This window comes from Trichosurus vulpecula, chromosome 4, assembly GCF_011100635.1.
Source record: "Trichosurus vulpecula isolate mTriVul1 chromosome 4, mTriVul1.pri, whole genome shotgun sequence".
NCBI lineage: Eukaryota > Metazoa > Chordata > Mammalia > Diprotodontia > Phalangeridae > Trichosurus > Trichosurus vulpecula.
Window position 1 is genome coordinate 198,460,589 of NC_050576.1, and position 287,390 is coordinate 198,747,978.

The following is a 287,390-nucleotide window of genomic DNA, read 5'->3' on the forward strand; positions in this document are numbered from 1 at the left end:
AGGAGTATGATTAATATTAAAAAGGCAGGAGGAATTTGTTAAGGGATTAGGTAATGGAGGAGGGGTCCCTTCTATGGTTCGGTGGTCAAACATCCTGGTCATGCTGCCCTTCAATTGGCTAGCTTGTGTGGTCCTGTCTGGTCAAGATGGATAGTTACATGCTGTGGTCCTGTCTTGGGCTAAATGGATGATGTGATCATGGTTGAGTATAAGAATGGACCTGTTCAAATATGTGAATTGGATCTGAGGGCAGTGGTTAGCTAGGGGCAGTGGCTACATTGGGTCTGGGGGCCTGATCTATGGTTAAAGCCAGATTGTGTGGTTAAAACAGGCTGTGCCTGCTGTTCAGTGAGGCCCAAAAGGAAGTTAGAATATTGGGACTGGGGGCAGCTTCATTAGGATTCCATCAAAGATGGCTGAGCTTAGAGCTCAGAGTTTGGTCAGATACTTGGTCAGTTGAAGATGCCAAGGTCATCCACTGCATCCTGGGCCATCGACACTCATCTTGACTTTTGTCTTGCCAGTGGACTTCGATGACTCTGGAAGAAAAAGTAACGCCGATAATTTTGTGCAACTTTGCCTTACTTTGATTCACAAGCAAGTCAAGATATCATCCATGATGTCATTAGTTCTCTTCAAAAACAAAGGACAGACAACAACAATCTTCATTCTCTGTACTATTGATGCTGCTAATAAATTATTACACGGTCATTAATAGTGTCTAGTACAAACCTATGAGTTTGTTGCTTGAAGCTGAGAGAAGGGAAACCAGTCCACAGGAGGAGAAATTTCTTTAGTTCCTAGTCTGGGGTAGAAGCAAGGAGCCCATCTGAGAAAGAGTTCGGTTTGTACAATTTGGTAATTTATGAGCCTATTTCAGAGTATACCAGCTAGAATACTTTTTGCCCTGGAGAAAGAGTTAATAAAGAGCTGAGACTGAGAGTGAAAATAAAAAAGGGGGGCGGGGAATTGGTGTGGTTTTTCCCCATGAACCTTTTGGCATTGCTGCTGGCATGCAGCCTTGCTTGGCATTAAATGCCCCCTCATATACCCTTTCAGTCTTTGCCTCACATGGGGGATATCCTCCCTTAAACTTTGTGCTGGGCTCTGGGGGAGATACAAAGTTATTGAAGCTTTAGATAAAACCTAAGCCTTATTCTCTTACTTTTGGAGCTCTGCTCACACGGGAAGAGGCTAACACAGCTATAAACTACAATGTTACTTGATAAGGTAATTTATAGAGACATGCAAAATAAAATTCTGTAGGGATAAGGGGATTTTTTGACTGACCAGTACCCAGGAAGGTTTTGTGGAGAAGGGGTGCCTTTGAATTCGGCTTTGAATAAGGGGTAGGAATTCAACAGGCGGAGAGGGGGATTTTGAGTGAATGCTGCTTCTTATGTTTACTTCCAGCGTGACCTTGGTCAAATCACATAACATTTAGGGGCCTCAGTTTCCTCATCTGTAAAAGACTTTCTTTCTACTCTAGATCTAGACGCATTTCATCCTTCTATGAAAGATGGATGAAATTCCAGGCATAGGGGAAAGCCTGAGAGTGGTCCTCCACACCAAGTTTCTGGGCAAGTCACTTAAGCCTGTTTGCTTCAGTTTCCTCATCTGTAAAATGAACTGGAGGAGAAAATGGCAAACCACTCCAGCACCTTTGCCAAGAAAACCCCAAATGGGATCACGAAGCCTCGGGACACGGCTGAAAAACGACTGAACAAACAAGCCAAAAAAGTTAATAAATAAACGAACGAATGAATGCATGAATACATGAATGAATGAACGAACGACTGCTAAAAGCTAGCGCTTGTATAATTTGGAAGTGGGCCGAAAGTTGTGAGCTCGTAGAGCGCTCCGCCCCTTAGCCTCGATAAGACGCCTTGGCGGAGGTATCCGCCCCTGCTCTCCAGGCTACGCTCCAAACGCACGGCGCCTGCGCGGGGGTAGGGGCGGCAGCAGCGGCAATAGCTTCAGTCCATTGTCGGTATTGCGCCGCGCCTGCCGCCTACCGGTCCGCCACGATCCCGTCAGCCCCGCGCCAGCCGGCCCCTGAGGATTCGACTCTCCCTCCTCTCCTCCTCTTTCCCGTCCTCCTTTGCGGCATAGCGGCTAGATGGCAGCGGAGAAGCAGGTCCCGGGTGGCGGCGGCGGAGGTGGTGGCGGAGGTGGTGGCGGCGGCGGCGGCAGCGGCAGCGGAGGACGCGGCGGCGGGGAGGACAACAAGGAGAATGAGCTTCCTCCAGCCGGCTCGAAGGGGAACCGACGGTTCGGGGACAGCCTGGGCCTGGAGAGTATCCTGGGCGGCGTGGGCTTAGCCGGGCCCGGGCCGCAGTGACGACGTGTCTCTCCAGCGGGCCGGGGGGCGGGGGAGGAGGTGCCGAGGGGAGCCCGAGGCCGTCTTCGTCTCCCGCCACCCTGGGCCTTCCTTTCTGGCGACCGCTTGTCGCTCTCCTGTCTCGATCCGCGATCGTGGGGGTGGGAGGGGGAGATAGGTTGGGGGGGGGCGCCCTAAAAGCCTGCTTTTCTCCCCCACGCCCTGGACGGGAGCTGTGCCCGCGCGCATACTTTTTCTTCTCCTCTTCCCACCGAGGAGACGACCGCGATGGCTTTTGAATGTCACCCTTTCAGCCCCTTTGTTATTGACTAGCAAGGCAGGCCTTTTGCCCACCTAGTCGCTGGTTCAGTGAGCCTTGTCCTTAGAAAACGGTTCGGACGATGAGACTTTGTTGGTTTGGTTCCCCCTCCCCCGAAATTGAGGCAGATGTTGGTACTCTCCAGGGTGTGGTAGTAGCTCGCTGTAGACAACCTCCCAAGCAGTTTTTAAAGCCTTCTAAAGGAATGTTTTATGTATGTTGGTGGGGAGGGGGGAGAGCACAGATGTGCTTGGTAAAAAAAAAAACAGACATTTTCTGCTTTTCTTTAAAGTGTTAGGTTTGAATTGGTGTATGATACTAGTTTGTAGTCTTTTAGAAACTGTTTGAAAGAGTAACGATTTCTCGATCATATCCAGTGTGATAACTGAAAGTTGACATATGGTGTAAAGGCATATGTAGTCTCTCTCCTTGCCGTATAGTACCACTGATAGTAACTCAGGCCTTGTCTTCTTCTGTATATTTAAATTAAGTGAAAGATACGTGTAGGTAGTATTAGGAACTTCAAATTAATCGGATTTGAAGGCAATTAAATCTTCTGGGTGAGATGAGCATCTTGTTTTTGTTTTCTTTTTAATATTTAAGATTGCACTTAAGAGTGTTCGTTTGTCCATAATCTTTACTGGGGTTTGTAGGGATTGAGGGAAATTCTTGAAAAATATGAAATAAATGAGACTAGGAAAAAGTTGGCAAGGTCAATGTATAAACTTAAATGTTTGGAAATTTTTACTTATAAACGATTATTGAGAGAGATCTTTTTAAAGAGGGAAAATTTGGATGTTGTAGTATCTGTAATGTTATTAGTTAAGTCTAGTGCAACTTCAAATCTGAGGAAAGTCAGCTTCCCAGTTGAGTAAGAAATGTAAATGGAAGATAGAGGACAAATCATTGTAACTTAAAGATCACCTTAAAGAAATTGGGTATCTGGGTCCACCTTCAGAATAATAGCAGCAGACAAAACTGGATATTTTAACATACTGGCACCTATGTTTTGGATAATAGTCTAATAGATCAATTAATCAATATTTATTAAGTGCCTACTATGTATCAGGCACTGGGCTAAGTGCTGGGGATATAAAAAAGAGGCAAAAGACAGTCCCTGCCCTCAAGGAGCTTACCATATAACTGAGGAAACATCATACAAACGAATGGACAAAGGAAGCTATATATAAAACAAATAGAAAATAAATAGCAGAAGACCCTGAAATTTAGGGGGGTTGGGCAAGGCTTCCTTTAGAAGATGAATTTTAGTTGGGACTTATAGGAAGCCAGGGAGGTCAGTAGTGAGGAGCAGAGGATGGGGAACATTCCAGGTATGTGGGACATCCGGAGAAAATGCCCAGAGCTGAGAGATGAGTTTCTTGTTCATGGAACATCCAGGAGGCCAATGTCATTAGAGTGTCTGGGAATAAGGTGTAAGAAGAAGGGAAAGGTAGGAGGGGGCTAAGTTATGGAGGGCTTTGAATGCCGAACAGCATTTTGTATTTGCTTCTGGAGGCAATAGGAAGCCACTGGAATTTATTAAGTAGGGGAATGACATGGTCAGACCTGGGCTTTAGGAAAATCACTTTAGTGGCTGAATGGAGTATGGATTGGAATGGGGACAGACTTGAAGCAGGCTTAAGCACCAGTAGGCTATTGCAGTAAACCAGATACGAGGTGATGAAGGCTTGTACTAGAGTGGTGGCAGTCAGAGGAGAGAAGGGGACATATTCTAGAGGTGTTACAAAGGTGAAATTGACAAACCTTGGCCACAGCTTGGAGATAGGTGTGAGAGAGAATAAGGAATCCAGGATGACTCCTAGGTTGCAAAACCAAAGAACTGAGAGGACGCTGTTGCCCTCTACAGTGATATGAAAAATGGGGGTGGGGGTACAGAGGGTTTGGGGGAAAGATAATGAGTTCTGTTTGGGGTATAGAGAACTTAAGATGACTTCTGGACGTCCAGTTCAAGAAGTCTGGAAAGCAGTTGGAGATGGAAGAATGGAGTTCAGATGAGAGAATGGGGCAGGAAAGGTAGATTTGAGAATCATCAGCATAGAGATAGTAATTAAATCCACAAGAGATGATGAGATCACCAAGTGAAGTTAAATATAGAGAGAAGAAAAGTGGGCCCAAGATAGAACCCTGAGGTTCTAGCCCTTCCAGTTAGGGGGCATGATCTGGAGAAGGATTCAGCAAAGGAGATAGAGAAGGAATAGGTAGGACAACCAGGAGAGAGTGATCCACAGTGTCAAAAGCTGCAGAGAGGTCAAAGAGAATGAGGATTTAGAAAAGCTGTTGGATTCGACAACCAAGAGGTCATTAGTAACTTTGGAGAAAGAATTTGGTGGAATGATGAGATTGGGAGCTGAATTATAAGGAGTTAAGAATAGAGTGAGAGGAAAGAAAGTGGAGCCACCTATTGTAGATGCTTTTTCAAGGAGTTTAGGTACAAAGGGCAGAAGAGATATAGAATGGTATCAGATGAAGGATCAAGTGAGGGGTTTTTTCAGGATGGGGAGACATAGGCATGTTTTTAGGCAGTGGGAAATGAGCTAGTAGAGAGGGAGAGATTGAAAATAAGTGAAAGAGCTGCTGGTGGAGATGGGATGGAATTAGATCTCTTGAACAGCTAGATGGATTAGCCTTTGTAAGAAGTAAACCCACTTCATGTGAAACAGGGGTAAAGGAGGAGATAGTGGCAGAAGACATTTGAATGATAGGAGATGAGGAAGAGGGAGTTCATGGAGATTGGCCTCAATTTTACTGTAAAATATGAGGCAGCATTTTCAGCTGAGGGGCTAGGGTTGGGGGTGGGAAGGTTTGAGGAGGAATAAAGAGGTTTGGAAGAGCCTTTGTGGAGAGTGGGATATTGAGTTTATAAAGGAGGTATAGTAGAATTGCCTAGTAGCAGTGAGGGGCCAGTTGAGGTTGGGTAACATAAGTTTGTGGACTTAGAATGATTGCATGATTTTCTCCACCTCCAGCACATGTAGGAACAAAGGTGAGGAATGGTGGGAGTGATCCAAGGCTGAGGTTTGACTGGGCATAATTGACTATATGATAAGAAGACTGGGGATTTAAGAGAGGAAGACAGTGTAGAGTTAAATTGATTCACCAGGGGTTCAAGGGGAGAAGAGGAGAGAGTTGCTAGTGCAGGGGAGATGGCTTGGAAAGAATGGATCGTTTCCCTGAGCTCTTAGGCATCTGACCAGTCTGATTTTTTTTCCACATCTTTAGACCTGCTCTTTGAGACTAGGATGGATGAAATGAAGTTGGTCCCTTTCAGTTCTAAATCTTTGATTCTGTAATCCCAATGCATACATCACTAGGTCTAAGTGGAAGGTTGGATATGTTTGGGTTTTGTTCAGGGTCTTCTTAAAAGTAATCCAGTTCTTTGGTGTGCATATTTAAGCTGTTTTGCAAAGTGATTCTTTGTGTAAAATAAGGAGCTTTTTAAAAAAAAGTTACAAATTAGCATTCCAGTGGTTGGTTTAGGAGCGCTGAAGAAGTAAAGCTTTCAGTTTACTCTTGAGTATTAAATTTAAAGACGATGTACAGAATGAATAAAGTTAATTCATAGTAGGACTTTTTAACAGAAATAAAAATCTGCTGGTCCACTTGTATTCATTATTTTATAGAATCTTTGGGTTGAAAAGGACCTTAGAGATCATCTAGGTGAGGCCTGCACGACCTACTGGTGGGCTTATGGCCCAAGGGCACAGCAAAGGATTTCCAGCAGCCCATGAAAAATGTAGAGGATGTTTTCCTCTACATTTTTTGAGGGCCGCCCAACTTCCTTTGGTGGGCCACAGGTTGTTCAGGTCTGATCTAGGCCGACTCCTACAGAAAATGAATCTTCCCATCTTCCTGGGTTCAAATCCTGGCTTTAATTACCTGTGTGACTTTAGTCAAGTCACTTAACCTCATCTATAAAATAAAGGGATGAGAGTAGGTGGCTTTTAATATCCCTTTTGATCTTTGACAAGCAACTTGCCTCTGCTTGACTGCTGAGGTCCCTCCTAGCCCCACATCTATGATCCTGTGACCTTCAGTGACATCAGGCTTGGTATCTCCTGAGGTACCTCCAGTCTGTTTTTGAACAGCTCTAATTAAAGTGGACTCAGCAAACATCTATTAAACATGTACCACGTGCAAAGTACTGTGCTAGGGTTACAAAACTAAATATGACTAGGACTGCCTGCAAGGAGCCTAAAATCTAATGGAGGTAGGAAAAGGAATGAAGCATGTACAGCTAACTCGTGCAGAGGTGATTGAGAGCGTAAAAGAGAATCTGAGCAAAGTGAAATGAAAAATCCGAGGTAAAAAAGACAATCCCATTCTGCTGGGATGGGGGAACGATAGGGAGTGCTGTCTGGTTAAGGCCTCATTAGAGGATATGGGTACCTAAATTGTGCCTTGAAGGAAGGGACTTCGGATCTAGATGGAGTGGTAAGGTTTGAAAGGCCTTTATCAGTATGGAAGTGGCAATGTGACAAAAAACATAGAAAAGGAGAGGGCATGTCAAGAATGGGGAATTGGTTCAACCAGCTGTATTTGAGCACCTACTCTGTGTCTGGCATTATGCTAGACGTGGGGAGATGCAGATGAAAACAATAGTCTTTGCCTTCAAGAAACTTTGTGAGCTTTGAAGAAAGCAAGGGACTCTAAGAGGTAGCTGTAAGAAGGGAATGCATTGGGGATAGCTCCTGTAAAGTTCTGCAGATGAGATATGGACTATCCTATTAGGGAGCAGCAAAAAGAGCAGTTTGGCTGGAATGTAGAATCTGTAAAGGATGGTAACATGAAATCAGCATAGGAAAGATGTTTGGAGCCAGACCGTGGAAGGCTTTAGAAGCCAGTCAGAGGAGTTTGTATATTATCCTAGTGGAAATAGGGAGTCACTGGAGTTTCTCGGGGGTGGGAAGGAGAGAGGGTAACATGGTCAGGACAGTGGTTTAGGAAAATCATTTTGGTAGCTATGTGGAGTATTAGAGAGGGGACATAGGTAGAGAATCTAATTAAGCTATTGTAGGATAGATGAGAGGTGATGAGGGCTGAACTAGGGTGGCACTGACTATAAATAGAAGAGAATGGGCAAAAATTATACTGTGGGTGTAGGATTTATAAGACATGGCAAATGTAAATGAAGGCTAAGGGAATGGAAAAAGTTGAGAGTATCAGATTATAAGCTTGGGTGACTAAGGACGGTGTACTTAATAGAAGTAGGGTAATTAGGAGGAAAGGTAGGTTTGGGGGAAAAGATAATGAATTCTGTTTTAGTGAGTTTGAGATGCCTGTGGAACAGCCTGTTGGAAAAGTTGATGTGGATGCTAGTTGATGTGGAACGAGGATTCAGGAAAGAAACTGTCATTCAAAACCCTGTTCTCTGTCTTCCATTGACAGTCCTCTATTCCTATTTCCCTCACCCCCACCCTTACTTCCCCCTTCCCTGCAATGTTTCACTCAAAAACTACCCACCCCTTCCTACTGTGGTCTCTGGAATGCCATAGGTAACATTTTCATTTTACATCTTTTCCTTTCCCAATTCCTTCCATCTTTTTGCTCTTACTGAGACCTGCCTCCCTCCTGATGACATGGTCTCTTCTAGCTTCACTTTCTTGCACTGGCTGTCCTTTGACTTATTCCCCCACTTATTGGTTCAGATGGAGGAGTTGGGATACTTCTTGCCCCCCATTGCCACTTCTAGGTTCTTCCTCTACCACCATCATTCTTTAATCCCCACTCCTTTGAGATGTAAAGGATGTATTCATATACCATATCTACCACTCAATCACAGTTCTGGTGGCTGTTGTCTCCAAGACATTTCCCTTCTTTCCTCAGTGAGTTCAGGCTCACAGTCTTTATTCTCAACTTCTGCCCTCTTACTGGGGGGACTTCACCATACATATTGATACTTCCTCAAACACCCAGATCTTACAATTCCTAAATTTAATTCACAAGACCTGCTTCTCCACTCTGCTTCAGCCACACATACAGATGGTCATACCCTTGATCATAAATGTACCACTTTTATTCTCTTGAATTCTGGAATTCCCTTATCTGATTACAGTTGATTGTCGTGCCACTTCTCCTTGTGCCTTGCAACCCTAAGCCCTGTTCTTCATCCACACTGTGGCTCCCAGTCCCTGGACCTCTCAATTCTTTCTCAGACCATCACCTCTGTACTAGCTACACTCCTCCTCCCTTCCCCATCTTGACCTCTTGGTGAACTAATTCAAGTCTACACTGTCCAGTTCTGTTGAGTACCTTGATCTCTTACTGTATTGTTGATCTTGCCCTGCTAAACCTCAGCCTCAGATCACTCTGGATTACTCCCGCTATCAGCAGCCTTTGCTCCAATACTGCTGCTGAATGAAGCTAGAGAAAACTATGAAACTGCTGATTTATCTTTACAGATTATTTTATATAACCTCACTACTTCAAGGCATTCCTCTCACACATCCTTAGTTAAGTCACTATCCCCCCCACCTTAGCGGCTCTTCCAAATCTTTTCATTCCTCCTTAAACATCCTCTTCCTATCCTCTCAGCTGAGAACTTTGTTTTATATTTTACTGAAAAAATTTGAGGCCATTTGACAAGAGTTTCCTATTAACCCCTTTATCACCCAGATGCCTTCCACCACTGTCTTGTTGGAGTAAAAAATGACATAATGAGAGTCATATTCTTTGACTACAAATCCAGGCCATCCTACTTCCATTGACGTGAAGTCCTTGTTTTTCTAGAACCGCATAGAATGTCCAATCCCTCTTTTATATGACTGCCCTTCAGGTATTTAAAGAAAGCTATCACATCTTCCCTTTAAGCTATTCTTTCAGTTTAAACATCTCCAGTTCTCTCACCTTTAGCTCCTGTGACATAGTTTTGAGACCTGAGATTCATTGTCAGTTTTTTAGTGTTGGGATTTCATCAGTTTGGGAACACCTACTTTTGAAACTCCTTTCATCTATGTAGAGCAGCAACTCAGATGTGTCTGGAGCAGAGCAAAATAATGTGCCTTGTCCATGGTCATGTGACTATTATGTGTCAGGGATAGGACTTTCACCGGCATTGCACCAGGCTGCTTCTTGTCTTTGTTAATATCCCTCTTAAAATGTGCTAGTCTAGGTACTAGACTAGGTACTAGACTAAGTACTAGGACTTTTAGGGGTAGTCTGACTAACACAGAGTACCAGTGGGATTATTTTCTCTCTTGTTCTGGATATTATATTTCTAGTTTGAAGCCTGAGGTCTTATAAGCTTTTTTAGTAGCTCGTTGTTAACTCCTGTTTAGCTTGCAGACAACTAAAATCTCTAGTTCTTTTTCATATAAAAAATTGACATTTAGGCACACTTCTCCCATCTTATACTTGTTGGGTTAATTTTTTGAACCTAAATGTGGGACGTTACACTTTTCCCTTTCTTTGCTTTTTCTGTTCTTTTCTATGTCTCAAAAAATGACATATCAAAATGATTTTTATAAATGGATTTAGAATAACGGGGACAGATTGTTTGTAAGCTTTTCCTTAATCTTAGCTCCAGTCCTTCAAATTATTAAGGAATCCCAACAGCAACATGGTTTACGGCATGGAGATTTTCAGAGATACAGGTTAGTATGTAATTATGGATGTAATTATGTTGATAGAAAATGTGTATCACTTTGATATGCCTACATTTAATTTTCAAAATGTATATTGAACCTCCAACAACAGTTAATTTTGAAAATTAGCCCCTATACCTAAATCTTGTAAAAAGAGGCTTACCTATTCAATCTGATGGAATTACATTCATTTATAAGGATATTTCCTAAAATTAAAACATTTATATAGTTTTTCATGGTTAGTGAGGTAATATGAGTATTATTAGCCCCTTTTTACAGGTGACAAAAGAGAGGCTCAGAGCTTAGCTTCTTATACACTATTTCTATTGCTGTCCAGATTCAATTACAGGTCTCTAATGCCTAAATTAAGTACTCCGTCTACCACACTGCACTGGCTCCAGTTGCTGAGTTGACAGGATTATAACCTCAAGTTATCTTTAGTAAAATGTAGGGCTTTGGGGTATTTAGAATATTGTACATGAGGGCGAATGTTAGGGATCATTTGTAGCAAAACTTGACTGTCGTCCTTTGTTGGAAAATAAATCAGAAATGTAAATAATAAAATTCTACATAACAAGTTCATATGGTGTAAGACAGTATGATAGCTTGGAATCATAAATATCAATCAATTTGATTAGCAAATACAAGGTGTTCCAAAAGCCTTAGTGCAGTTTTAAGCTTAATCAAGATTTGGGGACTCCTTGTATTAAATGCGCTGAGCATACATAAAAATTATGGGCTTTCAGTTTTGGTAAGAGAAGAGGAACGAACAAAAATTCATAATTGAACTATGATCCTTTCCTTTTACACTGACAATACTTGCTGATTATTAAGGACTAATGGGATATTTTTAGTTGAATGCTGACTTGTTTACATAATACATTCTTCAAAGTCAGGACCCATTTGTGGGCTCATGAACAGACGTGGGTGCATGCTTTAAGGCTGGATCTGCATTTTATAGTGGTGGTATATTAGATATGTTTGTGCAGTTGTCAGTTTCATTTTTATTTTGGAAACAAACATTACATTAAAATTTGTCTTATTGCATTATGTCAACTAGATATCTCTTATTAACTGGCAAGATTTCGTATTTTCGAGGCAGTGTGGCAGAGTGGATAGAGTGTTCTTCTTGAAGTCAGGAAAACCTGGGTTAAAATCATGCCTCAAATATTTACTTAGCCATGTAACTCTGGGCAAATCAGTTAACATCTTTGAGCCTCAGTTTCATCATCTGTAAAATAGGTATTAATAGCACCTACATCACAGGGTTGTTGTCAAGATAAAATGAGATAATGTATGTGAAGTGCCTTGCGCACTGTAAAGCAGTATATAAATGCAAGCTGTTATGTTAAAAAGGTAAATTATAATTAAACATTTCCTCTGAGTGCTTAAAATTGTTTGGTATTTATAAGTTGCCTTATGTTGTTATTTGTCTGTGCTTTGTTTCCTCTGTTACATGAAAGATCTTTGAGGGCAGGGACTGATGTTGTAGGGCAGTATGTCATACAACATGGAACTAAGTGCCTTGTATAATTGAATAAATATTGCATTAGCTTTGGTTGATATATAGTAAGTATAGTAATGATCTCAAATTAAATGGTTTAGCCCCATTCCCTGACCATGTGAGAGTACTGTTATTGCTATAAAAGTGAACAGAAATTGTGCTGTCGTTTTGTTTGACTGTGATTGATTCTTTGTGTTTCCTCGTAGGGGCTATTGTTCCCGTAGGCAAAGACGGCTCCGAAAAACACTCAATTTTAAGATGGGGAATAGACACAAATTCACAGGAAAAAAAGTAACTGAAGAGCTTCTGTCTGACAACAGGTATTAAGTGTTCTGGGATTCATTACTGCTTTCTAAATATTTAGAATTGATGTAGTGGATGGTTAGTATTTGTCAGGCTTTGGGAACCTAATCCTTTATTAGTTAAGATTCTAATAAGAGGTCAAAGCATAGCTATTTATTCAAGGACAAAATAAGTTCAAATTTTTCTGATTTATTTAGAAAAAGTTATGTATGTTAGTAGTTTTTGAACTTCCATAAGTCGGCAGTACTATGCTAGAAGTCTTTGCACTTGGACAACCTACATTCCAGGTGCAGAGGCGGCATTAAACCACATGAAATAGAGAACAAAACATTAAGTAATGTAGTGCTAGGTTGAATATTACTGGCTGTAAGTACTATAGGAATTCAAAAAAAGGAAGTGAAATGTGGGTTGTACTAGCCAAAGAAGGTTTTATGAAAGAGATAGTACTTAAGGTTGATGTGGACTGATGGCTGGAAATTAAGATAAGGGAGAGGCTATTCTCGAACAGGGTAACAGCATGAGCAAAGTTATGGAAGAAGATTTAAAGATCCTATATAGGAATGCACTATGAGGAAACTCACCTTGAAAGGGAGTGTTGAGGAGTAGTGGAAAATGTTGAATAAATAGGATAATAAACTGGAAGACTTTGAAGGTTTACTTGATACACTTGAAAATAGGATACCATTATAAACTCTTTTATTTAAAAGATTTTTTTAGGCTTTATTTTAAAATTTTTTTGAGGTCTTTTGTTTTCGTATCAGTTACTTCTGTATATACAACTCCTACCTCTAGGAATCAAACACTCTCTTGTAACAAAGAAAAACATTTAAACAAAAACAACCCCTGTAGTGACTGTCTGACATTAGGCCCCTCTATTCTCTGGGGCCTAATTTATTTATGCAAGAGTTCAGCTTCCTTTTAGTCCTCTTTGTTATTATGCATAATGTTCTTCTGGTTCTGTTTATTTTGCACAAATCTTCCCATGTCTCTCTGAAATCCTCATATTTTTCTTACTGCACAATGATATCACATGATGATTAGAGGTGTTTTAAGGAAGATTAATTTGGCAGAGAAAGATGAGTGAGCAAGTCAGAAAGGCTGGCCAGGAGGCGTCTTCTGAATTTGAGGTATGAAGTGACAAGAGCCTGGATTTGGGCAGTGGTGGAGAGGAATGTAGAGGGAGAAACAGATGCAAATATTAAGGAAGAATTGATAGCACTTGGTGACAGAGAAGACACAAAGCTGAAGTTCCTTTTCAGAACTCTGGGGCAGTGAATGCTTTTAAGTTCCTCTTACTATCGATATATCACTGAATGCAGGTAATAGAAGTCTTCACAACCATGCTGACACTACAAATTCATGTTATTCAGCCTCAACTGGGCCTTCAGTACAACAGGGCAGTGCTTTTTATTCCTCCCTAATTGATTCCCTATCTCATTCCCCAAAGAAGCTGTTCCAAACTTTTTCTACCCTCCCATGTCTCTCCCTCATCCCCCAGCTGAGGACCTTGCCTCTTATTTTACTGAGAAAACTGAGGCTGTTCCAGTGTGCTAAACCCCTTGACATCGTTGCCTGTTCTCTCCTCCTCTTTGACAGAGAGGTAGTCTTCCTCCTTGACAAGGCCAGCCTCCATACATGTACACTAAATCCCATCTCCTCCTATCTTTTCCAGCAGATTACAGCTTAACTCATCCTCTCTTTCAAATCTTCAGTCTCTTCCTGTTTACCGGTTCCTTCGCTGCTACCTTTAAAGATGCCCAAGCCTCACATATCCTTAAAAACCCTTCACTATACCCTACCATCCCCTCAAGCTAACATCTTTCATCTCTTCTCCCTTTCTTAATCAAATTTTTTTTTTAACTGTCTACATACACTCCCAAGTATACTTACCCTCCTTTCACTCCTTAAAACCCTTTGCAGTCTGGCTTCCAACCTTGTCACTCAAGTGAAACTGCTCCATCCAGATTTACCAATAATCTCTTAAAATGCCAAATCTGATGGTCTTTTCTCAGTCTCTCTCTTTCTTGACCTACCTGTTGCATTTGACACTCCCGTCCACTCTTTGTTCTTGGATGCTATTTTCTCTCTGGGTTTTTATGACACTAGTCCCTACCTGTCTCATCTCTCTTCAGTTTTCTTTGCTGGCTCATCTGTATCATTCCCCCTAATTTTGGGTGTTTTCCAAGATTCTGTCCTGGGTTCTCTTCTCACTCTATGCTTTCTTTTGTTAGCCTCATTAGCTCTCATGTTTAGTTATCATTGCTATTCGGTGACTCCACAGCTCTATATGTTGTAGCCCCAGTCTATCCCCAGAGCTTCAGTCCCACATCCCCAGCTGCCTTGTAACATTTCAGACTTGATATGTTAGAGACATCTTAAACTCAACATGTCTAAACATGTCTGCATTCATTATCTTTCTTTCCGCTAGACCTTCCCTTTTTCTAAACTTCCATGTTTCTGTCAAAGGTACTAACATCTTTCCAATCTCCCCGATTCATGAACTTGACATTCTCTTGCACTCTTCAGTCTTCCTCATGTCAAATCACTTGCCACATTTTGCTGTTTCTGTCTCTATAACATCTCTTGCATCTCCCTCTTCTCTACAACACAACTATCAGTTTAGGCCCTCTTCACCTCCTGATTAGATTATTGCGATAGTCTCCTAGTTGTTTCCCTGCCTCAGGTCTTTCCCCATTCCAATCTACCTCTATACATTGCTGCCAAAATAATTTTCCTCCAGTCTATATCTGACTAGGCAACTCCAGTAGCTTCCAAGTTGCTCAGATATATATAAACTCATTTTAGCTTTCAGAGCCCTTTACAACCTGGCCCAAACCTGTCTTGATTTCCCCTCCAGTATTCTGTGATCTAGCCTAACTGGCCTCTCTCTTTCTCATACATGACACTCCGTGTCCTATCTCTATGCCTTTTGCTTGGCTGTCCAACATGCCTGGAACTTGGCCCTCTTACTTCTGCCTCATAGAGTGGCTCTCTTCCTTTAAGAAGGAGCTCACCGTCTTCTGCATAAAACCTTTCCTGATCTCCCCAGCTGCTATTGCCTTCCTTCCCCAGTTACCCTGTTTAACTACTTTGTGTATATTTATATTTATTCACTATACATAGTACATGTACACTCATATTACGTATGTGTATGTGTACATGTGTTTTGTTTATGCCATGTGTATGGGAATAGAAATTATTTCATTCTTGATGTTATATCCCCAGCACCTAACGCAGTGCTTGGTGCAGAAACAGCACTTAGTAAATAGCTGTCGATTGGTTGATTTTTGAACATATTGTTTCCCCATCTTATCTATTCTCATTGCCATAGATGCAAACTGCGTGCCATATTGCTCTGCCAGCTAGGTGGTGAAGTGGATAGAGTGCCTAGCCTAGAGTCAGGAACACTTGAGTTCAAATCTGGCCTCAGACACTTATTAGCTGTGTGACCCTGGGCAATTCACTTCAGCCTGTTTGCTTCAGTTTCCTCATCTTCAAAATGAGCTGGAGAAGGAATGGAAAACCACTCCAGTATCTCTGCCAAGAAAACTCCAAGTGAGGTCACAGAGAGTTGGTCGCAATTGAAAAATGACTCAACAACAAACCTATGTCCCTTTTCTGATCAGCCCTTAGAATGTGGGAACTCTTCCTCTATCCTCAGCAAGTTCCCCTTTATTCTTGAACTTATCATAAGTCAGTGCCCTTTACCTCCTTATTTCAATTAAAACCTGGTTTTTTTCCCAAGGCCAAATGCTTTAGGACCTACTCAATTGAAGATATCTTCATCTACTCCCTCAGACTCAGAAGGAGGGGATCAACCTGCTTCTTGCTCCTCACTGTCACTTCCACACCATCATCCTTCAATAACCTTTCTTCTCTGAAAGAAATCCGTCTCTACCACCTTATTGTTATCAACTACTGATCTCTAGAGTATTCTCCCAGCTTTCTGAATGAATTTAGTACCTGGCTTAGTCCTCTCTATTCTGTCCCTTGCTATCATCCTTAAGGACTTCAGTATTTATTCGGATGACTCTCTCTAAAATCCGGACCAACACAGTTGCTCAAATTCCAACTACATGTGCTTCTTCATTCAACTTCATTTACGTGTTAGCATGATCACACCCTGGACCTCACCATTTCTTAGAAGTATACCACTTCCAAATTTTGAGAATTTTGTAATTCTCTTCTATAACCACAACTGCCTGTCCTGTCTCTCATTCACTCATGCTAAACCAAATAGTTGCCTGTATCAGGATCTACTGTCTTTTGACTCCTTCCCTGCTTTTCTAGTTCTTTTCCTTCTTTTTGACTTCATTACTTATTCAGCCTTGACTGTGTAATTTACTACTCTGCTATTTTACTAGTTCACACCTTAGAATTACTCTATTCTCACTCACTGTATTCCTAACTTGCTTTCATCGTTCCTAGATAATAGCTATTCCAGTTTTTTCGGTTCTCATAAACTGCTGAGTGATTCTATAGAAAGTCATGAAATCAGGCTGACTTCACCCACTATAAATTTATGGTAGATAATGTCAGCTGGCCTTTTACTGCTGTTCAGCAATCCATCTGTCTACTCCAGCAAGTACTCTCCTGCTCAGTACACACAGTGATCGTTTCAGGCTTTATGCTCTATTTATAATGTCTTCAAACCCCACTGCCCCACTACTTAAAACTTTGGTTCCTGTTCCACTGAGGACCGTCAGTGCCTCACATCCTCCCATCCTTAAAAATTTTCAGCAGCATTATTCATTTCTCTGTTGTAGTCATAAAAGAATAAATATCCCTACTCTTCCATAAAGCTAGTTCATTTACCTTTGTCCTTACTCCTTTCTCTTTATATCTCTTCAAGGACCTTCCTCTAGTAGTCATTCCCTCTTATACATCTTGTCCCAATTACATGGTTAACAAAATAGCACTTCTTTAGACTTCTCACCCTTTCTTTCTTGTACTGCATCCCTGGCCATCTTCCAGTTCATACTTCATAATGTAATCAGCTTTATGTTTGTTTTGCAAATCATTTACCCTCATTAGGCCTTGTTTCTTTGATCTGGTTGTGCCACTCCAGCTCAAAAACCTTCATTGATTCCTTATAGTCTACCGAATAAAGGTTGCCCTTGCTAAGTATTCAAGTCCCTCCACAATCTGCCATCAGCTTTATTTGCTTCATACCATTTTCTACATTGAACTCCATGATACTGATAGTGTGGGCTCCTCCATACCTCCAGACATGTTCCACATATTCCTGCCTCTATATCTTTGCCCTCAATGTTTCCTCTAGCTAGAATGTTTTTCCCTCTTCTTCTACTATGCCTTTTGAATTCCTATCTAGCCTTCAAGCCAAACTCAAACACAACCTCTCCTGTGAATCTTTTTCCCTTTCGGACATCAAGTAGCAATTGTTTGTACATCTCTAATGGATTTGTGTTTTATTTTGCATTATAATATCTTTGTGTCTGTCCTGTCTCTCTGCTAGATTATAAGCTACGTAAGTCAAGTCAGCAAGCATTTACTAAGTGCCTAATATGTGCTAAGTGGTGGGGTTACAAAAAAAGGCAAAAAACCAGTCCCTGTTTTTAATCCTGTAGGGAAGATAGCATGCCAAAAGCTATATACAAACAAGATATGGACAGGATAAATTGGATTTAGTCTTAGATGGAAGGCACTATCCTATCCAAGTGCTGTACATACCTTGCTTGGCTAGCAGAGTGCTCTCTACACACTTCAGGTATTTAATGAATAATTACTTGCTAAGTCGTTCCAAGGAGAACTGGGTTATTTAAAGGTGATGCATTTTTGACTAATTGTGGTATTATCAGTGGAGAAAAGTTGGGAGAAAGATAGTTTGAGGGTAAAGATGATTTTCATTTGGGTTATATTGCATTTTAGAGGTGACATTATCCCAAAGAAAAGATCTAGGTGAAGCATGTGAAGTCAGGACTGGTGAAATATGGCAGTTAGTGGCTTAGAGGTACTTGTTTGAAGCTATAAGGGTAGATAAATTATGTGGCGGGGGAGGGGGGGGGCGGTGGAGAGAAATGTAGAGATCTGAGAAGGGGACTTTGGGGGAATGCATTTAAACCTGATGTTCATGTCCTATTTTCTCCCTAATTTCCCTTCTGTTTCATCTTGTCTCTCCTGTCTAGATACTTGCTTCTGATTTTGATGGATGCTGAAAGAGCCTGGAGCTATGCCATGCAGCTCAAACAAGAAGCAAACACTGAGCCTCGAAAACGGTTTCATTTGTTATCTCGACTTCGAAAAGCTGTGAAGCATGCCGAGGAGTTGGAACGTTTGTGTGAGAGTAATAGGGTGGATGCCAAGACTAAACTAGAGGCTCAGGTTAATGTCCACATCCAGTTTGGCTTTACTGAGTAGAGGAGAGGATAACTATTGGTTTGGGTTGTTTTGTTTTTTACTGAATGGAGTTTCACATGTTTTAAACCGGCATTTGGGAGAAACTACTTGTTCTGACTTTTTTAGAAGGTATTAATTGGAGCTTCTTGGGTTTTTGATAATGACTTAAATAACTGACTTTTCAGAGGTAGTACCTTCTCTTCGTTTGGTTATAGAAAGCTTTTCTCTTTTAGCATTCTGACAAGTCAATAAGAAATAACCAGATATGAAGGTACTTTTTTTGTTTTTAATAAAGAATGAGTGGTTAATGTCAATTTTTGTACTAAGTAAATAGATAGATATTAATCTCCAACACTGATTTTGTGGATCATTTTGTTGAAATTGAACTTCATTCCCTGCAAACTTTTAGGCTTACATGGCTTACCTAACAGGAATGCTGCGCTTTGAACATCAGGAATGGAAGGCAGCAATGGAGGCTTTTAACAAATGCAAGTGAGTCTTCCTAAAGCTATAGTTAAATTGAATACATAATTTCATATCTAGTTCTGTGCTTGGCTCTACAGCTGTCAGAATGGTTCCTTTTCTTTAGAACTACAATTTTATAGTACGTTCATTGTGGGAATAAATAGCCTACAGCTGTTACAGCACCCTATAAAGAAGAAATGGAATAAAGGATACCATCAGAGAAATGTGTTTTCAAAAAAAATAGGATTGCTGTATTGGTAGGAGCAAGGGACAACCTGTGGTCATGTGGCAAAAGCAAGGGAAAGACTGTGGACAGTAATATTCCTTACTGGTATCCTTGTGATTGTCAAAAGAAGATGGGGAAGGAAGGCCTCTAGCACATTAGACGCACTCTCTGTAGTGACCTTATGGAAGGACATGGACACTGGTTGTATAGGAAGGGCTGGAATGGATAGGTTGTAAGCAGCATTATTAGAGGGAGCATCCATTTTAATGAGTGTGCAGATCATTTTGAGTAATAGCATACCAATTTTGCTATGTTGGTGCAAAGGTTTCTGCCATGGATTAATAGCTTTCTAAAAGGATTCTATAGTTTTCAGCCACTATCCTAACTGCGATTTTTTTTCAGTATAAGACTGATAACAGTCATTTAAATGTGACTTTTCTCTTTTCTCCAGAACCATCTATGAAAAGCTAGCTAGTGCTTTTACTGAGGAACAGGCTGTATTATATAATCAGCGAGTAGAAGAGATTTCACCCAACATACGCTATTGTGCCTATAATATTGGTAAGCAAAGTATTAAAATAGTACTACCTATTTTAACTTGAGGCTCATAAGCAAGAGTGGTAGTAGTTTAGTCCCAATGGTTTTTAGAAATTACTTAAACTTTCCCCTTCAGCACTGGCATATTGTCATTTCAACATAAATACAGAAGTCAACTGTGTTAGTGGATACAGAAGAAAATTTCATTTCCTTTCTTGCTATGATTTTATACCATTCTGTTTTGTTTTGTTTTTTGGAGTGGGGAAGGCAGGGCAATTGGGGTTAAGTGACTTGCCCAAGGTCACACAGTTAGTGTGTCAAGTGTCTGAGGCTGGATTTGAACTCAGGTCCTCCTGACTCCCGGGCTGGAGCTCTGTTCACTGCGCCACCTAGCTGGCCCTGATTTTATACCATTCTGAATGATGTCTCTGCACTGAGTGGTACATCCATTTTTTAAAGAGAAACTGATTACCTCGTTCAAGTTCATGCTTTATAAAAGAATAAGCCTTTGGATCAGTGGTCAGTCTTATTGCTTGAAACATTTAAATGTATTTAATATCTACTGGGGTTTGTATATAAAATCCTTTTAAAGTCTGTCTGAATCTAGAAAGTCATTGAAACCATTGAGGGATTTTGGAGGTCTTCATTTCTTTCTTTCTCTTAGGGGACCAGTCAGCTATTAGTGAATTGATGCAGATGAGACTGAGATCTGGTGGTACTGAGGGTCTTCTGGCTGAGAAATTGGAGGTAATTCACTATGTACTTTTTTTTAATATTTCAGGCTTTCATAAGCTAAGTGCTTTGTGTGTACCACAAAGGAACTTCTTTTATGTATCATAAGTAGGTACTTTATGAATGTATCCAAATGGTTTTAGAGTGTATAAGTATGTACCCAATACAAAGCAGCATATTCCATTTACATATCATTTGTTGTCCTGTATATAAAAAATTGAACTGCCTTTTTGTTTTTTTAATTTTCTAGTCATTGATCACCCAGACTCGAGCCAAACAGGCAGCTACGATGAGTGAAGTAGAGTGGAGAGGGAGAACTGTTCCAGTAAAGATCGACAAAGTGAGGATCTTCTTATTGGGATTGGCCGACAATGAAGCAGCCATTAATCAGGTATAGATGAAGGTTCCACTTTTTTCCCTTCTTTCTCGTGGGGTGGGTGAGGGGAGGTTGGGGCATATAGGTGGCTCATTTTAATCAACAAATATTTATTAAACATTTCCTGTGTGTCTGGCATTGTGTTTGGTACAAAGAAAAAGCAAACCAGCCCTGCCTTCTAATATGGGGGAGGAGATGGGGAGGCAACAAATAGAAATCAGAATGTGCAAGATAATAACAGTACATAGAAGGTTTATGCATGATACAATAGTTTTGACTTTGTTGAATCTATATATGCATTCTCTATTAAACTTTTTTGGGCAGCTAGGCGGATAGAGTTCTAGGCCTAGAATCAGGAAGACTTGAGTTCAGATCCAGCCTCAGACACTTCCTAGCTGTGTGACCCTGGGCAAATCACTTAACCTTATTTGCCTCGGTTTTCTCATCTGTAAAATGAGCTGAAGAAGGAAATGGCAAACAATTTCAGGATCTTTGCCAAGGAAACCCCAAATGGGGTGAAGAGTTGGACACAATTTCACATTTGAAGCCTTGAATTTCAAGACTTCTTATGCTTTGTTCAAATATAGCACCCTCATTCTTCTTTGTCTAGGAGTTGTAAATATGAAGTAAGAACATTGTTAGGTATGAGGAAAGCTTTCTGTGATTTGAGGAGGCATGAATGACAGCAGAGAGAGAACCGTAAGGCTAAGAAAATATTGCAAATTACTCCCAGTATTAAAATCCCCAACATATCAACCTTTCTCTTAATTCCTTTCTCACCAAACATTTTCAACCCAGATTATTGAGATTTTTTTTCTTTCATTTTAACATCAATGAGAACATGATTTGAATTATAAAAATTTTCTTTATGGTTAACTTTCTCAGAATTCATTATTCCATGTAATAAATACCTGAATTAAATTCAACAAACTTGTTAAACACCAGAAGTAGGGAGGAAGATGTACGAAATTTAGAAAACCTTAGGTCTCTTCTGTCTGTAGCTTGCCATTACAACCAAGGAATTAAGCAACACATAACATAAATAATTTTAAAACACAATAATTGTATAGTAAATGCATTAGAAAGTTGCAAAGCAAAATGCTACATGAGAAAAAGTTATTGTTATTTAGGGGATCAGGGAAAACTTCAAGGAATAAGTAGTATTTGTGTTGAACTCTTAAAAGGATTGTAGGAATTACTTGGCAAAGGGGGATGGGAGCACACCTGAAGCAAAGGAAATAATTTTTGCAAAGATAACGGAGGTGAAAATGTAAAAGGTCCCTTATAGGGACAGTAGTCTATTGTAAAATAAAGTAAGAGCTGGAAGGTAAAGCTGGAAAAGTAAGATGGTGCTTCATTGTGGAAAGTTTCAAATACAAGACAAGAGAATTTGAACCTTACTCAGTTGTACTTAGTAAACTAATCTTACCCCCCAAAATAGTCTGGTACCAGTATTAAGGATGGTTTGGGTCTCTGGGGAAAGTGGCTTAGAAGCAGTACCCAGACCAGAACATCCCATTCCTTGGGAGTGCCAAAGTCCCTAGTATCCTTTCGTAGATGCTGTAGAGAGCCCTGAAGACACAGCTCTCTGAACATCAAAGAACCCATTAACCCAGAGCAAGACCAAGTAGATTTGACCACCCTACCAAAAAAGGCAGTAGATCTTCGAACCTGGGAAACTGGCTTTGGCAAAAAGCACCAATTCAGGAACTAAAGCTGGAGAGATGAGTAAGTCAAAGAAAAGTCTTATAAGTATCTAAAATTAATGTAAATCTAAAGATTACCAAAAAGAAGATAAGAGTAATACTATAACAACTACAGGCAGAGGCTTAAAGGAAAAAATGTCCTTTCCATAAGGACTGTATACTTGAATAAGTGAAGCAAAAACTAAAGAATTAAATAAAAACTCTTCAAGAAAGACTTGGAAGGAGAATAAATAAAAAGCTTGGAAGAGGAACTTCTGGTAAACCTTCCCAAAGTAATAGACTCTGAAAACTAGAATAGACCAAAAAGAAATCAGTGACTCCATAAAGATAGCAAGTAGTATTGAACAAAATTAAAAGATTTAGAAAAATAGAAGAAAATATCATATTTGATATAAAAAAACTGATCAAAAAGAGATAATTTAAGAAACAATAGTCCCTGAAAATCTAGTTATTTTTAAAGTCTAGACACTATATTTCAAGAAATAATAATAAATGAAAACTGCCCAAATCTATTAGTATAAGGAGGCAAAGTGAAAATAGGAAGAGTTCACTGATAACCTTGTGAAAGAAATGCCAAATTGAAAACATTTGGGAATGTCATAGCCAAAATCCAGAGGTCCCATATCAAAGAAAAATACTGCAAATATCCAGAAAGAAACGATTCAAGTATCAAGAGACCATAGTCAGGATTACATAAAACATGGCAGCTTCTGTTATAAATAAGAAGAGGTTGTAGAGTACATGCCTCTAAAAGATAAAAAACAGAGGTTTTACAATCAAGAACGACTTCCCCTTCCAAATGAAGCAGAATACTACAGGAGGAAAATGGACTTATACTGGAATACAAGAATCTCAAGCATTTCTGATAAAAAGATTAGAACTGAGTAGAAGCTTTGAATTGTAAATATGAGAGTTCAGAGAAATCTAGGAAGGTACATTTATTTGAGCAAATGGAGGAGCTGTGTGATGATAAAGTGCTAACATTTGATTAGGAAGAAAAATAACTGTCTCTTCAGAACCGTAATATCTTTAAAGGGTATTGAGGAAATCGCATAAGAAAAACAAAAGTCCTCAGATCTGGATTGCTTCTATTAAAATTTAAAGAGGGGAAAGAGAAGGGAAGATAAAAGGAATATACTGGTGTAGGAAGGAAGAAGAAGGGAGAACTAATATAATGTGGAGATTCATGATTTAATAAACAGTCTTTTCATATTCTGCTATGCGTATGGAAATGGGAACAAATGTTCCCCTTTTTTCCTTTGGTGTTCAAATTCAGACTTTAAAAACGAAGAAAGGGGTTGATTAAAATGGAAAGGCAATTTAGAGCATGTTGAAATCATAGCAGATGGTTATGAGGGTTGTTATTGGAGTGGCCATATTAGAAACAGAACAAATGGAAAATATACTGTAAAGGTAGAATCATTAGGGGTTTGTTAACTAATAGAAAATGAGAAGTAGAGGAGTTGGGAAGAGTCAGAGATAACACCAGGATTTCCGAAATTGGAGACTGGGCCAGTGGTAATACCACAGAAGGAGAACCAGTAGGGTGGGGAAAATAATAAACTTTATAGCATTTGACGTGCTAGTGAAACATTACAGTGGAAATGTTAAATAGCTCGTTGGGAGAAATTGGCCTGATGCTCAAAAGTGAGGTCAGAACTAGAGATACTCGAGATTTAGGAATTACTTACAATAAAGCTTGTAGTTTTAATTCATGGGAGTGAATCAGATTTCCAAAAATGAGATAAAAGGTGATACTGCTTAGGGTTGGTTCCAGGAGCCATATTCTCAAATAAGATCAGCCTTTCCCCCATCTGATGGATACCCAGTGTTTCTAGTTTGTTTTTTTTTTTTTGTATAACACTTATTTAAAAGTGGAAAAGATATATCTGTTAATTATAGGAGACCCTGTGTCATCAGTGTTAGGGATGGTTGATAATCTTGCAAATTTCATCTTCATATAAGAATACTGGTATTTATTGAAACAATTAATTGGTCAGTAACATGTAGTCTGTAAATAGGAAAGGTGAGGGAGAGTCTAATGGCCTGTGTGACCTTGAAGAAGCCATTTTACTTCTTGGGACCTCTATTTTCTCTTATGTAAAATGTAGGAGTTGTACTAGGCGATCTCTAAGGTTGCCCATAGCTCTGATCCTAAAACTGGTGCTAGCTAAGGTCCTGTGCCCAGTAGGTGGTGCAGTGGGTCACTGTTTGTTTGTTTGTTTCTTCTTCCTCTTACCTAAAGGAGCAATGAAGGTATTTCCCCTTTGGTGTCCATTTATCCTTTTGTTTCTTGGAAAAATCAGTCTCTTTTTTCTCTGTTCGTTGAGAGAGTATATTCAAACTAGAATATTTCCCTGTCATAGCCATAGTATTTGTATTTCTTCGTAGGTTACTTTTGTATTTGAAGGTAATGTGATGTGGTGATGATTGCTACCACTGATACAGTTAAGTCTCCCAAGATCATTTATCCTCTGTTGAGCCTGGTTTGGGTGAAGCTGGTAGTGTTTTGGGGAAGTTGATTAAACTGTGGGTCTAATCTGGATAAATTATACTTCTTCAAGAGAACTGCCTAAATTGCCAGATACTACTGAATGATCAATGAAGGGGGGAGAGGGGGTGGGAGAGACAGTGTTTAGGGCCACCTACTTGTATAGAATTCTTTTGTATTTGAGAAATCTTATTTCATCTGTGGTCAGAAAGCCATACTTTCTTCAAACTGCTTTAGCAGTAGACCTGAAATTACTCACATCTGCTATGTGTAATATTATTTTCCGTTGCCACCTGCTTAATCAGAGACTCAAGGAAAAAAACTGAAAGAAGAGCGCGGGAGAATCTTAGGTAACTCCTGTTTTGGCTGTGGTGGAATCCTTTCTTCTGGAGTTGGCCTATGGTAGTGAACATAAATTGTGTTTTTTAAATTAGTGTAAGCTTGATTTTAATTAAAACAATTTATGCCTTTTTTCTTCCTCTTAAAAAATAGTACATTCTTGTAGACCTTATTGATTTAAAGAAATTGATAAAAGGGTCCTATACCTACCAGAATAGTTATAGGAGCATTTGTAGTAGCAAAGAACTGCAAACAAAGTGATGCCCATTGATTGGGGGAATGGCTAAACAAACTGTGGCACATGATTGTGATGTACAATTATTTCACTCTAAGAAATGATTAATATGAATAATACAGGGAGGCATGGGAAGACTTAGGAAATAATTCAAGGTGAAGTGTTGCTGTTCAGTTGTTTCAATTGTGTCTGACCCTTCATGACACCATTTGAGATTTTTTTGGCAAAGATACTGGAGTGATTTGCCATTTCCTTCTCTAGCTCATTCGAAGATGAGGTAATTGAGGCAAACAGGGATAAGTGACTTGCCCAGGGTCACACAGCTAGCGTCTGAGGCCAGATTTGACCACTGGTAGATGAGCCTTCCTGATTCCAGATCCAACACTCTATCCACCTAGCTGCCCCAAGTGAAAAGTAGGTTGAACCAAAAAAACGATAGCCACAAGCACTGCAGAATTGTTGATGCAAAGGCTAAGTTTTTTCTCTGATGCACCCTGGCTCCGTGACCATGGGCAAATGATTTAACTTCTCAGTGCCTCAGCTAACTTTTCAAGTCTACAAGTTATAGATGACTTGTCTACCTGCATTGTTAGAGGCAATTTCCACACTGGGAGTTCCTATATTGATTAAATCTCAGGCATAGGCACCCCTCCTTTGTAAAATTTGTATACATCAACAGTAAATAAATTTGAAATTATCCAGTTAAATTTATTGTCATAGCAGAACATGGAGATCAGTGAAACTTAGAATTTAGGAGAGACCAAGACTAGTAGCCTAGTTAATCAGGAAGGGCCTAGGTAGGCAAAGGACCAAGGCCAATATGCCTGTTAGTGTAAGGAAGAGCAAGTGATTATTGTAGATTTAGGCAGGGGAAAAGTTCAGGATGCCTTGGTTTGAGCAAAATGAGCCCAAATTCTGTAAAAAGCCAGTTGATGTAGCAGGAAAGAGTGGATTCAGAGAGATGTGAGCCAAATTCAAGGTCCCCAAAGATAAAGAAAAACAAGTGGCTCAACATGAGATGAACCAGTAAAAATGGTATTTTCTTTCCGACTGTAGGACAGAATCTACTTACCCTCTCCCTTGGTTTATATTTTTTGCTGCGTGGGCAGGCAGGGAGGGCTTGCAGCCAGGAACAGCTGGACAGAAAAAGGGTCTAAAATCAATTCACATCATTTCTTTGCTGATTATTCTTATGTTAGCTTCCTTATTTGGTTTGTTTCTTTCCCCATTTGACAAATTATTTGTCAATACTGAATTAGACCAGAGGAAAAATGGTTTAAGTATCCGTAAAAGTTAACTATTAATTTGGATAATGAGTTCAATAGCCTGAATCCAAGTGTGACTTAAAAAAAAACCCTTATCAGACTTACTTCTCTAATGCATTATTACCCATAAACCTTAGGTTTACTCTAGCTGAAAGAAGAGCTGATTTCTTTGTGTCTGTGTTCTAGCCAGCTCTTCCAAAGCTGTTAAAGATTGATGGATTAAAGAAGAAGAGTGAGTGAAAGAGAACGTGTGGCCCCATAGGGACCACTTTTATTCTCTCTGTACAAATACAAAGTTAACAAGACTGGTTTCCAAAATGCACAGAAAAACATCATCATCATTATTTTATAGTCATGCTTATCTAATTAGAAATTTCATTTCTATTCATGGTAGCTTTACAACTTTTTTTTTTTGAGGGGGGAAGGCAGGGCAATTGGGGTTAAGTGACTTGGCCAAGGTCACAGTGTGTCAAGTGTCTGAGGTGGCATTTGAACTCAGGTCCTCCTGACTCCCGGGCTGGTGCTCTACTCACTGAGCCACCTAGCTGCCCCTGCTTTACAACTTTTAAAACAAATATCATAGCAAAAATCAAAACAAGAAATCTGATTTAAATTTTTAAAAAATAACACTTTATATTCAAAAATAATTTTTCAATCCTGATTTAGTAAACAAAGCTTCTTTTGGCCAGAAGTAAATTTGTTTATATCATGGTTTTATTTTATTTATTGTGTTTAGTTATGAGTAGTCTTTTTGGAAAAAAAAACATTTATTATGTACCTGCTCTATATGTAAGGCACTTTAATGAAGATATCGTTGACACAGACCCTACTTTTAAGGACGTTGTAATAGGAAAGATACAAAGTAACAAAAATGAATACTAAAAAAAAATTCCTGTTAACAAGTATAAAGTTCTCTGGTAAAGATAAGACATTTTATTTTGTGATAGCACCTTTTTCCAGAAAAACCTAAAGCATTTTATATCTCTATCTTGCCAGTGTCCTTTAGGTTTACCATCATTATCATAATACAAATTTTACATGTCTGTAACACTTTTCTTAGTTTTACATGTATATGATTAGATGTATATGTTTTAGATCTCATTTATTCTCAAAATTATTTTGAGGCAAAAGAGAACGAAGGGAGAACAAGCCATTATTGTTTTTGCAGGTGGGGGAACCAGGCCCAATTTGGTTAAACAACTTGCTTGTTTAACCAATAAATGGAATTGGGGTTTTCTTGACATTGTGCTCTTTTTGTTAGACTCCCATTGTTCCATTTTTATGTATTCATTAGAGTTGTGGCCAAAATCACACCTTGAATAGTATTTATTGGCATACTTTATTTTAATCTCTAAACTCCATTTTAGGGTTATGTTGCCATTTCAAGCTGCTTCTCAATCAAACTATATTGGCAGAAAATAGTAGAAAGCATTAACCTACAAACTATGGTGTGTAATTACTTGCCTAGAATACCGTGTTCTGCTCTGGTTCATACACATGAAGAAAACGATAACAGAATTAGAAGTGGTCCAGAAAATGACAGCTAAACAGTCAGGGGGATTGAGTGGGGAAGCACTGCCATATAAAGACAGAAGGATTAGGAACTTTGCACAGAGGTGGGACATGACGGAGAAGGAATCTGACAGACTAGATAAAGGGGCCAGCCTTCAGATCTAGGAAGATTCAAGTCCTGTTCTGGTGTGTAGAATTAGAATCACAGATTTCAAGTGGTTAAAGGCCTCAGTAGCCCACCCAAAAAAGAGTCCCTGATACAATGTGCCTGACAAGTGGTCATCCAGCCTCTGACTGAAGACCTTTGAGAAGGAACACCTTTGCTCTCAGCAGCCCTTTCTGCTTTTTGATAGTTCTCATGAAGTTTTCCCTGAAGTCAAGGCTGAATTTGCCTCTGTTACAAATAAAACAAGTGTAATCTCTCTTCCTCGTGACAGCCCTTCAGATAGTGGAAGGCACCTATCCTGTGTCCCCGAGTCTTCCCTTCTTTAAACTACACATACCCAGTCCCATCAACAGAGCCTCATCCAACTTGGACTAAAGGTCCTTACAGCCTTGTGACCTCATCTAGACATCATCCAGCTTATCAATCACCCTTCTTAAACTGTGGCACCCAGAACTGAACACAGTACTCCGGGTGAGGTCTGACAAGAATGAAGTGTAGTGGGCCTGTCACCACCCTTTTCCTGAAAGCAGTGCCCCTTATTGTTTTTCTAACTATGCCTCTTGTACTTGTGAAGCTGACTTTTTGTGCCCTGGTTTAATACTTGACATCCTGCTCCATTATAGAGTTTTGTGTTACCAGATTCATTTCAGGACTGTAGCTAGTCATGATGTTTTTGAATCCTGATTGTATTGTGCATTGTGCTAGCTTTCCCCTCAGCTTTGTGTTATCTGCATATTTAATGAGCAGGCCATCTATGCTGTATTCAGGTCATTGGCAAACACTAGTGTTGCACTGGAGACCTTCCATATTGACAATGAATTATAAATAACTACTCTTGAGTCCAGCCATCCAACCAGGCTTAAATCCAAAATTATCTTGTCTAGTCCACTCCTCTCCATCTTCTCCAGAAGAATTACATGAGACACTTTCTCAAAAACTTTGACAAGATCTAGGTAAACTACATCCATATCATCTCCCCTCATTGCTAGTTTAGTAACCCTGTCGAAAAGGAGGTGAGGCGAGCCTGGCATTACCTGTTCTGGATGAAGCCAATGCTGGTTCTTTGTAATCATCACTTCCCTAACAGAAGTTCAACAACCGTCTCTTTAGTGGTGCACTTTAGACTTTCCCTGGACTGTGGTTTGTAGACTCTGTTTTCTTCCCTTTTTGAAAATTAGTGTTTGCTCTTCAGTCTTGTGGCAGGTCCCCCATTTCCCACTGAAGCACCCTTTCTTTAGGAGTGAGGATGTCATTCATACAGGCCAGGTGACTTGAGTTTATGGACAGCCAAATGCTCTCCTATGACCTTTTTACATACCATGGATATCAGCTCCTTGTTTGTCCATTTTTTTCCTGTCATTTCCAGCACAAAGGGCGTCATTCTCCTTGGGGAAAGAAAGCAGACGCACAGTCAGAGTTCAGCAGCTCTGTCTTCTCTCTGCTGTCACTTATCCTTCTGCCAGCCCCAGACACAGTCTCTTTCTTTGATCCTACTCCCCCCCACCAACCCCAGTCTTAAAAAAAAAAACACCAAACACAGCCTTTTAAATTATATTTTGTTTTCCTCACCAGCCTTAGCTCATTCTAGACTTTAGTACACCTGACACTAATTTGATGAGGCCATCAAATACTCTTGCATTTGCTACATTACTCTTTGTTACTTTGCCTGCCTTTCATCTTTGGTGCATTTCTTTTTAAAATGTAAGGTTGGTGAGCTTTCTTTTTATCTACATCAATCTCTTCAGACAAATCCCATTTTTCTTCCTCTTTGGAATTGTTTTTTAGACTTTCACTCTTGAGTGTCTCTCATCCCTCCTGGGCTGACTTCTCTTACTCCGTGTGGTCTTAGTTCTCTTTCCTCTGAGCCCTTTGAAATTTGCCTTTGCAAAATCTAGAGTTTATGTTAGAATGAACCCAGATTTCCTCTCCTCTATCACAAACGTTAGGAGGAAGTCACTTCCCCTCCATTTCCCCCAGGGTTCCCATCATTTCTGCTCCAGCAATTATGTTACCTTGTTACACGTGCTAGTTATTTGGCAATGGGCAGATCATTTAACCTCTCGATGCTTCAGGCCACTCCAGAATACAAATTTAAAATGAGTTGCTGTTCAATTTCAGATGAAATTACAAACCTAAGGGCTCCCTCCCCAAAAAAAGAAGAAATAAAAAGACCTGATTATTGCTAATTTTGGAAATAAACCCTTAAGAAGGAGGAACACTATACATAGTAAAAACGGTTGGGTTAGCATACTCACTAGCCAAATCCTACTATGCCAGAATCAATGGGCACCTCCTAAAATTTGAACCAAAGTAAATTTAGTTTAAGAAAAAGTTCAGTAAAACAATAGTTAAAAATTTTCTGATTAATTGAAGACTTAGCCAAAAAATACTTTTGAATTTTTTATTCTATTTTAAAAATAAACTGTGTAGAGTTTTAGTCCATTAAACTATTTTAGGAAGTAGAAAATAAAGAACAAAACTAAATCTTCCTTTGAGTTCCTTGCATTGCTTTTGTATTACTATTCCAACCAACTCTGATCATTGTATCAAGTTATGGAAAGTGTAGGAAATTTGACTGAATATGTACTAATCCCTGGGAGTTCCCCTGGAAGTTTTTTGTTGTTTTTTTTTTTTAACCAAAATCCCTAGCACCATGGGTACAAAGATGGCCTTGGAGTCAGGAATACCTGGTTTCAAGTCCTGCCTCTGGTCTGTCCTGCTCATGTGATCATGAACAAGCCATTTAACCTCAGTGCCCCCAGGAAACTTTTTTTTATAATAATTTATTTAGTTTTAGTTTTCAACATTCACTTAGAGAAGTTTTTAAATTTTCTCCCTCCCCAAGAGGGTATGCAATCCAATATAAGCTCATACATCTACATTCGTATTAAACATTTTCACATTAGTCATGTGGTATAGAAGAATTAGAACAAATGGGAGGAACCATGAGAAAGAAAAAAACCAAACAAAAAAAGGAAATAGTCTGCTTTGATCTGCATTCAGGCTCCATATTTGTGTCTCTGGATGTGGATGGCATTTGCCATCGTGGGTCTTTTGGAATTGTTTTAGGTCCTTGCTTTGCTGAGAAGAGCTAAATCTATCAAAGTCAGTCATCACAGGCTGTGGCTGTTACTGTGTACAATGTTCTCCTGGTTCTGCTCCCAGGAAACTTTCTTAAGAAGATGCATTGTTGATCTGCAGTGGTAGAAGGAGTTTCCATGCCAGAAATCCCCCGTGCTGATAAAATCATAGGTCTTGATTTAAAAAACAAAACCTTAGCTTAATTTGAGGGTTTGATTTGGAGTCAGAATATAGATTTAAATCCCAACTCTGTCCCATTTTACCACTGTGACCTAGGGCAAGCCCTTTTCTCTCTGTGACTCAGTTTCCTCATCTACAAAAAGGAGAGAGTTGGGCTAACTCAGAGTCTGAATCCTATGATCTTTAATGTGCTTGTAACCTGCAAATAGTTGGTCAGCACTATATTCAAGAGAATGAAAGGAAGAAATAATTTAGGCAGACAGAATACAAAAAGAAAAGTTGGTCTGACTGTTGACTACCAGTATTTAGTGGCAGACCCCTTAGCCTCTGATGCCAAGCTTCAGACATTTTTCACGCACATGCAAGCACACACACACCCCTCTTTCTCAATTTATCCTACATTTGTACTAATTACTTTTCTTAAGGTTGAACTTCAGCTGAAATGGTACTGGCAGATGCTTCGTGGTAATATTCTGTGTCTTGTTTGAAACATTCTTTACCTTCAGTTATCCTTTTCAGATTGAGAAGAGAACAAAAAGGGGTCTTTTAAAAAGTTTTTCTAACATGAAAGCTTAATGCACACCCCTACCAATTCTTTTATTTTTAATACTTCGGGTAAAACTTTCTTTTGTTTCTCTCTTTTCTTCTTTCCCTCTTCTCTTCACCCCCTGCAAATGCTACACTGTCCTGTGGGTAGAGCTCAGAATGCAGTCAGACTTGCCTTGTCTTAGTTGCTTCTTCATCTTACCACCTTCCAGCAATTTCTGTGGACCAAGGAAAACAAACTAGGAACTGAATGTGCTTTAGAAGCCAGGGGCTATCTCCAGTCTGAGGGCACGTTCCTAGGGTATTTGATTTTCCTTTTATTGACCAGCCTTAAAAAAAAAGGTCTAGAAAATGGTCTTGAGCTGTAGAAAGGCACATCCTGGAGTGTTTCAAATTGACCTAGAATTGATCTTTGCAGGGTTTAAATAGAGCACAAAATGCTAAAGTTTTGATTTACCTATCTTTGTGTCACTAGTTTATCCATGTTTCATCTCTGTCACTTGGAAAAATGGACCAGCAATACCATGATCCCTTCTCCATTCTGCTACTTGCCAGTCTGTTACTTGATTTTTGGAAGACATAGGCTTAAATGGTGTTACCTTTCAGACATATTGGCAGGATGCCCCCAGACTGGGGTTTTAACTGTTATTTATTTTGCTCTGTTGTCCTTTCATTAGTTCTCTTGATCTTGAAGATAGATTTGCAAAAAATAGTGAAAGATCCCTAATAAAGGTAAGACTTCCTGTTTAGAAGACAATTCTGCCTCACCCTGCCGTGCCCTGCCCTAACAAAATCATTAGTAGCACCTCTCAGGAGAAATAGACTCTGATTCACCTTCTATGTGGGTGTTTTGAAGATACAACTAGTCAATTACCTCTCATTTCTCTCATCTTCTTTTAAGATTACCATTAAGCACTCATTGAAGCTTAGAATTTTGCTTGAGCAGTCAAAATTACTTTAAGTCGTCTGCTTATTCAAAGTGATTATTAGATGACAGCTGGAAACTAAATTTAATCTGAATTTTTACTTCTGAGCCCTGCCCTAGCCTCTTGTTGACACAAGCATAGAGGATATTCTTGTTAAGCTGGTAAAACAAAACTTTACCTTTTCTCCCACCGCACCTCTCATACCTTTCTCCCCAACCCCTAACACCTATTTTTTTAAAAACTCCACAACTTTTTAGTGGTTTTCTCTGGTTTTTCATCATCTCCATTTCCTGATTCTTCTACCATCCTCTTCCTCTAGGGCATCCCTTTTAAAAAGTAACCAATACATCAGAAAAGCACCCATTCCACATCTCTTCAAAGAAATGGGAGAGACCTAGTTCCCCACTTTTAAAAATGATGTGTTGGCATATTTTTTGCATTGTGTAAACCGATATAACATTTCCTATGCCCTGCTAATACCAGTTTTTGTTGTTTTTAAAAAAATGCTAAACCTGTTTAAGGGTAGTGAGGTGGCTCCATGGATAGAGCACCAGGCCTGGAGTTAGGAAGACCTGAGTTCAGATTCAGCCTCAGACACTAGCCGTGTGACCTGCCTGGTCAAGTCACTTAACTCTGTTTCCCTCAATCTCCTCATCTGTAAAATGAGCTGGAGAAGGAAGTGGCCTAGCACACCAATATCTTTGCCAAGAAAACCCCCAAATGGAGGCACAAAGAGTTGGGTATTACTGAAATGGCTGAACAACAGCAACAAAAAAAACTCCATTAACAACCCACTAAAAACTACTAGAAGCTTGCAGAATTCCAGGAAATTTTTTAGTTGGAACATTTGGTCAGTGGGTTTGATTAATAAGTAATTGGAAAACATTTAGCTCTGGAGTGAGAAATAAAATGCATAATGTGCAAAGTGTATTTCTCCAGTGTTTCTCTTGGTTAACTTTGAATGTTTGCCTTGTCGATTTAAATAAGTAGGATGCATTCCAATATGGCCCAGATCTCTTGTTATCTGTGACCAAAACTCTAGTGAGTTCTATGTAGGTGAAGCATGTTTATGATTATGTTGTTTATTTTTTTTAAATTAGCAGCTAGAAAATAAACTTTATTGTTCTTAAAAGAACAGTGTTTTCATTTTTCTTTCTCCCTCCCACCTTTTAAATGAATGGGCTGTCCTCATTTTTCCTATGGAAATGTTTGTAGAAGGTCAATTGAATGTCAAATGGCTTTTAAAGATTTTTTGTCTAGTTTCTATGGGAAATCAAATACTGTAATGGAATGTTGTTCCTTTTCATTTCACAGCAGGTCTGCCAGTAATACAAGCCCAGCTTCTTTCTCCTTTCTTCTCATTCCTATGTGCTCAGTCAGATTCTTTAGAATAGTAATGTGGTTTGGCAGGGGTTCACTTAATGAAGCACTTTTTCACTTGCCCTATAGGTGTTCAGCCAGGTTACATGCCCAGCAGTGCTGCTGAGAATGCTCCCCTAATCATCTTTCTTGTCCATATAGTCGTCCAACAGGGGTCATATCTTTATTCTGCTTAATTTCTATGGCCAAGAAGAATATAACTTTGCCTACTGACAGTGTTTGTCCCTTATTTAGACCTTGGAAAGAAGTATAGAAACTCAGGGCTTGTTGCTGTATTAGAAACGAGTAATTGTACTCACAGTACATGGTCTCTGGGTGTAGTCTGTGGTAGGGGCAAGAAATAAACAAAGACAGACTTCTTCAATCTACAGTAGGGAACTGTGATATATAGTTATAAAATATTCAATTGAAAATTCTTTGCAGGCACATGTAAGGGAAATTAAGCTTATCCAGTGATCATACACTGTTTTGCATTTGTATCAAGGCAAATAGGAAGATTGAGAAGATGAATTATATATAACATAAAAGAATACCAATTGAAGTGGTATTTCTAGTTGGTCTGATGGTATGTGTTTATGTGAATCAATCATAGAGCTCTAAAGCTGTTTGTTCTCCGATTACTAAATATCATGGTTGTCTTGAAAAGCTTATATTTGTGTCTCCAACTTTTTATTTAGGCTGAAAGTGAAGAAACCAAGGAACGTCTGTTTGAGTCCTTGCTTAGTGAATGTCGGGATGCTATACAAGCTGTCCGGGAAGAGCTCAAGCCAGATCAGGTAAAAAATAGTAGCAGAAAAACCCCTCCAATGTGTATTCCTATATTGACCTCTTAGTACATGCAACATACCATATATTCCTTTAGCTAGAATATTCATTCATTTATCCTAGTACATGTGTTTTGTTAGCCTCTGGTTTGCTTTACTTTATATTCTACCCTGTCCTTCGCTCTGGCTTCAGTTGTCATCTCTCAGCAGTTGACTTCTAGATTTAGATTTCTGGCCTTAAATATATAACCTCTCTGTTTCTTTTAAAAGTATCATGTTTTTCTAATCAGTTAAGCTCAAAACCTCAGCAACTTTTATTTTCCTTTTCTCTAACCTTCTATATCTAGTCAATCACCAAGTCTTGATTCTTTTTTTTTTTTAAAAAATTTGTTTTGATCAGCCAAGAGGTACCTTTTCATATCTTCCTCCCACCCGTATCCACTTGAGCATGAGAAAATCAAAATCTAAAAAAGATGCATATCAAGACAAATTTCCATATTGGCCGTGTCCAAAAAAATTTTTGTCTCATTCTGCATTGTGAGCCCTTCACTTCTTTGTCGGAGGTGGGTAGCATGTTTTAACATTAGTCCTCTGGAATCCTGGTTGGTCATAACCATTAGTTCAGCACAAAAAAGATGCCATCACATTTATATCCCCCAGATTCCCATTCTTTGCCATCTCAAAAAGAGCTGTGAGTTTTGTTTTGTTTCTTTGGTACATCCTTGGAATTTATTCTGTTCCTGGTCTTTTCATCAGAAATGCTTGGAAGTCCTCTTACTCATTAAAGGTTCATTTTCCTCCCTGTAGTATTTTGCTGTAAAAGTTATTCTAGAAGTTATTGCCGTGTGGAATATTATATTTAGATTCTCTGCTCCATTATAGTAGTGGCTGCTGAAGTGTATGTGATACTGACTGTGGCTTCTTGGTACTTGAATGCTCTCTTTCTAGCTACTTGCAGTACTTTTATTTTGAGCCAGAAGCTCTGGATTTTGACTATGATGTTCATGAGAATTTCCATTTTGGGGTTTTCAGGGAATAACCAGTGAATACTTTCTATTTTTACTTTGACCTCTAGTTCTAAGTGATCTGGACAGTTTTCTTAGATTTCTTAAAATAGGATGTCTAGGCATTCAGATGGTCCATTGATTCTTGGATTTTTTCCTCCTCTATTTCCTAGGTCAGTTGTTTTTGCTGTAAGCTACCTTAAATGTTCTTCTATCTTTTCAGTTTTTTAGCTTTGGTTTCATGTTTCTTGTTGCCTCATGAAGTCGTTGGCTTCTACTTAGTCCATTTGCATTTTCAGGGAGTTTGTTGCTTGGGCAAGGTTTTATACCTCTTGTGCCAAGCTGTTAATTCTCTTTCTAATTCTTTCTTTCATAGCTCTCATTTCGTTTTCAATTTTTCCTCAAGCACTCTCATTCCATTTATAAATAACTCTTTTTTCCCCCTTTAACTCTTCCTTCATCTCTTCTAGCAGTTCTAGTTTAGTTTGTAGATATTTTGGAATCATTCTCTTCTGCCTTTGTGACTTGTGCATTCCTGCCACCATCATAGCTCAATATGGTGTGGTTCTTTTTTATTTTGACCATTCTTCCAGCCTGCTTCTTGATTTGGGACTTGATGTTAGGGCTGGGCGCTGCCACACCTCTGGAGGGAAGCACTGGGCTAACCCTATCACCGCTTTCTTGGGGTATGAATTGTTATGTTATTCTAGGATTTCAGGGACATTGCAAGGCCCAAAGGGATCTGACCCAAGGCAAAGTCTCATTGCTGCCCCTCTTGGTCTGAACTCAGCAAGTTCCTGACCTAGGTTTGGGTCTGTGAAAGAGTACACTGCTGCTAGGTCTGTCCCTATTAGCCAGCTGGAAAACTTTGTTGGTGCAAAGTGTCGGAACTGTAGATTCTGTTTCAGCGTGCCGTGGTTATTCTCTGCAGGCTTGATGCTGACGGTGAGACCCTGGTCTGAGTCACATCATTACTGCTGCTAGCTTCTGAATTTACTCCTTTTTCAGTACGCTGCCCAGGAACTAGGAAAGACAGTAACGTTGTTGGGCAGTGCACAGGTCCCCTTCTTACTCTTCCCTGTATCTGTGACCCAGGATTAGGTAGTAGATGACAAAGCTACCAGTTGACACCTGTCCCTGTTGCAGCACCCTGGTGTAGGTCTGGGTGTGCCCCAGTATGGGTCTGGAACCTCTTTTTTTGCTGATGTGCAGCTTCTCCCTAGGTGTTGGAGTGCTCCGCAGTGCTCCTTCCCTGACCCCAGTGTCTGTAGACTCCTGAATTTCTGCATCAGGATTTGGTCTGGTGCATTTTATAGATCTTTTTGGAGGAGTTGTGGATGGGAACTCATCTGCATTGTTTCTTTCTACATCATCTTGGCCCTGACTTCCCACTGATTCTTAAAAATGTTTCTGTCTCATACCTGGGATAGTTTCCTAACTGAACTTGCCTGTGATCTCTGCATAGTCCAGCCTACAATGAAGCAAAATGAATCGTCCCTCTAGCTCTAGCTGTTCTAGCTATTCCTTCATATGAATCCTCAGCCAAATTGGTCTACCCCCTGTGCCTCAAATGCGTCTTGGACTTTTGTCTTCTGTGTTTTTACCCATAGCCCCCCACCCCCTCCAATTTTCAATGCCTTACCTAAAATGTAGCATCCAGAAGTGAACACAATATACCCGATGCAGTCTCTGCCCAGTATGGTATAGCACCATCATCCACTTTGTTCTGATCACAAAGCTCCTTTTAATGCATCCTAAGATCTCATTTACTTTTTGGCTGCCATGCTACACTGTTGACTGACCCTGAATTTGTAGTCTGCAAAAAACCCTAGATCTTTTTTTTTTTTCAAACATGAAATCTTACCTAGCCATATTTCCCCCACCCTATATTTTTATATATGACTGAAACCAAGTGTACAACTTAAGATTAATTGTTATTAAATATCACCTAATTAGATTTGGCAGATTAGTTCTAACCTTTTTGGCTCCTAGCTCTGTTTGTGTTATCGTAACTGTCCCTCACAGCTTTGTGTAATCTGAAAATTTGATGAACATGACATATAGGCCTTTATCTAAGTCATCAGTAAAAATGAAGAACAAACTGGAACCCTGGGACACTCTATTAGAGACTGTTTTAGGTTAACATTAGTCCATTAGTCAAATTACTACTTAGATCCAGTCATTCATTCAGCCAGCCCCAAACCCATCCATCTCACAGTGACCTACCAGTTTGTCAACCTTGTCATACTCACAAAGCAACCTTTTAATAATATATTCCAAAATTTTGGTTTTGGCTTTCTCATCTCTGCCAATCTTATGAGTTGGAACCTCAGAGTTGTTTTATTTTGCGTTTCTTTTGTTATTAGTGATTTGGAACAGTTTTTCATGTAGGTATTGATAGCAACCTTGCTTTTGAGAATTGTCTGTTCATATCCTTTGACCAGTTACCTATTAGGGAATGGCTCCTATTCTTATATATTTATATTAATAAGTTGCTTAATATTTCCAATGGAAGAGTTGGGAGAGGTGACAGGGGAAGGCATTCAGAAAATAGAAAAGAATGTAGGGAAAGACGTGGAGAAAGGGAAGCACAGGACATCTGAGAAAGAGAAGACAACTTGAGATGTAGAACACAGGGGATTAATTGAAATACAGCTTGAAGTGTAGGTTGCTTTGATTGTTGGGCTTTGTAGCTTGAATTTCATTAAATTGATTGCAGAAAAACGATACTTTTTTTGAACATTTTGAGTAACACGTTGAGAGATGTGCTTTAGGAAAATAAATCTGGCAAGGCTCTGCAAGATAGATTAGCAGTGGAAGATGCTGAAGGCAAGGACTCTTGTTAGGAGCCCATTACAGTAGTCCAGGTGAGAGATAATGAGAGACTACACTAAATGATAGCAATGGAGATAGATGAGCGGACAGATGTGAGAGGCATTTCAGAGGTAGAATTAAAGGATTGCAGATTGAGATTACTGATTAGATGAAACAGCAGTGTCTCAAGCCTGGGTGACTGTAGAATGATGGTGCCATTGACAGAAATGGTTTAGGGGGAGTCAGAAGGGTTATATTCTGGGGGGAGATGGATAATATTAGTTTGAGTAATGTTGCATTTAAGGTACTGGTGGATGAGACAGCCTAGTAGAGACAGCCAGTAAGCATTTGGATCCTGGAAATAAAAGTCTAAAAAAGGTCAGGAGAGTGGTAGGAGTTGGAGATTAGTGTCAAATACTAAAGAAACATTAAGGGGAATGAAAACTGAGAAAAGGCTATTGATTTTTGTCTAGTAGAAATTACTGGAAACTCAAGAGTGCAGTTCAGTGGAATGGTGGGGATAGAAAGCATATTACAAAGGTTGATGAGCTAGCGTCAGTGAATGGAAGAAGGCGGATGGGGTGCTGACTCGAGAGGTGACAAAATCAGAGGAATATTTGGTGAAAGATTTTGCTTGTTTTGATAAAGAGGAAGCCTGAGTATATTTGGATTCAGAGAGAAAAAGAGATTGGAAAACACACAAGATAGTAAGGCAAGGAAGGGAGAAGAGGTAATCTAGGGTAGGATTGAGAACACACATCCAAGCGGTTCTCTTTCAAGAGAAGGGGCCTGTCTCTTGTGAGACTGGAAGAAAGGAAGAGAGGTGGGTGAAGGTACAGAGAAGTGTTGGGGTTTGAAGTTTCCATGGAATAGCCTAGATCTTTTGGTTAGAATTTTGAGGAAATTAGGAAAGGTTTTTGAGAGGAAACATGTTCTTCATTTTACAGGTCCAGACAGTGAGGATCAGAGATTAAATGATGTGTCCAAGAATACACAGCTGTGAGGAAACAGTAGAGAGTCAGTAGGAGAAGATGAGTTTCAGGGCAATAGCAAGAGTCCATCTCAGTGGAGCCAGTTGGCTGGAGTTCATGATTTCCTTCCAACAATATTTGGCAGCCTAAGATCAGGGAAATCAGATAATGAAGTTGCCTGGGTTTGGAATTTAGTAATACCATTATGTCAGAATATGAATGAGGGATTCTAGCATGCTAAATGAGAGCATTGTGTGAGCATTGTGAAATGGCTGGCTTTGGAATAGAGATAGAATGTGAAGAGAAGTGGAACTAGCTGGACTAGTGAAAGCATTAGGAGTGTTAGTGAGAATGGAGACTAATAAGACTTTCAGAGTCCTTAGAAGTAGAACAGTTGTGAGTGATAATATCCAAGATATGGCCTTGTTGGTCAGTGACTGGAGTGCTGTGAACGTGAAGCTCATTGGAAAGCTCTAGAATGGTCTGCACTTGGTGGCACATTCCTGTAATCCCTGCTGCTAGGGAAGACTGAAGCTGGTGGCATTGCTCGAGTTCTGGCTACAGTAGGGCTAAAGGCAATCACGTGTTCACTGGATCTGGCCCAGATTTGGTGAGCTCCTAGGAGCAGAGGACTCCGCCCACCCCCCCATTGTCCGAGGAGGGATGAACCACCCCAGGTTAGGGTAGATTAAAGTTTCTGTGCTAGTCGGTATTAGGAGCAGGCCGTGAGTGACCACTGCACTTCTGGCTGGGATGATATAGATAGAAGATCCAGACCCTTTCCCCCCACCCAAAAAAAAGAAGACTAGAAATATGTAGTGTGAATCCAGGACATTTAAAGGGTCATTGGTATTTATCATTGTATTCTAAGAGAGGACTGGACCATAGATACATGTTATATTTTTTATCTGCCTAGTCAAGAAAGTCACCCTATAGTCCAGACCCATTTTTCAAGTGTCCATAGCAACTGAGTGACCATCTATTTCCAAAATCTTTTTTTTTTCTGATTAATATTAGAGTTACTGCAGTATAGCAGACTCTGTTGTTCCTGCACTTCAATATGATTTGTACATCATACCATTGAGTGTGTTCAGCACAGCCAACAAAGGCTTACAATTTTGATCTCGTGGTCTTTCCAGTAAGACTGGGAGCAACTGTTCTGCCTGATCCGTTTTTTCTAATTTTTACAGAAACAAAGGGAGAATAGCCTTGATGGAGAGTCTGGGAAAGTGTCTAATTTGCAATACCTACACAGGTAGGAGGTGTTTCTGAAATTGGGGCAGGGCAGGGGGGCCGTTACTAAGATAAGTTTGCTACTTTTGGAAGCTTCTCTTCTATACCTGTGATTGGGAGACTTAACTACTTAAAGCCACTGCATATAGCTTATGTCTAGTGAATAGGAAATATTCTCAATCCTCTTCTTTCCATTCCATTTCTTTCCCTTAATACCAAGTTTCACAACAGTGGCATTTATGTGAACTACTGAATGACCTTCACTGAGCGTAACCTGTGCTGTTATGTGGTGCCTTCTAGCTACCTGACTTTCATCAAGCTGTCCACTGCAATCAAACGTAACGAAAGCATGGCAAAGGGTCTGCAGAAGGCACTGCTGCAGCAGCAGCCAGAGGATGACAGCAAGCGCTCTCCTCGGCCCCAGGATCTGATCCGCCTCTACGACATCATCCTGCAGGTGACACTGGAGACAGTGCGGGGGTTCTCTCGGTTTGTTGGATAGAAATAGCATGAAAGGGCCAGCTAGCAGGTAACACCTGTTACCCGGTGAGATCCAGTCAAGCAGCAGGTATTTATTAAGTACTTACTACATGTAAGACAACTCTACAGGGTGCTAGGAGATCCACTGTGGTCACTGATTGCCTTTACAGAGCATGCATTCTCATTGGAAGATGGTAATTAGGACTTTTAAGGTGTCTGAAATGCCGGCCCTATAAGTATTATCCCAAATTACAGGTAATGAAAATGAAGCTCACAAAGGTTAAAGGTTAATAGATTTGCCTGTGGTCACCCAGCTGGTAAGTGTTGTATTCAGGACTCAAAGACCACTGTTCTCTCCACTTACCGTAACACGTACATATACCAGACGTAGCAGTACCAGGCAGCCTATGAGACCTAAATGAAAGATAAAGGTAGTAAATGTCATAGTTCAGATGAGGGGGAGATCACTTTTAGCGGACGTGGTCAGGTAACACTTAATTCAAATCAACAAATAATTTTGTGGTTACCATAGACAAGGCATTATTGAGGATACGAAGACAAACATGGAATAGTCCTTGCTCTTCAGGAGCATAACATTTACTAGGGATGGGAGGAGTAATAAGGGCAGAGGAATGCTCTAAGAACATTTTGAAGAGGGAGAAAACATGCCAACTGGAGGGTGACCTGGAGAAGATGGCATCTGAAGGAAGATAAGAATAATGGGAAAGTTCTTTCTGGACACAAAGCATAGCTTTTGCAAATGCTCGGAGGTAAGAGGCAATAGAGCTAGCTTGGCAAACAGTTCATTGTCCAACATGGCTAGAACATGAGACTATGTGAGTAATGGCATTGTGAAATAAGATTGAAGAGGTTGGTAGGATGCAGATTATGGAGGACCTTGAATGCTAGTCTGAGGACTTTGGGTTTTATCCAAGGTGCAGCAGAGCCATTGAAGGCCTTTGAGTAGGAGAGTAACTTGGGCATATCTTTTAGGAAGATGATTTTGGCAGGGTGTATGTAGGACAGATTGGAGAGGGAAGAGACTTGAAGCAGAATAGCTAATTAGTCCATTATAATAGTTTAGGCAAGAAGTGATGAAGTACTGATTTCAGGTGGTGGCCATGTGAGTAGTGGAACAAAGGAGGCAAATTCAGGATGTGGCCTTTAAAAGGATGGGTTTGGGTGACAGTGGAATGTTGCTGTAATCTTTGAGACAGCAGCCTGAAGCCTCCATTTGCAAAGGGCTGACAAGTGGCTATAAAATGAGGAAATGCTAAGGCAAGGTAGGAACCATTTCTTAGACTTCTCTTTCCAGTAGTTTAGTAGTGAAAGGGAAAAGAGAGAGAACAAGTCGTTTGAGAGGACGAGCAGGCCAAATAAAGCATGGTGTGGTTCTTTTGTTTAAGGATAAATGAATGAAAAAGCATTTGATTAAGCACTTACTTTGGGCAAAGCATTGTGCCAAGCTCTGGGAATGCAAATAGAAATGCAAGACAGATCCCTGAGGTCCCTTCTCTTAAGCAACTTATGTTCTAATTTTTGTTGTTTTTTAGTCATATCTGACTCTTTGTGACCCCATTTGGGGTTTTCTTGGCAAAGATACTGGAGTGATTAGCTGTTTCCTTCTCTGGCCCATTTTATAGACGAGGAAACTGAGGTAATCATGGTTAAGTGACTTGCACAGGGTCACACAGCTAGTAAGTGTCTGAGGCTGGGTTTGAACTCAGGAAGATGAATCTTCCTAACTCCAGGCCTGGCGTTCTATCCACTGCACCACCTAGTTGTCCACATTCTGATAGGAAAGACAACATATATAGGAAGTTTTAGCTACAAGTCATATATGGGAAGGCCCAGTGGACCTTAGGATGCAACAAGTGAAATAGATAGTAATGTATCTTCTTTAATGTAATTTCCATGAATAAAATCATATCCTTTGAACTATTTGATGGTGCCAAGGAATTTGGTGAACTTTATTTTCTGGGGCTTCAGTAGCTGTGGTTGCTGAGGAGATAGGAACCGTAGCAGCAGAAGGTTGCCAAGGTTTCATCTCCTCTGAATGCTGGCTGAGGAGGCAGGGCTGGTGGGAGGAGAGGAGGCTCTCGGTCCTACCTTGGTGGCATCTGTTGGTGTTGGTGGTGCATGGATGGATGACAGGCCCTTTCTCCACAAGGATTGCTCCCCTCAATGACTTTGGGAGTCAGGTCAGCTCCTGAAAGAGATAGGAAATGAGTTCAAGGGAACTTGTAGAGGAGTTAGCCTTGGCATGGAGAAGGGCCATCTATTCTTCTTAAGTCTCCTTAAGACTGGAGCAAAGTAAGAATGTAAAGAGGTTTTGAGGTGAGAGAGCTCAGGGTGGAGTAGCTAGCCTAATTTTCATAGTAAAACAGGAGATTAGTTTGTCTACTAGGCCCTGGAGTTGCTATTAGGGGGTGGAAGGAGAAAAGAGAAAGTTTTGGAAAAAGTGCAGTGGAGAGTAAGAGAGAATCAGAGATGAATGAGATCAAAGCAGGATGGTAAATGGCCTTAGTAGTAAAAGAGATGACATGGATTTATAATGAACCGAGTTAACCAATGCCATGGGGGTTGGGGGGGGGAGGTGCAGGGGAACAGAGCAGATCATAGGGATGTTCCAGGATGAGAACAATAGTAGGACCTGGTAGCAAGGAGCTCAGGGTGGAAGAAAGTGCCTTGTTAGACTGGTTAACTATAGGATCAAGACTTGAAGGGAGGAAAGTGAAGCCAGAAGAGTGGCAATGGTCTGGAAGAACAAGGGAAGAATAGATGAAGCAGAGAACATGCTGAGGGTGGGAGGCAGGTTTGGTAAGGTAGTGGGATTATTGAAAAGAGATTTTGATCCAGGGGAAATTTCAAAATTCAGATAATAGAAGCAGAAGATTTTTAGATAAAAGTGTTATCTTAAGGTATCACTGCTCCTGTGGGAATTTAATAGATGGGTGAACTGGAAGCATAGGATATTCAAAGAGACATCAGTGTATGAATATTAAAATCATCCAGGATGGGGGTAGGTTTGGGTTGGAGAAGAAGACTGAACTAAGTACTGAGGTAACTGAGAAATGAGAGAGAGTAGTCTGCAGATCAGTAAATGCCTGCAACAAGGATCTGGACAAGGGGATCTATAGGGATACGGTGAACTTCAAAGGAGAGAGTGGTTGGGACAGGGGTGAGGGTCTGGCAGGGGCAGTAGGGAGCAAGAAATGTGCCATTTCCTGGCCTAGGTTTTCAGGGCAGTGAGAAAAATGGCCAGGACATGAAAGGTTGGCAAGGTTGGCTTGGGATTTTTTGGGGGTGGAGAAGTGTGCAAGGGTTTGGCCCAGACTCATGATTTCTTCTGTGTTGAATTTCCAGGTGTAGAAATCTCCTCCACTGGGAAATAATATTTCTTAACTTCTCAGAGGGTGGGGAAGGGAAGGACTGATAAAATGCAAACTGAAAATAAAAATTTAATAATTGAATGAATGAATGAAATAAGTTCAGTGCTCTTTTCACTACACCACATTGCCTCTGGATTTCAGTGGGCCAACGGGGAAGAGAGAGCATACCAGACATCTCGTCACCAAATCGTACTTGAAAGGTTTTGATGAGTATATTGATATTAATGTAGCTATGAGTCCAGAATGTTTCTTTTGTCCCTTCTATTCTTCCTACAAACTCTTCTCCTATAATCTAAATTTGAGATCTTTTTGTTTTTGAGCAGAATCTGGTGGAACTGCTCCAATTGCCTGGCTTAGAGGAAGACAAAGTTTTCAAAAAAGAAATAGGACTCAAGACACTAGTATACAAAGCTTACAGGTAACTTCAAATATCAGCCTCCGGGCTTTTGTTTTTTATAACAAAGAAAGTTAACCACCTCAAGAAAATTGTAGTGTATCGTTTGCAGGTAACATGTGAGCATTGGAAGCACATCTCTTTCTATAAAGATATTGATAACCACTGTAGTGAGGGAAATTTGCCCAGGAACTAGAATAAGACATTTTAGTTTTTTAAAGTTAATATTTATTTTCATTAGAATTTATTCCAACTGGTCCATTTTTTACCAACAATACCATACTTTACTAATAATGAGGGGACAGTGTATGTTCATGTATCCTCTAGCCTCCTTTTTTCTCTTCCTCTTATTCCAGAAAAGGAGGAATAAGGACCAAATAGCTAAATTAGGGAAAGCAAGATTTGCAGCCTTTCAGACTTTTCTTGATACTGAATTTGAGAATGAGCAAACTAACCCCTGGCTCCAAGCAAAATTACAAAGTTTATTTTCCCCATCCTTTGATTATCCTTCCTGAGCTTCTCTTTACTTCCTTTTTTTGTCCTTCAGATATCCTGTGTCCTCTGTTTGTCCACAAGCCCCCAATGAATCTAAAATTTCCCCTTCTAATCCCAATCAGAGCTCTCTCACCCTGAAAGTTCAGGTGCACTCACTAGTGAATGATCTGATTAAATTCATAGTAAGATGCGAATGAAACTTAACTCTAAAGGCAGGCTTTAGTATCAGTGAGCCTTTCGTTAGTATAATCTGCCCTGGACAGTGGCTCCTCAGGCTGTCCTGAAAAGGTCTAGTTATCAGTATTTTTGCTTGGGAGAAAGGAATGTTCCTGTACTGCTTGTCTAGTCCAGAGGAGCAGACAACAGTTCAGATGTTCAGCCAACAGTTAAAACACATGGAATCAGCATTAGAGATATGGTTCAAGTGCTTCTCAAGTACGTAGGGGTCAGTGCAGCAAACTGAAGTATTTGAAATCTGGAAATCTTTTTTTAATAACCCTTGTTCCGATACTAGAACTTGTTACCTTGGTTAAAATTTAGCCTGAACAACTGGAAAAACTAAGGACTTAAGCGCATGTTGCTTTAGATTCCTGTGGTTTATTTCCCACCAGGTGTTTCTTCATTGCTCAGTCTTATGTGCTGGTGAAGAAATGGAGTGAAGCCCTAGTCCTATACGACCGAGTCCTAAAATATGCCAGTGAAGTGCAGTCTCAAGCAGGAGCCTCCCAAAACAGCCTGAAGGTTGGAGCTCTCCTCTCCTGGTTTCTGAGAGAAATAAGAAGCTGTTCAGTGGGGCTTTTTATGGGGACATGATGATGATGATAGAAAATCATAATAGCTAGCATGTGTATAGCTCTTACTATGTGCCAGGTACTACGCTAAATGCTTTACAATCATCTCATTTGATCCTCACAACAATCCTAGGAGGGTGGGTGTTCTTATCTCCATTTTAAAGATAAGGAAACTGAGGCAGATAAGAGACTGGCCCAAGGTCACACAGCTACTGTCAGAAGTCAGATTTGAACTCAGGTTATCTTGACTCTGGGACCAGTACTCTGCCACTGGGCAATTTAGCTGTTCTCTAGATGCTAGGAGCAAAGTTATTGGGCTCCTTTTTTAAACTGGACTTGAAAGCCCTCGTGGGTTTGCACTTCGTCACAGCTTTGTGACCCAGTGGCAGAGCTGTTCTTGGCCTTCAGACTCTTAGGTTCCAGGAGGAATTGGGGTTGTAGAAGGGAGAGTCTGTTCTTTTGATCAAAATCATTCCAAGTACAGCAGTCTGAAAACTTTACTGCTGGGTGTGAGGAGTTTGTTTGTTCTAGCTCTGGAACCTTTAAAACAATGAAAATTTTGACTCAGCTTGTGAAAGAAAGTGATTATAATGTTCTACAACTGCACAGAAGTGATTTTCTTACAGTACATTATGTAATAACTACCTAGGCAAGTCAGAAAATGCTGCACATTTGTTGTGTGCCTAGAATCTTACTTGATGCTGAGTAGCAAACAAAAATACATCTATGTCTACGTAGCGACATCAGTATAGATATAGATATAACATATGGCTTCTATCTTCAACAAGTTCATTATTTTGATAGTAAGACAAGGTTTTTTTTTTTCCTACACATTAAACTGTTTTTGAACTTTAAAGGATATTATATAATGTGTTAAATTTGTGGTACAGACTAGTACAATAAGAGTTCAGTGCGGGCTGAAGTAAGCAAGGCTTCTTAGAGAAAATGGGGCTTTCAAGGTATCTGCTGTGGACAGAAACAGACAGATGGGAATAATCATGATGTATCTACAGGGTAGAAAGAAGAATGGCCTAGCTAGACTGCAGAGGAGTAATAGGAGAGAACGTTAGATAGAGAGAAGGGGGCTTTCCATGCCAGGTAGAGGAATTTGAATACATAACACCCCTGATTAAGACTTTGTACTGTTTGCTGATTGTCTTTTGAACCACACTAAGAGCAGTATTTCAGGAAAGCCCATTGACAATAATATATAGAATAAGTTAGAAAAAGGTGGTGGGAAATTTGGGATTTGGGAAAGGGAAGTGTAACTGGGGATAGTTTAATGTATTTGCTTTACCCCAGGTTTCACTAGATCCTTTCTGTTTCTACCACCAAAAGAAGTAAAACAGGAAGAAAAATCCTATTCATTGGCCCATTGAATTGTCCTCTCTATGTGAAAGAGATTAAAATTGTATGTAGGAACAGAGAGTGAAGTTCTTTGAAGACATTAAATGATGTTATTCCTAAGTAGTGTCCATTGTTTTATCTGCCATACTGTAGTATTTTGTTTCTTTAGCCCTCCTCTCATCACGGACTAATGTTTTCTAAAATGTTATAGGAACTACCCGATGTCCAGGAGCTGATTACTCAGGTGAAATCAGAAAAATACTCTCTACAGGCAGCTGCTATCTTAGGTAAGCATCTTATATCTCAAAGATTGTGTTGCAGAGTCTGTACTTTTCTTTTCTCTGCCCTTTTTCTTTCCAAAGTGTATCAGCATTGCCTCCTTGTTCTTCCTCTAAACTGCTTTTAGAAGGTAATAACTTATAGGTTCAGATTTTCTCACTGGTGATTCTTTGAAGCTATTTGAATGTACTTACTCTTGACTCTTCCCTGTTGAGCAGTAAGCCAGATGATTTAAAATAAGTGTTTTTAAGCTTTTTTGGTGTCATAGACCCCTTCTCAGAATAATGCTTTTAATTTACAAAGTAAATCACAGTAGTGATAGCATCATGTATGTAGCCTGTCAGTATTACCTCATTTGATCCTTGCAACAACCTTGGGAGGCAGGTGCTGTTACGATGCTATTATGAGACTAAACTGACAGCAGTGAAGTAACTCGCCTCCCATCACAGAGCTGGTGAGTGAGTGATTGAGGTCAGTTTGAGCCCAAGTCTTTCTGACTCCCAAGCCCAACAGTCCATCTACTGTACCACCTTGTTGCCCCAGGATACAAAGAAAACTAATTGTATTGAAATACAGTTATCAAAATATTCAAGAAATCAAAACAAAAAACCAAGCCTGGACCCCTAATTTAGAACGAGGAGGAGAGAAGTTGTTAGCTGATTTGTCTCACTCATTTAACAAACATTTATTAAGCTCCTTTTCTTAGTGTCACACCCCCACCCAGGCTGTTGCCAGCAATTCACACTTGCAAATTAGGTTCCCTAAAGAACAACTGCTATCTAAGGTATTCTGTGGTTCTGTATGCCTAAAACTGGAGCTCAAGAACTTCCACCAGGAAGCCAACCAGGAAATGCAATTAGCTCAAAGCAAAGGCGTTCACTAAGATGGCATAGTAGGAAGAGTACCTAGAAAATATATCTCCCCCCTTCCTTCTGTAACCCTGGGGCCTCCTGTCCCACTGATACACAGCTTCTAAGAAGACTGCAACAAGGTAGAGAGGAGGAGGCTTGCTTGTAGGAATATATGGCCAAGTAACTCCCATCTCTTGTACTTCAGAATCTCAGTTAGCCTTTCCCTTCTGATGTAGTTCTCAAGCTGCTCTCCTCTGGTTTTAGTGGCTCAGTTGAGCTTCTTGGGTCTGCTTCTATCTGCAGCTTGGCTGTTGACTGCTGGGACCAGTTCTTTATTGAATCCATAGTCAGCTCTCTTCTCTGCTGCCAGAGACCTCAGCCTTTGAAGCCACCTTCTGCCTGGAATGCTGCCTTTCTATGTTTGTCTCTCTAGAGGGCTTGTCTTTCTGCTCCCTGCCTTGAATTGATGGCTCTCAGAACTGTTAAGACTATCTCCAGGGTTTGGATTTTTCAAGGCCTCTAAGGTTATAGCCAGTCTTCTTCCAGCCAATGGCCAGCTGCCTGCCCTTTCAGTTGGTCCAGAAAATCCCTTCAGGACCTTTAGATGTGTTTTTGAACTTGGTAGCAAATTAACCACTGGTTACCTCTTCTAGGTGCCCCTACTTTCTGTGATTTCTACTAGCTGGAAGGAGGGGGGAGAGCTAGAGAACCAAATCCCTCCCACTATGTTAGGATATGGAGGAAGTACAAAGATAAGTCTAATATTTTTTTTCAAAGAAATGCTAGTTTCTCTTGGGCTAAATATATTTCCGAGTTTTGTCTTTATCCCAGAAGTAGAGCAAGGTCCTGGAGTACCAAAGGCTTACTGCCTTGGCCACGTGTGTGCCTTACCATCAGGACTTGGACCAACACCTCCCTCGTAGTCGATACCCTCTTATCTTGGGATTTAGAATTATAAGCTGTCTTAGTTCATATCACACATAAATGTCTTGGGTCTGTCTTGTATGTATATAACCTGTGCACTTTAAACTTTTATTGTTCCTCTCTGAATCTTTCAGATACAAATGACCCTCATGAAACAGAATGTCCTTCCCAAATCAAGGACAATAAGGTAAGTCTAGGCTTTGACACTCTGAGAGGAGCGGCGAGAGTCCAGACTTAATGAGACTAGCTACTTACTAAGTAGTACTAGGATATGAGATACCATTTTGTCACCCTTCACCAAAAGCCCTGAAATATCATTTCTATGATGTACATTTATTAAGTCTGTAGGCCAGTGGTCGCCAAGCTCTTTTTGATTGCACATACTTAACAGTAAAAATTTTTGAGCATGAACTTCCAATATATGCATCTTTGTTTATAAATTACATGCCTGTACTAGCATACAATATAAGAAATACAGAAATGAAAAGGCATGTGATAAAGATTAAATATATTTTTAAAATTTTATCAGTACAGAAACTTCCTTTTCAAAATGTTAATATTTATTAATATTTTGTTCATTATAGTTAGCAGTGCTATCGAATATGCTTCATTATTTTTGGAAAAATCACTATATTTGTAAAATCTCTGATTTCCTGGGGAGTAGAGTAAACCTGTAAATATTACTCAGTTAATTTGAGTATTGTAGTCATCATGAGAATGAATTTTTTAATTGAAAGATGATTAATACAGTGCCTGGCATGTAGTTTGTTTGGTTCATTGAATATAGTCAAGTGAATGGAACAGCTTTCACATTGCTCCCTGTGTAGATAATTCCCCCACACAATGCAAAAACAGTAAACAGAAGCAAATTGTCTCTATTTTCAACTCAGCGGAAAGTTTTCAGTACAAATCTATTCTTTCTTTACATAATTCTGCTTGATGGATGATATCATGCCCAATTTCCTATCCTTTTTTGGATGTTTTAATTGTGTTTTTGTTTGAGTGTGAGGGATAGCAGGAAGGCCAGTGTAACTGGGCTGTAGGGTGAAGAAAGGTAGATGGGGGCCACGGTATGAAGGGTTTTAAATTCTAAACAGCATAGTTTATATTTGATCCTAGAGGCAATAAGGAGCCACTGGAGTTTATTGAATAAAGCAGGAAACCAAATAGGATATTACGGTAATCCAGGCAACAGGTGATAAGGACTACAAACCTGGATGTGGATGGATGGATGGATGGATGGATGGATGGATGGATGGATGGATGGGTGAATATGAGAGGTACTGTAGAGATCTGGCAGGTGCTTGGCTCTGTGGGGTGAATAAAAATGAGTTGCCATGGATGTGAATCTATATGACTAAAAGGATAGTGATGCCTTCAACAGAACTAGGAAATGGGAAAGTTTGAAGAAAGATAGGTTTTGGGGAAAGACAATGTCATGAGATCTGCAGTGTTGAGCATAACCCAGCCATGTCTGTTTATCCTTTTCAAATCACCTTGTACTGTCCCAAAGCTATAAGGTGATATAGGGGGACAAGGGGAAGGCATTCTGGGTGGAGGGAGGAGTTTTCCCAGTGACAGCTGTGTAGGGTCATGGTTAGGCTATAACTGCCCTCCAGCCTGACCCTCCATTTCAAAGAAGGGCAGAGGCTGGCTGATTGTACAGTAGAAGGAAGGAATAGAGTTGGGTGGTAATTGGTGAAGGGTAGATATGATTGTATTGGACTGGCTCTTATGGGGAGGGTTGGATGTAAACCATCTTTCCACCCTAAATGATTTTTCAGCCATCTTGAGTTCATGCCAGGATCCTCTCTTTGAAGACCATTGCTCTAGACTATGCAATTCATAATAACACTTAGGATTTAATTTTTGTTTGATTTTCAGCCTCTGGTTGAACGATTTGACACTTTTTACCTGGATCCTTCTCTCGTCAGCAAGCAAGCCAACCTCGTTCACTTCCCACCAGGATTCAAACCCATCCCCTGCAAGCCCTTGTTCTTTGATCTGGCCCTCAATCACGTGGCTTTCCCACCCCTAGAGGACAAGGTGGAACAGAAGACCAAGAGCGGCCTGACTGGATATATTAAGGGCATCTTTGGATTCAGGAGCTAATTAATACTCTACAGTAGGAGATTTAGATTCTTACTCTGTATTGTGAGAAAGCTTCAGAATATTAAATTCAGTTCTGAAATTGCCCAGGGTGGGGGTCTTAACATCTTCCCTGTGTCCTCTGTGTGTATGCACTTGCATACTTAACCAGTATGTTAGAGGGAAACCATACTCTTTTCCTGCTCAGTGTGTGTGAGTTTATTCTGTCTCCTCTAAGACCTGGGTAGGGGACAATGCCATTCTGTCCCATGGATCTCTTGGAGCCTGTATTTCAATCATCGATGCTGTCACGGACCACATCTAGAATCGGCAGAATGGCTTTAAACCAGCCTGTCCTTCTGTGGGGATACTTGTTGAGCATCTAGAATCCTCGGATGACATTTATCATTACTATGAACATGTGTAAAATGTTGATCCTGCCTTACTTCTCAGTGATAAAGAGCTATAGCGTAAGAAAGGATCTTTATTTTTAAAGGAAATATGTTCTGAAGTGATGAAAACCAAACCTTGTATTAACAGGCAAAGGTAGTAGACACCGTACTACATTTTTATATAACCTAATTTAACGTTTAGTGGGATCTTCCTGAGATTAAACCTTGCTACTACCTTGATTTTTCTTTCCAGGGTGATACCCTATTGTGTATCTACCCTATCAAGGCCTACCTGGTAATTTTGCTATTGATGATGCTAGACAAGGATATATTAGAGGAGCTATATTTAAAAAGAAAAATTCTATCTTGGCATTTCTAGAGACAACTTACTGTTGTATTTGTCAGTGTTCTTCCTTACCTTTCCATTTTAAAATGGTGTTTCTTGCCTTGTCCATTTCAACATTCACAACAGAATTTCTCCTTTACCTCTTAATGTCACAGAAAGTTGCTCTGAATGGAGTTTTATTATCATAAGGATTAGAATTTTTAATGAGCCAGTGGTAAAGGCTTGTGCTACTGTGTTTAGTATTAAAGACATTCAAGAAAATAGATTTAGCACAGGAGCATTCTCTCCAGGTAGTGTAGTCAGCCTTTCACATAGTGTCACTGGATATCAAACAGATTTGTTACAAGAGGCTAAGACAGCCAAATGCAAGTGTATGTACATCTCCTGGTCATCGGATGCAATCAAGTTGTTCCTGTAGTTGGCTTTGTTGTGAATGGATTCAGGATCAGCGTTTTGCACAGAGCTGCTCATATTGATCCCTGGACTGTTTTATACAATGACATTTTAGATACCAAACAAAATGCTTCCACTGGGATAGGAAGTGGGGAATGAAATTTTCTGGTATTATAAGTTTGACATGCACTTTGTCCTAAGTGGGTGACTTTCATGTTCCTTTGATTCATTGTCTTCTAACCACTCTGGTACCATCAGCAGTAGGGTTTGACCCACCAAGAATTGTCCGTCTCCCAAAGTGGGGAGAAGAGCAGGGGTTGGGGGTGGGGGGAAAGAGAAACAATTTAGTCTCCATTTATATTTTAAAACAAATGCCTAGATCTGCTGGTGTTAATTTTCATTTTAATTAAATCTATGAGATGTACAGTTTGGGTGAAGGGGAACAGGGTTCCCAAGTAAGCAAGATTTAGTCTGAAGGAGCATATATTAACTGCTGTCTTTTAATTTTAATTTATCAAGTAATGAAATTTTAAATACATCATTTTGGGAAGGTAGTGATTTATCCCGATCTGTCTTTCTTAATGCCTGTTTGTTCTGTTTAGGAAAATGTTGAGTTGAGTCAGCTGATGGATTGGCCAAGCCCCTCTCTGACTGCTGTGCCTCCTGGCTTTTTCCTCCTTTCATGTATGTTGTTTTGATGTTTTGTCTCCTTTTCCAGTTTTACATTAAATCAAATGAGAGTTCTTTGTTTCCCTGTTTAAAATAAAACACTGGTCTGGTTGAGTTCTCTTCCTGGTTGCCCAATGGAGCACCTGTGCTTTTCACCATTAGCTATGAAGCACCAAATTGTCCAGCCTTCAGCAAAATACTGGGGACAGGAGCTACTTGGATGCTTCAACTTTTGAGTTTCATATCTTAAGATTACAACTTAGCATCAAGGCCTTCAAGCAAAACAACATCATGCCTGAACTTCAAGGTTATGTGTGTCCTCCTGAAAACTGATGACCATTAGCCTCTCTGAAAAGAAAACTATCTCAGGTTTGGCCTGCTCACTTCAGTAATTTACTGTTTTTTCCCCTAAAGATATGAATTTCTACCATCTTCGTTATCCCTAAATTTAATTTAGGGTAAATTTAGTAAATTGAAGGGCAGCTGGGTGGTGCAGTGGAGAGTGCCCTGCCTCCAGCCCTAGAGTCAGGAGCACTTGAGTTCAAATATGGCCTCAGACACTTACTAGCAGTGGCCCTGGGCAAGTCCCTTACCCCTGATTGCCTCAAAAAAAATTCTAAAACCCCAAACTAATTGAAAAGTTTCTATATAGGATATTGAATAAATTCAGTTCAATGAGCATTATTTTGTAAAGCATGAAATACCAGAGGCCCAGGAAAATACCCAAGGATAGAAAAGACATACTGGTTATACCTACAGAGGAGTAAAAACCATATTCGTCTCTAAAATGTTTCCGTTTTCATTCTAACTCACTACTGATCGGAAAAATGCAAATTAGAACAATTCTGAGGCACTACCGCATACCTGTTAGAAACGTAAATGACAAATATGGGAGGGAATGTGGGGAAAATTAGACATGAATGCACTGTTGGTGGAGTTGTGAACTGATTCAACCATTCTGCAGAGCCATTTGGAACTGTGCCCAAAGGGCTATAAAACCAGGCATTTCCTGTGACGTAGCAATGCCACTACTAGGTCTGTATCCCAAAAGAGAGAGAAAATGAAGGAAAAGGACCTACATGTACAAAAGTATAGCAGCTCTTCTCTGGGAGCAGAGGGTTAGAAGTCGAGGGGATGGGTGGACAAGTTGTGGTATGTGATTGTGATGCATATAGGAAATGGTAAGCGGGATGCTCTCAGAAAAACCTGGAAAGGCTTGCATGGGCTGAGGCAAAGTGAAATGTACTGTGTGTAAAGTAAGAGGATCAGCTGTGAAGGGTATAGTTATCCTCAGCAGTACAGTGATCCAAAACAACGCTGAAGGACTTAGGATGAAAAATGCCGTCCATCCCCAGGGACAGAACGGATGGCGTCTGAATATAGATTGGAGCATGAAATAAAATGTTTCCATTTTTAGAACAAAAATAATGGATTGGGAACAACGGAAACAATAAAAATCTAGGATCCCGGTCTCTGAGAAGCCTTTCTGTTCATGGGAGACCACCTTTGTGCTGCACGCTGGTGGATGGGACACATTGCACCAAGTGAAAGGCATGGAAACTGGTTCTCATTGCCAATACATTACTAGTGCTGAGTGCCCAGCCCAGCACTGTGCTAGTGGCCAAGGGGTGTGGAGGTCTGCATTAAACGTGATCCCAAGCAGATGATTAGTAAAGACCAAACAGATCTGAAACCAAAGGTCATGATTAAGGAGGGAAAAATTAATCTTAACATAAGTTATTGATCATTATCATGGGGCCTTTCTTTTCCTTGATATTCAACTATTGAGAATTGCTATAACTAGTTTCTCAGATGCCATCAATGAAGAGTTGTCCTGTACTGTGGCAAACTGGTTGTGATTTGGCAGAATGTGTTGTCCATGTTTCAAGACAGATGGCTTTATTCAGCTCAATTAACTTAATACCAGTTTTCATGTCCCAGAAGTCAGGGTTTTATGACCTTAATTTAAAAATAGGCCATGTTGCCCTTGGAGGTCTCCTTCCTCCCAAACGCACTGGCAAGAAGCAGTGCTTCTGAGAGACAGTAAGTCCATAGAGCTCAGCATAGTCAATCATTGTGTTTGGTAGGGGTTGGGGTATAGCAAGCAAAGTTATGAATAACCCAGAAATCACCCAGTATTTAGTCTTGAAGCTGAATTGTCTTTGTCTTTTTTCATATATTCCATCTGTACCTGAGTTTCATTTTTATTTACACATATGTGTGTGTGTGTGTGTATATACATACACACATATATACACCTCTAATAGTCACTAGAAAGCTTTGGATGATTCATTTATGCTGTTAATTATGTAAAATTTTTATTCTGACCCCCCTCAGTAGTTCTGGTTGGTTCTGTCTCAGCTCTGACCTCGGGTCAGATCGTACAGGCACAGCCCTAATTGTTAGACTTGTGACATTAGAGAGGAGTTGAGAAGAGGCTGCTAACTAGTTTTTATCCTCTTGTCACTGTGTTGAAATCTGCCTTTCTGCACCCTAAATCTCTGTGACTCTCTGTCCAAGGGTCATCCCTGCCCTCAAGTAGTTTCCCTTTCCTTCCCATCCTTACCAGCAGAAAGAGCCAAGATTTGGGAGTGACTGTTCAGTAGGGCCCTGGCTATTCTGAGCAAGACCAATTAGAGTGATGTGTAAGTCCAGCAGGCTCCCCCTCTAACATATCTTAATTATGTTCGAAATGTCTAGTTAAAACTAGAAATAAGACACATCAAGTAGGCCCTAAAAAAAAAAAAACTACTGAATTTCCTATTCTTCTGCCGAAGCTGAGGAGATGGGGAAAAGATGAAGTTTTAGTGTTTTTATAATTGTTTTAATGTTTATTTTAGCATATATTTCATTACTCTAACTGCTCTCAAATCTTGGGTACTTTAGATTTTCCCACTCCTTGTCTTGGGGTATTATGAGCTTAATTTTTCTCTCCATCTCAAATAGGATTACCTTGGAGTTACTCTGATTTGTTGATATGATTATTGTCAAGACCTCTTCTATAGTTTAAGAGGGAAACTAGCAATCTGGCTTTTGCATAACAAAGTTTCTAAATAGGGGAACTTCAGCCTTTGCCCTTCACGACAGGGAGTAGGAAGGAGGCCAGGACAGAGTCCCCTTGACCATGGAAGTTTGATCTGTTTTGTCTTCAGCAACTAGTTATCCTGGTGGCAATGGTCTAGATAGCAGGATAGGTCTAGAGAGCAGGCTTATGAAATCACCTTAGCCAGCAGGTTCTGGACTACAGTCCTCACAAAAAGAGGTTCTAAGGCTTAGAAAAAATGTGATTTAACTAGGAATTTTGGGACAAGTACTATAGACTTGCCAGGGTTGAAATGCTCCCTTTCTTGGGGGTGAGGAAAAGAAGCATGGTTTAAATGGGATACAAAAAAACTTTAGGAGCCTACGTCTGACATGCTTTCAGTTTGAGTATGCTACAGGTGGCTTTTGTGCAAGCTGCTTATGGTTCAGTAATGCCAGAAGGGTGACTCATTCTCACAGAAGGTCCAGTCTGTGTATTCATGCTCAATTTCGGTGGGAGGAGAAAGTAGTACCTCCCTCAACCCAGGAAAGGACAATGTGCTTGTAGTAGACTAGCCAGCAGGCCTCTTTCTTTCTCCTCCCTCTCCCCATCTCCCACCTAGTTTACCTCATTCCCTCTACATGTCTCGTCGGGTTCAGATCCCTGTGTAAGGTTAAAAGGTACAGAGCAACATGATGGTTTTCTCAGTTACATTTGATGAGAGGGCTCGGCATTGAGTTGGTAAGGAAACCACAGTTTCTTGGCTTTTGTCCTATGGTTTTCCCAGGGCAGTACTAGATCTTCCTCCACTACTTCCCTGGTTAGGCCCAGAGCCAAGGAACATTCCAACGTTATCCTCCCTAAAGCTGCCTTGCAGATTCTTCATGACTGTTCTAGGGGGGTGACGCCCAATTAACTCCTACCTGGCAGCAAATTACTTTCAGTTCAACAAATATTTGTTTTCTCTCCCACCATCTCCTTCCCCTGCACCCCAAAAAAAAATAGGGGGAAAAACCTCTTGTAACAAGTATGCATAGTCAAGCAAAACAAATATCCACATTAGCTATGTCCAAAGTATCTCCCGTTGGGTATCTAGAGCCCTTCATCCCCCTGGCATGAGATGGGTAGCATGCTTTGTCATCTGCCCCCTGAGATCGTGGCCATGGCACTGATGGGAGTTTGTAAGTCTTTAAAAGTTTTAGCTTTGCAATGCTATTTCATTGTACACACTGTTGTGGTTTTGCTCACTTTGCATCCATCTACAAGTCTTTCCAGATTGCTCTGAAACCTTCGCTTTTGTGATTTCTCACAGCACGATATTATTCTATTACAATATTACCATAAGTGGCTGTCATTCCCCAGTTGATGATGGGCACCGCCTTGGTTTCCAGTCTTTGCCACTACAAAAAGAGCTTCTATAGGTTTTTGTTTTTTGGTTTTTTTTTACACATGGGCCCTTCAGGGTGTAAGTCTAGTAATGATGTTGCTAGGTCAAAGTTTATTACCTTTGAGAGCATAGTTCCAAATTGCTTTCTAAAATAGCTGGACCTATTCACAGTTCCACCAATTGTGCACTAAGGAGCCTATTTTTCCACGGCCCCTCCAACATTTAACATTTTCCTCTTCTGTCAACTTTGCCAGTTTGATGGGTATGAGATAGGACAGAGGAGTCACAGAGTTAATTTGTATTTCTTTAGTAGTGGCTTGGAGCATTCTTAAATAGTAAATTGGCTCTGGATAGCCTTCTCCCTTCAAAGCCACTTTGAAGCTTCCACACTTTGTGGTCCAGTGTGCTGAAGTAGCAAGAGCCCCTTAAGGGTTCAGAGGAAATAATCTTTGAGGGAAATACATGGTCATCAGCAACCTTTGTACCTGAATAGAGGGTAAGTTTCCTAACCTGACAACAGTCTATAGCATGTTAAAGGTTACTGTTACTTATGAGAATTCTAGAAGCTTGGTACTTCTCTGCTACCATAGCAGTAGTAGTTTTTACCTATGCTGTAGGTACCAATTTCCTGGGAGGGATGATGAAACATGAATGGAGCCACTTGTCTTCAGCAAGGCTTTCCAAAGAAAGGGGACAAAGATCAGCCTTTGTACTGGATCTCATCCGTTCCACCTCTGTGCTCCCAAACTCATCTCATTCTTAGGGAAAGCCAGTGCTCCAGCCCTAACACACTTCTGCCCCCTCTCCAGTTTCCCCTCAGGGCCTGGGTTAGGGAAGAAGGAATGTATGTCTGAAGGTTAGCTGACCCTTCCATTGTGGAGGCAGAAAAAGGTGCTCAATGTCTGGGCCCCCTTGGTGAATGACTTCTACTGGCCTGTGTGGATGAGTCTGAAAGTGAGTGGGCAGAGTACGGCTGGTGGAATACAAACCCTGATACCATAAATAAACCAAGCCGTAAGTTCTACCATCAGCAGGGAGTCCAAGTCAGGATGTAATGACACCCTGTTAGCAAGACCGTTGAAATGCTGTCACTGCTTCTGCTCAGAGGCTGTCCTGTACTCCAGCCTTAACAGTTATGGAAACCCTTCATGACCTGGCCTGCCTCTTCTCTTTCTGACCTTGTTATACATAACTCCCCCTCTTACATTTCAGCCAAACCTCCCTCACACTTTTGGGTGTGAACATTTGGGTCTTGGGTACTATTCTTCATAACAGTGCACACCATCATCTCATTCTGCACCTTTGCCCCAGCTGTCTCCCAAGTCTAGAGTGATACGCTTTCCCACCTCACCCCCTGATTCTTAGAATCCCTTGTTTACTTCAAAACTCAGCTTAAGCATCACCTTTACTTGGTGCCTTTCCTGACTGTCCAACCACCAAGAAAAGGGCTGCCTTACATCTATTTTGGAAATACAATTGCCTTGAGTTCCCCATTCTGCTGTAGGATGCCATAGCTAATGGGTGTGGGAGGAGAAAGAAATTACCTCCCTGTCTTGCTGAACTTGACTGGAAGGGCAAGGGGATAAATGAAAAGCAAGTCCTTAGAGCTCAGACTTTCCATCAGAGCTAACTGTTGAGCTCACAGCAGAGTGGGGGTAGGTTGATTTTTATAGGCCCAAGAGCCTCAGCTGGCAGCCAGCCAATGAAAGTTCCCTGAGCCCTAAACCCATTGGCCAACAGTTGTTGGCTGAATGTTAATTAGGTTGTTCAGGAGCCATTTGGACCAAGGCCTGCCCTGATCTGCATCCTTTACCCTTGGGTTTTGTCTGTGAACTTTAGGGAATTTCAATTACTACTCTTCCCTCCTTAATGGGACAGCTAGGTGGTGTAGTAGAGTGCTGGGCCTAGAGTCTGGAAGAACTGAATTCAAATCCGGCCTCTGACACTCACTAGCTGTAGGATCTTGGATAAGTCACTGAACGAGCTGTATAGTCCTGGGTATGTTACCTCATCTGTAAAATAAAGATCATGATGGCACCTGCCTCCAAGGGTTGTAAGGATCACATGAGAAAACATTTATAAAGCGCTTAGTACAGTGCCTGGCACATAGGAAGCTCTGTATGAATGTTAGCCGTCAATGTTATTGCTATTGTCAGTCTCTATGGTATCCAGGATTGTGGGTATAAACAGGCAGTTTTCCCCATCTTTTTTTTTAACAATTTTGATTAGATGTGCTAGATATTTGGTAAATATATATGTGTGTGTGTGTGTGTGTACGCAAATACATATATAGATACATGCATTACATATACATACCCGCACAAGTCTTTGTGTGTGTGTATGTGTGTGTATGTGTAGACACGGTTTCCCTGTCTCACTCAGACTAGGAAGTGCAATGGTGTATCAGGAGGGCCGAGTTTATAATCTCAAAGAGGATCATAAACATGTCTGAAAGGTTCGGAATCGCCGGATAGAAGAAACTCTCAAAGTAGAAGGCAGAAGAATCAAAACATTTATTTAGGCTCAACAGTAACCAACCCATGAACCAGCAACCCCATTTTGATATGTTGGTCATAATCTTCCAGGCCCAATAGGTACGCCTTGAAAGAGTAACCAGGAGGCTACAGAGAAACATGATTGCGTAAAGCAAAATCATGTTTCCCCCTTTTATGGTAATAAGATTACCCACTGGACTGAAGTCTTTGTTCAGCTTCCTCCCGTAGATCAGCTCTGCTACTGGCAGCTCCTGCCTCAGCTGTGTCTGTGTCTGAAAACTGAAACTGACGTAACTCACAATGTAACTGCCGCTGTAACTGACGAGGTAACTGTCGTAACTGTCGCTGGCTCCAACCGGAAAAGGAAAGAGGAGAATCTTCAAGCTGTCCTCTCCCCTCTTATAGGGTTTTTGACATCATCAAGCTCCGCCCAAATGACCAGGGCCGATTGGTTCCTGAGTTGGCTCCTCCCCCTAGGGTAGACCAGGTTCTGGAGCTAACACCTCCCCTCAGCCAGCCCCATGACTCATCACACAGGAAGTTCTGGTCCTGCCCCGGAAGAGCAAGCCCCAGCGTCCAGGGAAGCTCAATGAGGTAAACTGAGTCATTCAAAGAAAACAAAAGCCATTATGGCTACATTCCACCCCTTGTTATAGGATACATAATCTAATCAGCCATGTATCCTAGAACATACATTGTGATCCAATTACAAAGGAAACTAAAACATATCATTCATTATAAAGCAAAACATATCATTCAGTGACATTCCCAAACATTGGTTAACGATTCAAATGTGATCCACCCCTAGATCCCAGCAAGATAATCTCTTCAATCAATCATCCCCAAAATAATTATTAATAATTCAAATGTCCACCCCTAAATCCTTGTATCCATTACATAGGATCAATAATATCATAACAATAAAACAACACAGCAAGGATAACACAAAATAAGTAAACAGAACACTATCATCATTTCCACCCCCCTTGAACGATTGGGGCTCAAAATCTTGGGGTGAGGGGTGAAGGTCTCATTTTCCATAGCTTCTTCATGCTGAAATTGGATGTAGAGATGGCCCTGCCCCCAAAAAGTCCCATTCCAGAGGTCATTTCTTTAACGAGCTGGCAGGAATTCCAAGAATGCTACATGCTTAGGCAGTCACCGGAAAGTGCAGGGTGCTTAAGCCTGAAGGAAACAAAACTAGCAACAAGGTTAGCCAAAACAAAGGACAGAAAGAATAGACAAGTATGGACTATAATTCTTCAAATAAAATCATCTCAAGTTTGGTTGAGATTTTAGTTATGCAAAGATCCAACATCAGAGCCAAACTCAGGTGGGAAATGTTTCTTTTCAAAAGGAACATAATGAGGAAGCCAAGAGGATCCCACCCTAGATATAGACTAAGATTGTCCTCCCAGCCTTTCCCCAAATGTACAAGTTTTCATCCGTTAATCACACAAGGTCACCTTCAGTCTGAGTGGCTTGTAGGCTTGCAGGAGCAGTTCTTATTTCCCTATTTCTCGTGTTATCAAGTCCTCTATACATTCTGTATAATTCATTGGTTGGAATTCCATCTATCATTTCAAAACCTACCCCTGCTCTCAATAAAGTAGTAAACATTTCTTTCCTTGTTACTCTCCTTTGGCGCCAAGTTTGCTGGTTATTCACCCTTCTCTCTCGAGGAGATCTATCCCTTCCCCAGTCACCTAAGTCATATAACTGTAAAATCTTATTTATCACTGTTGTAAGACGGCTCCCTACTTCTCCAAGTAATAAATTCAAAATTAGTTGTTTATAAGCAGGGGGAGCTGTCCTAATTATTAAATTCCTATGAGACAGTCCCATTGGATCATTGTAATATTTGTCTGCAGTTCCTGTCATAATGGCAGTCTTCATTACCTCCTCCTTTAGTCTCATGATACAATCTCTAAGTGAATACCAGGGTCTGTGCTCAGTGGGCCACATAGAATCAGTATCATATCTCTTATTGCATCCCACAGCGGCTAATGCCAACAGAGTAGTCCTGCTATCACCATCTCCTTGCTGATGATGTTCCCTAAAAGCTTGTTGAACTAGAGGATCATGGCTGATACCTATGAATCTCATGCAGTCTGTCCCATCTACTGATATTCCACCGGCCCCTTGATCACTGAGTCTTACCATCCAAGATATCAATGGTTCTCCTATTCTTTGGCTGAATCTACTCAAAATATCTGTGACCTCTTGCGGTGAGAAATCTTCCTGAATTTCCCTTGTAACTGAATCTTCACCTCGGGTTTCTGTCTTCCTCCTTTGTATGGGTCGAGCCCTTGTCTGATCATTTAACCATCTCCTATTCTCTATGTGAGGCACATCCTGAACCCCAGTAGTGTTTTGTGCCTCAGCCGGCTCTTTCTGGGCTGGGTTGAAATGCACTCTGGGCTTTTTTGGTCTCCTGTTGCTCTTAGCCACATTAATAGAAAAGTTCTCATTTGAGTCAGTTTGGTCTCCTGCTATCTGAGATTCCTCTTCTTCCTGTGGGGTAGGAGTGCCCCTATGTCTTTCACTTAATCTCAATCTTTCGTATACTAGCCGGTAGGCTGATAACACTATCCAGCTTTGCCTAGATAGTGATGCCCCTGACTGAATCCCAACTTCTCGTAAACACTTTTCCAAATCCCTAGGATCTCCTTTCCGTAGCCTTGGTTCCCAGTTTTCACAGGGTCCAGCTTTTTTAGCCAATTCTTTTGCTAGGGAGGAATAAAATGGATCCTCCCATCCTGGGATATTTATCTCTTCCTCTGGAATTGTTCTGCTTCTAAATAGAGATCTTATACCTAGCGATCCTGTTCGTGACGCCAAATGTATCAGGAGGGCCGAGTTTATAATCTCAAAGAGGATCATAAACATGTCTGAAAGGTTCGGAATCGCCGGATAGAAGAAACTCTCAAAGTAGAAGGCAGAAGAATCAAAACATTTATTTAGGCTCAACAGTAACCAACCCATGAACCAGCAACCCCATTTTGATATGTTGGTCATAATCTTCCAGGCCCAATAGGTACGCCTTGAAAGAGTAACCAGGAGGCTACAGAGAAACATGATTGCGTAAAGCAAAATCATGTTTCCCCCTTTTATGGTAATAAGATTACCCACTGGACTGAAGTCTTTGTTCAGCTTCCTCCCGTAGATCAGCTCTGCTACTGGCAGCTCCTGCCTCAGCTGTGTCTGTGTCTGAAAACTGAAACTGACGTAACTCACGATGTAACTGCCGCTGTAACTGACGAGGTAACTGTCGTAACTGTCGCTGGCTCCAACCGGAAAAGGAAAGAGGAGAATCTTCAAGCTGTCCTCTCCCCTCTTATAGGGTTTTTGACATCATCAAGCTCCGCCCAAATGACCAGGGCCGATTGGTTCCTGAGTTGGCTCCTCCCCCTAGGGTAGACCAGGTTCTGGAGCTAACACCTCCCCTCAGCCAGCCCCATGACTCATCACACAGGAAGTTCTGGTCCTGCCCCGGAAGAGCAAGCCCCAGCGTCCAGGGAAGCTCAATGAGGTAAACTGAGTCATTCAAAGAAAACAAAAGCCATTATGGCTACAAATGGCCATTGACAGCCCAATCTCACTGCTGATTGGCAGGAAGCTTTTACCTACTCTGGGGTAGGATACCCTCCCCACATGGATACACACTTGGTTCAGACATCCAGTAGGTTTTAGCCCTACTGAAGCTCAGCACTCCCAAACTCAAGCAATCTACTAACTTCAGCCTTCCCTAGTAACAGGTACGTGCCAACATGCCTTGGCCAGTAAATATATTCAAACCCTCTTTGGTTTACAACATCCTTTGTTAACAGTCCATGAGCCAACAGTCCAAATCCATTCTCAAGTACCACTGACTTGGCCTGCTATTCACTCGCTCAAATCAATTTTCCATTTAATCATCCCTTGACCAGTGGTTAACTGAGAAAAACTTAACTTGTACCCCTGTGGCCTCCAGTTTCTTGCTCCAGGTTTCATAATCATTGGTGATGCTTTTTAGATTCTTCTGACAGTAACACTTGTGCTCATGAAATCCTCAGAAGTGAATAGTAGTCATTCATTTTTGTAAGTCTTGCCTCTTCTGGGGATTAGTTCATTTGATTCAAAAAATGAGAGGAAAACCAAATGACTAAAATTTAAAAATGGAAAAGGTGAAATTGCAACAAATGAAGTAGAAATAAAAGAAATTACTAGAAAATATAGTGCCCAACTATATGGCAACGAAACTTAGAAATAGATGAATACTTAAAAAAATATAAAATACCCAGGTTACAGGATAAGAAATAGACAATTGAAACACCTAATCTTTGGAAACAAGGGATAAATAAGTTCCAAAGTGGGGAAAATCAGGCCCACATAGATTTGCAAAAGCACTCTATCAAACATTCGAAGAATGAATAACTCCAATACTATATAAAGAATTTGCAAAAATAGAGAAAGAAGACATCTATCAAATTTCTTCTGTGAAACAAATTTGGTCCTGATCACCAAACTAGAGAGGAGCCAACCAATAAGCACTTTTAAGCACTTACTATGTTCCAGTTAACATGGCATGAACTGAATATACTCAAAGCTAGAAGTGAAAGTGTCTGGCCTCAAGAAGCTCGTGTTCTAATGGTGGAGACAAACAAATATATGTTGAATAAGACTGTAATCCTTGACACCAGTCAGGTACTGATCTCTGCCAAGGAAAAACAATCCTGGATGCTACCCGGTATCAGTTCTTACCAAGGAGAGCTAAATACCCGAGATGAAGCCTGTGTGTCAGGTTGGACTTTGGGGGTTTGTTCCACAAACAAAAGGAGGGTTATGTTTTAAAGGGACAGGTTGGTTTTCTCCCTACTCTGAGAGAATGAATATCTGAACTGGGCAGGCATAATTGTTTTCTCCATATGTTGTGAGGGACTCTATTGTGAGATCGAGTTCTTTAACTCTGAGGGGAGGACAACGAGCTGGAGTGGCTAGAGGAAAGCTTAGTTTCTCCTCCTCCTCTTCTTCCTTCTCATTGTTTGGAGGGAAGTGCTATAGTGATGCCTGCTTTGGCAACATCCACCAGAAAAAATGAGACTGAGTATTGTAGCTTGAGCCCTAGTGGCCAAACCTCTGCTCATGAGGTGGTACAGAACAGTCCCCCCAAAACCTGGGGTGCATTCTCCCACAAATGTCCATGGGGAGAGTAAAATACAATGGCAATGAGGCTCACTTGTAGAGAACCTATAGGAGCCAAGAAAGGAGTATCTGTGTCCTGGAAATCCTCCCAATGTTTCCCTTAAGTGTAGCTCTCTGCTGGGCTCAGAGGGCCTGTGCCTTTCTTGTTGGAGCCCACAGACAGCATTTCTCTGCCACAAAGGAGACTGACCATCACTCCCTGGCTGTCACTCTCCCTTGCCCCATCTGTCCTCTGTGTGTCTCTGCTCCAGATGATCCCTTAACACTCTGCCAGTGGATACTACTACTAGCTCTGCTGTCCTGATTGTTGATGTAACTTCCAGGTGTTCTGAACTCACAAGGTCTTCAAGACACAGCCATCTTGAGATAGTCAGCCTAAGATCAGCAAAGAACAAACACAAAGAGAAGCAGGCAGCTATGCATGCATAACTGCCGTGGCCAAGTCAATTCTGGATCAGTAGCTAAATAGAGGAGTTCTTGTCATCACATAGTAAAAACCATTCAGTCACACAAGACCTAATTTGGGAAGTAGGCCCCCAAAGTTCTACATGATGGACTGAAGCCAGGAAAGGAATGTCTAGGCATGCTCTGTCTAACCCAGCAGGTAAAGCAAATCCACACATGCCCCGTGCCTATTGCCGTAGAATTTAGTGAGAGATAAAGATAGGGGAGACAGAAATGTTTTCCGACAGCAGTGAAGAAGTCATTATAGAAAGAGAGGTTGGAGTGTATGGGTGATAGTGAGAACAATTGGCTGGAGAAGACAGAAAAGGATGGGAGCAAGAGTACATACAGAAGTTGGCTTTGTTGACAAGCGTCAGCCCTGCATCAGAGATAGGAGAAAAGGAAGAAATGGTGAAGGGTGATGATTAGGAAGAAGAGAAGGGGAGAAGAGAAGATTAGGAAGATGAGAAGGGGAGAAGAGGGAGTTCTTGGCAGAGAAAGAAAAGTATAGACATCTGAATGTACCCATATATTAATGAATATCATACAAAAATGTTGAATAAAGCGTTGTTAAAGAGGGCACATGGACATATTCAAAAGATTACCCACCAATATCAGGCTGAATTTAGACCAAATTTGCGGGATGAGTTCAACATTACAAAAACTATAAATACAATATAAATAAATATAATAAAAACAACGAAAACAAAAATCACATTATGTCAATAGATGCAGAAATAACTTTTAATTAAATACATACATGCTAAAAAACCAAACACTAAAATAGAGCAATAAGCAAATCTTTCCTTAATATGGTAAATAATTACGTAAAACCAAAACCTAGCATTATCTATAATGGAGAAATATTAGAAGACAATCCAACAAGACAAAAGTTAAAGCAAAGAAGTAGTGTTGCCACCATTTGATATAGTTCTGGAAACGCTAACCATAGCAATTATAATTCTAGAACAAAGAAATTAAATAAATATAAGCAAAGAGGAAATAAACTTAGTAGATATATGATAATTCACTTAGAACATTGGAGATTCAAACAAAAAATATTTCAAACAATAACCTTAGCAAATTAGCAGGAAAAAAAATAAACCCACACAATAATCAGCCTTGATATATATATATGTATGAATGAGTTTTCTATGTATAGAAAAGTGGGCTATCCCACGTGTAGAATAGGAGTGTCTGTGTAGCTTGAAGGGAAGCAGAAGAGACATCTCTAGCCCCTTGTCCTCCACCTACCCTTCTCCAAGGAAGGATTTTATTGCTGCCAGGAAGAGGACCAGGAAGTTGGGGCTAGAGGCTCATCTGTCTCCTCAGAGAGAATGTGTACTGGGCCAGAATTATACCTATATGCCCCCTTAGGATATTATCATTTTAGGGGAAAAGATCAGATTCAATCCAACTTTTAATCACTATGTCATTATTGAAAGGAAGGAGGTCTCCAAGCTTTATATCCAAAACTTGTCTCCTTTCCCACCAAATACCAGTTCCACAATGAACATACATAATATACAGCAAAGAAATCCACTTATCAAATTGTAGCAAAACAGAAATCAGAGAAGGTGTATATAGAAGAATATATACCAGACAATACAGAGGCAAGGAGCTCTCCCACTGAGAATGAGGTAACCCAGCTCAAACAAGAGAGAGTCCTAAATCTCACCCAAAGGGAAACTCCCCAAAGTTTCTAACAAGCTGGGGAAAGGAACATGATAGAGACTGCCTGCTCCTTTTATGTCTTCCCAGAATCTTTTCCTTCAGCAACCTGAAGTGAAGCTGGCCTCTTCCATCTTCCCTCTCAAAGCTGGAAGCCAGAAGTGCCTAAAGTGATTTTAAGTTTGCAGAAGAAGAGACAAGAACTGAAACTCTCCCACTCTCAACAACTCCATTTCACTTCTCATGCAGGGCAGGGCATTCATCTCCACCAACAGGAGAGAATGCTTTGGGCTTTGGGATAGGGGTTACACACTAACAAAACTTAGCAGCAACAGACAGAAAAAGAAATTCCATTAAAAATAACCATGGGATTATAAAATATCTGGGAATCCACATACCAATATATGATTGAGACTTTTATGAATATAATTTCAAAATAGTTTTTGCAGAAATAAAGGAAAACAAATAATTAGATATTAATTATCCATTCTTGATCCATGCCAATATAATAGACATAAGAATACATTAATTTACAGGTATAGTGACATAGCGATCAAATGCCAAAGAGTTGCTTTATAGAATTAGACAAAATAATAACAAATTTCATCTGGAGGGTCAAGAATCTTAAGGTAAGTAATGAAAAGAAAGGCATGAAGAGGATCTAGCATCACCAGATCTCAAGCTATGCTATAAAGTAGTAATCTTCAAAACTACTTGGTACTGGTTAAAAGTTGACCAATGGAACAGACTAGGTAAAAAAGGCACAGTAGCAATCAAACCTACTTCCACAGTGTTCAATAAACTCAAGAACATCACCTGCTAGGGTAAGGATTCTGTACTTGACAAAAATTGCTGGGAAAACTGGAAAGCAGTCTGGCAGAAATTAGAGCTAGACCAACAACTTACACCACATGGCATAGGATCCAAATGCATATACAACCTAAATATAAAAGGTTATAACAACATAGAGAAGAAAGGAAGGGGGGAATAGAAATCAACAGAGAAGATAAGAGGGACAATTCTGATTACATAAAATTGAAAAGTTATCAATATAATGTCAATAGAATCAACAATATCAAAATGATATCAATAGAAGAAAATAAAATGGGGGACAATTTTTGCAGTGAATTTTGCTGATAAACATCTGACATTCAAAATTTATAAGAAGCTAATAAAGTATTTAAGAAGTGTTTCTAAAAAGAGGAAAACAAGCTATGAACAGCTGTATGGGGAAAAAATGCTTCAAGCCTCTAACAAGAGAAATTCTAATTTTAAAAATCCTGAGGTTTCACTTCACACTCATCAGATTGGAAAAGATGACCAAGAAGAGGAAACTGGGCGTATGACATTAGATGAATCATCTACGCTCTCGGTGCTCTGGACCCAAAGACTCTAAGTTTTTGAGAAGATGCCAACCTTCCTTGGTAAAAGGAATTTCCTTAGCTTGTAAATCCCCTATACCAGGGAAGACAGAAGTCCAATCCCTATTCTCTGTGCTAAGCACTGGAAATACAGATGGAAAAGCAAGACAGTTTTTGCTCTCAAGGGACTCACATTCGTTGGTCCAGGCTGATGGTGGGGAGGTTGGGTTCCCTCTCCATAGAGTTTGCAATGAGAGAAGACTATATAAGCATAAAGGGAGCAGGCATCTCATGAACCTCCCTCCTTTCTGAGTGAGGCAGGGGAAAGTTGAAGGGGAAACGTAAATGAAGTAAACAGAAAACTGGATGAAGAGAAGAAGAGGGAAGAGAAGTCTTTAAGGAGAGGATGGAGTCAAAGAGGGAATAATCACAGGCAAAAAAAATACCCTTCAACTATGGAGGGCTGATTACAAAGGTGCAAGAAAAGGTGAGGGAGAGATGGAGGAAAAGGGAGGAGGAAGAGGAGGAGTTTGAGGTTTAGTGAAGAAGGAGAGGAAAGAGGTTGGGACTGAGAGAGTTCTAACTATAGATGGATTATTACTAGATGGATCCAACTATAGGTGGATCATTCCTTTTCTTTCCCAATTTTCTTGTTCCCTATAAAGAAGAGGTGGGGGACAAAGAGAAGAAACATCATATGACACGATGGAGTTAAAAATAAACCTAATGACCAAAATGGTGAAAATTGACGGGATTCATTTGTTGTTGTTTGTCCTTCACTCTTGAAGAGGACCAGTGACATGAGGGTGATATCTTGCTCATGAATTGGACTTAAGTGAGGCAGAGCTGCACAATCACCAGCCACTCTCTTTTCCAGAGATCACCCAAGTCCAGTGGCAGGACAAAAGTCAAGGTGACTGATGATGGCCCAGGATGCAATGGGTGACCTTGGCCTTTCTGAATTAAGGTCTTTCCCAGGTCTCAGTTTGTTTGAGGCAACACCCATCCAATGACTAAGGGCTAAGTAAGAACAGAGACAAAAGAATTTACCCACAAAAGGGAGGAGGGTGGCAGGATGTATCAGAAAGCAAAACCCAACAATATTTGTTTATAAGACACACTTAAAATGTAAAGATTCACACAGCTCAAATGGGCTGCAGTAGAATCTGCAACTCATCAGGTGGATCCAAAAAAGAAGCAATAGCCCTCGTAAACTCAGACAAGGCAATATGAAAATAAAACAGAGATAATGATAAAAGAAAGAAAACAAAAGAGATAATGTTTAAAGGTATGAAACAATATCAATACTAAAAGTATATACAATGAATGGCAGAGCGTTTAAATCAGTAGTTATCCTGTTCTGTGTCATGGACCCCTTTGGCTGTCTGGTGAGGTCTACAGGACCGTTCTCAGAATATATTTTTTAAATTTATAATTGTAGGAAAGGCTTAATTTCAACTAGAAGTTAATGAAAATAAAGATGTAATGTGTTTTCCAACCAGCTGCACAGAAGCCCTGAAATCTAGTCATGGACCTCTTACAGATCTGTGGACCCTGGGTTAAGAATCCCTGATTTAAGTACTTAGAAGAAAAGATAATCAAACTACAAGGAGAACTAGGTAGTACCTTGCACCTTAGGGCATACCCCCCAAATCACATAGTGGATGTGGCTAGAGTATATGTGTGAAGGGACACACACTTAGGAAGTATCCATGGTCCAGGTACATGTGGGAAAAGAGCAATTCACATGTCTGAGGCTTAAGAAAACTGATGTAGAAGTAATGATATTAATCTTCTCCCACCAGGCATTTCCCATTGGTCTTGTAGTCTTCACTATATGCTATTTGATAGAAGCATAGTCTCTGTTGGATACAACTTGATTGGATAAATAATCTCTGCCAGTTTTTGCCTACTTAGATGCATAGTCTCTACCAGACATTGTTCTGCTGGATATGTAGTCTCTATTAGATGTTATTCTGCCTGATATTATTTACTAGATGCTTCTGTGCTGTTTTTGTTATTAAGGTAGTCTATTATGTTTACAATTTTCCTAATGTTGAGCCATCTCAGCAATACTCTTATAAATCCAACTTGGTCAATACATTGCTGTAATGTCTTTGTTAATATTATTTTTGCATTTATATTTATTAGAGATATTGGTCTATAATGTTCTCTCTCTGCTTTATCTCCCCCTAGTTTAGGTATTAGGACCATATTTATTTCATAGAAGAATTCTGATAAGATTTGTTCCTTCTCTATTTTTGCAAAAGAAAAAAAGGTGTATGCTATTATAATTAATTGCTTTTTGAATATGTGATGGAATTAGGCTGTAAACCCATTTGGTTCTGGGTTTTTTTTCCACTTTGGAAGTTCCTTTTTGTTTGTTCAATTTCCTTTTTATGAGATTGGTTTATTTACATTTTCTATGTCTGGTTTTGTTTATCTAGGTATTTAATATTTTGACAAATACTAATACATTTCATTTATCAGTTTTATTGTCATATGATTGGGCAAACTAGCTTCTATACTTTCCATTATTTTTTCTTTATTTGTTGTGAATCCTCCCTTCTCATTTTTGACATTGGCAATTTGGTTTTCCACAACTTTTTAAAAATCAGATTAGCTAAGTTTATTATTATTTATTTTATTAGTTTTTTTTAAAAAAACTCCTAGTTTTGTCAATTCAAGTTTTTTGTTTTTAACCTTATTTCTTCTCCAGTTTTCAGAATATTATTTTCATTTTGAGGTTTTCATTTATTAAAAAGTTTTAGAATAAATCATTGATTTGTTCTTTGTGTTGATGACAGTGTTTGGAGATATACATTTTCTCCTAAGGATAGCTTTCTTTGCATCCCAAAATTTTGGCTATGTTGCTTTATTGTTATTTCCTTTAATAGAATTATCTACTTCCCTTGACCCACCCATTCTTTAGAATTAAATTACTTAGCCTCCATTTAATTTGAATGCTTTCTTCAAAGGCTTTTTACTCATATTTTTAGTGTGTTATTGTCAATAAAGAATGCATTTAATATTGCTGCTTTTATACATTTCTTTCTGAGTATTTTGTGCCTTAGCACATTGATCATTGTGATCCAAATGACAGTTTTTTGCAAGGCGCCGTACACAGATAATATGTGTGTGTGTGTCTCCTTTCTATTCTCATTTGATAACTGCCAGAGTTCTTTCATTTTATAGAAATTCTACTCAAGTCCCTAACTTCTTTCTTATTCATCTTTTTCAGTAAGATTTGTTTAGCCCTAAAAGAGATATATTGAAGTTTCTCTTAATATCAGCTGGAATTTACTATACATACATCCATATACATACATAAAGACTCTAATAAGAGAAATTCTAATTTAAAAAATCCTGAGGTTCTACTTCACATTCATCAGATTGGAAAAGATAACCAAAAAAAGGAAACTGAATGTATTACATATATATATATATATATATATATATATATATATATATATGTATGTATGTATATATATGTGTGTGTGTGTGTGTGTGTGTGTGTGTGTGTGTGTGTGTACATATGTATATATAGGGTGAAGTACGGGTCTAAATACATTTTTGCCAAACTTCTTTCTAATTTTCCCGATAATTTTTATTGAATAATGATTTTTTCCCACTCTTTTATAATCTTGGAGCCAGTCAAACACTAGTCTTTTGTTTGCCTTTGATTCTAACTCTGGATTTTCTGTTCTGTTCCATTAATGAATTTTCCTATTTTTTTAAAATCCAGAACTAGACAATTTTGATAAGTACCACTTCATAGTCAGCCAGTCAACTAGCATTTATTAAGCACTTCCTGGATTCCAGATACAGTAAGAAATACTGGGACTATAAAGAAAGGCAAAAGACAGTTCCTGCTCTCAAGGTGTTTACAATGTCTAAGGAGGAGACCTAACCTCAAACTGCTGTACATGAACAAGATACCAAGAGGAGAAGTTGGGGGCAATCTCCAAGGGAAGGCACTGCAGTACAAATCCCCCTTCATCAGCATTCCCCACCATAATTCCCCTTCATAGTGTTGCCTACCTGCTTTTTTTTTTAATGAACTCTGTTGTTTTATCCAATACTATGACCTAGCCCATTGATATACGGAGTGTAGCATTGAATATATAAATACACTTGGCAAGAATTTTTACTACCTTGGCTGTGCCCAGCTGTGTTTGTGGGCCCCTACATCTTCAGTTTCTTGCCCAGGACTGAGAGGCTTTCTAGTTGGCCTCTACCCAAACCACCCAAAGTGTGCAGTGGTCTGTTTGGTAACAGAACTGGAACTAAAATCTGGGTCTTGACTTTCACCCTTGCGTCTCTTCTTCAGCTGGGAAGACAAGTTTATTCTACCCTTCTATAGACTTGTCGAGACTTTTTCTTTGTTTTAGAATTTTATTTGTTTTTTTTTCATGAACAAAAGTCTATTTTCTCTCTTATTTCTTCCTAATCTTAATTCTAACCCACCTCCCTCTACTGAAATAAAAGAAAAATTAAATCCTTGTAAAATAAATCTGCAGTCAAGTAGATACTCCTACAATGTAAGACTTTCCTCAAATGAGATAATGCATGTACAGCTCTTTGCAAATCTTAAAGTGCTATATGAATGTTATCTATCTATAGATCTGTCTTCTCAATTCACATAAACATTGGCTCCATGTTTCTTCTTAGAAACATGGCCCATCAGGTCCTCTTCAGTGCAATTCATAAAATCAAAATGGTTGGAAGCGGCATTAGGGATTATTCAGTCCAGCTCCTCCTCTTTTCTCGGGGGTGGAAGGTGGGGAAGAAGGGCTGGTGATTGGGACCTATGATTTCATTGGTATAGAGAACTCCCAGTGAGAAAACCCCCTCTACCAATGCAAACTGGTACCTGACCTGCAATTTATAGTCAGGGAGTTCCCTGGAGGACTGAGATATTGAATGATTTGTCTGAGATCACACAGCCAGTATAAATCAGAGGCAAGCCTTGAACCTAGATCTCCTTGAACCCGGGTCTTCTCTCCGAGGCCAGCTCCCAATACATGAAGCCATGCTGTCTCTTTTCCAACCCCTCATCTTAAAGTTAAGAAAACGAAAGTCCAGAAAGAAGATGTCACTAACTCTTCGAAGTGAGTGAGCAGCAGAACTGGGGCTTCTCTCCCCACAGAAGCCGCTAGTTTCTGAACCATTCTTTTTAGAAACAACACTAAGACGGTGGGGTCCCTTTGGAACCAAGGCCCGAACTGAGTGCACTAGTATGGTAGTGTTCATCGACACCATTCTTCCTGAAATATAGAGACCCATCTTGCCAGGTAGCACAGTAGATAGAGCGCTGGGTCTAGAGTCAAGGAAGTCTCATCTTCCTGAGTTCAAATCTGGCCTCAGACACTCACTAGCTGTGTGACCCTGGGTAAGTCACTTCACATCTGCTTGCCTCAGTTTCCTCATCTGTAAAATGAGCTGGACAAGGAAATGGCAAACCACTCTGATATCTCTGCCAAGAAAACCCCAAATGGAGTCACAAAGAGTTGGGCGTGACTAAAATGATTAAATAACAGGCTGCTGTCTGAACCACTGCTGTCCACCAACCGCCCATTCTCCTCTTTACCCAATAACCCAGGACAACGAGGTGATATTGTAGATAGAGCGCTGAACTTGAAAGTCAGCAAAGTCTCAGTTCAATACTTACTAGCCGTGTGACCTTGGGTAGGTCACTTTGTCCCTCGGCTGCTTCATGAGGATAGTAACAGCACCGACCTCCCAGAGTTGCGGTGGGGATCAAATGAAATAATTTATGTAGAGCCCTTTGCAGACCTCCAAGCCTTCTATAAAGGCTAGCTATTATTAATAGTATAATGCAGGCAGGGAAAGAGAGACGATACCATAAGAGAAACCACCGCTGCCTGACTCCTCCTGGAGATCAATGAGAGTGTCTGTGCGTGGCTGCCCTGCAAGGAAACTGAAACACCGATCTCTGTGAGACATTTTCAATGCTGATTTGGAGCCGGGGACCCTGTTCTCAGGACTAGTTCTTGGATTGGTGTTGAGAGAGTCTAAGCATGGAGTTAGCTACGGGGTAAGGTCAGCGCGGAAGTTTATGTTTCGACCCAGAAAAAAATCTTGGAAACTTTGAGGCTCCCAGGCTGGCTGTGTGTCAGCTAAGGGGAGGGACAACCAGCACCAAGAAAACAAGGCTTCAAACGAGTGAAGGGATGCCCCAAAGATGAGGGATTCGACTTGCCCTGATTGGTCCCAAAGGATAGAATGATAAACAATGGGTGGAAATGGCAGAGATTTTGATTTCCACTCAAAATTTCTAAGAGTTCACAGGCTTCTCGAAAGCAGATGATGCCCTCGGTGGTAGTGGGGTTCTCCATTACTGGAGGTCTTCCATCAGAGGATGGATGATAATTCATTAGGGATGTTTGTAGAGAGATTTGATAGGAGTTGAACTAGATGACCTCTGAAGATCTTCCAGCTCCCAGGTTCTGTGGTTCTGTGGTAACACAGTTGGAAGGCTTAGCCACTAAGTAACATTTCCAAGGACTCAGGGTACTGCTTGTCTCTTTTCTTTCTAAAATATGTAACAAATGCAGATAACTCCCAGGTTACTAGACAAATTCCCCTTTGCCCTCAGGAACAATCTCCACATGGTTAAGGGGAAGAGGTAGCCAAAAAAAAAAAAAAATTCTGCCCTTGACAATGAACAGAGCCCTAGGTTTCTCAGTCTGAAAGATGTAGGGGTTGGATTAAGTCACCTCTAAGGTCACTTGGCAGCTCTGGCTTTCTCTGGATTTGTGAAATTTGGGTACGTTAGGGACAGAGCTGGGAACAGACTTTAGGAGTCTTAAAATCTAAAGTTATTTAAATGAGAAGGGTGCTTGGATTAATAGTGAGGAGACCAGTTACGGGCATGTGCTGGGTATTTGATGGCTTATGGGAAAAGAGGGGGACCCAGATATGTCTATGCCTGCTTTCATGATCAGTTGAGGTGCGTGTGTATATATTGTGTGTGTATCCCTGTGCCCTCCTGTAAGGAGAAAGGGGCTGTCTTCATCTCTACACATCCATTTCTCTGAATACACTTCTTAGACAGGATCTCTTTTCTTTCTGGCCGGACTTTCTTTGCACTCTCTGTCTGTGTCCCTGTCCTCGTCCCTGTCCCTGAACATCTCCCCAGTTTCAGCAGAATCTTTGGGTACCCCTCCTCCCTTGATCTCTGGGTGGCTTTCTCTTTCTCTGGGTGTGTGTGGGTGGAACAAGTCCAAACATTCTCTGGGAGTCGGGCAGGCTCTGCTGCCGCACCCTCTGGGCTGTACTTTCCTCTTAAACTGGTTGTGCTGGTGCCGTGTGTGTGTGTGTGTGTGTGTGTGTGTGTGTGTGTATGTGGGGGTGTGGTGGAGGGGGGTGAGGTGTGTAGACTGCTGGAGCTCCCAGGCCACTCAGCTCCATTCACCTGCAGGGAGGAGCCTCCCAGAAACTATCCTTCCCAGGCCAGATCCTCCGCCCTACACAAAACCGGGGCAGAGACACCAGGGACCCACTCGGCTGGAGCCTGAGCCGCAGCCTGAGCCTGAGCCTGTGTCTGAGCGGCAGCCTGAGCCTGAACACAGCCCCTCTCTCTTCCACTATGTTTAAGGGGCTAAGTAAAGGCTCCCCTGGGAAGGGGGTCTCCAAGGGCTCTCCTAAGGGCTCCCCCAGCAAGCACAGCAGGTGAGGAGGGGGCTAGGTGGGTGGGTATGTATTGGAGGTGGGGTGGGGAGGTGAGAGGGTGGTGCTCTGTTGAGAACGGGCCCCCACCAACCTGGAGGCGGCCGGTTACAGCCCCAGGACCTAGCCCAACTCAGGCATCCCAAGGTCCCGAGGCCAAAAAGACCGAGGGGCAGAGAATCTGCCTTGTCTCTCTGAGCTCTGGCCCCTAGAGGGCAAAGGTAGAGGGAGCTGTGCCGTTCCTTTATGCACACTTTACAGAGAGAGAAACTGAGGTTTATGGAGGTGGATGGGGATACTTTTAGAGAGTGCCTGATGGACCAGGGCAATGTTTCCCCAAATGGAAGCTGGTGACAGGCAGGTACCAGGGTGAGGACTACTGGAATTCCAGAGCCATAGGGTGACTCAGGAGGTGGTGGGCAGCAAATGGGCTCCTTTCAAGCTGCACAGCCAAGAAAAACAATCAGAGGGAGGTCAGAAATTTTCCCCTGTCAAAAATATATGGAACTGAGCATTGTAAACTAAAAATAAAAAATCTTAATTATAAAAAAAGAATTACAAAAAAAAAAAAGATTATCATCTGCATTCATGGAGAGTCCCTAAAACAATAGATTCACAGATTTTTCAAGTAAAACACGTCTGTTCCAATAGAAGTGTATGCAAAACTCCATGAATGTTTGCTCCAGAACATGCATAAGATTTTCTTTTGAACCTCAGTGCATATTTCTATTTCTTGGGGTGGAATTTTGACACAGCAAAAACAATCTAAAACTGTACAAGTCTTTACTGTATATAAAGGAACTTCTGTCTTATTGGGGGTATATAGCTTGTGTCCAGATAAATAAATTTAAAAAAAACACCTAAAAAAAAAGAAATTTTCCCCTGGCCCTCAGATGTAACACAGAGGTGTGAGTGAGGGTCCTGACCAACAAGGAAGGCCAGTCTCTAGGAGGATCCTTCTGGGCTCAGCAGCTCCTGGTCCCAGCTCTCTCAGATGCCCCTGGAGTGTAAAGAGATCTATCTGCCTTCACCCCCCGCCCCATCCAAAGTGTGGGTACGGGTAGCCCTGTCCCTGATGATTTCTTTTTAAATTGACGTCTTTCATTTTTGTAACACATTCTTTCTGAATATACCCCTCCCCTCTCCCCAATCCAGAGTGCCTTCCCTACAACAAATATTTAAAAAGAAAAATCAGCCCTGTAAAACCAAGCAACATATAACTGAATCCATGACCATAGTCTTCCACCTCTGCAAATGAAGGGAGGGAGACACATTTTTACAACTCCTCTCCAGGGCCAACCTTGGTCATTATAATTAAATTAGAGTGAGTTCAGCGTCATTATAGAGTTCTTTTTATTCACAATATTGACATTGTGTGTATTGTTTGCCTCATTCGCTCCCTTCCCTCTCCATCAGTCCACATCTTCTCATGCATCTCTGAATTCTTTCTATTTGTCTTTTCTTAATGGAGCACTCATATTTACAATAGTGCACCGCAGTTTGTTAAATCATTCCCTAGTCCATGGGTACCTGCTTGACTTCTGGCTCTTTGTTATCACGGCGTATGTGGGATCTTTGTTATCACGGTGTATGTATGTGGGATCTTTCTATATTTGCCCTGCTTAGGGTATCTGCGTTCCACGTTCTTAGCCCCCCTAGGAATAGATACCCAAAGAGAATCTCAGAGGAAGGGGTTATGTCTAGAAAGACCAAAGACATAGAGCAGAGGAATATTTCACCTTTCCTGGGGCCTGGACCCCTTTGGCAGACTGGTGAAACCTGTGGGCCCTCTCTCAGGATAATGTTTTTAAAAGTTTAAAATAAAGTACAAAGGTTTCCAGGGTAAACCAATTATATCATATCATGTTATATTTAGTATAGCATAGTATTATAATTATATTTTATTAGAAATCCATTATAATGCAGTTATCTCAGAGTATTTTTAAAAACAAGTTTCCAGACACCAGGTTAAGAAGCCCTGGCATTATGTTAGGACCTAGGGGAACATACAGAGCACACAAAGTCAGGACTCCAGGGAAAGTATTCTGAAGCATCATCTTTAGGCCCCACAGGCTAGAACTCTTGGGTTCTTCCCTAGGACCAGAGTTTTCTTTTCTCCTGTGGTCAGTGAAAGAGAAGTCCAGGTCTAGGGGATATTGGAAGTGATGTGGCACCTGTCCTTCGAATCTCTGGTTAGCTTGGGTAATGGTATTTCCAAACGTCTGGGAGAAGGAGGACCCTGAGGGACTATCCCTGCTGCAGTGAGAGGAGACCTGAGTTGGTCTTTGGCTATCCTCTGCCCAGCTCACCAGTAGAGTCCCTCAGGGTGAGTGAGAGTGTCAGACATCCTGTCATACTAAGGAGGGGACACCGAAGCTCAGGAACAATAGGGGTTTGGAGGGGGTGCCCTTAGCTAGTCAGGACTGCTCTGGGCAAAAGCTCTCAGCTCTGCATTCTGCCTTTAGACCAAGGGTTCTAAACCTTTTGATACCATGGACCCCTTTGGCAGTGTGGTGAAGCCTGTGGACCCCTTTTCAGAATGGTTTTAAATGCAAACAATAAAAAAATATAAGATTACAAAAGAAACCAAAGATTTGTAAAAATGAAGATACAATGTTTTCCCATCTGAGGTCATGGGCTCCCTGAAATCTATCTACAGATGCTTTGCAAGATGGGACATCTGTGGACTCCAGATTAAAAATATCTGCCCCAGAACCTTGTGAATCAGAGACAGAAAATGATAGCAAAGCCTTTCTGGACCTTCTCGGCTATAAGTAGTCAAACTGGCCTCTTGGGTCCTGCTTCCAGACCTCAATGAACTCCCCACTTCTCACTCGTCGTCACAGTGACGAGTTATCTCATATCCTGGGTCTCAGAAAAGGCGGAGGCTCCAAGATCAAAGATGAAAGGCTCATTATGGGGATAAAGATCAGGGTAACTGCTGTAGGAGTCAGGTGTCTGTCTAGATTAAACATAAAAAATCCCAGATAACATTCCTAGCTAGAGAATACCACCAAGGGTGCCAATGCCCAGGGTGGGACAACACCCTTCAAGCCAGCAGGCAACATCCCCTAAAAGGTCAGTACACCAGGAAGGGCATCCAGGGCCCAGGCCACCATTGCTTTGTACCTTCATTGTTCTTGGCAGGGGTGGACAAATAAGAGCTTGGGTAAGTGGAGGAGTCTGTCTTCAGGATTTTAAGTCTGGAGAAGGCTCCGAGGCGATAGAGAAGAAGGCAGAATCTATGGAGTAACACTCAAGTTCTGTCCTTGAGGAAGCACAACTAAACAGCCCAGAAAGGCCCACCAGTGGTGTGTCAGTGTGTCAGATTGAGTCAGTGACTCACTGTCTACCTCTCCCTCCCACCCAAGGAAGCAGAAGGAATCTGGGTGGGGTCCTGCTCTGCTGGGCCCAGGATGGAGAAAGCTAGAGAGCTAGACAGCTTACTCCCCTACTGTAGGGTCCCTGCAGGGAGTTGGAGATCTCGTTTGCTGAGCCTGGAGCGGGTAAAGTGAGTCATTTGGGTTGTGGTGGTGAGGGAAAGATAATGGGGCTCCAGACCAGGAAGGGATCCCAGACAAGAAGATTATACCAGGCCAGCCTCATCTCCCTCAAAGGGCAGTGGAGTGTGTACCTGGGCTAAGCTCCTAATCCCCAGCCAGGGACCAACTATGACTTGACCCACTGTTTCTGTCCAATGATCTGGTCAATTGAGTATGTGCCCAGACCACTCAGGGGCCTACTGCAGATCTGCACCCTGCCTGGTTGATGCAGCTTCCATAAGAGTTGAAAGTGGAGGGGTTAATCCCTCCCCAAAGCATTTAAAATTTTTTTATTTGATTTTTTTTCAATTAACAAACACTTCTTTTCCTCTGCCCACCCTTGCTTAAAAAAAAAGGAAGAAAGAAGGAAGGAAGGAAGGAAGAGAGGGAGGAAGGCAGGAAGGAAAGAAAGAAGGAAGAAAAAAGAGAGGGAGGGAGAAAGGAAAGAAGAGAGAGAGGAAGGAAGGAAATAAAGAAGGAAGAGAGGGAGGGAGAAAGGAAAGAAAAGGAAGGAAGGGAGAAGGGAGGGAGAGAGGAAGGGGAGAAGGGAGGAAGAGAGGAAGGAAAGAAGAGAGAAAAAAATAGGAAGGAAAAAAGAAGGAAAGAAGGAAAAAAAAAAGAAAAATCTTCATACCAAATATACATAATTAAGCAAAACAAATCCCTTCATGCCGCAAAGCATTTATCCAACAATACTCCTTTCTCCTCCTGATTCCCCAAAGGGCCTCCACCCAGGAACTAGCACAGCTCATCACCCGCATGCAAGCCAATGCTGACCAAGTGGAGAGGGACATCCTGGAGACCCAGAGGAGACTGAAGCTGGTGAGGCCTGGACAGCCTAAATGGGGCAAGGGCTTGAGGGAGGTTAGGGAGAAGGGTGTGTGTGTGTGTGTGTGTACTAGAGCATGGCCAGAGAGCTGCCCCAATGCCCCTCCTTTAACACATCTGGGCTGTGAGACCCCAGACAAGAGCACCTCTGTGAGGGAGCTTCCTCACCAGATCTAGTCCTCATCCTGTGAATGAAGAAGCACCGAGCCAGGGGCTGGGGATAGAAAGATGAAATAGTGTCTGCCCTCAAGAAGTTTACCGACATGCAGACAAATAAATACACTGTAAAATGTGATCAGAGACAAAGGAGAGATCCAGGCAAAGACTTCTTGGAAGTCTGAGGAAGGAGAGAGCCCTTCTCCCTTAGGTGACACTTTTCAGTCTTAACCTCCACAGATTTCCTTTCTCTGGGAGATTCAGAGGACATAGGATCATAGATTTAGGACTGGAAGGAATCTTAAAGATCGTCTGATCCAACACCCTCCATTCATCAACATGCATTTATTAAGTTCTTCCCATGAACCAGGCAGGACAGCTAGGTGGTAAAGCAGAGAGAGGACCAGGCCTGGGGTCAGGAAGATCTGAGTTCAAATTTGACCTCATAAACTTACTAGCTGTGTGACTCTGAGCAAGTCACTTAACCTGTTTGCTTCAGTTTATTATCAGATATAATATATATATATATATATATATACATTATATACATGGGATATGTATCATATATGTATATATACATATATACACACATACATATATAGGGTTTTCTTGGCCAAGGTACTGGAGTGGTTTGCTATTTCCTTCTCCAGCTCCTTCTACAGATGAAGAAACTGAGGCAAACAGGGTTAAGTGACTTGCCCAGGGTCACACAGCTAGCAAGTGTGTGAGGTCAGATTGGGACATAGAAAGATCAGTCTTTCTGACTCCCAGCCTGTCAGTTTCTCCACTGTGCTGCTTAACTGCCCATATTCAGAATATATGGAAGGTAACCTCGGGGGGAAGGCGCTAGCAACTGGGGGGGATAGAGAAAGACCTCTTGGTCTGCATCTTAAGGAATTCAGTATAAAAATGAGTGAACTGAGGCCCCCTTTGGGGTCCAGGATGGGCAGAGGTGGCATTTGCACATATGCCTGGACTCAGGGCCATCACTTCGTACCGTGCATGCTGCCTCTTTCATATCTGCCCCAAGGAGGCTTCCCATCTAGGGCCACCTCTTCCTCACCCATTCCAGGAATGGCGGTCTCTGACCAGAAGTCCTAGGTTGAGAGAGGGTTTTTCTGCAGCGGTATCCTCTACCTGAGGTCCAGCACCTTGCCTTCTGAGGATCCAAAAACAGGGCTAGAGGGTAACAAGAACAGACATTTGTTTATTTAAAAGTTTGCAAAGCACTTCTTATTTGTAGAGCATTACTTTATTTGAGCATCACAACAGCCCTGTGAGGTAGATAAGGTCAGTCAGTGAGTTAACAAGCATTTGCTAAGTGCCTCCTATGTGCCAGGCACTTAGAAAGAAAGGCAAAAGACTGCCCCTGCCCTCAAGGACCTCCAGAGAGAGACAACGAGCAAACAACCACTTACAAAGCAGGTACACACAGAATAAATAAGAAATAATCAAGGCATTAGAGTTAAGTGAGATTGGAAAAGGCTTCCTGTAGAAGGTAGCATTTTAGCTAGGACTTGAAGGAAGCCTGCAAAGATTATTATCCCCGTTTTACAGATGGGGATACTGAAGATTAGAGATGTCAAATGACTTACCAGGAGTCGCACAGATAGACCAGATGCAGGATTTGAACTTAGGTCTTCCCGACTGCTGGTGTAGGTAGCCCTCTATCCGTAAGCTGTCTCTAACAGCCCCTGGCGATGGGCACCAAAGTAGTTGGCACGGATTTATGTTGGCGGTGACAGCCAGGGATAGGGTGGTAGCCTGGGGAAAGGCTGGCAGAGATAGCCTGTTTACAAAAAGGTGGCCCCACAGGACAGGGCAAACAATGAACAGAACCAAGCCCTCCAGTACCAAGAGGAGGCAGGTCGGGACCTAAAGGAAGCTGAGATGCTGCTGAAGGACCTATTCCTGGATATGGACAAAGCCAAGAGACTGAAGCATCCACAAGCGGCTGAGATCGAGAAAGAGTGAGTGAGCCAGGGCTGAGGTCCATGGGGGAAGGGGGCTCTGGCCCGGAGAAAGGGAAAAAGGGGGAATTAGTGGGAGGCATGGATCCTTGCGGGTCCTATGGGTAATGAGGGGAGCTGAGTAGGAAAAGTCAAGGGGATGCCCCTCTGCCTGCGTACCGACTACCATGCCCAGCTCCCCCATTGGCAGCATCAAGCAACTACATGAACGAGTGACCCAGGAATGCGCCGAGTACCGCGAGCTGTATGAAAAGATTGTGCTGCCGTCTGACATGACGCCAAAAGTTGACTGGGCTCGGGTGCTGGAGCAGAAACAGGTAAGGGTTGTCCTCCTCTCCCCCTAAGCCCTGACACCCTGAGGCCTGAGCACCTAGCTTCTAAGGTGCTCAACCTTCCTGTTTCCTCTGTATCTTGGGTGTGCCCTGGGTACTCAGGAAGCTGGGTGGTGCAGTATACAGGCTGCTGGACTTGGAGTCAAGAAGGCCTGAATTCAAATCCTACCTCAGATACTTCCTTTGTGACCCTGGGCAAGTCATTTAACTGGTTTGCCTCAGTTTCCTCCTCTGTAAAATGTGGATAATAAAGTGCCTGCTTTGTGTGAATCAAATAAAATATATGTAGAGTGTTTTACCAGTTGTAAAGTGCTTTAGAAATGCTAGTTATTATTAAGGATCATGCAGTGTATCCATCACCTGGACACAGTCTTTGCACTGAGTATGTATTGAGCACCTACTTTTCAACAATTTAGCAAACATTTATTAACCACCTACTATATTCCAGGCACTGTGCTATCTGTTCTGGATACAAACAGAAAGTGAAACAGTCCCTGCCCACAAGGAGCTTACATTCTAAAGGGAGGAAAAGGATGGATGAGGTAAAACGTGTGTACAAACAAGTCTAATACATGGTAAATTGAGGAAGAAAAGAACACTGACAATTAGGGGTGAATCAAGGAAGACTTCATAGAGGAGACGGCCTTTTTATTTCAGTCGTGTCTGACTCTCTGTGACCCCATTTGGGGTTTTCTTGGCAAAGATAATGGAGTGGTTTACCATTTCCTTCTCCAGCTCATTTTACAGATAGGGAAACTGAGGTAATCATGGTTAAGTGTCTCGCCCAGGGTCACACAGCTAGTAAGTGTCTCTGAGGCTGGATTAGAAATCAGGAAGATGAGTCTTCCTGACTTCAGGCCTGGCACTCTATCCATTGTACCATCTAGCTGCCTGGTGGCCTTTAAGGAAGCTAAAGATTCTAAGAGGCAAAAGACAGGGTGGAGTGCATTTCTGCCATGAAGAACAGTCTATACGGCTCAGAGATGGGATTGAGAGTGTCATGTTCAGGGACCAGCTACCAGACCTGTTGGGCTCGATCAGGCAGGAATGTGACAGATTGTTAAATTTTCAGTGTGAATATTAACACCTAGAAATCTGCAAAGACTACAAAGCAAGGCTTGATTTACAGTATGGTTGATTGGCTAGACTTAAGGAAAATGATGGAGAAAATGTGAATAATACAGATTAAATCTGAAAGTATGTGGTGGGTACTGTGGTTACTTTGCTTGTTTTTCTCAGGGAACTAACTGGTTGTTAAACATTTACCAGCACATCGTATTGTGTTCAAAAAGGAAAGTAATATGAAGGTTGAAAGGTTGAAAAGGAAGGTAGTCTTGACAGAGAGGTAAAGAAGATTTTTGGCAATGGCCAGTGTGTAGATTGGTCTTGCTTAACCAGGTTTATTGATAACAAGGTATTTTTTTTTAATTTGTTGGGGGAAACAGGGTGAGAAAGGAAGGGGTAGTAAAAGTGAAGAAGGAAAAAAAGAAGGATAAGTATATTAATGAAGCATTTTTTAAAGTATACTGAACAAAACAGAAGGAAGTTTATGTCATTTTTAAAAATAATATTTTATTTTTCCTCGGGTATATACAGTTGTATATAAAGAATTTTTAAGATTCCTTTTTTTAATTTTTGTGTTCCGAATTTCCTCTCTCCTTCCCTCACCTCCCCCCTCCATGAAACAGTAAACAATTTGATAGAGGTTATACATGACCCGAAAGAAAAAGAAAAATGGGGAAAATACAGAAAGTGAAAAATAGTCTGCTTCGATCTGCATTCGGACTCCATTGTTCTGTCTCTGGATGTGGATAGCATTTTTCATCATAAATTCTTTGGAATTGTCTTGGATCGTTACATTGCTGAGAAGAGCTAACTCATTCCTAGTTGATCATCATACAATATTGTGGTTACTGTGTACAGTGTTCTCCTGGCTCTGCTCATTTCACTTTGCATCAGTTCGCATAAGTCAGGAAGAAGTTTAAAGAGAAACAGAAAAACAGGACAATTTTGTAACTAACATGCTAAATGTACACACAAGCTGTACATAATGGAGAGTCACAGTTTTTTGTTCTTCTATTCTTTGTATATGCACATGCTGATATTTTTAGTGTTCATGGAGTTCAAAATAACAACAAAAAAAACCTTAAATGTATTTTATTTTTAAATACATTTTTAAAAATGTAGGTAGGAGCCAGACTGTAGAAGGCTAGGTAGAACATAGGGCAGAAATGAGGGGCAGAGGAGTTTGTATTTTACCCTAATGGTGACGGGCCACTGAGCAATTTTTTTTTCCTAGCAGAGGAGTGATGTGCTTTCAGAAGGTCATTTTGGCAGTTGTGTGGACGATTGACTGGAAAGAGGAGAAACGATTAGGAAGAGTAATTAGGAGGGTATCACAATAATCGATGTGAATGATCAGGGCTTGAATTAGAAAGGTAAACATACAATAGAACAGGCAAGACTTTGTAACTGATCAGATATAGGGGAGAGATGAAAGACAATTCCAGGTTTATGAATTGGATGTTGGAGACCTCAGCAGAAATAGAGACATCTGAAGAAGCAAGTTTGACTATGGATATGCTGAGTTTGAATATGGGATATCCAGCTAGGTGGAGAGTGGACAGAGTGTTGGGCTTGGGGTCAGGAAGACTCATGTTCCTGAGTTCAAATCTGGCCTGAGACACTTTGCCTCAGTTTTCTCATCTGTAAAATGAGCTAGAGAACAAAAGGGCAAATTACTCCAGTACCTTTGCCAAGAAAACCCCAAATGGTGTCACAGAGAATCAGACACAACTGAAATGGCTGAACAAACTGTGAAGCCTCCTTGATTCACCCCTTGTCACGAAGAGGTGGACACAACCGAAACGTCTCAACAACAATGAAATATCCAAGAGGTGTCCATCTGGTAAAGTGATAATACAAAACTGGAGTTAAGGAGAGAAATTAAGGGCTGGATATATAGATTTGGGAGTCACTGGCGTAATAATTAATTAATTAAACCCAGAGGAGCAGATGAGATCATTGAGAGACCATAGTGGGAAAAGAAAAGGTGGTTCAGGTCAGAGCCTGGGGAGACAGCCGTACTAAGGAGGCAGGAGGTAATCGAGCAAGGGAGACTGAAAAGTGAGCAGTGAGATGGGGAGGAGGAGAAGAGGAGAACTAGGAGAGAACCAGGTCCCAGGAGTCAAAGGAAAGGAGTATCCAAGAAGAGGGAGTGCTCAAGAGTATAAAAAGCTTCAGAGCGACCAAGAAAGGGGAGGGTGAGAAAAGACAGGTCGGGTGAGCTTGTTGCTAACCTCGGAGATTGTAGTTTCAGGACAGTGGGAGAGGATCTACAGCTGGACTGAAATGAGTTGAGAAATGGATGGGTTGTGAGAACTGATCTTGCTTTACTATGCCTATTTGTGAAGAGAAACTGTTTTTCTTTCTTTTGTTTTTCCAGTGAGGAGAGAGGGAGGTTAGAAATTGAGAGGGAATATGGATAGGGGGTGGAGAAGAAGAGATAAATAAATTTAAAAAAAAACATCAGAAAACAAAAGAAAACCTACAAGGATACAAAGAACGGCTGGACAGCTTTGAAAACAATGTGCAGTATTTATTATATAGGTTTTCTTGAAATGGAAATTTATTGTTTTACATTGAATCCTCTCTTATGTTCTGCTGTGTGCATGGCAATGTTTTTTTTTTCTTATTTAGTGTTCAAGTTTTAAATAAATAAAAAAGAAGAGAGGGAAGAAGAAGGGAGGAAAGGAAAGGAAAATTGGGGAGGACAGAAGGACAGGACAGGAGAAGAGAAGAGGAGAGGAGAAGAGAGAAGGGAAAGAAGGAATCTTTTTTTTAATACAAAGAAGAGAACAGAAGGAAGGGTAGAAAGAAGCGTAGACAAGTAAAGCAGCCCTGAAGGCTGAGTTTATTACGTATTTATAAAGAAAAGCAAAGTATGCAATCTATAGTAATTTGAAATCTGAGGTTTCATGTTGTTGTTGTTCAGTCACATCCAACTCTTCCTGACCCCATGGACCATATCGTGCCAATACTGGCCATGGAGTTGTCTTGGCAAAGATTTTTGCCATTTCCTTCTCCAGTGGATTAAGGCAACCAGGGTTAAGTGATTTGCCCAGGGTCACACAGCTAGTGTCTGAGGGCAAATTTGAACTCAGGTCTTCCAGGCTCTGAGTCCAGTGCTCTACCCATTAAGCCACCTAGCCACCTAGCAGTTTCATGTGCCATCTTCTTTTCTCTTTTCTCTATATATGTAGAAATGTCCTTTCTATTTGGTATTTGTTAAGTTCAGAATAAAAATAAGTAATAAAAAAGTATGGGGGAGCAAGAGTAGAACCTTTCTTTCTGAATGTTTCAGTGAAAGGGAGGAGATAGATATAGGGTAATAGTTTGAGGGGATGCCAAGATCAAGTGAAGGATTTTTAATGTTGATCTGAACATGTTTATGGGCTGTGGGAGATGGAACCAGCAGATTGAAGATGACAGAGATAGGTGGGGCAAACTTTTGGAGCAGATAAAAGGGTAAGGAATGGGAGTACACGTAGAGGGATTGGCCTTAGCAAGGAGAGAGGCTGCCTGTTCCTTGGAGACTGGAGTAAAGGAGGAGAGAACATGTGAAGATGTCAATGACGCTTTAAGGCATAAAGTAGGGAAGAAGAAACTCAGAGCAAATGGTCTCATATTAAAGAAGAAGCCTTTTGGTGAGGGGGCTGAGAGGGTGATGTTAAAGGCTAAAAAAAAGAGCAGAAATTTGGAATAGCTAGTGATGGAAACGTGAAAGAGTCCATCTAGAAAGAAGGAATGTCGTATAATAGTGACAATAATCTCAATAGAGTTGAGATTAGATAATAAGTATTTGCAATGGACCCCATAGCACTTTTGTGTAACTTCTTTTTTCCCCTCAATAGTATTTTTTTTTTCAATTGCATATAGTTTTCAAAATTCGTTTTTGTAAAATTTTGAGTTCCAAATTTTTTCTCCCTCCCTTCACCTTTCCCCAAGACAGCAAGCAATCTAATATAGGTTATACATGTACAATCATGTTAAACATATTTCCACATTAGTCATGTTGTGAAAGAAGAATCAGAAAAAAAGGGAAAAACCATGAGAAAAAAAAATAATGAAAACAGTATGCTTTGATCTACATTCAGACTCCATAGTTCTTTCTCTGGGTGTGAATAGAATTTTCCATAACTAGTCTTTTGGCATTGTCTTGGATCATTGTATTGCTGAGAAGAGCTAAGTCAATCATAGGTAATCATTGCACAATGTGGCTGTTATTGTGTGTAATGTTCTCCTGGTTCTGCTCACTTCACTCAGCATCAGTTCATATAAATCTTTCTAGGTTTTTCTGAAATTCACCTGCTCATCATTTCTTATAGCACAATAGTATCATTACACCCATATGCCACAACTTGTTCAGCCATTCCCCAATTGATGGGCATCCCCTCAATTTCCAATTCTTTGCCACCACAAAAAGAGCCGCTATAAACATTTTTGTACATGTGGGTCCTTTTCCTTTTTTTATAATCTCTTTGGAATGCTGACCTAATAGTGGTATTGCTGGATCAAAGGGTATGCATAATTTGGTTGTCCTTTGGGCATAGTTCCGAATTGCTCAATTCACAAGTCCACCAACAATGCAGTAGTGTTTCAGTTTTCCCACATCTTCTCCAACATTTGTCATTTTCCTTTTCTGTCACATTAGCCAATCTGATAGGTGTGAGGTGATACCTCAGAGTTGCTTTAATTTGCATTTCTCTAATCGATAGTGCTTTAGAACATTTTTCCATATGATTTTATGTAGCTTTAATTTCTTCCCCTGAAAACTGCCTGTCCATATCCTTTGACCATTTATCAATTGGGATCTTGTGTGACTTCTTGCAAAATTATTTAGTAGCAGGGATTTGGAATGAGGAAGGCTCCTTGTTGTAGATGTGTTTCTTCCTTTGGGTCAGATGTGGTAGGGTATGCTGCCAAATTTCTAACAATTGGATTTCAGGGGGAGTGGGGAAGGAGGATGCATAGCACACTTTTCAGTTTAATTGCATAGTAATTTCCATCGCTTTCTTAGTTCAGACCAGGGGTGGGGAATCTGCAGCCTCAAGGCCACATGTGGCCCTCTAGGTCCTCAAGTGTGGCACAGGTTCCCCACCCCTGGTCTAGACAATTAACAAAACAATAACTCGAGATCAGATTTGTAGTGTTTACCAATTTCCAAGGTGTAAATGCTCACACTGAAAATTTAACAGTTGGCTCTCTAAATTGGATGGAGCTGACTCCTGCATTCCTTGGGTGTAGTGGATGAAGTAAGTGGGCAATGGGCCGGTTTAGAACTCCATAGCTACCGCAGGCACATTGCCTACTGGGCTGTATGTAGGAGTAGGAAATGGAAAGATTGCCTCCTTAGGTAACAGGATCATAAATCTGGAGCTAGGAGGGGCCTTGGAGCCCACTGAGCTCAACCCCATTTTACAAATGAGGAAACTGAGGCACAGAGCAGTTAAATAACTTGTCCAGAATCATGCTGCTAGTAAGTTTAAATGCAGGATTGGAACCCAAGTTTTCCTGACTCCAAGTCCAGTGCTCAACCCGCTATATAGTGCTGCCCCCAATAAATGTTTGTAATAGGTATTATTCAAATTTGTAGTTTAATTGATTATTCTATTAACTCCCTCATAGGTTCTGTAATATTCAACTATTTTAATTCTTCTCTTATTCTTCTGACCCTTCCTTCTAGATGTCCTTTGCTGGCCCCTTTTCCCCCGCTGACTCTAATTTTGGGTAATTCCCAAGGTTTTTCTTCATTCACAGGGGCCATCTCCAATTGTCCTGATTTATATCTGGCCACTGGACCCAGATGGCTCCAGGGGAGAGACTGAGGCTGGTGACCTTGCACAGCCCTGCCTCGCTTAAATCAAATTTACTTGCACGTCATGGCATCACCATTGTGAAGGACAAACAACAGCATTCATTCACACTCAGTGGTTAGTCAATGGTCAATAAACATTTGTTAAGTGCCTACTATGCACCAGGCACCGCACTAAGCACTGGGGACACAAAAAGAATCCAAAGACAGTCCCTGCCCTCCAGGAGCTTGTCATCTGACAGGGCTTGGGGAATCTCATCCAATCAATTATCATCTATATGTGGATGACTTAGAAGTTGCTATGTGGCTCAGTGGATGGCGCTCTGGATGTGGAGTCTGAAAGACCCAAACCCAAGTCCTGCCTTTTTTATTGTTCAGTTTCAATCATGTCTGATTCTTTGTGACCCCATTTGGGGTTTTCTTGGATAATGGAATGGTTTGCCATTTCCTTCTCCAGCTCATTTTACAGATGAGGAAACTGAGGCAAGGAGGCTTAAGTGACTGGCCCAGGGTCACACAGCTAGGCAGTGTCTGAGGCCAAATTTGAACTCGGGTCTTCCTGACTCCAGGCCCAAGGCTCTATCTACTGCACCACTTAGATGCCCCAAGTCCTGGCTTAGACACTTATCAACTGTGTGATCATGGGCGAGTCATTTATTTTCTATGTTCTTCAGTTTCTCATCTGTAAAACAGGGGAGGGGTGGGGTTGAACTCCATGGCCTCTAATATCTCCACCGCACCCCGCTTTAAATCTATGATCATATGACTTCAAAATATTAATGTTCAAACCTAACATTTCTGCTGCAGATAATTTGGAGGTAGAGAAGTAATTACTCCAAATGAAATTCTGCTGCTGTTTAGTCATGTCTGACTCTTCGTGACCCCATTTGGGGTTTTGTTGGCAATGATACTGCAGTGGTTTGCCATTTCCTTCTCCAGCTCATTTTACAGATGAGGAAACTGAGGCAAACAGGGTTAAGTGAGTTGCCCAGGATTACACAACTAATGAGTGTCTAAGGCTAGATTTGAATCCAGGTCTTCCTCACTCCAGGCCCAGCACTCTATGCACCGCATCACCTAGTTGTCTCACAAAGCATTTTTTATTATTTATTCATTACTGACTCTTTGTGACCCCATTTGGTGTTTTCTTGGCAAAGATATTGGAGTGGTTGCCATTTCCTTCTCCAGCTCATTTTGCAGATGAGGAAACAGAAGCAAGGAGGGTTAAGTGACTTGCCCAGGGTCACATTGCTAGCAAGTTTCCGAGGTTGGATCTGAACTCATGAAGAGGAGTCTTTCTGATTCTGCACTCTATCCACTGCATCATCTAGCTGCCCAGTGAAATTCTAGAGTGAATTATTAAACCTATGGTTTCTTTATTTTCTAAAGAAAATAAAGGTGATCAGAAGGACCAAGCATGGGTTCACTAAGAACTTGTAATGCTAAGTTAACCATTTAATTTGACTTTAGCAAGGCATTTGATAAAACCCCTCAAGGTATCCATGTGGACAAAATGGAGGAATGTAGACTGTATAGTTGGGTATACTCATAACTGTTGAAGGGTCACCCACAAAGGACATTGTTAAATGAGGAAACAGGGTGATGTAATTGGAAGAGCACTGGATTTGGAGTCAGAAGGAAGACCTGGGTTCTAAATATAGACCCTGTCATTTGCTACCTGTTTGACCTTGGACAAAAATCCCCACCTCTTGAACCTTAGCTTACCCATTTGTGCCGTGATCAACTAAGCTCCCTTTCAGCTCTAAAAGCTAAAATCCTAAGGTATGTAGGGGTATGGGTAACTGAATGGGTATGCTAATCCAACTGGATGGCACAGTGGATAGGGTTCTGGGTCTGGAGTCAGGAAGACTCATCTTCCTGAGTTCAAATCTGGCTTTAGACACTTACTAGCTGTGTGACCCTGGACAAGTCACTTAACCCTGTTTGCCTCAGTTTCCTTATCTGTAAAATGAACCGGAGAAAGAAAGGGCAAACCACTCCAGTATCTTTGCCAAGAAAAGCCCAAATGGAGTCTCAAAGAGTAGGACGCAACTTAACAACAACAACAACATTATGCCAATCCAAAGCTGAGGTTTCGCAAGACATGGGGACGATGGAATCAAAGGCAGAAGGCAGTACAGAGTTGAATTGTTTTAACAATAGGGTCGACGCTAGTAAGACAGGAGAAAGAGGCTGGACCCTAAATTAGGAGAACTGGAAGAATGGAGGATTAGAGTGAGGTCCAAGAATAAGCTTAGGAGGCATGAGGCAGAGGGGAGAAATTGAAAGTCCATAGAGTATGAGGAGAGAAAGGAAATTTCAGGGTTCAGAATTGTGGAGGGAACATAGTTATCAGTGGTGGTGAGATCTATGGTGTAATTGTCCTTGTGGGTGAATGAGGCGGAGTCAGGATATAGGTGATAGAAGCCAAAGAGGCCAATGAACTGGGAAGACAAGGTGTGTGTATATTGAAGTCCTCAAGCATGAGGGGGAGGAATTGGGGTGGAGAGAAAGACTGAACTCCTTGAAAAAGGAGAGCATAGTGACCTAGAAACTGGTGGATCATAGCAGCTAAGACTTGGACTGGATGGTATAGATGAAGTCAACCATTGGGAAGTATCTGCAGACGGATAGGGCAGAGGGAAAATCTGGAACTGACAGTGGGGAATGCCAACTCCTTCTTCTAGCCCGTTTTGTGTCTCAGGACATGGCAAAAAGTTAGCCCCGAAGAAGGTGACCAAGGATGCAGTGGATTCCAGAAAGACATATTTCTGTGAGCACAAGGAAAGAGTGCCAAAAAGTAGGGCAGAGAAGGAAAGGGATAGGAGGTAAGTCAGGCTGAGATGAACTGAGATAAGAATACAGGAAATACAGGAAATGAAAATGGGATGATGGACCTGGAATCCGGAAGACAGGTTCAAACCCTGCCTTAGACATGTACTAGTTGTGGCAAACGACTTAACCTCTCTGTGCCTCATTTTCCTTCCTTCCATATAAAATGAAGGGGTTGGACTCCACGGCCTCTAATGTCCCTTGCAGCCCTAAATCTATACTGCCATGATCCTGTGAGACAGAGCAGGGGAAGGAGGTCGTTGCCTTAGGAGAAAGGGCCTAGGGGAGCAGGAGCCATATGTTTGCTAGCTGTGGAAGTGGGTAAACACCAGTTGGTTGGGCTCCAGGGTTCCAGGCTCTGGCGCACTGTAATAATACTACCACTATAATAATAACTCACAATTTAAATAGTGTTTTAAAGTTTACAAACACTTCTCCACAATAGCCCTGTGAGGTAGGAAGTACAAATATCGTTTTTTCCATTTTTATGGAGCTTCAGCTAAGCACTTGACAAACATTATTTTATGGGAGCTGGTGACTCATTGGATGTGGGTGAAGAAAAAGGTGGTCAAAAATGAGTCAAGGGTTTGGGTTTGAATCCTGGCTATGGGATCGGGTCATTTGGCTCCTCTGGGCCTCGGTTTCCACAGCTGTAAAATGAGAGGACTGGCCTAAAGGTCCCTTCTGGCTCTTTGGGAGTAATCCAAGCCTTCATGCCTGGTTGACAGGGAGAATACTGGTGACTTTGGCAGAGATGGGAGACAGCCCTGCTGTGGAAGACAGCCCAGCTTACCCAGGCTGGCCTCCATCCTCCCAACAACCAAATGTGGCTAGCTTTTTCTCCAGCCTCATCGTTACCAGGTTGTCATTTTCTTCCTGCAGCCCTAGAGGCGATTTGCCTGGGATGGCCGCCCTGTTCAAGCCTAGCCATTTTCCCTTTATCATCGTCCAGTGGGTGATGGTGGTGAAAATGCAAGAGAGGAGGGGTGTGAATTTCAGATGCTCTGAGTATCTAAAATCCAAGCATTCCTCTACCATCAGGAGGGAACGAGGAGCTAGGGAGCCCTGGCTGGACAGGCACTGACAGCCAGCACTTCCCTGGGCCCCATCTGAATGCTGGCCCCTGCTTCTGTCTCTAGAAACAGATCTGTGAAGGGCAGTATGGCTCAGGCATGCCAGAACTGGAGCAGCAAATCGCCGAACACAACATCTTGCAAAGGGAGATTGAAGCCTACGGACAGCAGCTTCGCTGCTTCAGCGGCCCGGTGGGTGAGCCTGTCTTCCCAGAACCCTCCCTCCAACTTTCTGGTCCAGCTTTCAGGGTTGCACTCCATCACCCCATGCACCCGTCACCCACCTGCCCTGCCCTGCCCATGATGGGAACCCTACTTGAATAAGGCATTCTAGGACAACTGAAAGCCTAGTCCCTTCCTCCCCCATGCCATCCTCCCCCTACTCAGAGATGACTTGAAGGAGCACAGTGTAGCAAACGGGGAACAAAGACTGTGGGTTCACATCCCATCTCGAGTAATTATGAGCTGTGTGACCCTGGACAAGTCACTTAACCCCTATGCTTCAGTTCCCTCATCCATAAAATGAGAGGGTTGAACTTAATGGCCTTTAAGGTCCCTGTAGGCTCTAGTTCAATGATCCTGTGTCCTCTGAGTATCAGGCATCTTATTTTTTTTCTTTAGGTAATCAGGGTTAAGTGACTTGCCCAGGGTCACACACTTAATAAGTGTCAAGTGTATCAGGCTGGATTTGAACTCGGGTCCTCCTGATTCCATGGCCAGTACTCTAGCACCACATAGCTGCCCCCACCAGGCATCTTTGAGATCTCACATGGTAAAGTTCTAGAAAACTGCATCCTTGAGATGTTGCCATGTGGGTAAGAACAGGAGATCTTAGGTTAGGGAGTACTTCTGAGATAGATCAGGGCCCTAAGAGATCCCAAGCAGATGAAACCCCTGCCCCCCATCCCCGCTGCCCCAAGGCTAGCTTCTCAATAATTTCCCTTATCTTTCTTCACCCTGCTAACCTCAGGATGCTGCGGTCATCAAGAATCAATACCGAGACCTACTGGTGAGACAGGAATACTCCCTGGTGGAGGAACAGAGCAAGGGTGACTGCGGAAGGAAGGGACAGCTCTGGTGGCAGGGGTCACTCTTGTGATGGGTGGGAGGGACAAGGGGCTGAGCTGGGTTGGACAACCGACAGCTGGTAGTAGGGAGTAGAGGGTAGAAGCCCACCTACGATCAAAACGGGATCGTGGGATAATAGATCAATGGAGGCCCCAAGCCTGATGATGTTTTTTTAAGTGTTTAAGACAGTATAATTGTCTCTCTGTACATGTGTCTTTTTCTTTGAATCTCCATTTTTTGTGCTCGATGGGGGCTTTTTTATTCTTGAGCACAGAAGACAGCCACTTGGCGTGGGCAGAGCCTAGGCAGCCTCTACACCCACCTGCAGAATTGTACCCGGCAGCTCAATACCCTGGCCGAACAGCAGCGTCGCATCCTTCAACAGGACTGGAGTGACAACATGGCTGACCCCATTGGGGTGCGCCAGGAATATGAGGTCAGATGCAAGCCACAATTAGCAATTCTTACACCTGGGGATTTATTTTTTACAAAACATGCTTGGGATGAGCCACACCAAAGGGGACCTCAATTCATTTGGAAGCAAAGGACTCCGTGTACTTCTAGGTACCCAGGATACCATGAAGTGGTGGCCTCCTTGTCAGGGTGGGAGATTGGAGATGGGCTAGAGAAGAGCTTAGCTGGAGACTTAGAAGAGGCAGCTGCCATCTGGTAGTCTTCCATTCTAAATAAGAATCTTTGTAATTTATTTCTATTGATCAATCTTAGTACATTTATTAATAATCTACTAGTTGCCAAGCACTATCTTAGGTGCTGGGGGTACAAAAATAAAACAATCCCAGGTCTCAAGGAGCTTATTATGCTCTAACTGGTTTTTCTATGCTGCTGAAAGGACCAAAAATGTTCTTATCATCCCTCAGATTTTAGGGCCCTAGGAGAGAGCTCCATTCACCCCACCTTAGTTGTGATTGTGGGTCAGGGACTTCCCTGCTCATCATTGGCTTTGGGAAAGCTGGAGGATGTGGGTAGGAACAGAGATAGATACAGGAGACCGAGTTGTAAGTCAGCGTTCCACTGCCGTTATCTTAGAGGATTCAGCCCCTACCTCGATGGGTGACTCCCGCTCCCCCTTTCCTCTCTTCTCCCCTCCAGCACTTCAAGAGCCAAGAGCTGCTGGTCCAGGAGCAGTGCATAAACCAGTTAGAGGATGATGGAGAGCGAATGGTGGAGCTCAAGCATCCAGCTGTGGGGCCCATCCAGGTAAGACACACATCTCATGGACCTCAAGGACAGTCCACCCACCTTCCATCCCTTACCTCTTCATCTCCAAGTTCCTGGTGGGCTCCTTGGAATGTGGGCTTAGTGTTAGGGAGGCTCACTGTGGCTCCCCAAAGACGCCTGAGAAGAGCCCCATCTTAGAAGGGAGAAGTTGGAGGGATGAATAGATGGATGAACAAAGTGGGACAGAAAATTCAACAGGCATTTAATAAGTGCCTACTACATACAAAGTGCCATGTTAGGCAATAAAGGAGACACAAAGATAAAATAAAACTAGGTCTCTGTCCTTAAGTTTGAAATCAATCAGTCAACAAGCATTTATTAAGCTCTTATGATGCGCATGTTTAAGTGGGGGGGGGATTTGTGTGTATACATATATACAGACATGCACATACACAAATACATATGTGTAATACATGTATGTGCATATATTTGTATATTTGTGGGGATATTTGAAAGGCAAAACAGTCCTTGCCTGAAGGGACTCATAATCTAAAGGGAGAAACAGCAATCTAGCCTGGGAGAAAAAAATGTGAACTTTGTTATTGTTGAGCTGTTTTTTGGTCCTGTCCAACTCTTCCTGACCCCATCTGGGATTTTCTTGGCAAAGATACTGGAGTGAATTTGTCATTTCCTTCTCCAACTCATTTTACAGAGGAGGAAACTGAGGCAAACAGGGTTAAGTGACTTGCCCAGGGTCATACAGGTATTCTGAAGCCAGATTTGACCTCAGATAGATGAGTCTTCCTGACTCTGGGCCTGGCACTCCATGCACTATGACCCCATAGTCCATGGAACCACCTAGCTGCCCTGCAAATGTGAACATAAATCAGTATAAAACAAAACAGAAAGAGCATGATAGATAGCTGCATTTGTGTAAGCCCTTTACCCAAGGAGTAAGAGTAGAGATGAGAGGGATGCCTGAAGGATACAATGGCAGTCATTAGGGTGTTCTGATCCAGGCATTACTGGGGATGTAACTCCAGGGGTTGTCAGAGGCTGAGACTGTGAGTTGAAGCCACCTGGTGGGGAAGATAGAATAAGATGTCGATGGAGGGGGATGAAGAGCACTCCAAAAATGGAGAACAGCACAAGCAAAAACAGATAGGAAGGAAAGCACGGGATGCATTTTGAGGAACCGTGAAGAATCCGTGGTACTCTTAGCTAGAGCAGTGAGGGAAATAAAGGGGAATGTTACAATGTAATACTGCCAGGGTAGATTGGAGCTGCATCTTAACGGATCTTGAATGCCAGCTGGAGGAACCTGGACTATGTTTGTTAAGTATGTAGAAAGGGCAGATAGTCAAGCAGAAGCAGAAGTTGAAAAGGGACACAGTTGAGATCTAGGGGATCTCCTGAGGTCCGTGGACCTCCAAGGGGTCTATGAATCAATTCCAGAGGATTTGTGAACTCGAATGGGAAAAATATTGTATCTTTATTTTCACTCGCCTCTAACTGAAATTTAGCATTTCCTTTAAGACCCCTTATTTAGACCCCTTCTGAGAAGGGACCTGCAAGTTTGGCACCAGAATGCCAGGGGGGTTCATGATACCAACAAAGCAAGAAAAGCTTAAGAAGTCCTGCTTTACGTACTATTTTCACTCTATTTTTTTCTTTTTTTTTTCTTTTGGTCTACTTCTTCCTTCACAACATGACTAATGTGAAAATATGTTTTACATGATTGCACTTAAATAATCTATATCAAATTGCTTACCATCTTAGGGAGGAGAAGGGGGAGAGGGAAGGAGGAAGGGAGAATATTTGGAACTCAGAATTTTTAAATGAAGGTTAAAATTTGTCTTTACGTGTAATTAGAAAAAATGCTATTAAATCTATCTTGCCCTACAAGAAAGTAAGGGAAAAGGGTGATGGGGAGTGGGGTGACAGAAGGGAGGGCTGACTGGGGAATGGGGCAACCAGAATATATGCCATCTTGGAGTCGGGGGGAGGGTAGAAATGGGGAGAAAATTTGTAATTCAAACTCTTGTGAAAATCAATGCTGAAAATATTGAATAAATAAATAATAATTTAGAAAAATGCTATTAAAAATAAAAAGAACCCTTGCTTTAATGGAGGCAGAGTCAGAGTGGGGGTGCAGCCATGGGGTTCTAAGGGCTCAGTGTGTGTCCCCAGGCTCACCAGGAGGCCCTGAAGACTGAATGGCAGAACTTCCTCAACTTATGCATCTGTCAGGAGAGCCAACTTCAATGTGTGGAAGATTACCGCAGGGTAAGGACCCTGGCTTGGCTTTGCGAGGGTAGCAAAGAGAGAATTGGGGTGATACCATTTGATCACTGAAAAAAAATCCAATAATTAGAAATTTTTTTAAAATTTCACTTGCAAACAAAATGGATTTAATGTGAACATGAGGACCATGGAATTTAAAATCGTTAAAGTAAAAAAAATTTCCAAGTCAAAAAGTAAATAACATGAAGTCAAAATAAAACCACAGGTAAGAGGCAGTCATCTGACCAGAGCCCTGAGTTACCACGGTTCTTTGTTTGCTGCCCTGCTCTCTGAGAGTGGCAGAAGTAACGAGAAAACAAGATGAGGGAGGTGTCATTGATTTTTTTAAAAGCAAGTTTCCAGGGTGATAATGTAGCTTAGCGGATGAAGGGCTGATCTTGACAATCAGAAAGACCTTTATTCAATTCTTTTCTCTAACAAATATTGATTGTGTCGTGGGCAAGACATCCAACCTCTTGGGGCCCCAAACAGTGTAGCCAGTGTGCTGGAGTGGAGGGAGCTTCCCCACTGTGAATTCCCTACAAGGGTGAAAGCACACGTGTGCAGATGCTGTTCCTCTTCGGCCATGCCAAAACAAGGTCTTTCCAGAGTATGTCCCACTGGGGGTTAATGTAGATGCAATTCAGAGGCTTGTGACCAAGATCATTAAAGTGATGACCCTGGAGATTGTATAGGTTGGGGGGAAGGAACAAGCATCTATTAAATGCCTACTGTGTGCCTTGCACTATGCTGAGTCCTTAGCAAACATTATTACACTTTATCCTCACAACAACCCTAGGAGGTAGGTGCTATTATGATCCCCATTTTACAGTTGAAGAAACCGAGGCAAATAGAGGTTAAGTGATTTGCCCAGAGTCACACAGCTAGTACGTGTCTGAGGCTGAATTTGAACTTGGGTATTCCTGATTCCAGGCCTGGTATTCTACCCACTGGACAACCTAGATGCTTCTAGTGGCCTGTTACTAATCCTCTTCTGATACAAATGAGGGTCCTAGCAAGATGCTCTCATGCATTTTTTTTTAGCTTGGTTTCTTTCTTTGATTTTGAGAGTTTCTATTTTTGCGTTTATTCCTCATGTACTTTATAGAAAGGTTCTCAGTGGGGTTGAGACACAAAGCAACTTTTGACTGACTCTCAGTTACTCAAGAAAATCTAATTAAATAGCACACATTTGGGGGGGGGGTTCCCATTGAGATTTGGGGACATATTTTTATAAGCTAGCTAGATAGGATGTGAAGAGAAAAAAACTTTTTTTTGGTAGGGGGTTAGTTGTCTGTTGCTCCCAGCCCTGGCCGGTCTTAAGCTCTCCAGAGACATTATAGCCCTTTGCGGGTGGTGTTGGGAAGGACCCCAAAGACCCTGGGAATTGACAGCCTTCTGGGCAACCCACAGTTTCAAGATAACTTGGATGCTGTCAACCAGACGCTGAAGAAACTGAGCTCAGACCTGAACACTAAGTACCACCCTACCCACGGAGATCCTCCCGGAGCACGGTCAGACCTGCTTCGGCAGTTGGAGGTAAGACAGTCCCTAGCCACACCCCTTGGGACACCAGAGGCAGAAAACCACCCTGTCCTCACCCAATATACCAGCTCCTCGGTGTAGGCTATAGGGTAACACAACCAGAGGATGTCAGAGATGACCCAGGGATAAACTGACCAGCCTCCCTTATTTTATATGAGAGAAAGGTAAGGCCCGAAGAGGCGAAGGGATTTATCTAAGGTCAGAACTGGCTACTTTGCCTAACGACCATACCAAGTAAATGAAATTGCCCTCCCAAACATCAGTGTTATACCACCCTCCTTCACTCTAATATGCCCAGTGTGTGCACACATACACTCACCCCCCCACACATACACACATACCCAGACCCACACATACACACCCCACACCCAAATACATACACACCCACCACACCCACACCCACATACACACATACGTACAATAACATACACACATACACATACCCACACACACATATACCCCCCGCATACACACTCATACACATACATACACACCCCACACCCACATACATACACACCCACCACACTCACACCCACATACACACATACGTACAATAACATACACACATACACCTCACACATACACACATACACATACCCACACACACATTTACCCCCCACATACACACCCATACACACACATACACACCCCACACCCACATACATACACACCCACCACACTCACACCCACATACACACATACGTACAATAACATACACACATATACCTCACACATACATACAGACCTATACCTACACACATATACACCCCCCCACATACACACCCATACACACACATACATACCCCACACCCACATACATACACACCCACCACACTCACACCCACATACACACATACGTACAATAACATACACACATACACTTCACACATACATACACCCCCCACATACATACAGACCTATAGCTACACACACACATACACCCCCCACATACACACCCATACACACACATACACACCACACCCACATACATACCCACCCACAACACTCATACCCATAAACACACATACATACACAAACACATAAATACACACCCATACCCCCACACACATACATATACACACACACAAATACACACCCTCCAACTAGGTTCCAGTTACTGAAGAATGTAATGTGACTGACCTATGGTAGTGAGGCTCTGGGCAAGGGGCGGGAATCTGTAATCCATCAATACGCATTTATTCAGCATTTACTCTGTGAAAGACACTATGATGCTGGGCACTGGAGGGAAAAAGACTAAAGGGAGATAGCCCCTGCCTTCAGAAAGCTTACATTCTACGGAGGGAGCCAACGTATCCATAATATATACCAATTGGGGAGGGAGGGCACTCCCTGGCAGTTCTGGGGAGGGATCAGAGAAGGCTTCATGTAGAAGGTGACATTTGTGCTGACTTAAAGGAAGCCATGGATTCCAAGATGTTGAATTAAGGAAGGAATGCATGCCAGGCATGGGGGACAGTGATACAAAGGCCCAGAGATAGGAGATAAAGAATTGGATGAGGAAAAGCAAGGAGGCTCTTTTGGATCACAGAGTGGGTAGAGGGGTTGTTGGCAGTGGGGGAGGGGGAGTTGTTGTTCAGTCATTTTCAGTAGTATTGGACTGTTCCTGACCTCATTTGAGGTTTTCTTGGCAAATATACTGAAGTAGTTTGCCATTTCCTTTGTCAGCTCATTTTACAGATGAGGAAACTGAGACAAACAGGGTTAAGTGACTTGCTCAGGGTCACACAGCTAGGAAGTGTCTGAAGTCTGATTTGGATTCGGGTCTTCCTGACTCCAGACCCAGCAATCTATCCACTGTGCCACCTCACTGCTCCTTGTGCAGAGGAGAGTAACGTATAAAAAAGACTGGAAAGATCTATACAACATGACTAACGTGGAAATATATTTAATAGGGATGTTTGTGTAGAGCCTATATCACATCACAGGCCATCTTGGGGAGAGAGGGAGGAGGGAGGGGGAGAAAATTTAAAACTTATGTAAGTGAATGTTGAAAACTAAAAATAAATAAATTAATAAAAAATTTTTAAAAATTTAAGGACTGGAAAGATAGGAAGGGGACCTGGTTGTGAAAAGATGTAAATACCAAACATAGGATATTTTTTTTACTTTCTTTTTTATTAATTAATTAATTTTTTTTAGTTTACAACACTCAGTTCCACAAGTTTTTGAGTTCTAAATTTTCTCCCCCTTCCTCTCCCCACTCCCCCTCAAGATGGCATGTAATCTGACATAGGTTCTATATATACCTTCACATTAAACTTATTTTCCCAATAATCAAGTTGTAAAGAAGAATTATAACCAATGGAATGAACTATGAGAAAGTCGAAACAAAACCAAAAAGAAAAGAAAAGAAAAAAGAAAAAAAAGAGAGAGTAAATAGTTTGCTTCCACCTGCATTCAGACTCTAATTCTTTCTCTGGTTGTGGAGAGCCTTTTCCATCGTGAGTCTTTTGGAGCTGTCTTAGAACCTTGTATAGCTAAGAAGAGCCAAGTCTATCAAAGTTAGTCATCACAGAAGCAATGTGTCTGTGGTTGTGTACAATGTTCTCCTGGTTCTCCTCCCTTCACTCATCATCAGATCACACAACACTCTCCAGCAAACATAGGATTTTATTCTTGATCCTAGAGGTAATAGAGAACCATTGGTATTTATTGAGGAGAGAAGGAGAGCAACATGGTCAAACCTGAGTTTGAGGAAAATCCCTTTGGCAGGTGCGTAAAAGAAGAATTAGAGAGGAAAGTTAATGCCTATGGAGCATCCATTTAGAGATATCCAACGGGTAGTTCGTGATATGGGGCTGGAGCTCAGGAGACAGGCTGGGAGTTGTCGGCATAGCAAGGAGGATAGAGCCCTCGCAGAAGCTGATAAGGGCATTAAATGAGAGATTAGAGAGACAAAAGACAGACCCTCGGAAGGTAGCCGGGTAACATAGATGATGGATTAGCAAAGAAAATGGAGAAAGAAGGCAATCTGCAAGGAATAGTCCTTGATTGACATTCTTTGGGGGAATGGGGAGGAGGTCCTAGGGAGGCCCAAGTCCAAACTCTAAGGCTTCTAGTCCAAGTCTTCCTGGGTCTATCCCGATGGCTTCAGCTTTCTTTTCCCTTCCCTCCTCCCCCAGGCTGAAGAAAGGCAGCTAAATACATTGGAGAAGACCATCAAGGACCTGAAGAAACAAGGCCAGGAGATTGCCCCCCTCCCTCTTCGAAGGACGCATCTTGTGAAGCCCCTCCAGGTGGACAGCATCTGCGACTGGGACTCTGGCGATGTAAGGGCAATGTTGCTGCTGGCTTTACTCCCTGTCAGTCAGTCAGTCAATAAGCATTTATTAAGTGCCTATTGTGTGCCAGGCACCATGTGAAACACTAGGAAGGCAAAAGATTGTCCCTGCTCTCAAGGAGCTCAAAATCCAATGGGGCAGACAACATGAAAACAAATAGGTACAGTCTATATACCTGATAAATAGAAATACTCAACAGAGAAAAGGCACTAGAATTAAGAGGCTTTGAGAAACGCTTCCTGTAGAAGGCCCAAGAATGCCTGGTAGCCTCACTACCCCCAACTCTAGTGGTTGGAAAGCAGGGTCCCCCCTGGGGATGGGGAGCTGCCCCAGGGCTTCTCGGAAGCCTTAGGAAGGCATTGTGTTGAAGGGGATCTGCCTGTAGCCTAGTACTTGACTTTGTCAGACTAGATCCATAGAAGACTCCATCAGGGCTTGCTTCCCACTTATAGCAGATCCCTGGGTTCTCCTAGCACTGTGCAACAGAACTCAGTCAGTCAGTCAACAGGTATTTTTTAAACCCTCACTATATGCCAGGCATTGTGCCAAGTGCTGGGGATACAAAGAAAGGCAAAGGTGCCAGCCTTCAAGGATCTCACAGTCTCATGGGAGAGACAGCATGTGAATAATGAGGTATATATGAATTGTAATCATAGGAGAGGAAAAATGATCTGAAAGGAAAGGCATCAGCATCGAGGGGGACCAGAGTGGGATCTGAGCTGAGTCTTAACAAGGAAAATAAAGGGAAAAGGCAAAAGGCAGAGCATCCCAGGTGTGGGGTACAGCCAGTACAAAGACCTGGGGACAGCGGCCATAGTGTCATGTTTGAGGAACCTGGGCTCCAGATTCCTGCTTAAAAACCAAAACAAACAAAAACATCTCTTCCCCATCTAGGTACAACTATTTAGGGGAGAGAAGTACACCCTGAAAGATAACCGTGACCCCCACACCTGGGTGGTGGAGAGCCCTGCCGGGGAGTCCAAGAGAGCCCCCGCTGCCTGTTTCTACATCCCCCCGCCTGACCTGGATGGCATGGCCAGGGTCGGCAGGTACGGCAATGGTCTAGAAGGGTAGCTTCTTGGGACGAACAGATTCTGATCTCCTCCCTTTAATCTTCCCTCCCCCCCACCCCTCAATGCTGGGTCCCGTAGCATACGTCCAATAGTCTCTCCGCACCTTCAGTTGTTCCCTACCCCCTGCCCCTTCCCTTTGACTAGCTAGGTGTGCACCCCATTTTCCAGACCCACAAAACTGGGCTCAAGTCAGGGGCTCCTTGGGTCTCTGAAGGCTTGCCTACTCTAAGACACTCCCCTAGTTCTCTTCATCTTCCTTTGGGTTTGCCTGGGTCAGGATACAGTTTTATCAGCACAGGAGAGTAGGAGGGGGGCCCCTGCCAGCCCCCACAAGAGCACTGAGGAAGGAGGGAGGGAAGAAAGGGTGGGAAAGAGGGGAGTTATCTTCTCATCTACCTTCCCATCCCAGGCTAGAGTCTGAGCTGCAGGCGCTGAAGCAGAGCTGTAAGGACCTCCAGAGCGGTCTGATGGCCAATACCAGTGAGCTAGTGCGGCCCAATAAGCAGGGTATGGGGACATGGGGGACGGTGGTGCTACAAGAGAGTATGGAGGCCATAAGGGGCTTGGTAGTGCTGTGGGGCACATAGGACATGAGGGGAGCATTGGCCTTAGGGCACTGGGTCCACCTTCTGGCAGAGGAAGGAGGCCAAGGGATACAGACCCTAAGGCTCTATCTTAGCCATGAGCCCTCAGCTTCCATGACACCCTAGAAATCTGCAAACACTACAAATCAGGGCCTGATTTTCTGTTTCTTAGGAAACTTACGGAAGACTTAGGAAAGTGATGGAGAAAATGTTATAATGCAGATTAAACTTCAAAATGTGTTGTGCATTATTTTCTCAGAGAGCAAGTTGTTAAACATTTACCAATATATTGAAACTTACTGCCCACTGTACCACCTACATGCCTTTTCTTTTTAATTTATTTTTATTTGACCCTCAACAATCATCAAATAAACATTTTCTATATATGTAACATATATGTAATATGTAGAAAATGTCCACTTTATTTGGTGATTGTTGAGGGTTGAATAAAAATAATAGAATAGAAAAAGAGAGTTGTACATGAAACAGATCTCTAAGTATAGCCTGCTTTTAAAAAAAAGGTCTATATTAAGTTCTTCTGTAGCTTTCTTAGCTGTCCTACTTGTCTGTGCTTCTTTCTGATCTTTCGTCTATTCTCTACTCTGAATTTTAAAAAAAGAGTCTTCGATGACCCTCTTTTCTTTCGCTTTTCTTTCCTTTGCTACCCCCTCCCTATACTACTCCTCACTGTCCCACTTCCATATGATTGGGAAAAAAGAGAAAAAAAAAAACAAACTCTAGGAACAAATGTGTGTAGCCAGGCAAAACAAATGTCCACAGAGGCCACGCCTGAAAATTCCTCCCTCATCTATTTTATTCCTCCTTCTCTGTTCTCAGTGGACTGATTTGTACAATCTGGTGGTTTCTATGCTAAGGATGTGTCAGTCACGCACACACAGATAAGGGGCCACATTCCTATCTTCCCAGAGACTCTCTTGTCCTTTATCCCTTCCAAGCTTTACTATGCCAAATATAGGGTTCTGTTCATACATACCTCTGCACATAGTGGTGACTGTTCCTTGAGAGTGGGGAGTGGGGTGGAGTAGGGAGAAGGGAGTTCTGGGAGTTGAGCACTCATTCACCCAACCTCCTCTCTCCTAACCCTCTCCACCAGCCACCTCAGGCACTGCCTCAGTCAACCCCCAAGCTCAGAAGCTGCTGACCCGGCTGACCCAGTTGGATAGTGACCTAAACCAGATAGAACATGAGATTCTGGGCTGGGTCCGTGCCCCCCTGAACCGCAATGCCCCCCTGGATGACCTGAACACTCGTATCCGGAGCCAAGAGGTGGGTGAAGCTATGGGAAACCTGTCCTGGAGGGATAGGGTGATGGAAATCAGCCATTCATTCCACCAATATGAATGATTACTATGTGAAAGGCACTATTCTAAGCTCCATTGAGGGGATAAATAAGACACAGCCCTCTCACAGGGCTTACAGTCTAGTAGAAGAGATGACACATATACACACAACATTAAGAGGCAAAATGTGCCATAAACGAAGTACAGAAAAGTATCGTGTGAGTTGAATAGAAGGAGAAATTGTATCTGCTTGGGGGAGTTAAGAGAAGACTTCATGGAATTGGTGGCATCTGGATGAGGCCTTGAAAAATGAATGGAATTTCCATAGGAAGATGTTGGGGAGAGGGATTTCAGGCAGTTGACAAAGACATCTACAGAGGTGAGAAAAAGCAAGGCAAGTTCAGTATAAGCAGAAAAGGCAAGAGGTCCATTTGGTGGGAGTGGGAGGAATGTATATAAAGGAAGAAAAGGCTAGAAAGGTTGTTTGAGGCTTTGAATGCCAGGCTGAGAAATTTGGAAATGACAACTGATATGAGGAAACCGTTATTCTATCAATGCTTTATAGAATAGAATGGAGTTGGGGAGACCTCTTGTTATTACAAGAGAAGATATAAGGAAGATCTGAGGTACAGTGATGACAGTGGGAAAGGAATGGAGGGAGGGAGCCAATGCCAGAAACATTTTAATGATAGAATTGGCGTGATTTGGCACCTGTTTGAAGCTAGGGAAGAAAGGAAGAGTTCAGTCAACCAGAATTCAGGTCAGTGTGGCTGGTATTAACAGAAATGGGAAAATATGGAGGAAGACTTGGCTTGTTGGCAGAAGATGAGTTTTGTTTTAGGAAGTGCCAAAGCAAGGGTTCTTATCCTTTTTTGTATCATGGACCCAGGTTTGTGCTGAAGTCAGCATGAACCAGCTTGAGAGAGTCAGTTGTTAAATTTTCAACATGAGCATTTATTTATACCTTAGAAATCAGTAAATGCTACAAAGAGGGGCTTGATTATCATCTTGCTGATTTCTGGACTTAAGAAAGTGACAGAGAAAATGTTAACAATAATGTAAATTAAACTTAAAAGTGTGTTATGTGTTTTGGGAGAACTAGTTGTTAAACATTTACCAGAACTCCAGCATGGACCCTTTGGGGATAACATTTTTAAATGCATAAGATACATAGAATGACAAAGGAAGCCAAAGGTCAGTGAAAATAATGGTGTAATTTCTTTTTTCTCATCTGAGTCCACAGACCCACTAAAATATTAACCCCAGGTTAAGAACCCTCATGCTAGCAGGTCATCCAGGTGGAGATAAAAAGTGGATTGGAGCTTAGAAGGAAAGCTGAGGTTCTAAAATCCTATGGTGCGGGTAGGGTGGGACTGTTTGTGTCGAGTGTTAGCTGAAGGCAAGCAATCAGATGAGAGCACAATGAGACAGAACTTAGGAAGAGAAAGGAAGAAGATTGAGGCACAGCCTACATTTAGCAGGCTACTACTACAGTTAGGGGTGGGAGGAAGAAGAGCCAAAGGAAGGGACTGTCAGAGAAGTAGCTAAGTGAGAAGAGTGATGTGTCATGAAGTGCCATAGCTAGGACTTTTGACACCTAGGTGAAATTCAGTAGAGCAAGGATGGAGATGGAGTGCCCAAGGCAGGACCGTTACTGTGTATGAGTGAAGTAGAATGTGTAGCTAGAGATCATGGGCATTAACGATGTTGAAGAACTATGAGGCTATATAGGGTTTGACAGGAGCAGAGGTTGGGGCGGAAAAGACTGTGGGTCAGATTGTTGTTGTCTGTCCTTCATTCTTGAAGAGTACCATGACATCAGGAAGATGATGCCGTGACTTGCAAGTGAATTGGATTTAAGTGAGGTAGGGCTGTGCAAAGTCACCAGCCTCACTCTTTCTCTCTCTCTCTCTCTCTCTCAGAGCAATCTGGGTCCAGTGGCAAGATATAGATCAGGATGATTGGAGGTGGCCTCCGAGTCAGATATTAGACATACTGGGGAGGAGGAAGTCCATAGAAGATAGCAACAAGGATCTGGACAAGATGGAGTGAATGTAAAATAGAGATGTGCCTACTTAAGTGATGGTGGCAGAAGGAGGTTCTGAAAGTGGATGTGGGGAGCAAGGTAGACCTATTCTGCCTCTTGATCCTGGGTGTCAAGGGAGTAGTCATGAGAAGGAAGGGAGGGAGGGAAGGAGGAAGGAAAGAACAAAGGAAGAGAGGGAGGAAGGAAGGAAAGAAGGAAGGAAGGAAGGAAAGGAGGAAGGGAACAAGAAAGGAAGGAAACAATCATTTCTAAGTGCTTACTATGTACTGGACTCACAGGGCCTCACAGATTTAGGGCTGGGAGAGATTTCAAAGGCCATCTAGAGTTAATCTCCTCATTTTAAAGGTAAGGAAACTGAATCTCATGGAGGTTAAGCGACTTGCTCAAGGGGTCACATAGGCAGCAAGTGTCATAAGCAGGATTCAAACCCAGGTCTGCTAACTCCAGTCAGTGTTCTTTCCACTATATTGTGCCATTTCCCAGGGTATGAGAGGAGAAGCCAGCCTTGGAGAGGGTGCCAAGAAATGTGGTATCTTTGGAAGAAAGGTTTCAGGGAGCAACAAAAGATGGAAGGAATGGGAATGGAAGAAGTGAAGAGGAGTTTGTTAATAGTAGAGGAAGATGCCAGAGGGCATAGTGGAAATAGAGGTGGGGCAGAGGAGGTTAGGGCTTGAGGATGGGGAAGGGAGAGTGTTGGCAGCCAGGCATGTAACTGTTTTGCCACCAGTCCCCATAGCTGGTCCCCTGATGACTCCAGGTATGCTACCTAGCATGGGTTCCCAGAGCAGATAATACATGAAGGACAGGCCAGCCCAGTGGAAAGGTGGGCCCCAGAAGAAGGGTGTGATGCCTCCCAGGATGCTGGGGTGCATCTGGAGAGATGGGTAAGGGACCGTGTGAGCTGGACATCTGTTCCAGGAGTGGACAGAGAGAAAATACACCACCTCTCCCACCATGTTGGGATCTGGAGCAAAGCCCCAGTGACCCCATCTTAGTTCCAACTTTGAGGTCAGCAGAATCAAATGCTGTATCATCTTCATGGTACTAGAAGGGTACCAGGAAAATGTTTATTAGAGTTAGACTTATAAAGGATATCCCAAGTTTTAATGGCTTAAAATGGCACTAAGGTCTTTGGGACATCCTGAATATAATTATTTATAGTTATTTAAGTGCAGAGGAGAAATGCCAACCAAATTTGGGAAGGGAATCCACGGAGCCACTTCCAACCAGAAAGGGAAGTTTAAGGAGAGAAAGTGGTATTTGAGTTGGGTTTCAAAGGATTCAAACAGGTAGTTTGGATTTTCTCATTAAAGTAGGAGGTGAGGTCATTTGTTGAGAATGAGGGTGATAGGGCAGGGCTGATGCTCTGGTTCCCCTCCTTTGGACATTCTTCAGCTTATTAATGTTATTCTGGAGCAGTGGTGCCCACGACTGAGCCCAGTGCTCCTAATGAGGTCTGACAAGTGTTGCTCTTAAGCACAATTTGAGCAGAATTAAATGGTGCCCAGTTCTGCAACCCTTTTCCTAGCGCTCTTAAAGGTATAGGTTATTCTCCTCCCACCAGCTCCCTGGGCAAATGTCTGATTATTCTGGGTAAAGGGAGGGAGAGAGGGGGAGCCCCAGTGCTAATGGGGCCCTTACTGGTGAAGCAGTAAATGATAGTCAGACTACAGGTTTAAGAATTCTTGGGTCCACAATAAAAGTTCATCTCTCTCTGCAGAACGCCACCCGGAGGCTACAGGGCCTGGAAGCCGAAAAAAAGGCCACCCAGAAGGAATGTGAGTCTTTCCTGTCCTCTAAGCCAGCTGGGCCCACTGTGCTTCACCTGCCAGTGACTCTTAACAATGTCAAGAACAAATACAACGACGTACAAGTCCTCTGTGGTCTCTATGGGGAAAAGTGAGTGTTCTTGTAGGTCATAAATGGGGACTGGCCTGGGGAGTCAGGGAGAGAAGGACTCGGTGGATGACCAGTAGGGATCTCTGATCCTCTCTCTCTCTTCTCTCCCAGGGCGAAAGCAGCCCGCGCTCTAGAATGGCAGATCCAGGCGTCAGATAAGGTGATTCAGAGCTTTGAGTCCAACCTGGTTCAGGAGGCCCCCATCGCTGCCAGCCCTGGAGCACTGCAGGATCGAATCAGTCAGCTGCAGGTGAGGGGGTCTGGGAGGCCAATGTTCTGTTTAGAGAGCTGCCTGCCTGCAACGCAGCCTTGCTTGTGTGGGAGTGGATGGGGAAGGTATGTAGGGGCGGATGCAAAGAGGAGGCCAGTGGGAGGGGCTGCCCATGAAGTGAGGAAGCATGTGGGGGCTGAACCTGCTCCTGCTCCTTCAGGGGCAAAGGCGAGAGTTGTTGGGGCAACAGTCCTGCGTACTAGGCCTGCACCGGGAGCTGAAGGCAACAGAGCATGGCTGTGGGGCACTGCAGAACAACTTCCAAGAATTCTGCCAAGATCTGCCCCGACAGAGGCGTCAGGTGCAGGGGCTCACTGACCGCTACCACGCCGTAGCGGACCAGCTGGACCTTCGGTGAGGAGGCGGGGCTGGCTGATGAATGTAAGAAGGAAGAGGCCATTTGTGTGTGTCAGAACTCTCTCTTCTGCCTTAGTCTTCTGGTGTATTAAACTGGAAGTTTCTGCTGCCCCTAGCACCCATGGTACTCCCTAAACCCAGGCCCAGGAAGGGATGGGCTGGTAGATCCCAAAAGCATCTGCTCCAGGAGGATGATCCTAGTTTATCCCTTGGGGCAGGAAGGTAACAGACCACTGGATTCATTCTCCCTAGATAGTCATGGTTCTTACCCCTCTCCTTTGCACCCTGAGCCATTGGTTCTTCCCTATGGCCCGGCTTGGGTCCCCAAGCTGAGCCTGTCTATTCTCCCATCCCCATTCCCCAGTGAGAAAGCAGCACAAGATGCCAGCCTCATCTACCAGCAATTCAAGAATTACAGTGAGAATCTTCGCTCTTGGATAGAACACCTCCCCCGCAATGAGCTGGGGCCCACTGATGGGCCCAGTCAAATCAACTATAAGCTGCAAGCTCAGAAGGTGAGAGGGGACCAAGAAGGGGACCAATGAAAAGTGGACCTATGTGGAGGTGGCCATATCACTGGGCAGGGGCTTCATAGGCTTGGGCCACTGCCAGATCCTAAGCTCCTTTCCCTCTCCACCAAGTACACACTACCTGGCGCTTGCCCCTTTGACCTCTGAGGGAGGCCAGCCCTGCGCAGAGGCAGAGCTTCTTCCATGCTCCCAAACTCTGGGTGAAGCCAGCAAGAGGCAGAATGGACGATGAAAAGGGAACTGGGTTTGGGGTCAGAGGACCCAGATTCAAATGCTGGCTCTGTATGACCTTGGGCAAATCCACTTAACTTGTCTGGTTCTCAGTTCCTTCATCTATAAATTGAAAGGAGGGAGGATGAGGGTGGAGGGAAGGGAGGACTAAATAGGGTTTAATTTCCTTCTAACTCTAAACCTTTGAGCCTATGAGCTGGTTCTGTACATGTGTATATGTGTGTACATGCTTCCCTCTGGTGGCCACAACTGGAAAATGTCCTGGTCCAACTCTTGCAAGCCAATGGTCAGTAGAGAAATTCAGTTGAATTCTTCCAGGGTACTCCCTATTCTCCTAAGGCCCAGCTCAGCACTGGCTGCCTGGGGGTGGGGAGAGTTCTCGTCCATCTTCCAGGGCTGGACAGCTTCCATACAACAATGGGCCGAGCAAATCTCCAGTATATACCAGAATTTCCAGAGGTTAAGACAACTCGTGTCTCTCTTTTTCCTTCCCTCCCTTCCTCAAGCCCAATATTGAGAGGTGTAGATTAATTCACAGGCTACCAGGAAAATGCTCTATTGGCCTCTAGAGGATCCAAACCTGTGTGAGACACCAGGTGGCATGATAGATAGAGCGTTGGGCTTAGACTCATGAATATCTGAGTTCAAATCCTGCATCGAGCACTTGTTAGCTGTGTGACCCTGGACAAATCCCTCTGTAAAATGAGGGGGCTGGGCTCCATAATCTTTAAAGTCCCTTCCAGCTCTAAATCTATGAGCCTATGTAGTCTAAGGTCTGGGAGTCTAAGGTTATAGTTAGTGAATTAGAAAGAACCCTCTACCCTGAGTCAGAAGATCTGGGTTCAAATCCTTCCTCTGCCTCTTACCAACTCTGTGACCATCTTGGGCAAGTCACTTAACTTCTGGGCCTCAGTTTCTTCATCTGTAAAAGGTGGGGTCGCGTTCGATGACCTCTAAATCTAGGATTCTCTGATCTCTAGTCCTGGATAGGCTTCCATAGGGGGTACATGAAGTAATCCTAGCCATTATCCATACAGCCATGCTGCTGGTGGGATGATGGAAGACACAAAGTGGAAGGAACATGTATATGTCATTATCATTAGGATCCTGTTCCCTTTGCTCATTGCCCCAGGAGGGTCCCTAGAGGACAGCAGGAAAGGAATGGGAGATTCTTTTTGGCTCAGGAGTTAGCTCCCTCCCATTCCTGGGATTTTGCCGACTTTTCTTCTTTCTTTCCTAGCGTCTGGTACAGGAAATTCAGAATAAAGAGAAAGACAAAAACACAATATTCCATCTATCCCAGAACCTGCAAACTGCTCTCCAAGTAAGTGTACTTCCTCAACTTTGTTTCTCCTCTCCTTCTGTCCTCTGTCCATCAGCCCTTCTCTCTTCTCCAAAAGATGCCCTCCCCCTCTCCTTATCCCTCTGACTGCTAGGTTTTTGTTTTCCCCTCCTTCTCCCCTACAGGACTATGAGCTGCAGGCAGACAAGTATTGTAGTTCCCTGGACCCCACACTGACCGCATCTGCCTCCAAGAGACCTCGGATCACTCCTCTGCAGGACAGCATCCAGGCCCAGGTAAGGGTGGGTCACAGTTTCCATGGCTTTGCTTCTCTCTTCCTAGCCTACTGTTCCCCCATAGATTTATAGGCCTGGTCCTCCGAGGAATGGCCATTCAAAGAACTGACTCCATCCTCTGATTTCCTCCCTCCCCAACTCCAGGAGAAGGACATAACCAAGCACTTCACTGAGGTCGCTGCCAAAAAGCAACAGCAGCTGAGTCAGCTGGAGTTTGCTAAGAAGGTGTTGGAAAAGGTACCAAGATGATCCTTAGAGTCCTTTACTGGAACACCCCCCTTCAAAGATAATGTGCCCATTCTTGTGATAGTATCTGGGAGCCTCCCCTGTCAATCCAGGGTGCTTCCTGGCCACTCAGTGGTCCCGTCTCCCTGGCCCTACATGTGGGATACAGGCAGGGTGAGAAAACAGGTGGAACTCCCTGCCCATGGCTCTCCACAGAGACACATCCCCCTTCTTGGCCTGCAGCTCCTGTAGGAGACAGATCTCGAAAGTGTCACTCTATAGGCCTTGGACTCCCCTCCTATGGGGACCAGGCCTCTTTCCCCACAGAAAGCCCAGACTACCCCAGAAAAGACTCACACTGCCCAAACTGGCAGAGCAGAAGGAGGAGAGGGGAAAAATCATAATAAGACATGAAATGCTTCCTCCCAGGGATGCTTGTCATTTGAAAGTACAACACAGGCTCTCTTTTCCTATTGTGATCAGTCAGCTTGGACTTCTCTGGAGGGCACATAGAGAATGAACAATATGGGGAATAAGTTAGATTTTATACTTTTTGGAAGGATGGACGGGTAGCAGGAGAGGGGTGCTCTGCCCGGCTGGCATCATGGGCATTTGCCCAGCCTGTTTGGAGGGTATTCCACCTAGCCTTAATCCCTTCTAATTTGCTAGTTTCTGAGTGTTTTAGGGCTTCAGCCACACCTTCCCCAACACACCAAGAGAAGGAGGCGCTGACCTGATGGGGGGAGGAAGGGAAGGTTCCTCCTCCTGATCCCTCATGCCACATACATTCTCTCCCCTCTTGCTCTGCAGAAGGAACTCAATGAGGCTCTCCAGCCGGCTCATCACCCCAAGCAGTGGTCTGAGAACCAGAGCCAGGGGAGCAGAGACTCAGAGACACAGGCACTGAAATCCCAGCTGGAGGAAGAGAGGAAGCGGGTGGCCCAAGTGCAGCAGGAACTCCAGGAGCAGAGGCAGCAGCTGCTGCTGCTCAAGACCCAGAAGCCTGTGGAGAGGCTGGAAGAAAAGGAAGTGGTAGAGTTCTACCGGGACCCCAAGCTTGAGAGCAGCCTGTCCAAAATGAAATACCAGGTGGAGGAGGAGGGCAAGAAGTGGGCCGGCACGAAGGCAGATCTGGAGGTGGTGAACCGGCAGATAGCCGAGCTGGAAAAGGAGAAGAAGAACATTCAGCCCCATCTGCTGACCAAGGAAGTCACCCAAATCAAGAGGGACCCCACCCTGGACAGCCAAGCGGCCCAGATCAGTGCTGAGATCGAACATCTTAGGGGAGACAATGCCGCCATCTCTGCCCGGCTGGAACAGTTAAAGAGAGAACTGGTGACTCTGGAACAGAAGGAGGCAAATGTGAAGGAGAAGGTTGTAGTGAAGGAGGTGGTCAAGTTGGAGAAAGACCCCGAAATGGTCAAGGCGTCCTGGGCTCTGAAGCGGCAGATCGAGGAGGATGCTGGCCGCAGGAAGGTGGCGGAGGAGGCAATGGTCAAGTTGCGGGCTCGTGCCCAGGAGCTGGAGCGGCAGATCAGCTCTTTGGAACCCAAAGTCATTGTGAAAGAGGTGAAGAAAGTGGAGCAGGACCCTGGACTTCTTCAAGAGTCCGTCAAACTAAGGAACCTCATTGAGGAGGAGAGGAAGAAGAACACGATGCTGACCAGGGAGGTGAAGGACCTACATAGCAAGTACAGCATAGTAGAAAAGCAGAAGCCCAAAGTAGAATTCAAGGAGAGAGTCAATGAAATCTTCCAAGTGGATCCGGAGACAGAGAAGGAGATTGCTCGGCTCAGAGCTGAGCTCCAGGACACCACAAACAAGAGAAGTGCCATTGAGAAGGAGGTGGAGGGAACCCTACCAGAGCTGACCATCCTCCGGGCCCAGAAGCCAACTGTTGAATACAAGGAAGTGATCCAAGAGGTGGTGAAACACGAGAAGAGCCCAGAGATCCTCAGGGAGATTGACCAGCTGAAGGCCCAGCTCAATGATCTGGTCAACACCAATGGTCGGTCTCAGGAGCAGCTCATCCGACTGAAGGGGGAGAGGGATGAGTGGAAGAGAGAGAGGTCTAAGGTTGAGACCAAGATGGTGAACAAAGAAGTGATACGCTATGAGAGTGACCCGGTGCTGGAGAAAGAGGTAGAACGTCTCCGGCGGGAGGTGCGAGATGCGGCCCAGAAGAGGAGAGCAACGGAAAGTGTGGTCTATGAGCTTCAGAACAAGTACCTGCTGTTGGAGAGGAGGAGACCTGAGGAGAAGGTGGTAGTCAAGGAAGTGGTGGTTACCCAGATGGACCCGAAGCTCCAGGAGGACCACAGTCGCCTCAGCCGTAGCCTGGATGAGGAAGTGGCCAACAGGCGGAGGCTGGAGCGCGAGGTGCAGCAGCTCCAGGCCACAGTGGAGGAGAAGGAGAACCTCCTCAGTTTCCAAGAGGACCGAGACAAAAAGCTAGCGATTGAGAAGGAGCTGCGGCAACTGAGCCTAAGGATCCAGGAGATGGAGCAGCGGCCTCTGGCCGTGCAGGAGAAAATCATCATGGAGGAAGTGGTCAAGCTGGAGAAGGACCCTGATCTGGAGAAGTCCACGGAGGCTCTGCGGCGGGATCTGGACAGTGAAAAGAACAAGGTGATGGACTTACACCGGGAGTGCAAGAACCTGCAGGTTAAAATCGACATCCTCCAGAAGACCAAGTCTCAGGAAAAGACCATCTACAAGGAAGTCATCCGGGTGGAAAAGGACCGAGTCTTAGAAAATGAGAGGTCCCGGGTGTGGGAGCTTCTCAATAAGGACCGTACCGCAAGACAGAACAGGGAGGAGGATGTGAGGAGACTCAAGGAGAGGATCGAGAGGGCAGAGGCACTGAAGAGGACCTGGTCCCGGGAAGAGGCTGACCTTCAGAAGACCCGGAGCCAGGCCAGCCAGGAGCGATCAAAGCTAGAGAAGGAGATGAGGGAGCTTGAGAGGCAGAAGCAGGAGAGGGTACTGTGCTTACATGAGGAGTCCAAATTACTCAGCCAGAAGACAGAAAGCGACCGGCAGAAGAGGGCCCAACGAGGCCAGGAGCTCTCTCATCTGGAGGAGGCTATTCTCAGGGAGAAGGATCAGATCCATGAGAAGGAGAGGACTCTAAGGGACCTCCAGCTTAAAATGAAACAAGAAGAGATGAATCAGGACACCCAAATGAGAGAGACCAACCTTTCCACTAAGATCTCCATCTTAGACCCAGAGACAGGGAAAGACATGTCACCATATGAAGCCTATAAGAGAGGCATCATTGATCGGGGACAGTATATCCAACTACAGGAATGGGAATGTGACTGGGAAGAGATCACCACCATGACCCCATGTGGAGAGGATTCTGTTCTCCTTGATAAAAAGAGTGGGAAGCAATATTCCATTGAGGATGCCCTTCGCTGCAGAAGGATCACCAAGGAGGAGTATCACCTCTATAAGGATGGCCACCTTCCTATTTCCGAGTTTGCTCTCCTGGTGGCTGGAGAAACCAAAATTTCCCCACTCTCCATCGGCTCCATCATCTCCAAATCACCCCTCTCCTCGCCAGCATTGGCCTCTCAGACCACCAGCATTTTCTGCCCTGGTTCCTCACTTGGCCTCAGCGATGACACCTTTCCTATCGCAGGTATCTATGACACAGCTACCGATAACAAGTGCAACATCAAGAATGCTGTGAGCAAAAAGATGCTGGACCCCATCACTGGGCAGAAGCTGCTTGAGGCCCAGGCAGCCACAGGAGGCATCGTGGACCTCCTGACGCGGGAACGCTACTCTGTCCACAAGGCCATTGACCGGGGGCTGATCGAGAACACTTCCACTCAGAGGCTACTCAATGCCCAGAAGGCCTTCACTGGCATTGAAGACCCCGTCACGAAGAAGAGGCTGTCAGTGGGTGAGGCTATCCAGAAGGGCTGGATGCCCCGAGAGAGTGCCCTGACTCACTTGCAGGTTCAACACCTCACCGGAGGACTCATTGACCCCAAGAGGACAGGCCGCATCCCTATTCCCCAAGCCTTGCTGGCTGGCATGATCAATGAAGAACTAGCTCAGCTCCTCCAGGATGAATCCAGCTATGAAAAAGAATTGACCGACCCCATCTCCAAAGAGCGGATAAGTTACAAGGAAGCCATGGCCCGTTGCCGGAAAGACCCAATGACTGGTCTGCTGCTCCTCCCCGCAACCCAAGAGAACTACTGTTCTTACCGCACGGCCTCCCCTTCTCGGCCACGTTCTCTGTGCTAACGGAAGCACTCCTCACACGTGCCAAGTGGGCAGGAAGGCATGTGTTAAAGGTCATATATCTTTTTTTAGCTAAATAAAATTCCCTTTACCCTCCAAAGGCAGCCAGATCCCTGATCTCTCTATGTTCAAATGCTTTCTCATGAAGAGTGGTTTCTGTATCTGAGCTCCCCTACCTCCCTAGCCCCAGAGGTCAGTGTGACTTTGTCTGCACTCTCCAATCCAATGCATGCAATAAACTTCCCCATTGTCTCAGTGGCTGGGCTGTCATTAATTGAAACATGGCATAGACCTGTCTGGTTGGGACAAGGAGGTTGGGGACACCTGCTGAGAACTGAGAAAACTTCTCCCAGCTCAGTGGAAGGGGGAGTGCTCTGCTGCCTCTGATTCTGGGTCTAGGACAAGTTGTCTGGGATGAGATCTAGAAAGGGGAATACAAACTGCCCCATGGAAATAACAGTGACCTCTTGCCTCCCCTGAATAGCTCCTCCCCGTTTTATTTGCTATCTGTGCTCTGTACAACTCAATCTCTTTTTACCTAGGGTATAGGTTCTTAACCTATACCTTAACCTATACCTTGTGTCCCCTTCTTGGAAAGACATTTTTAAATGCATAAAATAAAATGCTTAGGATCACAAAGAAAGCAAATTACATTAAAATAGCTATCAAAATATATTTTTTAAGAGTTCATGGAACCCCTGGCCTAGGGACTACCTTTAGCCCTCTACTGAGTCATGCGGACTTTTCCCTTCCCTGTGATCCCTTTTCCACTGAAGGGACAGATGTCACAAAGCTCAGAAATGTCATTTTTATTTCTTATTCTTAAATCCAAGACCAAATGAACGCAATTACATCATAAGTAAACAGTTAACTGCTGAAAACATGCCCAATTCACCCAATTCATACTTGCCACTCACCATGTATGGAAAAATTTCCCTCTCGTCTAACTCTTCTAAAAGGAATTAAACTCTTTCCTAAACAGCTTAAACCTCAAAAGAGCAGTAGGGGGGCTGGATGTGGGGTACAGGAGCAGAGTCCCCTCCACCTTGGAATTCTTGACCTGAAGGTAAAGTTTGGACTAGGTCAATGATATCAAGAGTTCAATTCCTGAGGAGCAGAGCAAAGTGGACAAAAAAAATTGGCCCTCTTTCTCTGAGCACCCCCTCCAGTGCTCCTGGGTACAAGGGAGCTGCTCTCTCACCTCTCCCTCTCCCTTACAAGGCAGCTGTGCCCTCCACTCTGAAGTGACACTGTGAAACCCAACAAAGAACATGGGAACTCTCACTAACCTGGTAGGGGGACTGGTCCAAACCTAGCCCCTCATGGTCCCCAGCCACAGCTGAACCTAGACACAAAGCCCACCTCGCCTCTAATTCCTCCCCCCAGCATTAGGGAAAGACGGCTAGAGCTGCAGCTGCAGAAGGGACTTTGGGTATGGGGCCTGAGAAGGAGGGGGAAGAGGGGAGAAGCTGGACGCCCATCCCCTTCACCGGCAAAAATGCTCCAACATGCACTGGCGTGGGGCTGAGCATGACTTGCAGGTGGAGAAATAGTGATGTGTTAGAGCTGCCTTGGCTGAGATGCGTCTGTTTGGGTCATACTGCAGCAGCTGCTGTAAAGGAAGGAGAAAAGCATGTTAATGGCCCCCTTCTGCCTCCTTCGCCAATCACTGTGGACTGTGGTGAGGGTAATGAGGATCAGGACGAGAGAGCACAGGCCTAGGCCCGGAGAAGTCGTAGAGGGCCATCCCAACTAACCTCAGGATTTACTGGGGAGGGAAGCTGTGTGAGGAGAATGTCGGGTAGAGATTAACCTGCTAGGAATAGTTGGGACGGGACCCAATTTGGGAATAAAAAATATTGGAACCTGTAGAGAGACTTCTCCCAACAACTGTGGGTGAGTCAACTGACCTGTCCTGCTCCCCGCAACAGCTCGGGCAGGGACAGGGGACAGGTTCTTCTTTACGAAAAGGTCAGTGTCTCTGGGAACTTGATGGTGAACCTGTGGAATATGAAGGCCCCAAAAGGAAGGCGGGGCCTTGAGGGCGGCTCTTGTGACTCACGCCAGGTGCAGCCAGTCCCTTGCAGTTTTCTGCCTCAGTTTCCCTAGAGTCTCGCCTTACTAGTATAGAAAGTACTCCCCTCAGGCTAATTTCTGTGGGGCTTTTGGGCAGCTACCATGGGCCTTAGAAACCATAATAATATTTATCAAATGTGTATCACTTCAGGGTTTGCCAAGTACTTTACAAACATTGTCACCTGATCCTCAAAAAACTTGTTAGGAAGGGGCTATCATCACTTATCTCACAGATGACGAAACTGAGGCTCAGAATGCTTAAATCACTCAGTTTCTTCATCATAAATAAATTTAAGGGGGTTGAACTAGAAGATTCCTAAGGTTCCTTCCAACTTTACATCTGTCAGATAGGGGCTATTATTAGCCCTATTTTGCAGACGAGTAAACTGAGATAGAAGCAGCTACATGGCTCAGTGGACAGAGCACTGGACCTGGAGTCAGGAAGACCTGAGTTCAAGTCTGACCTCAGACACTCACTATCAGCGTGACCTTGGGCAGGTCACTTAATCTCTGTCTGCCTCAATCCACTAGAGAAGAAAATGGCAGACCACTCCCATATCTTTGCCAAAACAAACTCCAACAACAACAACAACAGAGTCATGAATAGTCGAACACAACTAAATGACTGAGCAGAGACAGAGAGATCCAGAGAAGCTGAGCTATTTGCCCCAAGGGTGGCACAGGTAATCTGTGCCAGAGTCAGGATTCAAATCCACATCGGGTCTCTAAATCTAGCGCTCTTGGACAGCACCACATTCGCCATTACGAAGGTGAAATGAAAAAAATATCTACGGTAAGTGCTTTGCAAAGCTTCAAATTCTGTATCAATGTGAACTCTCACCCATTTTTACACTGAAGGAGGAAATGTGAACTCTGCCCCAGAGGAGTTACTGATAGTCGAGTCAGGGAGATAAAAACTCCACACATCAGCATGAGAGCTGGCATTTATACAGCACGTTTAAGGTTTACAAAGCACTTTCCATACAGTAGAACATCCGATCCATGTGCAAAATGACTTGGTAACCAATGAACACGTGCAGATTGGCAATAGTGTAACTCAAGGACGGGTGTGCTCCAGATGAAGAATGACAGTTCATTGTTGCTAATTACGGAAGTCTTTCTAGAGGAGGCTGTTAGGAACAGTTCTAAATGTGAGAACTGGAACAGGGAAGATAGGCCAGACAGAGAGGCATGACGGCGCGATGGATTTGAAGCCGAGAAATCTGGGGTTCAAATCTTGACTCATATATATTTACTAGCTGCGTGACCCTAGGTAAATCACTTAACTGCTCTGAGCATCAGTTTTCTCATCTGTAAAATGGGGATGATCATAGCCCCTTCGTCTTTACAGGATTGTTGTGAGCACCAAATGTAAAAGCCTTGGCAAACTTTGAAGTGTCATTCAAATGCCAGCTATGTTGTGGTGGGGGGGAGTGGTTCTAACTAGTGAGGCAGAGATGAAGAAGTTAAATGCAGGAAACGAAAAACAGATGGGCTTGGCTGATGGTATCAGCTCCTGCCAAAGCAGGCAAAGCTCCTCGCCCTGGCTGGACTAGATTCAGGATCGACAGCTGCAGTCGGACACTCTCTTTTATTCACCTACCATGAGCAGGTCTTTGCCCTCTGGGTCAAGGCTAGGCACAATCTCCTCTATCGACTTCCTGGTCCACTTGGGGAAACTGCCCTTATAATCTGGTAGCTGGGTGACCCCTGGCCACATGGCCTCACTGGGCGTGCCCAAGGTCCGAAAAATTCGAAACAGCTGGTCAATTTCAGAATCACCAGGAAACAGGGCCCTGCGTGTCACCTGAAGGGAGAGGAGAGGACTCCTGGTTACCCCCAGGGCCTAGTTCCTTTTTCTACTCCCAATTCCCCTCTAAGCAGAATCTTACACGGAGTAAGCTTCTAGGGATTGAGGGAAAACGTCAAAAGCAGAACTGGGTGAAAGCTAACCTGCTCCCCAGGCTGTGCCTAGGAATTCTGTAGGTATGGCTAGTTTGCTCAGCTCTCCAGCTAGCCCTACCCATACACCATCCAGAAGACTGAGCCTAAGGTCAACACAACACCCTCCTGGTGACCCTCCTCTGTCTGTCTCCCTTTACCATCTCTGCAAAGATGCAACCAATGCTCCAGACATCCACGGCCGTTGAATAGAACTTGCAGCCCAGGAGGATCTCAGGGGCACGATACCAGAGGGTTACCACCTGTAGGGGCAGAAGCCAGTGCCACTCTGGGCAGCCCTGCTGATGGAGCGGCAGTCCTGCCCACACACAAGAGCTCTGCTCCCTAACCCAATAGTACCTCGTGGGTGTAGGTACGCAGGGGCACGCCAAAGGCCCGGGCCAGCCCAAAATCAGCCAGCTTGATGGCACCCAACTCATTGATGAGAAGGTTCTGGGGCTTCAGATCGCGGTGGATGACTCGATGAGAATGACAGAAGTTTACCCCCTGGAGCAGCTGGAAGAGGTAGCTCTGGGACAAAAGGGCGAGAAGGCAACGGGCTTAGCGGGAGCGTGGCTGGGTCTGGATGGGTAGGAGGCGCCACCACTGTGCCCACCCTCTCCTACTTCATGGTACCTTGACCAGGTGCAGAGGGAGTTCTGCGTCCGCAGCTGAGTCCATGTATTTCTTCAGGTCCTGGCTGAGGAACTCAAACACCAGGTACAGCTTCTTCTCACTATGTACCACATCTAGTAGCCTGGTGAGGAGACTCCAGTCACACAAACTAGACGCATGCCCAGTCGGGGGGCGGTAGGGTGGGGAGGCCCCCTCGTTCTCTCCGGCCTCTCCCCTCCAACTTACCTGACGATATTGGGGTGCTTGAGCTCTTTGAGAAGGGAGATCTCCCGAATGGCGGTGCTTGGGACCCCTTCAGTCTCCCTGCGGTAAGGGATGGGTTGCAGGGGTGAGATTGGAGAGCCCTGACAGGGGGCAGCTTCTGGTCTGGGGGCCTCGCCCCATGGTCCTCTTCATTTGAAACACCCCCTTCCCCCCAGCTTCACACCTGACTTTCTGGGCACGAGAACAAGGCTCTCTGTCTAAAGCAGGGGTCTCGAGTTTGGGCTCCCGGGCACCTCCCCCGAGGCAGAAATGGGGTGAGGACGAAGATTGCTCCCCGGGGCACAAGCGGGGCACTTCAAAGAGAAGTGAACCTAAAGGTCTGAGCCTGGGAAGCGGGGAGAGCTGCTGCAAGGGACAATGGGTGCAGGGCTGGGGGAGGCAGCCCCGCACTCACGAGTCCAGGCGGATCTTCTTCAGGGCCACCAGCTGGCCCGTCTGCTTGTTCCTGGCCTTGTACACCACCCCGTAGGTGCCCTCCCCGATCTTCTCCACCTTCTGGAACACATCCATGCCGCCTGCGCAGCTGCCTGGAGACAGAGGGCCTGCCCTAAGCATCCCTGGCCGGGCCCTGCCCGTCACCAGGCCCCTAAGTGACCCGAGGGGCCGAGGGATGGGTCCGAGGCTGGCTGGGCCTGCTCCCCCCTCCCCCGTGCCCTGGCATGGGGGCTTACCCGGGCGGGGGGGCCCATTTCCCACCCCAGTCCCGCCCCCCAGGCTCTCCCCCACCCCTGGGGCCTGTGGCTCCCAAGCCTGGGACTGGGTCCTCCAGAGCACTTGGAGTCTCCCCAGGCACTGAAGGTGACCCCACCCACACCCTGCCTGCCCTGCTGCTGCCCCCTACGGAGAGCAGGGAGGATCAAACCTCCTGTCCCTCCTCTGGTCCTGTCAGGTCCCTCCCTGCTTCCCCCAGTCTGTCTCTGGCTTCCTCCGGGGGGCACCCTGGGAACAGCCCCAGAGGTCAGAGGTCAAAGGGCACCCACGGGGCCTCGGAGGCAGCCATCGAGTCTGGCAGGATGATGGGCCTAGCGCCCGCTTCCTGACAGGGGACCCGGGTTCGGATCCTGGCCTAAGCGAAGACCCCTATGACCTCAGGTGGGCCCAGGAAACTTTCCAGTAGGCCACCCACACACCTCCTTTCCTTGTCTGGGAAACAAGGGGATTGGCCTGGGGGTCTCCGGCCTCCCCTCAGCTCCCTGCCTCCCTAGGGCCCCCAACCCCTCGCACCACTGCCCCTGCCCAGCAGGGAGGTCACCAAGCACTCCAGGACTCAGCCCTTCCCCCGTCTGGAGCAGGTTCCCCACATAGGCCTCAGGAAGGGCTGAAGGGGAAAGGCCGCTGCTTCCTCTGCCTTGGACTTCCAGGCCGGGGTGCAATGAGGGCAGGGGGTGGTGTTCTCCCCCGCCACGAACCCCAAGAGCACAAATCAGAGATGAGAGCTCCCCAGCCCTGGGGGTTATCTCATGAGTAATTCCAAGTTTGAAAATCCCCAAACTGTAAAGTTCTTGTGTTTTGAGCTCCCAGAGGGAGAGGTCCTCCACAAAGTGCTCCACAGAGGAGGCCGAGGACCATTGGCGGGGTCTGCAGCTGGAGGGCCGGTCATGGAGGGGGATGGGGGTCTCCCCTCTTCCTCTGTGAGTTGCTCTGACAGTGCAGGTCTAGAGTGAATGGGGAACATATGTTCTTCAGCCCCATAGCATCTGATAACCTGGGGGATTCAAAGTGGCTGAGCATCTTATGTTTCTGTATTTGTTCACGGGCTCCTTAGTCCCTTGCGTCTCATGTCTTTTCTGTACAGAGTCAAATAAAAGTTGTTCTATACCTATTTGACAGGTATAACTACACCTACCAAGCTATACCTGAACCACATGTGTAATCCTCTTTTTTTCTGTTCTGTTTTGTGTATGGAAATGCTCATTGTATTTGGTGTCTGTTAAGTTCAGAACAAATTAATTACTGCTAAAAAGAAAAGCTATACCTAAGCTTTATTTAAGAGATTTCCCTGGAATAAATTTCTGAGGGTGGAGGCAGTAACCAGAGAAAGAAACGTCGTCCCCAAGGATCCAAATGGGAAGGGGGTGGGGAAGGTTGGTCCATACATCACACAAAAACCACCCCATATTATTGAATACCTAGCCCTGTAGAAAACAAAAAATATTGCCTCCATTAACCTTCATCACCACTACCCCCTGGGAAAACAAGTGGGCCCTTTGGGGAAGAGGTATTTGGTCCCTTACTGCTCTGTTTTCACACCAGCATATGGGCTGTGATGGAGAGAAACAGATGAATGTTGGAGTGCCATATATCTGTTCCCCCAGATCTCTGGGGTGGGCTGTATCTGCCTGCCCATAGGACATATGCTACCTTCTCTGGGGATTCCTTCCAGTATTACAATATGGGGATTCATCTTCTTGGCACTGTCTCCTCTAGCATAGCATGAAAACAAGTAAGGGACAGGGACCAGATTAACACCTTTGCTCCAGGCAAATACCAACAAATCTGTCAAGGGGGTACGGGCCTGGGTGCAAGCCAGGACTAGGAATTGTCCTTGTTCTCCTGACCATGCTCTTGGCTGCCCTTCTCTTGCTGATGTTCCCTCTCCTGGTGATACTTCCTCTGCTTCTGGATGGCTTGTTCTAACAAAGGCAGGTTTATCCCTTCCACACAAGTCAGCACACGAGCCTTTACCATGGAAACCTTATCTGAAAGACATAAACAGCAGTGCAAATGGCTTTGGAGTGCAGGTGCCAAGACCACACAGTACCACCATTACATTCTGGCAACATCTCGTACCTCTTAAGTTTTATTCCTATTTTTTGCCAATGGGTGAGAGCCAGGAAGGGGAGAGAATCAATGACATACAGGATGCTAAAATAACCTATAGATCTTTTATCCTCAAATTAAACATCTGCAGGCAGGATAAGACAATGGGGAAAAGGGGGCATGTGTTTTGGAATCAAAAGGGTAACTTGAGGACTTTGGGGCATGAGCTTGTCCCTGCTCCCTACTTCTCCAAGCTATTTACTTTCTATATCTCTCCTCTCCCATTTCAGGCCCCTGAGGGAGGTATCCCAAGGACCATCCTGCATGCCCTTAATGTGGGGGGAGCTTCCTCAACTTCTTATAACTCACTGAGATCTGGGTAACTGGTGACACAAAGGATGTGTCTGTGGTCTCAAGGAGACTCCGAGGTCAGTATATAAATGACTTGTTTCTTAGGTACTCCCCACAGACCTTGTTTTTGTTTTGGTTTGTTTGGTAGGAGGAATTCCAGGATCTGCTCTTCCCCAAACCTGTCTAACATTTGATCTTATCTATGTGCCTTTCCATGTGTGCTTTGGAACCTGGGCTATCAGGTTTACATTTGGTCTTTGACTCCTAGTGGTTCACTATGTACTGGACGTGTTTTCTCTTAGTCCTTGCTAAGGCTTGGGGGGTGGATACTAACCATAATCATTCACTCATACTAATACCTGTCAGTTTACAAAGCACTCTCAAAGCACCCCTTACAATAACCTTGAGCTATAGGCAGTATACTATTACTGTCTCCATTTGACACATGAGGAAACACTCAGAGAATTGAAGTGACTTATCCATGATCACAAAAGTAGCAACAAATGAAACCCGAACTTGGGCCTTTGGACCCTGAGTCCAAAACTCTTTCTTCACACTACCATTATCCTACCTTTCCAAGAATGAACACTTTCCTCTCTAAGAGGCTCAGGTCGTCTGGTGACAAACAGCTCCCGTCTAAGAGGAAGACTTAAATACTTCAGCTGCTCCAAGTTCCTGAACCTGAATTTAGAACAACTTGCTCAGGGTACGTCTGGGTGAACAGCAACCACTTTTACACATAGAATGTATATAACGAGCTTTCCAAACAGATAATGTAGGGGTTATTTATTTCCTTTAATTACAATTCTCCTTTAGCCTGGTATACTTGTGGTTTACAAAGCCTAACACAGTACGGTTTTAGGGTGGAGGCCCTAAAAAAATGTGTAGTTGAATCGTCATTAAAAGGTGTAGGGGACTGAAATCAGGCTACCTAAGTTTTGATCAGGGCCACTAGGTGGTGCAGCGCATATAGAGACCTGGGCCTGGGAGTCAGGAGGACCCAAGTTCAAATCAGCCCCAGACACTTACTAACTAGCTGCATGACCCCGGGCAAACCATTTAACCTTGTTTGCTTCAGTTTCCTCATCTGTAAAATGAGCCGGAGAAGGAAATTGTATCTTTGCCAAGATCTCGACCCAAATGGGATCACAAAGAGTCAGACATGACTGAAACAACTGAACGAGTTCTGATCCCAATTCTTCTACTAACTAGATGTGTGACCTTGAACAAGGAACTGGCCCCTCCTAAGCCTGAGTTCCTCTGCAAAAAGGAGAGGTTTGCACAGGGGCAAAAAAAGTCCCTGCCATTCTGCAAGCTGGGAAGGAAAATGAATGAACCATGAAGGCGTATGGGGAAAACCCCAAGACTTGCTTCACCATTGCCCTGAGACTTGTAGGTAACAAGCATTTGGGTGTTTAAAGCCTGCCACTGAACCTCTCCCTTGATGCCCCAAATGCCCATCCCTTAAGAAGCACGAGCAGCAAGGCCTACAAAGACCCATCAAAAGTCTCTTGTTGAGGCTGCTGTTTCTTAATCATCATCAACATTTTGATCTTCATTTAAACAATTCTGTACAGAAGGAATCATTAACTCTCAATGTTTAATTCTGCAGCTGCTTCATTCCTTCTATAAATTCCTGAGGCCAACCTAATAGGACTACATTCTCTTTAATCTCAAGCATCTTGAGAATTGGCTTATAAATATATGTTTGTTTTGCTTGACTATTCAGATTGATTACAAGAAGGAACTTTTACTGCCAATGGGGGAAGGATGGAATATTGGAGATTGACAGACACACACACACAAAAAGAAGCAGAATGAACAAAACATTTTTTAAATGCAAAGTAGAAAACAAAAATAATAGCACAATGGGACACAAATTGTGGTACTTTCTTATTAAATATATATGTATATATACACATGTGTTTATCATATGTAGCTTTTTTAAAACCCAATTTTGTATTTATTTAAATTAAAACCCAATTTTTAAAAACCAATTTGTATAGGACAGAATTTCATAAGTTTCTTATAAAATCTTACTGTATAGTGAAATGTTTGCATGTGTTGCTGATTAAGTTTGCCTTACTAAAAAAAAAGTGAAAATAAAAAATTCACTATTTAAAAAGTTGATGATAGCTGAGATTGCTACAGGTATGATTCTAAGCACGCAATCACATTCACTTCTTTAGAAAGCATTAAATGCATAAGCTGAAAAAATAAATTAGGTTACTACAGATTGCTAAATTTCCTTCCATCCCACAGTCTATGCTTCCAGTTCCAAGCTTGCCTCTCTTTGTGGGTGAAAGTCCATGTGAACCTGGTCAGGGGATTAAGTGGGTATTGAAGAAGATGCGTGACAGCTTGATGGGCTGTGGGGAGTTGACTCAGAGTTAAATCAACACCATAAAGGAAAAGGTATTTGAGGTTTGACACAGTAATCTTTCTGGTTTCCCATCATAGCCCTCTCTTGGTACCTTACTAACAACACTTTTAGTACCATCAGACTGTGAGGTCCTTGAGGGCAAGGACTGTCTTTTGCCTTTCTTTGTAGCACCAGTCCTTAGCACAGTGCCTAGTGAACAGTAGGTGCTTAATAAATGCTTATTGCCTGACCGACCAGCTGACATGGCATCCCATCCTGTGTTTCTCCAGGGTGTTTTCTGAGCTAGGAATTATCAGCAACTCCATGTTAAAGAGGTGTGGGGCAAAAAGCCCTGATTTCAGAATCAAAAGACCTGGTTGTGAATCTCAGCTCTGTTTTCTGGCCTCATGCAAATTGTTTCCAATCTCTGAGGCTTAATTCATGGAATAGAACTTGACAGTTGGAAGGGACCCTAACAGCCATCTAGTGTAATCCATGTATGAAAGGTATCCCCATTATAACATACCAGACAAAAGGTTGTCCTCCCACTGCTTGAAGACCTTAGTGGAAAGGGACCTTACCAGCCCTTAAATCAGCCCATCTCACTTCTGAGCCACTTTAATTGTTAGAAAGTTTTTCCCAACATCATAGTTTTCTCTCGAATAAAATGAAGAGGGTCTGAAGATATCTTTCAGCTTTAATATCCTCTGAGCCCATGTCCAGCCTTCTTCTTTTACGTGGAAATTGCAGCCAGCTAGCTAGCATAAGCCTGGGGATGAGCTGACCCAGATTTCAGTCCTGCAATGCAGGCTGCTTTGAAACTCAAGCGTGTGTTGTCACCTTGGAAGTGGGGCATCCTGTCACATATAGGTACCATTCTGCGGTGACCCAATGAGTTATCTACAATCAGGGCTTCTTAAACTTTTTCCACTCATGACCCCTTCATCGCTTTTTAAACTGTGGGTTTAAGAAGCATTGAATAACATAGAGTGGAGGGGCGCATTTGACAGTAGGAAAAACTAAGTCAGATCAGGAAAATGTGTGGCCCTAAATGGTCTGTATCGGTTATCTACCTGCTCTCTCCCTTAAATCCAAATCTCTTGCAAGTCATGGCACCATCTTCCTGATGTCATGGTCCTCTTCGAGAACATGATGTACTGAAAAGATAACTGGACTTGGAATCCAAGGACGTAGACTCAAGTCAAAACTTCTTTTTATTAGCTGGTATTATTATATCCCTTCTGTTGTTCTGCCATTTTTCAGTCGTGTCTGGGGTTTTCTTGGCAAAGACACTAAAATGGTTTGTCATTTCCTTCTCCAGTTCATTTTACATATGAGGAAACAAAGGCAAACAGGGTTAAATGACTTGCCCAGGGTCACAATGCCATTCTACAGATGGGAAAAACTGAAGATCACAGAGGTTAAGTGACTTGTTCAGGGTCACAAAGCTAGTTAAGTGTGTGAAGTAGGATTGGAACTCAGGTCTTCATGACTCCAAGTCCAGCCCATTATCCACTTTTCCATTCAGTGGAATCACTGGAATCAGAGGACCTATGTTCTAGTCATAACTTCCTTACTCAGTAGCTGTGTGACTGGGCAATACCAATGTGGAAGCATACTAAAAACCTCCTTCTTAGTTTATCTAGAACTATTAAGAAATACTCTCTCTGCTCTAAAAAAGCCCTTCTCAAAATCCTTGAAAAAGCCCCTTGGGAAAGTGAGTAATAAGTCTGAGGACAGAATGTTTCTCTTGGGAAAATCGATTAAGGGCAATAACCAAACTTAACTCTCCTCTTGTTCACATCATAACCTTCTGAGGTCTCCGTCAAGAAAGGAGAAAGGATCAAGAAACCAATGAAAGGAATGAGGTCCCTTTGTTTGCTCCAGGAGGGATGGACCTGGTTACCCAACTAGTCTTGAATATTAACCCAGTCTGTGCTTGAACATATCTTTTCCTTCTTCAAGATTCCTATAATGAATGACACCTAAAACTATCTTGGGGCAAAGAGCCATATCAGAGGACATGGAGGACTCTCCTTATTTGGGCATCTCTCCCTTCAAGACAGAGATACTTGAACATTAGTTTAACCTTAAATTGAATACAACTGTCCACAATATTTGAGCCTAAAACTGCAGAGTTCAGTGTTAGTATTAACGGGGTTTTTTTTGACACCAAAAATAACTGACATTATTTGCAGACATAATGCATGCAAAGGGTGTTGCATTATTACTCCCATTATCTTATACACCCAATAATCTTGTGAAGTAGATGCCACAAGTACACTATTAATCTCATTTCACAGATGATATTCAACTATGAAATTCTGCCTTTCAAGCTATTCTCAGCAATGATCAAATAAACAAGATATTTGCTAAATTCTCCTTTTACTTGGTGCCAAGAAGTAGATCCTGGAAGTTGTATTCCATATACCTACCTCAGTCCAGCAGGAGGAGAACAAGGGAAAAACCCAAGTGCCTTCACTCTTGCACTATTAACATTGGTGGTTTGTGCCAGAGTTTCTGAAGCTTTTCCATTGTTGCATTTTCTTATGTATTTTGCTAAGTTTTAATGAATTTATCATTTTGTCTCCCTTCTCTCTCTGCAGCTTGTGGGAAAACCCTTCTCCCCCAATTTAGATTGTACTAAAACTCCCATTTTTTTCCCCGTAAAGGAAAAAGTTACCCAGTATAAATTTATGGGGATGTGAATATCACGGCTGACAGAGTAGGTGGTACAGTCTTCCAATCTTACATGAAACTTATATGAAGTATTGTTAAAATAACACAGAGGCAGGAATGGAATGGGGAACAGGATGGGTTAGAAGCCTCTGGGGAACATCAAGCTTTATGATGTGGTGCAAGATGGTAGGGGCAGCAAGAAAAGGAAAGGCATTCACTGATCAGAAATGAGCCGGCTGGAAAAGGTTTGAGAGCAGGGAATAGCCAGCTGTTTGGAGAGCAGCAAAGGGAGTGGGGAAAGGGCTGGGATTTGCTATAGTAGACAAAGGCTGGAAGCAAAGTCAGTACCCTTCACTTGGGGATTGAATGAAGCAGTCACGTGTCCGTGTCCGTGTCCTGAGTGGTAAGAAATGAAATATATGAGGAATTCAGAGAACCATGGGAAGACTTGCAAAATCAGGAGAATAATATAAGCATAAAGACTATAATGATGTAAATGAAAGTCACATTCAAAAGGAGCTCAACTAGGATTAAATGCAAAGAAAACAATAAAATAGACCTTCTTCTAGCCATAGTGCCAGGGGGTGGGGAGGGGCATCTACAGATGCCAAACATTGCATAAATGGTAACTAGGTGGTACAATGGATAGCATAGGACCTGGAGTCAGGAAGAAGTTAGTTCAAATCCAGCCTCAGACATTTACCAGCTACGTGATTCTGGGCAAGTCCCTTAACCTCTGTTTGCCTCAGTTTTTTCAAATGTAAGATGAAATAATAGGACCCACCTTCCAGGGAGGATCAAATGAGATAATATTTGTAAAGTACTTAGCACAGCGTACATAGTAGGAATTATATAAATGTTTCCTTCCTTCCCTCCTTCCCTCTTTCTTTCCTTCCTTCCTTCCCAAATCAGTCCTGATGCTCATTGGTTTTGCTTGACTGTTTCTCTTTATTACAAGGGAAGGTTCTTTTAGGAGCAATGGAGGAAGGAGGATATTCCAGGAAATGATTATGGTATTAAAAAAAAAGGCATCATTAAAAAGAAAAAGAAAGAGCATTGGACTTGGAGTCACAAGAGATCTTAATTCAAATTCTGACTTTGACATTTCTCAAGCATGTAACTTTGGTTCAAATACTTCCCACCTCAGTCTCAATTTTCTCAAGTATAAATAGTAATAATTAAAATGCCTTCTTTATGGAGTTATTGAGAGGGAAGTAAACTGTAAGCCTTACTTAACACACACACACACACACACACACACACACACACACACACACACTCTATTACTGTTTTTTGGAATTTATCTAGGCATAAAGGCCCTAAACTAGAGAAAAGAAATTCAGATTTGCAAGACAGAACAGTGTCTTCAAGTGCGCGCAAGAAAGGGAGACTGTTTTAAGGGAACTGTGGGCCAAGATACTCAGAGTGAAAAGCAGTATCATGAATCTTGAAAGAAGATGGTTTAATCAGATGGGTGGGGTTATGAAACAATAATCAGAAAGGACCTGGATTTCTTGAGAATCACAAGCACTGAAGGGAAAAAAAAATACCCAAAATATGGCTTTAACTTAAGACTGAAGTAAAAGCACAGATGGAAATAGGAAATGAAAACACAGGTGGCTATAAAACCCGCATGGCTGTTTTAAGCTCGGCCCAACTGGATCAGATACTTCCTCATACATAGTAAATGGGGCAGCTAGTTAGCACAGTGGATACAGCACCAAGCCAGTTCAAATCTGGCCTCAGACACTTACTATGTGACCCTGGGCAAGTCACTGACCTCTGGTTTCCTCAGTTTCCTCATCTGTAAAATGAGGCGAAGAAGGAAATGGCAAACCACTCCAGAATCTCTTCCAAAAGAAAAGACCTCAAACAGGGCCATATACCTGAGTGTGTGGCGAGATCTTGATGCATATTAATCAAGGAACTTTGAACCCTGCCTGGCTCAGTTAATTACTATATAGCACTTAAGCCAGATAGGCACGTTGATAGATGTGCTGTGGCTACAGCACCAAACCTTAAGTTAGGAAGACCCAACTTCAAATCTGGCTTCAGACACTACCCATGCTAGTCCCTTTGTCTGCCTCAGTTTCTTCATCTGCAATATGGGATAATCACAGCACCTACCTCCCAGGGCTGTTGTGAGGATCAAATAGATAATATTTGTAAAGTGCTTTGGCAAATTTTGAAGTGCTATATAAATACTAGCTATTATAACTATAAAGGAGGAAGGAGGGAGGACCACAAAGTACCTTCCACAGTCAAAGGGGGGGGTATCAGTGGAGAGTCTACCAATGGTAGGAGCTGGGAAGTCTTCTTCAGAGGTCCGAGACATTTTCGTGTACATTTTTACATCTAGATTATTCTCCTGGTTTTGCAAGCTCTGAATGCCCCAAATTTGTTATTTCTTATACCACTCTGGTGTATTACATAACACTGATACATGATTGACTCTGCTTCTGGCCTTTGGCTACCACAGAAAATCCTGGCCCCTTTCCCACTCTCCCTGCTGTTCTCCAAGGAGTGTTCTTTATCTATTCCAATACCACCAGGCGAGAAAAAAAGTAAAAATCTGAGGTCCAAAAAAGAGATCACAAAAAGGACCATCTCCTACCTTCCCTCTGCTGACTAGCCAGAGCTTTATAAGGCAGGGACTGTTTGTGTGCCATAAATTTATGCTTCTTTCCTCTTCTCTGACCGCAAAGGCCACCAAGTCTATGACCTTTAAAATTTCACTTTAATTTGTTGTCTTTCGAATCCCTTTCTTTCGAGACCTGAAAAGAACCCACAGGAAGTCACCTAGAGTCCTCTAATCTCATCGGAGACATGCTGTGCCTATAGTTAGAACACAGGACAAGGTCAAAGTAACACTTGAGGGCAATGCTCTGGAGTTTGGGGTTATTTCATCTTTGTAAAAGGTCTTTCTCACTTACCCCCTCCTTCCCCACAATCAGTCGTATAGGTTGGACATGTGTAAGCTTGAAGATTTAAACAGGATTATGATTTTAAATGGAAAGTCATTTCAATTTAATTAAATGTGTTACTTAGGTAAATCCTACTCTGGGTGTGTGTTCTTTCCTCCCTGTCCCAGATGAAAAGAAGCGTGCCAAAAGGGTAAGATGAAGTCAAGCAGTCAGGAGCAAAGTCCTTCTTATTGCTGGCGCAATTAGCTTCTCAGTGAAAACCCTAGTGTCAAAGTCCTTAGAAACCACCATTACCCTAGTTTCTCCAAGGGAGAATGAGCAAAGTCCTAGGAACTAGCAAACAAACACTGTGAAGTTGAAAGGTGACTCCCTTTCTCCTCTCCTGTATTATGTTCCCAGATTTTATATTCCTTTCACCACCACCTCCCTGCCCCCTTCCTCCCTGCCTCTTCCCTCCTCTTTTCACCCCAGCAGTTTCTTTGCATTGTCTGCACAATCTCCTTTCATTTGTTCTAACTTGAGACCTTTAGGACATCTTCACGTCACACCTGATATCAAGTTCCTTCTTGATAGCAAGTTCCACTTTGCTACATCATCATATATGGGAGTCTCTGTGCTCTAAGGCTGACCTCTGGTTCTTAGAGAGAATGCTAAAGTCAGTGAAGAAAGCATTGTTGTAGCATAAGCATAAAGTTAGCTTTGGCTCCTGGGGGATCCCACGGTGCTCCCAAACCTATTATGCTCCAGAAAGACAAAGATCCTAAGGCTCACCATCACTCCGTTCATATTCCCCCAGTACCATATACAGGGACCCTGGCTGGGCTTGGAATGGCTCCACCAACTTGGTGCAGATGTAGACCTGATGCTGTACCGATTCACGCTGAGCAACTAAAGTAACTCTGGACCGAACCATGTCATAACAATGGAACCTGAAATTTAGTGAAAGGAGAACTGTTACCACCTCCAGCCAGGCCCTTAATCAGGTTCAAAAGGATAGTCTTAAAAAAATTGCACAGAAGGAAAGATGAGAGCCACACTCACCTGCCAAATGTTCTCACAGTTTCTCCTTCTGGGACTATACCAGAACTGATCTCCCAAGGAAAGTAATAGATCCCAGCTCTGGGGAGCATCCTTTAGCTCCTGTAAACAGACAGGTTTTGAAGAACCCAGTTAATTTGCAAGAAACAAAAGATGCAATGTTGTAAAAGCCTGAGATTCACAGATAAAACCGGCTGGAAGCACTGCTATAAGAGAATGAATTTTAGACATTTGGAGCCCTCCCCAAACTTTCCTCTTTTGGTGTTTAGTTCAGTCCATTTTATTAAATTCAACAAGCACTTATTGAGCTCCATTATATGTCAAGCACAGCTAGATGGTACAGTGGACAGAGTGCTGGGCCTGGAGTCAGGAAGACTCATCTTCCTAAGTCCAAATCCAGCCTCAGACACTCACTAGCTGTGCGACCCTGGGCAAGTCACTTAACCCTGTTTGCCTCAGTTTCCTCATATATAAAATGAGCTGGAGAAGGAAATGGGAAACCATTCCAGTATCTTTGCCAAAAAAATCCCAAATGAGGTCAGAAAGAGTTGGACACAACTGAAACGACTGTACAACCAATATGCCAAGCAGTTTGACATAGTAGAGAGAAAAAGAAAGCCAGTTTCAGAGCCAGGGAGATGTGAGTTCAAGTTCTCCCTTGCCTGTATAGGTTGTGTGACCCTGGACAAATCACTTAACCTTCCAGTGTTCCAGCTCTGAAACATAAGATAATTAATAATAACTATAATGACAACAATATTAATGAGCTGACATTTATATAGCGCTTATCCTGTGATAGGCACTGTGCTAAGAGCTTTATGAATCATTACTCAATTTGATCCTCCCAACAACTCTGGGAGGTAGGTGTTATGATTAAGGAAATTAAGGCAAACAGAGGTTAAGTGACTTGCCCGGGGTCACACAGCTAGTAAGTGTCTGAATCTGTATTTGGACTCAGGTCTTTCTGACTCCAGGCCCAGCACACTACCCACTGCACCACCTAGCACAAATTAAGTGGGCCAAGACTATCAAATAGACTGATTTGGCTGGAACACAGGGTATGTGTGTAAAGGGGAGTAATATGTGATGAGGCCTTAGAGATGGGTTGGAGCCAGCTTGTGAGGGGTTTTAAAAGCAAAACTGAAGAGTTTGTATTTGATTCTAGAAGCAATAAGCTTCTTGGGGGGTGGGGGGAATGACAAAGTCAGGTTTTAGAAATATTAGCATGACAGCCGTTTGGAGTCCGGATTGAGTTATTACCAGGCAAGAGGTAATAAAGGCCTGAGCTGGGGTGCTGGCTGTGTGAGCAGAGAGAAGAGAGTCAGATGTGAGAGATGTGGTGGAGATACAATCCACAAGATCTGGCGATCGATTGAGTTATAAGATCATAGATTCAGAGCTCAAAGGAACCCGAAAGATCATCTGGTCTAATCCCTTCAGCATATAAATGAGGAAATAGGTCCGAGAGGTTAAGTGACCCAAACATGTCCAAGAGGTTAAGTAACCCAAAGTCACACAGTAAGTAATAACAAGGGACAGTGGCAGGATTTAAAGCCAGGATATGGGGTGGGGCATGGGAGGTGGGGGGCGGAGGGTGAGCAAGAATGATGAGCCTAGAGTTAGATGCCTAGAGGCATCTAGAGTTACAGAACCTGGGTGACTGGAAGGACGGTTGTGCCCTTGGCAAAAATACAGAAGTCAGGAAATGGGGTGGGGCTTAGAGGGCAAGCTTTCTACATCACCACATCAAGATCTCGGTGACCACAAGTTGTTTCTGAGGCTCTCTCCCTCATTGTTCAAGCCAAGCTATGAGGCTGGCCAATCAATGCCATTTAGATGCAGCGAGTGACACTTAACCACCAAAACATGGGTTGGGACCTTCAGGTCATCCACTGCCAGTTATAGTTCTGCGCTGCTGGAACCAGCTCTTCTTCTGCTCTCTCCACCACCTTTGTTCCCTGTTTTGTTTCATTTTCATCAACAAATATCCATAGAATGCCTCTGTGCAAGAGTTCAAATCCTGCCTTTCAGCTGCTTACTTCTTCTGTGTGACTTCCGGCAAAACACTTAACCTCCTTGGGCCTCAGTTTCCGCATCTGTAAAATGAGGGTGTTGGACTAGGTGTCCCCAGAAGTCCTTTCTCAAGATAATGATCTCAAGATAAGCTCCCTTTACCTCTCCCAACCCCCTCCACTCTCAGAAGACAACAGGCTTATAGCTTTAGGGCTCTCAAGCATGAAGTCCAATCCTCTCATTTTACAGATAAAGAAATGGAGACTAGAGAAGTTACATGATATTTTTCAAGGTCATGAAGTCTAAATAACCAAGTCAGGATTCAACCCCAGGTCTATGATGCTCAAACCAGCACTTTTTTCACCTCATTGCCTCCTTTTACTTTATCAAGAAAAAAACTGAGGCCATTAACTATGAGCTCTCTCATCTCCCAAACCTCTGAATGCTTATACACATTTATTCAACCTCTCCTGCACTCTAGTCCTTCTCTTTATCAAGGCTACCCCTCTCCAACCTTGTCTCTGATTCCACCCCTTCCTGTTTCCTCTTAGATTTGTGCCCCAACAATCATTCCTTTCCCCCTCTCATCTTCAGTCTCTCCCTTTGTCCTCGTTCCTTCCTTGCTTCTTACATAAACATACCCAAGGCTCCCCTAGCCTTGAAACCTTCCCTAGGATGCCCATCAAGTGGGGAATGGCTAAAGAAGCTGTGGTAGATGACTGTGATGGAATACTCATGCCATAAGAAATGACAAGCAAGATGATTTCAGAAAAACCTGTAAAGACTTACATGAACTGATGCAAATCAAGTGAGAACCAAGAGAACACTGTACACAGTAACAGCAATACTGTATGTTGAACAACTGTGGATGACTTAGCTATTCTCAGCAATACAATGATCCAAGGCAATTCCAAAGAACTAATGATGAATCATACTATCCACCTCCAGAGAGAGAACTGCTATTGTTTGAATACAGAGTAAAGCATGATATTTTTCACTCTCATTCTTTTTCTTTTATTCTAGTCTTGTTTTACATGATCGCACAGGTATAAATCTAAAAAACAAACTTCCCTAGGATCTACCATCCCTTCAAGCTTTTAACTTTCTTTTAACTTTCTCTAACTCTTTCACTTCCAGACTCCTAGTAAGATTTGGCTACTCTCTCTGCCTCCACTTCTCCTTCACCCCCCCACCACTCAGAGGATCCAGCTTCCTACCCAACGACTGTCTTGAAATTGTCCTTTGCAAGATTACCAGGGATCTCTCCACTGCTAAATTCTTGGCCTTTTGTCAGTCCTCATCCTCCCTGATTTCCCTGAAGCTTTTGACTCTGTTGATCACTCAGTCCTTCACTCCTAAACATTCTCTCCCCTTTTCTCCTTCCCAGACACTGTTATCTTTTAGTTCTGGTTGATTCTACCTCCACACTCTTATCTGTCCCTTCTTTTCAATCCCATAGCTGCCACACAAACTCAGTCCTTCATTGTCCTTTATTCTCTGTGGCCTGGACTATTGCAATGGAATCATTTCTTCTCCCTCCAATGAGTCCTCCACAAAGTTGCTTGGCATCTTAAGCACTCCATAATCTGGCCCCAAACCTACCTTTCCAGCCTTATTTCACATTCTTCCCTCAGAATATTTTTCCAGATTCCCCACCCTCTTCCTCCATAAATGAGCCCTCCTAAAACTTACCTCCCACCTGACTCCTGGGAAGAGCTCATATATATTACAGACATATTGGTTTAATTGTTACTCATTGACACAAGGGACCCTTGGTGGTGGGGAGGAAGGTTATCTCTCCTCAATGGCTTGTAAGACAAAAAGCATCAATAAAATTTATTATTAAAAAATTATCAAAAAAATTATCATGTGTCTACTTATCAGCTCTTACAATGGTAAGAATATAAGTTTTACCCTTAGAGCTATGAATTAGTCTAATCATTCTGGAAAACAATTTGGAATTAAGTTTAACAAAAAAATGACAAAATGGCCCTGACCTCTGACCCACAAATACCACTACTAGCCACATACCCCAAAGAGATCAGAGAGGGGCAGCTAGGTGGCTCAGTGAGTAGAGCACCGGCCCTGAAGTCAGGAGGACCTGAGATCAAATCCAGCCTCAGACACTTGACACACTAGCTGTGTGACCTTGGGCAAGTCACTTAACCCCAATTGCCCTGCCTTCCCCCCTCAAAAAAAAAAAAAACAAAGAGATTAGAGACAGAAGGATCCCATATACACACCCAAACATACATAGCAAAATTTTCTATGATTGCAACAAACTAGAAACAAAGTAGTCACCAATCAATTGGTGAAAAGCTAAACAAATCACAGTACGTAATGGTAATGGAATACTATTGCTTTGTAAGACACAGAATTCACAGTAGAATAGGAAAACTTATAGGAATTGATGTGGAATGAACTAAGCAAAACCAGGAAAACGATATACCCAATGACAACGTGGTAAATGGAAAAAAGAACACACACCCCAAACTAAATAGATGTATAATTATGTGAGAAACAGAAGGAAGGGAGTTCTGTTTCCACAGAAGTGATAACAGGATGTAAGGCAGAAGGAACTGATTCTAACCGGAGCTATGACCTAGCAGAATCAGGCTTCTGATCAAGTAAAAGGTCAGAGGTTTGTACACATGCTTATGGAGCTGTTTAATATTATCCGACACACCCCCAGGGCAGAGTCAGCTAATTTAAACGCACATGCAATTCATGACAAGGAAGGGGGAACATGTCTAGGAGAAGAATGAAGAGCTTAGAATAGATGGTCAGGAAGTCACATCCAGCCAATGGGTAACAGAGGGGATATCTGAATTGGGAACAGGAAAGAAATAGTCTTGCCTCGTCTGAGTAAGTGTGCTCCTTTAGGGAGTTACCCATTCACAATGAATGTAAAATGAAGTAGGAACTTTCCTGGCTTCAACAATGAGTATTCTTCTTTTTAGAGTGAGCATGTTTCTCACAATTATAAAGAGCAAATTTGGCCCCAAAGAAGAGATGAGAAAATTCACCTCCTTCTGGGAGTGAGCTGCCAGCTCCAACCACGAGCCAATTTATACCTTGAAAATTGACCAACGCTACAAATCAGGGCTTGATTTGTTTTTTTTTTTTAATTTTATTTTTTGCTTTTCTTTTTGCTTTTTTTTTGGCAGGGCAGTTTGGGTTAAGTGACTTGCCCAAGGTCACACAGCTAGTACATGTGTCAAGTGTCTGAGGCTGGATTTGAACTCAGGTCCTCCTGACTCCAGGGCCAGTGCTCTATTCACTGCACCACCTAGCTGCCCCAAGGGCTTGATTTGTTGTTTTGTTGATTGTCTATACTTAAGGTGTTGGAGAAAATGTTAGTGATGTAGATTAAACTTAAATTTTTTTTGTCTATACATTTTCTTTTTTTACCAGCACACCCATGCCTCAGTCCCTCCCTTCTCTGCAAAGATGAAGGACTACACGTGGGAAACATGTGCCTACACTTTCAGACTCGACGGTAATGATTAGTTTTATTGAACTTTCTTCCCCTTTCTTAATCTAGTGTTACAAATTGAAGATAACTTGTTGAATAAGAGAGCAGGGACACATTCAGGGATGAATATGATATGAAAATGAGAAATATTAATAACAATTCAAATTAATTTTTTAAAAGGAATCCCCTCCCCCCCAAAAAAACTGAAACAACTAAACTCCTTTAAGGCATAGATTGTTTATTTTAGTATTCCTAGAGACCAACATAATAATAGCTGACATTTAAATAGTGCTGTAGTGTTGGCAAAATGCTTTGCGTATACTAGCTATCCCTTCCACACCTTCCACATCACTGGAGTTAGGCCCTCAGTGATCTGGAAAGTCCTCCTAAAATGTTTTGGCCCTCTCTTCATATCAGAGAAGACGTCTGAATCTTTTTTCTTTTTCTTTTATGGGACTTTACCTTATTGTAAACTCTGGGTTAAGTATTTGGTCATAGGCTATATTATACAATACTATACATATATTTTATGCATTTCTGAGTTTCTAAACTTTTTCTGTGTCATCTGCTGGTCTTTACATGTTGTCTGTGGCTTCTGCAAAACTCAAAAAAAAAACCTAATTCTCATTTAATCTCTTATGTTGACAGAGATATAACAAAATCTCGATGGGCAAAATCACAGTGTGGAAGGGATAACTGCACATTTGACCTTATGACTCTGGTTGCTATTACTATCACCATCTTACAACTAAAGAAACAGAGTCAGGCCAAGTGACTGGTCAAGGTTCCCAGAGCTAGCAAGAATTCAGAGTAGGGATTCAACTTGCTCTACATAGCAGTGATTCAAGCTCTGTTTGCCCTACCACTGGGCTTACAACCTGTACACATATAATTAAATACAAAGGAATTAGGGATAAAAAGCATTAAAAATGGGGTATGGGTCCCCCCACCCTGACATACTTTGTGGGCCCATGAAGTAAGGAACATTGCATATTATGTCAGATTTTTTTTCAACATATTGATTGGTTTTGCTGATTTTTTTTTCTATTTTCATTTTTTAAAATGTTTCTGTGGCAAGGGTTGGTTCTCTGGGAGACGAAAGGTGATGGATAGATGGGAAAAGCTAAGCAATATAAAAACAAAAGGTACCAATAAAAATCGATTTAAAAAGAAAGGTTCTGAAGTGTTTGTAGAATTGCCAATAAAGGATAAAACTATATTCACTTTTTTTTCTAATGGAGGGGATAAGGAATCAAGGGAGGCTTCATAGAGAAAGCGTAAGAAATCAATTTTGAGAGATCATAATTGACTCCATTCTGTGGTGTATCTGCTATTTTCCTCCCTTTTTCTGTACAAATCATCTCCTTCAGTACTTCCCTTCCCCCATTCACTTTACAGTTACAAAAGAAAATTCATAGGACTTTGAATAGTTCCAGGAACTATTCCAGGAACTCACCCAATTCTCTTTATTTTTCATAATGAGCCGTATACATTAGAAGCTAATTGACTAATGAAGAAAATACTGTTCTCTGTAAACAGCTATGCTAAAGATCTCTCTGTAACAGTTTAAGCATCCTTTGTCTTTTCCTAAAAACATAACTTTTCCCAGCTCCCAAAACTGATCTTACCCAAAATTACTTTGTAAGCCTGCCTCCCTGTGCTACCTCATCTTACTCATCAACTCTCTGGGTCAGGTAGCTCTGGGGGAGAGAGAGATGATAGATATAGACGTAGATAAGGAGATAGAAATAGAGATATGGATAGGTACGTTGTGGCTGTGTAATCATCTTCAGTCCTGTCTGACTCTTTATAATCCCATTTTTATCTTAGTATCTCGGCAAAGATACTAGTGAGGTTTGCCATTTCCTTTTACACTTCATTTTACAAATGAGGAAACTGAGGCAAACAAGGTTAAGTGACTTGACTTGCCCAGGGTCACAGCTAGGGCTGAATTTGAACTCAGGTTTTCCTGACTTCAGGGAGGGCACTCTAATCACTGTGCCATTTAGGGGATAGACACGTAATGTATATACACACAGGCATGTTGAGGTTTAGGGGTGCTGGGACCCAAAATAGCAACATGCAGGTGCTGCATAAATTCAACTCAAGCTTTCTTTCAGCCAAAGAAAAACAAAGCTTATTAAAAATCTGTCATAGTGGGTAGCCTCTTAAGGAATCAGAGCCTTTGTGATGCTTGCGTTGACATTACCAGCTGGCCCGAGTGAATCTGAGCACCTTCATGAAGGCAAGATGGATCTTCTATAAAGACTGTGGGAGGAATCTAGGGGTGGCCAAGTAGTCTGGGGTGACCAGAGGAGGGGTCCAGGGGGGATCTTGATGGAGGTGGCCAACAGGCTGGGGTGACTAGAGGCTGGACTCCAGGAACCCATAGAACGGGATATTGATAGGATCAAGGGTGGGAAGTGGCTGGACGCAATCCAGAGGTAACAGAGATTTGGGCAATGCAATAATGGAAGGCTTAAGGCCTTAGGTGAATGCCAGGTAAAGTGGCAAGATTCAAGGAGAGTTCAAGGGGGTTCCCAGAGCCTGTATATGTGTATATATATACACACACATACATGGTCTGTGGAATTGTGAAACACACATATCCAACACCAACTGATGCGGCGTATCACACTCTAGTGGATAAACTGCAAGGCACCTTTCTGTAACATGTGCTGGCTTATTCGTGCAATGGCTTGCAAGGAGCCTGAAAATTCTTGCAACAAAAGTGACACTTGAGAGGAGCCTTAAAGGATGATAAGTATTCAGGGAAAGACAGTTCCTGTATTACAAGTATTAGGGATAATTTTTGAAAATGTACAGATGCAGGAGATTAGAATTTGATTCTGTTAAGTTGGGGAACTTAGTGATGGGGTGCTTAGGTGCCTGTGCTTGAACCCCAGTTCCAAAATCACATCCAAGCCCAAAATCACATCTCTCCCTAGCCTCAAAAAACTATCCCTAGCAGTTTCTCTCTAGCAAAACAGGACAGCATGCCCTAGCAAAACATTCATTTCTCTTCCTGATATAGTAGCCAACTGTACCTATAGCATTTATTAGTTTGAGCCAGCTGTGTACGTGCTGACCTGGCTGTGTACTGGGTCATAATGACATTTACTACTCACTGACCTATCATATGCATGTTAGACCTAGACATATATATACTCCCTACATTTATCTTGTCTAACAAGATATGGATGGGAGCAGCCTGGGTATTTCCCAGTCAGCCCTAATGTTAGTTGACTTAGTGACATTTCAGACCTAAAACCACACCTCCACACAGCCCCTCCTTGGGCTATTTCCCAGTGAACTCTGGGTAAGATAACTGCACAGTAGATACAAAAAGTGCATGTTCCTTTAGGAACTGACCACTCCCCAATCCCACCCTGAATCACCTAATTAACATATGTGGCACATGTCTTACTAAAGTTTAACCTATATAAACTTTATCTGTACCCCTGTAAGTTTGCAGGTTCCCTAAGAACTCTTGCTCACTGAAAAGCATAATAAATCTTTGCCACATTGACTTAAAGAATGCTTGAGTGGGGGACGGGGGTGGGGGGGTGGAGCCAAGATGGCCGCATGAAAACAGCATCTTACCGGAGCTCTCTCACAACTTCTGTCAGATTCCTATAAAAAAGTGAATTTGAGCAGATTTGAGAGAGTTACAAACCGCGAGCAGTCTGAACGGGGCAAATTTACAAGCCAGGAGAGTCTGAAAGGCGGAAGGAACGAATCTGTAGGCTTAGAGAGCGCTGGCATGTGGAGCTGCTCCAGAAGGCACCAAAGCAGAAGCGGCCAGCCAGGAAACCCACGTGGGAGACAGGCTGGGAGAAAGCCAGGTGCCCGAAACCAGCGGAGATCCCCAGGCCTCCCAACATAGGACAGCAGTCTGTGGAAGCGACAAGAGACAGGCCACCAACCGTTAGATACCAACTCCTGAGGCTTGCAGCCCAAACGTATGAAACTCATCTTCTTGAACTTCAGGGAGACATAATGGCCAGGTAAACGGCTCTAATCCCTCCCCTCCCCACCCAGAGAATTCCTTGGGAAAAAAAAAAAAAAACCGCTGGAAGAGGAGAGACAGAAGTGGGGCTTCAGTGGCCGAGTAGTGGGAGTACCTGATTCCCAGAGGGGCGGAGCCAGCAGGGGTCAACACCAGGAACCCAGAAGTACTCTTGCTCCCCCAGGGGAAGTGCCAGACACCCAGCTCAAACAATAAAGAGCTGAGACCATTGCTGAAGAGCAACAGTGCTGGAGAACAACCCCAGGGGAAGAGGAGATTTCGGGCAGCCAGACCCCCTCCCCCACACCTCAGGAAACTGAAGGCTATAATTCACAAAGCCAACAACTAGACTCACAATCCCCAGAATAAGAAAGCTGGGACAGAGAGCCCTGAGCCCCAAAAGCAGAAATTTATTGTAAAGCCAGGAAAAGGCTAACCAACATGAAAAACACACAAAAAAAAACCCAAGGACCATTGATTCTTTTTATGGAGACAGGCAAGATCAAAATACCAATTTGGAAGAGGATAACAATGACACTATACCCATATGTGATACCTCAAAAGGTAGTGTGAACTGGTCTCACGCCCAAAAAGCATTACTGGAAGAGCTAAAGGAGGATTTTAAAAACCAAATTAGGGAGGTAAAAGAAAAAGTGGAAAAAAAAAGGAAAAAATGGAAAAAAAATCCACTGACAAAATCAAGTCCCTAAAGAATAAGATTGGCGAAATGGCTACAGAGATTCAGAATCTAAATAGAGAAAATGACACCCTGAGAGGTAAAATCAACCAATTGGAAAAGGAGACTCAAAAGCAAAATGAAGACAGTAACTCACTAAAAATTAGAGTTGAGCAAGTGGAAGCTAATGACTCTATGAGGTAACAAGAAGTAATAAAACAAAATGTAAAGAATGAAAAAATAGAAAAAAATGTGAAATATCTGATTGGGAGAACAACTGACCTGGAAAACAGATCCAGGAGAGACAATTTAAGAGTTACTGGCCTACCGGAAATCCACGATGAAAAAAAGAGCCTTGACAGTATCTTCGAAGAAATTATCAAAGAAAACTGCCCAGAGGTCCTAGAACCAGAGGGCAAAATAGTCATTGAAAGAATTCACTGAAAACTCCAAGAAATATTATAGCCAAATTTCAGAATTACAAAATCAAGGAAAAAATATTGCAAGCAGCCAAAAAGAAACAATTCAAATATCGTGGAACAACAGTCAGGATGACACAGGATCTTTCAGCTTCCACTTTAAAAGACAGGAGAAACTGGAATATGACATTCCGAAGGCAAAGAAGCTGGGACTACAACCAAGGATCAACTATCCAACAAAATTAAGCGTAATTTTTCAGGGAAGGAGATGGACATTCAACGAAATAAGGGAATTCCAGACCTTCCTGATGAAAAGGCCAGAACTCAATGGAAAATTTGATTTACAAATACAAAATTCAAGAGAGACATAAAAAGGTAAACAGGGGGAAAAACCCCCACAAACCTTATTAATCAATAAGGGCAAATTATTTGCATCTTTATATAGAATTATATCATCTTATGCATGTTTTATATGTATACATATATATATGTCAATCTTGAGATAGTACAGCTATTATGACAATTGAGAGGGATACACATAGACTGTGAATGTCTGTATAAAATAACTGATACAAGGATAAAAAACATAATTAAGAGATGTAAAGGGAGGGCTTTGAGAGAAGAGGTAAGGAGGTAGTAGAAAAAGGGTAAATTATACCAAATGAAAAGGCACAAAAACACATTTTAGTAGAGGGAAAGAAGGGAGGGAGAAGAGCAGTATTTGATCTTTACCATCATCTGATCTGGTTCAAGAAGGGAATAACATACCCTGATAAGTATAGAAATCTAACTTGTCCTACAGGAAGTAGGAGGGGAAAGGGGGAAAAAAGGGAGGGGGGTGGTCAAAAGGGAGGGGAGAAGTAGCAAGTGGGAAACGGTAAGACAAGGGAGGGGAATAAAGAGGGAGGGTAAACTGAGGAAGGTGGCAGTCAAAAGCAAAACTTTGTTGAGGAGTGGAAGGGGAAAGGGAGAAATAAAAGCATAAACAGGGGGAAATAGGATGGAGAAAAAGACACAGCTAGAAATCATAACTGTGAATGTGAATGGGATGAACTCTCCCATAAAACAAAAGCAGATAGCAGAATGGATTAAAAACCACAATCCTACAATATGCTGTTTACAAGAAACACATTTGAAACAGGGGGATACACACAGGGTAAAGGTAAAAGGCTGGAGTAAAATTTATTGCACCTCAGCTAAAGTGAAAAAAGCAGGTGTAGCAATCCTAATCTCAGACAAAGCAAAAGTAAAGATAGATTTAATTAAAAGAGATAAGGAAGGACACTACATCCTGCTAAAAGGCACCATAAACAATGAAGCAATATCATTGTTTAACATTTATGCACCAAGTGGTATGGCATGTAAATTCTTAGAGGAGAGGTTAAGGGAGTTACAGGAAGAAACAGACAGCAAAACTATAATATTGGGAGACCTCAACCTCCCCCTTTCTGAACTTGATAAATCTAACCTCAAAATAAATAAGAAAGAAGTTAAGGAAGTGAACAGAATTTTAGAAAAGGCAGATATGATAGACCTCTGGAGAAAACTAAATGGAGATAAAAAGGAATATACTTTCTTCTCAGCGGTACATGGCACATACTCAAAAATTGACCATGTACTAGGGCATAAAAACCTCACAATCCAGTGCAGAAAGGCAGAAGTAGTCAAAGCATACTTTTCAGATTATGATGCAATAAAAATTATTTGTAACAAAGAACCATGGAAAAATAAGCTAAAAATTAATTGGAAACTAAATAATTCTAAAGAATGAGTGGGCCAAAGAACAAATCAAAGAAACAATTAATAACTTCATTCAAGAGAATGACAATAATGAGACAACATACCAAAACTTATGGGATGCAGCAAAAGCAGTTCTTAGGGGAAGTTTTCTATCTCTAAATGCTTACATGAATAAAATAGGGAAAAAGGAGATCAATGATTTGGGCATACAACTGAAAAAGCTAGAAAAAGAACAAACTGAAAATCCCCAATTAAATACCAAATTAGAAATACTGAAAATCAAAGGAGAGATTAATAAAATTGAAACCAAGAAAACTATTAAATTAATAAATAAAACAAAGAGCTGGTTTTATGAAAAAACCAATAAAATTGATAAACCTTTGGTCAATTTGATTAAAAAAAGAAAGAAGAAAATCAAATTACCTGTATCAAAAATGAAAAGGGTGAGTTCACCTCTGTTGAAGAGGAAGTCAAAACAATAATTAGGAATTATTTTGCCCAATTGTATGCCCATAAATTTGACAACCTTAGAGATATGGATGAATATCTACAAAAACATAAATTGCCCAGGTTAACAGAAAAGGAAGTAAAATTTCTAAATAACCCCATCTCAGAAAAAGAAATTAAGCAAGCCACCAATGAACTACCTAGGAAAAAATCTCCAGGGCCAGGTGGTTTTACATGTGAATTCTATCAAACATTTAAAGAACAATTAATTCCTATACTTTGTAGACTATTTGGGAAAATAGGTGAAGAAGGAGTCCTACCAAATTCGTTTTATGACACAAATATGGTACTAATACCCAAGCCAGGTAGAGTCAAAACAGAGAAAGAAAATTATAGACCAATTTCCCTAATGAATACTGATGCAAAATTTTTAAATAAAATATTAGCAAAAAGATTGCAGCAACTTATCACCAGAATAATACACTATGACCAGGTAGGGTTTATTCCAGGAATGCAAGGCTGGTTCAATATTAGGAAAACGATTAGCATAATTGACCATATCAAAAACAAAACTAGCAGAAACCATATGATCATCTCAATAGATGCAGAAAAAGCCTTTGACAAAATAGAACACCCATTCCTATTAAAAACACTAGAAAGCATAGGAATAAATGGAGCCTTCCTTAAAATTATAAATAGCATCTATTTAAAACCATCAACAAGCATTATTTGTAATGGGGATAAGCTAGATGCATTCCCAATAAGATCAGGGGTGAAACAAGGATGTCCATTGTCACCCCTATTATTCAATTTGGTACTAGAAACGTTAGCTGTAGCAATAAGAGAATAGGAGAAGAAGCTAAATTATCACTTTTTGCAGATGATATGATGATTTACTTAGAGAATCCTAGAGAATAAAGTAAAAAACTAGTGGAAATAATAAACAACTTTAGCAAAGTTGCAGGATATAAAATAAACCCACATAAATCCTCAGCATTCCTATACATTACTAACAAAGCCCAACAGCAAGAGATAGAAAAAGAAATTCCATTCAGAGTTACTGTAGACACTATAAAATATTTGGGAGTTTATCTGCCAAGATAAACCCAGGGCCTGTATGAACATAATTATGAAACACTTTCCACGCGAATAAAGTCAGATCTAAATAAATGGAATAATATCAGTTGCTCATGGTTAGGCTGAGCTAATATAATAAAAATGACAATTTTACCTAAATTAATCTATCTATTCAGTGCCATACCAATTGAATTACCAAAAAATTATTTTACAGAGCTGGATAAAAAATAATAACAAAATTCATCTGGAAGAACAAGAGGTCTAGAATATCTAGGGTACTAATGAAAAGAAATGCTAGAGAAGGTGGCCTAGCCATACCAGATATTAAACTGTATTATAGAGCAGCAGTCATCAAAACTACCTGGTACTGGCTAAGAAACAGAGTTGTGGATCAGTGGAATAGGATAGGTACACAAGATGGAGAAGTCAACAACTATAGCAATCTCCTCTTTGATAAACCCAAAGAGGCCAGCTTCTAAGCTAAGCATTCACTCTTTCACAAAAACTGCTGGGAAAATTGGAAAATGGTAGGGCAGAAACTGGGCATAGACCAATATCTTACACCATATACCAAAATAAAGTCAAAATGGGTTCATGATTTAGGAATAAAGGCTGAAACTATAAGCAATTTGGGAGAGCAAGGAATAGTTTACTTATCAGATTTATGGAAAAGAATTCATGACCCAACAAGAGATAGAGAGCATTACAAAATGCAGAATGGATAATTTTGATTATGTTAAATTGAAATGTTTTTGTACAAAAAAAGCCAATGCAACAAAGATTAGGAGGGAGGCAGAAAATTGGGAGAAAATCTTTACAACTAGTGTCACTGATAAAGGCCTCATTTCCAAAATATACAGGGTACTGAACCAAATATATAGGAATGCAAGTCATTCCCCAGTTGAGAAATGGTCAAAGGATATGAACAGACAGTTTTCAGAGCAAGAAATTAAAGATATCTATAGGCATATGAAAAAATGCTTGAAATCACTACTGATTAGAGAAATGCAAATTAAAACAGCTCTTAGATACCATCTCTCTCCTGTCAGACTGGCTAAAATAACAAAACAGGAAAATGATAAATGCTGGAGAGGATGTGGGAAAATTGGAACATTGTTACATTGCTGGTGGAGTTGTGAACTGATCCAGCCATTTTGGAGAGCAATTTGGAACTATGCCCAAAGGGCTATAAAAATGTTCATACCCTTTGACCCAGAAATACCACTTCTAGGGTTGTATCCCAAAGAGATCACACAAGTGGGAAAAGGACTCATATCTACAAAAATATTTATAGCGGCTCTTTTTGTGATAGCTAAGAATTGGAAATCAAAGGGATGACCATCAATTGGGGAATGGCTGAACAAGCTGTGGTATATGAAGGTAATGGAATAATATTGTGCTATAAGAAATGGGGATATGGACTTCATAACAACCTGGAAAAACCTACACAACATAACGCTGAGTGAGCGGAGCAGAGCCAGGAGAACATTATACACAACCACAGATATATGAATTCTGTGAGGACTAACTCTGACAGACTTTGCTCTTCTCAGCAACACAATGTGCAAAGACAACTCCAAAGGACCCACGATGGAGAATACTATCTACATCCAGAGAAAGAACTATGAAGTATGAATGCAGATCGAGGCACACTTTATGCTCGTCTTTTTATCCCCCCCACTTTTTTTCTCTCTTTTGTATTTGTTTTTGGGTTGTGGGTTTTTTTTGGCACCTCAATCAAGGGAGCTGCTATCTCACCCCAATATTTGGAACTGCTACACCATTTCCCCAACCTGGATGAAGATTGATAAGCCTGTATCATCTTACTCCCACTCCCAGCTGACTATAAGAATATCATTTCATAAATCTCCATTGGACATGTAAGTCTTACGTGTTTGCTTTTCCCCTCCCTAGGGGGGGATACAGGTTACTAAATCATTTGGAGAGGCAAGTGAAGCAATTGAAATGGGTAGGAGAAACAAATCAAGACTCTACATTTTTAAATTCCTTTAAATTTCAGGAGCCCTATTCCACCTGCTGCAGTGAGGAGAGACCTATTTCTTGTCTTTGTAACCAGCATCTTTAACATAGTGCCTTATATAAAATAGGTGAGGCAGCTAGGTGGCACAGTGGCTAGAATGCCAGGCCTGGAGTCTAGAAGACTCCTCTTTGTGGGTTCAAATCTAGCCTCAGACACTTACTTAGCTGGGTGACCCTTGGGCAAGACATTTAACCCTGCTTGACTCAGTTTCCTCATTTGTTGAAGTATCTTTGTCAAGAAAATCTCACAACTGAACCAAAAAATGTTCGATAAACTGAATAGTAATAATAGAAGATAACAAATAGAAACTTCTAGTTATCAGTGATGGATGCAGGCCTGGAGCTCAGACCTAGAGCTATGAGATTGAGGATCATCCAGAAAGTTAATAGCTGAAGCCACGAAGATGGAAAAAAATCTTCAAATGTAGAGAGACGAGAGCTGAGTTTTCTCAGCTGCCACTGAGCAGATGTGGAAGCAGCAAAGAAAACAGAAAGAAAAGACAGAGAGCTAGAAACATGATGCCAACATGTGGAGCCAACTTGGGATGCCTCTGGGCAGTGAGGGGGAAGGAAACTGGGGGTTGCAGTGAACAAGTCATAAAATGGAAAATCCCCTGTTCATGAATAGTTTGTATAATTATAATTACCAAGTTTGGCCTTCAAGAAAAGAAAGGAAATTACACTTCTGATCCTTCTTTGCAGAGGTTAAGGTTTGTATTATTCCACTATGTAGAATTCTACATGTATTGTTCTTTGCGGATGTGTTCGCCAGTTTAGTGGTGTGGCTTTTTAAATTCTCTTTTATATTCTTTGTTAAAAGGAATTGCTCTCTGGGTTAGGGGAGGAATATGCTGGGAGATAAAGGTGATATAAAATCAAAAATAGCTATAAAAAGTTTTAAAAAAATAAAGGTCATATGAGGAATTCAGAAAAACATAGGAAGACTTGTATGAACTGATGCAGAATGAAAAAACTGAACCATGAACACAACAACTACAACAATGGAATAAAACTGAACTCTCAAGTAACTGAAAAACCAGTAATGGACCGTAAGAACAGATTGTGAAATAAATCTATCTCTCTACTTTTGAGAATGAGGTGGGAGACTAGTGGCACAGTCCCAACTAAAATCTCACCTCCTACAGGAAGCCTTCCCTAAACCCTCTTAATTCCAGCGCCTTCCTCTGTTAATCATTTCCTGTTTATCCGGCTATGCTTTGCATAGATTTGCAGGTTGTTTCCCCCACTAGCTCCTTGAGGGCAGGGACTGTCTTTTGCCTCTTTTTGTATCCCCAGTGTCTTTCATGTAGTAGGTGCTTAATAAATGTTTATTGAATGAATGATTGAATGAATGTTGCATATGTAGTCTGACTCAATCACTGTGTCATTTTTGCTTAGTTGTTTTCCTTTGTTACAGGGGGAGATTGAGTTCTAGGGGGAAGAGGTGGTTGGAGAAGGGAAGGGTTTGTCTGGAAATGACAGTCATAAAAACAAAAAGGCATCAATAAAAGGGTTTGTTTTGTTTTAAAGAAGTTCATAGTATTACCTGAATCTTTCTCTGAAGTTTTCAGAGAAGTTGTCAGGCTAGGTTTAATGATGGGTGTAGAGAGAAGAGAGTCACCTCAGCCAAGAGAACTTCTCTCTTTTTCAGGCCACTGCTTCTGAGAAATTACTTCTAATATTAAATATTATAAGAAGTAGAGAAAAGAGAAGGTTGCTTTGGAAGGCCATAACCATTGACTTGCCTACTTAAAGATAGGAGAACATACCTCAGAAAACAGGGCTAAATCACTGGTCAAGGTAAACACAAAATAAGAAATCAAGGAAGAAACGTTAAAAAAAAAAAAAGGTTTTATTCCATATTGAACAGGCTGGAAAGTACCATTATAACATGACTTTCAGAAAGGCATTTTCTGCCAACACAGGATATCTACATAGTATGTGTTGTTTTAGATAACAGACGTATGGTAAACTGAATTTTTGTAAACTGGATCATCAGAGGGCAAAGTGAAGAGCCCTGTAATGAAAATATCCATGTCCTGATTGATTTTTTTTTTTAAGTATAAGAATCAAACATCTCTACTGGTCAGGAAAAGAAATTTAATGAAAAAAAATCCTGAAAGGGTTAATTTCCCACTGTTCCTTGTCACGGTCAGAAAGTAGACACGATAGAAAGTAAAGAAATAGGACTGTTGCTGCCGAGTCATTTTTCAGTAGTGTTTAACTCTTTGTGACCTCGTTTGGGGTTTTCTTGGCAAAGACACTGGAGTGGTTTTGCCATTTCTTTCTCCAGCTCATTTCACAGATGAGGAAACTGGGGTGAAGCGACTGGGCCAGCGTCACACAGCTAGGATGTGTCTGAGGCTAGATTTAAACTCAAAAAGAAAAGTCTTCCTGACTTCTGGCCTAATACTCTATCCACTGTGAAATAGGGTTATAACATCCTTATGAAAGTTAGTTGACACAACCTTTGATCCAGTCATCAAAAATGCCCAGGAGAGTACACAACTCACTTCTTTATCTTCTCAGCAGTGCTCTTGGCAAATTCACAGACTAATAAATAAATAAAGAGCATTTTCAAGATTGCATAACAGCAAAGCATCATCACCCTGCTTGTCCAGATGCCAACTAGAGTAAAAGGGATATATGGGGGAGGGCAAGGACGACTGCCTCAAGGGAGAAATGTACCATATTTTCCACTCCGACTTTCTATGCAGCATTATAATATTAAAATAATCATGTTAATTGCCATTTATCTAGGGGATAGAGGCTGGAGCTGTGATTTATTTCAGAAGTTTAAGATACTTCTCTCCCAATGCAGGTCAGTGCCTTCTCTTCAATGTAAAGTCTTAATTACCCAGAGCATTAAGAAATTAAGTGGCAGCATGTATCAGATGTGGCCCTTGAACCCGGGTTTTCCTGGCTCTGAAGGAAGCCAGCTCTCCAAGCACTTTGCAAAGATGTCATTCAAGGATATTAACATAGCACTTTAAAGTCTGCAAATATTTGCTGTCTTTGAAAATCCAGTAAAACCTCACTCACTTTGAAAAATTCAAATTCTAAATATGATTTAATAAAAGACAATTTTTGGCACTACTTTGTCTAGTCATTCCTTTGTTCAGTCATTCAACAGATATTTACTTGTTTATTTGCATATTAGTCATACTGTAAAGAAGAATTAGAACCAAAGGGAAAAACCATGAGAAAGGAAAAAAAAAAAAGGAAAAACAGTATGCTTTGATCTGCATTCAGACTCCATAGTTCTTTCTCCGGATGTGGAGAGCATTTTCCACCACAGAGTCTTTTGGAATTTTCTTAGATCATTGCATTACTGAAAAGAGCTAAGTCTATCAAAGTTGGCCATTGCACAATGTTGCTGTTACTGTATACAATGTTCTCCTGGTTCTGCTCACTTCACTCAGTATCAGTTTATGTAAGTCTTTCCAGGTTTTTCTGAAGTCCACCTACTCATCATTTCTTATGCAACAATAGTATTCCATTACATTCATATACCACAACTTGTTCAGCCATTCCCCAGTTGACGGGCATCTATTTGATTTCCAATTCTTGGCCACCACAAAAAGAGCTGCTACAAATATTTTTGTACATGTGGGTCTGTTTCCTACTTTTAATGATCTCTTTGGGATACAGGCCTAGAAGTGGTACTGCTAGGACAAAGGGTAGGCACAGTTTTATAGCTCTTTAGGCATAGTTCCAAATTGTTCTCCAGAATGGTTGGATCAATGCACAACTCCACCAACAATGCATTAGCGTTCCAATTTTCCCACATCTTTTCCAACATTTATCATTTTCCTCATTAAGAATTTATTAAATGCCTGCTCTGAGCAAAGTACTGGGCCAAGTGCTAAGATAGAATATTCTGGAAAATCTGATCACACTCTCCCTATCAGAGCTCAGAGTCTAGGAAAGGGGCCATTATCAATCAATCATCATCATAACTGACATTTACATAGTGCTTTAAAGGTTTGTAAAGCACTCTTCATATTATTTCATCTTTTGCAACAACCCTGTAATATAAGTCCTAAAGACAAAGGTGCGGATTTGATTTCATCAGTGTAGGCACAGTTTATGGAACTCTCTTTCTTCAATGAAGATCAGCAACTCAATAATTTATCATCTTAGAGAATTGCCCAGGGTGGTATTGTGGTTCATCCTTCATTTGGAAGAAGACCAAAGTATTCCATGCTTTCTGAAAGCGTTTTACCGGCTCCTCATCCTCCTTCTGTCTCTTAAACATAGACATCTCTCAAAGTTTTAGCCTCTTCTCTCTCTAGACTCTTTCCCTTGTGGATCTCATTCATTCCCATAGCTATGATCATCTCTATGCAGATTATTCACAAAACTATGTGTTTATTTTCAACTTCTTTGAATTCCAGGCTGGACAACTTCACTTCAATGTCCTGCTGATACCATACTTCAAGCTCAATGTGTCCAAAATTGAACTGATCTTTCCTCAAAAACCTAGTTTCTCTATTTCCATTATTCACAGCCACACAGGCCTATTTAATCTAACTCTCTCCCAACCTTCATATATGATCAGGTGGTAAGTCCTATGTTTCTATCCTGGCAACAGAGGCATAACTAGCAATAGAACAAATACTACATAAATACAACCTAAAATATAAGACAGGAACAGGAGTACTTAGGCATGACGTGCTCAACTGCTATCATCGACCTGGTACAAAGCCCCAACCCTACTTAATCCTCTTTCTGGAAATATTTCTTGGATCTGTTCCCACTTTTTCATTTCCCTGTAATCACCCCAGTTTAAGTTTTCATTACCTATCATTTGGATACCAATGCAAAGCTTAGATTGCACCATCTCTTTATTTAAAAAAAACCTTAAATGTTCCCTACTGCATACTGAATAAAAGTATAAATTCTTTATCACACTATTCAAGGCCCTCCAGAATCTGGCTCCAACTCACTTTTCTAGTCTTCTTTCATCTACTTTCCTTCATGTACTGCACATTCCAGCTAGATTACTTTCTTTTCCCTTTATATCAGTCATTTCAACTTTTCTCCTCCAGAACGAAAACTTCCTTACAGCAAAGAAAAACAAGCAAGCAAAAACACATAATATGGAGGCCATATCTGCCAACCTATAAAATGTTTTGTCCTACTAGTTTCCTGCTTCTTTGTGGTGAGATATTAGGTTTCATTATCTGTTTTCGAAAACCTTCACTGGTTTTTCTGGTAGAGTTCTATCTTGTTTAGTGATATTTTCATTAATATTGTAGCAGCCATTGTTTACATTTTTTGTATACTTCTCTCATTCACTTCACATCAGTTCATACAAATCTTCCCATGTTTTTTCTGAATTCTTCATATCTACCATTTCTTACTATAAACAGTCTCCCATGATATTTATATGCCATAGCTTTGTTCAGCTTTTCTAATCCAGCAATCACTCACTGTCTTCAGGTCTCTACCACCACAAAGAGCTCTGTTGTAAATATTTTGGTATATACTAGACCTTTACCTCTGTCTGTGCAGTTTATGCCCACAAACTAGACTACATCTTCCATTCTTGGTCTGCCCTATCCTACCTCCACAATGCTCACGTATCCCTGATTTCTGGAATGCACTCCCACCCCATCTCCATTTGTTTGGAGTCACTGCCATCATTCAAAACCTAATTCTCTTTGCCACTTCTTACATAAAGATTTCCTTGACTCCTCCAGCTGAAAGTGATCCATATTTTCTCAAATTTTTCATAATACTTTGAACAGATTGTACTTATCCCACTCTCCTTTGCATCATAGTCTTTCCCCCCATTATTAGATTGAAAAAGATAACAAAGTATAATGCAAAGAGCGCTGGATTTGGAGTCAAAGACTTGGAATTCAAGCCTGGCCCTTACTCTCTATGACTTTATGCAAGTCCCTTCAATTCTCATGGTCTGTTCCCGCATATGTAAAATGAAGATATTGCCCTGTATGATCTCTAAGGTCTTCTAGCTCTACAACTCTATGGTGAAAGCAGGGTCCAGGAGCCTAGTATCTGCCATGCCTTTGTATATGTATTTTCTCGAGTACTCCAATGAATCTGTCTCATTAATTAGGGAATTCCAAGGATTCAGATCACAATCTGTCAACACCTGCCCATCCTTGTTCATTTCCTCCCATAAATTCACCACCTGGAAGAGGCCTTCTACATTTTCTCTTGACATTGATTTCAAGGGTGCTGGTGAAGCAAACTAGCTGACCACTTGGGATCCCTCCTTCTCATCACCTGATCAACCATTGTCTTTTTCTATCATACAGTTCCTTGATGACCTTAGTTACTGCTATAGCCTGCTCTCATCCACATGTGCCTTATGATAGTCATTTAAAATTCTTCTGTTGTTCAACAGAAGCAGCTTTATTTCATGTCTCACTTTCACATAGCGGCTTTGTACATGTAGACACTTTAAGGAGAGGGGGAGGAAATTTAGGGAGGGAAAAAGCATTTATATAGCACCTACTATATGCCAAGCACTGTGCTAACAGCTTTTTTTTTTTAACAAATATTATCTCATTTGATTTTCATAAAGATTGTCACTTGATCTTTACCTTGTGAGGTAGGTGCTATTACCATCCCCATTTTAGAGTTGAGAAGGAGACTTGCCCAGGGTCACACAACTAGGGCTGAGGCTGAATTTGTACTCATGTCTTCCTGATTCCAGGCTAAGTCCACTATACCACCAGGCACCTCTGATAACCTTTGAAAAACGTTTACTGAGGCAATATGATTAAGTGAGAAACATATGAAGAATTATAAGATGCAGATTTTGAGTCCCAGCTCTACCATTTGGAATCCATTCTTCTTTTGCAAGATGAGTGCACAGTATTGAAGGTCATCCAGAGGCATCAATCTCAAATAGAAATGGGGTCACTAAACAATACATAAGGATCCCCAAAGGGGAATAATTGATTTAGAAAATCCACATATTAACATTATCTTTCATTGTATTTTTATTTTGGCAAATATTCCCCAATTGCATTTTAACCTGATTCCTTTAACACTCAAGAGTGCTGCAAGCCAGGTCTGTGTTTGACACCTGAGTTAGGTGTTGTCAGTTGCCCTCATTTTACAGGTGAGAAAGTTTAGGCCCAGGGGAGTTAAGTGACCTGCCCGAGGTCACACAGATAATTGATATCAGCATCGGGATTTGAACCCAACACTCATTTAAAATTAAGTATTATTTCCCTTGAGCGAGTGTGCCTTCCAGCTCTAAATCCCTTTAACCTTGTTCTCCATGTCTAACACAGAGATGTGTGTAGGATGATACTAAATCGTTAAAGAATTATTACGGCCGGCTTCCTTTGACAGGTACACTCCTAAGCCCTGGGGATACAAAGAAAGGCAGAAGACAGTCCCTGCCCTCAACATGCTCACACTCTAACGAGGTGGACGCAAACTCCGAAGTACCGACAAGATAGAGACAAGATAAATGGGAGATAATCTGGGAGGGGATTTAAAAAGGGTTCTGGCAGAACGTGTTACGAGGCCTGAATCACAAAGGAATCGAGGCGCTCCAGGGGAGAAGGGAGAAATCATGCTTTTGGGCACCCAGGAAATTCACAGCACCACTCATTTAAAAAAAAAATGGCTCCGCAGCTAAAACTTCTTCCCCATTGCGAGAGCAGGGTGCTGGAGAACCCCAGGCTTCCACCGAAGGATCCCAGGCTCTCTTCGCTCTGGGGAAGGTCACCTTCTCGCCGACTTCCGGCCCGCCTTTGTCCTCGACTTCCGGTTGCGGGGGCGGAGGGAGGAAGTCGGACCGAGGCTCCGAGGCGCAGGCGCGGGGCATCTCTGTCCCCGTTGTCACTTTCCCGCCCCAATCCCTATCCCCTCACCCACCTGTCCCAAGGTTCCCACAGTCGTAGCGTTCCGCGGTGGGGGTAGACGATGTGTGGGAGGAGAGAAAAGAGAGATCTTCCCCCCACGTGAACAAGAGTACATCACGTGACGGGAGCAAGGCCGTCAGAGACAGGAGGCGGGAGGCAGGATGACGCTATGTCGTACGCTGGACCTGCGTGGCGGAGGCGAGATGGGGCGGCGCCCTTTGCCCCACGTTCCGCCCCACAGCCCGGCTTGCACTCCTCGAGCGAACTAGCGGTGGCCCAGCCCTCTCCCCGCCTCCTTCTCCTGCTCGGGGGCGGGCCGAGCTCCGCTCTCTCTAGGCCGAGGCCTTCTCCACCCCCAGGGCGCAGGGCCGCGGTCACGTGCCTAGAGCGAGGGCGGACGTGGGGCGGCGCTGCATGTCTTAGGGGCCTGTCTTGATGCGGCCAGACACTCTGGAGCCGTAGAAGGGAGTGAACAGGCTGCTAGAGCCGAGGACTTCTGATCGCCACAACCTTCTGCCCTATCACCGCCGTTACCATGAACCCAGACTTGCGCAGGGAGCGGGACTCCGCCAGCTTCGATCCGGAGAAACTCACTTACATCCTGGATGGGGGCCCCGAGAGGACCCGGCGCCGCCGGGAGATCGGTGAGAGCCGCTGGGCGGGACCCCGGAGGGGCTGCAGGGGCTCGGGGTGAGGTCAGGCCCCCCATACTCAGGTATGCCCCTATGGCTGCTAGGGAATTGCAGGGAACCCTCGCTTGTAATTGGCTTTGAGCTTCTCCGCCTCCTGCCTTCCTTGAAGATTCAGCCAAAATCCCATCTTCTGCTAGAAGCGCCCCCTCCCTTAATTCTGGTGCCTTTACTCTGTTGATCGTCTCCAACTTAGACATATGTTGTGTCCCCCATTAAACCATAACCTCTTGAAGAGTCGGAGCTGTCTCCTGCCTTCCTTTTTATTCCCTGAGTTTAGCATTTAAAAACGCCTCTTACTCGATCTCCTGGGCGGGGGTGGGGGTGGGGGTGGGATGGCAATGAGTTTCTAAATTTTGTGTCTCCCCCTCTTCCTTCCAAACTTCAGAGAACATGATTATGAGCGATCCGGATTTTAAGCATGAAGACTTGAATTTCCTTACCCGGAGTCAGCGCTATGAGATATCTGTCAAAAAGAGTGCCGCGATGGTGAAGAAGATTCGAGATTTTGGCATTGCCGATCCCGAAGAGATCATGTGGTTTAAAAAGTAAGTGTTGGAGTGGTAGAGATCTGAGAGCTCAAACGGCTCTGGGAATCTGTGTTTTTCTAATTCTTCACTCTTCTAGATCAGGGGATGTGTGCCCATGTGTGATCGCTCTTGGATCTATGCTTCTCCAGCTCTTAATCTTCTGGAACAGAGTTGTAACCTTTTTTGGTGTCGTATCCTCCGGCAGTGCCAGGATAATGTTTTTGAAAGCATAAAATCAAATTTGTAGGATTAAAAAGGAAGCCAGTTCTGGTGAAATGCTTATCAAAATATTTCTTGAAAAATTCACAGACACCAGGTTAAAACCCTGTTCTATATAGATTAATGTTAAGTAATATTAAAAGGTAGCCTGTAGTCTGCTGTGTCAGTTTAAGTAATGGATAGATCTAAGGCCAAAACTAAAGTTTTTTTCCCCCAACTTTGCAGTTATATTATTCTTCAAAGGCCTAATAATTATTGGAGGCATTGTGGAACAACTGGAGTTAGAGGCCTAAGTTCAAATCCTGCCTCTGACACTTATCTGTGGATCTTAGACAAATCACTTAATGTCCAGGGGCATTATTTTCCTCGTTTTTTTAAGGAAAAAGGGTGGTTGGATTATGGATCTGTGGCCCCTTCTACATTTGATCTTACTTTAGCGTGGAAACATTTTGGAGGATTGTCAATTGATAGAGATTTTTCAATTCTTACTCTCAGGTATCTGCTATTTAAAGGTACACTTTTGTCACAACATCTTGTTTTTGAGAGATTTAAACCCTCCCAAAAGGCCTCCCCTGCCTTGAAAATTTGGGGGGATTTCTTGTAGTGAGCAGTAGCAAGAATTCTTGAGAAACTGAAATGTGAAGTTTTTACTTTATCTTGGTGCAGGGTGTGGCATAAGCCTTTTTAACTGTAATAAATTGTTCTTGTCAAAAATCATGAAAAATTGTGTTGATGGGAAGGCCAATAACTGATGCTTAAATAGAATTGATGGAAAGTGTTCTAAGAATTGAACACAGTTCAGTTACAGTTGATGGTTATTTAAATGGAACTCATTTTCTATATAGGCCCTAAACAAAATCCATGATTTGCTACTAGATGCCAAACATATACTTTGTTATTAGAATCCCTTTCTTTTTTGTTTTGTGTGTGTGTTGTTTTTTAAAGAAATAAAACAGGTTTAATAGTGTTTTCTGATTCACTTTGATTAAGTAGTGCTCTGACTTACTATTGTGTGGTGGTTTATAGTTTATTTGGTTTGTGAGTGTCTCATACTCAATAAATTTTCCCTTTCGTAGCAGTAAATGTTTTTGAACAATCAAATTATTTATACCCTAGATAATCCATGTTTTTTAAAAAACTAATAGACAATGTAAAGTATATTTAAGTTCTCCTTTTTGTAGTAACTGTATTGATTAGTTACTTTAGGTTGTCACTGTACGTCTTTATTTTTTACATCTTATGTTATTTACATAGTTCCTGTGGCCTAGCAAAGACTGTGAGGGACAGTACTGATAGCTGGAAAACCTTCTATGGGAGCAAAGTGGAGAACCTATGAAATTACAGAAATTTAGAGTTGGTGGAGACAATGGAGATCATTTCACTCAACTCTCTTTTTTGACAAGTAGGAAAACACGCTGAGAAGATCAAGTGACTTGCCCCAAATCGAACCACCTCATGGTGTATCTAGGATGACAAAGTCACATAAAGTTTATGGCACAGAAGCATAGGCCACCCATGCCAGACATACCCTCAGGTGACCATTCTGGTTCTTCCCTGGAAATACCAGCAGCAAAGCTCTGCCTGCAATGTGTCTGCATATCCAGGCACCCTTGACCTCTGTTCAGTGCATAGGTACATATGGCAGATCTGCTGAACTCCACATGAGTGTTCTTTCTACCACATCACATTCCACCTTGAAGACATTCAAAAGAAGCCATCATGACAATTCTGATAATGTCAAACTTTCCTCCCAGCAGAAGATATTTAAGTTTAAATAGTAAAATCTTATGCATTTATATACCTTTGGCAGGATTTAAGCAAAAAAAAATTACATATTGAAAAATTACATATTTCATCTATATCTAGTTTGAGATTTATCAAGAGCCATATGCTTCTTTAAAACTATTCAGGCATTTAAAGTCAGAATATTAAAAATAAAACAGGAATTCAGCAGAGTTGAATCACAAACATACTTAATAGGTTTCTTACACTACAGCTTTATCAGATGGCATATTAAAGTGAAATAATTTATAGTTTAGAAGTGATTTGAAGTTCAAGTTCTCATAAACTCATTTCCTGTGACTTTTGCATTAAAAATAAATCTTGTGTTATTTATAATGTGATACGTTTAACATTGTACAAAATAGTAGTATCTTGGCCTTCTGAAAGAGGTCTCTAAATCTATTCAGGGATCTTTTCGCTATTACTGAAATTTGAACTTTTCTAGATAATCCAACTTGGGAGACCACTCACATACTTTTATTTTGATAACTTGTATGCCTTATGGCTATGGAGATATTGAAGAATATCTAGATGTGAACTAGTAAATTAGTGATGGTAAATTTTATGAAATATTATTAGCCCCATATTTACGAGGTGACATTTTGAAACGACAAATCAGGTACTTCTAGAGAGCCCAACTTATATTTTTTAAAGGTGGGGTATCCAAACAGTCTTGATAAAGATTCATTCCTTGTAATTGTGAATATAGTATATAACCAGACTCAAGTGAAGTCGTAACGAAATAGAACAAAGTCCTACGTTTGGTAGGAAATATAATTTTTCCTGTGTATCATGTTTCACTTTAAATATTAAAAGATATTTTTTAAAAATCATCTTGGTGATATTTGTTAGGGACTTGATCTTCATTTATATTAGAGGAGATTGGAAATAAGAAATTTCGTCAACTAATCCATTCTTGAAAGATGTTGGACAAGTCACCTGCTGATATTCTTTGTATATTAATTTCTCTTCATACAAGAATATTCTGCTCTATAAGAATATTACGTATGCAGTGTGAATTTTTGTAAAATATTTTCAAATGATCATGTTGAAGAATAAGGGCTTTTTGACACCTGACAGGGACACCTGACAAAATAGACTATTTTTTTCTATAAAATTTTCTGCTATGCAAAAAAAGCACACTCACTAAAACTCAGTTTTCTAGTTTGGTAGATTTAAACTTGTGCTATTGTGATTTTCCTTTTTCCTCTTAAGTATAAATTGAATTTGTCTTTCAAGCTTCACTTTAGAGTAGTAGTTGAGAAATATCAGTGGCTCTCTGTTCCTTATATTAGGATTTTGAATAGGTAGCTGTTTTCATCTTAGGTGTTGTGCAGTGCTACCAGATGTGTAGATGCTTTATTCATTGTCATTTTGTCACCATCAATCCTAGAAATCCCAAAGGAATTATTTTACCTACTTTGTTCCTTCATGAAGAACTGTGATCAGCATTTCAAACACAGGTCACTATTCTTTTCACCTAAGTTACTACTCTTATTTGTGACGATTCCTCTCAGATTTATATTCTTGCCTACATTTTTTTGGAGAGTGATTTAGGGATTACTGATTGTTGTGAGACTTGATGTCATTAGCTATTAGAATCCTTCTTGTTTTTGAGATTGATTTGTGAATTCATGCTCGTCAATGAGAATTTGGCATTTAGATTAATTAAGTGCTATTGGTGAAACTGATGACCAGATGGGGAAAAGACACTGCATTTGGCATCAGAAGACAGGTTGGACACAACTCTGCAACTTAATTAGTTGTGGTAATCTTGGGGAAGTAATTTTATCTCTGGGCTTGAGTTCTTACATGTATAATGTTGAAGGGGGTGGACTAGACGATCTCTGGGATCTCTTTCGACTTTTAAGACTGTGTAATTCTAAATTATGCTGGTAACCCAAACAACTTTGTCAATGAATTAACTCCTTTTCTTCCTTCTTCCCTCCCCACAAGTCGTTTTTGATCTTTGCTGGCATTCATGCATTTTAATTAGTGTATTACAGCAGCTCATCTCATTGTCTTGTTGGCACAAAAGCAGGATTTGCCATCCAGAATTTGGTTATTCAGCTAGACATTGGTAACTTTTGGGTTAAATCCATTTAGATTGTCAGGGTTGAGGAATATGGAGTTAGTGTAGAAGTCTGTTCAAGTGATTGAAGTTGTCGTGCTATTGAGGTAGAAAAAGTAAGTGAAGCAGCCTGGTGAAGTGAAGTGAGCAGTGGCTTTGGAAGCAGACGATCGTTAGAATCCTAATTTTGCTTCTCTTTGTGTGACATTAGGCGGGTCTCTAAACTTCACCTGGCTTCTTCACCGTTACACTGAGAGGATTGGAGTCACTCTAAAGTCCCTTCATGTGTAAATCCTGTGATCCCAGAAGGAATGCCTTCCTGTGCACAGTGAGCCCATCTGCTCGCTTTTCCCTTTAACAAATCCTCAAAATAGGAGTGATGATCATTCCCATTCCTTTATTCAAGAGACATCGTAAAGAACATTTCTTGAGTTTTGTTTAATTCTTTAAATGGTGTATATTGGAGGTTGACACTGTATTTGCTGTATTGTTTTAGTATTAGTATCTATAACAAAAGTTGATTGGTTTGGGTGATTCATTTCTATGTTCAGAACTGATTCTGTATGTGGAGTAAGTTGAGGTGAATTGGATTGGGATTCAGTTTCCAGGTAAACATAAGGAATCTTGTGATGTTAGCGTTCAATGCCAAGACCACTGAGGATAGACATGGGGAATATCGGCAGTACTGTTTACCTCATGAAGGATTTTTGTGTCCTGATACACTTTTTGGGCAGCTGGGCGGTGTAGTAGATAGAGTGCAAGACCTGCAGTCAGGAAGACTCACCTTTCTTCACATCTGGCCTCAGACACCAGCTGTGTGACCCTGGGCAAGTCACTTCACCCTGTTTGCCTGGCAAATCAGCTGGCAAACCACTCCAATATCTTTGCCACAAACACTCCAAGTGGGGTCATGAAGAGTCAGACACGACCGAATAACGAGAACAGTAAATGTACTTTACCCCAGCATGTGCCTATTCTCATCACTGCCTTTGGTTACCTAGGCAAAGAGAGACTAAAAATAGTTATTAGCCAGAAACAGACAAATGCTATTGAGGGATTTCTTTGGATCTTCTATGAAAATGCTTTTTTCAGTTGGTATCAGAGGAAGGATTTACTTTCAGGAACTAATGAAAAGCAGTTTTGAGAGGAAATCTCATCTTGACTAGGCCAAGAGCAGAACTACCAGAGACCGCACACCAGGAGTTTCAATTGCAGGTTCCTCAGGTTGTAAAATAATGAATGTGGTTTGTATGAAAAATATTGCTACTAAATTTGAAAGATGAAGGGTGAAACTTTTATGACCTTGTGGGTGAGAACTATTTGAAGAGGAGGTTGGTATGTAGGAAAAAATCTTTTCAGGCAGTGACTACTAGAGTAAGGCTGAGATCCTTTTCTTTTCTCTCCTGTAGACTGGCTCTGATCAATTTTGTGGAACCGGTTGGCCTCAATTCCTCCATGTTTATCCCTACCTTGCTGAATCAGGGCACCACTGCTCAGCAACAGAAATGGCTGCCTCTAGCCGAAGGACTCGAGATAATTGGCACCTACGCCCAGACCGAGATGGGGCACGGTTAGTCTTTATCTAGAGATCAGTGAGTGAAACTATTAGAAGACTCTAGCTGACAGTGGCTCTTGACATTGTCCCCTTTGGAGTCTTACTTAAAACCAGACTTTAAAAATTAACTTTTATTTTTTCTTTAGCATCATGTTTATCTCTAGTAATTTGTCAAGTATCCTTCAGTCTTATTTCTTGAACAAGTTTGCAGAGTAGTTTGTAAGAATAAGTGCTTATAATATTTCAAGGGTGGTGAAACCTCTTCTTTATATAAGGTCAGGTCCTACTATCATTCCTGCAGTTTGCCCCACCATCTAATGCCTTAACAGCTTTGTTTAGTATTCTTTCTAGAGCATTGATGTCTTAGCAATGTAAAGTAATCATTTACCCAGGAGAATGGCTTTTTGTTATGCCAGGGAAACAAGAATTGAGTGGGATGTAGAATGCTAGTAATGAAAACCTTCCTTATTATTTGTTAGACCCCAAAGAGAGTTAGGAGACAATCCTAGTTTATTAAACTCTTGCTATGTGTGGTGCACCGTGCCACAAAAAGAAGACAGTCCTTGCCTTCAAGCAATTTACATTCTAATGAGAGAACAGTATAAACATATGGGTATACACATATGGAATACAGGGTAACCTTGGAGGAGAAGACACTAGGATCCAGAAAGGCCTCATGTAAAAGGTGGTGCTTCAACTGAATCTTGAAGGAAATGAGGGATTCCAGGAGATGGGGGTCTGATGGGAAGGCATCAGTTCAAAGGCACAGAGATGGGAAATGAGGAATAGCAAGTAAGCCTGTCTGGCTGGATTGTGGAGATTGTGAAAGAGAGGAATATGTAAGTAGACTGGAAAGTTAGGAAGGAGCTGGGGTGTGGAGAGTTTTAAATGCCAAGTAGGAGTTTATATTTGATAGGTAATTCTAACACTCTGATTTTTACTGACTATGAGGTGGGGAGGTGTTACACAGCAGATCTGCCCTTTAGGAAAATCACTTCGTCATCTTTCTGGAGGATGAATTGGAAATATGAAAGACTTGAGGCTGTTTCAGTTGTCCTGGTGAGCGAGGGGTGGTGACTGTGTGACAGATGTTGTAGAGATAGAAACAAGATTTGGCAGCTGGTTATGTTGAGGTCTAGGGGTTCTGGGACCCTGAAATTCAAGAGCAAGCAATTCAGGTCCTGCCTCGAATGAATTCAACCCAAGCCTTCTTTCAGCCAAAGACGAGGTTTATTAGAACACCGGTTGGGGTGGGCGAGATTTTAAGAATCTGCCATATTTGTGATACTTGTATTGACAAGCCAGCCAGGCTCTTGGAAGAAATGTGCTTGCCCTAGAAAGAACAATACTTGTTGTGAAGTGTTCCCACAGTCTGGCTAGCAGCTTCTGTGGGGGTGTAAGATCCACCCACAGCCAGCACCCAGAAAGCTGCCAACAGCACAGGTTCTTTTGATCTGCTTAACTAAGGAAAGCAAGGTGAAGGGGTTGATAAGCTTACTTTAATTCAGCGTACAAATATCATTCACTTAGTTCAGAGGAAAAAACCAGCACCCTGAACTTCAGAACAAAATACAAATAAATTACAAACATCAACAGACAGACCGTGTCTGATTCAAATCCCAGTACATAGTTACCAGAGTCCAACAAAGTCTCAGCATCCGGGTTTACAAGCTGGAGGGCTCCTTAGCTACAGCTGCCCGGAGTCATCAACACCATCTCGAGAGCCCTGCACAAATGGCTCTGTCCTCGCTTCTTATAGGGCTTCAGACGTCATCAAACGTCATCTGAATGACCAGAGCTTAGGCTCTGGTGATTGGTTCTTGAGTTGGCCCCTCCCCTTAGGACCCTGGGAGGCTCACATCCACATAGATTAGGTTAACACCTAATAGGGCATGGCTCTAGAGTTAGCACCTTCCCTTAGCCAGCCCCACCTTGGGCCCCACCCCAGTCACCAATCCACACCTACATAGGTTCCACACCTAATAGGGGTTTGGGCCTGGGCTTAGCACCTAGTAAGGCTCAATGAAATACACCGAATTACTCAAAAAAAAAAAACCATACCAACACATGAAGCCAGGAAAGCCCTTATTTTATTTTACATTCACTGTGAATGGATAACTCTCTCAAGAAGCACACTTGCTCAGACAAAACCAAGGCTATTTATGCCCTGTTCCCAATTTGAATTCCCCTCCCTGCTTGTTCCCCATAGGCTGAATATGACTTCCTGAACCGCCTCTTCTTTGTTCTCCTTGATTTGTTCCCCCTCCCTTGTCATTCATCGCATGTACATTAAAATCAGCTGGCTCTGCCCTGAGGATGTGTTGGATAGTATTAAACAGCTCCATAAGCATGTGTACAAATTTCTGACCTTTTACTTGGTCAGAAGCCTGGTTCTGCTAGGTCACAGCTCCAGTTAGAACCAGTCCCTTCTGACTTACATCCTGTTATCACTCCTGCTGTCACAAGACATGGTCTTTTCCTTTTAGGGGTTCAGATCCCATCCCCATCAATTAGATGTGTGTGGTGGGAGGAGTTGAGGATGACACCAAAGTTGTGGACTTGAGTGACCAGGACAATAAGAGAGGAATTCAGAAATGAGATGGTTTAGGGGAGAAGATAATAAGTTCATTTTTGGACATCCAAAACTAGACTCATTTTCTTTCCTCTAGAACTTAGCCCCATTTCTGAATCTCCCCGTTTGTTAAGGAAATTACCATCCTTTCTCACCTAGGTTTGCAACCTTAGCATTATCCTTGACTCCTCACTCTCCCTCGCCCCCACCCTATATACCCAATCAGTTGCCAACAACAATTTTCAAAAATTAAAAATAAAGATTGTTCTTCAGTTTTTATAGATCACTGTCGTGTTGGGGCAATTGTGGATAAATCCATGATGATAGTACGGTTCTAGAAGTTTGGTTGAAATCTCCAGTAGTTTTTGTGGTTTGTATTTGTAAGCCTAATGATTTGTCATCTTGTCATACCATTAAAGTAAGCTTCTGGTATACAAATCTCACCAGATCATGTCTTGTTAGGGTATCTGTTAGGCACTAAATCTTCAGGCCAGTAGTGAACTATGGGACAGATGTTACAGAGATAGAAACAAATAATAAGGATGGTTTTCATTACTAGCATTCTACATGTGGTTTGTATGGAAAATATTACTACTAAATTTGAGAGATGAAGGGCGAAACTTTTATGACCTTCTCGTGGGTGAGAACTATTTGAAGAGGAGGTTGGTTGTGGCTTAGTTTCTACTATTTCCTTCTGTAATCTACAAGGTTAAGTCCAGCTTCCCTAAGAATGGTCTTTTTGTAATTTCTGGCTGCAGTGACCTGATCCTGAATTGCCATCATAAAGCCCCTCTTGTTTCCAGAAACAAATCTACATGACTCAGCCATTTGCTTAGTGTTTCCCGTTCAACATACTGCTTGCTAGTTGTGTTCATGTGGCTGTCACCTATGAACTAAATGCACTTTTTTATTTCATTCTTGGATCTTAACTGTTTCATAGGTGCCTTCCAGAGATAAACCACTTTCAGTTACATTAGACAAATCCAAAAACCTACGATCAACTTTTACTACCAGTGCTTGAGGAAGTACTGTCTACTTGTTCCAAAAGTGTTTCTGGAAGTTTTGGACCTATTTGCCATGTGCTCTAAGAATTTCCATCAGTTCTCTTCCTCCTTTTTGACAAAGAAGCATTCATCTTTCTGTAGCTGCCTTAGGTGATGAATCCTCTATGTCATTAATATTGTGAAGGTTTTTGTTAGTATGTCTTCCAAATAAGTTATGGTCCATTTTACAATTCTAAAAGCATAAACTAAGACAGATATTGGGTAGGTGTTAATTAATTGTGTTAAACATTTTCTTCTCATTCAGCTTTGATTTCAGCATGTCAGTAAGTCTCTTAACATGTTTAGCCACAGCCTTGATATCTATGTTCAGTGGGTCTCGCCGGGAGTAAACCAGGGTATCTATAGTTATTGCCTATATCCATTGCTTCCTTGTGACCTCTAAATTCAATCTTGCATCTTCAGTTTTTATCTTTTCCTTGGAATCCATTCATACTTCTCAAATCCAAGGGACATTTTATATTATTGGAGAAAGTTTATATGAGGTGATGGAACTGTTAAATGTATTTTTGGGGGGCATGCGGTATCATCTGTGTACATCAAATGACTTTGGTTTGACTCCCTTTTAATTTGGAAACCTTTTTTAGTTTAGGAGATGAAAATGGATTTAAGACTTGGCAAAACCATAATGGGTTTAAACTATTTCACTGAAAAGTACCATTGTTTTTATCACTTGTTCTTGACGTTACTGTGTTGTAGGTGGGTTTTAAATAGAGAATAATTTTCCATGTGGATACCAAATACTCTAGCATTTTCACTCTATTTGAGATTGTTTTATATATTTGCAATACATGAGTATAAAACTTGAGTCAGAGGTTTTCTGATAATCAACTAAAGCAGTATAAAGATTATAGTGCTTTCAGGCAGCTTTTTCAAAAACTGCCAAATTAGTAAGTTGTTTTGTACACTCCTGGGACTTTTGGAATGCCCTTTTTACTCTTCACTCCATATGTTTTTTTTTTCTTGTGTTTATTTTATTTTTAGTAATACAACTGTCAGTCGTTGTTAAGTCCCTTCTCTCCTCCACTAGTTCCTGAAGTCTAAGCTTGTGTTTGTTGCTTCCATGACTTTATCCATCTCATCCTCTGCTGTCCTCTTTTCCTTTTGCTTTCAGTCTTTCCCAAAATCAAGGCTTTTTCCAATTAGTCTGCTGTATCTTGGAATGACTTCTGAATCTTTTTAAAAAACAGAATTATATTCACTGTAGTTTGTGCTGTCAGTATTCTAATTCTTTGAAAATAGGTGATCCATATATAGCAATGTTAACTGTAATGTTTGATTGAATCATCTCATAGCATTTGGAGCTAAAAGAGAAGGGAACTCAGAGGTTATCTAATATAACCTCATTTTATATAGAAGAAAACTGAAAGTGAGAGCAGTCAAGTGGCTTGTTATTACCCAGGGTCATAGAGGTGGTTGTTAGCCAGCCAGCAGGCAACACTCGTCATCTATCTTCAAATCCAGTGTTCTTGTCCACCACACCATTTTGCCTACCTTTTGAATCATGCTAGCTAAAAGCACTTAGTACATTTAAAAAACTAGTCATAAGCCGTTCTTTGAGTTTTGTAAAACTAGTGTTGCAAGTGCTTCCATATTCTGGCTTTGTTGAGGTTCAGGGGTTCTGGGACCCTGAAATAGCAACACATGGGTCCTACCTGAATGAATTCAACCCAAGCCTTCTTTCAGCCAAAGAAAACAGAGTTTATTAAAAATCTGCCATATTGGCTGGGCACTTGGAATCTGAGCATCATGGAAACGAGATGGATCTTAACATTCTCGGCAAAGAGAAGTTCAAGGTAACTGATAGGCCTCCAACCTGTCAGTGTGTTACATGTATGTCTACCCCCAGCATGTGAAGACTTCCCCTGGCAGAGTGGGCAGATGAGAATAATTTGTCCCAATGACTGTGAACACTGTGGAGCACTTAGAGCTTGGTCAGATGTCAAAGATGCTAAGGTCATCCACTGCATCCAGGGCGATCGCCAATTACCTTTTGTCTTGCCGCTGGGTTTTGAGGACTCTGGAAGAAAGAGTGAGGCTGATGACTTTGTGCAACTCTGCCTCACTTAAATCCAGTCCACACACTAGTCAAGATATCACCCATAATGTCATTGGTCTTCTTCAAAATGGACAACAGTATTGTTATACATTGCACTTAACTTGGCAAACAACAGACTTCATTACAGTTGTATATAAAAAGGCATTTGATTTCTTAGGGCAAAATGTAACTTTGAAGGCTCTGTTCTAAAAGATATCTCCTTTGCATGTACCGAAAGCCTATGAGATACCTCAGCTTGGGTAGGGCACCGGCCCTGGAGTCAGGAGGACCTGCGTTCAAATTCGGCCTCAGACGCTTGATACATGTACTAGCTGTGTGACCTTGGGCAAGTCACTTAACCCCAGTTGCCCTCCCTCCCTCAAAGAAAACAAAACAAAAGAGCTACCTCAGCTTGGCAAGTTGGTCATTGAAAGGAATCTTCAACTTGGTCCAGTCTGTCTACTTCTCCTGTATTTGCTTTATTTAGTGCTGTTTTCACTTCCTCTATAGGAACATCCAGGTCCGCAATGTTAGAATCCATCTGTGGTGCCTCCACAGTTCATGGTGGAGAAAAGTTTTATACAAACATGCTTGTACATCTTTTCCATGTTTACCTTATCTGTAGTCCTTCCATTTTCATCTGTAAATGCCATTGGGAAGATTTTTAGTAGATTATCTTGCCAAATTTCCTTTCAACTAGTTGTAATACCTTTGTAGTACTTTTTTAATGGTAAAAAAAGTCAAAGAAAACTAATCACCATGTGATTGACAGCACATGTAAATTTTTGCTTTTATAATTCACCTTCCCTTAACAGTGTTGCATGAATTTTCTTTTGTTTATTGATAAGCCATTGTGAATAAGCCAACACACATGAATCAGGGACAGATTTTACTTCAGTTTATTCGCTCAGGGTGCGACACGCTTCATCAGTAGTTGATGGAAATGTGTGTCATTCACAATTTGATTACTAGTATTCATAAATTACATGAGACAGAAAAAAAGATAGCTGCTCGTTGTAGAGCAGTTGGTTATTCCAAGGGAAAAAAGTGTTCTAGCAAAGAAAAATGTACAACATTAGCTACAGGAGATTGAGAAGGATGTGTCCATATTAGTATAGCTAGTAGTATTAAATCAAAAGAAACCAATCAGGCTAGATAAAAGAGAGGAGCCTTTGTTAAGACTGTTGAAGTCCTCTTTTCTTTTTTTGACAGTTAATCTTTGTAACAATTAGGGGAAGAAAGAAGACACTGAAGGGAATCAGATATTTCAGCTGGTCTTGTAGTTCATGTAGGGTCTCACATGCCAAAATGGCAAATATAGAACAAAATGGAGTTAGTTATGTCCTCCAAAAAATCGACTTTCAAGTAAGGAAGAGATCTCAGTCATCTAGAACCAACATTGGCCATTGTATTTGACCTGAAATCTGTTCTGTATTATTATATTGTAAATTTCTTATTGTATATATTCTTTTGGTTCCATTTTCTTTACTCTGTATCAGTTCATATAAATTTTACCATATTTCTCTGAAATTTTCATATTGTTCCTTTTGTTATAATAATATTTCATTATATGAACATACCATGCTTTGTTCAGCTGTTCCCCAAGTAATGAAACATTTAATTCTGTCTTTTTTGATACTATAAATAGTGCTCATCTGTATATTCTGGTACATATGGAAAACCGTTCTATCATTGACGTCCTTGGACTATTAGCCCCATAATAGGATTGCTGGATCAAAGAGAATGAGTATTCCTGATAAAATCCTAAAAAATCATGAGAATGGAAAGGCCTTTCCTTAGTAAAATATCTAAAACAAAGAATTAGCATTATTTATAATGGAGAAACATTGTTAGCTTGCCCTTTAAGCAAAGCTTCCTCTTCTCTCTACTATTACTTGATAGATTATTGGAAACGATAGCTATAGCAATAAGACAGGAAATTAAGAGAGTAAACATTAGCAAAGAGGAGGCAAAAATCATCCCTGTTTGTAGAGGATATGATAAGTGACTTAGAAAACCCTAGAGAATCAGTGAAGAAATTGTGATAATAGCTTCAGCAAAGCAGGAAGATACCAAATAGAGTCACGTAAATCATTAGCATTTCTATATGTTACTGCCAAGCCAAGTGGTAAAGATAGGAAGAGATATTCCATTTATAGTAACTATAAAATTTATAAAATATCTTTGAGTTAACCTTCTCTGACACAATTACAACTTCAGAATATTCTTTACAGACATAAAGAAATTGGAGGAAGATTTCAGTATTCTGACTGGCCTGCACCAATAAAATACAAATAACAATCCTGAAGTCACTCTATAGATAGGGTTACTTTTATAGTAACTGAACATGTCATTTCAGTGGATTAGAACAGTAGTGTCAAGCTCAAATAGGCACAGGGCCACTAATCTGTACATAAGGATCCCTGAAGGTCGCATGTGGACTTAGTTTTAAAATGTAATGTTACCTAAGTTTTGTTGTATTTTTATTTATTTTGTTAAGTATTTTCCAATTGCATTTTAATGTGGTACAAGCCATACTCAGGAGTGCTATGGACTACATGCCCCCTCTGGTTTAGAAAGCTCTCACTACCAATACAGAAAGGAAGCAGCATTCTTACATCTTAGAGAATCTTGGGGATCGCTGACAGTATTCATGACTTGCCCAGGGTCGTGTACTTAGGACATTCCTACTCCAATGCTTGACTTCTGTCTACAGTACCATACTGCCTCTTATTTTGTAAATAGGAAAAAATAATAATTCACATAAGGAAACAAAAAGTACAAAACTTCAAGGAAAATAATGAGGGAAAAAAGTGAAATGTATGTCAGATTTCTAATTCTATTATAAAGCAGTAATTATCACAACTGTTAAGTGCTTCTTTAAAAAAAAGTAGTAGAATGGACTAGATAAGACCAAAAAGCAGATGGACACGGCAGTTTCATGTTTGAACTCCCAAATATAAACTACTTCAAAGGGACTCTTATTTGACAAGAACTGTTGGGAAAAACTTGCAAACCATTTGGTGGAAAACAAGTTTAAACCAACATTTTATGCTATATAAATTACAAGTGTAAGAATAATCCAAAATAAAAAAAAAACATTTTTGTGTGTTTTTTTCTTCTGCAACATGGCTAACGTGGAAATTTGTTTTGCATGATTCAACCTGTATAATTGATATCATATTGCTTGCCTTCTCAAGGGGTCAGGGAAGGGAAAGAAGGAAGGAGAGAATTTGGAACTCAAAATTTTAAAAAATGAATGTTAAAAAAATTTTACATGTAATTGGGAACTATTTAACAAAATAAATAAAAATACATTAAAATAAAACTTAAAAATCACATCATAAATACACAGAAGGAAAGGTCTTAGCTTTCACAACTCACATTACAGGAAGAATTCATAACCAGACAAGGGATAGAAGAGATTTCAGTGGATAAGAAAGACTACTTCATTTATGTAAAATGAAAAGGCTTGTACATGAACAAAAGCAATACAACTGGATTAAAAGCAGTGTTTATGAAATAGAGGGAAATTGTTTTTGCGTCAACACAGTTCTATTAAAGTATGCTATTCAAAAATCTGTAGGTAAAATTGACATATCTATAAACCCATACTCATTCTTCAGTAGATAAACAATAAATTTCTTCCATTTTTTTATGATTTTTTTCTGGCCTTAGATCACATTTTTAAAAATAAATTTTTATTTTAATCTTTTGTTTTAACATGGTCTAAATTTCTCCTTGTATTCTTCCTCTCCCTTCCCAGAGGGTGATCCCATATAATGAAGTTTTGGGTTTGGTTTTTTGTTTTTTAAGGAGAGAAAAAGGGGAAGAAGAGAAAAAAATTGGCCAAAGCAATACATCAAAAAAAAAAAAATCTGATAGTATGTGCAATATTCCCCACCTATGGATTTTCCACCTCTACAAAGAAATGGGGACCGGCATCTTCTCAGTTGTCATTTTTGAGGCCAAGCTTGTTCTTTGTATTACAATAATTGTGTAAATTGTTTTCTTGGTTTTTCTTACTTCACTTTGTATCAGTTCAGAAGAATCTTTCCCATGCTTCTCAGTATTTATCATATTTGTAATTCTTTCAGCACAATAATATTCCATTACATTCATGTTCCACAGTTTGGTTAGCCATTACCAAACAGGTGAGTACCCCCTTAGTTTCTAGTTCTTTGGCACTACAAAAAGCACCACTGTAAATATTTTTTGCATTTATGAGTTCTTTTCTTTGATCTCTTTGGGGTATAAGGCTTAGTATTTCTAGGACATACTCAGTTTAGTGACTTTTTTGAGCATAGCTACCAGCAATACATTAATGTGCCTGTTTCTTATGCTCCCTGTCAACATTTTGTTCATTCTCCTTTTTTGTCATGTTTGTCAGTTTAATGGGTATGAAGTGGAACTTCAGGGTTGTTTTAATTTACGTGTCTCTAATTATTAGTGATTTGGACCATTTTTATGTGGTTGTTGATAGCTTGGGTTTCTCCCATAGAAAACTGCTTGTCCACATACTTTGACCATTTATCTTTTCAATCATGGCTCTTGTTCTTAAACATTTGAATCTGTTCCTTGAACATAAGACCTTTATCAGAAAAACTTGTTAAAAAAGATTTAGGTCCCATTTTTCTTTAGTTCATCCCTTCTCTGCTAGGAAGGGCACATGATTATTTCACCATTGTATTTTTCAAAGTTGATCACAGTTCTGAAGTCTGTCAAAGTTGTTATTCTTTACAGTGTTGAAATTCCAAATGAAAAATTGTTCTGACTATAAAATACCACACCATATAAACAGTATCTTTAATAATTATGGATGGGGGAAAATTTGTAACCAGACATAAGACTGAGAAATATAAAAATGTAGATATTCACAATTAAATAAAACTTAAAAGCTTGAGTGGGGAAAACAAATTTTTGCATTAAATGTTTCAGATGAAAGTCTGCCATCCAAAATTAATGGGTAATCAACATGAAATATATGAGTCATTTCCCAGTGGGCAAGTGGTTAAAGAATATGAACAGTCTTTAAAAGAAGAAATATAAATTGTCAGTAAATTACCAGGAAAAGATTGTTTGAAAACACTAATAATTAGGAATGCAAATTAAAACAACATAGGGCTCATCAAACTCAGTAAACATGCAATGTCGGAGGGGATCTGGGAAGACAACCACACTAAACCCCAACTGGTGGACCTGTGAATTGGTTCTAGCCATTTGAGAAAATGATCTGGAATTATGTAATGAAAATACCAGATCTTTTTCATAGATTCCACTGTTGAGATGCCATTCCAAGAAGGTGATTGATGGCAAGAAAAGACCCACATTTATAGTAGCATTATTTGTGATCATAAGAAGCTGGAAACAAGTTCCCAAAGGTTAGAGAAAGGCTGAACACATTGTACATGACTCTAATGTAATATAGTACTGTAAGGAATGACAAATATTAAGGAATCAGTAAAACATAGCAGTATGTTTGTGAAGTGATGCAAGGTAAAGAAGAAGCCAAAAGAAAAATATATTCAGTGACCTCAAAGCTGTGAATTGAATCACAGTAGAGGTAGGACAGAAATCAGGTCAAAAGCAAAACTTAGTACCATATTGGGAAATGTGTCCTAAAAAAATATATCAAGAAGCTAAAAATAAGGAAAGTGATGGCCCTAGTGCTTCTTAATTAGATTAATGTTGATTTTTTTGTTTTAAATATTTTTTTTAACTTTAAATACAGACTCTCTAGGACTAGACCCAAAGACCATCTGAGCCACCCCATTTCCAGTTACCTACCAACTATATTTTTTGGAAGCTGGGAGAGTATAGAAGGGAGCATTAACTTTTGAGCAATTTTGACATGGTAGCAAGGGGCTAACTATTGTCCTTGAAAGGGATTTGTACTTTATTATCCAGAAGACTCCTGATCTTTTTATCGGTTATTTTCCCAGTATTTTGATGTAATCTTTTGATGCTTCTTGTTGTTGTTGTTTCTTAAACTCAGAAGTCTTTGAATTACATGACAACATAAAATCCAAAAGTTTAATTTTGAAAAAGTATTTAATGGTGATTATAAAAAATGTGAGCAGCCAGGTGATACGGTGGATAGAGCGCCAGGCCTAGAGTCAGGAAGACTCTTCCTAATTTCAAGTCTGATCTCACTTCCTAGCTGTGTGAACCTAGGCAAGTCACTTCACTCTGTTTGCCTCAGTTTTCTCATCTGTAAAATGAGCTGGAGAAGAAGTGGCAAACTACTTCAGTATCTCTGCCAAGAGAACCCCAATTGGGGTCACAAAGAGTTAGGTGCAACTGAGAAATAATTGAACAACAAAATAAAAAACTGTGGGATTAATTCCTTATGAGGTCACATGGCTTGCATATTATACTGATTTCCATCCATGAAGAATTGATTTTTCTCAGTAAAAAAACCTTTTCCAGTCCACAATGAATGAGCCTCCTTTTGTGCTAAAAATCTGTCACTAAGGTTTTTGTAACTAAAGGACATCCTGATGAGGTGTGAGTACCGAAGCTGATGAAATCTCTGTAACGATGAGTTTTCTTGTGTACAAGTGGGATGGGAGAGGAATGATACATGATGGAGTCAAAACCATGTGGGAATGGGAACCAAATTGAAGCCAAAATGGTGGGTGGGAAATGAAGAACTGGTGGTGGGATTCTGAGCCCTCTCTTTAAATGAGGGCTTTAGGAGAGGTTTTTGTTCAGCTCTTGTACTGTTGTTTCCTAATGTATGGTTTTTACATTTAAATGTTTAAAATAGTTAGAAATGGAAGCCTTTTAAAATCAATGCTAAACATTTTTCAGGGTGGCATAATAAAGGTTTCACAAAGATAAATTTATAGCTAGAAATCGCAAAATATTGAAACAATTTTATAAAAAGACTGGTGAACTCAGGCTCAGTGGCCATTTGAATTGAGATTCCTTTGTGTTATGTGTTATACTGGTGGAAATCCTTCCAACTATGAGGACCTGTGACTTACCATGACTGAACATGGAAAAATAACTGTCTTAAAACATCCTCGGATTCCTAGAAATATTTAATGAAAACCTGATCTCAGAAAATTAGTTTGAAATCAGCTCATTCATTATAATCATAAATGAAAATTTACTGTGCATTTTTATCTCTTTAAATGTATTTATCATTTCTTTTATTGGATCTCTCTGGTTTTGATTTTCTGAGTAAATGATTGGGATGAAGAGCACTGTCTGTTTCTACGTTAACTCAGAAGAGGATAATTACATCTTTATGAAAAAATGTGGTGTAGGCTGTTGGAGTTTTTTGGGGGGGGGAGTTTTGGAGATTGTGACATAAACAGAATTATATCAAAGATCTGTACTAGGACTTTTATATTAAAACTTTAAAAAAGATAGTAGGCTAGAAAAGGTGGTTTAAGAATGGCTGGCTCTCTGTAGGAGCGATTCCTTTTTGTTCACTAGTTGTCCCTAAAGGCCAGAACAGCTGCATATCATGGCAGTGCCATTAAAGGTACCATATATGTTACCAAACTCTCTCATTCAGCTCTCTAATCCATATAAAGCAACATGGAATTAATTCCTAATTTAAGACAACCTGTTCTAAAATTTTTATTTCCTTCGATGTAAGGATCTTTCTTTCTTACTACCTGGGCACTCGATCCATGAGATAATTTTTTTTCTGTAAGTCAGTAGCCAGTCATCCCAAGGAAAATAATTTTATAGCTCCTACTTTAAGAAGAATTAGAAAGTATTATGTAGCAAGCTCACAAAAATCAAAACAACCTGAATTTCCAAATTGATACAGAAATTCACAGTGCTCCACATCTATACTGAAATCTGCATGCTTAATTAATTCTTACTTAATACAAAGTCTTTTTTGTCTCCTTCCCTTAATCTGTTTTCCCAAATTGGTGAATCTCTTGCATCTGATGACCCTCAAATGCCCATCCTCGGCATACCTTCACAGCTTTGTGCATCGTGGGCGTCCTGAGCCTCTGGACCTTCACTTGGGCATGTTTCTGCCCACATTACTTCACCAGGCAACCCAGGAGCAACAGGAACACTTCTTCATGCCAGCCTGGAACCTGGAAATTATTGGCACTTACGCCCAGACAGAAATGGGCCATGGTATGGTACATTCAGTCTATCCTCCAGGGTGGTTGGGCTTCTTGTGTAGAAAACCTCTTATACATACAAGGGCTGAAAAAAGAACTTTGAGGACCAAAGCTTTCCTATGTATTGTCTTGGCATAGAATTGAGCCTTATTCAGTGAAAATAACCAGGATTATGTGACCTCACAAATCAGCTAACTGTATGTTTCTGTCATGGTTCAGTTATCATTGCCTTCCTTTTAAGGTAAAGGGTATAAAATCAGTCCTTAGGATTTGTAAGGATTTATAAGCTTATTTATTCGAAGCTTAGCGTTTGGACTTTTCACTGTGATTCATCTTTCTGTCACCAGTTTGGTCATTTTTGTGACTTAGACCTTGATCTTGTCATCATCTCTAGTATAAACACTTAACTAATTGTGTGACAGCACAGTACTGACTTACCTCAGGAGTATACTGTAGAGCAAGCATTCCTGACAAAGAAAAGTTAAAAACCTCTGCCAGAGAGGAAATATCCAGGTTAAATGACTGAAAGTATAAGGTCATATATTATAGAGCTAGAAGGGACCTGAAGTCCTTAAAGGAGCCCGAGGCCCAGAGAGGTTAAGTGACTTGCAGGAGCCCACTGCTGCTAAGTGACAACAGAGGCCAATCTGCACCCAGGGCATCTGTTATTTTCTGGGTTGTGCTGCCTGCAGAACAGATCTGAATCATTTACCTTGAAGGGAGTAAAACACTATTCTGACTGAATGGATGGAGATTGCTAGGCCAAAAGACAGAATGCATGAGACAGTGTTCCTTTACATTCTGCCCTGATCTCCTTATTTATCTCTTTTCTTTGTTAATTGTAAGCACCATTCTTCTTAATACCCCTCTTCTAACTTGATATTAGCAACTGCTGTCATTTACTACAACTTCAATTCTTCTCCAGGTTTTCAGAAAAGTACTTGTTGTTTGTACTGTGTATTTTTTTTCCTTCTACCCAAAGAGAATCTTTTTATTTCTTTTTCATTGAAGAGTACCTTAATTCTAGAGCCTTAGAGATAGCATTATATAGGATTTGCACATTAGAATACTATCCATTTATTTGATCATACCCTGTCATTGCCTCTGTTGGCTTATTTATTACATTTTCATGCTTTTCCTTTGAAGGGCTCTTCCTGATTGGTTGATTTGTCTGTACCTTTTACAGAAAGAAAAGGGAAAAAAGATGATGGAAGTAAAAATGCTTGCTTTTCAGTAAAAAAAAAAATTAGGATCTGTAATTTAAATGTTCTGAACTCCTTGAATAAAGGCAGTCCATACCCATTTGTAGTCAGCTGAGGGGCTTCCAGATGTTTTCCTTGAAATTCTTTTAATATTTACTGCGGCCTGACAACATATAAGCAGTTTTATAATAGTAAAAAGAATTCTCAAAAGTAGAAAAATGATAGTTTTCTAAAGACCACTCATATGACATTAGGAATTTCTAAGTTGTTTGTTCATTTAACTTTTAGACACTATCTACCACCTAGTTTTGCTGTTCCCAAAAAATTATGGGGTCTGCATTAATCTTAAAGTGCATTTGTATTTATTCATAGTTGAAATGCTGCCTTTGTATTTCTCTAGAGAAGTGGCCAGTCTAAAAGACAGATTCATTTATAGACTGGCAGGTGGCTGCCTGGCATTGAAAGCTTATAAAGAAGGTGCATGCTTTACTATTTTGCTTTCAGGAATTCAAGAAGGCACTTGTATAGGATCTCTTCTTTCCCAGCTTGGCCCTTGCAAGCTCCTTTTTTCCTCCCTAATCTCATTATATCCTAAAATAAAATCCTTCATTTACAATCTTGATACACCTGTTTCACTCCGTCACCGTTTATTGTTTATTATGTACCAGGCACTGTGCTGAACTATGAGAACATAAAGAAAGGCAAAAACTTAAAGCATTTGTTTTCAGGTACTTTAATGTTGTCTTTGTTTACTCTAACTGCAGTCTTTTCCTTCATCAGATAATCTTACTCCTTGTAATACCATAAATACCTAGTATACTGAATGGGTATGACAGATATTTTGTTCACTGTAATAGGCATATATCCACCTTAGACAGTACTGTTAATACCCCTTTGAGATGAGTTCATTCAGTGGATATGATGTTGTAATCATGTAGAAAAGAAATACTGTCTTTAGAATAGGCATTGCTTTGTTTGTTACCACAAGTCATCTGATACAGAGGTTCCCTGATATTAAAGCTAATAAGAAACAATATGAAGCCTATAATTGAGACATTCAATAGAAAGCTTATTGCTTATACTCATCCTCTTTTTTTGTTGTTGGCCTTATGATTTAATTTGGCAGAGGAACACCCTGTTGGAAAGTGGAAACTCCCTTGACCATTTGTATTTTTAGTCTTGATTGTCTAAGTTAGTCTTAGTTGGGGCACTTTGAGGTTTAATGATTTGCTTATAGTTAAAAAGCTGGTAAAAGGCAAGACATAAACTTGGATCTTCTGCCTTCAAGGCCAACCAGCTATCCACTATACTACATTGCTGCTCAGCTCATCTATATGAGGGGCTTTTTTAATGAGCAGTCACAGAAATTGAAGAAATGAGCTAAATCTTAACTCAGGAAGTTCCACATTATTCCCATTTTTCCCTTGCTTTTCATAAACTAACTGTAATTTTTTTCTATAGGAACTCACCTTCGAGGCCTAGAAACCACAGCAACTTATGACCCTAAGACACAGGAGTTTATTCTCAACAGCCCTACTGTTACTTCCATTAAGTGGTGGCCTGGTGGACGTAAGTAGCTTTATATACATTTTCACGGTCAAAAATTAAAATTTCTTATAAGATTCTATTTCAGATGTCAAGCTGATATTAAGATGTGTAAGTATGTATATACACAAATGGAAAAGGAATTTAATTAGCCCAAATCTGTTACTAATCATCGTATATCATAATCTTTTTTATTTTATTGTATAAAATAATCTTTTTTCATAGCTGTAATATGAGTCTGTAATGTGTTCCTCCTTTTTCACTTTATTTCACATAAACTTTCCATGAATTGACGTAGTATACAAAATTGTTGTTTTTTCATAGTTTATATTCCATATTTTCCATTCCTTTATTGTTGGATATTTGGGCTATTTTTAGCCTAAATATCATTGAGGTGAACACCTTTGAACAAATGACATTCCCCTTCTCTCTCTCTCTCTCTCTCTCCCTCCCCACCCCATTTGAATTATATCTTTTCAATGTATTTCCTATAGTGAAATCAGTAGTTAAAAGTTCAGTTTTAGGTCTAATTGCATGATGTCAAATGTTAAATAAAATTTTGACAAGAAAAAACATTTCTAGAAACATAGTCCAAAAACTTGAAGAAAGGAAAATTTTGAAAAATTTTAAATAAATTTCTTCTTTTAGAAAAAGAAATTAGTTTGCTTTTAAAATTCAAAATATCCTGGGAAACAGAGTGGAGTTTAGGTGGATCCTGTTTCTAAATGTTGAGTGTTGGTATTCTCATTCAAAAGTGTTTCTGGGAACCTTGTGGTATAGCCTGGAAGCATAGTTTGAACAGAGAGATAATTAGGGTGGCGGGTTGAGAATTTTTTTTGTTTTTAAGAATCTTTTGATCACTTTGCTTATTCTTGGTTTCAACGTTGCAGTTGGGAAAACCTCAAACCATGCCATAGTTCTGGCTCAGCTCTACACTAAGGGAGAGTGCTATGGATTGCATGCCTTCATTGTACCTCTTCGTGAAATAGGAACACACAAACCTCTTCCAGGTAAAATTCTTTTTATTCGGTACCATGGAGGGAGATGAAATTAACCACTTTGGTTGTTCTGCTAAAGGCATTCCTAGCACTAGGTAATCTACTTTTGAAGCCATTTATTTCATTTTACGTTTAAACCCCCAGATGGAGGTTGAAACTGACTGTAGATGGATTTCTTAGATAGTCTTCATGATCTTTAAAAGACTACCTAATTAGATTAATGAAAACTATTAGGTTATCACTGTTTTTCCAGTTAGGAATAACACCTAGAGTCATTGCTACTGAAGGAAGCCTCCTGTGATCAGAATAATGCTATGAAGTTGCCTTGTGTCTGGCTTAAGAATAAACTAATGTGATTTGTGCTTATAATTCTCATGTATTCTTACTTTGATATGTTTTCCCTTGCTCCCCAGTTTCCAAAAACGTTGGCTAGGAAGAGATGATTTCTAAATGCAGATTTACCACAAAATATTTTCTGTTTATGCAAAAGTTAACTTCTCAGTGTTTCATGTCCCCATTTTTCTTTTGTGGTAGGCATCACCGTTGGAGACATTGGGCCCAAGTTTGGCTATGAGGAAATGGATAATGGTTACCTAAAGATGGACAACTGTCGAATTCCTCGGGAAAATATGTTGATGAAGTACGCCCAGGTATTTATGGAGACAAAAGAGGAAAACAGTAGTTAACTTGGAAATTCTGGTTGTGAATAGCCATTAGAATAGGAGATTTTTGTTCTTTTGTTAATAATATAGTTTTACTACTCTGTTAACTTACAATGAAAATCAAATCAGTTTTTAAGGAATGTGTTTTGTTTTGCCCAAACTACAGTTCATATATCTAACAACAAGAAAAAGCAGTCTGAGCCAAATTTTTTTTCCTTTTAGGTCAAACCGGATGGCACATATGTGAAGCCTTTAAGTGACAGATTGACATATGGAACCATGGTGTTTGTCAGATCCTTCCTTGTGGGAGAGGCAGCTCGATCTTTGTCTAAAGCTTGCACTATTGCCATCCGCTACAGTTTAGTAAGACACCAGTCTGAAATCCAACCAGGGTAAGAGTGATTGATATCTGAGAAGTACATTTGCCAAAGATCTGCCTTTATTTGTGCCCATTTAGAATAGCAAACTTCCTGGATGCTACACATATGTAAATCATGTAGCAACGCAAGACTTTAAATTAGGATGTTACTGTTCTTACTACTGTAATTGATACCTCTATTTTCTCCGATTGTAAAATGAGAATTACACCCATCTTCTCACCATGGAAGCAGGGTGAGACTTGCAAGAAAACCTTCTCAGCTCCCTAGATGAAGAAATACTGAGCAAAATTTGAAAATTTGCTTTACCACCAGTAGTTAGAAGTTTTGGATGAAGGGAGTAACTTTTAAGCTAGGTGTTCTTTTCTTTCATGAGCGATATACAGTGGTTCATGCTGCCATCATGACCCTTTCCTGTCTAAAAAATAAAGAGGTGATTGGAAGAAGAATGGATTTTTAATGTCAATGACTTTGGTCAGTTCTTGAAATTAAGTATCTACATAGTTCTTCTTTCTAAAATTGTGATCCAAATATTCTTCATTTAGTCACTTAGCTATAAACCTCATTGCTAAGCTGTCTTTCATAAATGTTAATTGTCACTTTTTTGGAATCTGCTCTAGCATATACTATCCTGGCTTGGACAGAAAAGAAACTTAATGGAAAAATCAGAACTGAACATCTGAAGAATTGTCAGCACCTGTGAACATTTTCCTTATTCTCTTTTTGCTCTAGTGATCCTGAACCCCAGATCTTGGATTTTCAGACGCAGCAGTATAAACTTTTCCCCCTCTTGGCCACTGCCTATGCCTTTAAATTTGTGGGAGCCTTCATGAAGGAAACCTATCATCGAATTAATGTGGACATCAGCCAAGGGAACCTGAGTGAACTACCTGAGGTATTTATTTGTTCTGGGTGACCAAACTGATAGATCAGGAAAGTACCTTGGATGTGGCATCCATAAATTTCAGTAAGGCCTTTGACAAAATCTCTTACACTATCTTTATAGACAAAAGAGAGAGTTACAGGTTGGATGATAATACAGTTTACAGTGTGTAGAAGTTTACAGCACGAAGACCTCAGTTGTTTTATAAAATGTTAAAGAAAAAAATGCTATGACAGTGTCTGAACAAACCAAAAGGGGGAGTGTCTTCTTGTTTAATCCAATTAAGAGAGGCATCTCTTTTGTACATCTTTGACTAAATTGGAAGGAGAATCCTTTAAAGGGAATAGTTAAAGAGGCAGTATTGGTTTTAGGAAGTTATTTCTCCAAAGGTAGGCTGACATTACCATTGCACTGTTTAAGCACATCAAAAACCTTAAAACCTAAATTATGTACTTTTTTAGTTTGCTGTGAAATTTTGTCTTTTGTTTCATAACTATAAAGTGCAAGGGGATGCCCCTTTGGGCCTCTCTCCGAGTCAAATGTTTATATATTAATAAATTGTCCCTGACTTTGACTGTAACACAAGGGTGTAGAGTTTCTTCTCCCCTGGGTGGATTTGGAACAGATTCACCAGACCTAAAGAGTGGCAGTCAGTCTCAGCTTAGGACTCTAGCTTAGTACCCCAACATTCTGTCCTTACCTTGTGCTGCTCAGCATTTTCATCAGTTACTTAGATTTGGATGGCATGCTTATCAAATTTATAGGAGACATAAAGCTAGGAGGGATAATTAATATATTGGTAATGATCAAGATCCAAACAAGATCTCCGAGCACCAAAATGATGGACAGTACCTAATTAGATGAAATTTATTAAGGATTAAAAATAGTCTTATACTTGGGTTAAAGTACAGGATGGTGGGGATGAACGGTTAAGTGGAAAAACTCTTAGGAGTTTTATTGAATTGTAAGTTCAATGTAAGTTAGCCATGAAATGGCAACCAAAAAATCTCTTAAAATCTTAGTTTATATTAATAGAAAGAGGGTGTCCAGAACAGAAGGAGGTAATAGTTCTACTGTATTCTATCCCGGTCAGACCATATAGAGAATTTTGTTCAGTTCTGGAAGCCACATTTTAGGAAAGACATTGACAAACTGGGACATGTCCAGAAAGAGGGTGACTAGAATAGTGAGTGGACTGAAAACCATGGCCTAGGTACAAAATTCTCCGGGGGAACTTGAGGAAGGAACTTGGGAAGGAGGACCATAGGTTTTTTCAGTTTTTCAAAGGAATCTCATGTGAAAGAGAGATTCGGAATACTTGGCTCTGAAAGGCAGAACTTATATCAATGGATGGAAACTGTAGAGAAGCATATTTCAATATAAGGAGGAACTTTTAATTCAGTTTTATTTTACTGTCAGTTCCAGATTCTCTTCCTCCCCCAACTCTTTCCTCACCCACTGAGAAATGTAAAACCCATTACAAATATGAAGTCATGCAAAACAAATCTGAAAACAGGAAAAAGAAAAAATATACTTTGAGTCCATTATTTCTCTATTTAGAAATAGCATGTTTTTTATCGGGAGTCCTTTGGAACTGTGGTAGGTTACTGTGTTGACCTTACTAAGTCTTTCACAGTTCATTATCTTTACAGTGAAGGAAGAACTTTTGATCATTAAAACTTCAGGAATAGAGTGGGCTACTTCAGGAAGTAACTAAATGACCTATCACTGTAGGCTGTTAAGTAGATGAACATTTTGTCAGAGATGATACAGAAGGGATTCCTGTTCAAATATTGGTTGGGCTAGATAACCTGAAGCATCTTCCAACTCCAAAATTCTATGAATACTCTAAGTAATCTGATTCTAAGGACTATACAGATGTTCCAGGTACTTTTTGAAAAGATAGGAACTGTTTTTTCTGATTAAAACTGAATATCAGAGATGAAAATACGTATAGTATGGGTTTGCATATTAAGTACTTACTCAGTACCTGGCAGAAACAGACCTTACTCTCAAGGACAATATGTACATAAATAGATAGATGCAGAACACGTGGGAGGGGATCTGGAGAGGAAGGCTCTATCAGCTGGGCGGCCGAGGGCATGGGGGTGTTGGCAGCAGGAAAGAATACTTGCACAAGGTGATGTTTGAGTTTAGTCTTGAAGGAAGCCAGAGATTCCACAAGTTGGAGGTGATGAGGAAGGGCCTTTCTGGCATGAGAGACAGCCAGCCAGTGAAAGTGCACAAGTTGGGAGAGAGTGTCATGTGGAAAGAACAGCAAGAAGGCCTGGAGTGCTAGAGAGTCTGGAGTAAGTAAAGTGTAAGAAGACTAAAAAGGTAGGGAGGGACTTTGACTAAATCTTGTCAACCCAGTCCTTCAACCAATCCTTCAAGTATTTATTGAGCTCCTACTATGTGCCAAACAGTATGCTGAGGATATGAGTCCAAAGAATGAACTAAACCTTCCTCAATGAACTTATATTCTGATGGACAAGATGACAAATACTGTATGTGTGAAAATATATTCAGTGTAAATATAAAAAGGGATTCTGAGAAAGGAGATATGGGGTTGGTATATTCTAGCCACTATAGTTTTTATTGGGTGAGAAAAAAATTTTTTTGAGAAGATTTCAAAGGAGAAGGCAATAAGGAATTAGTGGAATTTATTGAATCGAGGAGGAGGGTAACATGGTCAGATCATGCTTCGTAGAACACTTTGGCAGCTGTGTAAGGAATATACTAGAGTTGCCAGTTGTTTTTCAGTCGTGTCCAACTCGTCATGACCGCATTTAGGGTTTTCTCAGCAAAGATTCTGGAATGGTTTGCTGTTTTCTTCTCCAGTTCATTTTACAGATGAGGATACTAAGGCAAAGGAGGTTAAAGTGACTTGTCCAGGGTCACACAGCTAGTAAATGTCTGAGGCCTGACTTGAACTTACAAAGATAAGTCTTCCTGACTCAAGGCCCATCTGCCCTAGTTGCCCTTCTAGAGTAGGGAGAGACCAATTAAAAAGCTAAAGCAGAAGTTAAGGCAAGTCTTATCTAGGATGATGGCTTTGTAAGAGAAAAGAAGGGTACATTCACAAGAAATGTTGTACAGTTACAGCCACATTGTGTGATGATGAACTTTGATAGGCTTGGCTCTTCTCAGCAATGCAAGGCTGTAAGACAACTCAAAAGGCTTGTGATGGAAAATGCTATCCAAAACCCAGGGAGGAATTAAATGTGACTAGCAGTTTCAAATGTAGCAAAACAGTCAAAAAGGATATGGATTGGGGAAAGGCTCTTTGATTTGGCAATTAAAAGAACACTCAAAGTGCCTCCCCGTAGATCCCTAGCCTAGGCTAGTCACTGCATCAGCAATGACAAGCTACCAGCTGGCTCTCAAACAGTTGCACTGATTTCAGAACCTGCATCCCTGTAGGTATTGGGGGGGGGGGGTGTGGCATTACTTTCGATAATTAAGGTAAACGGAAAGACAAAGGTCCGATCATGTTCAATTTGTTAGGCTAACAGCTACCAATAAATTGGACTAGTGGCTTCTCTCAATGACCAAAGACTACAAAGTAGGGCTTATTAACTTTCATATAGTTTTGGAAAGTACAAGAGAACAAAAAACAGGGAGCATCACAGATGGAAACAGTGTGATTGGTGATAGGCTGACATCATTGTGGGGGCAGGAACATTATGATTGGATTTCCTGAAGAATGTGGACTGGTACCCACCTGGGGCTAAGGACCACTTCCCTCTGTCATTAAGAAATGCTGATTGATTTATTCAATCCATCTGCATCCTGCAATCTTTGCTAGTGGATAAGAGTTAGCAGACTCCCTGGCATCTAGAAAGTTTGTTAGGGAGATAACAACTTTCCTTCCAGGAAAGTTCAAGGACAAGGTGGCTCTTAGAGCTAACTTCAGAACTTGAAGATAACACCAGATGTCTTTGGTATTTACCCAAGAACTAATTTGGTATGGAAGATGACTCTTTTCCTTTCAATAAATAATAACAATTTAATAAACGATAAATCACAGAGGAGAAAGCTGAATTCCTGAACTTAGCTAAAAGACAAAAGGGACAAAATTAATTACAATATGAAATCAATACAATATAGAATCAATTACAAAGTAAAATTAATTTGAGTTTCTCAGTGGAGACAGTCCTGCCGGTTTGGTCATGGCAGTTCATTCGATGCTCACTTTTCACCTGTCACTCTTGTCTCAGTTTGGTATTGGCTGATCTTCTCTAGAGAAAGGTCTCTAAGCAAGAGAACAGGGTATCACAGAGAACTGGGAAGGAGAGAGAAAAGGATGGATTGTGTTGGGTGGTGAGGGAGAGATGGATGATAGTATTTTTAGAGCTGAAAGAAACCTCAGATTTGCAGGCAGATTACTTGGGGTCAAATCTGGTATATGACCTTGGGAAAAGTACTGAACCTTTCTTGTCCTCACTTTCTGCGTCTGTAAAATGGGGGTACTGAACCAGGATCAGAAGATTAAGGAGAGGAAGGGCCTTTGGAGCTCATTCTGCCAGCCTCATTTTATACGTAAGGCAAGTGAAGCCAGGATCATTTGAGTGATTTGCTGAATCACCAGGCCAGCTCTTATGACTCAGTCCAATATGGTGAACATTTTTTAAGAATTAAATGCATTAGTTCCTTTAAAAAAAGAGAAAGAGAAAGAGAGAGATCCTTGGTAGCTTTTAGAGTGATCCATTTACTGAATGAAGTTGGAAGCACAGGGTATAGATGACTTTTTCAAGGAATTTAACTGAGAAAGAGAAGAGAAATATAGGATGATAGTTATAGGTGACAGTGGAAGCAAATGAGGGTTTTTTTAAGGATGAGGGGACCTTAGATATGTCTATAGGCAGCAGGGATAGGGAGAGACTAAAGACTAGAGGGCAAATGATAGTGGGGCCATGTGCTGGAGCAAACAGGAAGAGATGCCTTCACGAGTGCCTACAGAGGGGTTGGCCTTGGCAAGTAGTAGTGTTACTTTATCACCAGAGGTGCCATAAAGGAGGACTTAGTAGGGGGTAATGTCAGAGAAGTGTGAGAAGGGGAAGAGGGAACTTAGTGAAGTATGTTGCAAGGTTATCAGTTGCCCCCTCTATTGTCTGCAAGAACAGATGATAAAGTTTGAAATAGCCATTCTTTAGAGTGAGATTAGGGAGGAATAGAAGAATTAACTTGCTGCAGTAAAAGCCAGTTGAGATTAGATAACCTATTTAGTGGACCCAAGAAGCAGGGTTCCATGACTTCTAAAACATGAAAAGGAATGAAGGAGTCTGATGGTAAGAAGGATGGAATTTAGGAAAACATAATTAACAAGAGGACAAGGAGATAAGGGATTTGAGAGTAGATGATAATTGTAAAATTGAACAAGTTCACCAACAGATTGAGAGGGGAATAGAGGATAGCCAGAAAAATGATGGCATAGAAAAGAACTGAGAGGTAATGAGATTGGAGGTCACTGTGAGGACAAAATCAGGAGCTGGTCCGGCAAGACAAAGGAAAAAATAGAATGATAAAAATTATAATCAGATGTGATTGACATCAGATGTCATTGACATGTGGAAGTAGACATGTGAGGGATGGCAAGGTCAAGTGTATGACTGGGTGTAGCTAAGGGTGGATGGAGGGGAATCTCCTTTTCCTGGTCGTTGGAATTAAGTAGATTGAGGAAACTGGTAAGTTCCACTCCTAGTTGGGTCATCATAAAGCCTCTTAGGATCAGGGACTTCTAGTTCCATCCTAACCTTGACTATCTTCAATTACAAGATTGAATAGTTGTTTCATTCAAATGAAACCAAGGATCTTAGAACAGGATGCTGCTGTAGTGGTATTCTTAACATTTCAGAAAACAAAAAGAGGCCTAGGTGCTATATTTTCTTTATTTGGAAAGTGTTTTAAAGCTAGTATTGTGGATGTTTTGTACGCAATTGCTCATTCTTCAACAAAGGGAGTGCAAATGGGTGACTCTGTCTACTATCAAATACTGAGGGATCTATCATAAAGAGTTTTATCATATTAGGAAAGATAATGAGAACTTTGAGTTTAAGTCCATTGGATGACCATACTTAAATATTGGAATATCATCCAGACGTTTGGAACATTTTTATTGCTGTTAGCATGGATATTTGGTTTTACTTACTGGTGACATTTCTCCTCACTGCCATATATATTCTTATGGATATCTGTTTTTCCTCTCTAGCTTCATGCACTGACAGCTGGGCTTAAGGCTTTCACCTCTTGGACAGCTAATTCTGGCATTGAAGCCTGCCGGATGGCTTGTGGTGGGCATGGATACTCCCACTGCAGTGGCCTCCCAAACATTTATGTCACTTTCACCCCCGCCTGTACCTTTGAAGGAGAAAACACTGTGATGATGCTCCAAACAGCTCGGTAAGGGCTTAATCATTGCTGACATCTCTTGATAAACCTATTTGTCCCTCAAAGACAACTTTTACAACTTCCCATCCTGAGTCCTAGACTGGGTTAGCATTTTTCCCTGTTGTGCTTTAGTACCTCAGACAATCTATCTTTCATTGGTTAGTGGGCTTCCTCCAGTGAACACAGAGCGGAACCCTTTATTTAGGAGAGGGTCTTCAGGAGTTGCTGTGGCAAAGAGATTCATCATCTTGTCACCTTGTTAAGCCTCTCTGAACTTAGACTGGTCCTGAAATACTAATGAGTGAAAATAATGGTGTATTGCCACTATATGGTAACAAAGCTCTTTTCAGGAAATCTTTCCAGACTAAATGACAAACATATTTAAACTACCATAAAGAATTCAGGTCTCTTTTGTGCCATGTATGGAATCAATCAGAATATGGGAAATTTTCTACAAATTAGTAATTTTCAAGCCTAAATCCTGAATTTTCATAGGAGGCTATTTATAGACAAGTTTATAACCACTGGTTTATAGCCATTGGTTTTGTTTCTTGTAAGTATGAGTGCACTACTGTATCCCAGAGCCTTCCCTCTATGTGGGATGGGCCAGGGCTTGTGCTTCTCTGTAGCAGTGCCCTTGAGAACCCCGCATCATTTCCATGCCACGGGAAGCCTTTGGAATATGACATTAGGGAGGAGTTCCCCTATTATACTGTGATTAAATTGTGTGCACTTATGACCCCTGTCAGCCTTCTTGGCACAAAGTGGCTCTAGATTCTTGGACCATGGCAAGTCATTTCATCTACTCTTCATCTCTCCTTCATCAGTAAATTGAAGGGTTTGAGCTAGATAAGCTCTATGTGCCTTTCTAGTCCAGAGTTAGGGTTTTTTTCCCTCCTTTGTCTCTTTGAAAGCAATATAACTCAGTGCTCACATAACTTGATGTCTTTTAGGTTTTTGATGAAAAGCTATGATCAAGTGCATTCAGGAAAGTTGGTGGGTGGCACAATGTCCTACTTGAATGACCTGGTTAGTCAGCGCATCCAGCCACAGCAGGTGGCAGCTTGGCCAGCAGTGGTGGATATCAACAGCCCAGACAGCCTAGTAGAAGCCTATAAACGTCGAGCAGCCCGGTGAGTTTAAATGCTACAATATGCTGTTGTGTCTTATTTAGATAAGCTCCAAATGGATAGGTGACTTAAATGTAGAAGGTCAGTCATCCAGCATTTATTAGGCATCTTTGGTGGGACAGGTACTTTACTAGGCACTGGTGAAACAGGTGTTAGAAAAGGGGTTCAGTCACTCCCTTAAGAAACAAAACTTAAACTGACGTGAGTGAAGGAAGCGTTTATTTTTTTTAATATTTTATTATTTCTTTAATACTTTTAGTTTTCATCATTGATTTCCACAAGATTTTGAGTTACTAATTTTTCTCCCCATTTTTACCCTCCCCCCAACTCCAAGAAGGCATATATTCTGATTGCCCCGTTCCCCAGTCAGCCCTCCCCTCTGTCACCCCACTCCCCCTATCCCCTTTTCCCTTACTTTCTTGTAGGGCAAGATAGATTTCTGTGCCCCATTGTCTGTATATCTTATTTCCCAGTTGCATGCAAAAACAACTTTTTTTTTTTTAACATCTGGTTTTAAAACTTTGAGTTCCAAATTCTCTCCCCTCTTCCCTCCCCACCCACCCTCCCTAAGAAGGCAAGCAATTCAACATAGGCTACATGTGTATCATTATGTAAAACCCTTCCACAATACTCATGTTGTGAAAGACTTAACTATATTTTGCTCCCTCCTATCCTGTTTCCCTTTATTCAGTTTTCTCCCTTGACCCTGTCCCTTTTCAAAAGTGTTTGCCTTTGATTACTTCCTCTCCCTATCTCCCGTCCCTTCTATTGTCCCCCCCTTTTTTATCCCTTTCCCCCTTCTTTCCTGTGGGGTAAGATACCCAATTGAGTGTGTGTGTTATTCCCTCCTCAAGTCAAATCCTATGAGAGCAAGATTCACTCATTCCCCCTCACCTGCCCCCTCTTCCCTTCCAACAAACAACTTTTTCTTGCCACTTTTATGTGAGATAATTTACCCCATTCTATCTCTCCCTTTCTCCCTCTCTCAATATATTCCTTTCTCATCCCTTTATTTGATTTTTTTGAGATATCATCCCTTCATATTCAATTCACCCTGTGCCCTCTGTCCATAATATATATATATGTGTGTGTATGTGTGTGTATATATATATATATGTGTGTGTGTGTGTGTGTGTGTGTGTGTGTATATATATATATACATACACACACACACACACATACATATATATGTATGTATATGTATGTAAATGTATATTCCCTTCAGCTACCCTAACACTGAGGTCTCATGAATTACACACATCACCTTTCCATGTAGGAATGTAAACAAAACAGTTCAACTTTAGTAAGTCCCTTATGATTTCCCTTTCTTGTTTACCTTTTCATGTTTCTCTTGATTCTTGTGTTTGAAAGTCAAATTTTCTATTCAGCTCTGGTCTTTTCACTGAGAAAGCTTGAAAGTCCTCTTTTATTGAAAGTTCATATTTTGCCTTAGAGCATTATACTCAGTTTTGCTGGGTAGGTGATTCTTGGTTTTAATCCTAGCTCCACTGAACTCTGGAATATCATATTCCAAGCCCTTTGATCCCTTAATGTAGAGGCTGCTAGATCTTGTGTTATCCTGATTGTGTTTCCACAATACTCAAATTATTTCTTTCTGGCTGCTTGCAGTATTTTCTCCTTGATCTGGGAGCTCTGGAATTTGGCGACAATATTCCTAGGAGTTTCTTTTGGGAATCTTTTTCAGGAGGCGATTGGTGGATTCTTTCAATTCCTATTTTACCCTCTAGCTCTAGAATATCAGGGCAGTTCTCCTCGATAATTTCTTGAAAGATAATGTCTAGGCTCTTTTTTTGATCATGACTTTCAGGTAGTTCAATAATTTTTAAATTATCTCTCCTGGATCTATTTTCCAAGTCAGTGGTTTTTCCAATGAGATATTTCACATTGTCTACCATTTTTTCATTCCTTTGGTTCTGTTTTATAATATCTTGATTTTTCATAAAGTCACTAGCTTCCACTTGCTCCAATCTAATTTTTAAGGTAGTATTTTCTTCAGTGGTCTTTTGGACCTCCTTTTCCGTTTGGCTAATTCTGCCTTTCAAGGTGTTCTTCTCCTCATTGGTTTTTTGGAGCTCTTTTGCCATTTGAGTTAGTCTATTTTTTAAGGTGTTATTTTCTTCAGTATTTTTTTGTGTCCCCTTTAGCGAGTCATTGACTTGTTTTTCAAGGTTTTCTTGCATCACTCTCATTTCTCTTCCCAATTTTTCCTCTACTTCTCTAACTTGCTTTTCCAAATCCTTTTTGAGCTCTTCCATGGCCTGAGAGACCAGTTCATGTTTTTCTTGGAGGCTTTTGATGTAGGCTTTTTGACTTTGTTGACTTCTGGCTGTATGTTTTGGTCTTCTTTGTCACCAAAAAAAGATTCCAAAGTCTGAGTCTAAATCTGAGTCCATTTTCTCTGTTCGTGTTTCTAGCCAACTACTTGACCCTTGAGCTTTTTGTTGGGGTAGGACTGCTTGTAGAGTAGAGAATACTTTGTCCCAAGCTTGAGGGGCCGCGCTGCTGTTTTCAGAGCTAATTCTACACAGCAAGCTCTGCCACACCAGCGCTCCTTCTCCCCCAAGAACCACCAACCAGGATTGCGGCCCAGGTACAGGCAGAGAGCAAAGCAGGCTTTGCACTTCTGCTCAGATCTGCCACTTAATTCCCCCCAGCAGGTGGGCCTGGGGCTGGAAGCAACTGCAGCTATAGCTCTGGAAGCAGCCTCAGAGCTGCACCACCTCGGCCTCCCCCGGGGCGGTGGCTGACTGCTAACCCCTTTCACTCTGTCCCGACAGTTTTTTCCCACTAACCTTCTCTGTTGTTTTTGGTGTTTGTGGGCTGAGAAGTCTGGCAACTGCCACAACTCAATGATTCAGTGCCCTACAGCCTGTTCTGCCCAGTTCCCGGTCTGGGTTGGTCCTGGCACGGCCCACGCTGCGCTTTGCTCCCAGCACCATGCAATAGACCCTTCCCGGCACCCATCCAGGCTTTCCTGGGCTGGAGCCCTGCCTACCTCTGCTGTTTCATGGGTTCTACAGCTCTAGAGTTTGTTCAGAGCCATTTTTTATTGGTGTTTGGAGGGACCTGGGGGAGAGCTTAAGCAAGTCCCTGCTTTCCAGCCGCCATCTTGGCTCTGCCCTGAATGGCAAAGGAAGCATTTATTTACAATTCTTGCAAGAATTGGGTGTATGATACCCCAAAAGGGACATACACACCGTACAGAAGTCCAACTGACCTTTTTATGAGGTTCGTCATTCCTGGTCCCTCCCTTCAGAGCTGGGATTGGTCCCAGCTTTTCTAGGTTACAATCTTTTTGGCCCACCCACTACACATTACTCCCTAACATGTTCCCTCTCCCGATCACAGGTCCCATGTTCAAAAAATGGAGGGATAATCTATGCATGGGTGTGTAAGTTAATATGTATGAAGGTTCTTAGGTGTGCACAGATGCAAGATAACTTTTCCCCTTGTTTGAACTCTCAGGCTTTGAGGTGTTATCACATCCTAGCCTCTAGCCCCTGTTTCAGACAGGATGTACCCTAACCATAAATTGAATAAGGGGAAGCCTGAGGTCCCAGTGCTTGCACCCCCATCCGCATAGTGTTGTGGAAGCAGAACAATGAAATTCATTTCTCACCCAAGGAAGGGCAAAAAATAGTCCCTGCCCTCAAGGAGCTCACAATCTACTGGGAAAGACAACATGCCAACAGCTGTGTACAAGTAAGATACAGACAAGCTAAATCTCGGGGTAATCTCAGAGGGAAGTCACTAAGATTAAGGAGGACTGGGAAAGGCTTCTTACAGAAGGTGGACCTTAAAAGCTAGGACTTGAAGGAAACCAAGGAAGCAAGGAAGTAGAATGAGGAGAGAGAAAGGGAGTTCCAGGCATAGGGGATAGCAATGAAAGTGACAGGAGTAGGAGCTTTGGGGTATTGTGTCTAAAGATCAGCAGATTGGCCAGTGTCACTAGATTACAAAGTTTGTGTAGTAAAGTAAGGTGTAAGAAGACTGGAAAGGTAAAATGCAGTCAGATTATGAGAGACTTTGAAAGGCAAACAGAATTTTATATTTGGTCCTGGAGATAATAGGGAACCATTAGAATTTGTTGAATAAGGGAGAGGGTGTGTGATAGAGTGAGACCTGTGCTCAGGAAGATGAGTTTGACAGCTGAATGGGAGATGGGCTACAGTGAGGAAAGACTTGGAGCAGGGAGACAAATAATAGGCTATTGCAGTAATCTAGGAATATTGTGGGCCTCCCCCAGGGTGGTAGCAGTGTTAGAGGAGAGAGCAGGGTACATAGGTAAGGTATTTTGAAGGTAGAATTGACAGAACTTAGCAACAAATTGATATTCAAAGTTGAGGAAGAGTAAGGAGTCATGGATGACACTTAGGTTAGGGACCTAGGGGACTAGGTGGGTGGTGATGTTCTCAATGATAATAGGGAAGGTAAGAGGGAAGGGTTTTGAGGGAAAGATAATGAGATGTTTCGAACATGTTGACTTTATGATGTCTACAGGACATCCAGTTCAAAATGTCTAATAGGCAATTAAATCAGGCAAAATAGTATACCAGGAAAAAGAAAAGAGGCCCCAAGACAAAGCTCTGTGTGGACACCCCTGGTTAGTAGATGTGAGCTTGATGAAGATCCAACAAAGGGGACAGAGAAGGCGTTGTCAAACAGGCAGTAATAGAAACAGGAGAGAGTAGTGGGACGAAAACCTAGGGAGAAGAAAATAATCAAGGAGAAAAGAGCTATCTACAATGCCAAATGCTACAGGAAGGTCTAGAAGACATCATAAGCAAATTAGAGGAGCAAGGAAGAAATTACTTTTCAGATACCTGGAAATAGGAAGAGTTCATGATGCTTAGAGTCATGAACAATGACTAAAATGGACAGTTTTGATCATAAAACTGAAAAGTTTTTATACAAATGTAATACAGTTAAAATTAAAAGCAAAAGAGGTAACTGGGAGAAAATCTGCAGTAAGTTTCTGTGAAAAAGATCCTGTGTCCAAAATATATGAAGAACTGATTCAGATTTATAAGACTAAGAGTTTATGCCACAAGCCAAAAAATTTTCCTTTCCAGCTCTCGATCTTTTTATTCCAATGGCTTACCTTTTTACTTTACTTTATCTTTGCTGATAATTTGTCTACATACTGAGCATAGCCATTAGAAGATGAGAAGATGATTGTTGCCTCATTTTTTACGGCTAAATTTTGTGGTAGGGAAAAAATATTTTAAGTGACCATTTTAAAATAATGTCTTCTTAACTCTTCATCAAAGCTGGAAACAGCCAGGACATCAGTGAAATATGCCCTATCATGGCACGTGCCATTAAGAGCCAAGAATTTGGTATTAAAATTAGAAGTACACCATGAGGGAATGAAGTGTAATATAATTTTAAACTGTTTAATAGCCTTATAAGGAAGAGCATTGTTACTGATAGTGTTGTGAGTGGAGTGTATGTTCAGTTTTCATACGTAGATATTCTGTATCTCTCTAATGGGTTTCTGCTACATGACCTGCTTCTTCTGTAATTTGTAGTCCTAAAGACTTTTTTTAAAAATAAAGGCCATCCTTAAACTTAAAAAAAAAAAAAAGACTAAGAGTTCATTCCCCATCTATTGGGGAATTACTAAATGGTCAGAAGATATGAGCAGATATTTTTCAAAGGGAGACATCCAAGCTATCAACAACCATATGGAAAAATGCTCCAAATCACTATTAATAAGAGGAATGCAAAATAAAGCAACTCACACCTATCAGATTGGAAAAGGTGATAAAAGAGGAAAATAACAAATATTGAGGGCACTGTGGAAAAAGAGGCACGTTAATGCATTGTTGGTGAAGCTGTGGATTGGTCCAGCCATTCTGGAAAGTAATTTGGACAATTCTCCAAAACTTAAAAAATTGCTTGTACCTTTTGATTTAGCAATACCACTACTAGGTCTATATCTAAAAGAGATTGAACGAACAGGAAAAGGATTCATTTGTACAAAAATGTTTATAACAGCTCTTTTTGTAGTAGCCTCAAAGCAGAAATTAAGGTAGTGCCTGCCTATTTGGAAATGGCTAAATTCATTTGGGAACAAATATAATGGAACATCATTGTGCCATAAGAAATGTACAGTTTCAGATGCAAGTAGGAAGACTTGTGAGCTGATGCAAAGCAAAGCGAACAGAACTAGGAGCACAGTGTATAGTGACAACAACACTATAAAGAAAAACAGCTTGAAGGACATAAATCATGATTTCAGAGGATGAATCGTGCCACTTACCGTTCTCATCAGAGAAGTAATGAACTTGAAATCCTGAATGAGACTTAGAATTTGGAATGTAACCAATGTGGAAACTTGCTCTGCTAGACTACGTATATTGGGGATGGTTATTTTTTTTCCAATTGTTCCATTGGGCAGGGAGATAGAGGATAAAAAAGATAAAAAGTAAAAATAAAATATGTTCTCTCATAAGCTTGTGTGGTCCCAAGGGCCAACAAATTGAAGGAGCTTATAATAATAATACCTATTTCTGAGAAATCAAATTTGTTCTCCTAACAGATTAGTGGAAACTGCAGCAAGGAACCTTCAAGCTGAAATGAAGCTCAGAAAAAGCAAAGATGTAGCATGGAACTTAACCTCTGTGGACCTTGTTCGAGCAAGTGAGGTCAGTGATTTATCTGTAAAAGTTCAAAAGAACCTTCATCCTCTTATTTAAGTTATTAAATACCCTCTCTTATGTAAGTTATTCTCACCCTTTTGTTTTTTCTCCCTTTTCTAGGCTCATTGCCACTATGTGGTAGTAAAGCTGTTTGCTGGAAATCTCTCCAAAATTGAGGACAAATCCATTCAAACAGTCCTGAAGAATTTGTGTCTTTTATATGCCCTGTATGGAATCAGTCAGAATTCTGGGGACTTTCTACAGGTTAGTAATTTTCAAGCCTAAATGCTGAATTTTGTCAGGGGAATGCCCACAGCCAGGTTTATAGCCATTAATCTCAGTTTCTTGTAATTCATATGCAGAATTGTATCAGCATTAATGAAATTCTTTGTGTCCCTTTCAGGGGGGCATCTTGACAGAGTCCCAGCTTACTCAAGTGAACCAGCGGGTGAAGGAGCTCCTGATGATAATCCGCCCCGATTCTGCTGCTTTGGTGGATGCATTTGACTATCAGGATTTTACACTTGGCTCTGTGCTTGGCCGCTATGATGGCAATGTTTATGAAAACATGTTTGAATGGGCCAAGAAATCCCCACTGAATAAAACAGAGGTAAGAATTACCCTTTGTTGACTTGCTTTTCCATTACAAATCTGCATTTATGTGTATCTTTAGTTGGAGATGAAAAGAAATAACTGAAAAGTAGTTCTTGGTTAAGATAGCCTTGTAAAAGGACACACAAGAGCCCAACTCTCGTACTCCAAAAATTATGTAGAAACAGCACCAGCTTGAACAGCGGCCACGAAATCCAAAGAAAGACCTCAGATTGGGGAGAAGGGGGTTGCTGCGTAAAACGATTGCCAGAAGCTGAAGATATTGAAATTGGCATCAAGACAGCACCAATGCAGATAAAGTGGGCAGAAACCCATGGAAGGGCCCTGATCAAAGATGCCCCAGGGGAGATGGAAAAGCACCTTGCTCCCAGAACAAGGAAAGCCAACCATGGACCTGATTGGAGACTCAGAAGTCTTGCCAATTCTCTAAACACACATACATGAGGAAGGTGGAAGCCAGTGACAGGAAACAAGGAAATCAAGATCAGAACCAAAAAAGGGTTGCACTATCCCATCTAAAAGTATGAAGGGGCAAAGCCTGACTCTGGTGAGAAGTCCCAAACCAAGATTCAAGGCTGGAGATAGTAGTAAGAAGACACAAAGCCTATGAAGAAACATTATAGGTCAAGAAAAACCCAAGAGGACAACCTAGAAGAGAATTTACTTCACAATCACCAACAGAGTCTCAGGCTTAACTCCAAAGACTACAAGAGTACTTTGAAGAAATGAAGCAAGAGATAAAAAATTAATTCGCTCTGGAAGGGAAAAAATTGAAAGTTCAAGTAGCAGACTGTGAAAATTAAAATAGACTGAATAGGAATCCATGAGGCAACAAGAAGGGGAGTCAGGAAGGGAAAAGCAAACTAAACTTCAATTTCAGAGGGCAGATCACTAGGAGTATTAAAAGAAAAGAAAGTATCAGAATCTAGGTTAGAGAAAGAGAAGAACAGGGGGATTGGAACTTTTTTTTTTTTCATTTTTAATTACAAGCTAGTAGTGTCAATCAAATTCCTTCTCTTGTACCACCTTCTCTGTAAAGAGGAGGGGGAGAGGCAAAGAAGATATAATGGAAATACACAGTCTAATCTTAACTGTGAACCCAAATGGATGAACTTACCCCATAAAACAGAAGAGGATAATGGATTAGAAAGCAGAATCCAATGATATGTTCCTTACAAGAAACACACTTGAAATAAAGATTCATATTGAGTTAAAATAAGGGACTGGCAAGAGCAGGATTTGTTAAAAAGAGATTTGATTAATATCTTTCATTTTTATGTGACCTAGATTTTCCCATGTATTCCTCCCACTACTTCTTCCCAAAGAACCATTCCTTGAAACAAATTTTTTAAGAGGAAAAAGAGGGGAAATTTAGAAAAGCCAGTTAACTCATTGGAAAAGAAATGTTGTTATATTCATTGCTCCACACCAGTGGACCCCAACTTTTGCATAAGAGGAGGAAAAAAAATGTCTTAACTTCTCTCTTCTTTGGGGCCAAACTTGTTCTTTATAATTTCGAAATTTTTCATTTGAACTGTTTTGTGGTAGGTCTCCTGTCCAAATGCATTATTGTTACTGTATATTTTCTCCAGACTATACTTATTTCACTTGGCTCATAAAAACAAAATTGATCTAGAATAAAATATCAAGAATCTCAAGGGTAATAATAAAAAAAGATGAGAATAGAAGGGGCTTTCTTAGCTGTACTATGCCTCAAACAGAGCAGTAATCAAAAGTATTTGTTACTGATTAAAAATAAAGTTGATCCGTAGTACAGATAGATTTAGGTACACAAGACCCAGATATTATCTAGTTTGACCCCCACAAGAACCCTGGGAAGTAAATGCTATTATCATCCCCATTTTACAGTTGAAGAAACTAAGGCAGGCAGAGGTTAGTGACTTGCCCAGGGTCACACAGCTTGGAAGTGTCTGAGAGGCAAACAGCAAAATAATGTTAGATAAGCCCAAAGCTTCCAACTAGTAGGGGAAAGACTCAATATGTGACAAAAACTGCTGGGGAAACCAGAAAGTATTCTGGTAGAAATTAGGTTTAGATCAACAACATACTATATACTGTTTACCACATGTATTGGTAATTTATTTTTGCTTGATTTGAAGATCTTCTCCATCCATTAATAGGCCCTAAGTCACATGTGGTAGGAGGAACTTGCTGAACTAGTGGAATAGGAAAGGGTGGAACAGGAAATGCTCAGAGCAGTTAGAGCTGTGGGAGAGAGGAGGCACACTGTGCTGTGAGTGAGTTTGTGGGAAGGCCCCAGCAGGGGGGAAGGCTGTGGCATGGAGCTGCTCTCTAGTGATAATGTGTTTTAACTTCTTTTTTGCTATGATGGATTCGGTTTACTGGTGTTGGGATATGGCCTTCTGGTGTCTGAATAAATGTTTTGCTTCTGACTTTTATATGGAGAGTGTTATATTTTGCGATTCAGAACCACGCCAGCATATTCATAGTAATAGCAACCGCTGTGAATATTGCCTTGGCAATACACCATAATAAGCTCTAAAAGATTACATGGCCCAACTATTAGAAGTGGCATCAGAAACAAATTAGTATCAGAGAAGGAAATAAATAACTTGGGCCACTCTGGATAGCAGAAGGAAGAATTCTTGGCCAAACAAGAGATTGAGAGAACCATACAAGTTAAAATAGGGCTGGATTTAGAGTCAGAAAAAAGTAGTAAACAAGTGTAAGCCCATTGTATTAAATATTGTTTGTGGGCACAATAATGTATTATTTTTGGAGCTATGAAGTAGTCCAGCCATTCTGGAAAGCAACTTGGAGCCATACTTTAGAAATCATTAAACTGTGCATACCCTTTGACCCAGGGATACTGATACTAGGCTCATACCCCAAAAAAGCTAAAAAGTGTGAGAGGACCTATGTATAGAAATGTATTCACAGCAGCACTTTTCTCTTAGAAATTAGTAAATAATTTAAAATTAGTAGGCTATGCTATCAGTACCTTTTTCTTTTCCCTTCTCTACAGGTCCATGAATCTTTTCACAAACACCTGAAGCCACTACAGTCCAAGCTGTGAAATCTGTTATAAGCAACCCCATCAGCTCCAGAAAGCATAGATGCTTTGCCTTCCTCTACACTGGATGCATATATCCTGAATGGAATCTTTATCTATCAAATTACGGATAGCCTTAGAACAAGTAATAAATTGGTCCCTCATACTCTTTCTACAAATGAAGAAAAATGGACATATTTGGAAGATTGAATGGAAACTGGGTGTGTCTTAAGTGCAATTAATAGTGAGAGAGACTTTTTAAGCATTCAGAAAAGCTTTATAAAAATATAGTTTGGCTTCTATTCACAATGCTGCTAATTTCTGTGGTCTGTGACCTCTATGATAATTAGCAGTTTTTAACTACTAAGTAGTTGACTTTTCAAGTTATAACTGTTAATCACTGGATATATTTTAAGTGTGAAGTAAGTGTTTTTAAGCAAAAAGGTGTATTTTGAGGTGCAGTAGAACCTCAATTTGCAGGCTTGCCTGCAAATGTCCCACAACTCTTACAATCCTTCTGCTACTCTGGGACTGTCTCAAAAAGTATGACCTAAGGAGCTAAATTAGAGAGGGGGGCGGAGGGGAGGGCAGTGCATCTAAAAGTTTAGCACTGCTGCTTTGTGGCCGACCCCTTTTTCCCCACTCTATTCATTTTTCCTTTGACAAGTAAATATTCTAGACAAATATCTTGCATCCCAATAGCACTTCCCAGCCCAAGCATTCTGTGGCAGCACCTTCCTAGTATGATTAGAAATTGTCTCGTTGACCTTATCCCTTTAGTTTTGAAAGAGCATTGTAGCTGCTTTTCCACTTATATCCTTCCCACTGAGAAGCAGTGTTAACTTCTGTGAGGACTAAGAATAAAGTTAGCACTTCAAAGTTAAAATGATTAACTACCACCCTAAAGACAGTAGTGGTTGATGCTTGGTCTCTGCCAAAGGTGCAATGGGGACAAATCTTTTCTGAATGGAAATAGAGAACAGCTCTCCTGAGTCACTGTAGCAGGGGGGAAAAAAAAAGAAACGAAGGTCCACACAGGTTAGCAACCCATTGGTGCAAGTGTGGTTTTTGGTTTCTTTGTGCTCTTGAGGAACTTTATCTGAAATGCTAAAAAGTCCCTTTCTATTAAAGTCTCATTTGCACAGTTGTTCAGTAGCAAAGATTTAAGGATGTAGCTTTTAATTGAACTTGGTGATTTCATTGAACTCAGTGTAATATAAAACAGCAGAAGTCAATTAATTTTGTACCTCTTTCCGTGACACTTGCTTGGTGACATCTATTTGTCCTAGGATTTTATTTGACTCAAGTATAGGATTGTATGAAAATCAAGAAAACTTTGGAATATGTTAGATCATCTTTGCAAACTAAAGGAATAACACTAATGAAATTTGCCCAGGTAAAACTGCTAATGTAACAATCTAAAGTTTAAAAATGCCATTATATGTTTATTCAAACCGTGTCTTTCTTGGAAGAAAATTAGCCATACTTTTTCAGTATGACAATTATTAAGTTCTAGTTAGGCAGTAGTAATATTCTGTTGTCAATCAGGAATGTGATCTAATATCTGAGTTAGTGGGAAAGAGACAAAAGGAAAAAATTAAGGTGTGTAATGGTATCCTTATTGCAATATAGATCCATTATTTCAGTGATAGTGCTTATATTTATTCTGTCAAGATGTATTTGTGCAGTGCTGGAATTAAGTGGATCAGAATAAGATTTGGTAAACACTATGGCAGATCTGTGATCACGATAAACAAGTTTGAGGAGATTGCAAATATCAGAAGGCCCTTAAAAACCTAGTGTAACTTTAATTTCCCAACTAACTCAGGCAGGGCTTCTTGTACTATTTAATTCACTTAAGTTTTAGATGTTTTGCAGCGATTTAATCAATGCAAATGGGGTTTTTTAAAATTAAGAATGAATTTAATATGGATTCTGATAACTTACTTGAGATTGCTAATTTGGAATCAGTGTCACTTAGCAAAAACTCAATTTTATAAAACTTAAGACTTTCTCTTCAAGTGCAAATAGTACTAAAGGCAAATAAAGTAGAACCTACTTTAAAATTTACATCATTTGTTTTGTGCAAACACATAATTCCAAAAATATTTTTAAACTATTTGCTTTCTTTAAGTAAGCCAAACTTTTGAAAATCCTTTCAGTCTGGTTCATTACTCATTCGCTTATTATGTTAGTACAATCTTAGTGCAAACATAAATTTCAGATCCTCGGAATAATTAAATATAGAATTACTCTCTGCTGAATTAGATAGTTTTACTTAATTAGCTTTTGTTAGATAATGTTGATGCAAGCCTTTTGGAGAAATGCTTTGTCTTGATCAGTATAGAAAATTTAAAACTAAATCTGAATTTATTAATTCAGGTGATTTTTGGATTCAATGATTGATCCTCCCCCATTGGTATTTTAAGCACCTGAATTCTGTGGTGTTCTGTAATACCTGCTTACTGAGTAGTAGTCAGTATTTATTTTCAGCTTGAGTAGTCTCAAAGGACTTTGTCCAAAGTCCCTTTGTATTTCATTGCCCTTTTAGATAGTCTTGTTAAATATCAGCTCATAGAGAGCGTACTTGTTTGTAGAACAGTGATTGAATTCAGGTACTTCACAACAGCTTTAATCAGATGTGCCCCCTGCCATAAATTTGAGTTTGTCATATACCTAAAGGCACCTGTCCCTTTGAATGTTAATAGTAATTACATCTTGATTTTTTTTAAGTAGAAAGAACTCTAAGTGGAGACTTGATAACTTTCTCCATCTAGGGGTGAGAATTCCTGCAACCATTTGGTTTTTGCCCACTTAACTCTAAAGCCCTCTCCATTTTAGTTTTTCTTTTTGTATTGGAGAACCTCAGTTTGATGTTAATAGGCTTTTACACTTCTGTTTGACACCAACTAGTAATACTTTTTGAAATCTCAGATCCAGTCTCAAAACATCCCCTTTTAAATGAGAGGGTTCCAAGGTATGGGACTGGGCCGGACTGACATTAGGGAACCTGGAGTTTGAAGGCTTGGATTCTCATCTAAAGGGCTTCCTATAGATTCACTTGATTCAGTGGTTTTGTCTTGTTTCGTAATCAGACTTGTCTTATTGTATAATCAGATGGGACTTCATCTTTAGCGTACTGAACCAAATCACCTTGTAAATAAGGACTTAAAATAACATTTAAAACCAAGATATAGGGTTTTTTTTAATCTAGTCAAATTAAATTCAAATTTTCAGTAACATTTCTGGGATGAACTCAGTAAACACTAGGAACTGTATGAGAACTTTTTGGGTAAGGATGGGTGGTGTGGACTAAACTCTAAGTGAGGCAGGAAAACATGTTTCCCTTTATGCTGGTGTACTGTCATTTAAAATGATGTTAAGATAGTAGGAAAAGGCTTGGGGGGAGGGTGGAGAATGGTTTTAAATATTCCGAACTATATTACAAAAGCTATTTTTTGTTGCTGCGCTTGTCTGTCTTTACTATTCAGTTTCACTAATGAAGAGTTTGATGTAGAAAGTATGGAATGTTATCTTGGGAATGATTCTTGAATACTTTCTGCCTCTTAAAATGCATACAATCATACTTCAAACTTAAGGCCACGGAATTAGTCAAATTGTTTGCAAGTATCTCGGTAAGGGGCCCCTGGGTTCTAGTGCCAGCCCTGCCACTAACCAACTGTAGAACCTGGGCGTAGCATTTCATTCCTTAAAGCCTCCGATTCCTCACCTGTAGCAGGTTCTGTGATTCCAGGAGTTGTGCGCAGGCGCCTTTCCAAGTATTGTAACCCGCACTCCCACCCCCAAACCACCCTGCCCTCTTGTATTGTTGCGGGGCTGGTCCCGCGCCTCTGAGTGGGATTCACCTAAAGCCTCGCCCCCAGCCATGGCCAGCCCTGTGGTGAGGAAGTGCGGGCCGCACGACCAGGCCGCACGGACCCATTTCTTTCTTGCCGACCTACTGTATTTTGGTCTTTGTGAGAAGTGATAACGATAATAAAAACGTGTAATTAGTACAAATACACGGTGTCGTTTATTTAGCGGGTGGCTGCATTCTGGTTTCGAGGCTTGGCCTCGGCCTGCCTGGACCTGGGAGGACACTTAGGTGCTTGGCAGTTGCCCTCCCTAGAATCTCCCTTCCGCCCCCTTCCCCTCAGGCCGCTGGAAGCGGTTCCAAGAAAGAAGGGGAGGTGGACTCTGAACCCGGCGTTGTTGGCAAAACGCCCGCCCCTACCTCCATGCACCCTCCCACTTCCGCCAACGGCCGCGGCGCGCGGCATCTTGGGAGTTGTAGTTTGCTCCCCCTCCCCATGTCCTGACTAAGGCGGCGTTTGGACTCTCTTTCCCAGAGTGCCTTGCGGAAGCGGTGCCCGGCCGACAGTGGGGATTAGCTACCAAGGACCTAGGCTGCCGCGGGAGAGGCCAGAACCCTCTGAAGGGCCGCGGCCTGCCAGGAGTGGTGGTGGGTGGCGGGGGTGAGGCCTCCTGTCGCGATTGGAGGCGGGGGGAGGGTACCCCGGGGTAGCGTAAATTGGGGAGTTAGGGTTCGCTGGGGACCGGTGAGTGATGACTGCAGGGGCGGCGGGCTGGCAGGCCGGGGTGGGGGGCGGAGCTCGGGCATGTAGGGGAGGCCCCGGACGCGGTCCTTCCTGCCTGGAGGGTGAGGTGGTGACCCTGGGAGGGGGTAGAAGGGGGCGTCCTGGTGACCCTATCCCATCTTCTGGTGCCCAGCAGAATGCTCAGCCTGGACGCCAATGGAGCTGTGATGTCATCGATGTGGGTAGTCCCTCCAGCGGGGCAGATAGCCACCCTTCCACACCTCGTACCATTCTAGTCCATGCATGCCATAAAGCCTCCAAAAAAAAGATCCACCCAGTGAGCCAAAGGCCTTTCTCCAAGTCTTTGCACCCCTCAACTTGCCCATCCCTTATTCCGAGTTGGTGATAGAATAAGGAATAAATGAATGAATAAATAGGCAGACGAGCCAGTTCCTAAAGGTACACAGATGCACCCGAGCAGCCAAATGTGATGGAAGAAAAGATGTTGAAGGTCCCAGACAACAGATAACGAAGCATACTTCCCTCCACTCAACATAGAGGTAGGGACTGCTAGTGGTCTATACTGGATGGGTTTTTACCTTTGTCTTAAGGGAGGGTTCAATCAGGAGGGAAAGAGGATATCCCCTCCCCCCTCCCCAGACATGACTAATAAAATCCAAAAAGTACCTTTTGAAGGTAGATAGAGAGTTGCCAAGTTGTCATGTTCTCACCCTTACGCTCATTCCTTTCACACAGGGAGGCCACGGAGACATCTCGGTCCAAGGAGGAGTATGATCTATGACATCAGACCTCCTCCCTTCATGTAGGTACTTGCTCTCTCTCTTGTTTCTCATCAAAACATAGGTGCTCAGCGCATGTCCGTGAAACTTACCCTCCAGCCGGTTATCCACAGGCTGTCTTTAAACTGCACTTTTCCCTTCCACCACCACACTATAAGGGCAGATATTCGTGTAAACAAATTTGCAGATCAGAGAGGAGTCTTTAGCTGAACCCTGCACTTCTCTTGTACTGACGTCAATTTCCTTCACTAGGGAAGATTAAACATGATGCGGTCATAGACCTAAACAGTGTAACAAAAAGGAGGCCCAGGAACCCCGAGAGGGTAGGTAGGGTACTCTTAGGTAGTTTGATAGAATCGGGGGACTGGGAGAAAGGGAGCCAGAGCTGGGCCAAAAGTAGAATAGTTCTCTTTGGGAGCAGCGAGAGGGGGCATTGACACGTTTTCTGAGCCTTTAATTCTTCCGTTGAGAGCATTTTCCCTGGTTCCTGGGGTGGAGATACAGTTGCATGCTACTGGCTCTGGGACACTGAGGCAACAAGACTTGCTTGGTATGGTAGCTTATTGGGTTGTTGCAAAGCAGTAAATGGTAAAGACCGGCTAGTTCCCCTAGTGGTCTTTGTTGGCTAGTGAATACAGAACCATTTTTCACAGAATGTGGCCGTCCTAGGAAACTAAATAGGAAAGCTTTATAATAAAGGGCCCTCTGTTCTTTTTTTTATTCAATTTTGTTTCGTTTTCAGTTCCAAATTCTGCTCCCCCCCTACCCTATAGACCCTTGTATAGTTGTATAAAACAAATTCCTGCATGAACCATGTCCCTCCTCCCCAAAAAAAGAAAGAAAAAGTTTCAATCTGCATGCCAGTTGTATCAGTTCTCTGTCAGGAAATGGATATCATCATCATTCCTTTGGAACTGTTGGTTGTATTGATCAGAGTTCCTAAGATTTTCAAAGTTGTCTGTCTTTACAATGTTGTCATTATGTATAAATTGTGCCGTTCTGTTTACTTCAGTTTTTAATCAGTTCGTAAATGGCTTCCCTGGTTTTTCAGAAACCATCCCCTTCATTATTTCTTACAACACAATAGTATTCTATTACAGTCATGTACCATAATTTGTTCAGCCATTGCCCATTGATAGGCATTCCCTCCGTTTCCAATTCTATGCTGCCACAAAAAGCTGCTGTAAATGTTTTTTGGATATATGAATCTTTTTTTCTTCTATCTTTTTGGGGCCTAGTAGTAGTCTATCACTGGGCTAAAGTACATACACACACACACACATATATGTATGTGTGTTTATATATACACACATACATACATACATACATACAAGTTTTGGGGCCAAGTTCCAAATTGCTTTCCAGAATGATTGGACCAGTTCACAGATCCACCAACAGTATATTAAAGTACCTGTTTTCCTACTGCTCCTTTAGTATTTGTCATTTTCTTTGTCAACTTAGCCAATCTCCTCTGTTCTGCCTCCTTGCTCTCTGGTTATACAACCAAAAGCTAAGTGTGTTGAAAAGAGGTCTAGATCTATCCTTCTCCTGCTAGCTCAGCCCAAAAGATTAGTCCCAACTCCCTGTCTCCTAAATTGTAATATCCATTCATTGCTTTATTGTTTTAATATGACTTTTTGTTTCCATTTAGGCCACAAAAATGAAGAAAGGCCTGAAAAGTGAGTTCCCACAAGACACAAAAAGGACACCTATTTAGTACTTTTGACATCTTGATGTCTTAGAGCTAGCAGGAGCCATGATGTTGCTAAAGATCTGCTCTCTCATCCTGCCTCACTAGCCTTCTCGTTTAAATAAAAAATGAGGAAGTGAGCGCTTTTGAGGAGATCCAGTGTTGAGACCCTCGCAACAAAAGCACATTCTTCTTATTTGGCTGTGTAACCAGCACAGTGGTATAGGTGGGGTGGAGATGAGAGATAGGAAGTAGGCAGGGGAAGGCCCACATAGAAAAACCTTTTTAGAGCAGATACTTTTCCCTTTGCCTAAAGGGCTAAGGAAGTTTGGGATTGCAAGGTAGAAGGTGATTGAAATAAAGGTGTCTTGCCTGTCCCTAGAATGACTAGAGTTCCCTCCTAAAGAATTGGGATTCAGGGCAGCAAGGTGATGCAGTGAGTAGAGCACTGGCCCTGAAGTCAGGAGGACCTGAGTTCAAATCCAGCCTCAGACACTTGACATACTAGCTGTGTGACCTTGGGCAAATCACTTAACCCCAATTGTCCTGCCTTCTCCCCTCCAAAAAAACAAAAAAGAATTGGGATTCCCTGTGAATGGAAAGAAGAAAATGATATGTGGAAATAGAATCAGCAAGTGTTGGCAACTATTTGCATATGAAGGATGAGTTAGGCAGCTAGGTGGAACAGTGATTAGAGCACCAGGACTGGAGTCAGGAAGACTTAAGTTCAAATAATCCAGACTCGGATACTTAGTAGCTTTGTGACCCTAGACAAGTCCCTTTGCCTCAGTTTCCTCATCTGTAAAATGGGTGTGGTAACAATAGCCCCCACCTTCCAGGGTTGTCGAGAGGATAAGATGAGATCGTGCTTGTAGAGTGCTATCAGAATGCTAGTTATTCTTATTATCACAAGGGAAAGTAAGAAGCTGAGGCGGATTTTAGGGTCGTGTTCCTCAGTTACTGATGATACGATACAATAGAAATAGAAAAGTTGGGAACAGGAGGGAGTTTGGGGGGAAAATGTTGTTTGGTTGTAGACTTGATGAGTTCAGATGGGACATCCAGAGTCGGTGAAATAGGCCTGGAACTCAGAAGAGAGCTGAGGGACATTTAGATGTGGGAGTCATCGAATCTATGGGAGCCGACAGGGTCATCAGGAGAGACTGTTAGAGAAGAGGACAGCTTTGAGGGAAACTCAAAATGTAGAGGCAGAGTACCACTGATGATCCAGCAGGAGACAGAACCGAGGGAGTAGGGTCACAGAACCCCGGAGAAAAGAACGTCCGGGAGGAGGTCAGCAGGTTGAAATGCCACAGACAAACCAGGAAGGATAAGGATTGTGGAAAGACCATCAGATTTGGCAGTTAAGAGATCACTGGTAACTTGGAGAGAACAGTCTCAGTTGAGTGATGAGATCAGAAGCCAAACTGGAAGGGTTTGAGGAGTGAGAGAAAAGGAAATGCAGGCAACAAGTGTAGACAATCTTTTCTAAGAGTTCAGATGTGGAAAAAAGGTGATAATGTAAACAGAGCTTGAGGAGAATAATGGGGATGAAGCAAGGCTTTATAAGGATGGGGGAAGTCTAGAGATGTTTGTAGGCAGAAAAATCGAAGCTTAAAGAAATAGAATATTTGGAGTAGGGGGTGGAGAGGGAGGACAGATAATGTCTGAGGAGTCACAATGGGAGGTCAGGTGTACAAATAAAGTGATTGGCCTTAACAAGGTGAAAAGCCACTTCATCAGAGACTAGTAATTAAGGAACAGAGATTAGAAAATGATGCCAAGAAGCGGTATTTGAGGTCTAAAGTAGGGGAGCTCGTAGTGAATGGCTTCTTTTTCCTCCTTAAAATGAGTCAAAACCCTCTATTAAGGGAGTAATGTGGGAGGCTTGGGAAAGAGAAGATTTGAAATCGCATGTAATAGAGAGTCCATACTAACATTAATTCCCCCAGTCCTCTGAGAATTTAATTTTGAAGACTCTATTTGGTATTCTGACTGGTAGACAGCAGGATTATAGGAAATGAAGGGGAAGGCTAAGCCTCATTCCTGAGTTGCATGGGAGTTTTAACTAGATCTTAGGATGCATCTGATTTGATTCTCCTCACTGTTCTTCTGAGTTCATGATGTTCCCTTTTCTGTTCCAGGCTCGATTGATGATGTGCTTGGTGACCTCTTGGATGATGACAGTAAATGTTCCTTTATTGGGTTTTCTTTTGGAGTAGATTGGGCTTGGTATTTCCCCCAAAAGTTAGTCTTCCATTTTCCTTACTTTCCTCTTTGTACCCAGAGCCCATTCAACCACATTCAATTTAGAATTATTTCAATAAATTTCTAATCAGTTAGTGACGTGTCTGAATGTGACCTTGTGGATTGGAAGGATTTTGGATACGGTCACCAGAAGCCCAAATCCCAGTTGATTAGGGGAATAAATACATTCCACTCCTTCCAGTTCAAATAATATTTTCTTTGGGATATAGAAGTACATCAGTGACTCTTGTGCCACTCCGGCCATTAGGGAAAGGGACTCCTTATTTGAACCACATACCCTATAACTTGGAATATCCATAGGTCCTCCATTTCCTCAAGGTGGGGTCAAGTGAGTGATGAGATCCTTCTCTCCACCCCCACCCTCACACTGGCTCTCAGAAGGCTAGTGTTGGAATCCTTTTAGTTGTAATGCCTCATTTCTTCCCTTCCTTTCTCACATACACAAATTCACCACTTAAAGGATGTAGTCACTTCATCCTCAGGATATGGTGACCATGGCATGTACAATTGTCCTCCCACAGCAGATTTGTATAGGGGTGATAGAAATTTCCACTCTCTTGATCCTGGGCCCTTTTTCCTGGGGTAACCACATGACCCCTGATTTTTACTTTCAGCTATGCCAACTGAGAAACCTCTCCAACCAGCTGCAAATCCCAGGGATAGCCTAGGATCGTCTCGGGGCTTTTCTTCAAGGGCCAGAAAAAAGTGAGAATGAGCCAATATGGATCTCTGGACACCCATTTTTATCAACCATTTCTTGCTGCCAGCTTGACCTTCCTACCTTCTCCTTTACTCTTTGTTTTGCTTCTGGCCCCATTGTCCCATCCCTTGCTGATGGTACTTGTTAGTTCATTGAAGTACCGTGACATTGGTGAGGATACCTGTGCTCTTGTTTGGCTCCTGCCCTTACTTGTCAAGGTAACCTCAAAAAGACAACTTAACCTCTCTGGGCCTCCTGTTCTTTATCAGAAAAGAGTATTGGATTAGATGAGGAGTTCTTCACCTTGGGTCCATGAACTTGTTTTATTTTTTAAAATTTTAGTAATTATTTCAATATAATTAGTTTTCTTTATAATCCACTGTATTTTGTGCATTTAAAAACATTCCGAAGTGTTCATTGACTTCACTAGACTACAAGAATGTACATAATACAAAAAAAAAATTAAGAATTGGACTAGATAAATCTCTAAAATCCCTCCAGCACTAAAATTTTGACTCTTACTGAGAAGAAATTGTTGAAAGCCATTTGCACCTCCATCTTCTCTGCCTTTCTTGGAATTGTAAGCTACAGTCAGGGAATCCATGTGTTTGTAATTCTCCAACTCTGTTGCCAGGTCCATTCTGGAAGACGACTTCTTCAGCACCATGGCAGCCCAGGCAGGTGCAGATGCTGAGGTGAGACAGACCCAGATCACTACCCTCACTCTGTACTTGTTGGCCAGGGGCAGTATGTGATGGCTAGTATGACCTAAGTTATGACTATGAAAAGCTTTTAAACTTCTCATAGTGCCTAGTTTATGTTTAAAATAAAGTAATACTCCAAACTTACTTAGTGAACCCAAAGCCAAGAACTTTCCTTTCTCCTGAAAGTTCAGCTAATCCCTGGAACTCCATGAATCTGTTGTTTACTTGGATTTTATTCCTCCTGCATGCTTCCCATGGGTACCTAGAATCATGCCCAGCCTTGGAGAAGGGAGCTGGCAAAGCCTCTGAGTGCTTGTGGTTATAATGACCTTTCTACCTGGAAAGAATAGAAAGGCATAGAGACTGCTAGGTATTTCATTTGGCAATTTGACCCTCCATTTACAGTGATATTATGGTAGAGTTGGTATTTTTATGCTTATTAATGTGTGTCCTTCTACATATTTCCTTTCCTGGGAGCTCAGTTTTCTGATATCTCAGATGCAGACCCACAGGCTTTGCTACGGTCTATGAAGGTAATGAACTATTTTCATCATTTCTTAGTCTTGGGAGGAAAGTAACATTTGAATTGAGCTTATTTTGGGGGGCTTTTGCTCCATTTTTAAAAATATTTCTCCAATTTTAATTGTATTTCTGAGGGGTTTTTGTATAAAACTAAATAAAACTCTGCAGAGCCTGATACAGGCAGTGACCTTTTTGGTATTTATACCTTTGTGTATAAATGGACCCTTTCAGTGTGGAGAGGCTTCCCAATGCTAGGATCTTCTTTTACAAAAATGGAGGTTACCAGACACCTAGTGGCTACAGTGATCAGGCCTTTGGTAAAGACAGAAGCAGCTATTAGCCTGGGATGAAATGGGGCAATCCCAAGGTAGAAGACATTCCTAGTTGTACCATTTGCAACGTTTCACTGCTATCATCCGGGAAACAGAGAGGGAGAAAATGTTTCTTCCAAAGACTGCTTCTGTGGGGTCGTAGTGTTTCCCGGTGTTCATTAGTACCCTACCACTTGCCCACTGCAGTGACTACACTTGTCTGTTCAAATACACAAGTATGCGTTACCAGTTTAAGGGAATCTTGCAGCCAAACTGAAGGATTAAGCTGAAGTACAGTTGTGTAATCTGGTGTCACCCATGTATAGAGCATTAAATAACTTCTGTGTTCCTTGTTTTCACTTTCCTTTATTTCAGCAAGCTCCCTCATCTAGCCCTGCCCCTTGGCACCACTGTCCACAGTCAGACCCAGGCTAAGCCTTCAGTTCCCCGGGTCTTTGCAGTGAGAGTGTTTTCTAGTGCAAGCCTTAGGTTTACTCTCTGGCTTTAGGTAAAAACTCCCTCCACAGAAGCCATTTGATGTGCTAGTTCGGTTCCAGCCTTTGGAATTTTGAGCCTCTGATCACATTTTTGGGTCTCTTCCTGTCCTACTCTTTTAAAAAAAATTCTCTAGCTCCCTTTGTTTACTCACAACGTTGTCTCTGAGGACACAAACCTACCTGGGTCAGCCTGGAATTTTTATCTCCTTCGGGATGGCTCCTTCCCTCTCAAAGATGAACCAGTGCACATTCCTTCATATCTTGTCAGCTAGGCACCTTGTCCTCCAGGAAGACAACATTATCAAAACAAGTATATGCCTTCCTTTTAACTGCTTTCCATTTGCCTTGCCTCTGCCGGGCAAAATACCCCGAAGTCCACCATTACTTTTGGTTTTACCTTGTCCTGGTTACTTTTGAGTGGTACCTTTTCATTGAGGGGTCCAATTTAAAGTCTCCATTTATTCAAGGGTTTCTTCTCATTAGCTCACGATACATCTATTTCGATTCCTATTTGCACAGCAAGTGGAGAGTTTCAGAATTAGCTGTAAGCCAGTCCCCTCTAGCCAGTGAAAATAGGTGTGCAGTTCTTCCTGTTCGGTAGCCAGCCCAAAAGAGCTAATCCAGAACCTATGGAAGTACTAAATGGTGAGTCTCAGTGCGAAGAAAGAGACTGGAAACTTAGTCTTGGAGTCTTAGGAACACCTTTGAGCGTAGAAATCTTATAATAGGGCATTCCCCTCATTGAAGTCTGTCTTTCTTCGTTTGAAAAGTGAGGGTGGTAATAACTCCCAAAGCTATTGCAAGGAATGCCAAATGAATTGATTGCCTTTGCCTAATGAAAACCAACAGTACTCCAGTGGGGTTCCCTCCCTGCCCTCCTGATTTTCTAGGATATGGATGACATGGATGCTGATCTCTTAGGCCTGAAGAAGTCTAACCTAACTGGTAATAAAACAGCTGCAAAAGGTTCTGGAAAAGAGGAGTTCCCTGGTGATTTCTCTAGATCTACAGGAAAAGTAATAGCCAATGAGAAAGGTGAGCAGGAAATAACTCTATGAATCCATTGTGAAGACTAAGAGATTTGGAAGAAGTTTGGATTAAAGATCTCTTGTCTTTGTATACTCAATTCAGCAAACATTAGGCACCACACAGTACATAAGGGCAAGAAAAGAACAGCTAGAAAAGAAGTATGGTGCAAGTGTTGGATTTGGATTCAGTGACCCTGGGTTCAAATCCTGTCACTACCTGTGTGACTTTGAACAAGTCACCACCCTTTCTGTACCTCATCTGTAAAGTGAGGAGGTTGGACTAAATGACCTCTTGAGGTCCATTCCAGCTCTAAACCTTTGCTCTTTGATGTAGCTTGTCTAGAACACAGATTGTGTAAAGAGAAGCTTTTAGAGGAGTATACTTTCCTCTACCCTGGGGTCATGAGGCTAAAAAAAAAACCAAGAATGTGTGTAGACGCAGTCTGTTCTCTCCAGGACTACTCTAGCACCTCTGAGCCCTAGTTGAGCAGGGCCTGGAAAGCCCAATTAGGTTAAGATGGAACATTATATTACGGAATTTCTTTTGAATCCTCATTTCATCTGGAGATTCTTGTCTCCAGGCTCATGGAATTAGCTCCCAGACTAGGTTGTTCTGGAGAATCTTGTTACAATTGGATGGAGGTGAGCCTGCTTCCCATGAACTGTAAGTCAGCTCTGTCAGTGGCCTAGGAAGAAATGCATTTCACCTTAGGAATGCTCATTTTCATATCCTTCCTTCCAGAAGCCCATGTCTATTTGGGTGACATGAGATATATGGGGACCATGAGGATCAACAAAAACTGCATGACTGTACTTCCCATACTTTCTTGCAGGAGAGACCGTTTCCACCAAGAAGCCTGTGCCTTCCACTGGGAGCGCTGGGCGCGCATACAAGAAGTTTCCCTTTGATGGTACCCCAAGTCCCTATATTATACTCCTAAGGTCTCTGTAGTTTTTAGAGTATGGCCGACTTAGCAATAGACATTTGCCTACTTTACTTTGAAGCAAGTCACAATATACACCAGCTGATGAAGAGTAAAGACTGATGCCAAAGATTTTATTCCCACCTGGCAGGGTGGGGCCCGAGGGAGGCACCCAATCAGATTTTGTGTGGAAGATAAATTTTAGGAACTTAATTACAAAACAAGATCGTAGACTTTGTAGCTTCTGGTCAAGCTATGTCTATGAATCATTTAAAAAGTCACCTTTCCCTTCATGTTACATTTGTGTCTTGTCATCTGAGCTATGAATTACAAGTTATATAGACTCATGGTGTGCTGAAATGTAGTATATTCATATTAGAGGGGGGATTAGGGGACCACCTGACTGCCCGTCTTTAGTCAGAGTCCCTCTTAACACACAGCAATCTAATAGGATTTAGTAACAGTTCGTATTTATTAAGCATCTGGAAATCTTAACTTAAAGGAAGGCTAAGAGCATGACTCTCTACAATTAAGTCATGCTTTTAATAAATTTCCCTGGAACCTGATTTCATCTTTCTTTTCTGGATGAAAGATTTGGAGGACCCCTTGGCAGGGCTTCTCTCTGATGAAGAGGAAAGAACTGCCAAGAAGCCACCTGTGAAAGAGAGTAAAGCAGTCCCTGAAAAGAGCCCTACCACAGTTAAAAATCAAGGTAAGAGGAGAGATGGATGGATGGATAGATGGATGACTTGTTCTCACTGGGTGAGAGGTTTAGCTGGTTGCAGAATGTCAGGCCAGGCTTTTCCCATACTAAAGAAATAGCCCAGCCCAGGGGAAGGGAGCCACCCCAGGAAAACCCTAAGACAAAATAAAGGACTCCCGGCCAGAATGGATATGTATATGGATGGCAGGAGCATGGGGCATGTGAGCATAGGGCTGTGACAGGTCCTGCAGACCAGAATGGGGGGAGGGGGAGTCTGGTGGGCAAGATACCTCCTCTATCTTGCCTGCCTTTCTCTATGCCCAACCAGAAAGTTTGGACTGGGGTAGTATAGATTTTTTGTCTTAGGAGGAACCCCCTCATAACTGAGGATCAGAAACTAATCCAATGAGTCTACACTCCTCTAATGCTGCTTTTCTTTGATTATAGCAAGAAACTTTTAGGCATTGTGTTATGAGTTCCATTAGGTTTCTTTTGCTTTTCAGCAGAGTTGTATTTTATTAATTACAACAGTATCTACATACATTTGCTTATATCTTTTGACCACCAATCCATTGGGGAGCAGCTTTTATTCTTTTCTTTTTTTTTGAGGCAATCAGGGTTAAATGTCTTGCCCAGGGTCACATAGCTAGTAAGTGTCTGAGGCCAGATTTAAACTCAGACCCTCCTGACCCCAGGGCCAGTACTCTATCCACTGTGGCACCTTGATGCCTCCCAGCTTTTATTCTTATATATTAGTATTCCCTACATATTTTGTATCAGATCCTTATGAGAGTTGTTTCATGCAAAGATTTTGTTTTTTCTCCCAGTCAACAGTTTTCCTTTCTATCCTAGTTGTGTTGGCTTTGTTAATGCAAACGCTTTTCACTTTAGTACAATTGAAATTATCTATTTTGCATTTTGTGATTGAATGTTCAGTTAAGAAGTCTCCCCCTTACTGTGCTTGGAAAGGTGTCTGATGTGATTCTCTTGTGCATTTTTCATTGTAGAATCTTTAACGTTCAGTTGTGTGCCCAGCTGTAAGCTCACTGTGCTTTATGAAGGAGATACTGCTCTAGACCTGATTTCTGCCCAGTTTCTTAGCAATTTTCCCAGCAGTTTTTGTCAAATAGGGAGTTCTTCCCCAAGTAATGTATGTTCTCATGTTTATTGAATCCCAGTAGGTTGTTGAGTTCGCTTGTTTCTAGGTCATTCTCGTCTAGTCCATTCTTCTGGCCTCCTTTTTTACTTTTTAGCCAATACCAAATAGTCTTGATAATTACCGTTTTGCAATGGGATTTGAAGCCTGCAAGTGCTGTTCCTCCTGTCATTCCTACTTTATTTTCGGTATTTGCCTTGAGTTTCTAACCTTTGGTCCTCCAAATGAATCAAAATTCATCAGATGTGATTTTTCTAGCTCTGAAGTATCCCTTTAGTCATTTGCTGGGTATTGCAGTAAATCTGTAAATTGATTTAGGTAGTATCATCATTTTATTACATCGGCATGGCCCAGCCATGATCACTGAATATACTTCCAGTTATTTAAGTTGTTCTTTATTTCTTTAAAGAGTGTTGGGTAGTTATTCCCTATGTAGTTCTTGAGTGATGTATATACATATGAAAAATAATAGATCCATTTAATCAGTGTACAGAAGGTAGCTTGTCTTGCTTCTTATACTGAATCATGCTGCTCATTTTGTGGGGGCCAAATTAAGTTCAAAATGACAATGCTTGGTGGACATAATGGATTTATGGACTTCTTGCAGTGATTCCTTGCCTTCCTGAGAGTCCTTTGCCCATAGGTTGGGAATCACTTCTTTGGGAATCCATCTACTCCAGATCACCTGTTCTCTTTCTGAACACAAAATGCATATTGTCACCTTCCAGTCTTTGAACATAGTCTTCTCTATGCCTTTAATGCCCTCCCTTCCTTTTCCCTTTTCTAAGTCACATCTTTTTTTTAAGGCCCAGCTCAAGTCTTGTTCCCATCTTCTATGCAACCCAGCTTCTGGCCCCTGGCAGTCTCACTCCTCCAAACTCCTATAGCATTAATTGTTGGTTGTACTTCTATGACCCTGCATGTCCTGCCTTTGCTGTTATTTACCCAGAGTTCTATTTTTTTAGGTACCTCTCTTTCTTCAACTCCTGGTGACACCAGCATTCAAAAGAAGGAGGAGTTGAAGTTTGATGATGGGGATGACCTCATGGCCACCCTTGGGTTTGGAGACAGTCCAGAGGCAGAGCGGAAGCAGGAAAAGGGAGTCCGGTAAGGCACTCTTCTGAGCTGAGAGGCCCATGTCTGAGCAGCATGGCTTCCTCCTTATATAAAGGAGAGAGCAAAGGCATGGATTTGGAGGGTGGGGACAGTGGGGACAGAAGTAATTCATGTTGTGGAGGTACCTATGCCTCTGTCGTTCTACCATGTCAGGGATGGGCCCCGTCCTGCTCGCGCTAAACTGGATGAGCTACTGGGACGTGGAACTGCCTCCAGGCTCCTGGAGAGACCAGGCACTGGGGAGCTCCGGGAGTTCAGGCTGGATAAGAAGTACCAGAAACAGCTTGGTGAGTGGACCCCACACCTATCTAGAGGTAGAAAGGGAGGGCCATCCCAAACATGGCCACAGGCTCCTTGTTTCACAGAAAAAGAAGATCCCTGGGGAGATGACGACTTTGCCTTTGGAGCCTACCAGCCCACAGTGGCTTCCTCCTCTGAGAGCCAACAGTCCCGCAGACAGTCTGTCAGGTGAGTAGGGACCTGACTGGGCCACTGGAGCATTGTATCCCCTGAGAAATAACCTTTCTCAAGCCCTTTGCATCTTCTGTCAGAATCAACCAGCCTTATATGCCACTATACCAGGGGCTCATAACCTGCAGCCTGTGAACTTGTTTTTTGAATATTATTGACAAATGTATTTCGTGTGTGAACCCATATATTTGATTTTATGCCTTTAAAGACATCCTTCTGAGAAGAAGGTCCATAGGCTTCACCAGAATGTCCAAGGGTTCCATGCCACAAAATAGTTTAAGAACCCCCACACCATGTTATGTTACATTCTGATTGTGGAAGATGAAGATAACAAAACCATTGTCCTCTAGATGTAGCATAGCGTAGTAGGACCAGCAGTGGCCTGGTAGCTAGCAGACCTACACTGATAACATCACTATTTATTTTGGATACTTGAACCTGGGCCCTGTTTGGCAAAGGTTAACAGAGCAGGCCATGGGACAGACCTCTCTCCTTTGCTCTTATTTACACCCTTGTCTTGAAGCAGGTTCTCAGCAGAGAGTCTCATCAATCCCAAGGGAGAGCAATGCTCCAAACAGAGTATACCAGTCACAGCCAGCCCTGCTCATACTGGGAAGGGAGGAGCTGACTGGCTGGGCCTCAAGGATGAGGACTTTGACCGGCTCCCTCCATCTCCCACCAAAGAATCGAGCAAGGCTGGCTCAACCATGGCTACACCTTCGGAACCTAGTCCTACAGCCCGGCACTCTGCTCCCTCCAGTCTGCCTGGGTCAGGGATGAAGCCATCTGCTGATGCTGCAGCTATCCCTCACAAACCCAACCTGTCTCCCAAGCGAGGAACATCAGAGGAAAAACAAGAGGAGGATTGGCTAAGCCATGCCTTGTCTCGAAAAAAATCTCAGAATTTAGCTAAAGAGGAGCAGTCTGGGACTTCTAAAGGCCTGAGCCCTACCGAAACATCTGATCTACCCTTTGTCAGGTACAGATGTGGAGACTGGTCTGGCACACTGCAAGCTAGTTGTCTCTGGGGATCAGTCACACAGGCAGGGGCTGTAGGAAACCCCAGGAGCATGAACCAGGTGTGGTCTATTGACTTCAGTTCCTTTCCCTTATCTTACTATGCCTCTTCTGAGCCTATAGGTGGAACCTTGGGGAAAATATACAGAAGACCTTTCATTTTTAGGGCTTTATCTAGGCAGAGGAATCAGGGTCCATGGAACCACTATAGCACCTCTATTCCTAGATATAAAGATGAGGCAGAGGGAAACTCAAAGAGTCCTCTGTCTTGGCAGCAGGCTGGGTTCCTGACAGAAACTCCTGCCTAAACTCCCTTGTGGTATGAGGAAAAAAAACCTTCCCTAGAATCTGAGTAGATTTGGGAGTAAACTCAGGCTAGCTAGATCAGTAAATAAAATACAGTTGAGTTGTAGATGTGCTCATGTTAACTACAGATATTATCTTAAAGCAAGATTCAAGGAGTAAGCATATGGATCAGCCAGAATGCCTGAAGAGGCTGTGATTCAGAAAAGGAAAGCCTTGGTGGTGATTCTGGGAGGGAGGGTTTGTGAAGGTGAAAAGGAATGATGAACTGAGAAGGGTGGAGGCTGCTCAGGAGGGTGCTGTGTACCCTGCAAAGAAGAGATGAAAGTTCAGGGAAAGTCTGCGAGTGGCCCAATGGCATTACCGTTTAAGGCCTGAAGCTAAGGGCCAAACAGAAAGGAGCCTGCATCTTTCAGGCCTTGGATTGAGGGAGTAGAAGTTGTGAGCCGAACCGTAAGGAAAAGAAAAGTGACTCAAAGAAGTCAATCGTAGAATAGCTAGCATTTATATAATGCACTTTACAATTACCATCTCAGTTGATCCTCACAATAACCCTGCATTGTAGGTGATATTATTGTCCCCATCTTACAGGTCACAGAGGAAGCTGAGGCAAACAGAGGTTAGGTCACTTCCCCAGGGTCACATAGCTGGTGTCTGGGGCTGGATTTGAACTAGGTCTTCCTGACTACCCACCAGCTGCAATTGACTTGAATCACATGAGACTGAACAAATACTTAGTATTTACCTATTCTAACTATAATTCGTACCCCTACATCCCTTCATGTTAATAGTTTATACGCTTTTCACGACTCCCTGTGCATGCCACATCGCAGAAATAAAAGAGGAAAGGCCATGAACCTCAAGGACGTAGTCTTAAAGGAACTGATGGTACCATGTACAGAAGAAATGAAAGGCCAACCATTGGACAGAGAAGGGGAGCCTTCTGTGGCCAGGCCTGAAGTTTCAGTGGTCCTTACCTTATGATTTGGCCTTTTTCAGTCAACCTGCTGCCAGTACTCAAGGACCCGAGCAAGCAGCTGCCATTGGAACCCCAGGGACAGCACCAGAAGCTGCACACACCTGCCCCAGGGGCAGTGGGTATGTCAACACCCAGGGCCCCTGGGGGAGAGGAGACTGTGTCCTTAACAGAGGTTGGCACGTAGATGTGGCAAGCCCTTTTGCTAGTGGGAGCCAGGGCGGAGGAGGGGTGCAGTGGGTGAACTGTACCACGGTCTCAGTTACTTCTTTGGAACTTTGGTACTGGTCCAGAATACTTTAAGTTGCCTCCAGTTATAATCTAGACTTCCAAGTGAACTGGGACTCATAAGAAACAAGCCACGTCTGTCCCTCTGCCCTCATCCGTCACCAAAATCGGTCCCACACCCATGTCATTCTAGGTTCTCAGGGCTCTACGAGAAGCTCCTTTCCCTCTCCCTTCTCCTTATTCCTTAAAGGAGAGATTTCTTTTCCTTCCCTTTGCACAGAGTCCTGTTCCAACTCCCCTTCCCACCCACCTCCAATCTCTATGTATATCTCTTAGGGTTCCCCCAACTGAGGCCCACCCCAAGACACCAACTGCCCTTGTACTTCCTGCAGCTGAACCAAAGAGAGACGCTCTTCCTGGAGAAGTTCCCAGCGCTGGTAGGTTCTCTTTCCTGTATGGCAGCTGAACCACAGGCTGTTAGTAAGTGTCTGGGGAGCAGTTGTAGTAGTACCTTTGTAATAATGGCCCCTGATGAATCTTCACTGAAGCTAGCTTCTCCCTTGGGCATCCACGAGAGACCTGTCCCCCAGACCTCTGATCTCTTTTTTCAGCTGCTACTTATTTTTCACTTGTTGCATTTTTCAGACCTTGCAACTTGTTTCCGGAGATCCCAAGAACTAACAGGGACTTCCATGCCTGTACAGGTAGGGAGGAGTAGGCGAACAGGTATTCAGAGCCCTCAGTCTTTTTCTTCTAAGGAAATTCTTCCTAACTCAGAGGCTAATGTTTTCCTTCAAAAACTTCTAAGAGGGGCAGGTAGGTGATGCAGTAGATAAAGCATTGGCCTTGGAGTCAGGAGGACCTGAGTTCAAATCTAATCTCAGACATTTATTAGCTGTGTGACCCTGGGCAAGTCACTTAACTCCAGGTAGCTCCCTGAAAAAATCTTCTAAGAAAGAAACCTCACCTGGTGTTTCTAGAACTCCCATCCTAGACATTTCTGGGCATTAGTATGGAGCCAGAGTTGGTAGGGGAGACACAATTACCATCTAGATAGGAGCAGTTAAAAATGCCAACCATAAAGTGAGGCCACAGTTATCCTACCAGCTCATTTTGAAAATATCTTTCCACCCTCAGACCTTTCCACCCCTCAATCCCAGTCTCAGGTCCCCATTTCTTGAATCAGCCAGTCACCTCTAGCTCTGGATCCTTTGGACAGGAGGTGGCTGTGCACTACAGAGAACCCATACAACATGTCCCTGGGGCAGCTCTCATGATAGGAGTAGAGCTTCCAGGACCTCAAAGGCAGGGTGTTCTCTGGACCCTTTGACAATCTAATGAAGCCTATGGACCCATTCTCAGAATAATGTTTGTAAATGCATAAAAGTAAAATACTTAGTATTACAAAAAGAAACAAAGGCTAGAAAAAAATAAATAATTATTATATAATTACATAATTAAATTATTAATACAATATAATTAAATAATTATTTTTTCCCATAGAAGTTTACAAACCCCAGATTAAAAACCTTTGATCTAAGTGGTCTAAGAGCCCCATAGAAGGCTCTGAACCCTTATCAGGAGTTTTCATCCTGACCCTAAGACTTGGCAACTTATCTAGATATCTAAAGCATTTTACTGAGGATAGAGGAGACAGGAGACTAAAGCCTCCTATTTTATGCAGAAAGAGGCAGTGATTCCTTTTTCAAACTGTGAGTTCATGGTCTTTCTACTTTGATGAGTGGTACCCTGTCCACAGATCAGGTCTGGATGGCTATCTGGCTGCTGAAGAGTTGGGGTGCAGTTTTCTCTGGCCAGATTTTTCTCCATTATTTCACATCTAACCTGCTGATGGTTTTCTTCTGACTCATGCAGGGCCTTCTCCCAGAGAGCCTGGCCCTGAGTCTACTGCCAGGAGGAGAGTATCAGAAGAGGGTCCTGGCTGCACAGGCCCAGCTGCAGTGTGGCACAGTAGAACTCCAAGAGGAGCTATTAAAAAGTCAGGCCCGGCAGGCAGAACTGGAGACCCAGGTGAAGGGCGGGCTGGAGGGCCTTGAGAGGAGGGACGTTTGGGGCAGGGATCTGAGTGGGCTAGTCAGAGGGATACAAACACCAAGTGTGCAAAAGTGTAAAAAACAAAACAACAGGAGACCTAAAGGGGAAAGGAAAGTCTGAGAAACATCTTTCCTCTCCCTCCTCCTTGATCCAACACCCTTCAGGTACGGAAGCTGGAACTAGAGAGAACTCAGCAGCATATCTTGCTTGAAAGTTTACAACAGCGGCACCAGGCAGACTTGGAGCTCATTGAGAATGCACATAGGTATCCTTTCTGCTCATCTTCACTCTACTGTAAACCTAAGTACCAAGCCCAGAGGCCTAGCTAGATTTCTTTAGCTTCCCCAGGTGAAATCCCAGCCCCAGTTTTGCATTGGATCTTAGTGTTAATCCCATAGACTAAGTTGATGGTATTTAAAGAAAATTCTAAGACTTCCTCCATGCTTGGAATGCTCTCCCTTCTGGTCTCTGCCTCCTGGTTTTCTTCAGATCTCAGCTAAAATCCCATCTTGTGCAAGAAGCCTTTCCCAGGCCCCCTTAGTGCTGGTTCCTCCCCTCCAAGATTATCTTCAATTTATCTTTTGCTTGTCTTACACTTACCTAGTCACAAGTTGTCTTCCCTTAGACTATGAGCCTTTCGAGGGAAGGAATTGTTTTTGCCTTTCTTTGTACCCCGCCTTTGTACGTAGCTCACCAAAAAGACTTTTATAGAGAACTCACACAGGGCAGGCGCTCACATGGTGATTAGAAGAAGTGATACAAGGACACTCTTTTAAAAATTTTGGAATCGATTGTGTGACATGGGAGACACCGGCACAGGACCACCCAGCATGGTGTGCCCCCATCAGAGAAGGTGCTGTGCTCCATGAGCAAAGCAGAATTGAAATAGCTCAAAAGAAATGTGAGAGGCACAAATTTAGAGTTGTCTGCACTCCAGATGTTCATATGGACTGTTTATGCCTGACCTGTGGTAGAGCCTTCCAGGCTCATATTGGTTTGATCAGCCACAGTTGGACACGTTGTACCTTGACCCCAACATAGAGATGTCATTTTGGTCCTCTTCACGCATGAAGGACAACAACCAACCAGCTTAACAGCACAGAGTAATGCTATCCAAGAATAAATCCCTAAACCTGAAAAAGTCTTAGAAAAAAATTTATTTGGTCATTTGGCAAGAGAGAGCAAGCCAGAAAGGGTGTGGCTGTCTCTCATCCAGGCTTTGGGAGGTCTACATTATATAGGATTCTAACTAGAACACCTGCACATAAACCACACCCATGCAATTAAAAGTCACTGAGATGGATATCAATAAGTATAAACATTGTGTAAAATTTGGGTAAAGCCAAAACATGAGCTTTTGGTGGAACCCAAACCAGACTTGGATGAACAGACCCAAAGCACAGATGTGGGTGGATCCAGGACCTGGAGGAATCCAGAATATTCTTTGTAGCTATCTCCGGTATTCCTGGACAGTTACTGAGGTCAGGATGACATTCTGGGTTCAGATAATCTCTGGTCACAAAAAGTTAAACAATATAAAAGCTAATATATTTTCCAAACATATAATAAAGCATTTTTCAGAGTAAGTACTTAATAAATACTTGTTATTGACTTGAAGTGCCAGTCTGGGTCCTAGACACTCCCCTCTTTGAGTCCAGCCAGATGTGTGTTATTGGCAGGAGCCGGATCAAGGTGCTAGAGACATCGTACCAGCAGCGAGAGGAGCGACTACAGAGGGAGAACGAGGAGCTTACGGTTCAGTATCTGTCTCACTGCCAGGAGGCCGAGAAGGCCCGAGCTGAGCTTCTGGCACAACATCAGCGTCGCCTGGCTGCTGCTGAGCAAGAGAAGGACCAGGAGATCGAGAGGCTCCAGAACTTACAGAGGTAAGGGGAAGGCCTAGGATGGGGAATTTGGGGAAGGCCGGCCCAGAAGGGCTCTCCCCTTAGGGAAAATGTAAGTGTAAGCTATTGCATTCTTCTGTCTTTGCTCCTGGGAAACTGTTTCCTAGAAAAGGACAGTCCAAGGTAGACAGCTTCTGACTAGTAGCACACTTAGGTTCCTACTCAATCAGTCAATAAACATTTAGTAAGCTCCACATATGAGCCAGGAACCATACTAAGTGCTAAGGATAAAAAGAAAGGCAAAAGACAGTCCCCCTCCCCACAGAGCTCACAGTCTAACCCCTTTTATCCTTCTGGTGTGCCAGTGTTGGGATAGTGCTAGCCCTAGGTGGATTCCGGAATCTCAGAAGTAGAACAAAAGGCCAGGAACCAAATTTCAGAGTGTGTACAGTTCTTCCAACTATTTCACCAGGATGAACTCTGAAAGGGGTTTATCCTATTTATCCCTTATGTGGAGCCATTGTTGTTTTTCTTAATGAAAAAGAAAAGGGTGAGAAAGAAATAGAGGGGCTTAACATGGCTATTTAAGGGCATTCAATTTTGCAAATTCAATCGATCAATTTATTAAGTATCTACTACATGCCAGGCACTGGGCTAAGTGCTGGGGATACAGAAAGTCAAAAGACAGTCCTTGCCCTCAAGAGCTTACAGTCTAGTGGGGGAGAGAATAGGCAGACATATACAAGGCAAACTTACATATACAGGATGAATGGGAAATAATTAGCAGGAGAAAGGCACTGGAATTAAGAGAGGTTGGGCGAGACTTTCTGTAGGGAGTAGAATTTCAGGTGGAACTTGAAGGAAGCCAGGGAGGTCAGTAGTCAAAGCAGAGGAGGGAGAGCGTTCCAGGCATGTGGGAAGCCAGAGAGAATGCCTGCAACTGAGAGAGTGTCAACATGGCTGTATTGAAGAGTATATGTTGGGGAATAAGGTGTAAGACGACTGGAGAGGTGGGAGGGGACTCGGTTCTGAAGGGCTTTGAATTCCAAAGAGCATTTTGTATTTACTCCTGGAAGCAATTAAGAAGCCAGTGAAGTTTGCTGAGTAAGAGGATGGTGTGATCAGACGTGTGCTTTAGGAAAGTCATTTTGGTAGCTGAATGGAGGATGGTCTGGAATGGGGAGAGCCTAGAAGCAGGCCACTGCGGTATTCCAGGCGTGAGGTGATGATAACCTGCACCAGGGTTGTGGTGGTGTCAGAGAAGGGAGGTGGGAGCAGGGAGGGCATTTTAGAGAGATCCTGCAAAGGTGAAATCGATGTGCCTTGGAAAACAAATTGGATATGGGTGCACCATTATCTTCCTGTCCTCTCTGATGGCCTCCTCTACTTTCATTCCTCTTCATCTAGCTTTTTAATTCTATGCAGCGTAACCTTTGCTAAACAGCCGTATAAAACCAGGAGGTATCTGACATTGAGGCATGTATCACAAGCAAGCTACCCTCTCCACTGTTACTTATACATGGATCCTAGGGCAGTAAAGCCAAAAGCTGTCCCTTCCTTTACTCCCATGGTTTTCTCCTTGGCATTCAGGGCATCCATCTCAGAGATACAAAAAGACCATGAGGAGCAGCTACAAAGACTGAAGCGGCTGAAAGACCGGGAAATTGATGCCGTTACAAGTGCTACTTCCCATACCCGGTAAGCCCTGTGCCTCACTCCTTCAGCATACAACACCATAAGCACTCGTCATCTGGGATTGTGTGGCCTAAAACTATGCCTTACCTCTCTCAGGTCCCTCAATGGGGTTATTGAACAAATGGAGAAGTTCTCCTGTAGCCTTAATGAGCTCTCATCCCGTGTGGAAGCCACTCACCTTACCAATTCCCAAGAGCTAGAGATAGGTGCCCGTCAGCGTGATAAGCAACTCCAAGGTACTGTTCCCCCTGTTTCTACACACCATCCCAACTTACCCAGAATACCTAGGAATAAGGGAGATGTGCCATGGGTCAATCTGGAGGTCAGGATCTGGCAGTAACCGTCTCAGGGGCATTGCCTACAGCCCTGCAGGAAAGGTTGACTCTGCAGCAGCGGGACATGGAGGACGAGAGGAACAGGCTACATGAGATCATTGGGAAGATGGAGGCCCGACTGAGTGAACAGAGCCGTCTTCTAGAGCAGGTGAGTTTCTGGATCTCGTGTCCAGCCCTGCCTCTCCATTCTCACTGTTACCACCTTAATCTAAGCCTTCATTACCTCATGCCTAGATATGAACAGCCGCCTCACTGGCTTTCCCGACCCCAGTCCCTCCCCACTCCAGTCCATCACGTATAGAGGCTTCAGATCAACCATTAAACATGATTTTTGTCATGTCATTTCCCTACTTGAGAACCTTCAGTGATTTCATATACTCCAGGACTTCTCTAAATTCTCTGCCTAGTTTTCAAGGCCCTCCATACTCTGTCACTCCCCTTTGTATCTAAAGTTATTTCTTATTTCTGTCTCCAACTTGTTCTCCCTCTTCAAATCAAACTGGCCTCTGCTTCTCTCACAGATGTACGATGTTTGTTCCTACTTCTCATCTTCATTCATGTCATGCCCTTAAGCTGGAATGGCCTCCCTCTTCTCCTTCTGTCCAGTCTGGCCATCCTCTAAGGCCTCACTTCCCACGTCTTCTCATCTACTCCAGTTCTCATCAATCTCTCTGTCTTCTGAATTTAAACTTAGATTTATCACCACAAATTTTACAATTAATCATATAGCTCCATAGCCTTCCCTTATTGTTTGCCATATGTGTATTAGGATTGTTACCCTGACTGTACCTTGATGGGAGGGGCAATGCCTATCCCTCTGTGTACCAGGAAGCACTTAGCAACTGGCAGAGCACAGAAAGGTGGGGAGAAGGGGGGAGGAGCAGGAACAGGGATAGCGCTGGTTGTCAGATATCCTTAGCCTAATGCATTTCTGAAAGAATTCGTACGTCACAACTTCTATGGAAGCTAGTCTCAGTGAGAGTCAGACCAGAAATAAAAGGTTCCCCTTCCTCACTCTAACATCCTCATGGGAGCTGGTCCATAGGAATCCCATTCCAGCCATCTTCCTATTCATTATCTGGCCTTCTGAGAAAGTGCTTGTGACATGTCACAAAAGGAAGGCATGGAGTGGCCTAACTTATTAGTTCCTGGGGAGGGGGCCAGATCCTATTCTAGAGAAAGGCACCACTCCCTTTAAACCTTGACTTTGGGGGTCTCCTACAGGAGCGCTGGAGAGTGAGTGCCGAGCAGTCCAAGGCAGAGTCCACGCAGCGTTCCCTGGAGGAACAGAGGAGGGTCATGAACCAGCAGCTCAGCATGGAGCGTGAGGAGCTGGAGAGGGCCAAGGTGAGCAAGCAGCTTTGAGCATCAGTAACCCAGGGCCATCTCACCAGACAGGCTCCTCATGCCCTCCTCCTCCTCTGTTTCTCCTTCCTGTTTCCCAGAATGCTTTACTAGGGGAGCAGAAATCAATCATGCACAAGTGTGCAGAGGAGGGACGGCGGCTGGCTGCAGAGTGGGCCGATTTCTATGCCCAGCAAAGGCTAAGTAAAGAGCGGGCAGAGCGTGAGGCCGAGCGTGTGCTGCAGGTGGACTCCCAGAGGGAGGGCGCCATCGTCAGTCTGGCCAAGGTATGGGGCCTCACCTTTGTGCTGCTGTTCTCCAGAATTGTTGGGACTTCCAAGGACACAGACCATCCCTGCTTCTGTCCAAGCCAGGCCTTAACCTTGACTTGACTGTCCTTCTTTCTGGCAGAAGAGTTTAGCTGTTTGCCAAATATGATCAGTATGATGCTTAGGTTACTGCTTTCTGAGGATGGACCAGCTTGGGAAAAGTACACAGGCCTGAACCTGAAGGAGAGGCCCTTGGGTGCCCCCCCACACACACACACACACAGAAAAAGGGGCTTGAGGCTTTGATTGGAGAAGATAAAGGACATTCTCTTTGCAGGAACAAGCAGAATTGAAGGTCAGAGCGAGTGAGCTGCGGCTTCAAGAGGAACATTTGGCTGGGGAGTGGGAAATTCTGGAGCGGGAACGGCAAGAACTAAGGCTGGAGAAGGAGAAGGTCAACGCAGCTGCCCTACGCATCAAACTCCAAGCTGAGGAAGTTCAGAACATGAGCAAGGTGGGAAGCCAGGGAGATGCCACTTGGGCCCCTGGGGGCACTGGGAAGGGGGTCTGCCCCAAGGCATCTCGAACTGTCACAGGAGAGACACGCCCTTGGGTCCTGTCCTCAGGTGGCCTCTCAGAAGTATGAGGAGGGAGAGAGGGCTCTTCGGGAGGCTCACAAGCTGCAGTCAGAGCACCAGGCCCGGCTCCAGGTCATGCAGCAGCAACAGGAACGACTCCGGCAGCAAGAGCAGCAACTTCACCAGGCAGGGACCTTCTCTTTCCCCTTGTCTCTGTAGACCCTCCCCCCACCTCGCCTTGTATTTGTGCTTCCCATTCATTGGTGTCTCTAACCTTCCCGAGGTCCCCCAAATCCCTCTGAGCCTTCTCTTGTGAACAGAGTCAAGCAGGACCTCTGACATGAGGGCAGCATCTGTAAGCTCGGGTAGAGTTGGTCCTACACTTCTCCAGCCAAATTCCCCTGCCATCTCTGTCTCCTCATTCTCCTCTGCCTTAATTGTACAAGATGTTCTGCACCTTCATGGCTTCCTCATTCTCTCTCTGGGTGGGGTGGAAACAGGAGAATTTGAATTTGGCTCAACAGAGGCAGCAGCTAGATCACCTTCGACTGGATCTTCCCTCTCCCATCATGAGGCTAAGCCCTGCTGTCCAGGTCCTCAGTTCTTCTGGCCTGAATGGTGAGTTGGCCATGGAAGTAAGAGATACCTTGCTGAGATGATCTCTGGGAGAGTAAATATGAGAAAAGCAGCTGTGGCAATCCACAGCCAGCTTCATAGGGAAGAAGTCTTGGGTCCATTTAGTTTTCCTGACTCCTGACAAAAATATGCAAAGTCCTGTTCCTGACAGCTCCCTCCCCTCCCCACCCCTCACCCCCAGGCTCTGTGGGCCTGAAGGAGAACTTGTCCCCTCTAAGAGCTTCTCATGGGCCTCTTTCAGCTATGACCCCTCCTGCCATCACCATTCCTGGACACAGCCAGCCTTCTGCAGGCCTGAGCCCTTCCCACTTGCATGCCAAACTGGTGCTGCTGAAACACATGGCTGAGAAGGTGAGTGTATGTTCCCTGGGCAATCAGCTGTGGCCTCATTCCCATTAAGCTGCAGAGAGGTCCATTTGCACTGATTTTCCAAGAGGATAAAGGTACAGAGGTGAGGCTGGCCCAAGAATTAATGAATGATGGCTGTCCCACCCTCACTGAGATGGACAAGAAGGGAAATGTATCAGATGGGAGTTGGCCAGCTGTCCATTCTAGGGTCCTACCTCTGTATGTACAATGGGGAGTTGGTCTCTCTCTTCTCAAGGAGAGAAGGCTCCCTATGCCCTGATTTCATTCGCACCCCTTCCTGTAGGATCGGGACTTTCTGGAGGATGAGAAATTCTTCTTGGAAACACTGAAGAAAACTTCCTATAGCATGACACCCTATACAGCCTGAGTATGTACCAGAGTACCGCTCTGGCCTTCCAGCAGGGAGGATTCAGGGGCTGGAATCTATACCTACTGCACTCTGCCAATTAATTCTCATCTCATTGCATCAGCAGAGATCGTACCACCACAAACCATGCCAGGCTCCTCCCCTGTGCCTCTGAGGCACCCAGTGGACTACCTACACCTGTTTGCCTAAGCACAGCCACATGTTCGTGGTCACCACATCCCATGTCAACAACAGTGAGTGGGAAAGAGTAGGGGACAAGCTTTTCTTCATCACTGTGCTGCTCTGTTCCATCTCAATACCCGATGCTTCTCATTACTGGCCAAAGGATCTGACCAGCCTCCCGGCCTGCCAGAGCTATGTACCACCTCAAGGCTAGACCAGGGTCAATATTTCTTGACCACATAATAACACAAAACAAAGCAGGATTCAGGAAGCAGAACCCTCAGTAAATTTCCATTTAATGTCTTTCAGATACCATCTTAGTGAGCTTACCCAGCTCGGGGAAGGAGGGGCTAGCACAGTGGCTCTGAATGCTAATGCTCCTACAGCAGCCAGGGTGTCCCAGAATGACTGGGGTTGTACTCTTTAGACAGTCTTGTGACAGGACTAGTTTTTCCCAGGGAAGCGGCCTCAGAGAACTGAGGAGCAGCTGACACAAGGTATCCTCCCTGATAGAAAACAGACTCCTCCCCCAGACCTTTAGACACCTGGCCCTGGGGCAGGCTGGAGCAGGTGTGCATGATTTCTGGTGGAACTTAAGCAGACTCCTGGTTTCACCAGCCACTCTTGCACACAAGTCCATTCATTCTCTTTGTTCCCCAAGTCTGCCGGGCTAATGGGCTCACTTGGCTGGAGCACTCAGCCCCACAAGCTTGTTTATTAGATTCTTCCATATGTGCAGGGGGGACCAGGGAGCTGGGGAACGAATGCTGCCCATTTGTGTCACCTACCATGGAGCAAGGCCATGGGGAAAATGAAGACAGACGGCAGCAGATGTCACAGCTCCATTTTGCTCCAGCTCCAGAGAGCAGCTAATGGAATCTACTGTGTCCAGGCCTCTGCCGTTGCAATTTTCTAGCTTGTAGGCGGTATGCCAAGACTGGCCAGGAAGATGGCAAGGGAGAGGGAGGATTGGGGAATCAGCAATTGTTCCATGTGGAACCAAGGTCAATTTAGCTTTTCAAATAAAATCACAGTTCTAAAGCTGCTTCTACCAGTAAGCAGTTTATCACTTCCATCAGAAAACATCGGTGAAGCAAACAGGCAGGGATACAAGATTTGCCTGGGCTACCCAGAGGTGAAATGTGGCTGCCTCATCTTTCATAACATCGCACAGAAACCTCTCACTTACCTTTTCTGTAGTTCACATTTTTGCTCACTAGGTCAGTTAAATTTCCAGTGGTACTAAGTCCCGAATTCCCACAATTTACAATGCATCTCACCCAGTTTCTCCTTGTTTTTCAAATATGCTTAATAATCAATTGCACGCTTTGAAATTCGTTCCAAAGAGCAGGAAGGAGGTCTCAGACCCTTCTGAATGCTAAGCACCTTTTTCAGAGATGTCTTCCTGCTCTATAGCAACCCCACAAACACCCTCTACAAAATTCTAAATGTCCAGATTCTTTCAAAACGCCCTCTGGGTGGATGCCCAAACTAACGCCAAGGAGAGCAACCAAATAACCTGCGTATTGAGGAGGCTCTGTGGGTTGCCTGGTATGAGGGAGATCCACAGTAACCACTTTACTCTGAGGCAGCAGGATGTGGAGCAGGGGTGTCAAACAAATAGAAATGGGGGCCACTAACCCACACATAAGCTCATGGGCTGCATATTAACTTTGAAAAACCACATATTAATGTGTTTTATTGTATTTCCCAATTACATTTTAATCTGGATTGGGCTGCATTTGCAAAGATTGCAGGCCACCCAGTGTTTGACACCTCTGACGTAGCACATAAGTCTAAATTTGGAATCAGGAGCACTATGGCTGCAAATCCTGCCTCTGACTTCTTAATGGGGGACTGTGGTTGTTGCAGTTTCCTCGTCTGTAAGATGGGGACCCGATATCCTCAGCACCTACCCCAGAGGGCTGTTGTGAGACTAAAATATTTATTGTGCGCAAGGCACGTTGTAGACTTTAAAGCTCTATGCGGCATCAGTTTTGGTAGACATAAGGCTAATTTCCCCAGCCCTCTCATTCCTAGACCAGTGCTCTTTGTGTTCTATCATGCAGTGGGGCAAGAAAATTGCTGAATCCAGGAGGTGGGTCTGGATTCTCATCTTGGCTGTCACCTACTAGCTATGACCTCAGGCAAGACACTTCACCTTTCTCTGGGCCAGAGTTAACTCATGGAGAAAAAAAGGGGTTAGACTAGATGTTTCCTAAGGTTCCTTCCAATCCAAACATCTTAAAATAATGAAATCTCTATGAGGCTACTGCCCCGCCAGGAGCCAGGGCTGAGCTAGGTATTGTTTGGAGTGAAACTCAAAAAACAGCCTCTGCTCCCTACTGCAGGGGGATGGCTGCTGGTTCTGGGTCGTTTAGTTGTGTCCGACTCTTCCTGACTCCATTTGGTGTTTTCTTGGCAAAGATACTGCCATTTCCTTCTCTAGCTCATTTTACAGATCAGGAAACTGAGAGAAGAGGCCTAAGTGACTTGCCCAGAGTCACACAGCTAGTAAGTGTCTGAGGCCGGATTTGAACTTGGGAATATGAGCCACCTAGCTGCTCATATGTAGCCTAGAGGTTATCAGAATAAAAGATACTTTCCCTGATCATTCCAAAAGGAGCAGTAACAACTCCCTCCCATCAAATTCTGTTTGAGCACAAGACTCATGAATAATTAGTAAGGTCTTCATCAGTAAAAAGAAAGTGGAGACATTGAGAGACGAAAAGATAAAATATGTAAGAGTCAATGAACTCTCTGATGAGAGGTGAAGATCTCAGATCAACCAAGGAGAGATGAAATGGTCTCACTGAGGCAAGGCTGCTCTTAGGAGTACTACGGTTATAGGTTCTGTGAATCAGGGGACGTGGCAGAGGCTGGCTTCCCCACATGTCTTAGGCGCTGAGATCTCCAGGCCGTCCTTCAAAAGTTCACGCTCGTTTCTTCCAACCACCTCTCTCAAACTCTTCCTCTGAAGTCCCGTCTACACTTACACAGGTACATAATGTCACAGGGTCAAGAATCTCTCAGACAGTTAGGAGTCACATTCCCTTACGTTGAGGAAGCATGACGCTCTGGTTACAGGGCTGTCCTCCAAGGAATCACTAACCCAATAGGTGTGGAGTGGAAGTATCACGTATTATTTCATTTGATTTTTGCAACAATTCTATTAAGGTTGATACAATGAGCATAGGGAGTCCAGTACTTTAAGCGTGAGCTTAAAACTGCACCAAAACATTTGGGACATTCTGTATTACACCCATTTTACTAATGAGGAAATGCAACAATATTAACTTGAGTTAGTTATAAAGTGAAAAAAGCATAAACTCTGGAGTCTGAGTCCCTAGGTTCAAATCCTGTTTCATGTTTCCCCCCTGAGTCTTTTCTTCTTTTTTTTTTTTCTTTTTTTTTTTTTGGTTGGCAGGGCAATTGGGGTTAAGTAACTTGCCCAAGGTCACACAGCTAGTACATGTGTCAAAGTGTCTGAGGTCGCATTTGAACTCAAGTCCTCCTGACTCCAGGGTGGGTGCTCTACTCACTGCGCCACCTAGCTGCCCCTAAGTCTTTTCTTCTAAACATATTCAGTTCTTTCAACCACTCCTCAAATGGCAGGACCTCAAGGCCTTTCACCATTCTGGCTGCCGTTCTCTGGTCATTCCAGCTCAAAACTAATAATTGTTTTACATGGGCAAAAACTATTTTATTTTGTTTGGGGACGGGGGGAAATTAGGAGGGAGTGGGTCCAATGTGCATGAAGGGGTAAAAGTAGCATTGAAAAAGATAATCTGATAAGCCACAGTAACATGAGGGAGAAAAAGCAACTTCATTCATGCATAAATTGTCAGACATGTTGAGGCGTGTTGTCAACCAGGCAAAACCCACCCCGCAAAATGCAGAGGAGTGCAAGCTGAGCTGAAAGCAGAAAAGTTCTTTTTAGGAGGAAAATCAGACACTCGTGCTGAGGGACCCCAGCAAAAGTACAAAGGAGTCCGCAACCTAGGAGAGACGGACAATTTGTGCTTGAAAACCACGACGGAGAGGTGGGAATGGGTTAGGGTAAAGAATGGACAGTCTTTCCCAGGAACTGGTGGGACACAGAAGCAGGAACAGTTGACTTCAAGGCTGGTTTAGGCCAGTCTGGGATACACAGCTCAGCTACGTCAACCAGAGAACACCAGCAAAGGCATCTGGGAGTAAACAAGACTTTGGCTCACTATAGGCTCCTGATTGGCTCCTTTTGGTAACAGGCTTACTCTGTGTCCAATGTACCTACCTGGTAAGGAAATGCATAGAAAACAGGCATGTTGGTCCTAGGAGTATTTTCACAGGGTAAATTTTGTTGAGCTATTTTTTTTTCTTTCTTTACTTTTCATCTTTTTCTTCTTCTTAACAAGAGAGAATTCCCTCAGCTCTGGACCCCCACACATGGACTGGGTTTAGTCCTGGGGGGAGACTGTCCACAGAAGAAAGGGGCCAGTTTCTTTCTCAGACTTTCTGGATCTTTACACTTCTACCCCAGGCCCTTGGGGAGAATCACTTAAAGCTTGGGTTTGGCTAGGGTTTCCTCAAAATGGGAATTAGAAAAGTATTCAATATTCAGTGTAAATCTGTCATAGGACAGTTATTTATTTCCTTCAAACAAAAAAAAAATGCTTAAATCACAAAAAACTCACAAGCATGCCTTCAACCAAGACCTAGAAACGTAGCCATAACTACTTTTATGGTCTTCCAAGGAAGGTGATGCTTAAAACATCAAAACATGAAGCATTTTTGCAGGCCTCTTTAATAGGCATTTCTCATTCTGCAATGCACAGCCTCCTTTGAGGTCCATATTGTCTAGCAAGTCATGCCAGAGAGCTAGGCTCTTCCTGTCAGTGGGAAGACACGCTGTAGTAACTCTTGGGGGCACATCCTAAAGGACAGCTGACCCCTTCTGTAATTAGGAGCTTCTAACACTCAAACTCAGAAGGTTGCCTCCAAAGCTGGAAACAGTTGTCTCAGGATCACTGATAAATTACCCATGCTCGAGGAAAGAAACAGAAGGTAAAAGAGGCAACCACAGACCTAGGCTCAGGCTCATCTAGCCAAGCCCCTGTCCCAGCTGTCAGTGTGAACCATGTGAATGGCATCCATTTCTGGCAGAGTAAAAGTGTTACGTGAACCATGTCCTGGAAAGAGGAAGTAAAAGAGAACCAAAGGTTATAGTCACTCCTTGGAAAGTCTGCTGAAGAGGTAGCTCTTCCTGGTTCAGGGGCCATTCTTCTCTAATGCAGCTCCCCAGCCCCCACCACCAGTCATGGAACAGGGAGAGGGAAGACACAGGCACTACCCATTTGGGGCTGAGCATGTTTCCTTGGAAATAGGCCGGAGCCCAGACTCAGTACTCCAAAGAGTGTGCTCTAAACACAATAGTCTGGGGACCCTGCTGTTTAAACTATGATACCAAGCCCTTTCTGGCTCCTCGATCGCCATGGCGCCCGTGAAGAAATCTGTGATGAAGGGCGGCAAAAAAAAGAAGCAAGTTCTCAAATTTACCCTGGATTGTACCCATCCTGTGGAAGATGGGATTATGGATGCAGCTAATTTTGAGCAGTTCTTACAAGAACGAATCAAAGTGAATGGAAAAGCTGGCAACCTCGGGGGCGGAGTTGTGACCACTGAGAGAAGCAAGAGCAAGATCACCGTGATGTCAGAGGTGCCGTTTTCTAAAAGGTATTTGAAGTACCTGACAAAGAAGTACTTAAAGAAGAACAATCTTCAAGATTGGCTTCGGGTGGTGGCCAATAGCAAGGAGAGTTACAAATTACGGTACTTCCAGATCAACCAGGATGAAGAAGAGGAAGAGGAGGAGGATTAAACCCTCTTGGGTCTGGAAACGTTTTGTATATGATCTCGAATAAAACTTGAACCAAAAAAAAAAAAAAACCAAAAAAACTATGATACCAATAAATACCTTAGCTGCTGACAGTTGAGTAAAAATTGATGCCACCATGAGACAAGAAATGGCCACTTATAGAGAAATGGGAGGCTCTCCCCCACAAAAAAAAAATAAAAATCCACCTACTACACAATTTTGCCCGAGACCAGTCCAAAAATTTCACCTTTGTCTCAGTCCTGCCTCCCCAGATCAGAGATTTGGTTACATGAATCAGAGGGGCTTTGAGGACTTTCCTGTGATGCTGCTGCTCCCTGGTGGTGAATTAGCATTCAGCTACTGGGATGACTTAATGGTCTTAAACCAGGAAGTGATGAGTTTACGGAAAGGAATATATTCCATCACCCCACTCCCCCTGGTGGCCTCTCACTGCCCATGCCTGCCTCTGAGAATGAACATGCAGCTCCTCTGAGCAGTAGGTGGAAGCTTAGGCCTAGGAGTTGGGGCAAGCTGGTGAATAGGAGAAAAATGGAAGGCTCTAGAATATCAAAGTTTTCAGGAGCTGGGCCAATAAGACAGCATTGCAGCAGTCTTGCTGCGAGTCATGCTGATGGGAAGACAGGAACTGCTTTACTTGGAGCTGATGGTCTCATTGAAGGAAAATTGAATCCTGAGGCTTTTTGAACTAGGCCTATTGCTCTTTAGCGCCCTCTTCAGACTAGGAAGGGAGGTAGCTGGTGGTACAGCAGAGAGAGCTCCTGAAAGCTCCCTCACCTGGCCTGGAGTCAGGAGGACCAGAGTTCAAATCCCACCTCAAACACTTACCTGCCATATGACCACCCCCTCCTCCACTGAGCAAGTCACTTAACCTCTGTTTGCCTTAATCCACTGTAGAAGGAAATGGCAAACCACTCTAGTATCTTTGCCCTCCCCTACCCCTCAAAAATAACCCAAACCATGGACAGTATTGTCATGCCATGGTCCATGGGGGGCATGGGGCGGGGGGGGGGGTCCATGGAGGGGGGTCTAAAGACCTTAACAGTTTTTTTTCGAAAATATTTTATTTTTTCCCTGATTACATGTAAAAACAATTTTTAACATTCATGGGTTTTTTTTTAATTTTGAGTTCCAAACTCTCTCTTTCCTTCCCCCCCTCATTGTGAATGCAAGCAATTTGCCATAGGTTATACATGTGCAGTCATGCAAAACATATTTCCACATCAGTCATGTTGTGAAAGAAAACAGATTTTTAAAAAATAAAGAAAGCAAAGAAAAAGTATGCTGCCATCTACAGCATGGTTTTCTCTCTAGAGATGGATAACATTTTTCATCAGAAGACCTTTGGGATTATCTTGGATCATTGTACTGCTGAGAACAGCTAAGTCATTCACAGTAGTTCATTGTATAATATCCCTGTTATGGTATACAATGTTCTCCTGGTTCTGTTCACTTCACTCTGCATCGGTTCATCTAAGTCTTTCCAGGTTTTTCTGAGAGCATCCTGCTCATCATTTCTTATAGCAAAATAGTATTCCATCACAATCATATACAATTTCCAATTCTTTGCCATTATTAAAAGGGAGCTTAAAAGTTCTGGTTAAGGGAAGTATTTGTCACTGAAAGAGCATTACACTTTCTGAGAACCCAACCAAGAACTGCTGTGTGCTAAACGTTTAGCAGAGGAGTCATGTTGCCCAGCAGGTAATATATGTTAGACTATTCTTTAAAGAGATCCAGGATATTAAGGCCTGCTGTCCAGTCATGAATTGCCCCATGCATATGGGGCTTATACCTTCAAGCATCTACCCCTGAGGTTTCTGAAGTGTCTGCCAACTCTTGCCTATGTACACTGTGTCCTGATGGGAGAGTATAGCCCAATTTTAGGGATGGACTGTTATATTTTTATTATTCCTGATCTTGTCTCCTAGTAATTTAAAGTTATGCTTATTATTGCTTTTGCTTTATCATTTAGCAAATGTTTTTATGTTTAAGAATTAATGATGTCATGATGCACATGTATAATCTGTATCAAATTGCTTGTCTGTGTTGGCAACCAAAAATGGGCTCCTTAGCACTTAGTCAACAAGTGCCCTTGACTAGTTTGGCTTTTTCCCCTGAACTGAATGCTGTTTATATGTTGGACTGGAGTAAGCTTGTTGGCCCCTTCACCTTGCTTCCCTTGCTTAAGCTGATGGAAAGAACCTGTGCTTTCCCGGTCAACCCCTTCACCTTGCTTAAGCTGATGGAAAGAACCTGTGCTTTCCTGGTCAACCCCTTCACCTTGCTTAAGCAGATTGAAAGAACCTGTGCTTTCCCCGGCGTACCTTACACCCCCGCAGAAGCCGGATGGTTAAAAGCAGCTCCCGTTGGAGCCAGAGGCTGTTATAGCCACAGCCACAGCCACAGCTGAAGCAGGAGCTGCCAGTGGCAGAGCTGACCTACGGGAGGAAGCTGAACAAGGACTTCAGGCCAGTGGGTAATCTTTTTACCATAGAGGGGGAAGCATGATTTTGCTTTATGCAATCATGCTTCTCTGTAGCCTCCTGGTTACTCTTTCAAGGCGTACTTATTGGGCCTGGAAGCTTTTGATCAATATATCAAAATGGGGTTGCTGGTTCATGGGTTGGTTACTGTGGAGCCTAAATATATGTTTTGATTCTTCTGCCTTCTACTTTGAGAGTTTCTTATATCCGGCGGTTCCGAACCTTTCAGACATGTATATGATCCTCTTTGAGATTATAAACTCTGCCCTCCTAATGCACTGTCTTTCCAATGAAGGGAGAGAGATGCAGAGAAAGAATTTAGAACTCAAAAATTTTTACAAATGAATGTTGAAAATTGTTTTTACACATAACTTGAAAAAAAAACATAACTTAAAAAATAAAATATTTAAATCTAAAAAAAGTTAATGATATCCAACTAAAACCTCTAAACTAGGTAGTCTTTAAGATCCTTAAGAGCTTTAAATCTATGATTCTATGTGAGATAACAAAAACTGTTTGCACCATCAATATTTTGGTCCACTAAAAGCCTAGATCACATTCTGCAAGGACATTCATGGTTTTCTTGCTGATGAATCCTAAAGCATCCACACCTCCACCTCAAACGCTCTTACTCTATACAGGACATGATTCAAGATTAGATTTTTATTCTATGTTGTCTTGCAGCATTGACAATTAAATACCAGTTACTGATATTTAAATATTAAACTAAATATGAATCCCCCACTTTGACTCATTACCAGGTTTATCACCTACTTAATTATCTTTTTTCTAATGGAGTGCTATAATCTATACAGTGACTGCATAAAACAAAGAATAATACACAGTAAATATAGAAACATTATGGTTTAATTGTACTGGGTTCCTGTTTATATGCAATACATATTTATGACATAAAGCACTAATAAATTGTGGGATTTATGATTTAGTAAAAAAAAGTTTTTGAACAAAAAATTTAATGGCATTATGTTGACTGATTTTGTGTAAATGTGAAGCACACTAGGGACTCAGATGTTACAGTGTCGAGTAATAGGAGTATATTCTTCCCACATCAAGATTACCCCTGAAACTTGAGAGTTTTGAGTTTTAGCAGGAGGGTATATCCATCTCTGAGAACCCCAAACTTGCCAGCATGAGTGCATATTGAATGAGTGAACTAGTCTAGAGAGCAAGAATGGAGGGCCACACCATGCTGAGGTTACTTAAGCAATAATTTTGATATGGCTTCATTTTGTGGCAGCAATGATGATGGCTGTGTGCTTCTACTGACACAGAACATCTGTCCTTGACCAGATAAATTCAGATTGAGCAGGTTTCCCCACCTTTGGTTAGTTTTCCATAAACTCAGTGATAGATTTGGTACCAAATATGTTTCATTGCACTTTTCTGTCGTTTTAATTCTGTATTACCCATTTTATCTGTATTATATACATTTAATATATACATATTATCTGTATTCATTGTAAGGATGAATATTACTGCAAGGAAATATGCAAAAGTTGTAGCTCTTAAAAGAGTACCATTATTCAATTGAGTTCAATTATTGTGGGAGCTAATAACTGAAAAAAAAATTTCTATGATTGTTGGAAATATTGCAATGGCTGTTTGTGGGAAGTTAAGCATTTAGATCATTCAAGCCCACAATGAAATAGAATTAGTTGCACTGACGTGCAAAAGAAAGTGCTGTTGAAAACCAACTATTGCTGCTAATAGCCTAATTAATCCTCAAAAAACAAAGATTTTCCAAGTGACCCAGCAGATGGAGGGGCTGTTATTGGCTCTTTCTCTATAGTATGGCATAGGCTTCTTGAATGAACAAGGTGTTTAAAAAAAAAAAGCCACTAACCATTCCTATGAAGAAAACACATTTGTCATCGGCAAGACAATCCAAAAACTAGGTACTGAAGATTGGAAAAAGGTGAATTTTACTGATGAAATCAACTTTTTCATTTAAAGCTATTCCAAAACCACCGTCAAAAGAATTCCAGGTGAGCCTGTGTATGTAAGGAGGATTTTGTTATCCTTTTTAAAGTTCAGTTTCTCAGGATCCATGGCCAGGGCAATGTCTAATTTCCAGGTGTTAGATAGTAACTCCCAGCCTAGCCCCAAGGATCCTAGACAGTAATTCCTAGAATCATAGTGATAGACAGTCCTGCTGAGGCTGTGCCATGAGGTAAGGGGTGACATAATTTATATTTAGTAAGATTGCACAGAATGACGATATTGCTAAAGTTAACCTGTGACCTTAACGCTGGCAAGATGCCTTCTGTCTGTTGCCCTGTAAAGCAAGTAGGCACTGGTCAGCGAGCGGGGAAACCATAGGGGAATCTGTGTGTGCCTTGACCAGCCCCCATCAAGGGGAGTGCACAAGCTGTTCCTGTCTCGATTGCCACCCCCCTTCTCACTAGCGCCTCCAAGAAAGGTGATTAGGGAATGCTGTAGGAGTTAGCGCTCCCATTGTCAGCAACCCTTTTGAGAAGACTAGACTAGAATAAAGTAAGATTATTAACCCCTCCGAAGCTGTCCTCCTGTCCTTCCTGTCTGACTCGAGAGCGAACCTGTTCGAGGCTGGAATCCAGAAACTCCTATGCCTCCTGTGTGTTATCTGTGAAACAGCCTGTAAGACATGGGCATTTTTATTAGAATGTAAAACATCCACATAATGTGTTCTTTGGGGGGAAGGATGGGGTTGTTGTTTACTTCCAATGGGCTGTCTTATTAAGGGAATAACTGATAAATATATTGATTTATTGATGTAGTACATGTAGCCTCCAGACTAGGAGTTCTTAATGTGTCATAGACTCCTTTGGCAGTCAGAAGAAGCCTATAAATCCCTTCTCAGAATGTTTTTAAATACATAAAATCGAATGTGTGGGATTACAAAGGAAACCAATTATATTGAAATCATTATAAAATATTTTTAAAAACAAGTTGATAGACCCCAGGTTAAGAACCTCTACTCTAGAGCTATTATCCCAACTCTCACTTTCACTGATGGGTTGGGTACCCAGGGCATCCACTCAGTGCTCAGGGCACTATGGCTCCTGATGGGCTGTGGGATTGTTTTTCTAGTGTAAAACTCTTGAGGCTCCATTTGTGTGTTTCTTTCATTGATTATCAGTCAGTTATCAACTAATCACTCAGACATAATTAGCTTTTAGAAAGGGGTAAAGTTTATAAAATGGTATAGTAGGAACAGTTCTTACAAAATATTCCTCCAAGAGTCTGTGATACACACTCCCACCCGGTACATAAAAAGTCCAGGGTAAAGGGCTCAAGCTTATTGACCACATGCGGCAAAGGGGTGACCCATAGTTCCTGACAATCCTTTTGCTGGAATCCTCGAGATGTTCCCCTTAATTATAATATAGCATTTTGTTTGTTTTTTAACCTCCTGGGATTTTGTTTGGGTTTTTTTCTGAGATGTGAAACTGTCTAATCTGCCCTTGGGACTCAATGCAGATACTATGGGGTACAACAGAGCCACTGCTGTAGCTGTGGATGAACAGCTGGGATGCAGCCTAAAATAATGATAAATTTTTTAAAATTTAGTCCAAATCCTCTGACCTTGCAAAGTTTTGAAGGTGTTCTTCTTCCAGCCACTGGAGAAAAGAAGCAAAGGCTGAGGCTAAGACGAGCATACTCCTACCCTAAAACAACTTCTTCTTAGGGTTATCCTTGGCTCAAATGTTTCCTCCATGCTGATATATATTTGAATTCCATGAGTTCTGAACTAGCTCCTGGTTTTATACATGCCCCCCAGGGCACGACCAAACTTAATCAGCCAATTTGAACACAATTTTTATGCAATGTCCTGTTGATCAAAGACCTTTTTTTTACTTAGTCAAAAGCCTATAATTGATAGGCTAGAGAAATAATTCTCACTTGGCTATCAGAACTTAATGTCTTCACACTTACACTAATGGAAAAGGCTGATCTGAATTACTCAATCAACACTCTTCTTCTAGCCCCCAACCCTTTACCCCTATGCTGAGAAGCACAATTGTTTTGGATTTGGAGAAATTCCCAAACAGAGATGGAATACTGCAACACAACCTTGTCCCATGCCTCAAATCACAAAAGATTAAGAAATTTATCCAAGAAATGAATATAAATATGCTTCAATAGCACAAGAGCTCTCCTGAAAACCTATAACAAACATAACATATATGAACTATATATGTAATACATTATATACACTATATATTATATATAACAAGTATAAATATATGACCTATAATAAAAGTTAGACTTGGAAAAATGAAAGTTCATCAATGCTTAAGTGGTTTCGTGGTAAATTAAAGAATGTCAAAATCTTGCGAATTCAGTGCCAAATCACGAAAAACAGAAGATTACAGCAAAAGGAAATCATTATATATTAAATTTTTTTTAAAAGTAAAAAGTTGTTTAAAATAAAAGTTACAAAGTTTTTTGAATTATTCAACAAATTTTATGTTTACTTTTCCTCCAAGTAATTGGCACACCAAACGTAGTCCTGTCCTAACATAAAAACCTAACATCTCTCCTACACCCACCCTCAATTCTCTTTTCTGACATCATCTCATGCCCGGACTACTCAGACTGTCTTCTCCTCAGTCTCTCTTGTCTTGTCTTTGCCACTCCAGCCCGTCCTCCAGTCGGAGGCCAGATGGAGCTTCTTAAAGCGCAGCTACGTCGATATCACCAACTCCCCGCCTACCCTCCATTAAATAAACTCCACCAACTCCCTATTACTTCCAGGATCAAATACAAAATCTTGCTTGGATCTTAAGGCCTTTCATAACTCGTCCCCCTCCTGCCTTTCCAGTCTTCTCACACCTAATTCCCTCCACATACTTTTTGCGGCCCCTTTGCTGTTCCTCTCATTGGACTGGCCACTCTCGTGACTGGGCATTTTTACTGATGGCTCCCCGTGTACGGAATTGTCTTCTCCCACCTTGTCTCCGCCTCCAGGCTTCCCTCAAGGCCCAGCTACAAGAAGCCTTTCCATAGCCCTCGTAATGCTGGTGCTTCCCTCTACTGATGATTCCCAGGCTATCCTGCATGTATCTTGTTTGCACATGGTTGCTGGCATCGTCTCCACAATTTGACCGTGAGATCGGTGAGAAAAGGGACCTTTTTCTTGTCTTTGTATCCTCAATGCTTGGCACAGCGCCTGGCACACAGAGGGCACTTAATAAATAAATGCTACATAACTACTTAGCACCTTGCCTGGAACATGGCAAATGCTTTATGTTTGTCGATTTGCCTGGACTGGGTTTGGTTATTTGACGGAGGGGAGGGCAATAAGGAAACCACAGAGAAGGAATGAGGTTGGACAGAGGACGGACATTATTCAGTGGGAACCGAGGTTGGAGCGTGGGCGCATCCTAGACACCAGTCAAACTCTGCCCCGCCCCCTCCACTTTAGTTCCCAGCCTCTGGGGCGAGTCCCGGTGACGAAGGCGATCTGGGGGCGTGGCCACGCGGGCACGGGCCTCTCCGCTCAGGCAGCGCAAGGGGCGCCTCTTTGGGGTCCTGGCGGCGGCGCTAACGCTACGGCCCTGAGGAAGATGGCGGCGCCCTGGTGGAGAGTCACGCTGTACGGAACGCGGAGTGCCCGCGGCTTCGGCACCGCGGGTGAGCGGCAGGGACGGGGAAGGGACGAAACGGGGTCTGGGTTGGGGTCGGAGTCACACTCTGTGGGCAGGATCTGATCCTTCCGCCGATGACTCCCTGGTTCTCTACGCCCCGCAGCCGTCCTGAGCCGCCGGGCCGCCCCCCTGGGACCCATGCCCAATGAGGACATCGACGTGAGCGCGCTGGAGAGCCTAGAGAAGTATCGCAGTTTTGACCGCTACCGGCGCCACGCCGAACGCGAGGCGAACGCCCCACACTGGTGGAAGGGCTACCGCGACTACTTCCGGCAGCCCTCAGGTGCGCGAGGGCGCTTCGGGATCTGCTCCCTATCATCGCGAGACCCGCCCTCCTCGCCCCCCCCCCGCTCCCCCCCCCCCCCCCCCGTCTCCCCCGTCCCCTGCCTTCTCCTGTCAATCAACCTTAGATAGAGGCGGAGCTGGATGCCCTGGAGAGTTGCCCTTAAGTTGTGAGAGCAGTACGTATGTGCGGCTTGCCCGTGGCTCTCAAATGACAAGTAGTGGAATCCAGGCTAAAACTGGGCTCGGCTTCAAATTCATTGATTTTGTTTCCAAAGATATTTTATCGATATTCCTTGGTTTTTTTAAATATCACCATCACTTCCTGTAACTCCCCTTTTCCATAGGACGCTCCCTCCTAACAGGTACAATTAAGCAGAACAAATGAATACTTTGGCCATCTGAAAATATACCTAATACTGCACCCATAGTCCACCACCTTTCTGCTGAGAAGCGGAGGCACGCTTTGCCAGAGAGGGAGATCAGGGTAATTGGCCTTTATCTTCTCAGTCTTTACTGAGTTGAGGTCCCAGTGTGAGGCTCTAGGAGGGGGAGAAGAGAAGAGGAGGTTTGGAACAGCACCGGTGAAGAGTAGGACCATGGCCTTACTTCAGGGAGGGTCTGTTCTGTCATTTCAGTCCTCAGATTTGGGGTTTTCTGGGCACAGATGCTAGAATGACTTGCCATTTCTTTCTCCAGCTCATTTTACAGATGAGAAAACTGAAGCAAACAGGGTTAGGTGACTTGTCCAGGGTCACACAGCTAGTAAGTATCTGCAGGCAGATTTGAACTCCGGTCTTTCTGACTCTAGGCCCCTCGTGGGAGGGCCTAGCTGAGATTAGATAACACAAGAGTTGTAGTGGACCCATCACTGTTCTTCAACAACAGGTAGGAGCAGAGGAAGCAGGTGGTAGGAGTGATGGGGTGGGGGAGGGGGCAGGCAAGGTGTGGGTTGGCCTAAGACAGAGGAGCAAATAAAGTAGAGTTGAACTAGTTAATTAACTGGATTGAGAGCCAGAGCAAGGGCCATGGCCTGGACTAACAGGTGGAGGCTCTGGAGGTCACTGTGACAGTACAGAGCCCAGGGACAAGTAAAGCGGGACAAACCCCTCCTAGGTGTTCTAATGGCCTGGGACAGTACTGAGGTGTGAACAGCTGGGACAGCATGGTGAGGAGGAAGTCTCGATTTAGGGGATGTAAGGTGTAGAGAGAGAGATGGAGTGATCGGATAAAGCAGTTTCAGCCCTCTGGATCACGGAATTGAGTCACTTGTAACACTGTGGGTACCACCCTCACCGTGTGAGGCTGAGGCAGACTAGAGGAGAGGTCCTGAGAGCCGAGTACATTGAAGAACTGGGAGTTTAGGAAGCTCCAGGGAACATCACTGTACGTATTCAGGTCTCCTAGGAGAGGGGCAGGAGCTGGCGGCGAAGGCAGGACAACTGTGAGCTGGGGACCAAACTCATTAGCAAAGGAGGGAGAAAAACCATCAAGATCTGGATTGGGCCAAAAATTTGGATAAAGGGAACCTGAAAGGAGGAAGGGTTGCTGAGCAACAGGCAAAGAATGTTGTCACGCTCCCTCCAGGGCCAGAGCATCAGGAGAAGGTGCAGGCAGGACTGGAAAAATGGCCAGGGATGCATTGTCGGGGGTCCGAGTCTTTGTAACTGTCCAAAATCAGGAGGACTTCACACGCTGAATGAGGCGTACATTGTTGGACGTAGCCAACGTGGGAATTTGTTTTGCAGGACTATGCTTGTTATGAGGGTTTTCTTTTTCTTTTTTTAATTGTTCAGTTGAGGAACAGTGCAAGGGAGAGATAATATGTGCTTATAGAAGAATTTTTTTAAAAAGACGATGGAGAGAGCTTGGAAAGGAGTAGGAAGGCAGCTTGGAGTAAAAGAGAGGGCACTGAACTTGGATCAGAAGAGTTAGGTTCAAAGCTATTCTCCCGTGACTCTGAATGGAATGGGAATTCCAGAGGGCCCAGTGGAAGGAGCTGGCAGAGCTGGAGTGGACAGACGTTGGATTGAATTGAGGTGGATGCGGTTGAGAGCTGACGATGGAGGCTGGTTTATTCTCGGGCAATCAGGGAGTTTGCTAGCCGTACTGGGAGGAGTCTAGGGAGAGTAGCCGTAGATGGGAGGGCTCCAGGGATGATGGCATGGGGGTAGGTCACTCTCAGTCTTGGGTCTGCCTCAGTATTTCCCTAGTTTGTTCAGCCATTCCCCCACCTATGGGCACACCCTTTCCTTTCGTTCTTCTCTGCTGCATCCATTCCTGACCCATATCCGGCCACTGGACCCACTTGGCTCTGGAGGAGAAAGTGAGGCTGGTGACTTTGCACAGCCCTCCCTCCTCACATCCAATTCACTTGCAAATCATGGCATCACTTCCCTGATGTCACAGTCCTCTTTGAAAATGAAGGACAAACAGCAGCAGCCACAAGAAGTGCCCTTACAATTATTTAAATAAAAATCGAAAAACTGTTTTACTTTGACCTTCTTGGGGCCTTGCCTTTTCTCCTCTACCCAAGCCACTTCCTCATTTCCCCCATTTGAGGAAGCACAGGCCTCAGCTGGAATGCTCTCCTTGTTACTTTCGTTCCTACATCACCCACAGCTCCCGCATAGTTTCTGCTCATGTCCCCGGCTGGGTTGGGGAATCACTGCCGGCATCTTTATTATATCAAACAAAGCAGATTAGAGCTGGGGCCAATCTGGGAGCTCATCTAGTCCAACCCCATCATTTGCCTAGACGGGGCTAGTTATTTAATCTAGGCCATACCACTAACTGTCGCTAACTCTTTGATTTTGAGCAAGCCCTCTCCCTCCCTGGCCTTCAATTTCTTTTCCATTATCTCCCCCTCCCTCCCCAAGATGGCATGCAATCCGAGATGTGTTCTATGCATACATTCCTACTAAACACATTTTCACGAGTCACATGGCTTTCACTTTCTTCCTCAGTAAAATGGTGGTGTTAGACTAGATGATCTTGAAGGTCACTCCCCTTTAGTAGTATCAGGATACTTTTTAAAATATATTTTTATTTGTATTATTAAATATTTCCCAATCTTGTAAAAAAAAATTTTATGTTTTTTTTAAATTTTGAGTTCCGAATTCCCTCTCTTGCGATGGCAAGCGATATGATATCGATAATACATGGGAAGTCACATGCAAAACATATCTCCATATGAGCCATGTTGTAAAAGAAAACACACACACATACACACACACACACACATACATATACAGAAAAATAGTTTTTAATCTGCCCTCAGAGTTCATCAGTTTTCTCCCTGAAGGTGGACAGCATTGATCATTGTGTGTCCTTTGGAATTGTGTAAGATAATTGTCTCAATCAGAGCAGCTAAGTCTTTCACAGTTAACTATCCTTAGAATATTGCTGCTACCATGTACAGGGTTTGGGTTTTGCTCACTTCTCAGGTTTTTCTGAAACCATCAGGATACTTCTAAGATTGCTTCAGTTGTTTTTTTAATCATGTTAATGTGTAAAAGTATTTTAATCCGAAAAGAGTTGTGAGAATGTACCAGGTGTGATATAAATCTCTATCCTCATGGACCTACCTTTCATCCAGATCCCAAAGAAAAAATAGACATTGGATTTCCTCCCAACAAGGTGCTCCAGAGGCAACAACAGGTCCTTGAAAGGAAGAAGGTCCTTCGGGAGAACAGGGCTAGAATGGAGAAGGCTGCCCACCTCCGTGACGGTGAGTGCCATTCCAAGGATCGAGGATAGAGTGGGGCAGGATGAACCCATTTCTCTGGGTTCACCTCTCCATGTGCTCCTCCTCTTCACAGTCTTAATCCCACTGGAGGAGGTGAAGGCCGATTGGGAGAAGACTGTTGGCCCTTACCATAAGCAGCGCCTGGCTGAGTACTATGGCCTCTACCGAGACCTGTTCCACGGTGCCACATTTGTGCCCCGGGTCCCACTGAATGTTGCCTTCAATCTGGGAGAAGAGCTGATACCTGTGTTCCAGGGGAATGAGGTTACCCCGACGGAGGTAACCTGTGCCCATCCCACATACACGCATGCCTTTCCTACCTCCTGTTTCAGTCCCAGGGCATCATGGTTACAGAGCCTCAGGGATGTCTTCATCAGCATGGTGTGATGTTAGGTGCACAGTTCTGAGCAGTTCAGAGAAGCAGAATCTCTGCAAGCTTAGAACCTTATGATCCTGCCTCTCGTTCACCCCCCTGGTGTCCTGCCTGCCTCTTGGTGACACAGTGGCTCCTGCTGAGCTGTGGTCTGTGCCCTCGACTGTCTTTATTCCCTGTGGTCCAGCTGTAGCCTCTTTTCTCTTTGTCAGGCCACTAATCCCCCAGAGGTGATGTATGAGGCAGAAAAGGATTCATTGTGGACTTTGCTGCTCACCAATCTGGGTAAGTAGCTTTGGCTGAAGAGGCCGTTACCCTCCTTTCTTTCCTGGGCCTCTGGCCTCATTGAACTGCCCCTCAAACTACAGCCCCAAGAAGCAGAGGGGAAGTGATAGAGGGGATAACTTCTAGAGCCGTCCTGGCTGGAAGGTGCCCCCTCGCCAAGCACCACACCCCAGGTCCACCCCGTGCTCCGTGGTAAGCCGCTGCTTTTTGTACGCAGATGGACACTTGCAGGAACACGATGCTGAATACATCCACTGGCTGGTGTAAGTGTAACAGGGCGGGCATTGGGAGGCACCCAAGTGAGGTGTGGGGAAAGAAGGGGACCGTGGAGGGAGGGCTGTTTCCGCTGGGTTCTGATTGAAGAATATGGGTGAAAATCCATTTCTGTGAGTAAGCTTCTACAGAGGTGTAATGTCAGTGGCCAGGCCATGAACGTGGAACTTTGAGGGGAATGGGGGACATAGGCCACTGCCTGACCTCTGTTTCTGCATGTACTCTGGAGGGAGCTGGCATGAAGATGGGGGGATATGCCACCTCCCAGAGTCTTGGCGTTGGAGAAGGGTTACCTACAGACAAGAAACATAATTTCCTCCCTGACTAGGACCAACATCCCAGGCAATGATGTGTCTGCAGGACAGGAGACGTGCCACTATCTCCCACCCTTCCCCTCAAGAGGAACTGGTTTTCACCGTTTCGCTTTCCTCCTTTTCAAGCAGCACGAGCCCATCGACTTTTCTGAAGATGCCCGTCCCATGCCCTGGTAACTTCTCCTCAGAGGCCTCACCCTGGGTGTCCCCAGAATGGTTGAGCCTTGTTCTTAGTGACCTCTGAGTCTAAGCCTTCTGACATTTGATTAGAGGAATGGGGAATGTGCTAGGCAGAATTGCAGAATTTTTTTCTAGGGTAGATTCTGGGAAAGACTGAGGCATCTGTAAAACCTCTTAACCTTTTCAGATTCTTTCATCTCCTCTTGTAGTTACCGTCTTGCTATGAGAACCTTCCGCACATTTGATTTCTATAAGAAGCACCAGGACTTCATGACCCCCGCTGGTCTGGCCTTCTTCCAGTGCCGCTGGGATGACTCTGTCACCCACGTCTATCACCACCTGCTCAGTAAGTAGGACAGGATGGACACTGGGGAGGGAGGTAGTATTCTCCCTGTCCACTACAAGGGAGCAAGATCCCATAGGGAAAGGGGTACAAGAGACCATACTGCCACCTAGCCTACACAAGCTGGCCCATGCTCCCTGCTCTGAGCCCTGTCACAACGTGGTAGGAACAAGGAGGAAATCTGGGGGTTTGGTAGGATGCCTTCTCTGGGGAAGCTCAGAACTAGTAGGGGTGGGGAGCATCCTCCTGAGCCCATTCATCCATTTCACAGACATGCGAGAGCCAGTGTTCGAGTTTGTACGCCCACCCCCCTACCATCCCCCACAGAAGAAGTTCCCTCATCGACAACCACTTCGGTATTTAGATCGATACCGAGACAGCGATGAACCCACCTACGGCATCTACTGAAGGACTGAGTCATCCAGGCATACAGGGTACCTGGAAGGGACGAGGTGACCCCTCAGAGCCACCCTGGCCTACTTCATCTTTCAAGGACAACATGCAGTAGGTTAGAGGCTCCCAGCCATCAGCTGCCTGGAAGCTCTTCCCTGAGCCTGTTATCTTGCCCGTGCTTTTCTATCCAATGGTTTGGGAGTGAGAAGAAACTGTAGGATATCTAAGTCAGAGATTGTGAACCAGGGCTTTTGGATATGCAGCTTGGTATAGTAGATAGCTGACCTTAAAGGTAGCACAACTTGGGTTCAAGTCCCATGTACTGGATGTGTGGCACTAGCCTCTCAGTGTTCCAGGCACTATTCTTCCCCACCCTACCCCCCCAGTATATTTTTATTTATTTCATTAAATCTCAATTACATGTAAAGAAAATTTTACATTTTTTAAAAATTTTGAGTCCCCAATTCTCTCCCCTCCCTCCCCTGCCCCTCCTTGAGAAGGCAAGCAATTTAATATAGGTGATATATATGAGGCCATGCAAAACATACTTCCATGTTAGCCATGTTACTAAAGAAAACATAGACCAAAAAAAACCCAAGAAAAATTAAGTAAAACATGTATGTTTTGATCTGCATTCAGACTCCGTGAGTTCTTACTTTAGAGGTGGGATAGCAGTTTTCATCATAAGTCCTTTGGAGCTGTCTTAGATCATTGTATTGATCAGAATAGCTAAACTATTCACAGTTGATCATCACACAATAATGCTATTATTGTGTGCAATGTTTTTCCTGATTCTGCTCACTTCACTTTGTATCAGTTCACATAACTTCCCAGGTTTTTCTGAAACCATCTTGCTCGTGACTTTTTATAGCACAGTACTATTCCATCACAGTCATATGCCACAACTTGTCCAGTCGTTCCTGAATTGATAGGTATCCCCTCAATTTCCAATTCTTTGCCACCACAGAAAGCTTCTATGAATATTTTTGTACATGGAGGTCCTTTTCCTCTTTCTTTGATCTTTTTGGGGTACAGACCTAGTAGTAGAATTGCTGAGTCACTAGGAACAGGGTTTGTTTTTTTTTTAATTTATCTGTTTTTAGTTTTCAGCTTTCACTTCTATAAGATTTTGAGTTCTAAATTTTCTCCCCCTCCCTCTGCTCCCCCCTCCCCAAGATAGCTTGCAACCTAATATAGGCTATACGTGTAAAATCATATAAATCATAAAAACATATTTCTACATTAGTCGTGTTGTAAAGAAGAATTAGAACCAGAGGGAAAAACCACGAGAAAGAAGAAACCAAAAGAAAAGGAGAAAATGGTATGCTTGGATCTGCATTCAGACTCCATAGTTCCTACCATGACTCTTTTGGAAGTGGTTTTAGATCCTCGTGTTGCTGAGAAGAGGAAGTCTATCAAAGTTGGTCGTCACACAATGTTGCTGTTGCTATGTACAGTGTTCCCCTGGTTCTGCTCACTTCACTGGGATGCAGCTAAAGCAGACCTTAAAGAAAAACGATATCTCTGAAGGCGTCCGTTAACAAAATAGAAAAAAAAAGATAAACCAACTGAGTATGATTTTTTAGAACTAGAAAACAAAAGGCGATATAATTGATAAAACTAAAAGCTGCTGCTTTGGGGGTGGGGGAGGCAATCAGGGTTAAATGATTGCCCAAGGTCATTCAGCTAGTAAGGATCTGAGCCTGATGTGAACTTAGGTCCTCCTGACTCCAGGGCTGATGCTCTATCCACTTTACTATCTAGCTGCCCCTAAAAGTTGGTCCCAGAACCTGAGTTCAAATCCAGCCTCAAATACCTTCTAGCTATATGACTTTGGACAAGTCACTTAACCTCTATCTGCCACAGTTTCCTCAGCTGTAAAATGGGGATAATAACGGCACCTGTCTCCCTGGGCTGTTGTGAAGTTCAAATGAGAAAATAATCGTAAAATGCTTAGCACGGTGCCTGGAACCTAGTAAGCAACATATCAGTGTTGGCTGTTTTTACCATTATTAAACCAAGAAGCCCTTCGCATGATAAAAAACAAACAAAAAAAATGAAATTGCTGAAGCGAAAAGGAACAAAGTGAAAATACAAGAGAAAATAAGAATTTTCAGAGCCCTCTAAACAAAATGATATCCTAGCAAAACTGAAAACTTAAAAGAAATTGAATTTTACCTATGAAGATAAGTAATATGCAAATTAACAGAATATGAAGTAGAGATCTTAACCCTGTTTCAAGAAGGTAATTTGAAAAAGCCTTAAAGAAACTACCAAAAGTGGGGGGGGACCCCTTGTCTGAACGGATTTATAGGCAAATTCTATCAAATATTTAAAGAGCAATTAATATGGCGCTGAGGAAGAAAAACACTTTACCAAACCCATCTTATGAAACAAATATGGTCCTAATACCTAAACTAGTAAAGAGCAAAGCAAAGGGAACTATAAACAAATGTCAATGATGAATGAGTGCAAAAATATTTAAATCTTTACAAAAAGAATACTGCCGAACACATACACACAAACGCAGACACACGAAATCGCTGTGACCAAGGTGGGTTTCCATGAGGGATACAAAGATGGGAACAATAGGAAAACAAAAAGTATTACCACTAAAAGACAATACTTAACCGTATGAGTATATCAATAGGTCAAAGCCTTTTCAAAGTAGAGCACACATATGCTACTAAAACCACAAAGCCCAGGAATCAAAGGGCTGTTTTTTAAAAATGATTAAGAACTACGTAAAACCAAAACCTAGCATTAGTTGCCGTATGGATGATTTACTTAGAAAACCCCAGCAAATCACAAACTAATTGAGGCAATTTCTTCAATAAAGTAACAGAAATGAATGAAGATGCATTAGTTAGCACCTACCCATAACTACTTAATAACTAATTAAAAGAATTAACTAAACGTTTCACTAAGGGCTAGGGATACAAAAAGTCCCTGCTATCAAGAAGTTCACTTTTTTTTTTTTTTTGCAGGGGGGAAGGCAGGGCAATTGGGGTTAAGTGACTTGCCCAAGTTCACATAGCTAGTAAGTATGTCAAGTGTCTGAAGTCAGATTTGAACTCAGGTCCTCCTGACTTCAGGGCTGGTGCTCTACTCACTTCACCACCTAGCTGCCCCAAGAAGTTCATATCCTAATAAGTGGAGATAGTATGAATAGGGGATTTCAGCTACAAGTCAGATGGAAAGGCCCAGTTGTCCTCAATTCAGTATCAAAGCAAATGATTATCTTCTTAAATGTCACTTCCATTAATGAAACCAAAGCAGCTTCTAATATGAACCATTTGGCAATGCAACCCCAACAACATTAAAAAAGATCATACATTATTACCAGAGTGGATTTATTCCAGGAATAGTGGGTTCGATATGAGCAAAATCATAATAGACATACTAAACATACTAAAAACATAATAGACCATGCTAATACCAAAATCAATAAAACCCATGATTACTTCAATAAATATAGGAAAAGCTTTTTGACAAAATGCAATATGTTGCTTGTTTTTAAAATCACTGGAAAGCATAGAAACAGACCTTAATATGATAAGTAGAATCTATCTAAGAGGCAGTTAGGTGGTGCAATGGAGAATCAGGAAGACCTGAATTCAAATTTGGCCTCAGACACTTATTGGCTGTGTGACTTGGGCAAATCATTTAACTCTGTTTGCCTTAGTTTTTTCATCTGTAAAATGAGCTGGAGAAAGAAATGCCAAACCCATTCCAGTATCTTTGCAAGAAAACCCCAAAAGGGGTCACAAAGAGTTGAACACGACTGAAAGGACTGAAACAACAAACATCTATCTAAAGCCATTTGCAAGCTTCTTCTCTAATGGAGAAAAACAAGGCCTTTCCAGTGTAAGCCAGGTTTCCGTATCTATTTTGTATTCCACTACACATGTTTAGGCAGTCTATCTACTTAAGTGGTGGATATATACAGTTATAGATGTTCTTTGAATTCAACTGCAAGAAAGAGAAAGAATTCAGAAGCTGCGGACAGCAAGCTATAGTGGAAGCTGGCTCCCCAACACATTCCTGATTTCTAGCGTGTCTCCCTAGAGACTTTGGAGGGAGACTTACCACTTTATTTTCTATTCACTATTTGTTATGGTGTTTTGTGTAGAGTGTTTGGTGGGAAGAGGTCAAGACAGCCAGTATATGCTTAGAGCTACCCTCGCTCTCTCCCCCTTAAGGGCTAGCAACCAGGGAAGTGGCCTTTATTTTGAGCCTATTATACTCGTAGTACACATACATGAAACAAGGTTGTCCTGTGTCACTACTATGATTTGATACAGTTCTAGAAATACTAGCTATAGCAACACAACAGGGAAAAGAAATAGAGAGAATAAGCATAGGCAAAAAAGAAGCAAAATGATCACTTTGCAGATGATTTGATGGTTTACTTAAAGAGATTTAACTAAAAACAAAAATGGAGCAGAAAAAGTGCTTCAGAAAAGTATGGAGATACCTCCTCACCTAGCCCATGTGTGAGATTCCCAACAAATACATCTGTAATGCTCCATTTTGGGTTATCTCACTGATTCCTACTCAGATTGAGACCCTAGGAGAAGACTAACTCAGGCTCAAGTTACTCCGTGAGTAGGTACTCCTAAAACTAGCTCATGAGCCCCCACCTGTGTGTTTTCCTTTAATAGTCAGCCATTTAACTGACTCCCAGAAAAGGCATTTATTACAATGATTTTATAAGAACAGTCATAGCAAAAACACTTCCCCTGTATAGAACTGGGGGTACATTCTCCCATAAATACATACAAGAGACAAACAGCAATTCCTTTTCCAAAGCTGAATTTTTCTTCCAAAATGGCTGTCTTCTCAACTGCCAGAACTCAGATTCACTCAGAATTGTCTCGTCAAACGTATCCCTAGAGAAATTTTTAAATGGCCACCAGGAGTATCTGGTCATTAAACTAGCCTCCTGCTAGTTCTATCAAGCTTGAGTGAAAAATTTCACTTCTCATAAAGGGGATAACAAAGTATGAACGCTTGACAAGTTCTTTATTGAAGAACTTGTCTCTATTGTTTTCCCCTCAATTTCATCAACTGGACTAAAGGAGACATCAATTGATTAAGGGTCCTCTTATCAATCCCTTCCCCCACTATATAGCAATTGACTATTAACGGTGAGAAAGACCCACAGCTCAACATTTAGGGTACAAGTTTTTTGATATTATAAGCCTTGGCACAGAGAAACCAGTTGGCTCAAACATCTCTATAAACCAAATTGAATCTCTTCCAAACAATTTCTATCCACTAGATATTGAAGAAAATGAAGACGTAACTATCAAGGTCCATTATGCTAAATAACTGTTTTTAACTTCAAGGTAACAATATTCCACACAACGAATGATGAAAAGAGTATGCAGTTCTCAGACATAGGTTCGCCATATCCTACTGCCTAGTTCATTGCTACAAGAAGGAAACTCATGATGTTATAATAAATAAATAAATGTATTATGAAAGTCTTAGTGGTTTAGATTTTCAGGGAGACTAGTTACCCTTTCTTCAAATTATATTCTTAAAACAGTAACCTTTAGCTTTGTAAGTAGACCGTGCCAGAAGTAAACCAAAATATAAAGTGAGCTGATTGTTAAATTTACCATGGAGATGAATTCTAAAGTAGAGTGACTCATGTCAAGAAAAGAAAAACATAGGGCCTCTTTCTCTTTGCCTCCACACGGATAAGAAAATTCCTTCAGAGAAAACTAAGTGCTTTTAATAAGTTAAAAACAATTCCTCAGTGACATAAATTTATAGCATTTGCAAGATTTCTCTCCCCACCTCCCACTACACAGTAGCTTTGGCAGCTACATGCTCAGAGCAGCAAGAATACGTGCTTACTTAGTAAAGTCTATGTACCTCGAGAACCTGGCTGCCTCTTCTGTTTTGTGTTTCTGTCTCTAAGTACAAGTGATTGAAGAGTGATCCTAAGAGGGGCATGTCTAGTCATGGTAACTACCTAGTGAGCTCAAGAGTTTGGGAATTTCAGAGTCAGGTGCTGACTGAGCCAGAAGGAAGTGATCTCTACAACAGCAGTGCTACTAGAGAACAAGAGTATAATGCCAGGAAGTCTCTATAGCCCAAAACCTGAAGCCCTTGATTGGCAGAAGGTCTGGGCTTGTGAATTGCATAGAAAGAGAGATGCCTGTTCGACAGCACTACAAAGTGTTTCATGTTTAAAATATTTGTTAATATTCATGTAGGGGAGCTGATCAACCCTCCAGCCAAGGATCTAAGCACAAAAAATAAGGGGCTGATAATGATACTAAATTACTAAAGGTAAGATGCCTCATCATACCTTTATCTAGTATGAACAAATTCCTTGTTAAGAAAGGGACCCTGACGATTGACTAAATAATGGTTGGCTGTGCCCCTGTTAGCTCTTAAAAGACAGTTAAGCATTTGGGAATAAAGCAGCCCAGGACGGAAGCAGGTATGTGTAGTATGACACTATGGAAGCAGAAGATAGGAATCTTCTATATTATTGTCCAGCAGTGAGGGTGTTAATACTTTTAGAAGTGGCGGGGGGGGGGTGAGAAGGAGGGGCAGCTAAGTGGTATAGTGATATATATATAGCACTGGGCTTAGAGTTAGGAAGACCTCAGTTCAAATCTAGCCTCTGACTCATATTGACCTTGGGCAAGTCACTTAGCCTCTGTTTGCCACTGGAGAAGGACACGGCAAACCACTCCAGTATTTTTGCCAAGAAGATTCCACGGACAGAGGGTCTGCAACCAGAGGGTTATGAAGTCAAACATGACTGAAACAACTGAACAGCAACAAAAATTGGGAGGAGGAGGGAGAGGGGTGAAAAGACGAAAGGTTGATGAGTAGTGCTAGTTACTTTCTCTTGGCTGGCACCTTATGTGCTTGGTAGTATCACTCGTTCTCTGCCTTTCTCCTCGGCGATGCCTTTGGCTCCAACCCTTGTAGGATATGGTTTCGCTTTTTTTTTTAAATAAAATTTTAAGTGTGTGTGTATTTATATGACCTACTGCCGCTTCCTCCCAAGTAGCTATTCCTTAAACAAAGTATATATGCAGTATCCCAACACCCAGGGTCTGCCACTTCCGTAAAGAGGGTGGGAGCGTGTCTTCTCATACCTCTTCTTTGGGGCCAAGCCCACCATTTTTAACTTTGCAGCATTCACTTTCAGTCATTTTCTTGTTCTTTCTGTTTACATAGATATAGTCATAGATACATGTGTATTGTTCCCTTGCTTCTGCTTATGTCCTGCTAAGGCTTGCTTTGCATCAGTCCATGTCTTTCCGTATTTCTCTATTCACCATGTTCATCATTTCTTATGGCCCAGTAATGTTCAATCATATTCATATGCCAGTTTGTTAACTATTCCCCAATGGATGAGCATTGTAACTAACTCTTTCTTAATTATAGTTTACCTTTCAAATATATCAAAGGAAGAACAAATGGAATAGAATATGTTTGAGGAAACCACCTCTGAAAGTTGCTCTAACTCAGGGGTGGGGAACTTGTGGCTGCACTTGGGGACCTAGAGGGCCACGTGTAGCCTCGAGGCCACAGGTCCCCCAACCCCACTGTAGCTCTAGCTCATTTGCCTTCCCTCTCCAAAACTGCTTCAGGCTCACTGGGTCTAGGTATTGGCCCAGATTCTCTTGCTCTTTTGTGTTTTGGGAAAGCTATACAAACGTACCAATAAAATCTCTCTTCATGTTCCAGGCTTCCATTGTTATCTGGAGAATACCTCTTAGCATTAGTTAAAATCTATGAAGCTCTTTCACAGACTACACTCTCTCAGTTATATTCCAGCTCTCAAGGATACACACTGATCGGTACTTCGATGAATGACCATGTGGTATTAGAGAAATTGGTTTCTTTTCAAACAAATGGCAAAACAGAAAATGAAACAAATTCTTAAGAAGATTGGGTAACTTTCTTCCTACCATGCCTCTGCCCTCCCCATCCCCAGGCAAGGAGAAGAGAAATCGCCAGACATGGAGCCGTCCCTCTGAGTGAGCTCAGCAAAACAGGATCTGCCTAAACGTTTCTTATGGCCTAGGAATCAAAAATTGTTGAGCTTGCAGGTGCTGCTCTGCTTCCATTTCAGTGATGATGAACACTATGCTTTCCTGGTTTCTCAATGCAACTTCCCAAGGTACCTCCCGCTCCACCATTTATTTCTCTTGTATTTGCCTTTCTGATCCTTTATATGACCCCAGGACAGTGCCTATTCTCTTCTTTTCCCTCAGGAGAGAATCTGTCACTGGTCAGACACAGCCTTCTCTTATCAGTCCACATGAAGGTTCACTTTGTGAAGGCTGAAGAGAGAAACAATATGAGGATTTCTGTCCTGACCAGAAACTTTTTCTTTCTTCATACTTTGTTTCAAGGAATGGTTCCTTGGGAGGAAGTAGAGGTAGATAATGTAAATACCAGTACCTCGTATCCATCTCCATTGTGTAGGTCTCCTTGATGTCTGAAAGGCCACTACAATTGCAAAACACTCTAGCTTTCTTGTGCCAAAGAACTTCAAAGGATGTGCTATGGGAGAAATATCTCCCTATATTTATGTAATTGAAAAGAACAAGAAAACAATTGAAAGTGAATGCTGCAAAGTTAAAAATGGTGGGCTTGGCCCCAAAGAAGAGATATGAGAAGACACGCTCCCACCCTCTTTACAGAAGTGGCAGACCATGGGTGTTGGGATACTGCATATAATGTTAAGATTTTTTTATACGTTTTTTAATTTTGTGAAACTTTTTTCTTTCTTCATACTTTGTTTCAAGGGATAGTTCCTTGGGAGGAAGTAGAGGTAGATAATGTAAATACCAGCACCTGGTATCCATCTCCATCGTGTAGATCTCCTTGACCTCCAAAAGGGCACTACAATTGCAAAATACTCTAGCTTTCTTGTGCCAAAAGGATCCAAAAGGATCTTCAAAGGATGTGCTATGGGAGAAATATCTCTTCTTTGAATTTGTGTGTTAGGTTACTGCTGCTGAAATAAATCTACTGCAGGGCAGAAGTTATAGAGGCAACACCCTAGGTTTTATTATGCTTAAGCACAGGTTCAGGATTTAAAGAAAAGTAACCCTGAACAAATATTAGGATTCTAACAAGGCTTTTTATTGACAAAATTACATTAGAGAGACAGAAAAATAATTCTTTTGCACATTGCAATCTCATACATCTCTTAGGCCATAAAAGATAAAAAAAGACAGATATATAATCCCATGCTTCCTTCAATGTTAAAAACATTGAACAAACTTGGTTAAGCAGAATCATAATCTTGATGGGGTGCTTGTGTTTGGACCCTAATTCTAACAGCCTCTGCTTGGGTGCCTGTGCCTGAACCCCAATTCCAAAATCACATCTCTCCCTAGCTTCAAAATATTGGCCCTAGCAGATTCTCTCCAGTTCAAGAGAAGCATGCCTTAGCAAAACACTTATCTTTCCTCCTGATACTGTGACCAGCTGCACCTATAGAATTTATAGTTTAGACTCCCTACGTATTGCTAATTGGCTGTGCACTGGGACATAACAATATTTACTGCTTACTGACCTTACTGATATGTATCCTAGTCATAGTCAAATGTATACTCCCTTACATTAATCTTGACTAACAAGACACTTGATGGAAGCAAGCTGGATATCTTCAGCCCTGACAGTTGGCTGACTTAGTGACCTTTTACAGTCAAAACCACACTTCCTCCTAGCTCTGCCTTGGGCTATTTCCCAGTGAACTCTGGGTAATAAGCACCATATATAATGAAAGTGCATGTTCCTTTAAGAACTAACCACGCCTTAGCCACACCCTAATCCCACCCCAAAATGCCTTATATAAGATATAATTGTGTTCCCTTTTCAATTGCTCATTCCCCAAGAACACTTGCCTGCTGTAAAGCATAACAATAAATCTTTGCCACCTTGACCTAAAGAATGTTTGAGATTGTGAATTCATTCCAGACTGCCTGACCCTCTCCAGTACTCCGGTCTTTGAGGGGCACTCCCTCTCAATGACCTTGTCTGTGTAATACAAGGAAAATTAGGAACCCCTGAGTAACCCCTAGCTACTGACAAGCCCCCCCAGAAAGAATGGATTCAGATATCTTTGGTATTTAGCAAACCCCCTGGGACTCCATGGCTCCTTCCTGAAATGTCAATAGATAGGACCATCCCACTGAGAGATAACCTGGCAGATCCTGTCTAGCAGATATCCCTGAGACTCCTTGGTTCCTTCCTGGAATGTCAATAGATAGGACCATCCCACTGAGAGATAACTTGATAGACCCTTCCTGGGAGATATCCCTGGGACTCTGTGACTCCACCAAGGAATGTAAATGAGATTATCCCACTAGTACGATAACCTGACTGAATCTTTTGATCAGCCAGGACCTTTGTTCCTCTTCCCCCCTACTCTGTACCCCCATATCCTATATAAGCCAAGCCATCACCCCAACACATTTGCCATTGATTTGTGGTGCCGTACCCCGATGGCCGCCGGCTAATAAATTCTCCACTTAAAACTTATACTCTGTGGTGTGTCTCGCTCGCTTCTGGTACAACATCTGAAACTCCAGTCTTGGCGTTCCTGGACCTCGTCTCCTTCAACCTTCAACAATCTCATACATTCCCTAAGAAAACAATTAATTGAGATCCTTCTTCAAATAACTGTATCACTTTGGGAAGGTCAAATTCCCCTTTGACTTCTGAGTAATGTCAAATTTTTTAACACTATCATTTCAATTTCATGAATCAAGTTTTAGTCAGGTGAGGTTGATATTAACAGAAGACAGGCTTTTAGTTAACCAAAAGTTGCAAGAGGAATGGGCCTGAGTTCTAAATGATAAAAAGTAATAAAAGAAATAAAAAAATTCTCTTAACTGGTGTTTTGACCAAAAGGAAGAAATTGTCCTTTTTTTCTTACTCATAATAAAGATGAAGCATATTTATTTTATAACATCAAAATTATTTTATAAATGTGAAGATGTAAAGGATTTTATGAATACATATGCTTTGCTATTTTGTTGTTTGTAATTTGTTAGAAAATTGTTCCGGATGTTTTCTCTCACTGTCCTCCATGCCTGGAATGCACCCCCTCCTCATCTCTGCCTTTTGGAATTCCTGGTTGCCTTCAAGATTCAATTCAAATTTTATCCTTTGCAGGAGGACTTTCTGAGTCCCCCTAGCTACCATTGCCTTCCTTTGCAACTCCACCCTCCCCACCCCCATTTCCTCGGGTCTGTTTTGTATATTCTTGTACCATATGCACACGTGTCCCCTGTTTGAATTAAAGTTCTTTGAAGCTAGGGAAGGTTTTACTCTCGTCTTTGTATCTTCAGCGCTAGGCACAGAGTGCTTAATAAATGGCTGCAGAAAGAGCAAGGGCTAAGACAGCTACCATTTGTCACAAGGCCTGGGTGACCATCCAGCCAAGGCTAGGCAGGTCAGATTAAAGCAGAAGAGGATTGACGGGGCTCTGGGCAGGAGCAAAGCAAGGAGGAGGCAAACAGGAAGTAGGTGGGGAACTGGGGAAGGTTAGAAGCCAGACTTTGAGAGGAGAGGTTTGGTCAGACTCAATGTCTAGTCTGAACTCCGGGGTGTGGTGGCTGGTAGCCTCTGAAAGCACACTCTGCAGTTCTCCACCCTATGACTCTGCCTCCCCTCTCCCTCCCACCCGTACCCCAAGTGGGAGGAGACATCCTAAGGCAGGTTCAGTTTCATCTACCAGGCCCAAGACTCAAAGGAGGGGAGGAGCCTAGGAGAGAGGGCCAACCCCTCTCCTCTCTCCTCGCTTCGAGAAACTGCTGGACTTCCTTTCCTGGGTCCTGGAGTTCTCCCTCCCCTGGCCAGAGCGAAAGAATGGCCACCTTGCAGCTAGAAGAGAAACTGGTCTGTGCAATCTGCCTGGAGCTATACCGGGAAGCGGTCACTCTGCCCTGCGGCCACAACTTTTGCCGGGCTTGCATCGAAGACCACTGGCGCAGGCACGAGGTGAACTGCCCCCAGTGCCGGACCCCGTTCACGCAGCGCCCTGCGCTGCACAAAAACGGGGCTCTGTGTGACGTGGTGGACACCCTCCGGGCGGCCGAGGGGCAGCCAGTAGCAGTGGAGCCCGTGCCCGACCGGAGCCAGGCAGCCCGATGCCCGCGGCATGGGCGAGCCCTGGAGCTCTACTGCCGGACCGAGAAGTTGTGCATCTGCTGTGCCTGCACGGTGAGCCAGTGCCAGGGTCACCGGCGCGTCCTGCCGGATGTGGAGCGCAAGGAGCAGGAGGTGAGGGAGTCGGAGGGGTGGGCAGAACCAGGACAGTCTGGACCGAGCCTCCACGCAGCCAGCCCATTGCCAACCAACCCTGACCCAGCTTGTGAAGGCGGCTGGGGCACGTAGTGGATAGTGGAGCGCTAGGCTTGGAGCCTGGAAGACCCGAGTTCCAGTCCCGATGCAGGCACTTGGCTAGCTGTGTGAATCAGGGCAAGACACTAACCAGTCCCAGCCTCAGTTATCTCATCTGTGAAATGGTGATAATAATACTCGCAGTGTTATTCTGTAAATCAAATGAAATGTAACCTGTATAAACACCGTTATTTTTTAATCACCTACCTAGTACTGGAAATATAAAGACAACACGAAACAATACCAGCCCTTCAAAAAGCTCCCCTGATTACGCTACATGTTAAACTTTTTATTTGGAGGGGGGGAGGTTAATCCATAAAAACAAAGTAGAAACACCCTTGAATATGTAAGGACCATTTAATGAATAGATGTTAATTAGTGCTTCTCCAGTTCATCTAGTGACTTTCAAAGGCATCCATATGATGCAGGACATTTTCTGCACTTAATCTAAAACCTATGATTGTTTTCACATAGAAAACTGTTCTCACCTGGGTAAGATACCAAGACTTAGTATCTTGACCCTTGCATTAAGTGGGGTGGGGTAATTGGTCCACCAGCTCAGTGACGCCCACTCACAGACAAAATGTATAATAAAAGAAAAAAAGTTGCTCAGGAAGGACATTTATTTTTCTTTTAAATGTGCCTTCTTGTGGCCAAAATCCCTGTTATAAATACATATATATATATATATTATCATTATAGAGATGTATACATATGTACGTATCTATCTACATCTATCTACATCTATACATCTCTATATATACACATCTGTCTATGTAATGCGTATGTATACATATATAGATCTCTAGGTTTATATACATAGATGTGTATCAATGGATCTAAATCTTTATTGACATCTATATCGAAATTGATATCTACCTACATCTGTCAAATATATATCAATATATCAATATATCGAAATTGATATCTGTATGTATATCTATCTACCGATCTATGTTGATCTGCATATCTATCCATATTGATATTTACCTATATATCTATATTGATCGATATATATCTGTATTGAATAGATGTATCTACTGCTCTATCTATATATAACTATCAATAATGATGTCTATCTGTATTGATCTTGATATCTGTCTCTATATATTTATATAAAGATCTATATCTATCTATAGGTCTGTCTATATATCTATATCTAGCTAGCTTCAGAGATAGATATAGATATATATGAAGAGGAGGAAGAGACCACTAACCTCAGGAAACCAGCTAAGCACTTGAGCTGAGCCTTGAAAGAAGCTAGGGATTCTAAGAGGCCGAGGTGAGGAGGAAATGCTTTCCAGGCATGGGGAAGAGCCTATGGTTGTTGTTGGTGGTGGTGTTCATCCTTCCTTCTCAAAGAAGACCAAGGAATATATTACCGAGGGTGATTTCTTGACTTGCACGTGAATTAGATTTAAGTGAGGGTCCTGGATGCTGTGTGTGAACCTTGCCCTTTCTAAATTAAGATCTTTGCCAGGTCTCAGTTTGCCTGAAGCCATGACCATTCAATAATTAAGGAGTAAGAATTGAGACCAAAGATGGCCCAATTTACCATTGCAAAAGTGTCTGTCTGGGAGATGAAGACTCTGAGGTTCTGGCCGAAACAGAAAACTTTTACACTCATTCGAAGCCATCCAAACCTAAACAATGAGCCACATAATCAGTGATTATGAAAACTATTGGAAAGCTTTTGAGCAGGAGATGGAATGGTGAGTTTAGGGAATAGCAAGTTAGTCAATTTGCTTATCTCTTCGTACTGATACTTCTAGATAATTGTTTAGCTCTTCAGGGAATGTTGGGGTTTGGGGTTAGGGAGGGGGGAGAAATGATAAGAGATGAACCAAGACCCTTTCCTTTTGCCCGAACCTAGTGCTGAGGTTAGGAAGTCATAGAGATGGTTTACATATATTTAGCACAAGGTTCTTAACTACTTATTTTGTTATAGACCTCTTTAACCGTCTGGTGAAACCTATGGACCCCTTCTCCGAATAATGTTTTTTAATGAAAATAAAGATGTCATTTTTTTTTCTCATCCAAGTTAACAGACTGCCTGAAATCTGTGGACTCCAAGTTAAGAACCTCTTATTTAGCACTTTACAGGTGCCATGAGCTTTCCTCCATCTCTGCAGTAAACCTAAGGGATAGGTATGGTAGGTATTATTATCCCATTTTACAGATGAAGAATCAGAGGCCAAAGGAGGAAGTGAATTGACCAAGGTCACACATAGTGTGTGTGGTAAAGCCCTTTGGCAGAACTCAGATCTTCTGATTCCCATGCTAGTGCTTTTCACAGTACCTGGTATATTGGCATTGGCTAGAAGGAGAGTTCAGGATTTACTCCCTAGCCCTGGATCCTCTCTGTGCTTTTGTCTCCCTGGTGTCACAGAAATGGCTGGAAGAGCAGCTGGAGGAAAATTGGAGCCAGGCAGTCCAGGCTGAGGAACAACTTCAGGAGGTGCAGCAGAAGAGTGAGGAGATCCGGGTAATGTAGCCCTTCCTGACCCCTCCGGATCACTACCCTTTGCATTAGGGAAAGAAAAAAAATTTTCCTTTTTAATTATGAATATGACAATCATGGACATTTCCTTATACAAAGAACAGAAAAAGGGGATTACTTATGATACCTCGTACTGTTTATTGTTTCTTTAAAATATAGATTAAATTTAAGACCATACTTCCAACATTGCCCTGCTTGTCTATTTCCCTTTCAGAAATTCTTTCTGCTCCTTTCAATGTATTTTTTACTTTGTTTCACTGACAATCTTTTTTTTCTTTTCTTTTTGTTTTCACTATCACTACCTCACCAGTCCCCTCCCCGCCCCACAAAAAAACTCCCCTTCCTTTTTGGTATATTAATTTAATTTTAATATTACAGTGCTATAAGAAATAATGTATGTGATAAATACAGAAAAGCATGGAAAAATCCACATGAAATGTTGCAGTGAAGTTAGCAGAACCAAGAAAACAATAGCACAGTTACTACAATAGTGTAAATGGAAAAAAACAACATTTTGAGGGGGGTTCAGAGACCCCTCAAAGACTGGAGTGAAGGTCCAGGTTGTCTGGAAAAAATTCATAGACTCAAGATTTTTTAAGTCAAGTTGGCTAAGGTTTATTTTTACGCTTTTCAGTGGGCAAAAGTTCTTAAGGAGCCTGAGATCCTAGAGGGGTACAGTTAAAGTTTATATAGGATAAACTATAGTAAAACATGTGCCAAGTATGCTAACTAGGTGATTCAGGGCGGGATTAGGGAGTGGTTAAGGAGTCGTCAGTTCTTAAAGGAATATGCACTTTTTGTATCTATTCCATCACTAAGTTAACTGGGGGTCAGGGCCAACAGAGAATTGCCCAGTCTGCCACCCATCAATGTCTTGATTGATAGATGTAGGGAGTATTCATATGTCTAAAGTCAAGGATACACATCATGAGGAGTCCAAGATGCATATAATGAGGTAGGGAGTTGGTATAGATAGTCCAGGGGGTACTGAGTATCTTTATGAGCTAGTACAAAGCCAGTTCAAGCTCATAATTCTTACTGGTGCAGTTTGTTACTGTACCAGGAAGAGAGAGAAGTATTTTGCTGGGGCCTTCTCATGAGTAATTGCTAGTGTCCTTGGGCTGGGGAGAAGCTGCCAGGGATAGTGTTTTGAAGCTAGGGAGAAATGTGATTTTGGAATTGGGGTCCAAGCACAGGTACCCAAGCACCCCATTACAACCACACACCTAAAATTCAAAAGTGAATGTAACAAAATTATAAAGACCAAGCATAAGTCAAATAAAGAGGTATGAGAAGATGTCTCCAACTCACTCCTTCATGGAGATGGGATGTCTCAGGTGTTAAAAATTGCACGTGTTTTCATATTTTTTCATTGGTACAAATCAGTTGTGATTTTTTTTGGGTCGCTTTAAAAAATGCTATTTGATATATGGGATGGATGGCTCTCTGGGAGGGAGACACTGAGGATCACAGTACTGAAAACCCTCCTTTGTAACAAAGAGGTGTAAGCAAATCAAACAAATCTTACACATTGGCCTTGCTTGAGAAGGTATCCATCATTTTGAACCTCTCCTCTGTCATCTCTCTGCCAAGAGGTAGGAAGCTAGCTTCATCATTGATTCTCTGGAATAGTGACTGATCATTACATCAATTGTAGGTCTTAAGTCTTGAATAGTTATTTTTCTTAGAGTGCCTGGCACATAGTAGGTACTTAATAAATGTTGATTGGTTGATTATCAGAGACTTTATGTAATTACTTCTGGGTTTTGTGTATCTAATTTTCCCACTGATCCACTTTTCTGATTTCCAATCAATACCAAAGAATTTTGATGATGACTTATTTTCGTAGAGTAGTTTGAGATCTGGTGATTTTAGGTATCTTTCTTTCCCACTCTTTTTTTCATGTTTCACCTTGATATTTTTGACCTTTTGTTCATCCAGATGGCTTTTATAGTTATTTTTCTATTTTTATGCAGTAACTCTTTGGAAATTTGATTAGCATAGCACTGAATCTGTAAATTAGTAAGCGTTGTCATTTTTATTATATTGATACATCCCGATCATAAGCAGTTGCTATCTCTCTAATTACTTTAGTCTGTCTTTATTTCTACATAGAGTATATTCTTAAAATTTCTGTATGTCTTGGTAGATTGAGTCCCAGATATTTTAGACATAGCTTAGTTATTTTTAAAGGGATTTATTTTTCTACCTTTATGACTGGGTTTGCTGGTAGCATACAGGGAAGTGGCTGATGGTTTTTGTAGATTTATTTAATATAATTATTTTCCCGAAGTTATTGTTTCAGTTATATTGTTAGTTGACTCTTTAGGGATGTCTAAATAAACCTACATCTACAAATTGGCTAATTTTGTTTCTTCTGCCTATGTTTATTGTCTCAATTTGTCTTGTATTTTTGATGTAGTCAGTATTTCTAGAACTATATCAAATAATAGTGGTGACAATGAATATCTTTGCTTTGCCCCTGAACTTATGGGAAAGGTATCTAGTGTTTTTCAATTATAGATAATGCTAGTTATATGTTCTTTCTTTTTAATCATTCCTGAGCCATACTCTTACCTTTCCCTGTCTCTTCTCATTTCTTAGTTGAGTTTAATTTATTTTTATACCAAACTTTTGAGTGTATATGTTCGACGCTCTTTCATCCAGGTAAAAGCATCGTAAGAGCTCCATCCCTACCCCTTCCTCTATGTTTGCATAGTCTTCTCTTGATGCACCCCAGTTACTCAAAATAGTAGTTTCTTTACCTTTCTTTCTCATTTCCTTCCTGGTTTATTCATTTTAGCCCTCCATTTTATTTCCTTTCTTAAAAAAAAAAATAACACTCACACTTTTGTGTTTGTGTGCATCTTACCCCCATCTGCAAGCCTTGAAAATCGGGGTATTCTGAAGGGATACTTATCTCTTTTCCCCTCTTTAGAATGAAAGAAGTTCATCATCATTTAGTTGCTTCCAGTTGCTTCAGTGGAGGTTTTTCTTTACTTCTGTGTTTGCATTTAAAGTTTCTACTCAGCTTTGGTTTTTTCATCAGGAATGTTCGTAGGTCCTCTGTTCTAGTTAAGATCCGTTTTCTCCCTGGAGGGTGACACTCACTTTTTGCAGGGTATATTATCCTTGGTTTTGGTGGTATTGCTGTTCTTGCTGTGACTCTTTGTGACTTCACGGACCAGAGCACATCAGGCCCTTCTCTCCTCTACAGTTTCTTTTTTTGTTGTTTTTGGAAGGAGGGAAAGCAAGGCAATTGGGGTTAAGTGACTTGCCTGAAGTCACACAGCTAGTAAGCCTGTCAAGTGTCTGAGGCCGGATTTGAACTCAGGTCCTCCTGACTCCAGGACTGGTGCTCTACTCACTGTACCACCTAGCTGCCCCCTCGACTGTTTCTTGAAGTCTATCCAAGTTCATGTTTTATCTTTTACCTTTCAGGAAATTGTATTCCAAGTTTTGCTCATTATGATAGTCACAGCATAGTCTTGTATAATCCTGACTGTGGTTCTTTGGCACTTGAAATGTTTCTGGCTACTTGCATTATGTTTGCTTTGACGAAAAGGCTTTGGAATTTGGTAATGGCATTCTTGGGTGTTTTCACTTTGGGGCTAAGTGGTATGTGCTTATTTACACTTTGTTGTCTGGTTCTAATGGATTGGTTTTGTTTTATGATTTCTTGAAATAAAATATGTAGGGTTTTTGATTGGTAATGATTTTCAGGGAGTCTAATGTTCTCAGATTAGCTCTCCTCAACTCCTTTTCCCGGATCAGTTGTTTTTGTAGATAACCTTCCATTTTCTTCTTTTTTCTTTTTTCATTTCTTTGACTTTAACAACAGCTCACATTTATATAAGGGTTTTAAGATTGGCAAAGTGCTTTACATGTATTATCTCATTTAATCTAGCTTTGTGCTAATATTTCTTGTCTCGTGGAGTCCTTGAATTCTGATTGTTCTGTTTTTCTGAGCACTCGTTATTTGGGTAAGGCTTTCTGCTTTTGGTTTTGCTTCATTTCTTCCAGAAACTTTTGTGATCCTCGTAGCCAAGCCATTTATTTCTCTCTGGGATCCTACTTGTATTTGTATTTGTATTACTCTTTCATCTAGGATTACCTCCTGACTTTCTCTTAATCCTTAGTATTTCTTCACTGTGTCTAGTGTTTTCTTCTGTTTACTTATATTTTCCCTGGCATGATTCCATTTGCTAGAACTTTCTCTGACTTCTCTGGTTGAATTCTGTTCCAGTCTCCGCTGTGTCCTGGATGTCTTTCTGTGTAGTTCCTGATTGGAGTTCTGTTATTTGGGGCTTTTTTCCCTTTGGGTTGGGAGGGCTAGGCTTTTCTATAGCCTTCACATTGCTATGTTTACTGGTTGGGGAGTAAGAAGGGGACTGGTTAGCCACTCTGTGTGGCCTCTGGCACCAGGCTGGCTGAATTGGTAGAGGCAAACCGGGAGAAGGAAGCAGGCTGCTCAACCTCACCCCTTTCACACTTGGCAGTGTAACCCAAAAGCATCTTCTTACTCTGTGCAGTTGCTGCTTTAACTAAGCTGTGGTTCTCTCTACCCCTATAGACTAGTAGAAAAGGATGATCTCAGGCTGCTAGGTGGCGCAGTGAGTAGAGCACCGGCCCTGGAGTCAGGAGGACCTGAGTTCAAATCCAACCTCAGACACTTGACAACTTACTAGCTGTGTGACCTTGGGCAAGTCACTTAATCCCAATTGCCCTGCCTTCCCCCCTCTAAAAGAAAAGAAAAGGATGATCTCCAGGCAGCCTGGTTTAATGGAAAGAGCTCTCTCAGGAGACCTGGGTTCAACTCCTAACCTTATAAAATCATAGCTTTAGAGTTGAAAGGGACACCAAAGATAATCTAATCCATCCTCTGCCCTCATGTTAAAGAGGCAGCTGGGTGGTACAGTGGGTAGAGAGCTGGACTTGGAATCAGCAAAGCCTGAGTTCAAATCCTAGCTCAGACACTCTGTGATGCTGGCCAAGTTGCTTTGCCTCTGTCTGCCTCAGTGTCTTCATCTGTAAAATAGGGATTATTAGGGTTATTAATAGGGATAATAACAGCGCCTACCTCCCATGGTGGTTGTGAGGACCAAATGAGATAACATATGGAACGTGCTTGACAAACCTTCCAGGGCTACATAAATCCTACTAATTATTGTTAAAGAGAGGCCCTGAGTGGGGAAGTAAGTTACCTAAGATCACACAGTGAAGTGGCAGAGCCAGAATTTGAACCTGGGGACTCCGACTTCCAGTAGATTTCTTTTCATACTTTACCATGTTATTTCCCTTAATGGGATTATGAGCAAGTCACTCCAAGCCTCAGTTTCCCTAGCTGTAAAATGAGATAGTGCCCCTGTAGGTTTGTTATGAGGAACTCACTCTGCAAGTCTTAAAAGTATGAGGGGCCAGTATTTAATTTACCAGAACGGATGGGTACTTATGATGTCCTCGTGATGCTGGGCCCCTGGACAGATCTTCCAGGGACCCAGCCCGTCGCTGCCCTGCTCCACCTCACGCAGAGTTGATCCCACTCGGTTTAGTGCCCCGGGGCTGTCACTGTTAGTCTTTGCCTACCTCCACTGCCCCCAACCTGAGCCTCCTCCTTCACCCACCCAGAACTCAGCCCACGCTCTGGCCTTGGCTGTCTCCAACAAAGTCTCTTGCTTACTGCGAGCCCTCGAAACCCAACGGGATAAGGCGCTCCAGAGCATTGAACAGGAAAAGTCAGCTGCCCTGGCACAGGCCAAGGAGACCGAGCAGTGGCTTCAGGACCACCTAGAACACCTGGCACAGCACACCCAGCAGATCCAGGAGCTGCTGACGTGTCCTGAAGACATGAGCTTCCTCCAGGTACCTAGTGTAGTGATGAGGAGTTGGGGCGGGGGGGTGGGCAGGAGGGGAGGGTGAAATCACAGGTGGAAGGGAAGAAGACTTGGAAGAGGGGAGGATTCCTTCCTGAGCGGGACTCCAGACACCTCAGGCCTTCTGACTGATGGTCCCATGTCCCTGATGGTTCAGAAGGCTCTACTTCTGACACCTCCTGGGTCTTTGGCACCAGTGCCCTCACTGAAGTGGGATGAAGATGCTGGTCAGCTGAATGAGCTGAAGAAGACACTAGACCAAATCTATCAACTCCTGCTGAGGGATGAAATTGGCCCTGTGATTCTTAGAGATGCTGATCCTAGCCTCAAAGGTAAGGCTGACCTTCTACCCTTGATGGCCTTTACCAATGCCCCTCTTCCCTCACTGTCTGGGACTGTCCCTCAGCCCCAGGGACCAGGCCAAAGTTATTTCCTAAGTGATAGTACCACCCATTGCCCAGCCTCAGACCAAGCTGAGTGCTCCCCACAGGGCACTTTCCCTTAGAATAGTAAGTGGAGGACCTCCCAAGAAAAGGGGATCAGCCTCCCTCCACCAGACCCCATCCTCTTAATTCTAGAGCACAGAGGACCCCTGGAATCAGTCCCAAGACCAGTGTGCGGTCTAAGGAAGGAACTGAAACAGAGTAAGTCATGTATATGTGTGTGTGCATGCACAGATGTGGGTATCATTCATGTACTGTCTACATACATGTCTGTGCTGGTGGTTGCCTCTTTGAGGTTGGTCTTTGGGTCTTAGGGATGTCACTCAGCTGTGGGAAGGAGCATCGGAGAAGCCCAGAGACGGGAAGAGCCTTAGCCCTTCCACTGGTGGGGTAGGGAAGTCACACCTTGGGTGGCAGTAGAGCAGTGAGGTGACCCTACAGCCCCTCACCCCTGTGCATGTCCTTCTTCTCACAGATTACCGAAACCTGACCTTTGACCCTGACACTGCCAACCACCACCTCTACCTATCCTGCCAAAACCAGCGGGTAAAACATGGCTCCAGGTCCCAGCAGGCTACCCGGCCTGGGAGGTTTCAACTCTGGCAAGTGCTGTGTGCCCAAGGCTTCGAGGCAGGAAAGCACTACTGGGAGGTAGAAGTGTCAGACCATTCCGTGACCCTGGGTGTCACCTACCCTGGACTTGCCCGGCAAAACCTGCCCGGACAGACAGACAACATTGGGAGAAACCCTTGTTCCTGGGGGCTCCGGGTGCAGGAGGATGGCTATCAGGCCTGGCACAACGGGGAGGCTCGGCGACTTCTGGGCAAACCCGGACACCTCTTGGGAATGGAGTTGGACCTGCCTGTTGGACGTCTCTCTTTCTATAGCTTGGAGCCTCAGGTCCAGCTCCTGCATGTCTTCAACGCCTTCTTCACCCAGCCCCTGTACCCTGTCTTCTGGCTCTGTGAAGGCAGAACCATCACCCTCCGTCAGCTGCCTGGGGCCAAGCCTTATTCCGGGCCCCAGGGAGAAGCACTCAGTCCCAGCTGAATAGTATCCAAAGAGGGTGGGAGAGCCCAGAGAAATACAGCTATGGTAAAGAGGCAGCAGGGGCACACAGTGTTGCTGTTACTGTGTGCAGTCTTCTGGTTCTGCTCACTTCACTCAGAATCAGTTCGTGTTAAGTCTTCCTAGGTTTTTCTGAAGTCTGTCTGCTCCTCATTTCTTATAGCACAATAGTATCCATTACATTCACATACTGCAACTTGTTCAGCCATTCTCCAATTGATGGGTATCCCCTCAATTTCCAATTCTTTGTCACCACAAAAAGAGCTGCTATAAATATTTTTGTACATATGGGTCCTTTTGCCTTTTTAATGATCTCTTTGGGATACAAACCTAGTAGTGTTATTGCTGGATCAAAGGATATTCACAGTTTTATAGCCCTTTGGGCATACTTCCAAATTGCTCTCCAGAATGGTTGGATCAGTTCACAACTCCACCAACAATGCATTAGTGTTCTGATTTTCCTACATCTTCTCTAACATTTATCATTTTCCTTTTTTGTCATATTAGCCAGTCTGATAGGTGTGAGATGGTACCTCAGAATTGTTTTAATTTGCACTTCTCTAATCAATAGTGATTTAGAGCATTTTTTCATATGATTATAGATATCTTTAATTTCTTCAACTAAAAACTGCCCGTTCATATCCTTTGACCATTTATCAGTTGGGGAATGATTTGTATTCTTATAAATTTGACTCTGTTCTTTATATATTTGAGAAATGAGGCCTTATCAGAAACACTAGCTGTAAAAATTGTTTCCCAGACTAGAAGGAAAGAAGAAAACTGGGTAACAATTTTTACAGCCAGTGCCCTGCTCTTCAGGAAATGCTTAGCAAATCCTTGCTCTTTTTGAGGCCTCAGTTTCTCCATTAGTGATGCCTGAATATTTGTTTCTGCCCCAAACCTCCGTCCTCAGCACGCTGGATACTTTAATACCTAAAACAACCAGAGCCAGTCCCTGGAGCACAGAAGAGGCCTACTCCAAGTTTGGATAATCTTAGAGAGACAGAGGAATATCCCAAACATACGTCCTCTCTGGCTCCTTTGTGTTATGAAATAGATTATTGTTGCTTTTGCCATCTGACGTTCATAGGACTACAGGGACAACTAGGAGAGAATAATGGGGGCAGCAGGGATTGCACGGAGACAGTCAACCTCATAACTAATCATAGGATTTAGAGCTGGGAGCTATAGAAATGGCCATCAGGTTCGGCTCCTTCATTTTCCAGAGAAGGAAATTGAGGCCTGGAGGAGCTGACTTCCTGAAGTCACCCAGCTCCCCTAATTCATTCCATCCATTCTCAGTGTGGAGCTGTAAAATGGGTAGAGAAGGAAGTATCCCTAAGGACCTTCCAGGGCAAGTAGACAACACACATATGCACACACATTAAGAATGTTTGCACATAGGCTTAGGGGTTACCTTAGGAGTTGGCTCAAATTTGAGAGTTCAGAGATTGGACCTTGTAGAGCTGGGATTCATAACCTGAGAATCTATGAACTTTAAAAAATTTTTATTTTGATAACTTTAAAAAATTTTGTTTCTATTATAATTCTATGAATTTTATTTTGTGCATTTTAAAAAACATTCTTCCAAAAAGGGGTTGAGATTGTCCAAGAGGTTCGTGTCATAGAAATAACCACAGTTCTCCCTAATCTAAAAAGATAAAAGGGGGTGGGGGTCCTGAGCACTGTCTCTCTTAGAAAAAAAGAAAAGCAACCATAATCCCTGCAGACGGGGTACAGAGCCAGGATCTGGGTGACGGGAGCGGATTTTCTGGAGGAGGGAACAGGAGATCCAGACATTGGGACAACCGGGTTATAGTGAGTTATTAGGATAGGCCAAGTGGGATAGAAAGGGAAGGGTGGGAAGGATGCTGTTCCAGAGGCTCCACCATGAGAGTACAAACCACAGGAAACAGGGCAGGTTGTGTAGGACCCTGTGAAAGAGCTAGGGATTCATCAGGGTATTGGAATGTTGCCTACGTGGTAACCCTGGGACAGGGTCTTTCTGAAGAGAAACACAGAGTGATTCATGTGTTCTCAGTTTCTGTCTTTGGGCTCCTGTGAGTCCTTTCTGTCCAGGGGTGACAAAGGCTGTCCTGTTTCTTCACACTATGCCCCAAACTAAATGTTTACGCAGCAGCACATGCCCTAAAATAGTCAATACAGTAGAAACTTTGTAGTGTGAGTTAAACATTGTGGTAAAGTAGAGTGAATGATTCAGGGCTAGGTGGGATCAATCAGGGTAGACATACCCAGAAACTGATTCTGGAGTGTAAATGGAAGGTGTGTAAAGGAGCACCCTGCCTCGCCCCATGTTGGTGTGTCTTGGTGTTCCTCCTGACTCCCTTAGCCCCATGGACCTCACCCAACTTCCTTAGGCATCTTGTATGACTCTCATGGTCTGACTTTGCTTCTCTATACCTACCAGTTATGGGTGAGGGAAAGATGGGGCAACTTTCTCCATTTCCTGCAATGAGGCCCAGACTGACCCAGGTCTATAGACTGGTAGCTTCTTGGAGACCAAGGGATCTCCCCGAGCCAGGGACTCAGCTCTTACCAATTTGGGGTCTGCAGTATCTAAATAACAACGCCAATGATGACTAGCATTTATATCATCTTTTAAGGTTTACAAAGTGCTTTACAGCTTTCTCATTTTATCCTTCCAACAACCCTGGGAGGTAGGCACTATTATCATCCCCATATTATAAGTGAGGAAACTGAGGTCACCAGAGGTTAAGGGACCTCCTGAGGATCACACAGTTAAGTAAGTGTTGAAACAGGATTAGAACTCAGGTCTTCCTAACTTCCAGATCCAGCCCTTGTGCCACCTAGCTACCTGAATTAGGACACTTCTTGCCACAGTTGGAATGAAAGCCCCTTGAGTTTGTGGGATTTAAAAATAAGGAGACTTGATCAGTTTCTCCTCTCCAATTCAGTTCTTGTGTTTGGCAGCAAATGCCTCAACAAATGAGGGATTTTGTAACAAACCATCCACACTTGAGAGGAAGAAAGGAAACTGTCATATGAGCAATGTCTAAAGGAGATTTATTTTTATAAGTAGATTTTTCTTATTTGTTACATTTTTACAATCCTGAGATTTCCTCCCCTCCCCTCCCCAAAGTTAACCTCTTAAGACATTTTTTTTGAAGAGGAGAGAGAAAAAACTTCTGCCACCTGTACATCAAAAAAAAATAAAGGTTGAGGTTATATGCAATGTTCCAAACCTGTGGACGCCAATCTCTACAAAGGAGTAAAGGATTGGGGGAGGGACCTCTCATTTCTCTTCTTTGGGGCCAGGATTATTCTTTATAATTCTGCAACATTTGGTCTTGATTGTGGTCCTTGCTCTTCAAAATATTCTATAGAGAGACGATAGATGCAAATTACAGAATGAGGCTTACATTTTAGACATGGCAAATGAAGGGATTTGCTTTGCTTTACTGTGCACATTTGTTAAGAGACTTTTTTTTTCTCTTCAGTGGTGGGGAGGAGATATGGGAGAGAGAAAAGAAAAGCTTGTTAATTTAAAAAAATCAATTATTTTTAAAATGTCATTTAAATCCTATTCTGTACACTTGCCAGAGGCAGCAGATGAGGCCTCCAAATCAACATTGAGGTTGAGATAATGGTAGTTCCAAAGATGGTTGTCCCACCTTTCTTTTTGGTACGGGAAAATTCCCATCTCTGAAACATATTAGGGATGTTCCTTCCCTTTGGGGGCTTCCAGGATGGTGATTGGTGGGGAGCAATGTTATCTGCTGCCTTTACTGCCAGACCTATGATTTGGAATGTTGGAGCACAGTAATTGATTGAGGGGGATGGGAGTGTAATGTTTTTCTGATTTACTCAAAGCTGGCTAATTAGGGGGATATAGAGGGTTATCACCTATAATGCTGGGGGCTAGGGGACTTTGGCTTCAGACAGATGCTTATTTTGGAAGTTATGACTGGGTAAAGAGGAGGAGAGCTTCTTGGCTAGTTTTAGAGGTGAGGGCAAAAAACAAGGAATAGCTAACACAGGATACATGCCAACTCTCTGGCAAGTGCTAGGAAAATGACCTTGGGTTGTCCTCTCAAGGGAGGAATCAAAGGCTTTGGTTCCCCCCACCCCTTAGGATTCTATTTGTAAAATGCTAACTCAGATTCCATAGGGGAGAGGAAATAAACTCATACAATTCACAAAGATCCTAACAAGGGGATTAAGGTCTTACTTATTAACAGAGCTATGTATAAACATGCATAACAAGCAATATTAATTCATTTACATTCCTCAGAGGGAGGAAGGCTAGTTCTTAGAATTGCGAAATTCTCTGATGCAAGATAATACCCTTATGCACACACATAACAAGAAAGAGATCTAGAATGACACAGATCAAACATTATGAAAGCATTGCAAAAGTTTAGAGTTTTGTTGGCCTTGCCATTGTATCCCAGGTCCTTTGTCAATCAGTCAACCAGAATTTATTAAGCACCTGCTGTGTGTCAGGGACAGCTAGGTGGCATAGCAGATAGAGTGTTAGGTCTGGAGTCAGGGAGATTCATCTTCCTGAGTTCAAATCTGACCTCAGACTGTGTCACCCTAAGCAAGTCAGTTAACCTTGTTTGCCTCAGTTTCCTCATCTGTAAAATGAGCTGGAAAAGGAAATGGTCAACCACTCTAGTATCTACATTTTTTTTAAAGGCAATCAGGGTAAAGTGACTTGCCCAGGGTCACATATGTAGTAAGTATCTGAGGCTAGAATTGAGCTCGGGTCCTTCTGACTCCAGGGTTGGTGCTCTACCCACTGTGCCACCTAGCTGCCCCTCCAGCATCTTTACCAAGAAAACCCCAAAGGGGGTCAAAAAGAGTTTAACTCAACTGAACAACAAAATACTATTCTAGGCACTATAGTAAGTTCTGAGGATAGTAAAAAAAAGGCAAAAGGGAGTCCCTGTATTTCTTGCCTTCTCAATGGATGGGTGAGAGGGTGAAAGAGAGAGAGAATTTGCAACTGAAAATAAAAATTAAATTTAAAAATTTTTTAAAAGATAGTCCCTGCCCTCAGTAAGCTCCCAATCTAATGGGGGAGATAAGATACAAACAAATATGTACAAACAAGCCATACACAAGAGAAATAAGAAATAATAAATGTTTATTGTTTAAAATAATCAACAGAGGGAAAGCACTAGAATTAAAAGGGATTGGGAAAGACTTCCTGTGGAAAATGGGACTTTAGCTGACGCTTGAAGGAAGCCAGATGAGAAGGGAGAGGCTTCCAGGCAGGGGTGTAGCTAGAGAAAATAACCCAGAGCTGAGAGATGGAGTATCTTGTTCAGGGAACAGCAAGGGCAATGTCACTGGATTGAAGTGTGGATATGTAAGGTATAAAAAGACTGGCATGATGGGGTTGGAGGACTCAAAGTCATGGAGGTTCCTGCCCCAGCCTTTCTGTTTCTTTCACAGAGGACAGAAGCAATCTTTGTCTTAACAAGGGTAGGAATTGTTACTCTAATATTTCAAAGTGGTGAGACATTCTAAGGCTGTATGATAGGGCTTTGAGTGACCATTAGGGGGGATGGAGAAGGGAGGGCATATGAGGTGAATGACACCCCAGGCAGGAGCTTATTAATGACTCATTCATCAACTTGCAAACATCTGGACCCAATGGCACTCTTTCCAACTTGGCAAATGGAAGGAAGGAAGCACTTTCAAGCTAGAAGCTGGAACTCGTCAGAAGGTGATAGCTTTTAAATCTAAAAAGGAGTTGATTCTGAGCTCTGGAGACCTGGAGGATGGGGATAAAAAGGTTGCCCAGCTTTAAAGGGGCAGTCAATTAGAACCTCACAGATTGGGCCAATTTACAGCTTATGGAATTAAATCTACTTTATGAAAGAACTAGACTTGTTGATACTTTAGGATATGCCAGGCTTCCGATTGGAGGCCAAACCTAGGACATCATTTGTGTGCCCTAATTGAGGTTTGAAAATGACCCTTCCCTTTACCCCTAGGGAAACAGGAATAGATTAGTGTAGAAAGGAGGAAGAGGAAGTGAAACGTGCTCTTTCTTATAATTGGGGTGTGTGAAAAGAAGAATGTACAAATATGGAGAACAGGATGGGGATGTGAGCATCCTTAGATGAACTTTACTCTTATCTGAAACAGATAAGGGAGGGCTGGACATAAACACAGAGTTTAGTGTGGAAATACATCAGATTCAATAGGGAGGGGAAGCTAGGTGGATAGAACACTGGGCCTAGAGTGAAGAGGACCTGAGTTCAAATCTGATCTCAGACACTTACTAGCTGTGTGACGTTGGGCAAATCACTTAACCCAGATTGCCTCCTCACTAAAAAAAAGTTTTTAAAAAAAAGACTCCAGGGCAAAACAAGAATGTTACAGGATGTCAAAGGGGCTGGGGTCTTTGGATGGGCTGAAGAGAGCCAGCACTCCAAAACAAGATTCAATAGGGAAACCAGTGGTAGATGACAGTTGGAGGGAGGGGGTGTTAAGAGAGAGAATAATATCTGGGAGCAGGTGTATGCTAGTGAAAAAAATTCTCTAGGAGAAAAAAACTCCATGACATATAATCTGCATTATTAACATTTTTTCCATCACTTTCTAAAGCCTACAAAACCATACATCAAGCCCTGATTTGTAGTGCTGGCAGATTTCCCAGGTGTAAACGCTCGCACTGAAAATTTAACTGGTGAGAGCTGGCTCCCATACACCCTTGCCAGGGAGGGAATATCCGTAAGTATAACAAACTTCCTGATACTGCTGTTCATCTTTTGTTTTCAAAAAAGACCAGTGACATCATGGATGATGTCTTGACTTGCCAGCAAATTGGATTTAAGTGAGGCAGAGTTGCATAAAGTCTTTGGCTTAACTTTCCCTTCCAGGGTCATCTGAGTCCAGTGGCAGAACAAAAGTCAAGACAACTGTCAATGGCCTAGGATGCAGTGGATGACCTTGCCATCTTCAATGCCTGACTAAGCTGTAAGAGCTCCACAACACCTGCTTCATGTCCTTCGGAATAAATTGTTCTCACTGGCATAGTCTTTATATGCTTGGGGTAGACACCCCCCAACTCACCAAAGGGTTTGAGGGCTTGTCGGTTACCCTCAACCTGGTTGAGCCTGACCGTCAAGACAGTTTAGCAAGGTGTGGCCGCTGTGCTTGCTATAGCTCCTTGGGGTGACAGGTGAGAGTTAGGCGATAGGTAGACACCAAAGACGGATGAGCAGCGCTGAAAAGGGCTCAGCAAGCCCTCACATCAAAAGTTCTAGTCCTCCCTGAACACCCCATACACCCCTGATGCCTAATGGGGAATTAAAAGGGGAGGGAGGAAAAGAAATAACTAAAACCTAATGGGACAGCTCAGATAGTCTCTTAGGCCATTGGAGAACTGCTGAATGAATCATGGTATATGAATAGGATATTAGTGCAGTGTAAGAAATGATGAGAGAGATGATTTTAGAGAATCCTAGGTAGAATGAACTGATGAAGACCAAATTGAGCAGAACCAAGAAAATGATCTGTATAAGGACAGCAACAATATAAAGAAAAACAACTTTGAAAGACTTAAGACCTCAGATTAATGTGTATGGATAGGGTGGAAACCACCCCCACCTCAACTAGAGAAGAACAAGCATCAATTAATCAAAAAAACCTTAGACTAAAGTCAAAAGGGGGGCACCTAAGTGAATAGAGTTCTGAGCTTGGAGTCAAGACAACTCATCTTCCTGAGTACAAATCTGGCCTCAGACACTTACTATCTGTGTGACCCTGGGCAAGTCACTTCACCCTGCTTGCCTCAGTTTCCTCATTGGTAAAATGAGCTGGAGAAGGAAATATAGCAAACCACTCTAGTATTTTTGCCAAGAAAGCATCAAGTGGCATCACCAAGAGTCTGACCTGACTGAACAACACCAAGGGCAAAAAGGCCCTGAAGAAGTTTGTATTGGTGGAGGAAATTTGATGGTTTCCCAGAGAGGGGCAGGCCTAAAATCCTTTGGACTCTTTGAAAGAAGTGTCTTTTTCCAGCCGAAGCAGGGAGGGGAGAGAGTTCCTTCTCTGAGGTTTCAGCTAAGATTTCATACCTACTCCATTTTCCAGAATCTCTTCTCAACTTGATTGGTAACTTATAGATGTTAGATATATAGATAATTTATATAGTCAAATTTCCTTTCCCTATTCAGATTAGATTCTTGCATGACTTCACTCTAGTTTTGAAGGCCTTTTTGCACTTAAGGTATTTTCATTGATTGAGACATGTTCTCACCTAGTTAAATTATCAGATCTAAAACAGGGAAGGGTAATTTCTATCTTACCCTTACAAGATTCCCTTGACTGTTCTTTGACAGATAAAGACCTTGCAAATTTCTAAGGGTATAGAGGAAGTTGGTCCTCTTTATCTTCCCATCAGTGTCCTAATTGGCATCCTCAGATCAGCTGGCAGCAGGGTCTGCATCATTGGGAGTCAAGGACAGACTGGACTCAGAATTCTACAAAGAGCCCATGAAAGGTGCCACACCATACCTACAGAAAACTTCTTGAACACCCCCAGAGACAGTACAAAAGGACTTCTAGCAAACATTAACTCTGCGCTATCTGTAGGTTACATGTCATTGGCCCTTCTTGAAGTATGAGCAACAACAAGGCTTCATATGCTCTCTAGCTGGAGCACACTTTAGATGATACTTTTTAAATTATATTTAGCATTTTATTTTCCCCCTGTTATGTGTGAAAACAATTTTTAACATTTGTTTTTAAAACTCTGAGTTCCAAATTTTCTGTCTTCCTCCCTCCCCTATCCCCTCATCGAGAAGGCAAGGAATTTGATGTATTATACATATGTAGTGATGCAAAACATATTTCCACATTAGTCCATGTTGTGAAAGAAAGCATAGAGAAAAAAACCTCAAGAAAAATAAAGTAAGAAAAATTATGCTTCAGTCTGTATTCAGACACCATCAGTTCTTTCTCTGGGGATGGATAGCATTTTTCACCATAAGTCCCTCAGAGTTACATTGGATCATTGTATTGCTGAGAATAGCTAACTCATTTACAGCTGATCATCTGATAATATTGCTGTTACTTTGTACGCAGTACATTTTGCTTTGTATCACCTCATTTATGTCTTTCCAGGTTTTTTTTTTAGCGCATCTTGTTCATCATTTCTTTTTTTTTTACTTAAAACTTTTTTTTTATTTAGAGAAAGCCTTGTTTTATGAAATAAGATTCATTTAAATTATCAAAAGTATGTCCCATTGCACAGCCTCACTTTTCAGATGAAGAAACAAAGGTCAAGGTCTAAAACTCCTTTACAAAAGGAAAGAAAGATACACAAATCCTGTTCTAACTCAAGTCCTTTTTTTGCTTCTCATTTTTTCTTCTTCTGTCTCTTTTCATCGGCTTCCATCTTCTCCTCCATAGTAAGGGCTCCCAGTTTCTTTTTCTTTGCCATCTTCACTTTTTCTTTGAGAACAGCTATATAAATTTATATTTCAGCAGAAGTTTTCTTAGGTTTCATAACTGGTTTTTCTTTCTTTTTTCTTTTTTTCCCACTTTTACTTCTTTTTATTGTTGTTCATCATTTCGTATAGCACATAGTATTGAGCCCACTTTCTCCTGGACTCTGTAGTTGAGAAGAGTGTCACAGACTTTTATTGTACTTCCTTATTAAATACCTCTTTTGAAAAGCTACTTAAGGTTGGTTGGCTAAATGATTCTCAACTGATAATCTTAGGGAGAAGCATATTTGCAGAGGGTTGAGCCAATAGCATTAGAGAATCCTACCCTGGCTTCTCAGGTTCTCTTCTAGAATCCTGAGGGGTATATAAACCAGCCAAGTTCCCAACTAGTTAGTGGGAGAGTAGGGAGTTGTGATGAGGATGACCCCATTGACCACAAATATAATGACCAATTCTGTCTTCAGAGGACAGGATGATGAAGCATGTTACCTATCATTTCATAGAGATAAATGGACACAAGATGCAGAAAGAAGCATACGCTTTTTAACAGGCCTCCTATAATAGGGGTCAGCAATAATGATGCCTCCCAAAAGGGACATTGAAAGCTTTTTTTAAGTGCACAAGAGAGAAGAGGAGGAAACTTAAAAGGAGGCATAGAAAAAGACAGATTTGAAAGTAATGTGTGCATTTTGTTATATACTTAAATTGGTTTTAACTTGTTTTTTCAAGTAACAAGCATTTATTTTCTTTCTCTTCCCACCTCCTCCCACCAACTGAAATAAAAAAAAAATCCTTGTAGCAAATATGTGTTGTTATATTCATCAAACAAAACAAATTCTCATATTGACTATGTCCAAAAATATTTTGTTAATTTATTAATTGCCAATTAAGAATTGTATATATTACTTTTAAAGCAAGTAATATGAAATGGACACTTATGGTTTTAGACATAATTCCATTTTTATATTCTTCTGTATATATGGAAATGCTGTTTCAGGTTGAGGATATTTTAAAAAGAAAACAAATTTAAAAAAAAGACAACACCCCTTTTCATTGAAGCATTTGTTCAACTGCAGAGAGAACAGAAGGAGGTTCAGAAGGAAATACAAATGAGCAGCACAGCTTGGAAAAGAACATGTTGGATTTATTATATACTTTCAAAAAAGCAAGCTCATGTAATAGGGATCCAACTCCTAGAAGAAGCTATCTTTACTCATTGCTTCCACTTCCTCAGCTGCTACTCACTTCTAAACCCAACCCTTGGCTGAAGCTTTTCTCCAAGGTTATCAATAGGCTTTTAAAATATATTTTGTTGATATCTTTTGTCTAAATTTCCCCTGCAACCAATAATCTTTTAGTGATTAAATCCAAAGTTCTTTTCTCCATCCCTATCATCCTTTTTTTCTTGTTATTTATTTATTTAATATTTTTAGTTTTCAGCATTAATTTTCACAAGAGTTTGAATTACAAATTTTCTCCCCATTTCTACCCTCCCCCACTCCAAGATGGCATATATTCTGATTGCCCCATTCCCCAGTCAGCCCTCCCTTCTGTCACCCCACGTCCCCCCATCCCCTTTTCCCTTACTTTCTTGTAGGGCAAGATAGATTTTTATGCCCCATTGCCTGTATATCTTACTTCCTAGTGGCATGCAAAAACTTTTTTTTTGAACATCTGCTTTTAAAACTTTGAGTTCCAAATTCTCTCCCATCTTCCCTCCCCACCTACCTTCCCTAAGAAGACAAGCAATTCAACACAGGCCACATGTGTATCATTATGCAAAACCCTTCCACAATACTCATGTTGTGAAACACTAACTATATTTTGCTCCTTCCTATCCTATGCCCCTTTATCCATTTTTCTCCCTTGACCCTGTCCCTTTTCAAAAGTGTTTGCTTTTGATTACCTCCTCCCCCTATCTGCCCTCCCTTCTATTGTCCCCCCTTTTTTATCCCCTTCCTCCTTCTTTCCTGTGCGGTAAGATACCCAATTGAGTGTGTATGTTATTCCCTCCTCAGGTCAAATCCAATGAGAGCAAGATTCACTCATTCCCCCTCACCTGCCCCCTCTTCCCTCCCAACAGAACTGCTTTTTCTTTCCACTTTTATGTGAGATAATTTACTCCATTCTGTCTCTCCTTTTCTCCCTCTCTCAATATATTCC

At 42.1% G+C, this 287,390-nt stretch overlaps 8 protein-coding genes across 12 annotated transcripts; 7 read left to right on the plus strand and 1 right to left on the minus strand.

The window, feature by feature from the left end:
* The first annotated feature begins 2,103 nt into the window (after positions 1 to 2,103).
* SRP68 (signal recognition particle 68) lies at positions 2,104 to 54,308 on the plus strand. Its single transcript, XM_036755295.1, has 16 exons — positions 2,104 to 2,297; positions 10,183 to 10,249; positions 11,951 to 12,064; positions 18,194 to 18,389; positions 18,814 to 18,896; positions 19,547 to 19,656; positions 20,297 to 20,379; positions 20,615 to 20,755; positions 35,245 to 35,343; positions 41,311 to 41,375; positions 41,654 to 41,810; positions 45,549 to 45,643; positions 46,726 to 46,855; positions 48,464 to 48,539; positions 50,441 to 50,493; positions 52,191 to 54,308. The coding sequence occupies exons 1-16, from the start codon at positions 2,120 to 2,122 to the stop codon at positions 52,416 to 52,418; spliced, it is 1,875 nt and encodes a 624-aa protein (XP_036611190.1). The 5' UTR covers positions 2,104 to 2,119; the 3' UTR covers positions 52,419 to 54,308.
* A 23,062-nt stretch (positions 54,309 to 77,370) lies between these two features.
* On the plus strand, positions 77,371 to 118,790 carry EVPL (envoplakin). The gene is made up of 22 exons (XM_036757166.1): positions 77,371 to 77,453; positions 81,715 to 81,814; positions 83,792 to 83,946; positions 84,137 to 84,263; positions 95,124 to 95,249; positions 96,028 to 96,066; positions 96,400 to 96,561; positions 97,236 to 97,343; positions 99,495 to 99,590; positions 101,001 to 101,126; positions 104,276 to 104,422; positions 105,329 to 105,483; positions 105,917 to 106,014; positions 107,206 to 107,378; positions 111,160 to 111,338; positions 111,450 to 111,588; positions 111,770 to 111,963; positions 112,331 to 112,481; positions 113,968 to 114,051; positions 114,195 to 114,305; positions 114,450 to 114,542; positions 115,341 to 118,790. Exons 1-22 carry the CDS (start codon positions 77,371 to 77,373, stop codon positions 118,788 to 118,790), a joined length of 6,096 nt encoding a protein of 2,031 aa, XP_036613061.1.
* A 791-nt stretch (positions 118,791 to 119,581) lies between these two features.
* Positions 119,582 to 159,713, minus strand: LOC118846247 (cyclin-dependent kinase 3-like). The gene is made up of 11 exons (XM_036754566.1): positions 159,581 to 159,713; positions 135,822 to 135,920; positions 135,552 to 135,709; positions 126,263 to 126,403; positions 124,099 to 124,231; positions 123,666 to 123,743; positions 123,441 to 123,561; positions 123,165 to 123,335; positions 122,966 to 123,067; positions 122,467 to 122,670; positions 119,582 to 120,399 (listed from the first exon to the last, which is right to left on the minus strand). Exons 2-11 carry the CDS (start codon positions 135,908 to 135,910, stop codon positions 120,274 to 120,276), a joined length of 1,323 nt encoding a protein of 440 aa, XP_036610461.1. The 5' UTR covers positions 135,911 to 135,920; positions 159,581 to 159,713; the 3' UTR covers positions 119,582 to 120,273.
* A 13-nt stretch (positions 159,714 to 159,726) lies between these two features.
* On the plus strand, positions 159,727 to 207,701 carry ACOX1 (acyl-CoA oxidase 1). 2 transcript variants are annotated; one of them, XM_036754568.1, is made up of 14 exons: positions 159,727 to 160,211; positions 160,645 to 160,804; positions 180,036 to 180,196; positions 182,847 to 182,954; positions 183,821 to 183,940; positions 184,463 to 184,578; positions 184,813 to 184,982; positions 185,700 to 185,862; positions 192,062 to 192,252; positions 193,194 to 193,373; positions 199,936 to 200,041; positions 200,156 to 200,299; positions 200,439 to 200,645; positions 203,655 to 207,701. In XM_036754568.1, exons 1-14 carry the CDS (start codon positions 160,103 to 160,105, stop codon positions 203,703 to 203,705), a joined length of 1,986 nt encoding a protein of 661 aa, XP_036610463.1. In that variant the 5' UTR covers positions 159,727 to 160,102; the 3' UTR covers positions 203,706 to 207,701. The 2 variants fall into 2 exon arrangements, with proteins under 2 accessions (XP_036610463.1, XP_036610462.1); XM_036754567.1 differs by lacking the exon at positions 180,036 to 180,196 and adding an exon at positions 166,268 to 166,428 and having other exon boundaries at positions 159,996 to 160,211.
* A 263-nt stretch (positions 207,702 to 207,964) lies between these two features.
* FBF1 (Fas binding factor 1) lies at positions 207,965 to 234,341 on the plus strand. 3 transcript variants are annotated; one of them, XM_036756097.1, is made up of 32 exons: positions 207,965 to 208,143; positions 208,416 to 208,779; positions 208,976 to 209,042; positions 210,671 to 210,698; positions 212,854 to 212,895; positions 213,592 to 213,682; positions 214,312 to 214,372; positions 214,864 to 214,914; positions 216,602 to 216,746; positions 217,573 to 217,650; positions 218,255 to 218,374; positions 220,487 to 220,628; positions 220,791 to 220,924; positions 221,003 to 221,105; positions 221,635 to 222,087; positions 223,428 to 223,526; positions 223,969 to 224,069; positions 224,278 to 224,336; positions 225,508 to 225,663; positions 225,852 to 225,952; positions 227,367 to 227,573; positions 229,122 to 229,229; positions 229,323 to 229,462; positions 229,591 to 229,709; positions 230,786 to 230,908; positions 231,007 to 231,192; positions 231,512 to 231,688; positions 231,801 to 231,938; positions 232,277 to 232,370; positions 232,630 to 232,739; positions 233,041 to 233,124; positions 233,231 to 234,326. In XM_036756097.1, the coding sequence occupies exons 4-31, from the start codon at positions 210,680 to 210,682 to the stop codon at positions 233,122 to 233,124; spliced, it is 3,441 nt and encodes a 1,146-aa protein (XP_036611992.1). In that variant the 5' UTR covers positions 207,965 to 208,143; positions 208,416 to 208,779; positions 208,976 to 209,042; positions 210,671 to 210,679; the 3' UTR covers positions 233,231 to 234,326. The 3 variants fall into 3 exon arrangements, with proteins under 3 accessions (XP_036611992.1, XP_036611991.1, XP_036611990.1); XM_036756096.1 differs by having other exon boundaries at positions 208,047 to 208,143; positions 232,253 to 232,370; positions 233,231 to 234,341; XM_036756095.1 differs by having other exon boundaries at positions 208,073 to 208,143; positions 208,413 to 208,779; positions 232,253 to 232,370; positions 233,041 to 234,341.
* Positions 234,342 to 238,753: 4,412 nt separating this feature from the next.
* LOC118848228 (60S ribosomal protein L22-like) lies at positions 238,754 to 239,204 on the plus strand. The gene has a single exon (XM_036757045.1). The coding sequence runs from the start codon at positions 238,760 to 238,762 to the stop codon at positions 239,144 to 239,146; it is 387 nt and encodes a 128-aa protein (XP_036612940.1). The 5' UTR covers positions 238,754 to 238,759; the 3' UTR covers positions 239,147 to 239,204.
* A 7,950-nt stretch (positions 239,205 to 247,154) lies between these two features.
* MRPL38 (mitochondrial ribosomal protein L38) lies at positions 247,155 to 254,122 on the plus strand. The gene is made up of 9 exons (XM_036758214.1): positions 247,155 to 247,284; positions 247,402 to 247,581; positions 251,179 to 251,310; positions 251,402 to 251,607; positions 251,914 to 251,986; positions 252,204 to 252,249; positions 252,588 to 252,746; positions 252,963 to 253,099; positions 253,368 to 254,122. The coding sequence occupies exons 1-9, from the start codon at positions 247,218 to 247,220 to the stop codon at positions 253,502 to 253,504; spliced, it is 1,137 nt and encodes a 378-aa protein (XP_036614109.1). The 5' UTR covers positions 247,155 to 247,217; the 3' UTR covers positions 253,505 to 254,122.
* Positions 254,123 to 265,305: 11,183 nt separating this feature from the next.
* On the plus strand, positions 265,306 to 275,892 carry TRIM65 (tripartite motif containing 65). Of its 2 annotated transcripts, none has more exons than XM_036753469.1 (6): positions 265,306 to 265,771; positions 268,281 to 268,376; positions 274,020 to 274,253; positions 274,422 to 274,596; positions 274,843 to 274,908; positions 275,183 to 275,892. In XM_036753469.1, the coding sequence occupies exons 1-6, from the start codon at positions 265,358 to 265,360 to the stop codon at positions 275,755 to 275,757; spliced, it is 1,560 nt and encodes a 519-aa protein (XP_036609364.1). In that variant the 5' UTR covers positions 265,306 to 265,357; the 3' UTR covers positions 275,758 to 275,892. The 2 variants fall into 2 exon arrangements, with proteins under 2 accessions (XP_036609364.1, XP_036609365.1); XM_036753470.1 differs by having other exon boundaries at positions 274,425 to 274,596.
* Positions 275,893 to 287,390: the final 11,498 nt, after the last annotated feature.

Bases quoted from the DNA above. Each gene is read 5' to 3' on its own strand.
- SRP68 (XM_036755295.1), top strand. From the start codon at position 2,120: ATGGCAGCGGAGAAGCAGGTCCCGGGTGGCGGCGGCGGAGGTGGTGGC. The intron at 20,756-35,244 runs GTATAGATGAAG...CTTTTTATTTAG, and splicing joins ATGAAGCAGCCATTAATCAG to GCTGAAAGTGAAGAAACCAA. The intron at 46,856-48,463 runs GTTGGAGCTCTC...AAAATGTTATAG, and splicing joins CCTCCCAAAACAGCCTGAAG to GAACTACCCGATGTCCAGGA.
- EVPL (XM_036757166.1), top strand. From the start codon at position 77,371: ATGTTTAAGGGGCTAAGTAAAGGCTCCCCTGGGAAGGGGGTCTCCAAG. The intron at 104,423-105,328 runs GTAAGGGCAATG...TTCCCCATCTAG, and splicing joins GCGACTGGGACTCTGGCGAT to GTACAACTATTTAGGGGAGA. The intron at 114,306-114,449 runs GTAAGGGTGGGT...CCCCAACTCCAG, and splicing joins AGGACAGCATCCAGGCCCAG to GAGAAGGACATAACCAAGCA.
- LOC118846247 (XM_036754566.1), bottom strand. From the start codon at position 135,910: ATGCTCCCCAGAGCTGGGATCTATTACTTTCCTTGGGAGATCAGTTCT. The intron at 123,562-123,665 runs GTAAGTTGGAGG...TCTCCTCACCAG, and splicing joins AAGCACCCCAATATCGTCAG to GCTACTAGATGTGGTACATA. The intron at 123,068-123,164 runs GTACTATTGGGT...CTGCCCCTACAG, and splicing joins TGCGTACCTACACCCACGAG to GTGGTAACCCTCTGGTATCG.
- ACOX1 (XM_036754568.1), top strand. From the start codon at position 160,103: ATGAACCCAGACTTGCGCAGGGAGCGGGACTCCGCCAGCTTCGATCCG. The intron at 193,374-199,935 runs GTGAGTTTAAAT...TTCTCCTAACAG, and splicing joins TATAAACGTCGAGCAGCCCG to ATTAGTGGAAACTGCAGCAA. The intron at 200,646-203,654 runs GTAAGAATTACC...CCTTCTCTACAG, and splicing joins CCCCACTGAATAAAACAGAG to GTCCATGAATCTTTTCACAA.
- FBF1 (XM_036756096.1), top strand. The intron at 221,106-221,634 runs GTGAGTAGGGAC...GTCTTGAAGCAG, and splicing joins TCCCGCAGACAGTCTGTCAG to GTTCTCAGCAGAGAGTCTCA. The intron at 224,337-225,507 runs GTAGGGAGGAGT...TGACTCATGCAG, and splicing joins GGACTTCCATGCCTGTACAG to GGCCTTCTCCCAGAGAGCCT.
- LOC118848228 (XM_036757045.1), top strand. From the start codon at position 238,760: ATGGCGCCCGTGAAGAAATCTGTGATGAAGGGCGGCAAAAAAAAGAAG.
- MRPL38 (XM_036758214.1), top strand. From the start codon at position 247,218: ATGGCGGCGCCCTGGTGGAGAGTCACGCTGTACGGAACGCGGAGTGCC. The intron at 251,311-251,401 runs GTGAGTGCCATT...TCCTCTTCACAG, and splicing joins GGCTGCCCACCTCCGTGACG to TCTTAATCCCACTGGAGGAG. The intron at 252,747-252,962 runs GTAACTTCTCCT...CTCCTCTTGTAG, and splicing joins GATGCCCGTCCCATGCCCTG to TTACCGTCTTGCTATGAGAA.
- TRIM65 (XM_036753469.1), top strand. From the start codon at position 265,358: ATGGCCACCTTGCAGCTAGAAGAGAAACTGGTCTGTGCAATCTGCCTG. The intron at 274,254-274,421 runs GTACCTAGTGTA...CTGATGGTTCAG, and splicing joins AAGACATGAGCTTCCTCCAG to AAGGCTCTACTTCTGACACC. The intron at 274,909-275,182 runs GTAAGTCATGTA...TTCTTCTCACAG, and splicing joins AAGGAAGGAACTGAAACAGA to ATTACCGAAACCTGACCTTT.